Below are 284975 nucleotides of genomic sequence, written 5' to 3'. Positions count from 1 at the left end.
TTATTCTACTTATCTACTGATGGTAGTGATGCCTGTCTCCTTGTTTTGTTTTGTTGTCTGTCTCCCACTTCTGGACTGTGAGCCTGTTGTTGGGTAGGGATGGTCTCTCTATCTGTTGCCAAATTGTACTTTCTGAGCATTTAGTACAGCGATCTGCACACAGTAAGCGCTCAATAAATACTATTGAATGAATCGAAGTGCTTGGTAGGATACGGGTCAATAGAATTGATAGATATGATCCCTTCCCTCAACCAGTCAATCAATCAGAGGTATTTATTGAGCGCTTATTGTGAACGGAGCACAGTATTAAGTGCTTGGGAGAGTATAATATAACATATTCCCTGCCCACAAGGAGCTTGCAGTCTACTGTGCCCAAAACATTGTAATAAGTACTTGGTGGAGTCAGTCAATCATATTTACTGAGCGCTCAATTACTGTGTGCCGAGCACTGTACTAAAAAGCATTTGGAAGAATACAGTATAGCCATAAAAAGACATTCCCAGCCCACAACATGTTTAAAGTCCAGAGCACAATACAATACAGTCCAGAACACAGGCAGAGCACCTACAGTCTGGTAATCCCAGATTTCCCAAGAAGGAAGAGAATGCGCCCCAGTGACCCGAGAGCAGTAAGAGGGTTTCCAAGTCCATGCCGATTTTGTTTTTCTCTGGACGTTAGATTCTGGCCGGTGCGATCGGATGCCTCGGTTCTCCTACACCCAGAAATTATTGAACCGTAAAATGAGTTTGCCTCAAAAATGTTATACAAGAGATTATTGAGCTGTTAAAATGAGGTCATTCTGGTGCCGACCGGATTCCACAGACACGGCTGCTTTGTGGAATGGGTTTCTCGGTCTCGCCGCATAGATTCCTGCAATCCTGCACACGGAGGCAACCCCCCCAGAGAAAGCCAGGGGAAAGACGTGAAGGAAGACACAACCGAGAGGATGGGTTTGAGATAGGCAGTGCACCCGAGAGGAAAGAGCTCGGGGTCGGGAGCCAGGAGACCTGGGTTCTAGTCCCGGTTCTGCCCCGTGGCCAGCTTGTCGGACCTTGGGCCGGTTTCCTACAAAACCAAGGTTCAGGTCTCCTTTCCTGCTCTTCCCACCTTCGAGACATAGCTTGGGGTGGTGAAGTCTTCCCCCGACCCACCAAGTCTCTCAGCCTCCAGTCTCCAGGGCTTCCTCTGCTCCAGGACCCTAATGTGCTCAGCACAGAGTAAGCGCTCAATAAATACGGTTGAAAGAATGAATGAATATTAGCAACACAATGGACAGAATTTCCTCCACCTGCCGCGCCACTATCAGCAGAAAACCACAGGAAATGGAGGGAGGTGATTCCAGCGCTAAGACAAGAGTCAGAATCATAAAAATAATAATAATGGTGATGGTATTTGTTAAGCACTTACTATGTGCCACACCCTGTTCTAAGCGCTGAGATAGGTACAGTGTTATCAGATTGTCCCATATGGGGCTCACAGTTTTAATCCCCCATTTTACAGATGAGGTAACTAAGGCCCAGAGAAGTTAAGTGACTTGCCCAAGGTCACACAGCTGACAAGTGGCAGAGCCGGGATTAGAACTCATGACCTCTGACTCCCAAGCCCGCACCCTTTCCACTAGACCTCGCTCTTTCTCCCGTGATTTCCTCGCCAACTGTGCTTCACTTTCACCTTGACTTTTAGGTTGCCACATTCCTTTTTCTCACACGTGCATCTGTCATCTGGATATCCATCCGTCCGTCCATCCCTCCCTCCCCTGGCCGGAGGGCCAGGTCACCTGCTTCTGGTCACAGCAGGGACAGCGGACGAGGGATGCGTTACTCCCAGCCCGGCTGGGGGTTCCAGATTCAGCTCCTCCTCGAAGTTGCAATCTCCATGTGGACAAGGCAACAAGTCTGCCAACTCCACTGCATTATACCTTCCCAAGCGCTTAGTCCACTGCTCTAAGTAATCGCAAAGGAGTCAGTCATACCTATTGAGCGCTGACCGTGTGCGGAGCAGTGTCCGGCACTTTGTACAGTGCCCAGCACTTAGTACAGTGCCCCAGTGCTTAGTACAGTGCCTGGCACATAGTAAGTGCTTAACAAACACCATAATTATTATTATTACCAAGTGCTTGGGAGACTACACTATAACAGACACATTCCCTGCCTTCAGTGCGCTTACATTCTAGAGGGAGCTTATAGGCTAAATATCATTGATCGATTGCAGCCTCCTACCAGAGTGAGAGGAAGTGGCTAGGCCGCCTCAGAGCGCACACAAGGGTCGGGCGCTGGGTTCTGCATAGTCCTGGGTCCAGGAGACCCCACGCCGAGAGGAGGAACGCCCCGGAAACCGGAGCCCGGAGAGAGTCTCCGGCTGGTCATCCCAGGGCAGAGGACAGTGGGGCATCACTCACCGGGAAGTCAACGGCCATGATTCGGTCGATGGAGAGGCCCGGTCCTGGCTCCCCTGGCCGGGAGGGAGACCCACGCTAACAATAACTATCTAGAGCCCGGAAAATGAGAAGGACCCTCAGAGCACAGGAAGGAGAAGCTTCAATTTCTGAGGGCTCATTTTGTCCTGTGCTGGGGGAAGGGAGCCACGCTCTATGACAGATAATGAGATCGGGAAAGTCTGGGACCAGAAAAGATGGGGGACAGTAATAATAATGATGATGATGGTATTTCTTAAACACTTATTAGCACTGGGGGAGAGATGCAAGGTGATCAGGGTGTCCCACGTGGGACTCACTGGCATAATCTCCATTTTACAAAATGAGTTAACAGAGGCCCAGAGGAGTTAAGTGACTTGCCCAGGGTCCCACAACAGGCAAGTGGCGGAGCAGAGAATAGAACTCATGATTCTCCGTCTACCAGACCTTTGCACTATCCACTATGCCAGCTGCTTCTTCCAGGCCTGATACAAGACATGTCATGGGAATACAGCCATGGGCTTCGGCGGGCATCTGCAGAACACGTAGCGAGAGGCTGAGTCTTTGCCTCCTCCCCCAGGGAGCGGGCACCTGTGAGCCAGGCTTCTGCTCTGGTGAACGCACCCATCCCCACCCTCCAGGCTGAAGACCCCATCCCTAATGAGAGCTCACCTCCTCCGAGAGGTCTTCCCAGACTGAGCTTCCCCTTTTCCCTCTGCTCCCTCTCTGCTCCCCCTCCGCCCTCTGCTCCTCCCCCTTTCCCCCTTCACCTCCCCTCAGCTAAGCCCCCTTTCCCTCTGCTCCTCCCCCTCTCCCTTCCCCTCCCCTCAGCACTGTGCTCATTTGTATATATTTTTATTACCCTATTTATTTTATTAATGAGGTGTCCATCCCCTTGATTCTATTTATCGTGACTCTGTTGTCTTGTTTTCGTCCGTCCGTCTCCCCCGATTAGACCGTGAGCCCGTCACTGGGCAGGGATAGTCTCTATCTGCTGCCGAATTGTCCATTCCAAGCGCTTAGTACAGTGCTCTGCACGTAGTAAGCGCTCAATAAGTACTATTGAATGAATGAATGAATCCACGACGGACGCCACCTGGAAATTTGAGCCGAGAAGCCGGGTACAGCCCTCACCTCTTGACGGTTTCTCGTGGACACCCTGGAGATGACGGTGGAGAAGGGGGAATCTCCCACCAAGAACGAGGGGCCGGTCACAGACATTGTGGGCTGGAGATCCCAGGCGGAGGAGCTGGCTCGTGCCGGAGGCTGGCACCGTGTCTTTCACGCTCTCTCGCTGTGTTCCCGTTGGAGCCAGGAGAGGAATGAGAGAGCAGGAGGGCTGGGATGCCATCTGGACGACCCACGGATGACCAAAAGACCCAGAAAATGGTGCCCGTGCCGGGCCTTCACTCGGTGAGTCTGCAGGTGTCTACCTACCTGCTTACTTCCACGTGGTCAGCATCCAACCTCTCCCAGAAGTTGGACAAACGTTCGCCCTGTTTTTCCTGGCAAATCCTCAAACTCACCTTCACAGCAAACAGAAACTCCTCACCCCTGGCTTTAAAGCCCTCCTACCTCACCTCGCCACTCTCCTACTCCGACCCAACCCGCACACTTGGCTCCTCCAATGCCCCCCTACTCACTGTACCTCGATCTCATCTATCGCCACCGACCCCTTGCCCCCTTCCCTACTCTGGCCTGGATTGTCCCCCCTCCTCAAATCCAACAGACGATTTCTCTCCCCTCCTTCAAAGCCTTATTGAAGGCACATCTCCTCTTAGAGGCCTTCCCTGACTAAGCCCTCCTTTCCACCTCTCCCACTCCCTTCTGCGTCACGCCGACTCGCTCCTTTTATTCATCCCCTCAGCCAGCCCTATAGCACTTGTATCTGTAATCGACTTGTTTCTATTAATGTCGGTCTCCCGCTCTAGACCGTAAGGTCCTTGTGAGCGGGGGACGTGTCTGTTTATCGTTCTGTTGTACTCTCCCAAGCATTTAGTACAGTGCCGTGCGCGCAGTAAGCACTCGCTAATTACCATCGAAAGAATGAATGAAAGGGTTGAAGGGAGGAGGAGTAGAAGAGAAGGGGGGCTGAATGAAAGGGTTGAAGGGAGGAGGAGTAGAAGAGAAGGGGGGCTCAGTCTGGGAAGGCATCCTGGAGGAGGTGAGCTTTCAAGAGGCCTTTGAAGGGGAGAAGTGAGCTAGTTTGGCGGATGTGAGGAGGGAGGGCGTTCCAGGCCGGAGGGAGGACGTGGGCCGGGGGTCGACGGCGGGACGGGCGAGATGGAGGCGGATTGAGGAGGTGAGCGGCAGAGGAGCGGAGCGTGCGGGCCGGGCTGGAGAAGGAGGGAAGGGAGGTGAGGTAGGAGTTCCCAAGTGAACTCCAGATGCCTTGTCTTCCTGCGGCCGTTTGGGCGGCCGTCCCTGCTGCCACCGGCCAGGCGATTCCCAGACTCCCAGTTCCAGGCCTAGTGTCCCCTGGTCCCTCAGGGTGGCCTTATGCTGGCACCTGCTGGCCAGGTGGGCCTAGGAAACCTGCGGCCTGGTCCTCCCGGCCGGCCAGAGGGGGACGTCTGGGGGACTCCGGACCCCTGACCCCGTCCTGCCCCAGGAAGCTCCCTGCAGCCCCCCTCACTCCCACCCCTGCCGTCCAAACTGGCCGAAACTCCCAGTCTTTCACTTTTGCCCTTTGAGCACTAGAGAAGCAGCCAAGTAATGTAATGGCTAGAGCCCGGGCCTGGGAATCGGAGGACTTGGGTTCTAATCCTGACTCCCTCACTCGTCTACTGTGGGACCTTGGACAATTCACTTAAGCTTCCTGTGCCTCGATGTCCTCATTTGTAAAATGGGGATTAATAATAATAATAATGTTGGTATTTGTTAAGCGCTTACTATGTGCCGAGCACCGTTCTAAGCGCTGGGGTAGACATAGGGGAATCGGGTCGTCCCACGTGGGGCTCACAGTCTTCATCCCCATTTTACAGATGAGGGAACTGAGGCACGGAGAAGTGAAGTGACTCGCCCACGGTCACACAGCCGACAAGTGGCAGAGCTGGGATTCGAACTCATGAGCCCTGACTCCAAAGCCCGTGCTCTTTCCACTGAGCCACGCTGCTTCTCCAATACCTGCTTTCCCACTTTCCTAGACTGTGAGCCCCATGTGGGATGGGGGACTGTGTCTTTTTTGGTTTTTTAAAATGGTATTTGTTAAGAGCTTACTATTTGCGAGACACTACTAAATGCTGGGGTAGATGCAAGCTAATTAGCACAGTGCCTGTCCCCCACGGGGCTCACGACTTAATCCCCATTTTACAGATGAGATAACTGAGGTACAGAGAATTGAACTGAGTTGATCAAGGACACACAGCGGACAAGTGTTGGAGCCGAGATTGGAATCCAGGTCCTTTGGACTCCCGGGCCTGTGCTCTATCCACTAGGTAATAGGAAACAGCGTGGCTCGGTGGAAAGAGCGCGGGCTTGGGAGACAGAGGTCGTGGGTTCGGACCCCGGCTCTGACACCTGTCACCTGTGTGACTGTGGGCAAGTCGCTTCATTTCTCTGTGCCTCGGTTCCCTCATCTGTAAAATGGGGATGAAGACTGTGAGCCTCACGTGGGACGACCTGATTACCCTGTATCTACCCCAGCGCTTAGAACGGTGCTCTGCACATAGTAAGCGCTTAACAAATACCAACGTTAATAAATACCACGATTGTTATTATTATTATTATTAATAGCAATAACACTCAAAGAATTCACACACCCTAAACCCCCAGAGACAGTTCCCCACCATTTTCAGTTCTTGCACACATACTGGTGGTGTTTGGCTAGAAACCGATTTTGAAAAAATCATAAGCGAGTCAAGAACTCATGTGTAAAGAATTTGACGTGCAAATAATTCTCCTCTCAAAAATCAGAATTCGCCAATACTTACTGGTGCTGTTTCGAGTCAAAGGAAAATATCTGTTTGCCCAGTCGACGAATCAATCACTGCTTTTCTCTCAAGCCCCTACTGCAGTCTAGACACAGGCTCCCTACCAACACAGAATTTACAATTTAATTGCGACCAAGACAGAAATGATTTGCGAAAAGTGAAAGCAGAAGAAAAAAACATGAATAGAACAGTATAACTAGGTCAGGGCGAAACAGCTGAATAAGTAATTGAGTGTATGAGTAAAGAAACATTCAAATTAAAATGCCCATATAAACATAAGTGTCGAAGATTGGAATAGAGTATATTCGTGCCCTTTCATCTCTGACAGGCTGCCACTCTCCCCACCTTCAAGTAATAATAACTGCGGTATCTGTTAAATGCTTACTATGTGGCCAACACTGTACTAAGCGATGGGACAGATACGAGATAACAAGGTCCCACTTGGGGCTCGCAGTCTAAGTAGGAGGGAGACCAGGTATCGAATGCCCATCTTGCAGATGAGGGAACCGAGGCACAGAGAAGGTAAGCGACGGGCCCAAGCTCACATTGCAGGTTTGTGATGAAGGGGGATTAGAACCCAGGACCTCTGCCTCTCAGGCCCGTGCTCTTTCCACTAGGTTACGCTGCTTCTCCAACCAAGCCGGTGCTCCAACCAATTTGTCTTCTTTGACTCCCACCCCACCTTCTTAGCCCAACCTCTACATTCCTAGAAATAATAGTGTAAATTTCTTGAGGACAGCAATCATGTCTGCCAACTCTACTGGATTGTGCTCTCCCTAGGCCTTAGTACAGTGCTCTGAGGGCCAGGAACCATTCCCACCTGTGGATTCTTTTCCAGCTCTTTATACAGTGTTCTGCACATAGTAAGTGCTCAATAAGTACCATTGATTGATTGATAGTAGTAATAATAATAATCATGGTATTTGTGAAGTGCTTATTATGTGCCAGGCACTGTATTAAGTGCTGGGTGGATACAGACTAATCAGGAGTACATTTGGAAGGCGCTTACCGTGTGCAGAGCGCTGTACTGAGCATTGGGAAGAAATAAACAGGTGGGAATTAGACACTGCTCCTGACCTTCGAGGGTTCACGATCTTGAAAATGAACAGAGGGGAGAGCAAACTGATGAGAGACACCTAAACCCACCTTCTCACCAGGCCTCGTTTCAACTCTACCAGTTTTATGTAGTGCAAAAGTACATCTCATCCCTGTTGCTAGGCACTATTTACTATTTACCCCTCCACAGTCTTATCAATAGTTCTTCCTCCTGCTCCCTCCATAAATAAATCCGGGCCTTTCTGCCTCTCTGGTGAGATGGTAAGGTCCTTGCCGGTGTTTTCTACCTCCTGTTGTACTCTCCCGAGTACCTAATGCACTGCTTATGGTGCTGTCCTGCGGAACACACAGTAGACTCTCAGTAAATCTCATGGTTTCGTTGGTTAACTGTCGCTGATTTTTGTTCTGTTCTGTTTTTATAGTATTAAAAATAGGCGCTCAGTAAATCCCATGGTTTGGTTAGTTAATTGTTGGGTTTTTTGTTCTGTTTTGTTTTCATGGCAATAAGAATAGACACTCAGTAAATCCCACGATTTGGTTGGTTAATTGTTGTTGGTTTTTTGTTCTATTTTGTTTCTATGGTATTAAGAACTTACCGTGTATCAGGCACTGTTCTAAGCGCCGGGATAGTTGCCAGATAATCGGGTAGGGCACAGTCCCTGTCCCACATGGGGTTCACAGTCTAAGTAGAAGGGAGAGCAAATATTGAATCCCTATGTTGCAGATCGATTCGACTGTGAGCCAGTCACTGGGCAGGGATTGTCTCTATCTGTGGCCGGATTTTACATTCCAAGCACTTAGTACAGTGCTCCGCACCTAGTAAGCGCTCAATAAATACTGTTGATTGAGTGAATGAGGGAACCGAGGCCCAGAGAAGTTAAGTGACTTGCCCAAGGTCACACAGCAGGCAAGGGGCAGAGCTGGGATTAGAACCCAGGTCAATCAGTCAGTAAATCAAGCAGTTGTGTTTAATGAGTGATTACTGTGTGCAGAGCTTTGTATGCAGAGCGCTTGGATCCCTAGCCACAGTGAGGTTCTCCGACTCCCGGGCCCGTGTTCTTTCCATTAGGCCACGCCACTTCTGGCTACGGACAAAACGGAACTGTTTGGAACGGGAGAAAAACTGCCAACTCACTAACCCAGCTGGAGCCCAGATCTTAAACAATAGAATTCAATCAATCAATCGTATTTAGTGAGCGCTTACTGTGTGCAAAGAGTTGTACTAAGTCAGCACACGGTAAGAGCTGTGTGTGCAGAGCTCAGTAGACAGAGAATGGGTCCTTAGTGGGTAGGAAATGTGTCGGTTATATAGTCGTATTGTACTCTCCCAAGTGCTTAGTACAGTGCTCTGCACACAGTAAGTGCTCTATCCGTGTGATTGACTGACTGAGCACTTGGGAGAGTCTAATATAACAACAGAACAGAGTCGGTAGATACCTCCCTTCTCACCTCGCTACTCTCCTACTCCAACCCAGCCCGCACATTTCGTTCTTCTAGTGCTAACCTGCTCACTCTTACCTCCATCTCGTCTATCTCGCCACCGACCCCTTGTCCCACATCCTGCCTCTGGCCTGGAACGCCCTCCCTCTTCGTAGCACGCAGATAATTGTTCTCCACCACTTCAAAAATAATAATAATGGTATTCGTTAAGTGCTTACTATGTGCCAAGCACCGTTCTAAGCCCTTAAAAGCCTGACTGAAAGCACATCTTCTCCAAAAAGCCTTCCCTGACTAAGCCCTCCACTCCGCTTCTCCCACTCCCTTCTGCGCCGCTCTTACTTGCTCCTTCGTTCATCCTCCCTCCCATCCCCACAGCACCTATGGATATATCTGTATGTATCTGGAATTTACGTATTAACTTATTTATTTGTATTAATGTCTGTCTCCCCCTCTAGGCTGTGAGCTCGTTGTGGGCAGGAATATGTCTGTTTCTTCTTGTATTGTACTCTCCCAAGAGCTTAGTACAGAGCTTTGCACACAGTAAGTGCTCAATAAATATGATTGGATGAATGAATGATTGAATGAATGAATGAACGATTGAAGCAGCATGGTGCAGTGGCTAGAACCCCGGCCTGGGAGTCAGAAGGTCACGGGTTCTAATCCCGGCTCCGCCACTTGTCTATTGTGTGGCCTTGGGCAAGTCTCTTCTCTTAGCGCTTAGAACGGTGCTTGGCGCATAGTAAGCGCTTAACGAGTACCATCATTAGAAGCAGCGTGGCTCAGTGGAAAGAGCCCAGGATTGGGAGTCAGAGGTCTTGGGTTCGAACCCCGGCTCTGCCCCTTGTCAGCTGTGTGACTGTGGGCAAGTCATTTCACTTCTCTGGGCCTCAGTGACCACATCTGTAAAATGGGGATTAACTGTGAGCCTCACATGGGACGACCTGATGACCCTGTATCTACCCCAGCGCTTAGAACAGTGCTCTGCACATAGTAAGCGCTTAACAAATACCATCATCATTATTATTATTATTATTCTCTGCCCCTCGGTGATCTGTAAAAGGGGCATTAAGACTATGAGCTCCATGTAGGGACTGTGTCCAACCCGATTTCCTTTTATCCATCCCAGCGCTTAGTACAGTTGCTGGCACATAGTATGCCCTTAACAAACACCCTTATAATAATAATAATAATAATAGTAATAATAATAATGACAATTATTATTATGAAGAATCATGTCTGGAAGCATTTCTGCAGATTAGCAGCAGAGGGCGCTGTTTTCTCACTTTCCAAACAGCTTTTTCGGGTCCGCAAACGTTGACAGTGGAAGACTGCGAATTAATATTAATAATAATAATAATTATGGTATTTGTTAAGCGCTTACTATGTGCCGAGCACTGTTCTAAGCGCTGGGGTAGATACAGGGTAATCAGATTGTCCCACGTGGGGCTCACAGTTTTTAACCCCCATTTTTACAGATGAGGTAACTGAGGCCCAGAGAAGTGACTTGCCAAAGGTCACACAGCAGACAAGTGGCGGGGAGCCGGGATTAGAACCCACGACCTCTGACTCCCAAGCCAGGGCTCTTTCCACTAAGCCACGCTGTGTAAACGCTTTATTATATGTTTAGCAAGTTAGTCAAAAGTATTTATTGAGTGCTTGCTGTGTGCAGAGCACTGAACGAAGCACTTGGGAGAGTACAATATAACACTATAATAGCTGTGGTATTTGTTGTGATATTTGTTAAGCACTTACTATCTGCCGGGCACTGTAATAATAATAATGATGATGGTATTTGTTAGGCGCTTACTATGTGCCATGTACTGTTCTAAGCGCTGGAGTAGATACAAGGTAATCAGGTTGTCCCATTTGGGGCTCACAGTCTTCATCCCCCTTTTACAGATAGGTAACTGAGGCACAGAGAAGTTAAGTGATTTGCCCAAGGTTACAGAGGAGACAAGTGGCAGAGCCCGGATTAGAACCCACGATCTCTGACTCCCAAGCTCATTTTCTTTCCACTCAAGCCACTCTGCTTTCCCTGTACTAAGCGCTGGGCTGGATATCTGCAAATTGGGTTGGACAAAGTTCCTGTCCCACATGGGGCTCACAGTCTTCATCCCCAATATGCAGATGAGGTGACTGAGGCCCAGAGAAGTCAAGTGACTTGCCCGAGGCCGCAAGACAAAGTGGTGGGGCTAGGATTAGAACCCATGACCTTCTGACTCACAGGTCCGGGCTCTATCCACTATACCATGATGCTTCCCTATATAACATACACATTCCCTGCCCACGACGAGCTTGTACTGTCCTAAACTCTGGGGTAGAGCTAAGAAAATCAGGTCTCACATGGGGCTGACAGTCTAATAATAATGTTGGTATTTGTTAAGTGCTTACTATGTGCAGAGCACTGTTCTAAGCGCTGGGATAGACACAGGGGAATCAGGTTGTCCCACGTGGGGCTCACAGTCTTACTCCCCATTTTACAGATGAGGGAACTGAGGCCCAGAGAAGTGAAGTGACTCGCCCACAGTCACACAGCTGACAAGTGGCGGAGCTGCGATTCAAACTCATGACCTCTGACTCCAAAGCCCATGCTCTTTCCACTGAGCCACGCTGCTTCTCTGTTCTCTAAGTAGGAGGGAGAACAGGTATTGCATCCCCATTTTTCAGATGAAGGGACTGAGGCACAGAGAAGTTAAGCGCCCAAGGTACATGGCAGAGCCTGGAAGTGGGATGAGGAGAAGTGTGGAGCAGGCTAGGGGAAGATCTGGGACTAGAATCTAGGTCAATCAATCAGTTAATCAAGCAATTGTATTTAATGATTTAAGGTCACCTGGTGTAGCCTTGGAAACGCCTCTTGGGTATCTTTTTCCAGCTTGCTGTTTTATCTCTCACCTTTTTGCTCTAGACTAGTCTGTTATATTGTTGAATTGTACTCTCCCATTCATTCATTCATTCATTCATTCGTATTTATTGAGAGCTTACTATGTGCAGAGCACTGTACTAAGCACTTGGAATGGACAAATCGGTAACAGATAGAGACGGTCCCTGCCCTCTGACGGGCGCACGGTCTAATCGGGGGAGACGGACAGACAAGAAAAATGGCAATAAATAGAATCGAGGGGAAGAACATCTCATTAAAACAATAGCAAATAAATAGAATCAGGGTGATGTGCATCTCATTAACAAAATAAATATGGTAATGAAGATATATACAGTTGAGCGAACGGCTTCGTACAGTGCCCTGCACAGAGTAAGCACTCGACAAAGACGACTGACGGATTGATTTATAGCTCGACCTCTCTGAACGCAATCACGCTAACCCTCCAACTCCCTGCTGCCTTATCTCCGTATGTTTCTCACGCCTCTCGGACTCAGGACGCCGGGTTCTAGCTCCGGTTCTGCTAAGGGCCTAGAGGGCAAAGCCTACGGGGCGCTGGAAATCTGGGATGCCTGGGTTCTAGTTCCTCTTCTGTTATGGGCCCACAGGGCACAGCCTGCCTGGCAATGGAAATTAGGGATCCTGGGTTCAAGTCCTGGTTCTGCTGGGGGTCCAGTCGACTGAACCCAGCTCTGGGAATCGGGACACCTAGGTTCTAGGCCTGGTTCTGCCTGGGGTGGGGAAAGACCGCGCCTGTCCTCGGCCGTATCCCGTCCCCCTGCCCTTCTCCGTGCCGGTTACCCTCCTTGCTCTGGCAGGGAGATTGTATTCTCCCAAGTGCTTAGTGCAGTGCTCTGCGCAGAGTAAGCTCTCAGTAAGTACCACTGACTGACTGGCTGAAGACCATAGGCAAGGATGAGAACATTATGCGTTCGAGTCACTAACTGTATCACCGTCTCCTCCGTGCGGGACCCCGTCCTGAAGTTCCGGACCCTCAGTCCACCCGTCGTTACCAAAGGAAGAGTCCGGCGTGATAATAATAATGGTGGTACTTGTTAAACACTTACTATGTGCCAAACCCCATTCTAAGCACCGAGGTAGATACAAGTTGATCCGGTTGGACGCAGTCCCCATCCCACGCGGGGCTCACAGTCTTAACCCCCATTTCACAGATGAGGGAACTGAAGCACGGAGAAGTTAAGTGACTCAGGGTCGCACAGCAGGCACGTGACGGAGCCGGGATTAGAACCTAGGTCTTTCTTACTTCCAGACCCGTGCTCTATCCACTAAGCCAAACTGCTTCTCCGGTGAAGCTATAACACTGCTATAATAGTCCCTAAACTGTGTCCATTGCTCACTGAATGGCTCACTGATGCTCACACACGGTGACCACATTGGTCCCGGGGGAAAAGAGGGCTCGAGTGTCCACTAAACAGCTGCCCGGAAGAGGGGTGTTGAGCCACGGCCGGCAGCCTTTCCTGGGCCCGGCCCCGTTCCCAGCTCCGAGCTTGGAGCAAAAGAGGAGTCGGGACTGAAGTCCCTGCGGGAAGATCTGACGTGACCTCGTCCCCTACATCACAGGGAAAGGCTCTCCGAGGTGCCAAGTCAGAGAAGCCGCGTGGCTCAGTGGAAAGAGCCCGGGCTTGGGAGTCAGAGGTCACGGGTTCTAAATCCCGGCTCCGCCGCTTGTCAGCTGTGTGACTTTGGGCAAGTCACTTAATTTCTCTGGGCCTCGGTTACCTCATCTGTCGAATGGGGAAGACTGTGAGCCCCACGTGGGACAACCTGATCACCTTGTATCCCCCCCCCAGCGATTAAAAGAGTGCCATGCACCTAGTAAGCGCTTAACAAATACCAACATAATGATAAGTCTATGAGCTGACCCTCCTTGAGTTGCCGGGCTTATGAATGGTCAAGCTCAGAAGGTGGTGGAGAAACCAGAAGCCCCTGAAGTGGTGGGCAGAGGAGCCATGGACCCGACCTTCAATTCTTCAGGGGGAGACAGTGATAGAGAGAAAAATGGAGGATACTCAGGTAGGCCCAAACCAAAACCAAACTATTGTTAACATAAATATTATTATCATCATTCTCATTGTCATGATTTTTATTGGTATGGTATAAAATGTTATTTCGGTGGCAGAGCATTAAACTGATCGGATCAGACACGGACCCCGTTCCACACGGGGTTCTCAGTCTAAGAGAGAGGGAGAACAAAAATCTTATCCCCATTTTACCGATGAGGAAACTGAGCCACAGAGAAGTTATGCGACTTGCCAGAGGTCACCCGGCAGGTCGGGGCAGGGCTGGGATTATTCATCCCTTCGATCATATCTATTGAGCGCTTACCGTGTGCAGAGCACTGTACTGAACACTTGGGAAAGTACAATACGACAATGAATGAACACGTTCCCCGCCCACAGTGAGCTTACAGTCCAGTCTCCCGACTTCCAGTCCTGTGCTAATAATAGTAATAATAATAATGGTATTTGATAAGTGCTTACTATGTACCAAGCACTGTTCTAAGCGCTGGGGGAGATACAAGGTAATCAAGTTGTCCTGTGTGGGGCTCGGAGTTGTAGTCCCCATTTCACAGATGAGGTAACTGAGGTGCAGAGAACTAAAGTGACTTTGCCCAAAGTCACACAGCTGACAAGAGGCGGAGTCAGGATTAGAACTCACGATCTCTCACTCCCAAGCCCATGCTCTTCTCACTAGGCGGCCCTACCTCCCCAGAACCACTCAGATGACTGTGGGTCACTTCTCTAGTCCCTGGTTGGAGGGCACTCGCTCACTCCATCAATCGACTGGTGGGACTGATTGAGCACTTACTTTATGCAGAACACTGGACTAAACGCTTCAGGGAGTTTGTAGAGGTTATTTCTTCCCGGAAGGAGCTGACAGTCTTGCAGGGGAGACAGACTGTAAGAGAAATTATGGGTAAGAGAAACAAGAGAGAATGAAGAAAGGCTAAGTCCACGGCCATCCGGTGTATCCCCGAGTGTTTAGGTGACAGGGAAATACTGTCCTTCAGGGGTTAGGTCGCACAGTGTCGGAGGGCAGGGAGCCAAGGTGGGCGGAAAGTCTCGGTCTGAGCAGGCCCGTGATGGCAGAAGCGAGGCTGGGATCGGGCAGTGAGTCTCCGGGGCCTTCCCGTGGGTGGAGCGAGGCGGCCGGCCGGCAGCCGTCTCCCGCTCCCGGGCCTCCCACTCCCGCCGCTGGATTCCGGCCAGGCCCAGCCTGCCGCCAGCGAGCTTCTCGCCGCACCCGGGAGCCTGTTTCCTCGTTTCGGGAGGCAACGCCATCCCTGAGCCAGGCCACTACTGGGTCGGCCCCGCTGCCCGGGCGGCCCAGCCTCTCACAGGGACGCTCCGATGGGCAACATCCTTTTTTAAATTTTTTTATGGTATTTTGGAGGCGCTTGCTAGGTGCCAGGCACTGTTCTAAGCACTGGGGTAGATACAAGATAATCCAGACGGATACAGTCCCCGTCCCAGATGGGGCTACCAGTCTAAGTAGGAGAATCCCCATTTTACAGTTGAGGGAAGTGAGACAAGTCAATCCGATTGGACACAATCCCTGTCCCACATCCGTTTGATCGTATTTATTGAACTCTTACCGTGTCCCTATTTTACAGATGAGTTAAAAGAGGCATAGAGAAACGAAGTAACTTGCCCAAGGTCCCACAGCAGACAAGTGGCAGAGATGGAATTAGAACCAGGGTCCCCCTGACTCCCGGCCCGTTTTTTATCCGTTAGGTCATGCCGCATCTCTGACAACCTGACATCCGGCAACCCTGACTTTCCCTCAGTGACCCAGCAAGGACCACCCCACACCCTAAATCCCTCTCTCCATCTCTGGCTCTCCCCCAGGAACCCAGCCTGGACTATCCAACACTCCTGACATTCCCCTCCCCATCCCTGATTCTTCTCCCATTGCGCCAACGCAGAACATCTAACACTCCCGACTCTTTCCCTTCTCCATCCCCGGCTCTCCCCCCCGTGACCCAGCATGGACCATCCCACACCCCTGGCTCTCCCTTCCAATCAATCATGATAAACCTCACCTCCATAAATCTATCCAAATGCTTCCTAAGTCACTCAACAAATAGTATACATTGAGCGCTTACTCTGTGCAGAGCACTGTACAAGGTGCTTGGGAGAGCGCAGTAGAAATAGTAGACATGATCCTTGCCTTCAAGAAACTGACTGTCTAGCGGTGGAGATAGATACTAAATTAGCGAGAGAGAAAAGAGCACAAAAGGGTGCCTGTGTAAGGTACGGAAGCGAATATGTACGCAGGGAGGACAGGAGGCGGTGGAAGTTGGGACGATATGAGCAGCGGAGACTGCGAATGAATCCGGGAAGACTTCCCGGAAGAGAGAGGGAGAGAGCTGCGGCGGGAGTGAAGGGAGATGGACAGGAGAGCCGGGCTGGACCCTCTCGTCTGAACGTCCTACCCCGCTCGGCCCCTGTCCTGGGAGAGCTCCCAGGTTCGTCCGGCACTCGGGTCGCCTAAGATCGGAGCGGGCCGACCCTGTGGGCGTGGGACGGTGAGGAGGAATTGGGGTGAGGGGAGCAGGAAAATGGAGCATTTCCCGGTGACCCCGTCATCTGGGACTCGCTCCTGGATACAGGGCCCTGCCCCTTCAGTGGCTGGCGCGGGCCGGAGGGAGTCCGGGCCGGGGAGATAAGACGGGTGACCGGGCCCGGGAAGGGTTGGACCTATAACCTGGGCCCAGGTGCTATCTCCCAATCCAGGGTGGCCTCCGGGCCCCGTGAGATCGCTTTCCCGGCAGCTGTGCATCCTGGAATTGAAGCTCCAGGTTTATCTCCCCTCATCTCAACCCGGAGCAGGGGCCCGGGGCAGTGGTCACCCTGTCTCTGAACCCCCCGATTCTCCCAACAGGGACTTAGAGCCAAGCGGCAGCTCAGCCCCAGGGCCATGATAATGATAATAATCATTCACTCATTCAATCATATTTATTGAGCGCTTACTGTAATAATAATAATGATGTTGGTATTTGTTAAGCGCTTACTATGTGCAAAGCACTGTTCTAAGCGCTGGGGTAGACTCAGGGTAATCAGGTTGTCCCACGTGAGGCTCACAGTTAATCCCCATTTTACAGATGAGGGAACTGAGGCCCAGAGAAGTTAAGTGACTTGCCCACAGTCACACAGCTGACAAGTGGCAGAGTCAGGATTCGAACCCATGACCTCTGACTCCCATGCCCTGGCTCTTTCCACTGAGCCACGCTGCTTCTCTACCCTGTACTAAGTGCTTGGGAAGTACAATTCCATAATAATAATAATAACTGTGGTATTGGTTAAGAGCTTACTATGTGTCAGGCACTGTTCTAAGCTCTGAGGTAGATACTAGATAATAGAGTTGGACACAGTCCCTGTCCCACAGAGAACTCACAGTCTTAAACCCCATTTTACAGATGAGGGAACGGAGGCAGAGAGTAGTGAAGTGACTCGCCCAAGATCACACAGCCGACAAGTGGAAGGGGAAGCGAATGGCTTAGAGGATAGAGCACGGGCTTGGGAGTCAGAGGTCATGGGTTCTAATCCCGACTCCGGCACTTGTCTGTTGTGTGACTTGGGCCAAGTCACTTAACTTCTCTGTGCCTCATGTACCTCATCTGTGAAATGGAGATTAAGACTGTGAGTGCCACAAACCTGATCATCTTCTATCTACCCTGATGTCAAGACCAGTGCTTGGCACTTAGTAAGCACTTAACAAATACCATCATCATCATCATTATTATTATTATTGTGTGGTGGACCAGAATTAGAACCCAGGCCCTTCTGACTCCGAGGCCCATGCTCTATCCACTAGGCCGTGCTGCTTTTCCCCTGACTAACCAGGGGACCTGGTCGATGAGAACCTCAGCTGCGGGCTCAAGTGGGTTGTAGGGGAACCCCGTCCCCTCCTCGGGATCCCCAGCTCCCCTCTGAGCCCCAGGACCCTCCCCAGCAGGGACCAAGGAGGGAAGGGTGGAGCCTGGAGGATGTTGCCAGGAAGGACCTCTTCCCACTGGGAAACTGGCCCGCTTTAGACACTTTGGCCTTTCCACTTCCCTTTGGCCTCCCTCGCACCCTCTCCCCCCCCGAAAAATAATAATAATGTTGGTATTTGTTAAGCGCTTACTATGTGTCAAGCACCGTTCTAAGCGCTGGGGTAGATACAGGGTAATCAGGTTGCCCCACGTGAGGCTCACAGTCTTAATCCCCATTTTGCCGATGAGGTCACTGAGGCACCGACAAGTTAAGTGCCTTGCCCAAAGTCGCACAGCTGACAAGTGGCGGAGCCGGGATTAGAACCCATGACCTCTGACTCCTAAGCCCGTGCTCTTTCCACTGAACCACGCTGCTTCTCGTCCTCAGGGCCGGTAGAGTCGCTTCCTGAGAGAGGAAGCTGAGGGAATCCAGCCGTCCCGGTGGGATGAAGAATTCCGTGGGCTTTCTCAAATCACCCCCACCAATCAACCAGCTTAGAGGAGTTCATCTCCAGTGGTTCCCCTCTTCTCCCGCCCCGTGGAAGGTGAAAGCGAGATCTCGGCTATGGACTGAGTGGTTCTCTGTCTCAAGATACAGAATTTAAGGAGGAATGGAGACTGTAGACTCAAGACAGTAAGCTCGTTGTGGGTGGGGAATGTGTCTGTTGACTGCTGTAGTGCCCTCTCCCAACCGCTTAGTTCAATGCTTTGCACACAGTAAGCGCTCAATAAATACGATCGAATGAATTGGAAAAAATGGCAACAGAAGAGGCTGCAGGGGATCACCCACCCGGAGTCTCTGCCGTGGTAGTCCTCTATTGGGACCATGGGCCACCACCTGCCCCTGGCCAGGGCTGGGCCGGAGGGCTAGCGAGGCCCTGAGTCCCTGCTGCCCTGATAATAATAATGTTGGTATTTGTTAAGCGCTTACTATGTGCAGAGCACTGTTCTAAGCTCTGGGGTAGACACAGGGTAATCAGGTTGTCCCACGTGAGGCTCACAGTCTTAATCTCCATTTTCCAGATGAGGTCACTGAGGCCCAGAGAAGTGAAGTGACTTGCCCACCGTCACACAGCTGACAAGTGGCAGAGCGGGGATTCAAACCCATGACCTCTGATTCCCAAGCCGGGCCTCTTTCCACTGAGCCACGCTGATCCCAGCGTGCTCAGGTGAAGCCGGGGAGGATGACTCCAGCCTTTCAGCTCCTTATGGGCGGGGGAACTGTGTCTGCTAATTCTGTTCTATGGTGCTCTCCCAAGCGCTTAGTACAGTATTCTGCAAATCGATCGATTGATTGATGAGGGCTCCCTCAGCTGGTGCCAATTCTATGGGAACCACCTGATCGTTTTTGCCCTCTAAGTGCCTGGCTCAAAAGCCGCTCCGAGCTCAGAGGAAGGGCCTGCTGGAAAAGCCCTGGAACAGATGAGTCCTCGGTGTCTCAGGATTGCTTTACGCAGGTAATAATACTATAATAATGTTGATATTTGTTAAGCGCTTACTATGTGCAGAGCACTGTTCTAAGCGCTGGGGTAGATACAGGGTAATCAGGTCGTCCCACGTGAAGATCACAGTTAATCCCCATTTGACAGATGAGGTAACTGAGGCACAGAGAAGTTAAGTGACTTGCCCACAGTCACACAGCTGACAAGGGGCACAGCTGGGATTTGATTACTACTACTAATAATGGTAATAATGGCATTTAGCAAACACTTACGGGGTGCCAAGCACTGTGATAAGCCCTGGAGTGGAAAGAGCATCATCAGATCGGATCCAGTCCCCAATCTAGATGGGGCTCTCAGCCTATTAGAGGTAGGGAGGGCAGGGATCTTATCCCCATTTTACAGATGAGGAAATGGAGATCCAGAGAGATTAAGTGGCTTGCTCCAGGTCACACAGCAGGCCAGGGGCAGAGCCGGGGTTGAACCCAGGTCTCCTGACTCCCGGCCCCGACTCTCTGCCCACCAGACCACACGGCTTCTCCCAGTGTTTGACTCTTCCGCATGGAGGGAGGCTGGGCGGATCTCCGGCCCCAGAGGGAGGGTGGACAGGAGCAGGGAGGCCGAGATGAAGCCTGCAGAACATACATCAGCCCGGCAAACCTCCCCGACCGGTTTCAGGAGGTTTCGGCCGGGGTGGGGCCGGCCGGGACAGGCAGGTGCTGCCCTTGTTCCCGATGATTATTTATTTTTTATTGGGCTGGGCAGTATCTCCCGGCTCTTTACAGCCCCACGGAGTCAGCGCCTGCCCAAGGGAGCCGGGCTGGTCAGAGCTCCCTCTTGCACCCCGAGCAGCGGAGAAGTGCCTCGGGCCCGGAAGCCGGGGGGAAGGCCGGTCTCCAGGAAGCCAGGGCAAGGGGGGAAAGCCATGCTCACCCAGTCGGGACGCCCGAGTTCCAGCCCCAGCTCGGTCACCGGTCTCCAGGTGTCCTGGGGCAACTCACTTGCGGCTTAGTGGATAGAGCACGGGCTTGGTCATCACAGGGACCCAGATTCTCTTAGCAGCATGGCTTAGTAGCAAGAGCGCGGGCTAGGCAGACAGAGGACGTGGGTTCTAATCCCAGGTCTGCCACTTGTCTGTTGTGTGACCTTGGCCGAGCCACCTCACTTCTCTGGGCCTCAGTCGCCTCATTTGTAAAACGGGGATTAAAAAATGTGAGCCCCACGTGGGACGACCTGATTACCTTGTATCTACCTCAGTGCTTAAAAAAAGGACATGGCACATAGGAAGCACTTAACAAATACCATCATTATTACTCTTATTATAATTAGTAAAACAGGGATCAGATCCCCACCCCCTCTCTCCTTTAGACTGTGGAACAGGGCCCGGCTTCAAGCTGATCGTTCGGTCTCTTCCCCAGCAGGCAGCACACAGTAAGCCCTTACTGAAGGCCGTAATCACCATGAATTCATCGGGTGCTTTTCTATATCTTATCTCATTTTGTCCTCACAACTTCACAGTGCGGTAGGGAGAGACAGGTATCATTATCCCATTGCACAAGTGAGGAAACTGAGGTCCTGAGAGACGAAATGACCTTGCTTACTGAAATGACACGGCAGACCAGGGGCAGGGCTGGGATGAGAACCCAGGTCTCCCGATTCCCAGCCTTGTGCTCTTCACACTAGTAGGTCACTTTGGAGTTAAAAACACATCTTTCTGGCCCGGTGCCTGGGGAAGAGTAAGCACTTAACCGGTTCCATCCATCATTCCTATTCCGATTCTAAAGTGTTGGTAAATCAAAAAATAGGGGTAATTGTAATCAGATAAGAAGATTGACTTTTCCTTCACCATTTTAAGACCGCTAATTAATCCCAACAAGAGCAGTGCAGATCATACCAGTAATCCTATTTTAAAGGTCTGTTCCTTTAAAATGGTCCTTATGCTCCTATAGCTCGTGATGAATTGCCGGTGATGTATAAATCAGGATGGCTGACTCTGTGCCATTGGTGGAGAGAGCTCATATGTTACCCCGGGCCTTTGATTTATCTAACAGAGCCTTCTTGTGCTCTGATTTAGCGTTGAGCCACCTGTCTTCGAGGGAGCCAAAAGCTACAGGGAAAATTCTGGAGTGTGCTTGTCTTCCCCAGATTAGAAAATGTGGTTGAGAGTGACTCTTTATTTCTCTTTCTGTCTGTCTCTTTCTCCCCCTCTTCCTTTCCCTATCCTCCCTCTCTCTCCCTAGTGATTTTTCTGGAGAAATCCCCTCCAGAGCTCGTGTTGCAAGGATATCTCCAAGAGTCTTCCTGAAAGGGAAGGAACGATATTTGAGAACCATATTGGTCCCCAGAACCTTCCTCTTTCTTTGTCACAGAGGCTGTGCTCTTTTCAGGCAGGGAACACGACTCTCTGCTCTGGTTATTCTTGCCCAAGCACTCAGAAAAGTGCACTACACAAATCAGAGCTCAATAAATGTGTACTAGAACCTCCATCCCGGAGAGTATTTGACCGTAGTTCTCCCTTGGGGCCTAGTGGGACCAACGGGGGATTTCACTGACTTCTCCTCCCCAAATGGAGCCGTGTCAAATCCACGCCGCTGACATTGGCATTAGAGAAGCAGCGTGGCCTAGTGGATAGAGCTCGGGCCTGGAAGTCAGAAGGATCTGGGTGCTAATCCCTGCTCCGCCACGCGTCTGCTGTGTAATCTTGGGTGAGTCACTTCACTTCTCTGTGCCTCAGTTACCTCATCTGCAAAATGGAGATTAAGATTGTGAGCCCCGTGTGGGACAGGTACTGTGTCCAACCCGATCTGCTTGAATCCGCCCCAGCGGTTAGAACAGTGCTTGGCACCGTAGTAAGCGCTCAACAAGTACCATTATCATTATTATTATTGGCTCATCACCACTTCCTGCCACCTTGCAACGCCTCGGTGAGTCCGTCGGGGCCGAGGGAAGACGTCCCCAGCGACCTCCCGGCTCCACCCCGTTGGGTGAGTCGAGAAGGAGCTCCGTCGATTGGTTCCGGGATGGGATTTTCCCCCGGCGACGCCCCACCTCTGTCATTAATTACTCCCCGCCGGGGTGCCGTCCCCAGGTGACGAAACGCCACTCGCCGAAATCCGTGCCGAGCTGGGGCGGCGGTGGCCTCGCCGACCCGGCTTCTAAGTCACCATCGAGTCACGGCTTCGGGGGCCCGAGGTTCGGAGGATCCCTCTTCCCTGATAAAGGAAGGGGGAAATGCAGTGGGAGTATAAAGATGCATCGAATGCACACTGTGTGCACTGGTCAGTGTGCAGAACGGCAGAGGGGGAGTATACACGTAGTGCCCTGCCCTCACCGAGCTTTCAATCGAATGGGGTGGATCACTGGTCGGTGAGAAGTTGTATGGTGCAGTGGATAGAGCATAGGCCTAAAGTCAGAAGGCCATGGGTTCTAATCCCTGCTCCGCCGGCTGTCTGCTTTGTGACCTTGGCCAAGTCACTTCTCTGGGCCTCCGTTACCTCATCTGTAAAATGGGGATTGAGACTATGAGAGCCCTTTGTGGGACAGGGACCGTGTTCAACCCCGTTTGCTTGTATCCACCCCAGTGCTCGGTACAGTGCCTGGCACAGAGTCAGCTCTTAACAAATACCATCATTATTATTATTTTTCTTAATGGTTGTTTGGCCGTAAACTCCCTCTAGACTATAAACTCATTGTGAGTGGGGAATGTGTCCGTTCTATTGCTCCATTGTACTCTCCCAAGTGCTTAGTACAGTGCTCTCTCACAGTAAGCGCTCAATAAATGCCACGGATTGATTGATGGCAGCGGGCCAGGCGCGTCTGTCCTCAGCAACCGAGGGCTAGTTTTCATCTAGAGTGCATTATTCGAGCACAGAGAACAGTGCCCGGCGCCTAGAACGGTGCCTGACACATAGTAAGCGCTTAACAAATACCATCATTATCATTATTATCACTGCATGAGGCTTTATTTTCACTAGCCTTTGAAACACTTCTTCTGGATTTGGGTCGGGGAGAGTTCCGTAAGAGTAGACGACGGAACCCCGGCCCCCGGGGACCTCCCAGTTGGGTTGAGAGCTTCAGGGAGAGGAGCATTTAGCCCATCTAAGCCCTGACCCAGGGCTCAGCGCAGGGGCAGACCACCCGGGGACTCATCGGGAGGCCCAGGTTTGGGGTGACCGGCCCCTCTGTCCCCTGGGCTCAGGACGGAAGTGATGAGCCCCCCCGCCACCCCGAAGAAGCTGTAGCATGGATGGCCTAGTGGGACGCAGCATGGCCTAGTGGATAGAGCACAGGCCTGGGAGTCGGAAGGACTGAGTTCTAATCCTGCCCCGCCACTCGCCGCTTGTCAGTTGTGTGACTTCGGGCAAGTCACTTAACTTCTCTGAACCTCAGGTCCCTCATCTGTAAAATGGGGATTAAGATGGTGAGCCCCATGTGGGACAACCTGATCACCTTGTACCCGCCCCAGCACTTAGAATAGTGCTTGATACATAGAAAGCACTTAACAAATACTATTATTATTATTATTTTTATTGGCTAAATGGAAAGAGCATAGGCTCAGGAATCAAAGGATGTGGGTTCTAATCACTTGTCTGCTCTGTGACCTTGGGCCGGCCACTTCACTTCTCTGGGCCTCAGTTACCTCATCCTTAAAATGGGGATTAAGACCGTGAGCCCCACGTGGGACAACCTGATTACCTTGTGTCTACCCCAGCATTCAGAACAGTCCTTGGTGCATAGTAAATGCTGAAAAAAAATACCATTATCATTATTATTATTATCCATGCTGTTGCAGGGGTCTGGTCTTGACCAGCAGAGATACCCTGTCCCCAGAGCTTGAGGCTCCTCAGCCCGGTGCAAAAGCAACCAGAAGCTGCCTCGTCTCCACCTGAGGCGGGGTCCAGGAGAATGAACGAATGAATGAACAATAGAATTTGAGTGCTTACTATGTGCCGGGCACTGTACTAAGCGACAGGGTGGATACAAGCAAATCCGGTTGGACACATTCTTCATGCCCTTTTTCAGATGAGGTGACTGAGGCACAGAGAAGTGAAGTGGCCAGCCCAAGGCCACACAGCGGACAAGTGGCGGAGGCGCAATTAGAACCCATGACTTTCTGACTTCCAGAGCCCTGCTCTATCCACTATGCCATGCTGAAGCTGGGCAGAGGCCGGGAGAAGGAGCTCGGGCTGCTGAGGGGGCCGTGCTCCGACAAGATTGGACCAAGGGATGCCCCGGGCGGTGGGGCCGGGTGGGTTCAGTGAGCTGGGGAACTGGACGCAGACCAGGGGAGCAGCGTGGCTCAGTGGAAAGAGCACGGGCTTGGGAGTCAGAGGTCATGGGTTCGAATGCCGGCTCGGCCACTTGGCAGCTGCGTGACTGTGGGCAAGTCACTTCACTTCTCTGGGCCTCGGTCACCTCATCTGTAAAATGGGGATTAAGACTGTGAGCCCCACGTGGGACAACCTGATTCCCCGGTGTCTACCCCAGCGCTCAGAACGGTGCTCGGCACACAGGAGGCGCTTAACAAATACCAACATTATCATTATTATTATTACCACAAACAGGGGCTTGATTCATGTTAATGTCTGTCCCCCCACCTAGACTCTAAGCTTCTTATGGACCAGGGGCGTGTTTGTTAATTCTTTTGTTCCGTACCCTCCCAAGCTCTCTGTACAGTGCTCTGCACACGGTGAGTGCTCAATAAATATCTCGACTGGTTGATAAAAGGCGGCAGATGGACCGGACGGCCGTGGCCCGAGCGGGCACCAGGGCAGGGAGTCCTGACTTGGGCTCTGCGGGAAGGGCAGAGAGAAGATGCAGGCCCTGCCCTCCAGAGCCTGCCAGTCTGACGGAGGAGATGAGGCAGGTTGGGACACCTCCCCTTCCCCACCAACAAAGCAGAACGACAGAAGCGAAACGCCTCCTCAAGGCCAACACCACGCTCCGTCTTTCTTGGAAGCCCACTCCCACAGCAGGTTCGGCCCGTTCCCGGAGCTTCCGGCCCACGGGGTGGAGCCTCCTAAGGCAAAGCTCCCGGGAATCGCCGGGAAGGGCGGGCCAGCCGTTCCGATGCTCCGTCTGGACAAACAGACTTATGGGCAACTCTCCGGACACCCTCTGGATAGCCCGACCCTAGTCGCCCCGAACTCTGGCCGGAAAGGAGCCTGGAGTCTCTCATTTAGGGAGGCCGAACTTGAGAACCAAAAACACAGCTTTTTGGTTGTTGCTGTTGTTGATGATGGTATTTGTTAAGCGCTTACTGTGTGCCGGGACTGTCCTAAGTGCTGTGGTAGACGCGAGTCGATCGCACTGGACACGGTCCAGGTCCTACGTGGGGGGCACAGTCTTAATCTCCATTTTACAGATGAGGTGATTGAGGCGCAGAGAAGTGAAGCGTCTTGCCCGAGGGCACAGGCGGACAAGTGCTGGGGCAGCATTAGAACCCAGGTCCTCCTGACTCCTAAGCCCGGGCTCTAACCACTAGATCACCCTGCTTCTCCTGGTTGGAACAGGTTAAATTTAGGGACAGCCTATGGGAGGACCTTCCCCATGGGGAGATTTCTCTCTGTAGACGCAAATGTGACCGAAGAGACTGATGATAATAGTAATAATTGTGATATTTGTTAAGCACTTACTCTGTGCGAGACACTGTACTAAGAGATGGGGTGAATACATGGAAGTCGGTTTGGACACGGTTTCCGTCCCGCATGGGGCTCACCGTCGTTATCCCCATTTTACAGATGAGGAAACGGAGGCACGGAGAAGTTAAGTGACTTGCCCTAGGTCACATAGCAGACAGGCGGTAGAGCCGCGATTAGAACCCACGACCTCTGATTCCTAGGCCTGTGCTCTATCCACTGGGCCATGCCCTTTCTCTATGGGTGACCAGCAGTCACTCCTGGGTCACGGGCCCGGCTCCGCTGTTCTGTGGCAATTTGAAGCGGCGTGGCTCGGTGGAGAGAGACCGGGCTTGGGAGTCGGAGGTCGTGGGTTCGAATCCCGGCTCTGCCACGTGTCAGCTGTGTGACCTTGGGAAAGTCACTTAACTCCTCTGTGCCTCAGTTCCCTCATCTGTAAAATGGGGATTAACTGTGAGCCTCATGTGGGACAACCCGATTACCCTGCATCTACCCCAGTGCTTAGAACAGCGTTCTGCACGTGGTAAGCGATTAACAAATACCAACATTATTATCATTATTATGAGATGGGTCATCAGACACACTGCTAAATATTGAGAACAATGCCTCTCTCTGTCTCTTTGTTTTATTTTCATTTTCTCCTGCGTACTTACCATCTGGTCTTCAACTGATGAAACAGATCGTCCCCAGAACAGTAGAAAATAGAACGTACAAATAGCAGAGGGATTTCCTGCAAGAAGCAGAGAAGCAGCATGGCCCAGTGGATGGACCAAAGACCTGGGAATCAGAGAGACCTGAGTTCTAATTCCGTCTCCACCAAGTGTCTGCCTTGTGACCTCAGGCAAGTCACTTCACTTCTCTGCGCCTCAGTTATCTCATCTGGAAAATGGGGTTTAAGACTGTAAGCCCCGTGTGGAACATGAACTGTGTCCAATTTGATTAGTTTATCTCTACCCCAGCGCTTAGTACAGTAGCTGGCACATAATAAGTGCACAACAAATACTTTGAGAGAGAGAGACGGAGGGAGAGAGTTACCCTGCTTCCCCAGGTGTAAAAGAGAAAACAGAATTTTCCCAGAATATTCCGACAACCTGAAAATTCCTTGAGAGGAGGGACCACATCTATTCATTCTGTCCTACTCTCCCAAGTGCTTGGAACAGTGCTCTGCACAGTATATGTCTTCAGTAATACTACTGATTGACATGAATATTGAAACATTTTCCAAGAATGATTCTTTATCCCAGTTTGAGCTATCCCTGTTTATTCCTTCGAAGATGGTTTGGGTCATTCTTGTGACTACGCCTTGATCAAACCCCCACAGACAGAGACTTGAAGAATTTTTTTTACTGGCATTTGTTAGGCATTTACTATGTGCCAGGCACCGTACCTAAGTGCTGGGGCAGATACAAGATTGGACACAGTCCATGTCCCGCATGGGGCTCTCAGTTTTAATTCCCATTTTACTGGTGACGTAACCGAGGCCCAGAGATGTGATGTGACTTGCCCGGAGTCACACAGGAGTCAAGTGGCGGAGCCGGGATTAGAAACTAGGTCCTTCTTGCTCCCAGGCTCGGACTCTATCCGCCAGACCGTCCTGCTTTCTAATGATTCTTTATTTCCTTTCTCCTCTAGACTGTAAACTTGTTGGGGGCAAGGAATACGTCTGTTATATTGATATGTCGTCCTCTCCCAAGTGCTTAGTATAGAGCCCCTACACACAGTAAGTGCTCAATAACAATAATTATAATGGTATTTACTAAGTGCTCACTCTCTGCCAGGCACTGTGCTAAGCACCCGGGGGCAAATTGGGTTGAAATCAGTCCCTGCCTCGTGTGGGGCTCACAGTCTCAATCCCCATTTCCCAGATGAGATAACTGAGGCCCAGGGAAGTGAAGTCATTTGCCCAAGGTCACACAGCAGACAAGCGGCGGAGCCGAGATTAGAAGCCATGACCTTCTGACTCATTCGATAGTATTTATGGAGCGCTTACTATGTGCAGAGCACTGCACTAAGCGCTTGGAATGAACAAGTCGGCAACAGATAGAGACGGTCCCTGCCGTTTGACGGGCTTACGGTCTAATCGACTCCCAGGCCCGGGCTCCATCCATTCTATCCACTATGTCATGATGCTCAATAAATACGAATGATTCATCAGACCTTCCCGGTAAAGCCCCCTGATGAGGTGGGATCCAGCTTTCCTGTGTGAAATACAGAAATGCCATTTTTCTGTCAAAATCGGTTCTAAAGGAAGAGATATAGTACATTGGGAAGCCCTGTAATGAAGAACCGTTTAGAAGATGTCACCATAGAAGAAGCCGCTCTGCTTTAGATCAGTTATAGAGCTGAGTGAATGCAGTTCCGACTCATAACTGTTGGTTTGAAATAGAGAGAAAATTTTCCCCCAGCTCAGAGCGGCTTAATGGAAAGAGCACAGGTTTGGGAGTCAGAGGTCATGGGTTCTAATCCCCGCTCTGCCAGTTATCAGCTGTGTGACTTTGGCCACGTCGCTTAAGTTCTCCGTGCCTCAGTTACCTCATCTGTCAAATGGGGATTACGTCTGTGAGCCCCACGTGATAGAAACTGATTACCTTGTATCTACAGTGCTTGGATCTTGTGCTTGTACAGTATCTACAGAACAGTGTTTGGCACAGAGTAAGCGCTTAACAAATACCATTATTATTATTATCATTATTACTATGGAAACTCAGGCTAATCTGCTCTGCCCACTAAAGTGACTGTCCATCGTTTTTAACTGTAAAGCTCCATTGTTTCTAACTCTAGACGGTAAGCTCGCTGTGGGCAGGGAATATGTCTGTTTATTGTTACAGTGTACCCTCCCAAGCACTTAGTACATTACCCTGCACACAGTAAGTGCTCAATAAATATGATAGCCTGACTGAGTTCACCCCCTTCTCAACGGCATCGTCCAAAAAGTGTCCAAGGACCTAGGGAAAGGGACTGAGGGAGTATTATGGTGCAGCCTTCCCCATCCCACCGAAACCTCCTTAAGGCTGCTCAATAAATCCCTCTTCTGAACCGAGTAGTAGACTGTCAGCTCACTGTGAACGGGGAACGTGTCTACCAAGACCGCTATATTGCACTCTCCCAAGCGCTTAGTACGGAACTCTGCGCCAGGTAAGTGCTCGATAAATATGACGGATGGATTGATGGTTTGCCGTATGACACCCGACGGACCCTTCGTGGCCTGGAAGAGCTACTGCTCCTCCCAGAGTACTAATTTGCTCTGGAGTGGAGGGCTTGGGGTAAGGGGGGAGAAGAGGAAGAATGGTATTTATTGAGAGCCTCCTGAATGCGACACACCGGGCTAAACACTTGGGAGAACACCGTAGAAAGAAAACACCCGTCTCCTGCCCTCAAGGAGCTTACAACCGAAGAGCCGTCATCACCCAGAAACTCAGAGGAAATAGACTGCTCTCCTACAATAATGAGGGGATTTGGGGAGGTCCCCATAGTCGCCAAAACCTTTCCGGAGCCATTGTCCTGGGAGCGGTAATTAGTGACAGGGCACATTAGTGGTTAGATTAGCTCACCTTGTGAGCACTGACTACCACTCAGAAAGGCAACCAGTCATAATTAATTAATGCATTTATTGTGCTATTTATGAGGAGCTTAGTCACAGAAGATGGGGAGGAAAAACCGGCAGGCTCAGGCAGGAGATTTGAACGTGCTGGGTGATGGAGAGCGAAGAGTCATGGGTGAGACGGAGCATGGCTAGAGGATAGAGCAGGGGCCTGGGAGTCAGAAGGTCATGGGTTCTAATCCCGGCTCTGCCACTTGTCTGCTGTGTGAGCTGAGCCTCAGATGTCCTTTCTCGTGGACACTGCCGAGACACAAATGTCCTTCACACTCATCTGTCACTGACGGTGAAATCGATCGGTTGTATTTAGTGAGTGCTCACTGTGTGCAGAGCATTGTAATGAGCACTTGGGAGAGCACAGTAGAGTTGAGATACGATTCCTGCACTCAAAGAGCTTACAGTCCATTGAGAGCTGGAGAGAGCAAAATGCAGCTAGTGTGGCTTGGGGGTCAGAGGTCATGGGTTCTAATCCCGACTCTGCCAGTTATCAGCTGTGTGACTTAGGGCAGGTCACTTAACTTCTCTGCTCCTCGGTTCCCTCATCTGTAAAATGGGGATTGTGACTATGAGCCCCACGTGGGACAACCTGATTACCTTGTATCTACCCCAGCGCTTAGAACAGTGCTCGGCACATAGTAAGCGCCTAACAAATACAACTGTCATCATCACCGTCGTTATTGTCATTATGAGATATGAACCCTGCCCTCAAGCAGCTTACAGTCCACTGACTGTGCAGAGCACTGTCCTGAGCACTGGGGAGAGCACAGTAGAGCAAGTAGAAACGACCCCTGCAATGGAGGAGATGATCTGGAAGCTTGGAGTTTGTGGCGGACTTCCCTCCACCGAGGGAGGTGCTGGAGGTCCACCACTAACATGGTCTGCTGGCTCTGTTGGTCACCCTGCTGGATGTGACACGAGGATCGCTTTCTCGCTGTCCGGGAGAGAACCGGCGAGTGACCCACTGTCCCTCCCGGAGAGGGAACCCTGGGCTGGCCCGGCCGTGGTGGAAATGGTTGGGCTGCAGTGGGGCTAGCAAGGGTGGAATTATTTGCATCCTGATGCCCTTGGGAAAGGGTTGACGTTCCCAACTACCTGCCTTGGATGGAAGTGAAGAGAGCCGTCAATCCCTTGGTAGCCAAATTCCCATCTATTTTTTTTTAATAGTATTTGTTAAGTGCTTACTCTGTGCCAGGCGCTGGACTAAACGCTGGGGTAAATAGAAGCTACTCAGGTTGAACACCGTCCACGTCCCACATGGGGCTCACGGTCTCAATCCCCACTTTATAGATGAGGTGACTGAAGCACGGAGAAGCTAAGTGACTGGCCCAAGGTCACACAGCAGACAGGTGGCGGGGCCGGGATTAGAACCCAGGTCCTCCCGACTCCCAGGCTCGTGCCGTATCCACCAGGCCGTGTCGTAGCAGTCGTACTTGCAGTATTTTTTTATCCCCATCGGATGCAACGGACTCTATTTACTGCTTGGGAAGAACTAAATGGAGAAGTGACCCCTGTCCACAAGGAGTTGAAGCTTTAACAGTGGAGACAGTCATAAAAATATCACCATAGAGTAATCCAAATAAGTAATCGAATGCACAGTGTATATTCAGAAGTGCTGAGGACGGGGATGAATATATTCACCCATACTAGAGAAGGCCGATGGCTTTGTCCCGCTTGAGGTGCTGGGAACTAGTCAGAGAAGGTAGAGGAGGAGGAAGAAGGAGGCTTTCTAGAGGACTTGAAATGTGGGGAAGCTGAGAGGGGCGGGGATTGGGCCCGATCAAATTATCTTTACCTAACCCAGAGCTTAGCATGGGGTTTGGCACAAGGTAAGGGCTTATTCAGCCCCATCGTTATTCCCGGTGGAAACAGAGAACAGGAGGGAGGGAGGGGTGGACGCGGGACAGGAGAAGGCGGCCAAGGACCGGCCCACGTGGTAGAACCAGTTTTCAAACCCAGCCGGAAAACAGATTGAATCATCAAAGCTGAATGGCGGCGGAGCATGGAGGGGCCGAGGGGAGGGAGAAAGGCCTTGTTGTGTGGAGAGGGATTAGCTAGGCCCATTTCACGGACGAATGAAACGCCAGGAAGGACTTTCCGGCAGGCAGCGGCAGGGTGGGGGAAGGAAGAGGCACGAAGGTGGCCAACCAGCCTCGAAACCATCCATCATCCGGGCAGCGGGGAGTGTCCGTGCCCCTCGCCCCAGGCCGGTGCCTCCTTCAGCTGCCCCGAGGCAGAGGGATGGACCAGGTGGACTCTGGAGGTCCTTCAGGGCCCGGGGAATCTGGGTGTGGCAGGCTGGCTGGCTGGCTGTTTCCGGGCCAGGGACGAAGACTGGACATCACAGCACACACGCGCACGTAACATCCTCGCACGAAGACAAACACGTACATGCTTCTACACACACTGGAACATAGTCACAGACGTGACCACTCACAGACACACAATCGCACACACAAGTATGTATAATCACACGGAAGCATGCACACTCACAAAAGCGTACATACAAACACAGGTACACAGACACAAATAGACACTCTCACTTTTTTTATGGCTTTCGTTAAACGCTCACTACGTGCCAGGCACTGTTACAAGCACTGGGGTCATTCATTTGCTGTCGAATCATTTCCGATTCATAGCGGCTCCCTGGACCCACTTTCTCCAGAACGTCCAACGTTCGCCTCGTTCTGATATGCGTAGCCAATGAGTTTTCTCGTTGAAAATACGGAAATGGTTCACCATTTCGCAAGCCCTGAAGTAGATGCAAGATGATCGGGTTGGACCCAGTTCCTATCCTACCTGAGGCTCATGATCTTAATCCCCTTTTAACAGATGAGGTAACTGAGGCCCAGAGAAGTGAAGTGACTTGCCCGAGGTCACACAGCAGGCAAGTGATAGAACCAGGATTAGAACCCAGGTCCTTCTGATTCCCAGACCTGTGCTCTATCCGCTTCTCACTTCCCATCATAGTCACTCACACCCAAGCACCCAGTTGCTCAGTGGCACTGACCTGTCAGATATTTCAGAAAGCACATAGGACAGTGAGTGTCCAAGGTAATCTGGGAAAACTTCCTGGCGAAGGCTTCGAGACCCTCTCTGAGGAGGGAGGGGGAAAAAGGTATGGCAGGCAGAGGCTGGAAAAGGAGGAGAGCAGCAGCCATTGATCTGGGCCTTGGGCTTGGAGCAATCAATGAATCGGTCATATTTATTGAGCCCTTATTGTGTGCAGAGCACTGTACTAAGCGCTTGGGAGAGTACAAGGATCTTACAGTCTAGAGCGGGAGACAGACGTAAATATAAACAAATACGGTACGGATGCCTACCTAAGTGCTATGGGGTTAAAGGAAGGGTGAATAAAGGGAAGAGATCCAAGCACAAGGCTGATGCAGAAGGGTGCGGGAGAAGAGGAAACGAGGGGAGCAGAGAGGAGAGAAGGAGCAAGGGATCCAGAAGTTGGCAGGTCGTCGTTCTTGCCATTCTCGCCCCAGGTGGGCCAGGGGCGGCAGTTTAATGAGGACCAGATTCTTCCCTGGGTTTCGTGACACCATCGCACTCTGAGGTGATGAAAGCAATGAACACCCACATCGCCGTGATTGCCCCACGCCTCGGAGGCCCCGGATTCGTGGGATTCCGAAAGCTCTCGCCACCGAGAGTCACGGCCTCAGACACGCCTTCGATGGGACTCCGGGGGCCAAGAGACCGGAGTGTGGCCCTGGCCGGCTGGGCCTGGGGTTCTGGCGTTTATTGAGTCCTCTTTCTGTGCCAAGTGGCACCGAGGTAGAGACGGGATCAGCGGATAAGCCACAGCCCCGGTACGGCCCGGGTACCAACCTTTGAGCGTGAGGGGACACGGGAAGAGGGCAGAGACTTCAGTGGGAAGGACAGACTTTGCCGCTTCGGGCACCGGTCTCAGAGCGGTGGCGAGACGGTCTGCCACGGGCACGGTGGCGGTTCCTCCACACAAGCCAAGTTCTTCTCTAGCACGAGGTTACCGTTGTCACGAAACCGCACGCTGGGGCGTCCCCCGGGGTCTGGCATCGTGGCGTGTGCCCGGTTGTCCCCTCCGCCCCCACAACATTCCTCAAACAAGGAGGGCTCATGCCGACCGAGTGCGCCCAGACCCCAACCCAGAGGTAGTGAGGCAGAGTGAGCCAGTGGTAGTGAGGAAGAGAGGCAGCATGGCCTAGTGGCAAGAGCACGGGCTTGGGAGTCAGAGGACGTGGTTTCTAATCCCGGCTCCACCGCTTTGCTGCTTTGAGACCTTGGAAAAATCACTTTATTTCTCTGGGCCTCAGTTACCTCATTTGTAAAATGGGGTTTAAGACTCCGAGCCCCATGTGGGACAATCTGATTACCTTGTATCTATCCCAGCGCTTAGAACGGTGCTTGGATTATAGTAAGTATTTAACAAGTACCATAATGATTATCATTATTATTATTACTATTATTATTATTAGGGAAGCAGCGTGGCTCAGTGGAAAGAGCCCGGGCTTGGGAGTCGGAGGTCATGGGTTTGAATCCCAGCTCTGCCACTTGTCAGTGGTGTGACTGTGGGCGAGTCACTTCACTTCTCTGGGCCTCAGTGACCTCATCTGTAAAATGGGCATTAAGACTGTGAGCCTCCCGTGGGGCAACCTGATTACCCTGTATCTACCCCAGCGCTTAGAACAGTGCTTGCACATAGTAAGCGCTTAACAAATACCAACATTATTATTATTATTACTATTAGTGCCCCAACTCTGAAGTCCGTGACAGGACAGGTACAGGTAGATTCAGCCACACGGAACCTCCCAAGGCCAGAATGCTGCACTCGTGTCGAGAGTCACACAAGTTTCAGAGAATGAGTGGGTTTTTTTTAAACGGTATTTGTGTAGCACTTATTATGTGCTAGGCACTGTACTGAGCACCGGAGTAGGTACAGGCTGATCTGGTGGGACATAGTCCATGGGCCACATGGGGCTCACCGTCTTAATCCCCATTTTACAGTTGAGGGAACTGAGGTACAGAGAAGTTAAATGACCTGCCCAAGGTGACGAAGCAAGCCCGGGACGCAGCCGTGATTAGAACCCAGGTCCTCTGACTCCTAGGCCCGTGCTCTTTCCACTAAGCCACACTTCTCTCAATTCATTTGCTTTTCCTTCTCCCGCCAGTTTTTTTGTTTTCAGCCATGACACCGGATCATTCATTCATTCAGTTGTATTTACTGAGCACTTACTGTGTGCAGAGCACTGTACTAAGTACAATTCAGCAACAAATAGAGACAATCCCTGCCCACAAGGGGCTCACAGTCTAGACGACGGGGTCACGGTCTAGATAATGCCCCGATCGACCGACCCGTTACCTGACTGACAGATTGACCGACCGACCGCCGAAGTGACTGACAGGTGAACTGCCTGACCGACAGATCAATTGACGGATTCCTGCTTTACCTGACATCATCATCATCGCCGTCTAAATATCTGCCCCTCGATTGCCCTCCCCCAGAGCCTCTTCATTTCAGAAACTCTATCGGAAAATTGATCTCAATGAGAAGGAAAGGAGCTGAACATAAAGCAGAGCCTTAATGGGTAAATTGTTCACCGAGTGGAGAAAGTACTGGGAGATCTAGGGCTTCTTTACTTCTGTTGTTCCTGTTATGCCGCTAATAATGCAAATAGAGTCATAAAATGCTGCAGTAGCCCTAGTAAAAATGTCACGTTATAAATCACTGTGCAAATATTTTGTTTTGTTTTTCATGGCTTAAGCTCCACTTGGAGGCAAAGCCGAACTGTCCATTCCAAGCGCTTAGTACAGTGCTCTGCACATAGTAAGCGCTCAATAAATACTATTGAATGAATGAATGAAAAGTCTACTATTTAAGCACTTGATTTTTCACATATTCATCTTTCTGGTTTCTCTTTCCTGAAGCAGGATGGCATAGTGGATAGAGCCTGGGCTTGGAGTCAGAAGGTCATGGGTTCTAATCCCAGCTCTGCCACTTGTCTGTTGTGTGACCTCGGGTAAATCACTTCACTTCTCTGGGCCTCAGTTACCGCATCTGTAAAATGGGGATTAAACCTATGAGCCCCAGGTGGGACAACCTGATTACTCTGTATCTACCCCAGCACTTAGAACAGTGTTTAGCACATAGTAAGCGCTTAACAAATACCATAGCATTATCATTATTGTTATTCTCTGAGCCTCAGTTGCCTCATCTGTAAATTGGGGATTGAGACTGAGAGCCCCACATAGGACAGGGACTGTGTCCAACTCGATTTGCTTGTATGCACCCCAGGGCTTAGTACAGTGCCTGGCACATACTAAATGCTTAACAAAAATACCATCGGTAAGAAAAAATGTGATTTACATTAAGCCCTTACTGTGCGCCAAGCACTGGGCTAAAGGCTGAGGTAGCTAAAAGACAATCAGTCAGTCAGTCAAACGTACCTATCGAGCGCTTACCGTGTGCAGAGCGTTGTGCTAAGCAGTTGGGAGAGTACAATATAACAATTAATAGACACATTCCCTGCCCTCAACAAACTTAGAGTCTAGAGGATGAGCTTACAGATTGGATATAGTCCCTGTCCCACACGGGGTTCACAATTTAAGGAAAGGGGAGAAGGGATATTTATTCCCCATTTTACAGAGGAGGAAACTGAAGTAACAGAGACGTTAAATTACCCTCCCAAGGTCAAACAGCAGACCAGTGGCAGAACTGGGATTAGAACCCAAGTCTCCTGGCTCTTGCTGTTGCTCTTTCCATTAGGACTTCTTGCTTCCCACACGACTCCTATCTGCAATTATTTCACTGTCTGTCTCCATTACATTCTGAGCTTCTGAGGTCACGGATTCCATCTTCTAGCTTTATTGTTCTCTCCCAGGTGCTTAGTACTGAGCTCTTTGTATGGTAGACACTCGGATAGAGCCTGGGCCTAGGAGTCAGAAGGTCATGCGTTCTAATCCCAGCTCTGCCACTTGTCTATTTTGTGGCCTTGGGCAAGTCACTTCACTTCTCTGTGCCTTAGTTATCTCGTCTGTGAAATGGGGATTAAGACTGTGAGCCCCATGGAGGACGGGTACTGTGTCCAACCCGATTTGCTTGTATCCATCCCAGCACTTAGTACAGTGCCTGGCACGTATTAAGTGCTTAACAAACACCATAATTACTATTATTATTATTTTTAGTGGGATTGATCCATTGATTGGTTGTTCCCCGATAACCACGTCCAAAGGTTTTGTATCGGAAGTAGGATTCAGAAAGTAGGATCCTGGGTCAGAGTAGATGAATGGGACTGCAATCACATAGTCCACTAGCCACATAGTCCACTAGCTCCTACAGAGATAGCCAGAGAATGGGGCTGGTAGCCCAGCGGCAGTGCTTGCCTGTAAATGAGGGGCACAGAGGGAAATAATAATAATGATAATGGCATTTATTAAGTGCTTACTATGTGCAAAGCACTGTTCTAAGCGCTGGGGGGGATACAAGGTGATCAGGTGGTCCCATGTGGGGCTCATCCCCATTTTACAGATGAGGTAACTGAGGCCCAGAGGAGTTGAGTGACTTGCCCAAGGTCACACAGCTGACAAGTGGCGGAGCCGGGATTAGAACTCATGACCTCTGACTCCCAAGCCCCTGCTCTTTTCCACTGAGCCACGCTGCTTCTCAAGGCACGGGTGCTCTGCTCCCTGCCCCAGGCCCTGCCGAGAAGAGCTCATCGTGACTCTAAACCTTAAACTCGTAGCAGGCAGGAAACTCGTCAGCCAACTCTGTTGTACTGTGCTCTCTGAACGTTTAGTACAGTGCTCTCAATAAATACCATCGAAGACGACTCTGTCCCATCCCGACCCGGCAGTAAGAAACCACATCCGAGGCAAACACCGGAAATCTATCCTCCAGTTCCTGCGGTTCGCTCTCCTCGACTCCACTCTTTGATAGTAAGTTCACTGAGGCCAGGGAAAGGGTGTCTTGCCACTCTTTGGCAACAAGGTCCTCGAGGGGAGGGAACACGTTTCTTCCTTCTGCAGGAAGCTTCCTCACGCTGAGACAGTGCTCTATGTTTGGGGGCTGCTCGGGAAATTTCAAAGATTGATGGATTCTAAGTGTAGAGCAGGGAAGACGGGCTCACTCTGTGGAATACCTGAGTAATCAATCAATCCTTGGTGTTTATTCATTCGTTCAATAGTATTTATGGAGCCCTTACTGTGTGCAGAGCACTGTAGTAAGTGCTTGGGAAGTACAATTCAGCAACGAATAGAGACAATCCCCGCCCACAACGGGCTCACGGTGTACAAGGGGGAGACAGACATCAAAACAAGTAAAAGGCATCGGTAGCATCGTTATAAATAAATAGAATTGTAGATATATACACATCATTAATACAAATAGAGTTATAATTCTAAATACGTACATATATACACACATGCTGTGGGGCGGGGAGGGGGGTAGAGGAAAGGGAGCGGGCCGGGACAATGGGAGGGGAGGAGGAGTAGAAAAGGGGAGCTTAGTCTGGGCCAAGATCCCGGGTACCTCCCAGCCCGAGAAGTTTTGAGGGGGTGTGTTGGAAGGAGAAGGGGGTGTGTGCTTCTTGGTGGTTGCTTTGGTCCTTCCCCAGTTCCCTGGGATGGGTAGGGGATGGGAAAGTCAGTTCCGCCTGGAAATTGCAGCCGGAGCTGGCCTCGCCTGTCTCCCCGGGACCAGAAAAAAAACTGTAGGCGCCTCTCCCAGCCTCATCCCAGGAACAAAAGGCCGCCCGAAAGAATCTGGTTTTGTGGCTTTGTGTCGTAGACTCACCCAAGGGTTTAGGCTCCGGGAGGGAGGAAGGGGGAAAGGAGGCTAGCTTAGAGATGTCAACTTCAGCTGGCTGGCAAGGGTGGGGAGAGAACTAAACACCTTCCCCTCCACCTTCCTCTCTGCAATGGCTAAGAAAATCGATGGAGCCCCCGGTCAGGCATGACCGCTTAGCCTCTGACGGAGACTCAGGGCCCAGGAATCCACACACGGGAGTTGATTCTAGTGCCAGGGATTCACGCGGCCCACTCACCCTTTCTCATCCCGCCCCGTCCCATTTGTACCGAGGCCCGGGGCGCAGTGAGCAGGCGGGTGGGGGGCGGGATGGCTCATTGCAATGTGCATGCGTGGTTTTCACAATAATAGCAATAATCATTATTATAATTATTGTATTTCTTAAGCGCTTACTGCGCACCAAGCACTGTTCTAAGCACTGGGGTAGATACAGGTTAATCGGGTTGAACACGGTCCCTGTCCCACATGGGACACACCCTCTTAATCCCCATTTTACAGATGAGGGAACTGAAGCCCAGAGAAGTGAAGATCAAACAGCAGACGTGGTGGAGACAGAATTAGAACCCAGGTCTTTCTGACTCCCAGGTCCGTGCTCTACCCACTAAGCCAGGCTGCTTCTCCGTTTTACCCATTCATTCAATCGTATTTACTGAGCGCTTACTGCGTGCAGAGCACTGCATTAAGCGCTCGGAAAGTACAGTTCAGCGACAAATAGAGACAATCCCAGCCCACAACGCGTTCACAGTCTAGAAGAGGGGGAGACAGACATAAAAACAAGTAAACAGGCATCAGTAGCATCAATATAAACAAATAGAATTATAGATAGATACGAATCATGAAGAAAATAAATAGAATAATAATGTTAGCCAGCCCCTGGGAATGGAACCCAGATGTCCCTATTCCCAGAGCCAGGTGATCTCCCCTGGACCAGCCGCTGGGTTGAACCGTGCAGTAATGTCTTCATTCCTGGGAGACCAACTTGAGGACTGAGAGAATTGTAGGGGGAGATCTAGAGGACATAATACGGGACGGAGCACCTAGTACCGTGCCTTGTACTCAGTAAGCGCTCCATAAATACCAGTGACATAGGGCAGGAGATTTCACAGCCTTTCTGCCTTGGAAAATGAATGCAGACAGAATCATCAAAATAATCCATCAGTAGAGTTTATCGAGTGCCATCGGAGTGTAGAACACTGTCCTAAGCGTTTGGCTGAGTTGAGAGGAAGCGGCATAGAGCGGACGCTCTGCACACAGTAAGTGCTCAATAAATACGACTGAATGAATGACATATGCGTTCCCTGCCCTCTAGACTGCAAGCTCCTTGCAAGAAGGAATATGTTTACTGACATTATTTTGTCTCTCCCAAGCTCTTAGTACAGTGCTCTGCATCTGATAAGCACCTAACGAAGAGTAAGTGCTCAGTAAATACCACTGCTCGATTGCCCTTGAGGCATTATCTAAAGATGGCAGATAATAATAATGTTGGTATTTGTTAAGCGCTTACTATGTGCAGAGCACTGTTAGCAGGATAATCAGGTTGTTCCACGTGAGGCTCACAGTCTTCATCCCCATTTTACAGATGAGGAAACTGAGGTACAGAGAAGTTAAGTGACTTGCCCACAGTCACACAGATGTCAAGTGGCGGCACTGGGATTCGAACCCATGACCTCTGACTCCCAACCCCGTGCTCTTTCCACTGAGCCACACTGCTTCTCTTGGGGCTCACTAGTGAGGCGAGGTGTCCCAGTGGAAAGGGTGCGAGGCTGGGAGTCAGGAGATCGGGATCCGAGTCCCATTTCTCCACTGGCCCGCGGCGTGACTTTGGGGAACTTTAACCTCTCTAGGCCTCAGTTTCCTCATCGGTAAAATGGGGATAAGATTCCTGTTCTCCCCCTTCCTTAGGCTATGACCCATATGGGACAGAGACTGTGTCCGATCTGATTATCTTGTGCCTACAAGGCACGGAGTGAGCACTTGATTAATATCTAATCATCACTGGAGAGTTCCCAAAATGATTTTTTAAAAATTAGGGGGCAGGGACTTTCTCTGGGCACTTCGCTAAGGTGTGGAGTCTTCGAGGAAGGAACAGCACTCTGTGCAACAGGATGCAGCACCTCTCCCTTCCAGGTGCACTGCCCGGCCCCCACCCAGGTCGGGAAAGATCCAGGGAGGAGCTGAGCCTCATCAGCCTCCTTTGTGATCTCCCAACCTCCCTGCTTCAGTCTGTACTTCACTCTGCTGCCCGGATCATCTTTCTACCGAACCGCTCTGGCCACGTCACCCCCCTCCTCAAAAACCTCCGGTGGTTGCCTATCAACCTTCGCAGGAAGCAAAAACTCCTCCCTCTTGGCTTCAAAGCCGTCTCCATCCCCTTGCCCCCTCCCACCTCACCTCCCTTCTCTCCTTCTCCAGCCCAGCCCGCACATTCCGCTCCTCTGGTGCAGCTAAACTCCTCACTGGGCCTCATTCCCGCCTGTCCCGCCGTCGACCCCTGGTCCACATCCTACCTCTGTCCCGGAACGCCCTCCCTCCTCACCTCCGCCAAACTAGCTCTCTTCCCCTCTTCCAAGCCCTCCAGAGACCTCACCTCCTCCAGGAGGCCTTCCCACACTGAGCCCCCCTTTTCCTCTGCTCCTCCTCCCCTCCCCATCGCCCCGACTCCTTCCCTCTGCTCTATCCCCTTCTCCACCCCACAGCACTTGTGTATGCTTGTACGTATTTATTATTCTTTTTATTTTATTAATGACGTCTATATATCTATAATTCTATTTATCTCCTCGGATGCTATTGATGCCTGTCTATTTGTTCTTTTTTGTTGCCTATCTCCCCCTTCTAGACTGTGAGCCCGTCACTGGGCAGGGACTGTCTCTATCTGTTCCCGAATTGAACTTTCCAAGCGCTTAGTCCAGTGCTCTGCACAAAGTAAGCACTCAATAAGTACTATTGAATAAATGAATCAGCAACCGCATCCCTCCCTCTAGACTGTAAGCCCCTTGCGAGCAGAGAATGTCATTGGTTATTGTTGTGTTGTACTTTCCCAAGCACTTAGTACAGTACTCTGCACACAGTAAGCGCTCAATAAATACGACTGAATTGAAGGAACGAATGAAAGGAAGCTTTTTGGGCAGGGAGTTCTGCTCTGTGGAGCTGCCTACATTCGAAGGAGCAGATGATTATTTCAATCCCGCTCACGTGGAGTTGAATCCCTCACGCTCCTGACCCTGAGGGAAAAGTTTTCCGTTTGTTCCACCGGATTCTGGGTAAACGCTCCCCACGACTGGCCCTTTTTCCCCTTCGGGGATCACGTCAGAGAAGGGTACAAGACCCTAGATCCGGCTCTCCCCATTCCTTTCAGCTTCCTGGGAACTGTTATCCCCTCCCCCCCCCCCCCCAAACAAACAACACACTTCTACTGTAATAATAATAATGATAACTGTAATTGTGGTATTCATTAAGCACTTACTATGTGCCGGGCACTGTACCAAGCGCTGGGATGGAGACGAGCGAAGCGGGTGGGACACGGTCCCTGTTTATTCAGTCATTCATTCATTCGATCGCATTTACTGAGCGCTTACTATGTGCAGAGAGCTGTACTAAGTCCTTGGGAGAGTACATTATAACAATAAGCAGTCACATTTCCTGCCCCCAGTGAGTTTACAGTCTAGAGGAGGAGACAGACTTTAATATAAATACATAAATGACAGATATGTCCTTAAGTGCCGTGGGGCTGGGAAGGAGGGAATGAGTCCCGCACAGGGCTCACGGTCTCAATCCCCATTTTACAGATGAGGGAACTGAGGCCCAGAGGAGTGAAGCGACTTGCCCAAGGTCACACAGCGGACAAGTGGCGAAGCCGGAATTTGGAGCCGGAATTAGAACTTACGAGCTTCCGACCCCCGGGCCCATGCTCTATCTCGGGAGCAGCGTGGCTCGGTGGAAAGAGCCTGGGCTTCGGAGTCAGGGGTCACGGGTTCGACTCCCAGCTCTGCCACTTGTCCGCTGTGTGACTGTGGGCGAGTCACTTCACTTCTCTGGGCCTCAGTTACCTCATCTGTAAAATGGGGATTAACTGTGAGCCTCCCGTGGGACAACCTGATGACCCTGTATCTCCCCCAGCGCTTAGAACGGTGCTCTGCACATAGTAAGCGCTTAACAAATGCCAATATTATTATCCTCTACACCATACTGTTTCTCTAACTGTGGGGACTGTGTCCATTTCAATGATCTTGCATCTGCTCTAGCACTTAGCGATACCACTTAACTTCTGTGTGGAGACCCGGTACTCTTTATTTTAATACCTGTTCCCCCTATTTTTTTTGTTAATGGTATTTGTTTAACCCCAACTATGTGCCAGATAGTATATATTATGTGCTGGGGTAGACAGAAGCTATTCAAGTTGGACACAATCCGTGTCCCACGTGGGGATCGGTCAGACACACATTAGCAACAAGGTCTCAGATAGAGGCAGACAGCCATCATACGCGCCCTCAGGTACCCACACCAATATAAGCCTACTCCTAGAGGTACCCGTACACATGCACACACGCACACAGCCGCAGATACACACATAGACCCACAAAGAACCATACGCACCCACATGTCCACTCCGGTTTGCATTCTCACAGACACACACACACACAGACACACACACGCAAGACCACAGACACCCACTTAGATCCACACAGACACACACAGCCGCAAACACAAACAGGGGCCTGCTCATAGACACACAATAACACACTCATAGACACACAATAACATACACAACCACAGGGGCGCACATAGACCCACAGAGACTAACACACACACACAGTCATACACGCCCTTTTCCCACACCAGTGTATATCATAGACATGCACTAACATGCACAACCAATCCAGTGCTTAGCACAGCATAGTAAGTGCTTAATAAATACCATTACTATGATAGACCCACAGAGACACACACACACATGCACAGAGTCAGACACACACGTGTGCCCACACGGATATACAGAGCAAGAGCCTGGGAGTCGGAAGGTGGTGGGTTCCGATCCCTGCTCCGCCACCTATCTGCTGCGTGACCTTGGGCAAGTCGCTTCACTTCTCTGGGCCTCCGTTTCCTCATCTGTAAAATGGAGATCGAGACCGTTAGGCCCACATGGGACAGGGACCTGCCCAATCTGATTTGCTTGTATAATGCTACTAATAATGGTGGTATTTGTTAAGCGCTTACTATGTGCAAAGCGCTGTCCTAAGCGCTGGGGGGGATACAAGGTCATCAGGGTGTCCCATGTGGAGCTCAGAGTCTTCATCCCCTTTTTACAGATGAGGTAACTGAGGCCCAGAGAAGTGAAGTGACTTGCCCAAAGTCACACAGCTGACAAGTGGCAGAGCGGGGATTAGAAACCCTGACCTCTGACTCCCAAGCCCGTGCTCTTTCCACCGAGCCACGCTGCCTCCCTGGGTAATGGTATTTGTTAAGCGTTTACTATGTGCCAAGCACTGTTCTAAGCGCTGGGGTAGATCAAGGTAATCAGGTGGTCCCACTTGGGGCTCAGAGTCTTCATCCCCATTTTGCAGATGAGGTCACGGAGGCTCAAAGAAGTGAAGTGACTTGCTCAAAGTCACACAGCTGACAAGTGGCAGAGCGGGGATTAGAAACCATGACCTCTGACTCCCAAGCCATGATCTTTCATTAAGCCATGCTGCTTCTCCATCCCAGCGCTTAGTACAGTGCCTGGCCCAATACCACAGTTAGTACGTACACCGACTCCCGGCCGGGCAGTGACCCATAAAGCCACAAATGGACACTCCCAGAGCCTCAGAGAGAGGGGCCTAGCCACAAGCAAGGCTGCCAGGTGGGTACGCGCCCATGACTACCTCCCCTCTCCTCCCTCCTCCTCCTCCTCACTGGCTCCCCGCCCAGGCCTGTCGCTCTGTGCCAAGGGAAGTGTTCCCGACGCCAGCCCGGGCGCAGGTGGCCGGGGCCTCCGGGCCCGCCCCGGAAGATGGCCCTCCCCCAGGTCCTCCCCAGGGGGGTGGCCGACACCCAGGGCAGGGCCTCTTTCAGTCGCTCCTCATCTGCCTTGGGATCCTTCCCCCCCTCGCCTCCAGACCAGGCCCGCCTCAGCTCGGGCAACTGCCTACCGGCCGCCTCCCGCCACCCTCTGCCACCCCGGGGTCTCCGGCTGCCCCCTCACGGCCCCGTCCCGAGCTCGCCGGGGCCGAGATGATGACCTCCAGCTACTGGAGTGAGACCGGCGGCTGCGGGAACCAGCAGCACCTGCCTCAGTGCCAGCCGCCGCAATGCCAGCTGTTGCAGTGCCAGCCCGCTCCCCCGCCCCACGTCCACCGCCAGCAGCAGTGCCAGGCCCAGGCGGGGGAGAAGAACGTGGTCTACGAGAGGGTGCGGACCTACAGCGGCCCCGCCAACAAGGTGGCCCAGGCCCTGGACCCTCTGGGCTCCCCCCGGGACACGCTGTCTCCCCTGCACACCGCCTCCTCCCTGCAAAACCTCGTGTGGACCGGCGACCACCCGCAGGTACCGCTGCCCACTCCGCCCTTCCTCCCTCTCCCTTCCCCTCGGCCCCTCATCCAATTCCCCCTTTCTCCTTCTCCTCCTTCCCTCTCTCTTCCACTCTGTCCCTCGTCCCGTTCCCCCTTCCTCCTCCTCCCTCCCTTTCCTTTTCCCTCTGTCCCTCAACCCATTCCCCTTTCCTCCTTCTCCTCCCAGCCTCTCTTTCCCCACACGGCTCCCTCTCTCCTCTAGCCCTCCATATCCTCCCTCCCCCTTTCTCTCCCTTTTCCCGCCCCTCTTCCCTCTCGCTTCTCCCCTCTCTCCTCCTCTCTCTCCCTTCTCCCCTCTCTTTTTCCCTCCCTTCTCCCTTCCCGCCCTTCCCCTTTCCCTCCTCCTCAAGCTTCCTCTTCTGCAGTTGGCTGCTTTCCATGGGGCAGGCTTAAGAGGGCGATTGTTCCCCCCATCCCACTCTATATGCAATTCCCCCTCTCCCCATCTCTTCCTGGGGCCTGGCATGGTGGGCACGACCCTGATGTCTCATCCAGTTAGATGACGGCAAGCTCCCATCCTCTAGTTTCCTCTAGTTTCTTAAGCCGGGGGGAGCGGTCCACTTCTGTAAAGAAACAAACGATCCCCATTTGCTCTTATGCGCTCGGAAGGAGGCAGGGAGACCTGTGGCCGGGACCCGTACAGGCCACTGTGACCCGATACCAGGATCGGCATGGCCGCTGGGCCCGCGGTCGAGCTGCGGGATGACCGTCAGGCCCCGGGGGAGAGTTGCTGTGGAGACGCACCGCCCGACGGGAAGGACCGATGAGCCCTGGGCCTGAGACTTTAGGGCAGAGACCCCGTGTGGAAGAGTTGATTCTAGTAACAGTGGCTTGTATGGCATCGCTCTCACTGTCTCGTTCTCACCCGCCCTGTCCCCGTCGGGACTCGGTCGGCGACGCGTGAGGAGGCTGGCGAGGCAGGGCACACTGCCAAGTGTATGCAGGTGGTGGCTGAAGTGGCTGATAAACAGGGTGTTTGTTAAATGCCCGTCATCAGTCAATCGGTGGTATTTATCCATTCATTCGATCGTATTTATTGAGCGCTTACTGGGTGCAGAACACTGTATTAAGTGCTTGGGAAAGCACAGTACAACGATAAACAGTGACGATCCCTGCCCGCAGTGAGCTTACAGTCTAGAGCGGGGGAGACAGACATCAGTACAAATAAATAAAATTACAGATATGTACATAAGTGCTGTGGGGCTGGGAGGGGGGAAGAACAAAGGGAGCAAAGCAGGGTGATACAGAAGGGAGTGGAAGATGAGGAAAAGGGGGGCACTTACCGTGTGCAGAGCACTGTGTTTGAGAGAGCATAATGCAGTAGAGATGGTAGATACATTCCCTGCCCACAAGGAGCTCAAACACTGTATTAAGCCCTGGGATAGGTAGGAAATAATCAAGTCAGATACAGTCCCCGTCCCACGGTAGGAGAGAAAACAGGCATTTTATTCCCATTTTACAGAAGAGGAAACGGAGGCACAAAGCAGTTGGGTGACTACACTCGTTCCCCTGGGCTACGGTGCTGGGATGGGACAGCAGCCCGGCACCTATCCCGTGCCGCGGAGCTTCGATCCGGCGGACGGTGGCTTCGGGAGTCGAAGCGATCTTTTCCGCCCGGCGATTTTTGAGGATTCCTACGGGGCCGGTCCACCTGGCGGGACACCCTGGGTGAACCATTTTTTGGTCAGATGTCTGGCCCCTCCAATCATCCCTTCTCTAGACCAGAAACTCGTTATGGGCAGGGAACACACCCGCTGCCTCTGTCGTATCATATTCTCCCATGCGGTTAGCACAGTGCCCTGCACGTAGTGAGCACTCAACAAATACCACTGATTGACTGATTGATAGATTGGCCCAGCCCCAGATGGCAGATCTGGGACTGTGTCTAACCTAATTAACTCGTACCTACCCTAGTGCTTAGGACAGTGTTTGACACATAGTAAGCGTTTGTGTCAAATACCTTATAGAAAGAAAAAAAAAAGCCAGGTCTCATGATTTCCAGAGCGGCGGCCCCGCCCCTCGATCAACAGCGAGGCTGGCACTCATCGGGTACTGTGCCTTAGAAGCAGTGTGGCTCAGTGGAAAGAGCCCGGGCTTGGGAGTCAGAGATCATGGATTCGAATCCCGGCTCTGCCACTCGTCAGCTGGGTGACTGTGGGCAAGTCACTTCACTTCTCTGGGCCTCAGTTACCTCATCTGTAAAAAATGGGGATTAAGACTGTGAGTCTCCCGTGGGACAACCCGATTACCCTGTATCTGCCCCAGCGCTTAGAACGGTGCTCTGCACATAGTAAGCGCTTAACAAATATCAACATTATTATTTACTGGAGGCAACGGGACAGGGAGTGCTGTTGAAACCCGCACAAGCAGCGGAAGAACTGAATGGGAGACGATATTTCTGGGGTGATGCGAACTCTCCTCGAAAAAGACTTTTTCAATAGCTTGATCCAGCCCAGACGGGGCCGATGGATCGGGGAAGGGTCGCGACACGAGTTAAAACTACCCCGGGCTCCTCCTCGCTGCACGGAGCTCAGGGAGGGTCGGTGTCGGTGAGGGAGGAGGTGTCGAACGAGTGAGCGTGTGGGCCTGAGGAAGGAAAGGACTCAGCCGTGGGTTCGGGGATGAGATCCAATCAGAACGCCTTCTGAATGAAGTGAGTTTTGCAAATGAATCGTAGTCCCTTCCGACCCTGCGATAGATGATCCGTAGGTGTCCAAATCTAGGACTCCGCTGCTCTCGGGGTCCGGCCAAGCAGAGAGAGGCTAGAGCTCGGAATCCATATGCTATTAATTATTTAGCGCTTGTCTCCCCCACTAGACTTTAAGGCAGGGAGCGTGTCTACAGATTCGATTGAATCCTTCCAAGCGCTCAGTACGGCACTCCGCACACATAGCGCTCGGTAAACGCTATTGATTGATGAGTATCAAGATAGGGAATTCATCGTCCCCGTCCTGTTCTTGGGCCCTTTTCAGCTTTTCTTGAAGCCTCTTTCTCAGTGAATTCTATTCGTCATCATCTTACCCACCCATGTTGTCTACTGTGTGCAGGGCACGGGACAGAGGAACAGCGTGGCCTAGTGAAAAGAGCCCGGGCCTGGGAGTCAGAGGACCTGGCTCTAGTCTCGGCTCTGCCGACTGCTTGCCGCGTGATCTCGGACAAGTCGTTTAACTTCTCTGCGCCTCAGTTTCCTCAACTGCAAAATTGGGATAAAATACCCGTTCTCCCTCCTACTTAGACTCTGAACCCCAAGTGGGACAGGGACCGTGTCCCAACTGGATTAACTTGTATATATAACGCTCGACACATAGTAAGCGCTTACAGATGCCATTATCATCCTCATTATTATTGTCATTATTATTATAATTATTACGAGGGGTTTGGGAGAGGACAATAGCGTTCTAAGACACGGTCCCTGCCCTCGAGGCTCTGACAGCGTGGCGTCAACAGCCTGTTGAGCGTGAACCTCGTTCTGGATTAGCTGGGAAGAATTTCGATGAGTACACTGCATTCTGGGCTTGGAGATCCCCCTCTTGGATCCGCCCACCCTGTAAACAACAGCCTGACTGACTCTAAACCTGAGGAAACACCCACATGACCTGGAAACACAAATCCAAACCGTCTCTTCGGCACCATGGAACTCCTCTAGGGGATGGGATGTCCCCTGAGGGAAATAATTAGAGAAGCAGGGTGGCTCAGTGGAAAGCGCCCGGGTTTGGGAGTCAGAAGACATGGGTTCTAATCCCGCTCCGCCACTTGTCAGCCGTGTGACTTTGGGCAAGTCACTAAACTTCTCTGTGCCTCAGTTACCTCATCTGTAAAATAGGGATCGAGACAGCGAGCCCCACGTGGGACAACCTGATTACCTTGTATCTACCCCAGCGCTTAGAACAGTGTTTGGCGTATAGTGAGCGCTTAACATATACCATTATTATTATTATTATAATTCATCAATCAGGCAATCAGTGATCGGTGATGAGAAGCAGCGTGGCTCAGTGGAAAGAGCACGGGCTTTGGAGTCAGAGGTCATGGGTTCGAATCCCGGCTCCGCCACTTGTCAGCCTGTGTGACTGTGGGCAAGTCACTTCACTTCTCTGGGCCTCAGTTAACTCATCTGTAAAATGGGGATGAAGACTGTGAGCCCCACGTGGGACAACCTGATTCTTTTGTGTCTACCCCAGCGCTTAGAACAGTGCTCTGCACATAGTAAGCGCTTAACAAATACCAACATCATCATTTTTTTTTGATATGGTATTTGTAAAGTGTTTAATATGTGCCAGGCACTGTACTAAGTGCTGGGGTAGATACAAGCTAATCGGGTTGAACACAGTCCCTGTCCCTCATGGCGCTCACTTTTTTAATCCCCATTTTACAGATGAGGTAACTCAAGCAAAGAGGAAGTGAAATGACTTGCCCAAGGTCACACAGCTGGCAAGTGGCGGACCCGGGATTATTCATTCATCCATTCAATCGTATTCAATTGTAGAGCTCTGCACTAAGCACTTGGGAGAGTACGGTGTAACAATAATAATAATAATGTCGGTATTTGTTAAGCTCTTACTATGTGCAGAGCACTCTTCTAAGCGCAGGGGTAGATACAGGGTAATCGGTAACAGTCAACAGACGCGTTCCCTGCCCACAGTGACCTTACAGTCTAGAGCAGAAAACAGACAGTGTAAATAAATAAATTACAGATGTCTAAATAAAGTACGGATATTAGAACCCTGGTCTAGCTGAGTCCCGGGACCACGCTCTATCCACTAGGCCACGCTGCTTCTCGTTTATTGGATATTATATTGGTATTTATTGAGCATTTACAGTGTGCAGAACCCTGGACTATGCGCTCGGGGGAGTATAGCACAATGGAGCTAGTAGATACCATCCTTACCCTCAGAGGAGCTTATTATCTAGCCGGAGAGACAGACATTAAAATAAACTCAGATAGGGGAAGCAGCAGAGATTAAGGAAAGGGCGGAGAGTTCCATAAGGGAAGGGGTGGGGCCCTTGGGCAATAGGGAAGTACGGAAGGGGCAGGAGCTGGAGAAGAAGGGTGTGGGAGAGGAGAGATGAAAGAGGGAAGGTCTCCCGGAAGAGATAAGATTTCAGCAAGGACTAGAAGAAGAGGAGAGCAACATGGCCTAGTGAAAAAAGCCCGGGCCTGGGAGTCAGAGGATATCAGTTCTAATCCCACCCTACCTCTTGTCTGCTGGTTGACCTTGGGCAAGTCAGGTCATTTCTCCGGGCCTCAGTTGCCTCATTTGCAAAATGAGGATTCAATACCCGTTCTCCTCCTACTTAGACTGTGAGTCCCATACGGGACCCGATGATCTTGTCTCTATCCCGGAACTTAGTGCAGTGCTTGACACATAGTAAGCGCTTAACAAATACCATTATCGTTACTATTATCATTAGGCCGTAAGCCCGTCACTGGGCAGGGATTGTCTCCCTCTGTTGCCGAATTGTACGTTCCCAGCGCTTGGTACAGTGTTCTGCACATAGTAAGCGCTCAACAAATACTACTGAATGAATGAATCTGCCGGAAGCAGTTACTGAACAATCCCTAAATAGCCCGGGTCATCCTGGGACGAAACTGCCCCGACAAATTCCCTCGGGCTTCCCTGGGACCCGTCAAAATTCCCTAATCGTCTCCAGAAAACACTGGAATCTCCAACTGATTCACATCTTTCTTGGAAAGACAGAGCCGTTCGAGTGCCTTATAGATGAGAGTGAGGGCTTTCTGTTAGATGCGGAGGTGGACGGGCCGCTACCGGGGGTTCCTGAGGAGTGGGGAGATGCGGACTGAGCGGTTTTTCAGAAAAATGATCCAGGCAGCGGAGCGAAGTATGAAGTGGAAGGGAGCGGACAGGAGACAGGAAGGTCAACAAGGAGTCCGATGCAATAACCGAGACGGGATAAGTGCCTGATTGACGCGGTAGCGGTTTGGACGGAGAGGGGAGGGAGGATTTTAGGGAGGTCGCGAAGGTAGAAATGGAAAGATTTGGTGACAGTGAACATGTGGGTTGAATGAGAGAGGAGTCGAGGATAATGCCTATCTTAATAATAATGTTGGTATTTGTTAAGCGCTTACTATGTGCCGAGCACCGTTCTAAGCGCTGGGGTAGACACAGGGGAATCAGGTTGTCCCACGTGGGGCTCACAGTCTTCATCCCCATTTTACAGATGAGGGAACTGAGGCACAGAGAAGTTAAGTGACTTGCCCACAGTCACACAGCTGACAAGTGGCAGAACCGGGATTAGAACCCACGACCTCTGACTCCCAAGCCCGGGCTCTTTCCACTGAGCCACGCTGTATCTTCCCGTTTCCCCTCTCTGTAATTTCTTTTAATGTCTGCCTCCCCCTGTAAACTGTAGGCTCCTCTTGGGTAGGAATCGTAGCTATCAACTCAACTGTATTGTAGTCTCCCAAGCGCTTAGACAAGTGCTCTGCACACAGTAAGCGCTGAAGAAATGCCGCTGACTGATGGATGGATCGATGGATATAGATCTCGGGGAGGAATCCCCACCAAGGAAATCAAGTTCAACTTTATAATGAGGTCAGAAGGGAGACACAGTCCCCATTCTCCAAAGGGCGGTGTTTTTACGGGTAATGAAGCTAATCGAGGATAATTACAATACGAGACTAGCAGGGTGCTCGTTTCCCAAGAATAATTATGGCATTTAGTAAGGGCTGACTATGTGCTAAGCGCACACTGGATGGTGTGCAAAGGGCGGATTGAAGACGGACCCACCTGTGTTGCATAAGCAGACGGAGAGGCCAAACACACGAACTAGAAATAATGACTCTTCCCCTAGGAATGTTACAAAGGCGGATCCCTTTCATCTTGCTCATCCTTATAAAAATACTTTCTTTTCTTTGGGGTTCTGAGGAAAATCTGCTTATAAAAGGCAGAGGAAGGGAAGGGAACCTGGGTTTTAAGAGCAGGAAGTGTGGTCGATGTAATTAAGGCTGTGAACGTGCCTAAACGGTTTTATGATTTTTTTTTTTAATCCTCTTTCAGTCTCCTGGGGATGTTTTGGCCAGTGAGGCCGCTTTGTGCCGACTTCTGATTTACAGCTGAGGACCTGAGTTCCAGTCCTGGCTCAGCCACTTCCCAGCTGGGTGACCTTGAGCAAATCATTTCACTTTTCTGGGCCTCCGTTCCCTCCTCTCTGAAAGGGGGATTCGATAGCCGTACTCCCTCCCGCCTAGGCTGCAAGCCCCTTGTGGGAGAGGGACTGGGAATGAGATGATTTTATCTTGCATCCTCTAAACTAAGCTCACAGTGGGCAGGGAATGTGTTTGTTTATTGCTGTATTGTCCTCTCCCAAGCACTTAGTACAGTGCTCTGCACCCAGTAAGTGCTCGACAGATACGATTGAATGAATGAATATTTCCCCCAGTGCTTAGTACAGTGTTTGACTCACAATAATCGCTTGACAAATACAATAGTATTACTATTAGCTAAGTGAGCAGGAGTTTCCTTTTTTTATTCTTTGGTACTTGTTGAAAGCTTACTAAGTGCAAAGCAATGATCTAAGCATTGAGACAGATAGAGGATGATCAGGTCAGACCCACAGTCCCCGTCCCACGTGGGGTCCCTTTAGATTGGGGCGCCCTGTGGACGGGCTTGGCGGGGAGAAGAGTAGGGGGCAGGTGGCAGTCAGGCTCCGAGAGGAAAAGGGGGCCGAGGCCTAGGGTCCGTCCAGAGGAGGAGCGAGGGAAGAAGAAGATGAAGACCCATTAATTAGGCCACGAGGTTGGAAATGGGATTCCCCCCAAAATATAATTATGATATTTGTTAAGCGCTTGCCATGTGCCCAGCGCTGTTCTAAGCGCTGGGGTAGATACAAGGTAATCAGGTTGTCCCACGTGGGGCTCACGGTCTCAACCCCATTTTACAGATGAGGTAACTGAGGCACAGAGAACTTAAGTGACTTGCCCAAGATCACACAAGTGACAAGTGACAGAGACGGGAGTAGAACCCACAACCTCTGGCTCCCAAGCCTGTGCTCTTGCCACTAGGCCGAAGAGGGTCAGGGCAGGAAAATCTTGGGGTTCACTGTTGTAGAGACTTTTACGCACGGGTTGCCAACCCCCTCTGAGGGTCTGCCTGCTCGCCACAATTTCCAGCTGTAGAGATGGCATGGACTTCCCATTTATGAAAGTGTTAACCACATTATCACCGCTGTTCTCATCGCCATTGCCTGGCACATAGTGAGCACTTCACAAATACCATTATTATTATCATTACCATTATTATTAGGCGCCCAGAGGGTGAGCTAACAGGGGCCGGGCTTCCAGAGCAGAAGCAGCTGCCATTCTGACACTGAGACTTGGGTGCCGTCACGAGGTACTTTTATTGGACGACATTAACTGCTTACTATGTGCTGAGCACTGTGATGCACAGTCTCTGCTCCACCCCTGGTTCACGGTCTAGGAGGGAAGGAGAGCCGGGATACAACATCCCCCTTTTACAGAAGAGGAAACTGAGGCCCAGAGAGAAGAAGTGACTCTCCCAAGGCATCCTGTCTTGCTGAGTTGCCTGGAAGTTTTGCCTTTATCTTTCTTGAGGGATGTTCGGAATATGATGAACTTCAGAGAAGATTTTGACAATGAACAGCATCAAATGCTGTGAAAATTTCCCAAAAGGAGAGGGCAGGAGGGGGATTGGGGGCCATTATTTTCTTCAGGGGGTGCCTAGCTTGGGTCACGTCAATGTCGCCCCAGGTGACAAACAGAAAAACTTTAGGACTGCCCCAGCTGGGATTTTCAAAGGCTTTAGGAGTTTGGGTTCCCGCCATTTGTTTTGACTCAATCCTCCAGTTCCCAGTGAGTCAGCTGGGAAAGATAGGATTTCCCCTCCAGTCTTTATAGGGAGTAACCGTAGAACCAGTTTCCCTGCTGTTTGATCCTTTGTTCCTGGACAATGAATGGGAGTGTGTATTGAGTGCCCTCAGGTCCACTGAGGCAGGGCACTGTACTGAGGGCTCGGTGGCTTTCTGAGCTGGTCCCAGGTGTCCCAGGCCACGAGCGTGGGCTTGGGAGTCAGAGGTCATGAGTTCGAATCCCTGCTCGGCCACTTGCCAGCTGACTGTGGGCAAGTCACTTCACTTCTCTGTGCCTCAGTTCCCTCATCTGTAAAATGGGGATTAAGACTGTGAGCCTCACGTGGGACAACCTCATTACCCTGTATCTACCCCAGCGCCTAGAACAGTGCTCTGCACACAGTAAGCGCTTAACCAATACCAACTTTATTATCCCTCCAATCCATCAGTCTTCTTGGGGACACCCAGCACGCAGAAGCACTGTGGCCTAGGGGAACGAGCCCGGGCCCGGGAGTCAGAAGGACTTGGGTTCTAATCCCGGCTCCACTACAAATCTGCTGCGTGACCTTGGGGAATTCACTCAACTTTTCTGGGCCTACGTTAACTCATCTGTAAAATGGGGGTTAAAACTGTGAGCCCCATATGGGACGTGGACTGAGTCCAACCTGACTAGCTTGTATCCACCCCAAAACTTAGTACAATGCCTGGCACACAGTGAGTGCTTTACAAATACCATAAACAAACAAACAACAAACAAGAAGATCCTCACACAGGACTCTCCCCTCTCTATCTCTTCTCTCTTTCTATGTCTGAATGAAGGAATGAATGAGTGTCTCTTCTGTGTCTCTCCCCATTTCACTATCTCTGAGTCACACTATTTCTTTCTCCTCTTTTACTCTCTCTCTCCTCTCACCTCACTATTGCTGGCTGCTCTCTGTCTTGTTTCTTTCTGTCTGTATCACGCTTCGCTATCTTCTCTCTTGATCTCACTCCTTTCTATCCCTCTACCTCTCTCTACTCTATCTCTCTCTCTCTCCTCCTCTGTCTCTCTTCCCACCGCTTTCACGGCAGCCGCTCGCTTCCATTTTGAAATTAGAAATCCCCCTAAGTGGGGGTGTTGGCCCAGGCACAGTGGAGAGATCATCTATAATTTATATCCCCTCAGCGCTGTATCCACTGGAGAATTCAGAGCAGCAAGGCAGATCAGGCCGGATGCTTCGGACTGTGCCGCCCAGCGAGAGGCCTCGCTACACGAGTCCCCTGTGCCAATGCTCACAGACCGGGCAACATAGCACTGCAGGGCCTGATGACCCAGTGAAGGCATCATGGCACAGCTTAGTGGATCGAGCACGGTCATGGGTTCTAATCCTGGCTGTGCCACTTGTCTGCTGTGTGATTTTGGGCAAGTCGCTTCACTTCTCGGGGCCTCAGTTCCCTCATCTATAAAACTGGGATTGAAGCTGTGAGCCTTATGTGGGACAGGAACTGTGTCCATCCCCATTTGCTTGTATTCATTCATTCAATAGTATTTATTGAGCGCTTACTATGTGCAGAGCACTATCCACTCCAGCGCTTAGTACAGTATCTGGCACATAGTAAGTACTTAACAAATACTACTGTCTTTTCCCCCCATTTCCCTCTACTCCTCCCCCTCTCCCTTCCCCTCCCCTCAGCACTGTACTCGTCTGCTCAACTGTATATATTTTCATTACCCTATTTATTTTGTTAATGAAATGTGCATCGCCTCGATTCTATTTAGTTGCCATCGTTTTTATGAGATGTTCTTCCCCTCGACTCTATTTATCGCCATCGTTCTCGTCTGCCCGTCTCCCCCGATCAGACCGTGAGCCCGTCAAACGACAGGGACTGTCTCTATCTGTTGCCGACTCGTTCATTCCCAGCGCTTAGTACAGTGCTCTGCACCTAGTAAGTGCTCAATAAATATTATTGAATGAATGAATTAATACTATAATTATTATTCTCTATGCCCCAAATTACCTGATCTGTAAAATGGGGATTGAGACTGTGAGCCCCACATCGGACAGAGACTGTGTTCAACACGATTTGCCAGTAGCCACCCCAGCGCTTAGTATAGTGCCAGGCACATAGTAAGCGTTTAACAAATACCAGGGTTATTAGTATTATTAGGGCCTCCCCAGGGTCCTGCCTCTCCCTGGGCCGTCTTCCCGGTGGCTTGGTATTCTGGGGTGGATACGGCCTGGGCCCGGAGCCTTGGTCGTATAATCAGACCACTCCTGTCCAAAAGGCCAGCCCAGATCTCCGCAGCATCTAAACGCTAATGTACTAAATGCTGGGTAGATAAAAGATAATCCGGTTGGACACAAGCCCTGTTCCACATGGGACTCACAATCCAAATCAGTGGGACGACAGGTGTTTAATCCCCATTTTTATAGGTGAGGGAACTGAGGAACAGAGAATTTAAATGATTTGCCCAAGGTCACACAAAGCAGGCTAGCGGAGATACTGGGATTGGAACCCAGGTCCTCTGACTCCCGCACCAGGGCCCTTTCTACGAGGCCACGACGCTTCCCCAGGTAACAGAAGAATTTACCACCAGCTATGACATGTCATCAATTTAGAACCACCGTCTTTTCTGCTAGATTAAGATCAGGCAGGTCTGTGTCTTACGTGTTCCGTATTCTCCAAGCACAGACAGAACTCTGTGCACAATAGGCTCTCAGTAAAGCATTCTCCCCTCAGGAGGGTCTCAGCACAGTGCTCTGTGCAATGCTCTGTCCACAGAAGGCACCCAGTACGGCACTCTGCCCACGGTGCTCAGCACAGTGTTCTTACGAGATCTGAGCTCCGGATACACGAGGAAGTTTCCGGTGCCAGCTAAGGCTCGATCAGAGCGGCTCCTGTACTTTCTCCCACTGATGCCTCTGGCGAAGGAGAATCCCCTGGGTCTTGGCAACTCAACAGACAGAGAACTGGATCCTTCCCCAGCCTGTGAGAGAGCCAGGTCGACCCCACCCAGCGCTGTAGCCGGTCGCCCTCCTGCCCGGGCTCGCCCAAGGTAACACAGTCAGTTCATAGGATTTATAGGGTACTTACTGTGTTGCAGAGCACTGTACTGAGCACGTGGGAGAGTACAGTAGAACAGTAAACAGACACATTCCCTGCCCTCATTGAGTTTACGTCTAGAAGGGGAGGCAGACACCAATAGAAATAAATAAATGACAGATCTGGACATGAGTGCCGTGGGCTGGGAAGAGAGGATGGATAAAGGGAGCGAGTCAAGGCGACGCGGAAGGGGTTGGAAGAAGAGGAAAAGAGGGCTTAGTCAGGGAAGGCCTCTTGGAAGAGATGTGCCTTCAAAAAGGCTTTTAAAGAGGGGAGAGTAATTGTCTGCCGGATTTGAGGAGGGAGGGTTCCGGGCCAGAGGCAGGACGTGGGCGAGAGGTAGGCGGCGAGATAGACGAGATCGAAGTACAGCGAGCAGGTTAGCATTAAAGGAACGAAGTGTGCAGATTCGGTTTTAGTAGGAGAGTAGCGAGGTGAGATAGGAGGGGGCGAGGTGACCGACTGCTTCGAAGCCAATGTTGAGGAGTTTCTGTTTGAATCCGAGCTGGATGGACAACCACGGGAGGTTCTTGAGGAGAGGGGAGACGTGGAGGTGCCAGGGTGGCCAAAGACACGACCCCGCCGCCCCAGGAGGGTCTCAGGTAGGAGGCGGTCAAGCGGGGCAAGGGGGACGGGGGACCGGCTAGAGCCGTCAGCATGGTCCTCTGAGGGCCGGATGTGGCTTACTGCAAGTTAGCCAGCGACGGGATTGATTCGGTGCTCACGTCGTCCCGGCACCCGGGCGGATTCGAGAGAATTATTCTATTATATCGTTATATTGTACTCTCCCCAGCCCATAGTACAGTGCTCTGAACACAGTAAGCACTCAATAAATACGATTGAATGAATCAGTGCATAATCAGCTCGGACATGGCCCCTTTCCCACTCAGAGTAATAATACTAATAAGGATGGCATTTGTTAAGTGATGACTGTGTGTCAGTCACTCTGCTAAGCACTGGGTTAGATACGAGCACATCTAACACAGTCCCCGTCCCATGTGGGGCTCACGCTCTCAATTCCCATTTTCCAGATGAGGGAACTGAGGCCCAGAGAAGTGAAGTGACTTGCCCACGGTTACACAGCGGGCAAGTGGAGAAGCCGAGATCAGTGCCCATGACCTTCTGACTCCCAGGCCCGTGCTCTTGTCACTATGCAGATAATGTACTTGTTAAAAGCTTTCCTTGTGCCAAGCGCTGTATTAAGCGCTAGGGTAGATACAGTATAAGCAGGTAGAATGGAGTCCCTGTCCCACAGGGGGCTCAGAGTAGAAGAAGGAGGGAGAACAGGTCTTGAATCCCTGTTTTACCAACGAGGAGACTGTAAACAATCTATAATAATAATAATGTTGGTATCTGTTAAGCGCTTACTATGTGCCGAGCACTGTTCTAAGCGCTGGAGGAGATACAGGGTAATCAGATCGTCCCACGTGAGGCTCACAGTTAATCTCCATTTTACAGATGAGGAAACTGAGGCACAGAGAAGTGAAGTGACTCGCCCACAGTCACACAGCTGACAAGTGGCAGAGCCGGGAGTCGAACGCATGACCTCTGACTCTGAAGCCCAGGCTCTTTTCCACCGAGCCACGCTGCTTCCCAATCTATCTTCTTAAGCCTGTTGAACGGAGAAGGAAATGGAGGCCCAGAGAAGTTAAATGACTCGCCCAAAGTAACCCGGTGGGTCAGAGAGCAGAGCTGATGTTAGGGACTGTTTTGCCGACTCCCGGCCCTGGGGCTCTGTCCACTGGACCACCCTGCCTCTCTAAAGACGCGGGATGAAAGCAGGAGGAGCCGGCAGGATGCGGGATGGAGCGCGATCCCTCAGAGCGAACAGCCCACCTATCCCCGCCCCGCAGGCGGGCAGGCGGCCGGCAGAAAGGCAGGTGGGCCGGAGGGCAGGCAGTGGGCGCACAGCAGGCGGTCAGGCAGGCAGCAGACAGCCAGGAAGATAGGTGGACGGGCATGTACAAAGTCCTAATATCTTTATTTCTATTAATGTCTGTATCCCCCTCTAAGCTGTGAGCTCCTTCCGGGCAGGGAATGTGTCCACCCGCAGCGTACTCGCCCAAGTGCTTAGTACAGTGTTCTGCGCACGGTAAGTGCTCGATAAATATCATCGATCGACTGATATCTGGAATTCATTCCTATTAAGGTCCGTCTCCCCCTCTAGACCACAAACTCCTGTGGGCAGGGAACGTGTCTACCAACTCTGTTATACTGTACTCTCCGGAGCACTTAGCGGAGTGCTCTGCACGGACTAAGCTCTCAATAGAGTGACTGAATGATTGAGCTCATCTTCCGCCTCTATTTCCGGGGACCAGTGCTGGGGCTGCCTATTCCTCAGGGCAGGTCTGGGGAAGGACGGAGATCTGTAGCCATCGATCCGTCATTGCTATTTAATGAGTGTTTACTGCCTGCAGAGCCCTGTACTAAGCGCTTGGGAGTGGGCACTAGAGTAGACCTGATCCCCGCCGTTGACAGGCTTACAGTCTAGTGGGGGGAAACAGACTGGAAATTACAGATAGACATGATCGACAGAGTGTATAAGACATGTATCTATGCGCTGTGGGGAGGGGAGGGGGAAATCGGGAGAGATGCTGATGTGGCAGAGGGGATATCGATCCATCGATCATATTTATTGAGCACTTACTGTGCACAGAGCACTGAGCAGTTGGGGGAGTACAATATAACAACAAAAGGGAGTTGGTAGAGAAGCAGCGTGGCTCAGTGGAAAGAGCCCGGGCTTTGGAGTCAGAGGTCATGAGTTCGAATCCCAGCTCCGCCACTTGTCAGCTGTGTGACTGTGGGCGAGTCACTTCACTTCTCTGGGCCTCAGTTCCCTCATCTGTAAAATGGGGAGTAAGACTGTGAACCCCACGTGGGACGACCCGATTCCCCTATGTCTACCCCAGCGCTTAGAACAGTGCTCTGCACATAGTAAGTGCTTAACAAATACCAACATCATTATTATTATTATTATCGGTAAACATGTTCCCTGCCCATAACGAGCTTACAGTCTAGAAGGGGAGACAGATGTTAATAGAAATAAATAAAGGATGGGAGAAGCAACGGGGCTCAGTGGAAAGAGCCCGGGCTCGGGAGACAGAGGTCATGGGTTCGAATCCCGGCTCTGCCACTCGTCAGCTGCGTGACCGTGGGCAAGTCACTTCACTTCTCTGGGCCTCAGTTCCCTCATCTGTAAAATGAGGACTAACTGTGAGCCTCATGTGGGACAACCTGATGACCCTGTATCTACCCCAGCGCTTAGAACAGTGCTCGGCACGTAGTAAGCGCTTGACAAATACCAACGTTATTATTATTATTATGTACTCGAGTGCTGTGGGGCTAAGGGAGGGGTGAATAAAGGGAGCAAGTCAAGTGCAAGGGTGATGCAGAAGAGAGTGGGGGAAGAGGAAATGAGGATAGAAGGTGGGAAGGAAGAGCGTTTCATAAATCTAGAATTCTATTTATTTATAATGATGCTACCGATGCCTGTTTCCTTTTTTTGCTGTCTGTCTCCCCCCTTCTAGACTGTGAGCCCGTCGTGGGCGGGGATCATCTCTATTTGTTGCTGAATTGTACTTCCCAAGCCCTAAGTATAATGTTCGGCACACTGTCACCGCTCAATAAATACGATTGAATGAACGAATCGGGGAAGGCCACTTGGAGGAGATGGGCTAGCAGATGAGTTTCAGAGGATGCCACGCTACCCGGTCATCACCCGGTCAGCCCCCGCTGCTCGAGTCCCGGCCCGGGAGAGCTCGGAGCCGCGGGCCGCGCTGGCCGGGTGTTTCCTGATTGTTCGGTTTGTTTCTGCCACTCGCAGCTGGGCGCAGAGCTCCCTGTGTCAGACGGTCAGATAGGCAAGGGTTCATTTGGGGAGCGTCATGCAGGAAACGGGACTGAGTATAACCCGATTACCTTATATCTACCGAAGAGCTCGGTACAGGGCCCGGCACAACGGAAGTGCTTATCAGGTATCATTAAAAAATAAAAATTGGGGACTGTAATGCAGAATGCAGCACTAAGCTTTCGATTGATACTCTCTGTGGAGACACGATCCCCGCCCTCGAAGGGTCCATGTCCCATAGGGCCCGTCCCCGACCTTGGGCCCGGGCCTCAGGGTGAGGCGGGGGCGGGAGTCCCCCCGAACGCCCAGGGAAGGGCGGCTCCTCTTCCGCCCGAGGTCACCCGGGGCCTCGGGCCGGGTTCGGCTCCGGCCGAGGAGGCGGTGGCTTCGGCCTGGCGGCCCCACCCGGACCCAAGACCCGGCCACGCGGCGGGCACGGCGCCAGCCGCCCGGGGCCGCCGGGGCAGGGCCAGGCTCGATGGAGCCAGTAGGGGACCCGCCGAGGCTGTGCCAGCGCCAGCGGCGGAGCCGGGGAAGAGCGTCCTCACTCCTCAGAGCCGGGGCCACCGGCCGGCCCGGGCAGGAGGGAGGCGGGAGGCCGTCTCATCTCTCACCTCCCGCTAGGCCCCAAGCTCCTCATGGGTAGGCAGCACGAGAAGCAGCAGGGTGTTGTGGCTACAGCAAGGGCCCGGGAGTCAGAAGGTCATGGGTTCTAATACTGGCTCCGCCACTTGTCTGCTGTGTGACCTTGGGCAAGCCACTTTACTCCTCTGGGCCTCCGTTATCTCATCTATAAAATGGGGATTGAGACTGTGAGTCCCAAGTGGGACAGGGACCGTGTCCAACCCGATTTGCTTCTATCTACCGCAGGGCTTAGTACAGTGCCTGGCACACAGTAAATGCTTAACAAATATCATTATTATTATTATTGTTATTATTATTAGGCACTGTGTCTCTGGCTTCTGGTGTACCTTCTCAGGCCTCCTGAATAATACCTCCCCCTGTAAGCACCCATTTTAGTGTTCTACATATAACAAGCAATCACTTCACTTGTACTAGAAGCAGCGTGGCTCAGTGGAAAGAGCCCGGGCTTTGGAGTCAGAGTTCATGGGTTCGAATCCCGGCTCGGCCACTTGTCAGCTGTGTGACTGTGGGCAGGTCACTTAACTTCTCGGTGCCTCAGTTGCCTCATCTGTAAAATGGGGATTAAGACTGTGAGCCCCACGTGGGACAACCTGATTCCCCTGTGTCTACCCCAGCGCTTAGAACAGTGCTCGGCACATAGTAAATGCTTAACAAATACCAACATTATTATTATAGAGAGAAACAGCGTGGCTCAGTGGAAAGAGCCCGGGCTTTGGAGTCAGAGGTCATGAGTTCAAATCCCGGCTCTGCCACTTGCCAGCTGTGTGACTGTGGGGGAGTCGCTTCACTTCTCTGTGCCTCAGTTACCTCATCTGTAAAATGGGGATTAAGACTGTGAGCCCCACATGGGACAACCTGATTCCCCTGTGTCTACCCCAGCGCTTAGAACAGTGCTCTGCACATAGTAAGCGCTTAACAAATACCATCATTATTATTACTTCAGCGCTCTACCCACAGTAGACAGCTTCTACAGAGCTCTGCACACAGTAAGTACTCAGTACAATGCTCTGTCCACAGAATAATAATAATAATAATATTAATACTAATGGTGGTATCGGTTAAGCGCTTACAACGTACCAAGCGCTGTTCTAGCGCCGGGGGAGATACAAAATAATCAGGTCGTCCCACACGGGGCTCACAGTCTCAATCCCCATTTTACAGATGAGTTACTGAAGCAGAGAGAAATTAAATGACTTCCCCAAGGTCACACGGCAAACAAGTGATAGAACCGGGATTAGAAGACACCCAGTACAGTCCTCTGCACACAATAAGTGCCCAGTACAGTGCTCTTCCCACAGAAGACACCAAGTACGGTTCTCTGCACCTCATAGGCGCTCATTAGAGTGCTCTGGGCATAGTAGACTTCCAGGACAGTATATGTGGGTGGGGAATGTGCCTGTTTATTGTTATATTGCTCTGTCTCAAGTGCTTATTACAGTGCTCTGCAAACAGTAAGAGCTCAATAAATATGATTGAATGAATGAACGAATTTGGGGTGAAAGATGACAGTCATGATGGCATCATTGATCCATCCGCGTCCTAACCCATTCATGCCATTCGAATCGCTGGTTACAATGAGATTTTTCCCATTGCACGGGATTCTACAAGAAAAGACCCCCCCGTATTCTAGGAAAATTCCCCACATACATTCAAGGCAGCTGTGGAGTCTAGTGGAAAGCGCACGGGCCTGGCAGGACTTGTCTCTTCCTCCTCTCTCGCCCCGCTCCAGTCTATTCTTCACTCGGCCGCCCGGCTCATCTTCCCGCAGAAACACTCTGGGCAGGTCACTCCTCTTCTTAAACACCTCCAGTGGTTGCCTATCCACCTCCGCTCCAAACAAAAACTCCTCACTCTAGGCTTCGAGGCTCTACGTCACCTCGCCCCTTCCTACCTCTCCTCCCTTCTCTCTTTCCACCGCCCGCCCCGCACGCTCCGCTCCTCTGCCGCCCACCTCCTCACCGCCCTCGATCTCGCCTATCCCACCGTCGACCCCTGGGCCACATCCTCCCATGTCCCGGAACGCCCTCCCTCCTCACCTCCGACAATCTGATTCTCTTCCCCTCTTCAAATCCCTACTTAAAGCTCACCTCCTCCGAGAGTCCTTCCCAGACTGAGCTCCCCCCTTTTTCCCTCTGCTCCCTCTACCCTCCTCCTTCACCTCTCCACAGCTAAACCCTCTTCTCCCCCCTTTCCCTCTGCTCCTCCCTCTCTCCCGTCCCACCCCCTCGGCACCGTACTCGTCCGCTCGACTGTCTATATCTTCATCACCCTATTCATTTTGTTTAATGAGATGTACATCTCCCTGATTCTATTTATTTGCCATTGTTTTTATGAGACGTTCTTCCCCTCGACTCTATTTATCGCCATCGTTCTCGTCCGCCCGTCTCCCCCGATCAGACCGTAAGCCCGTCAAAGGGCAGGGACTGTCTCTACCTGTTGCCGATCTGTCCATTCCAAGCGCTTAGTACAGTGCTCTGCACATAGTAAGCACTCAATAAATACTATTGAATGAAAGGAGGGTTCTAATCCCGTCTCCACCACGTGCCTTCTGTGTGACATTGAGGAAGTCACTTCACTTCTCTGGACCAACTGAAAAACGCAGATTGGACACCCGTTCTCTCCTCCAACTAAGATTGTGTGCCACATGTGGGACGGGACCTCTGTCCCACCGGATCGTAGCGCATCTATCCCAGCATTTAGCACGGCGCTCGCCTCTTGGTGAGCGCTTCATGAACGCCACCATCATTATAGCATCCTGGTGTTGTAAGTGATTCCCTTCCACGGCAGCTGAGCCCGTGGCCAGAGTTAATGGGCAAGTCTCCTCCGAGGGAGCTCCCAGCTGCTTTCCAGCAACAGTCGTTGACGTGATTTTCTCTCTCCGTCTCCCACAGGAAGTACAGTCTCCAACGATGAAAGTAGCTACCTGCACCCCAGCCACTCTTCACATAACGCACAACACTGAGCAGGTAAGAGAAGCTCTGACCCGTCTTCTCCGCTCTCCTGGGCCACCTTGGCCAAAGGGAGAACAAAAGTCTCTCCGTTCCCAGGTGGGTTTTTGCTAAGCCACAGTACCTTTCCAGAAGCCTCCCCGCTAGTCTGGAGAGAGCCCGGGTCTGATTTCACCCTCTTGCCTCTCCCCCAGTGTTTGGAACATAGTAAGTGCAGAAACAAGTGTCACCAAAATTATTATCATTATTATTGCAGTTTTCAGAATCATTTGAGCTCTTAAAGAGTTCTAAAGGAGTATCGGTAGAGAAGCAGCGTGCTTAGTGGAAAGAGCACGGGCTTGGAAGTCAGAGGTCGTGGGTTCTAATTCCGGCTCCACCACTCGTCATCGGTGTGATTTGGGGCAAGTCACTTCACTTCTCTGTGCCTCAGTCACCTTATCTGGAAACTGGGGATTAAAGACTGGGAGCCCCACCTGGGTCAACCTGATAACCTTGAATCTACCCCAGCGCTTAGAACACTGCTTGGCACGTAGTAAGGGCCTAACAAATATTATTATTATTAGCCAATTATTATTGGCCTAGTGGATAGAGCCCGGGCCTGGGAGTCAGAAGGACCTGGGTTCTAATCCCAGCTCTGCCATTTGTCTGCTGTGCGATTTGGGCCGAGTCACTTCATTTCTCTGGGCCTCAGTTCCCTCATTTGTAAAATGGAGATTAAGACTGGGAGCCCTATGTGGGACGGGGACTCTGTCCAACCTGATTAGCTTGCATCGACCCCAGCTCTTAGAACAGTGCCTAGGAACATAGTAAGTGCTTAACAAATATCATTATTATTATTACTGTTGTTATCACTATTAGCTGTGTGACTGTGGGCAAGTCACTTCACTTCTCTGTGCCTCAGTTACCTCATCTGAAAATGGGAATTCAGACTGTGAGCCTCACGTGGGACAACCTGATTACCCTGTATCTATCCCAGCGCTTAGAACAGTGCTCTGCACATAGCAAGCGCTTAACAAATACCAACATCATTATTATGGTAATATCACCTGACCCATTTACGACCGGGCCGGCCCAGGACCTTTCTGGGCTGTCGCTCGTGGGCTGGTGCTAATTTGCAAGGCTACCGAAAGGTCTGGTTGCAGCGGAATAGCTGAAGCTCCTGGTGACAGGTAATGGATTCCAAGTGCTTGTCGCATGCTCGGGAAGCCCTGTTCCCGTCCCCAGAAAGCCTTGTTTGGGGAGGTCTTGGGGGGTGAGGGAGGGTGGGCTACGGAGAGCAGCCGGAGACCTGGTGGGCTTGTGGGTTGAATTTGGTGGTTGGAGCCCGGCGGGGAGGGGTTTGGCCACTGTCACGACAGGGAAGGCAGAACCGCATCAATCCGAACCAGCCGAGGACACTAAGTTCAGAGTCCAACGAGTCCGGCAGGGGGAGGGCCACGGGGACTCCCAGACTTTTACGACGCCTGGAAGCCGGGAGCGAGACCCCGGACGGTGGCAGAGCCACGGCGGGCAGCCGAGCACACCCGGTGACCCCCCCAGAAGCCCTTTTTTTATGGTATTTGCTAAGCGCTTACTACGCGCCTGGCACTGCATTAAGCACTGGGGTAGAGGCGAGATAATCAGGTTGTACACAGTCCCTGCCCCACGAGTTTTATATATATATACGTATAATACACTTTATGGTGTTTGTAAAGTCCTGTGTGGCAGACACTGTATTAAGCACTAGGGTAGATACAGTTATCAGGCTGGCCACAGTCCTTGTCCCGCAGGCTTAATCCCCGTTTTACAGATGAGGTACCTGAGGCCCAGAGACTTGACCAAGGTCACAGAGTAGACAAGTGGCAGAGGCGGGATTGGAACCCAGACCCTTCGGACTCCCAGGCCCGTGCTCAAGCCACTAGGCCACGCTGCTTCTTTCGACTACCCTCTGCCTCCCTCCATTCTTCCATCCCTCCCGCCCCGCACGTCTGTGTCTCTCGCTCTCCCAGGACCGTTCAGGCCTGTGAGGGAGGGAAGGCCCGCGGTCATGGGGCCGTAGGGGCGGCCTGGGTGGGACACTCCCTTCACAGGCTGTCAGGCCGTGCCATGCGCTATGCCAAGCACTGTGCTAGATACAGTGGCGTAGTGGCTAGAGCACGGGCCTGGGAGTCAGAAGGTCGTGGGTTCTAATCCCAGCTCCGCCACTTGTCTGCTATATCACCTTGGGCAAGTGACTTCGCTTTTCTGGGCCTCAGTTACACCATCTGTAAAATGGGGATCAAGACACATGGGGCATGTGGGTCAGGGACTACGTCCAAACTAATTTGCTTGTATCCACCTCAACACTTAGTTATTTATTCATGTACATTATTCATTCAGTTATATTTATTGAGTGCTTGCTGTGTGCAGAGTACTGTACTAAGCGCTTGGAAGGTACAATTCAGCAGCAAAGAGAGACAATCCCCGCCCACATGTCTGTCTCCCCCTCTAGACTTGTTGTGGGCAGAGAATGTGTCTGTCTGTTGTTGTACTGTACTCTCCCAGGTGCTTAGTACTGTGCTCTGCACACAGTAAGCGCTCAATAAATAAGATTGAATGAATGAAATGAACGCAGAACACGTTTAACAAATACCACAATTATTCAAGAAAGTAAGGTTGGACCAGGCGAGACCAGGCCTCTCCAAAGCCCCCTTCCAAGGCCCCGCTCCCCCAAGGCCTTCATACCCTGAGTAGCGCAACCACCCGTGAGCCTCGGTTTCCCTCGCTCCGCAGGAGCTCCACTCCCCCTCGGTGAGAGTGACCAGCTACCCCCAGACCACCATCAGGAGATACGTCGTGCAGAACCCGGACCAGGTGAGACGGGCTCGGCCGGTGGGCGAGTGGGTGGGCCGGAGAAGCAGCACGGGACTGGGAGGCAGGTGGTCATGGGTTCTAATCCCAGCTTATCTGCGGTGTGACCTCGGACAAGTCACTTCACTTCTCTGGGCCTCAGTTACCTCATCTGAGAAATGAAGATTGAGACAGTGAGGCCCTTGTGGGACAGGGACTGTGTCTAACCCAATTTCCTTGCATCCGCCTCAGTTCTTAGTACGGTGCCCGGCTCACAGTAAGTGCTTAGCAGATACCACGGTTATTATTTTATTATCGCTTTTCTGAGCCCCAGTTTCTCCATCCATAAAATGGGAGAGTACTGTCTGTCTCTTCTGCTCCGAGGAGATGTGGCAAAATGAGGTAACTGCTGTGAGAGGGTGGTGGGGAATACACCATGGATCAGGAGTGCTTATTGAGCTCGCCGTACTCACTGTGCCTCTGCCTCGCCACTGACCCCTGGCCCATTTCCGCCCCCTGGCCTGGAACTCCCTCCTCCTCCAGACGGGAAGCGGCATAGTCTAGTGGTTAGAGCCCGGGCCTGGGAGTTAGAAGCTCCTGGGTTTTAATCCCAGCTCTGGAACTTGTCTGCTGTGTGACCTTGGGACTGGGAGCCCGTTTCTAGACTGGGAGCCTGCTGTGGGCAGGGATTGTCTCTATTTGTTGCTGAATTGTACTTTCCAAGTGCTTAGTACAGCGCTCTGCACACAGTAAGCGTTCTGTAAATACGACTGAATGAATGAATGAACTTCTCTGGGCCTCGGCCGCCTCATCTGGAAAATGGGGATTAAGACTGTGGGACATGGACTGTATTTGATTAGTTTTATCTACCCCAGCACTTAATGCAGTGTCTGGCACTAGTAGCAGCGTGGCTCAGTGGAAAGAGCACGGGCTTTGGAGTCAGGGCTCATGAGTTCGAATCCCAGCTCTGCCACTTGTCGTCTGTGTGACTGTGGGCGAGTCACTTAACTTCTCTGGGCCTCAGTTCCCTCATCTGTAAAATGGGGATTAAGACGGTGAGCCCCACGTGGGACAACCCGATTCCCCTATGTCTACCCCAGCGCTTAGAACAGTGCTCGGCACATAGTAAGCGCTTAACAAATACCAACATTATTATTATTACTAGTAAGCACTTAGCAAATGCCATAAATATATGTATATATATATGTAAAAAAGACCACCAGTCTCCCCACCTTCAAAACCTCATTTAGATCACATCTCCAAGAGGCCTTCCCAGTTTGTCCTCTTTTCCATTACCCCCTCTCTCTTCTGCATAACCTATCCACTTAGATCTGTACTGTCAGGCAATTGATATTCACTCCACCTTCAGCCCCATAGCACCTTCGTAGCTGCCCATAATTTACTGACTTCATTATCTGTCTCCCCCTCTAGCCTGATCGACTGAGCACTCACTGTGTGCAGAGCACTGGTCTAAGCACGCGTGAGAGCAGGATAGGGTTGTAAGACACAATCCCTGCCCACAAGAAGCTGACAGCCTGGCCTAGTGGATAGAATATGGGCCTGGGAGTCAGAAGGTCATGGGTTCTAATGTCAGTGCAGCCACCTGTCCGTTGTGTGAACTTGAGCAAATCACTTCACTTCTCTGGGCCTCAGTTCCCTCACTGATAAAATGGGGATTAATACTGTGAACCCTATGTGGGGCAGGGACTGGGTCCAACCCCATTATCTTGTATCTACCCCAGCACTTAGAACAGGGCTTGGCACAAAGAAAGCACTTAACAAATAACATCATTATTATTATTATTACAGTCTAGTGGGGGAAACAGACAATAAAATAGTACAGGTCGGGGAGTCAGCGGAGCATAGGAATTTCTTCGTAAGTGCTGTGGGGTTGGGGGGGAGGAAACAAAGTGCCTAGGGGGTACGGACTCCCAAGTACCCCCAGAAGGACGCAGAAGAAGATGCGGGAAGATCGCATGTTATTCACGGAATGCTTCCTGGAGGAGATGTGATTTTTAGGAGGGCTCTGAAGATGAGAACGGCGGTCTGTCACATATGAAGAGGGAAGGAGTCCTCGGAGGGACAGAGGGCACGAGTGAAGGGATGACGGGAGAGAGGAGATTAAACCACAGCGACACATAAAACGCTAAATACAGTCAACTGACAGTAAGGAGGGCTGCGTTCAATGCAGTGTGGCTAGTGAGTGCTCAAAAATGCCACTAGTCCTGCTGGTTAGTGATCATCATCATCAATCAATGGTATTTATTGAGGGCTTACTAAGAATAATTATAATCACGGTATTTAAGTGCTTACTATATGCCAGGCATGGTTCTAAGGGCTGGGAAGATACAGGCAAATCAGGTTGAACACAGTCCCTGTCCCACATAGGGCTCACGGTCTTAATCCCCATTTTACAGATGAGGTAACTGAGGCCCAGAGAAGTGAAGTGACTTGCCCAAGATCACACAGCAGACAAGTGGCAGAATCAGAATTAGAACCCAGGTCCTTCCGACTCCTAGGCCCATGTTCTTTCCACTAGTCCACGGTGCTTATCTGCTGCTTCCTGTGTGCGAAGCACAGCACTAAGCACTTGGGTATAGACAGACCGGGTATTTAAGTGCAAAGTGCTTGGATCTAGGATAATCAGATTAAACACACTCCCTGTGCCCCATGGAGCTCACAATCTCAATCCCCATTTTACAGATGAGGAAACTGAGACCCAGTGAAAACTTGCCCAAGGTCACACAGCAGACAAGTGGCAGAGCCAGGATTAGAACCTATGGCCTTCTGACCCCCCCCAGATCCACGCCCAATCCACTACACCATGTTGCTTAGGCCCCGCCGCCTCCCTAATTTAGGGCAGGAATCCTTGGACGTGGGCAGGGCCGATTCTCTAGTTCTCAACGGACACGATGACTCGGAGCCCCCTCGTCCTGGACGCGGGTCCAGTCCCCTGGGGGAGTCCCCTGCCTTCCACGGCAGCCATCCACCGGGTGACCTTCCGGACGGGGTTTCCCCGGTTCTGGTCTCCCCAGTTCCCAGCGCCAGCAACTGTTGGTGGACTCTGAGGCGGGGAAAGGAAGGCGCAGGTATTCCAGGCCTGGTCTTCACTCTCCTTCCCACCCCGTCTCTTCCAATCCCACCCCGGAAGTCCGCAGAATCCGGAAGCCTCACGGGTCTCTCGACCAGACCCCCGCCTTTATGGCACTATGGCATAGTGGAGAGAGCACGGGCCCGGGAGTCAGAACGTCATGGGTTCTAATCCCGGCTCCGCCACCTGTCTGCTGTGTGACCTTGGACAAGGTTTTTTACTTCTCTGGGCCTCAGTTACCTCATCTGTAAAATGGGGACGTGAGCCCCACTTGGGGACAGGGACTGGGTTTAACCCGATTTGCCTGTATCTACCCCAGCGCTAGAGCAAGCTCTTAACAGATACCACAATTATTATTATTATTGTTATTACTGTTATGGCACGACCGACCGATTGACTGTCCCCCTGACAGCCAACTCCATGGCAACTTTGGTGCCTTTGACTGGGGACCAAGCTTGGAAAGCCCAAAGTTGGCTGAGTTTTCTTCAATCTGAACTATCATCGACTGCCCGCTGTGTACGGAGCACAGGGCTGGCCTTTTCCAAGGAGCAGCGTGGCCTAGTGGAAAGAGCATGGGCCTGAGAGTCAGAGGACCTAATTTCTAAACCCGGCTCCGCCACGTGCCTGCCCTGCGACCTTGGCCAGGTCACCCAGCTTCTCCGAACCTCAGTTGCCTCATCCGTAAAATTGGGATTTAATACCCGTTCTCTTTCATACTTGGATTGTGAGCCCTGGGCGGAACCGGGGACCGTGTCGGACCTGATTATCTTGTATCTCCTCCAGTGCTCGGAACAGGGTTTGACATGGACAAGGCGCTTAACGAATACCACGATTATTATTATTATCATTATTACTGTGGGTGGAGCACTGTGAACATTCCCGGTCTTCCCGAAGTGGGCAGGAAGCGAGGCCAAACCCTCAGTTCCCACATCAGCCCTTTGGAACACAAACACACACCTCAGTGTTGAATGCGGTTTCTCTCTCCATTGTCGGCCGCTCCGCCAGTGAAAGGAAGGATTCTTCTCAGGGGTTCATTTCCCAGCTTTTACTGCCCTAATCACTGAGGCGCTAATGATAGCTCCTTTAATTTACAGGGCTCCTTCTGGGCCAGACCACTTTCACATCAAGCCAGGCAATTGTGCTCCCAACGCCCCTAAGGGTAGGGTGAGGCCGGGCTCATTATCTCCATTTTACAGACAGGGAAATCGAGGCCCAGGGAAGGTAGTCGGTCGTTTGCCAAAGGTCAGGTGACCAGGATCGGGGCCAGAATGGGGCTGCTTCCCCTAGTCTCTGGGAGCCGGGATCCCCATCCTCCTTTTACTTATTCAATCGCATTCACTGAGCCCTTATTGGGTGCAGAGCACTGTATTAAGCGCTGGGGAGAGTACAATATAACAATAAATAGACCGGTTCCCTGCCCACACCGAGCTTACAGTCTAGAGGGGGAGACGTACCCCACAAGGCGGCCCCCAGAGTCCCCTTCTCGGGGAACAGCGGGGTCCGAAAATCTCCCAACCCCCACTCTTTGGGGAAGGGGGATGATCTCGGCTGTGGAATCGTACACACGATCCCTCCGGCTGACTCCGAGGAGCGGCCTGGAACGTGCAGTCCGTTTCCTCCGAGCACAATTCTCTTACAACCCAGCCTGTCCACTTCACTCCTCCAATGCCAACCTTCTCACTGTGCTTTCCCCTCGTTTATCAACCCCGGCCCACGTCCTGCCTCTGGCCTGGAACGCCCTCCCTCCCTCCTATCCGACAGACAATTACTCTCCCCGACTTCAAAGTCTTATTGAGGGCGCACTTCCTCCTAAAGGCCTTCCCTCACTTTTCTCTTCTCTCACTCACTTCTGCGTCTCCCTGCCTTGCTCCCTTTGTTCTTCCCCCCTCCCAGCACCACAACACTTACGTATAGATTTTTAACTTATTTATTTGTATTGATGTCTGTCGTCCCCCCCCCCCCCCCCGCCCGCTTCTAGACTCTAAGCTCACTGTGGGCAAGTAATGGGTCTGTTTATTGTTGTTCTCTTTCAAGCACTCAGTAAAGTGTTCTGCACACCGTAAGTGCTCGATAAATACGATTGAATGAATGAAAGGGGAGGTCCTATTGGCCGTGGGGTTAACCCCCAACTATGGCCCCGGGAGTTGGAGTTGAGAAATCTGGCGGGGAGGGGGGGCGTAGGGGGGTGTCCTTATTTTTGAGCCGTCACCCACTTTCACCCCTATTGGTCTTTGATTCGTGGCCTTCCTTCTATCTCTGTTGTTCGGTGCTCTGCACACAATAGGCACCCAGTACAGTACGCTGCATGCAGTAGGCACCCAGTACAGCACTCTGCCCGCAGCACATGTCCAGTGCAGTGCCTCCATTCACAGGGGCACCTAGTATAGCATTCAGCAGACAAAAGCACTCTGTCAAGTAGTCTGTCCAGAGCAAGTGCTCAATACAGTGCTCTACTCACCAAAGACATCCGGTGCAGTCCCCTACCTACAGTTCACATTCAATACATACTTTTAGCTTGGTCCATTAAAAATGCAAGTTTCCCTTTTTTTAATATATGTGGTATTTGTTAAGCGTTTACTAGGTGGCAAACACTGTTCTAAGCGCCGGAGCCAGGTATAAGTGAATTAGATGGGTCACGGTCCCTGTCCCACGAAGCGCTCACAGTCTAACTAGGAGGGAGAATAGGGATTGAATCTCCATTTTACAGTTGAGGAAACTGAGAAACTAGGAGGGAGAACAGGGATTGAATCTCCATTTTACAAGTGAGGAAACGGAGAAACAGAGAAGTTGAGCCTCTTGTCCAAAGGTCACACAGCAAGCGATTGGCTGAGGCAGGATTAGAACCCAGGTCCTCTGACTCCCAACCCCGTGCTCTTTCCGGTAACACCGCTTCTGTTTCTCTTCCTTTCTTCATTTGCTGCTGCTCTTCCCACCTCCCTGGTCCCCTCTGTTTCCTCCTGTTTTCACACCTGGACCATCTACTCGCTCGTCCCCCTCCCGAGAAGCACCGGCGGGACCCCCCGGCTGCGTCCGCGGAGCCGGCCCGAGCCCGCGGCCAACCCGCTCGGCCTTCTGGGCCGCCACCGGGACCCGGGTCGGCTCCGCCCTGGCTTTCTGAAGCCAGCAATTAAATTCATTAAATTAATCTGCGGTGGAGAAAAAACACCTGTTGGTTCAGAGGGCGGGTCCCCCTCCGGTTTCCCAGGTCAGGGAGAAAGCCCAAACCGGGAGCGTGTCCTTGGCGTGGGCGACCCGAGGCTTTGGCTCACATCCGGTGGTCTCGGCCGCAGTGGTTCCCCCTCCCGTCACGGCCAAACTTGGGGCACCCAGTGATTCGGGCGTGATATAATAATAATGTTGGTATTCGTTAAGCGCTTACTATGTACAGAGCACTGTTCTAAGCGCTGGGGTAGATACAGGGCAGGCAGGTTGTCCCACGTGAGGCTCGCAGTTAATCCCCATTTTACAGATGAGGACTGAGGCCCAGAGAAGTGAAGTGACTTGCCCACAGTCACACAGCTGACAAGTGGCAGATCTGGGATTCGAACCCATGACCTCTGACTCCCAAGCCCGGGCTCTTTCCACTGAGCCACGCTGCTTGTTAAGCGCTTACTATGTGCCCAGCACTGTCCTAAGATTGGCAAGTCACTTCCCTTCTCTGGGCCGCAGTTCCTCCGGTAAATTGGGGATGAAGACTGTGAGCCCCATGTGGGACGTGGATCGGGTCCAACCTGATTGGCTTGTATCTATATCAGCGCTTAGTACAGTGCCTGGCACATAGTAAGCGCTTAACAAATATCTCAATTATTAGTCGGGGGAGACGAGCGGGATAATTCCAGGTGAGGGGAGCGGGAGGAAAACCACACTTCAGCTACGGAGTGGAAAGCGTATGCCAGGATGAAATGTTAGGAAGCCTTGAGGGGCTTACAGTCAACTAGATCATGGGTTCGAATCCCGGCTCTGCCACTCGTCAGCTGTGTGACTGTGGGCAAGGCACTTCACTTCTCTGTGCCTCATTTACCTCATCTGTAAAATGGGGATTAACTGCGAGCCTCACGTGGGACAACCTGCCTGCCCTGTATCTACCCCAGCGCTTAGAACAGTGCTCTGCACACAGTAAGTGCTTAAATACCAACATCATTATTATTATTATCAACAGCAATCAACAATCCAGAGAAGCAGTGTGGCTTAGTGGAAAGAACATGGGCTTGGGAGTCAGAGGTCACAGATTCTAATCCCGGCTCTGCCACTTGTCTACTGTGTGACCTTGGGCAAGCCGCTTAACTCTGGGCCTCAGGTACCTCATCTGTAAAATGGGGATTAAGACTGTGAGCCCCACGTGGGACAACCCGATTACCTTGTATCCTCCCCGGCGCTTAGAACAGTGCTCGGCACATAGTAAGTGCTTAACAGATACCGCTATTATTATTTACTAGCCAGCCCCTCGGCGCTGAACTTTGGCCGAAGTTACGCTCACTGCTGGGAAGCCCCCCCCCGGCTCTGACCCCAACCTTTGCTGTCTCTGCAGGACGTGTTCCTCAGAGGGGCCAATTTCATCCCCGGAAACAATGTCATCTACGAAAAGACCATCAGGAAAGTCGAGAAGCTGAATCCTGAGGTGAGTCACCGCAGTGACGAGGGAGTCATCCTGGGGGACGACTGTGGGGAAATGACTGTGGGGAAACAGAAACACCCCCCAGCCTGGCAGCCCATTCCCTACTTGACCGATGGGGCGACAAGACGGAAAATGCCCAGCCTGCAGCTCCCGAACCAAGCAGTTATTAGTATTTATTGAGCGCTTACTATATACCCAGCACCAAGGGAAGCACTTGTGGAGAGTTGACTAGGGTGAGTAGAAAGGAGCCCACTTGGGACCACCTGATTACCTCGTCTCTACCCCAGCGCCTAGAACGGCGCTTGGCACATAGTAAACGCCGAACAAATACCATTATTTGGTGGCTTAGTGGAAAGAGCCCGGGCTTGGGAGTTAGAGGTCGTGGGTTCCAATTTGAGTCCGCCACTCGTCTGCTGTGTGACCTGGGGCAAGTCAGTTCACTTCTCTGGACCTCAGTTCCTCATCTGTAAAAATGGGGATTAAATGATGTGAGCCCCACGTGGGACAATCTGATTACCCCGTATCTACCCCAGGGCTCAGCACATAGTTAAGTGCTTAACAAATACCATTATTATTATTATTATTAATATTAAAGGATCCTTTTATCTTAAGGAGCTTACAGTGCAGAGCACTGGACTGAGGGCTTGGGAGAAGAGCACCATAATAGTCATATTTGTCAAGTGCTTATTCTGTGCACTGTACTAAGCGCTGGGATAGATACAAGACAATCATGTCCAACACAGCCCCTGTCCCTTCATGGGGCTCACAATCCAGGCGGGGACATAGAACAGGTTTTGAATCCCCATTTTACAGATGAAGAAACGGAGGTCCGGAGAAGTGAAGTGACCCGCCCAAGGTTACGCGGCAAGCAAATGCTGGAACGGGGATTAGAACCCAACTCCCCTGCCTCCCAGGCCCGGGCTCTTACCATTAAGTCACACTGCTTCTCAAGCTCCCGGTAGACACGATCCCCGTCTTTGGGGCCTGATGGTCATTCATTCATTCAGTGGTATTTATTGAGCACTCACTTGTTCCGAACACTGTACTAAGAGCTCAGGAGAGCACAGTATAACAATAAACAGATCCATTCCCTGCCCACAAGGAGCTTACAGTCGAGCTGGGGAGAGCTGGGCATCCAATTTTGTTCCAGGTCCCTGACTCGGCCGAGATCGGCGGTGTCTCTTAGCACTGAGCGGGCTCTGAGGTGGAGAGATCAGTCGGGAATGGATGCCATCCGGGCATTCAGACCCTCCCAGCCCCACAGCACTTATGTCCATATCTGTCATTTTATTTATTTGCATTGATGTCTGTCTCCTCCTCTCTAATAGTAATAATGATGACATTTGTTAAGCGCTTACTATGTGCAAAGCGTTGTTCTAAGCGCTGGGGCAATCACGGATTTCGTCCCCTTTTTACAGATGAGGGAACTGAGAACCAGAAAAGTCAAGTGACTTGCCCAAAGTCACACAGCCGACAAGTGGCAGAAATGGAATTAGAACCCACGGCCCCTGACTCTCAAGCCCAGGCTCTTTCCACTAAGCCCCGCTGCTTAGATTATAAACTCGTTGTGGGCAGGGAAGGTCACTGTTTTTTGTACCAGTACTTTCCCAAGCGCTTGGTACGGTGCTCAGCACACAGTAAGAGCTCGATAAATACGACTGAATGAATGAATTCAGCGAGGCGCTGGGAGAGGAGGTCTCCGACCACAGGGTCCGGCAGAAGGCAGGCCCGGGTTTGGGAGGCCGTGAGAAGCCCTCCCCGGCCCACCCGATGCTCGGTTCCTTTTTGCTGTGAAAACGCTGGGTCGGGGTTGTGTGAGAACAGCGAGGACACCCGGGACTCGACGGGGCTCCTCCTCGTTGGCGTCGCCCGCCGGGTGCCTCCCTGGCTCGTTACCCAAAGGCGCCCGGGGGCCAGTGTCCACCCGGCCACGGCTCCTCCTCGGGAGGCCCCGGCCGTGGCCCCGGCGGAGCCGCCGGGCCCGCTCCGGGCAGCCGGCTCCGCGGCAACCACGGGCCTCGGTTTCCCCGTGTCGGAGGACGCCTCGCCGGGGGAGCCTCTGCCCCGCGTGGGAGCCGAGGGCCCGCCGGGGGCGGGGAGACCTGGCCAGGGCCAGCCGAGACCAGTTTGGTGCGGCCCCTCCCTGTCAGAGGCAGGCCCGGCCGCCCGGAGAAACGTGCCCGTAATCAGATGGGCCGAGTCCCGGCAGGCCCGGGGCCCCGGGGGCGAGGCCGGGACCGGTAAAGGAATTTGGCCGAGCAGGAGGGAGGCGCAGAGAGGGGTTTGCGGTGGCCGGGCGGGGGGATCCCGGTTGGAGGGAGAGGCCCTCGAGCGGCTGCCTGGGCCGCGTGTCCGCTGGGCCCCAGGCCGTTACACGGCCGAAGGACGGGCCCCGGGAGGTTTGCCCGGCCCCAAGAAACCCCGAGAACTCCCGGGCCTGGGACGACCTGGGACCTGCCGCCTGGGAGAGAGAGGGGCCCAAGAGGCCCCGGGATTCGGGACCCCGGCAGGGCGAGAAGCCCGAGTGGAAGAACCCGTCAGGCGGCCGAGCTGGAAGGAGGGTGGGCCTAGCGGAGAGAGCTGGGGCCTGGCAGCCAGAAGGACCTGGGTTCTAATCCCGGCTCCGCCACCCGTCTGCGGTGTGGCCTTGGGCAAGTCGCTTCGCCTCCCCGAGCCTCGGCGCCCTCATCTGTAAAGTGGGGATTAAGACCGTGAGCCCCGTGTGAGCCGCGGATGGTGTCTGACCCGATTGACTTGAATCTTGTATCTGCCCCAGGGCTTAGTAGAGTGCCCCGTGGAGGGTAAAAAACAAAACACAAAAGAAATCAGAGTCTCGGGGCCCTCTCTCTGCTTCGCTATTCGTTAAATGGAATAACTGCGGTATTTATTCCACACCTACTTAACCGTGCCAAGCCCCGGGAGAGATTCCCGGTAATCCGGTCAGGCACGGTTCCGATCCCACAGATCTTTGGGAGGAGACCGCCTTTATGTGGAGGGAGCAAACGGGGCCGCCCATCACTACATTTTAGGAGGGGGTTCCACAGGAACATTTTAAGGTAACATTCTGTAACCTGACTGCTAAGCCTGCGGTCCAAGGTCATCCAACAGCCAAGGTTAAAGGAGAGATGTCTTAGGAGACACTCTGTGATTCAAACTACATTCATTGAATTGCATTTCTTGACACCTACCAGGGCCGGAGTGCTGTATTGAATACCTGGTGTTTGCAGAGTCCTGAACTGGGTGTCTGTTGACCGCGGAGCGGGCAGGGAACGTATCTGTTTATTGTTGTTTTGTCCTCTCCCAGGCGCTTAGTACGGTGCTCTGCACAAAGAAAGCGCTCTATAGACACGATCGACTGACCGACTGAATGTTAGGGAGAGTGCAACAGGATCCCTGGCCCGGAGGAATAGTAATAATGATGATGATATCGTAATCGCATTTATTGAGCTCTAAGGTGGGCAAAGCACTGTGCTAAACGCTTGGGAGAACACAAAATAACAACAGTCCGGCCCACAACGAGCTCATAATCTAAAGGGGGAGGCAGACACTAATATAAACAAATATATATACATATATAAATTAAAGATATATGCATATGTCCTGTGTGGACATAAAAATAATAATAATGGTCTTATCAATCAATGGTATTTACTGAGTGCTTATTGTGTGCCGAGCACTGTATTAAGAGCTTGGGAGAGTACAATATAACAATAAATAGAAACATTCCTTGCCCACAATGAGCTTACAGTCTATTGCCAAGTGCTGAACTAAATCCTAGGGGTTAGCCCCGACAAGAAGTCAGGTGGGACACAGTCCCCTACCCCCGAAGGGCTCACAATCTAAGGAGAAAGGAGAACAGGACTTTAGAGGCCATGTTACAGATGAAGAAACTGAGGCACAGACAAGTTGAGTGACTTGGCTGAAGTCAGGCAGCAGACGAGTGGTGGAGCTGGGATTAGAATCCTCTGATTCCCAGGCCAGGGCTCTTTCCCCCGGGCCTTACTTCTTCTCGAGATTCCAGGCAGTCAGTCAGTGACATTTACCGAGTGTTTACGACGTGCGGAGCGTGATGCTCGGTGATTGTTCATTCATGCAATAGTATTTATTGAGCGCTTACTATGTGCAGAGCACCGTACTAAGCGCTTGGAATGAACGAGTCGGCAACAGATAGAGACGGTCCCTGCCGTGTGCCGGGCTCACGGTCTAATCGGGGGAGACGGGCGGACGAGAACGATGGCGATGAATAGAGTCGAGGGGAAGGACGTCTCGTAAAAACGATGGCGACTAAATAGAATCGAGGCGATGTACATTTCATTAACAAAATAAAATGGGAGAGGACAGTAAAACAATAAAAGCAGGCGGGCAGACAGACACACACCGCACGCATCTGGAGGGGGAGCAGGAGGCCCTGGTCCCGGACGGGCAGGCTGCCCAGCCCGGGGGAATGCCTGAAGCTTCTGGGGTTGGGCAGGACAGTACTCTCCCAAGCGCTTAGTACAGCGCTCCGCGCACAGGAAGCACCGGATAAATACAGTTGATTGGGCAGGGGTCGGGAGGACGGGCCGCGGCCCCGTGGGCGTCCAGAGTCAAGGGTCCCGGGGAGGGGGCGAAGCCTAGCGGCCGCCGGCCTCGGCCACTAACGGGCCTCGGGGGTAGGAATGCTACCCCAAGCTGCAGTGCCAGCGCCAGGTGGTCCAGCAGTGCGTCCAGGCTCAGCACGGCGGCCAGCACGGTCAAGTCCTCGCCGGAAGCGGCTCGGCCTCCGGACACGCCGGGACGGACCCGTGGAGCGGCGGCCGCCTCGGCCAGACCCACCTGCAGGTGAGACACGACGCTTCCCCTCACCCCCCGCCGCCGTCGCCGCCCCCGGCCCCAATTTCGGGCCCTAAAGGCCCACAGTCTCACACGGGGTAAAGGGGAGAACTCTCAGAGAAGAGGCATAGCCTAGCGGCAAGAGCACGGACCTGGGAGTCGGAGGTGGCGGGTTCCGATCCCGGCTCCGCCGCTTGTCTGCTGTGTGACCTCGGTCAAGTGGCTTCGCTTCTCTGTGCCTCAGTTACTCATCTGTGAAATGGGGATTGAGACTGCGAGCCCCACGTGGGACAACCTGATAACCTTGAATCTCCCCCGGCGCTTAGAACGATGCTTGGCACAGTAAGTGCCTAACAGATACCATTATCATTATTATTATTATTATTACTGTTATTAATGAGAAGCAGCATGGCTCAGTGGAAAGAGCCCGGGCTTGGGAGTCAGAGGTCGTGAGTTCGAATCCCAGCTCTGCCACTTGTCAGCTGGGTGACTGTGGGTTAGTCACTTAACTTCTCTGTGCCTCAGTTACCTCATCTGTCAAATGGGGATTAACTGTGAGCCTCACATGGGACAACCTGATTACCCCGTATCTACCCCAGCGCTTAGAACAGTGCTCTGCACATAGTAAGCGCTTAACAAATGCCAACATTAACTCACCCTCACACTGGGGCTGGGTTGAGAGGGGCCATTCACCCTCACATCGATCAGAGCAGGGGATGTAAAGGACACGGCAAGTTACCTCATCATTCATCTCCCTTCTGTCCAGAATGTGGGAGAATTAGTGCCGGAGGGTTGATTTTTTTGTTTTTCGCATTCGGTGATTTCTGTGAACAGACTCTGTCCAGCCCTCACATACGTAATGCCCCATGAGGTAGCTGGCACCCAGCGCTTACCGCTGCAACTGAGGTAAGCGTTAACGATAAAGCTAGTATTTATTTAGCGCTCGCTATGTTCCGAGCACTGTGGTAAGCACCGGGGGCAGATACGGGATAATCAGATCAGATCCAGTCCCTGTTCCACCCGGGGCTCAGGGTCTAAGAGGGAGGGGGGGAGGAAACTGAGGCCCATAGAGGCTCAGAGACTCGCCCAGGGTCACAAAGCAGGCCGAGAATCACGCTGGAACTCGAACCTGGGGGTACCGGCTCCCACGGGACCCCCAGGATCCCTGTGCCAGCTGGTCGATAGCCGAGGCCGAGCACGGGAAGTCGTCCGGGATGGACAGAGGCGAGGTGGCCGTAGGGCGAGTTTGGGCCTTGACTTTTCCCCGTCCCTCCTCACCTCGCTACTCTCCTTCTACAACCCGGCCCTCACACTTTGCTCCTCTACCAACCTTGTCACTGTACCTTGAACTCGGCTATCTCGCCGCCGAATAACGTCCCGCCCGCATCCTGCCCCTGGTCTGGAAGACGCTCCCTCCTCGTATCCCAGAGGCAATTACTTTTCCCGTCCTTCAAAGCCTTCTTGAAGGCCCATCTCCTCCAAGAGACCTGCCCTGTTCAAGTCCTCCTTTCCGCTTCTCCCCCTCCTTTCTGCATCACCCTGACTCGCTCCCTTTATCCATCCCCATTCCCAGCCCCAAAGCCCTTACCTTCAAATCTGTCATTTAATTCTACTAATGTCTGTCTCCCGTTCTAGACTGTAAGCTCATTGCGGACGGGAAATCTGTCTGTTTATTGTTCTCTTGTACCCTCCCAAGCGCTTACTGCTAAAGTAAGCGCTGAAGAAATACGATCGACTGACCGAACGAAGCAGAGCCGGAACCGGCGGTCTGGATGCCCCCGCCGGGTTTCCTACTGCCCCGGCCGGGCCTCTGTCACCAGGGCAAGCGAGGTCCGGCTGGATCCCGACCGGGGTTGGCCTCCTCTGACCATCCCGGTCTCCTGTTCGCCCGCCCTCCCGCCCGGGGGCAGGGAGAAAGCAGGAGCAGAACCGGATCATCCGGAGAAAAGAAGTGTTAGATCAGCAAGGGCGGTGGCAAAACGCTTCCTGTTCTCCACCTTCCACGCCCCTGCCGGGTCCGGCTGGCCCCTAGCCACCCTGACCTGCCCCCGAAGCCCCGTGTGCGCCCTCGCTGCCCTCCCTGCCTCCCCAGTGGTCTGACTCCCTGCTCCGCGCCGGGGTCGGGGGGAACGGAGGGTCCCCGGCTCCATGCGAAGTGAGAAGCACGGCCGCCTAAACACCGAGGCCTTCACTCTCTCCCTAGACCTGTTCCAATTCATTCATTCAATAGTATTTATTGAGCGCTTGCTATGTGCAGAGCACTGTACTAAGCGCTTGGAATGGACAAATCGGTAACAGATAGAGACGGTCCCTGCCCTTTGACGGGCTCACGGTCTGATCGGGGGAGACGGACGGACAATAACAGGACAACGTAATCACGATAAATAGAATCAAGGGAATGTTCACCTCATTAACGAAATAAATAGGGTAATAAATATCCTGCCCTTTGTTTTTAATCATCAGTTATGGGATTTAAGGGTTTACCGTGTGCCAACACACTGCACTGGGGTAGATGCAAGCTAATCAGACTGGACACTTGTCTGTCCGTCTCCCCCGATCAGACCGTAAACCCGTCAAAGGGCAGGGACTGTCTGTATCTGCTACCGATCTGTCCATTCCAAGTGCTCAGTACAGTGCTCTGCACATAGTAAGCGCTCAATAAATACTATTGAATGAATGAATGAATGACACGGTCCACGTCCCAGATGGGGCTCACCGTCTTAATCCCCATTTTTCAGATGAGGAAACCGAGGCCCGGAGAAGTGGAGTGACCTGCCCAAATTCCCACAACAGACAAGTGGCGGAGACAGGATTAGAACCCAGGTCCTTCTGACTCCCGGCCCCGGGGTCTATCTACTAGGCCGCGATGCGTCTCATGCCCCCTTCTCTGAGTTGTCTCTGCCGGGGGTGAAAGGCGAGGCCAAAGGCTGGAGGAGCACCCCCGTGGGACGGGGACTGTATCCAACCCAGTCGGCTTGAAGAGTCAGAGGTCGTGAGTTTGAATCCCGGCTCTGCCAGTTGTCGGCAGTGTGACTTTGGGCAAGTCTCTTCACTTCTCTGGGCCTCAGTTACCTCATCTGTAAAACGGGGATTAAGACGGTGAGCCCCGCGTGGGACAACCTGATGATCCTGTATCTCCCCCAGCGCTTAGAACGGCGCTCTGCACATATTAAGCGCTTAACAAATACCATCATCATCCTTATTCCAGCGCTTCGTATAGTGCCTGGCACATAGTGAATGCTTAACAGATACCATTATTATTATTATTATTATTATTTGCTTGGGGCTTCCAGAGGAACGATGACGGTGCAAGCCTCCCACCCAGGTCACCAGGGTCAGAGCTTTCGAGTCAATCCATCAATCGATTGAGCGCTTACTGTGTGCAGAGCACTGTGCTACGTACTTGGGAGAGTACAATAGAACGGAGTCGATAGACCCGTTCCCCGCTCACAACGAGTGCCCTGAAAAAGGAAGCCCCGGGTCAGGTCGCGGACGCGGAGCGGGGGTTCGGGCCAGGACCGTCCGGCCTCCCCCCTGACGGGGTCCCGTCCCCTCTCCCAGAGTACCAGCTTGCAGGAAATCGACAGCGGCCCCGAGAAGCTGGACCCCAAGTATTTCGGGGAGCTGCTCGCCGAGTTGAGCCGCAAAAACACCGACCTGTACCGCTGCCTGCTGCAACACGTGCAGAAAATCGGAGGAAGGTAGGATCCCCGCGGGCCGGCCCGACGCCCTGCGCTCTTACTGACGGGGGTGAGGGTGGGGGTGCGAGTGGGGCTCCGCACCTCTGCTCCTCCCAACACTGCCAAGAGGGAGGAGGAGGTGGGGATTAGCATGCGTTTCATCCCCTTGATTCTGTTAGAGAAGCAGCGTGGCTCAGTAGAAAGTGCACAGGCTTGGGAGTCACGGGTCACGGGTTCGAATCCCGGCCCGGCCACCTGTCAGCTGACTGTGGGCAAGTCACTTCGCTTCTCTGGGCCTCAGTTACCTCATCTGTAAAATGGGGATTAAGACGGTGAGCCCCACGTGGGACAACCCGATTGCCCTGTATCTACCCCAGCGCTTAGAACAGTGCTCTGCACATAGTAAGCGCTTAACGAGTACCAACATTAATTATTTATTACTATCGTTCTTGTCTGTCCGTCCTCCCCGATTAGACCGCAAGCCCGTCAAAGGGCAGGGACTGGCTCTATCTGTTACCGATCTGTACATTCCAAGCGCTTAGTACAGTGCTCTGCACGTAGTAAGCGCTCAATAAATACTATTGAATGAATGAACGCATTTTACGGAGGGAGATGGGACCCAGAGAGGTTCGGTGACTCGCCTACGGTCCCGCAGCAGGATGGTGGCAGAGTCGTTCATTCGGTCATCCTTTCATTCTCATCCCGGCTCCGCCACCGATCGGCTGTGTGACTTCGAGCAAGTCACTTGACTTCTCTGTGCCTCAGTTACCTCATCTGTAAAATGGGGATTGAGACTGAAAGTCTCACGCGGGGCAACCCGACCGCCTTGTATCTACGCCAGCGCTCAGAACGGTGCTCGGCACATCGCGCTCAACGGGGTCATATTTATCGAGTGCCTACTGTGTGCAGAGCACTGTACGGGGTGCTTGGGAGAGTACTGTATAACAGTAAGTAGATACAGTCCCTGCCCGCAACAAGCTTCTGGTCTAGAGGGGGGAGAAAGAGATTGGTTAAATGACAGAGAAGGACAAACATGGTCTGGGGCTGAGAAGAGGGGGGAGTACATAGGGAGCAAGTCAGGGTGACGCAGAAGGGAGTGGAAGAAAAGGAAAAGAGGACTTAATCAGGGAAGGCCTCTTGGAGGAGATGGGCCTTCAAGCCAGAAGCCGGCTCCCCTGAATCCGTGGACCCTACCACCTCCCTCGCCTGGCATCTGCCAGGTGCCCGGCGGCATGGGGCGGGGGGCGGACTGCCCCGCTGGCCACCCATCCATCTGCCCCTCCCGCGGGGCAAAGCCCTCAGAGATCCCCGGCGGCCGCCCAGGCCCGCTCCTGGCAGCGCTTGTCCGCCCTTGCCACGGAAGCTCCCGTTGGCCCTGAGTCCGCCCAAAAGGTATAGGAGCACGGGAGCAGATTCCAAGCGCTTAGTACAGTGCTCTGCACAGAGTAAGCGCTCAATAAATACTGTTGAATGAATGAATTATAAGATCCTGCAGGGCAGAGATTGGGTCTAAATGCTATCGCTAGTGTAGTCTCCCAAGCAGTTCAGTGCTCCGCACGCGCAGTGTGCCCGGCAGAGTCCTCTGCGTGCACTAGATGGCCGGTACAGCGCTTAGAACGGTGCTTGGCACATAGTAAGGGCTTAACAAATACCAACATTATTATTATTACAGTGCTCTGCACATAGTTGATATTCATTACACACCTGGTAATCAGCGGAGTGGTTTGCGCACCCCGTAGACGCCTGGTACAAAATGTATTTTTGAAAAGAGCAGAGCAACACCAGGTGAGAGTGGGTGTGAAGCTCCTCGTTCATCCAGGGCCCTGCCGGGACGGGAAGGAGGGGCCGGCTGGGGGGCTTGGACTTCCAGCCTGGGACAGGAGGCTCCGGGTGGCACAGACGGGTAGATCTCGGTGGGAATTCCTGTCAGGCAAAAGCTCTGCCTTTGAATTTCCCAGGAGGCAGAAACAGCTCAATCAATCAAGGGCTTCTTGCATGACGAGCACTATACTGTGCACTTGGGAAAATACAATAGAGCCGGTAGGGACAAGTTCACGGTCTACAGGGAGAGACGGAGATTAAAATGGGTTAGGATTAGGGGAAACGGTAGAAGACAAGGCCGCGTACATCAACTCTGTGGGGCTGGGGTGAGCATCCGAGTCCCTAGGAGCAGCACGGCCTAGTGGATGGAGCACAAGCCCGGAAGTCAGGACATGGGTTCTAATCCCAGCTCCACCGCTTGTCTGCTGGGTGACCTTGGGCAAGCCTCAGTTCCCTCATCTGGAAATTGTTACACAGTACTCTCGAAAGCGCCTGAGACCGTGAGCCTCATGTGGGACGGGGTCTGTGTCCCCGTATCCACCCCGGCGCTCAGAAAGGTGCCTGGCACATAGTAAGCGCTTCACGAACACCATGATAATTATTGTAAAGGGGCACACAGCCAATGCAGAGGAGAGGGACAAAGGGGGCTTAGTCAGGGAAGGCCTCCTGGAGGAGATGGGATTTGCCGGTGGGGACAGCGGGGAACCTTTGGATATGACGGAGAAGGGAGCTCCAGGTCTGAGGAAGGATAATTATAATAATGTTGGTATTTGTTAAGCGCTTACTATGTGCCGAGCACCGTTCTAAGCGCTGGGGTAGACACAGGGGAATCGGGTTGTCCCACGTGGGGCTCACAGTCTTAATCCCCATTTTCCAGAGGAGGGAACTGAGGCCCAGAGAAGTGAAGTGACTTGCCCACGGTCACACAGCTGCCAAGTGGCCGAGCCGGGATTCGAACCCATGACCTCTGACTCCAAAGCCCGTGCTCTTTCCACTGAGGTTGGTGAGATAGATGAGATTGTGGTACACGGTAAATTGGTATTACAGGAGCAGTGTGTGCGGACTCGGTGGCAGGTCAGCGAGGCGAGGGAGGAGGAGAGAGCTGATCGAGCGTCTCATAAAAGAAAGAACTTCTATTTGGCCTCATCTGGGAGCTGGCGTGGCGGGTGGGTGTGGCATTATGGCAAGGGGCCTGGCTTTCCTCTAATCCCTGTAGTTCTGCCAAGCCGGCCGGGCCTCTCGGGGAGGAGCCCTGTGGAGCTACAGCGGGCACTGGGCTTCGGGGGCGGGACCCGGGAGGGGCTCGACATTCGTGCTATCGTCTGGCGGTGCCTTGTCCATCCTCCCGCTCCCCGCTGCCGGAAACCGCCGACAGCTGCCTCTCATCCATTAAATCAATCGATCGATTGTATTTACTGACCACTCGCTGGGTGCGGAGCGCTGGACTGAGCGACTGGGAGAGTGCAGTATGGGTCGGTAGACGCGTTCCCTGCCCGTTAAAAGGGTGTTAACCTTCTGTTGCATTCCCCCAATGCTTAGTGCGGTGCCCTAAGCACCGTGAGTGCTCAGGAATGACAGCGGCATTCATTGGGCGCTCACCCTGTGTCAAGCACCGTCCTAAGCGCTGGGGGTAGATACAGGTCACAGTCAGAATCTCCAGCTGGCTGACTCATTGACTACTCTCCAGAGATGGAGCGAGGAACCTTTTCTAACGTTGCCCCTTCGGTTCATTTTTCAGAAAGCAGGACTTCGGCTCGGAGGTAAGGGCCCTCAGAGTGACCGGGAAGTTGAGAACGGGCGGTGGGTGGGAGCCGGGGGGGGGATTTTGTGCCTCGAGACCCCTAGCTGGGTAAGGCGGGGGGGTGTTTCTCGGGCAAGTCTGTCCATCGGGCCCATCTTCAACTGAGTAGGAGAGGGAGGAGGGAAACTTCCCCGGGCCGAGCCATCCGCCGGTCCACCCCCGACGCCCTGCGGCTCGCTCGGGACCCTGGCGCCTAGCGGGGCGAACCCGCCGTTCGGTCCTCACCCGCTGCCCGAGGACCAGCCGGGGGTTGAGGGCCTGGACAGCTGCCTCTCTTCTCTCTCCACAGACGGAGGACGTCGAGTCGCTGATCCCCAAAGGACTCTCCGAGTTCACCAAGCAGCAACTCCGCTATATCCTGCAGGTAGGAGAAGCGGGGGTACTCCGAGGGGGGGTGTCTAATTCCCTTCAGGGGGGAGCCCGGCCCAGTGGGCTACTACTCGACCTCGGCAGTAGGGAGACCCGGGTAGGCAAAGACTGTGGCTTAGTGGAACGCTCACAGGCCCGGGAGTCTCAGCTCTGCCGCTTCCCTGCTTTGTGACCTTAGCAAGTCATTTAACTTTTCTGTGACTCGGTTTCCTCACCTGCAGAATGGGAATACAATACCCGTTCTCTCTCCTACTTAAACTGTGAGCCCCATGTGTGACTTAATTATATCGTATCTCCCTAGTACTTAGTACATGGCTTGGCACATACCAAGTGCTTAACAAATTATCATTACCACCGACACCAGCTCCTCGACGTGGACAAATCCTTTGCCTTCTCTGGACGTGTTGAGGGTAAGAGCCCTAGGCTCCTTCAATCAGTTAATCAATTTTTTGCATGTTTACTGTGTGCAAAACACTGTATCAAGTGCTTGGGAGAATACAGTATGACAGCATTGGTAAACACGGTCTCTTCCCACCGCAACGTCACAGGGTACTAAGGACTTTCGGAGGAGCACTGGTGTTGGTATAAAAAAAAAAAAAAAAAGCAGCGTAGCCTAGTGGATAGAGTCCGGGCCTGGGCGTCAGAAGGTCCCGGCTTCGAATCTCCGCTCTGCCCCTGGCCTGCTGTGGAATCTTGGGTGGGTCACTTTACTTCTCTGTGCCTCGGTTGCCTCATCTATAAAATGGGGATTCATTCACTCGATCGTTATCTATTGAGCGCTTACTGTGTGCAAAGTGCATGGAAGAATTCAATATAACAACATACACATTCCCTGCCCACAGTGAGCTTACAGTCTACAGGGGGAGACATTAATATAAATAAATTATACAGATTAAGTCTGTGAGCCCTAAGTGGGACAGGGACTGTGTCAAACCCGATTAACTTGTAGCTCCCCCAGTACTTAGTACATCGCCCGGCCCATAGTGAGTACTGAAATGCCATAAAATAGGGATAATAATAATGATATTTGTTAAGTGCTTACTACGTGCCAAGCACTGTTCTAAGTGCTGGGGTAGATACAAGGTAATCAGGTTGTTCCACGTGGGGCTCACAGTCTTAATCCCCATTTTACAGAGGAGGGAACCGAGGCCCAGAGAAGTCAGATGACTTGCCCAAGGTCACACAGCAGACAAGTGGCAGAGTCGGGATAAGAACCCACCACTTCTGACGCCGAAGCCCGGGCTCTTTCCACTGAGCCACACTGCTTCTCTGGATAATCAGCCGACCCATTGCCTTGCCCCTCGAGGGACTCAGTTGAAAGGGCAGGAAGAGCAGGTATTACTCCCATCGCAGGGATGAGGAAACTGAAGCCCAGAGAGGTTGAGTGGCTTGCCCGAGATTTCCCAGCAGGCCAGGGGCAGGGTGGGGACAAGGTTCGGGGGGGCCCTAGCAACTGGACTCACGCTCTTTCCACTAGGCCACACTGCCCAATCCCCATCTCCTTAGCCAGCGGGAGAGGAGGAGGGCAGTCGGCTCTTGTCCCCTAAGAGGGGCTATGCGCTGCAGGGAAGGAGGGCCTTGGAGCAGGCGGTGGCGTTCCCGATGCCCTTTCCCCGGGCAGACCGTCCCAGGTGGCCACACCCCTCGGTCACCGGCCCCACGGAGAGCTATCCCCCAAATCTCCCCGGAGCCCCTAGGGCACGCTATTCCTCGGCGGCACCCGGAGCTTGGCTGGCACCGGCCTCGGGGGGCTCTGGGGTGGGAGCCACGGGCGGCGAGCCTCACCCTCCCCTGCCCTTCGGCCTCCAGATGATAGGGACGTCGGAGAAGTCCCACCGGCTGGTCCTGTCCACCTTCAGCAGCCTGCGGGAGGAGCTGGGCCACCTGCAGCACGACCTCACGGTAAGAGGGACCCTTTCTCTCCCTCGCTCCTTCCCTTTCCAAGGGCAGAGTGGGCCGCCCAGGGCCCGGAAGAGGGGGGTCGGGCGGGACGGCCGTTGCCCCTTGCCACGCCCGGCCCCCCTCAAGGTTTAGCCAACGTCTTCACACCCTGCTGTCATCCTTGCTGAAGAGCGTGCCTGACTCACCAAAAAGGGAAATTTTCCCCTTGGGTGAACCCCGTGGAAGCTCCCGCCTCGGAGGGATTAACCTCTCTCCGTTGGGTCTCACCGTTGCCGTGAGACCCGAGCCGGAACGGGGGGCTCGCCCATGCCGGAGGGAGGCTGCTTGCCAACACCTTTGGCCCTCGGCCCTTCGGAAACCAGGCAAGCGTTAGGATGAGTGAGACTTCTGCGGCACTTTCTATATGCGTGGAGTCAGCGCTTCCTAAACCCTCTCGCTGCCATGGGAATGTGTTTATTGTTACATTGTACCACCCCAAGCGCTTAGTACAGTGCTCTGCACACGGTGAGCGCTCAATAAAAACCGATGGACGGAATACACTTAAATATTACTAGCACCAAGCACTAGGCGAGGCGCTGGGGGAAATCGGCGAAGCAGCACTCTGATGAAGTCATTTTAGATTGCCCCTAGAAACCATCACGAAAATCACTCCGGGGGAATTTCTGCCAAATGTAATTTGCCGTAATTTAACCCATCGGAATGCTTTTAATCCACGAGATGCAGAACACCCACTGGGAGCAGATCACCGTACCGTGCTGGGAAGAGGGCCTGGAAGAAAGGGACACAATCTCTGCTCTCATAAAGAGGTTTATAATCTAACGGGAATTTACGATCTAATCTCTCCCCCACCGCCGAGGTCTCTCTTCCCGGTTATTCATTCATTCATTCATTCAATAGTATTTATTGAGCGCTTACTATGTGCATAGCACTGTACCGAGAGCTTGGAATGTACAATTGGGCAACATCTTTATGATTCCGTTGCTTTCCCTCCAGTCCAGCCAGCCCCGAGCCTTTAAAGATGGGTGCCGTCCCTCTATTCCTGGGGACGATCGAGGCCGGGGGACGAAGCCTTGATTCCCGAGGCTGCCGCTGCTGACGTCCCCGAGTTTCGGACTGCCTCGAGTCCTAACGACGCCTTTCTTCTCCAGGCCCTGGAAAACGACAAGATCACCCTGGAGAAAAGCCTGGCTTTCAAAGACACACAGATAAAGGAGTATGAGGCGCTCCTGGCGTCGGTGAGAGCCAACAACCGCCAGCAGCAGGTGAGCGCGGGGAGCTCCCACGCACGGGGTCCCGGGATGACCCCCTGGGCCAGTGACCCGAGGCAGTCGGGTTCCTTCCCCACAAATTTGGACCTGTCCTAGTACGAAGAGGTCGCTCAGGGAAATAATAATGATAATTACGGTATTTTTTAAGCACTTACTATGTGTCAAGCACTGTTCTAACCGCAGGGGTAGTTACAAGATAATCGGGTTGGACACGATCCCTCTCCCTCATAGGGCTCACAGTCTTAATCCCCATTTTACAGATGAGGGAACTGAGGCACAGGGAAGTGAAGTGACTTGCCCAAATTTCAAAGCAGATAAATAGCAGAACTGGGATTAGAAGCCAAACTGCTTCTCACACCACCTGAGGAGGAGATTGGCTCAGTGGCTAGAGCCCAGGACCTGGGAGTCAAAGGACCTGGGGTCTAATTCTGGCTCCGCCACTTGTCTGCCGTGTGACCATGGGAAAGTCACTTCACTTTTCTGTGCCTCAGTTCCCCCAGCTGTAAAATAATAATGTCGGTATTTGTTACGCGCTTACTATGTGCAGAGCACTGTTCTAAGCACTGGGGGGAGATACAGGGTAATCAGGTCGTCCCACGTGAGGCTCACAGTTAATCCTCATTTTACAGATGAGGTCACTGAGGCACAGAGAAGTTAAGTGACTCGCCCACCGTCACACAGCTGACAAGTGGCAGAGCCGGGAGTCGAACTCATGACCTCTGACTCCGAAGCCCAGGCTCTTTCCACTGAGCCATGATTAAGACTGTGAACCCCTGTGGGACAAGGACCGTGTCCAACCTGACTAGCTGGTATCGACCCCAGCGCTTTGGAGTCAGAGGTCATGAGTTCAAATCCCGGCTCTGCCACTTGTCAGCTGTGTGACTTTGGGCAAGTCACTTAACTTCTCTGTGCCTCAGTTACCTCATCTGTAAAATGGGGATTAAGACTGTGAGCCCCACGTGGGACAACCCGATTCCCTTGTGTCTACCCCAGCGCTTAGAACAGTGCTCTGCACATAGTAAGCGCTTAACAAATACCAACATTATTATATAGCGAGCACTTAACAAATATCGTTAAAGGAAAAAAAGAAGAGAACGTTCAGGGGTGAGGAACAAGGTGGCCTGACCAGAGTTCTAACAGAAGTAGGGTGACAGTGAAAAATGAACCAAATCACAACCCAGCACTTACAGTGCCTGGCACATAGTAAGTGCTTAACAGGTACCACAATTCTTATCGTTGTTATTAATTCTGTGAAGGAAATAGTGCCATTGCTCATCAACAAAACAAACCAAAACCCCCCAAAATCCACAGTGCTGTCTGCCAAAGGAAATAGTGGTATTAATCAATAGAAAAAAGGAAAAAAACCCAACAAATTTCAGTTGTGTCCCAATGCACTGACCTAGTGGGTTTTATGGAAATCTGCGGGGTCCCCAAGCCGAAAGCCCGGTCTTAGCCTCCACCGGAAAGATAGTAAGCCGTGCCTCTGGGGCCTCAGCTTCAGCCTCGGGGGGCAGGCGAGGCCGGGGTCAGCGGGAACCCGATCGGGAAAACCGGGAACTGAGCGGGAGAAGAAGGGAAGCGCAGGGCATGGATAATCCTCGCCCAGGATTACCTGCTCGGCTGGGAGGAAGCACTTAACCCGGGTTTTCAGTAGGTAGACCGGCCCTGGAAAGGTTGAGGCAAGATATTTGGAAAATACTAATGATAATGTTGGTATTCGTTAAGCGCTTACTATGTGCAAAGCACTGTTTTAAGCACTGGGGGGATACAAGGTTGTCCCTCATGGGGCTCACAGTCTTCATCCCCATTTTACAGATGAGGTCACTGAGGCCCAGAGAAGTGAAGTGGCTTGCCCAAAGTCACACAGCTGACAAGTGGCGAAACCGGAATTAGAACCCATGACCTCTGACTCCCAAGCCCGGGCTCTTTCCACTGAGCCACGCTGCTTCTCTAAACCGGTTCGGGAAAGATAGATGGATGTTCTGGGCTGAGAGGGGAGGGTGGGGGAAGGGGGTAAGTTCCTTTGGTTCCAACACAACCGCCTGGGCCGGGAAAGCCCCAGAGAAGCTCCGGGCTGGGAGCTCCCCCTCTAGAATGTAAGTTCAATGTGGGCAGGGAATATGTGTGCACACTGTTCATTCAATCGTATTTATCAAGGGCTTACTGCGTGCAAAGCACTGTATTAAGCACTCGGGAGAAGACGATCCAACAAGAAACAATTCCCCGCCCACCATGTACTTACAGCCTAGAGGGCGGAGAACGTGTTCACCGACTTTTGTTAAATTGTACTCTCCCAAACCCTTAGTACGGGGCCTCCGCACACAATGAGTACCACCGATCGACTGACAGACCCGTCTGTTCGTTTGTCCGTTCTTCCAGCAAGGACTCCAAGATTCCAACGCAAAATGCCGCGAGCTGGAGGAAACCATCCTCTCCCTCCGGCACAGCCAGTCGGACGCGGAGTATCGCCTGAAGGAACTGGAGTACGGCAAACGGAACCTGGAGCAAGAGAACAAGAACCTCAGAATTCAGGTGACTCTCTGGGGGGGGGGGGGGGGGGGCCTCACGGCCCCGGCGGAAACGGTAGCGGCCGCAGCCCCAAGCCTGGCCGGGGAGACGATCTGAGATCCACCGTTCTATCGTCCAGGCGCACGACCGATAGGGTCGGCTTTGAGACGGGGCTCGTGGCCGTCTCGGACGCAGATATTTCCGGCCGCTGTCGTTCTCCCGCACCTCACCGGCCAAAGGGAAGGAATCGTTCCAAGTGCTCTCCGCTTTCGCTGGGGTTTGCTCCCTTTGGCTTTGTGTACTTGTTTTACATCTTCTCGACACTTCCCTCTTTTCCGATAACCCGACTTCGATCTCGACTTTCTCTTTTCCACCCCGACTCAACACTGACGGGTGTGTCTGTTGAACCCAGCCGGCCCGTGGGTCTCCGTTTCCCCTCCCTGTTCCCGGCCCCGGGCATCCTACGTCTCACCCCTAGGAGCCCGGGGTTCAGAAACCGTTTTCTCTCTGGCGCGCAGGTTGCGGACACTTGCACGGGCCCGATGCTCCAGGCCAAAATCGATGAGATCTCCAGCCACTACATGGAGATGGTCAAGAACCTGAGGATGGAGAAGGACCGGGAGATCTGCAAGCTGAGGGTCTGTTGGCTCGTCCCGGGGTCCCTGTGGGGTTGGATGGGGGCGTTTCCGCATCAAGGATCCCTTCCCTGCCCCCCAAAACACGTACACACACACTCGCTCCCTCTGAGTGCTCCTCCCGGCATCTGTTTCCACACAGAACTCGTCCCCTGAACTGGGGGACGGTCCGGGGCCAGAATGGTACCATTTATTCGGCGCTTACCGTGCGATAAGTGCTGAGGTAGATGCACGGCGAACGGGTCGTACGCATCCTCTCTGGACCTCGGTCTCCTCCTCCGTAAAACGGGGAGAACAGCGGGGCCTAGAGGAGACAGCAAGGGCCCGGGAGTCACGACTTGGGTTCTAATCCCGGCTCTGTCGTGCTTGCTTTGAGACCTCGGGGAGAGTCATTTTTAAGTTCTCTGTGACTCAGTCTCTTCAACTGTAAAACGGGGATACCTGTTCCCCGTCCCCTTCGACCGTGAGCCCTGCGCGGAACGGGGACCGTGTTCAACCTAAATTACCTTGTAGCAACCACAGCACTTACAACAGCGTTCGACACATAGTAAGCGCTTAACGAATACCATTTAAAGCGTTCTGTCCACTGGGCCGCGCTGCTTTCCGACGCAAGCCTCGTTTCCTGGGGTTACCATCACAGCCCTCTGCGGGACAGAAAACCCTCCCCCTTCGCTTAGATGCCAGGGACCTTGGTTGGTTAAGACACAAACTGCGCTAAGGGGTTCAATTCAGCGGGTGAGTTCAATGACCTTAATGTTGGTACTTGTTTGTTAAGCGCTTACTATGTGCAGAGCGCCGTTCTAAGCGCTGGGGTAGATACAGGGTCATCAGGTCGTCCCACGTGAGGCTCACAGTCTTCATCCCCATTTTTACAGATGAGGGAACTGAGGCACAGAGAAGTGAAGTGACTTGTCCACAGTCACACAGCTGACACGTGACAGAGCCGGGATTCAAACCCATGACCTGTGACCCCCAAGCCCGGGCTCTTTCCACTGAGCTTGGTTCTTGTGAAAGGAGAACCCAGCACTTAATTCAAAGCCAAGTGGAAAGATGGCAAGATGGAGATCTGGCTTCTAATCACATGCCTGCTTGCAGCGTGGCCCAGTGGACGGAGCAGAGGCCTGGGAGTCAGAAGGACCTGGGTTCCGATCCCAGCTCTGCTCCGTGTCTCTTTAACCCCGGGCCTCAGTTCCCTCATCTGTAAAGTGGGGATTAAGAGGGTGAGCCCCATGTGGGCCAGGGACTGTGTCCAACCAGATTAACTTGTATCTACCCCAGCACTTAGAACATTGCTTGGCACATAATAACCACTGACCAAGTACCATCACCATAATTATTATTATTATACTAGCTCTGCCTTGTTCGCTTCGCTTCTGACCCAAGTCACGCGGGCAAGAACCACTCACGAAACCCCCGCCCAGAATGAAGAGCGGCAGGAGAGATCTCGGTGGGAGGACGGGGACACTCGGTTGGAGCGGCGTGCCGCTAAGACTGCAGATTCCACGTCCGTCCTTCTCTTTCCCCAGACCCAGATCAACCAGTTCCAGAAGGACGTCTCCCGGAGAGAAGGGAGCTGCAGCGACTTCCAGATCAAGCTTCACGAGCTGACGAGCATGCTGGAGGAGAAGAACGCTGTCATCAAACGGCAGATGGAGGTGAGAGGTCCGGCCGGAGGGGTCAGCGGCGAATCTCGCCCCTTCCCGGATCGAGTCGGGTGGGACTCGCCACTGGAAACAGCCCGCGGCGGGGAGGCGGCGGTTGTTCCATCTCGCTTGCCCCACGAGGGCCGCCAGGTAGACCGGGCGCTGGGCCCGATTCAGAATTTTGAAGCTCTTTCCTCAGAAAATCTTGGCCAGTTGGGGGGAACGGGGAAGATGGGGGGGGTGGCCCGCAGCTGGACACCATTTCACTGGGCCACCAGCCGGGGGGCACCAAGTGGAATAAAGGAAGCTTTGGAAATTCCAAGACCGGGAAGGGCTGTGGGGAGTAAGGGAGACGTGAGAGCTGGAAAGCGAAGGGCTCAAAAGTCTCGTCGGGTGCCGACAGGCGAGTTCCCCCTCCGGGGTCTGTAGCCGTGGCACATCTAGACCGTTCTCCCCCTCTAGACAGCTCGCTGTGGGCAGGGGATGGGTCTGCTTACTGTTATACTGTACTCTCCCAAGAGCTTAGTACAATTAGCGATCTGCACGCATTAAGTGCTCGATATTCATGAATAACCGGGGGAATAGTTTTTCGGTCCCGGGCACGGAAACCCAAGCCAGCTCAGCTTCTCCATTAACGTGCGGCTCTTTGAGGGCCAGGAACATGCGTTCTGCTTCTGGTGTATTCTCCCGCGTGCTTGGTACCGGGCTCTCTCCGCTCCATAAATGCCCACCGATGGGTTGCCTAGCTCCCCACCTTCCCCTCCGATTTCTCCATGAATCCAAGGGCTCGAGAAGCCCCTCCAAGTCACGGTAGCCTGTGAAACAGGGCAAAGATCACTCTTCACCACCCTCCCCAGGTGTCTCCGCTCCAGACTCTGACCGACTTCCTTTCCTAACCTTTCTCCAGGAACTCTCCAGGCTGAGGCAAGAGATTTCGTCGTCCTCCTCCTCCCACCAACAGTCCCTGGGATGCTCAAAGAAAACCTTCACCACCACCAGGAAGTAATGTTTTCATCATTACGTTTATTATTTCTGTTTGGGGAGGGGGGGAGCTGGATGCAAAGAGGGGATGCCGTATGAAATATTTCCAGATACCTGGGATGGATGAAAACTCTGGGGTTCAGAAATGTATTCCATAGACTGAGAAGCAGCACGGTCCCGTGGACAGATTCACAGACGTGGACCTGGGTTCTAATCCCAGCTCTGCCCCTTGTCCGTTGTGTGACCCCGGGCAAGTCACTTCACTTCTCTGGCCCTCAGTTACCTCATCTGTAAAATAAGGATAAGACTCGTGAGCCCCGGACTGTGTCCAACCTATTACCTGTATCCACCCCAGCGCTTAGTACACTGAATGGCACATAGAAAGTGCTTAATGAAGACCATGAAGAAAAAAAAATGAGAAAAATGGCTAGGGTGCATTCTGAGGAGAAATTCCTGGTGGGCGGGCAGAGAATGGGTCGGTTTTTGTTCTTCCCAAGCATTTTGAAGGGGGCCGTCGCCTCGGGGGCTCAAGAAATGCTCTTACTGCTCCTTCTACTTTTCTAAGTCCCACATTACTCCAATTCGCTCTGGAAATACAGTCCTTCTATATATATATATATATATATATATATATATATATATTTTTACAGACGCACTGGTCTGCAACCTGCCACATGTCAACAAGGGCATGTGAGAAAACGAAGCATGTTTGTTTGCAGTCCCATAATTCCTCCCCAGAAAACACAATGTAACTGGTACACAGGCCAGAGCTCCAGGTCTCTTTTTTTCTGTCCCCAGTCGACAGCTGTCGGCAAGAAACATTCCATTCCGGCTACTTTAAGTCTAGGCTTTGTATGAGGGTGGGCAGGAGGGAGGAGGCTCTGGTCCGCTCTAATCAATCAATCAATCGTACTTATTGAGTGCTCACTGGGTGCAGAGCACTGTACTAAGTGCTTGAGAGAGTAGTACAATAGAAGAGAGTTGGTAGACACGTTCCCTGCCCGCCACGAGATTCCAGCCTAGAGGGGGAAGACAGATATTAATATTAATAAATAAATGATGGCTATGCACGTAAAGTACTGTGGGGTTGAGGGAGGAGTGAATAAAGGGAGCGGATCCAAGTGCCGAGCTGGAGTAGTCATGGTATTTACTGAGCACCAACTGGGTGCGACACACTGTACTACGCGCTTGGGAGAGAAGCAACCAAGGAAGTGACACATTCCCTTTCCACGCGGATCCTTACACTCTTAGCGGGACAGACAGGCACCTCTCTGAAATCTGGGATGGTCTCCAAGTGATTAAAATGCCCTTTTTTCCTGGTTTTGTTCAGGTATAGAACCCAGTACCCTATCCTGGGTCTCCTGTACGATGATTACGAATACATCCCGCCAGGCAAGGACAGAGAGACCATCGTCATCGAAAACACGGAGGATAAGTGGATCTGCGTAAGTACCCGGGGACCCCCTCCCATCAAACCACTCTGCCCCAGCCAGAGGCAGGCGGGGAAAACTCAGCGTGGGCACAGGAAATATTCACTCCGCTGCCGTCCCGCCCCCCCCCCCCGACAGGCCGACCTTACTTGTTGGCCGGAAAATCATTACAGTGGTTTTGTGGCTGGTTTTCTCTGATCCTGAGGTCGGTCAGATCGGCGATGACCCAAACCGGTACAGCCTCCGTCGCTAGATCGGCTCCTCGCAGGCAGGTAGCGGGTGTACTAAGTCCGGAGGACTCTCCCGAGGGCTGAGTACGGTGCTCTGCGCAGGGTCAAGTAGGACCGATCGACTTGACCACCACGGTTCTCCTTCGGCGGAAGACGAGCGAAGCCAAAGCAAGCTTCTAATGCCAGTTCCGCCGCCTGTCTGCTGCGTAGCCTTGGGCAAGTCACTTCGCTTCTCTGGGCCTCAGTCACCCCATCTGTGGCAGGGGGATTAAGACTGTGAGCCCCGCATGGGACACGGACCGTGTCCGACCTGATTAGCTGGCATCCGCCCCAGCGCTCAGTACAGCGCCCGAAGCATAGTAGATGCTGAACGGATACCCTTAAAAAAGAAAAAAGGTCCAGAAAACAATGAGACCCCGAGGTTCTCCACGGGTCCGTGGATCCAGAGAAGCGTTCAAACGCGGTGAGCTCTGTCACGTTCCTCAAAGCCTCCCCCTGCTTGTCTCTAACAGCCGTGAAGACCCCACTGCCCAGAGAAGTTCCCGTCCAAACAACTGCACCGTCCGTTTGCCTCTTCCCGTTTCCCCATCAGCTAAATCTTCCGGCCGATTCCACGTCGGCACCCTCTCGCCGGCGGCTTCTCCGGCCATCTTTCCGGCTTCCTCCGTGAGCAGGGCAGGTCGGCGGCGGTCCAGGAAGCTTCCGGAAATCGGGACGGCTGGGGCCGCCGATTCCTTCACGGGGTTTCCTGGGCGGCGGGGACTCTGGCCCTTTTAAGGACTCCTGCACCCATTCTAATCACCGTTTCTTTAGACCGCTTGGGACAGGGGAAGCCTTCGGCGGAAAGAGGAAAAAAAGAAACCAATTTATGTAGGTTTCTTCCCCACGCATCAAGCCTTGGGATGGAAGGAAGGGATGATGTATCACCTACTCACGTGTTTAATCACGCTTCTGCTTGGGCTTAGCGGGCAATGGTGGACTGTGTTATTTAGCAGACAAATAGGATAGTGGGTTTAACGTCTCATAAAGGAACCTTGTAAAAATAAATACGCTGAATATTAGGCTGGGGAAAGCTGGCCCCGACCGTAAACTGCAGTGGTTTCTGGTGACAGACTGTAGCAAGTGCTTCCCCCTGGTACTCCCCACACTACGTAACAGGATGATGCCCCCTTCGAGGGGAGGAAAAACAAAACCTCCAATCGATTCAAAAACTGTTAATATAGTCCACGCTCCTTACACGGGTGTTTTTGGATCGAGCGCTGTGACGGGAAGTGGAAAACGTTCTTCCCACGCAGCACGGGCGAACCAGAATCCATTTCTCTTAACGCAACTCTCTTCAGGCTTCCCCCACTGCAGGAGAACAGACTGCACGGGAAGAGGTCTATTTCTGACTCTCTACCAAGCATCTGGGGAAGAACATCTTGAATCCATTTAACAGACTCAAAAGTATTCACCTTTAAAGTGCAAGCTCTGAACTCAGCTCAAATCCGAACTAAGCTGAGTCCAGAGTTGCCCTCTCCTGCTGGAAGCTGGAAGGGAATTCATCTTTCGTTCTTTACGCTGAAACCGTCCAGTGTCCGAGGAGAGCGGCCCTTCCTTTCTGTCAAAATGGGCTTCTGATTAGAACGAGTGGCAGATTCGCATCGCTCTAAATCAGAATGTTAAGCCGAACATTCCCCAAGGGCCGTGACCGCTCCGTGGAAAAAGAGCTCTTACGGGGGAAACGGAAGCAATGTGCCTCAGTTTTAGAACGGAGTCGCGGCTTTCCACTCTGACCAGATTCTCCCAGGCCCGTAGAACGGTGTCCCGTAAATGCCGATGACTGATTTCCACAGAGAATCCCAAATCAGTCCCGTAAAACTTATTCAAACCCATCTGTTGCCCAACTTGAGTGCTGACAGAAATGAAGGGGGTGGAAAATGCTCGTCCCCACAACCTTGAAAGGGTCGGGTGAAATCAGAGTCTCCATCGCACACACTGGCCCGCTTGGCTAACGAACGCCCATCTGGGGCTGACTCTTGCCCCTTTCCAAAACTAAGATAGTCCACGGCAGCTGGATGCCTTTTCCTTTCTTCCACACTCCTTCTTGTCTAAGGGGATGTTTCTCACGTTCCCCACAGACTGGATGGGGGAAATCGTACGCTGAAGCAAGCCCTCTAATTTATTTGTTGGAAGACGATATCTTTTTTTTAAGTGCCAGGGGGAAGTAATGTACCGATTTGAGAATTCCACAATAAAACTATCTTTAAGCAGTGTACGCGTGGTCTTTGGCAGGGGTGCGGGGGTGGCGATGCAGAGTCACTCAGCGATCCCACGCGGAACTGATTGCCACGAGAAAGTAAATATCGTCACACCTGAGGAATGGCTAGGTCTCACTAATCTTCCAACCCCCAAGGTTGGCCTTTTCTTAAGGAGAACACTAGCACTGGCTAAGAGTTAAGCCTAACGATCATAATAATAAAACAACAACAGTTTTTCTTCCCTGCCTTGGAACATCCCTCTTGTGCCCCTGTCCCCGCACCCCTCACAACTTCTGTATTTTTAGGCACTTCTGTTCTGTGCTGAACTTCAGTGGTATTTATCGTGCGCTTCCTGTGTGCAGAGCACTGTACTAAGCGCTTAGGAGAATCCAACCGAACAATAAACAGGCACGTTTCCCCGCCCACAGATGCGGCCTAGCGGGAATAACTCGATCCTGGGCTCCGGGGAGCCAGGTTCTTGTCCCGATTCCACCACTAACCTGTTGCGTGACCCAGGAAGACACTTCACCCTCTCCGTACCTCAGCTCCCACACCCGTTAAATGAGGATAAAAGACCCGGTCTCTCTCCCTCGGGCTCCGAGCCCCGTCGGGGAGGGGACTGCGCCCGTTCCGATTATCCCGTACTCATCCAGGGTGCTCAGCTCAACGCTTAATACCATCATCATTCTTTAAAGCATCATAAGTCAAAAACGTAATCTCTGGGGAAGACGGGTAAGCAAAGACTAAACCGCATCCAGGAACGGGTTACATACGTCGTCACGCACGCTGACGCGGGTCGAGGCTGTGCGAACCAGGCCGCGAGGAGCGGGGCCCTCCTGGGCCAGCCTCTGACGGGAATGGCGAGCGCGGAGGTGGCCGCCGCGGGTACGCGGAGCGAGGGCGCTTCGAGACGAACCTGGAGGACGGAAAGGACGGGACGTTTGAGGGGATCGACGGAACTCTCGAGCGAGGTGAAGACGGCACCCCCGTCTCCAAAGCGGGCCAACCCGGTGGCTGGGGAGCGAGGCTGCAAGCGACGGCGCCGGACGACCCGGAAGCTATTTTCCGTACCCACTTAGTTCACGAGGAGCTGGGCTGGGGGTGAGCTGGCGGCTAACCTCCCTCCCTCTCCCCACCGCTGGAGCGAATCCCCGCGGGAAAGGATCCCGTTGGCAGGCGCCTGGGGCTCCTCCTCCTCCGATCTGAATGCGCTCGTGAGGTAGGGAGGGGAAGGAAGGAGGCTCCAGCCTCCCCTCTTCTTTACTTAGCCCCGTGCTTACTTGATTAACGGAGTTTGGAGGTGCGGGGGGAGGGGACTCCCCGAGGCCGGTGGGCTTGGGCCGGGTCCCGACCAAAGGGGACATCGACGGGTGCGAGCTGGGGTCCGGCGGTGGTGCCTTGGGGCGTCACGCCCACTGAGGGCGGCCAGGGCCTTCCGCCGACCCGCCACGAGCCTCCGGGGTGGGTTCGGCCGGGGGGCGGGAAGGGCCGCGCCTCCGAGGATCACAGGAGCCGCCCGGGGGAGACTGACCTGCCGCCGCTCAGCCCGCGTGTAGGGTACGATCGCCTCGAGCCGTCCGGAGGGGCCGGTTCCCGAAGGGCGCCCGGGGAGACCGCCGGCACCTCGGCCGAACTGGGAGAACGCCAACCGAGTCGGAGCAACTCCTGAAACCAACTAGACGTTTTAAAGAGCTGCTGAAAACAGGCGAAGTAACACAAGCACGCTTGGGAGAAGACATCGGAACCACAGATCTAAGTGACGGGGTTCAAGTTGTTTTTTCCGCTACCGATGTTTGGAAACCGCGGACCCAGGCGACTAAACAGAATTAGGATTTCCAACATGTTGAAGTGGCGGGGGAAGGGCCGGCATTTTGTTTGAGGGCCGCAAAATCTAATTACTACCACAGTCCCGTAAATGGTTATTCTCCGGAGTCTGGATGAGAGTTGGTAAGGAGGGGCTGACCGGGTCCTCCGGAACACGCGTTTTCGACCCGCGCCTGGCCTGAGCCGCGGCCGCTGTGACCGCCCGCGCGCACCTAGCTAGACCGCGACGCAGGGTCGGAGGCGGAAGCGCGCGCGCGCGTGTGACAGGGCGGGCGCCGACTCCCGAGTCTTCCTCAGCGGCGGGGGTCGCCGGGGCCAGAGCCCCGCGACCCGGGAGAACGACCAATTACTCGCTCTGAAGAATACTTCCAGTTGAAACAGTGCCCAGCACACGGTAAGCGCTTAACAGATACTATAATTACCATTATTATTACTCCAGTCGAACGTCGGGGTTTCCGTTTTCGGACCAGAAGCCCCGCCCGGGAACCGAGAACATCCGACCCATTTCCGAGCGGCCGCCTCAGAAGTCCCGGTTCGCGCGCCGTCCCCCTCCCCGGCCCCCGCCCCCCGCCGCGATTCTCTTCAGGGAAACCGCCCGGGACCGCGGCCCCGCCGGAGTCCGCTTCGAGGGAAAGACCCCACCGGGCGTTGGAGTGCAAGAGACGCTTTTTATTGTATGCTCATTACGATGAGTGACACGTTTCGAAATGACGACCCCCCACGGAACAGTGACAATCTCAATTTTACAGCGTGTACATCGTTTACAGCCACGTAACACACAAGTCGCTTTTCCTAAGAGATCTCCCAAGTTGGACGTTCTGAAGTTTGGAAACGGAAAAGAGTTTTCTTCTCGAGGAACTGATTCTCACCTGGTGCGGAAAACCAAAAGACGAACGGTATCGGAAACACAAAGCCACCAGAGAGCTTGAGGGGAGGCTACGTTTCTGCTTGGTGTCTTTACCGCGGGAACAGCTGGGTGCAGACGTGAAGCAACTCAAAAGAGAAGAGTGGGGAAAAAAGGACACGTCGGACGCATCACGTTGATGGACGGGGTGTTTTTTTGTTTTTTGCTTTTTTTTTTTTTTTCCATTAAATAGCCCTAGACCAGCTGGTTATACTAAGCGCCGTCGGGACTCTGGCAGCATGCTAACACAAAGCACCGGGGGAAAGGGATGCCTATTTCCAATGTATACACTGTAAACTGAAGACCCGGCTCGGAGCTGCGCGGGCGGCACGCCGTTCGGGGTTCAATACGGCAGACACACACTGCCTTGGACCCCGAGGCTCACACGTCTGGGGTTACGGTAGAGACGGGAGGGGCCGTTTTGCGCCGCTGAGGAAAATGGCGGCGGGGGCTGGGGGCTGCCGGGGGAGGGGAGGGGCTGGGTCCGACGCCCCGCTGGGCCGCTAACCATCGTCACGCCGTAACTTAAGAAAACTACTGTGTCCTTTTCGTCTTTTTGCTCTCAGAGAAGATCTCGAAGTAGAAAAGACAGAGCTGACTCGCAGCACCATTTGTACCGAATGCGGTTTTCTTCAAATAAAAACAAACCAAAAACAAACGAACAAAAAAACCCCAACAAAAACGACGACAAAATCCACAACCCAAGGAAGACCGGTCACGTTCGATAAGACCCCAAAGTACTTTCGTCACATGTGCCATAAATGAACAATATCCAAGTGTAACATCGGTCCCAAGGGGGAATACACACGTACGCGCGCACGCACACTCTCTCTCTCTCTCTCTCACACACACCGACACACGCACAGACACAGATCACCCTAGCACGGGGACATCACCTCCGACCTCGCAACGTGACGTTCCACGTTTGACATTCTATCCTGAATTAAAATGGGTTAGCAGCTCTGAAACTCAGCTCGAAAAAGGATCGACGGAACCTAAAAAAGTTTCCCCGTGAAACGTTTTGCGAAAACGGGCAGACGCTTCAAACCGTTGATCGTTCCCGGAGTTGGCTGCCCAGGCACGACGGAAGAGCCCCGCGACCAGGTGAGGGACGACCAGCTGACCCCGGGGGCGCCCCCCCCCCCCCCGACCTCCCGCCTCCCCGCCCGCCCCCCCGCCCCCGTCACTCGCCCCGGTCCCTAGAATTGCATAAAAAAAGTAACCCTCGGCCGTCCCCCTTCCCCGTCCCCCGCCGGCGGGCGAGACGCTCTCCGGCGGACGTCCGGCTGCCCGTCCCCCGCCGGCCGGGAGGCGGGACCCCTCTCCCGCCCCCGGGGTTCGGAAGCAGCCGTCCCGGGGCCCTGAGATCCGCCCCCGCCCGCCGGGCCCGGCCGATCCCCAGAAGCCCGGAGATCCGGAGACGGCACGAGTCGGGAGCGGCCGTCGGGCCCCGAACGCGGGGGAGCCGCGGTCCGCGAGCTGTGCCTCTCCCCGAGGGGCCCGCCCCCTCCTCACGCGACGGCCTCCCTGTGGTGCCTCATTATGTGCTGGTTCTTCTCCGACGGGCGGCGGAATCCCTTTCTGCAGTACTCGCAGCGGTGAGGGTAGTCTTTGGTGTGTATGGAGATGACGTGGCGCTTGAAGCCGGAGGCGTCCGCGGTGCTGTAGTCACAGTACTGGCACTGGTACACCTTCCGCCCGCCGTGGGTCTTCATGTGCTTCTTCAGCTCCGGCGGCTGGCGGAAGCCCCGCTTGCAGCGTCTGCACTTGAAGGGCAGGTCCTTGGTGTGGACGGACAGGATGTGGCCGCTGAGGAGGAAGGGGTCGGACGTCTTCAGGTCGCAGTGGCGACACCGGTGGACCCTCTTGCCCTCGTGGCTCTCGCTGTGCTTCTTGAGCTCCGAGGGCCGGTGGAAGCCCTTGTCGCACGTGTCGCACTTGTGCGGGTAGTCCTTGGTGTGCACCGAGATGACGTGCCGCTTCAGGTCGCTCGAGTTGGTGCTCTTGTGGTCGCAGTGCGGGCAGCGGTGGGCCCTGGGGCCCCGGAAGAGCTCCGCGGGCCGCCGGGGCTCCGGCTCGGGGCCGGACGCCCGCGGGCGGGGCTGGCGCTCCGAGGCCGGGGCGGCGCCGTGCCTGCCCTTGATGTGCGTCTTCAGGTTGGACCGGTCGGCGCAGCGGAAGAGGCAGTGCGGGCAGGGGTAGGGCTTCTCGCCCGTGTGGGTGCGCGAGTGCTTCTTCAGCTCCGACGGGTGGCGGAAGCCCTTGCCGCACTCCGCGCAGACGTGGGGGAAGTTCTTGCCGTGGACGGCCAGCAGGTGCCGGTTCAGCAGGCCCTGCTCGGCCGTCTCGTACTCGCAGTACCTGCACCGGTGCGGCCGGGCCTCCTTGTCCCGCAGGATCAGCTTGTTGGAGCTCAGGGGGCTGGCCTCCCGGTAGCGCCGCGCGTACTCCGACAGCTCCGGCGACCTGTCCGCCTTGCTCGTCAGCCGGTGGCCCTCCAGGTGGTTGTGGAAGCTCACCTTCTTGTTGGTGGTGAAGTCGCAGTCCGTGCACCGGTACTTCTTCTTCATCAGGTGGTCCGGGTGGTTCTTCATGTGCCTCTTCAGGAACCCCCGCGACTTGAACTTCTTCCCGCAGATGTGGCACGGGTACACCGTCAGGGGCTGCCCGTCGGGCCCGATGATCACGGCTGGTTTCGGAGACACAAAACACAGAGGCCCGGAGGAGGGGGGTCACGACGCGCGGGGCCCCCACGGGCGGGGCGGAGGCCCCGCCCGGGATCGCACGGACTCCGGGGGCACCCGCCACCCGGCCGGGCGCGGGGAGGCCCGGAGACCCGGTCGCCGCCCGGGCGCTTCCGCCCGCCTCGGGACCCCGCCCCCCTCCCGGGACGGCCGGGCGCCCCCGTGCGGCCGGGCGCGATTCCACGGAGAAGATCGGTCACGCACTCGAAAGAAAGCGACTGCCGAAATCAGACACAAATGGGCACGTTGGTAGTATGACCAGACTCCATAAACTCGGTCTCTCGTTCGGTCCCAGGAAGGTATCGTCGTCTCGCGTCAGATACCAACTTCGTAACGCGAAGGGTTTTTACCTGTTTGCCACTGCCTCGCTTCTCCCCTTCTCCTCTTCTTGGCTTTTTGTTTAAGAGCTCTATTCGCGTTAATGCTATCACAAATTTGAAGGTACTGCGTTGCCGTACCATTTTTGTTTTCTAATCTTGTGTCCAAATTATTTCCTGAAAAAATTGAGACACCATTAAACTACATATAGTGAATTTCCTCTCTTTTTTTTTTTTTTCCTTTTTCTCTTCTTTTTCTCTTCCCCTCGTTTTGGCTAGATGTATTCCTGGAGATGGCATAGCACCAAGTTGCCCTTTTGAAAACTTCCACAAAATGAGGACATTCAAACAGACACACACCCGCACCCAAGCACGTGTAACATACTCTACCTGCTTCTAATGAATACGACCGATCCCTTCCCCGGGACGGACACGAGCTACCCCTACCTACGTCTAACGGGCGTCGCGGGTCTCCGCCGAAACTGAGAACGAAGGGAGGCCCGGCCCTGTCTCCCGGGGAGAAGCGCGACCGTCTAACCGGCTTCCCCGGAGGACGCCGGGTCTCGGGAAAACAAATAGAGTCCGAGGGGAAGGCGCCATCCGGACCCGACGGCGCAGACAACTGAAAACGAGCGACTGCGGTCCCAACCGAGGCCGGCGGCGGAGGCGGGGATGACCGGGTCCGCCCGGTCTCCTCATCTGAGCTCCCTTTCCGGGGACGATCGGACCCGCTGCCCACCCCGTGACGCCGCCATCTTTTACTTCCCTCCAAACTTGTACCAAGTCCAACGGAGCTAAGGACAAATTCGTCTCGCCCTTTCAAAAAAACCCAGGGCAGCCCCGTCCCCGAGGAGCGAAGAGGAGGAACGAGTCCAACGGTGCGAGGGAGGAAGCCCCCCCCACGCCCGGGGAGCGGTGGCTTCCTGCCACCGCTGACGGCGGCGGACGCCCACGCTTCTCCGGGCTTCCGACTCACCGGGGCGCGGGAGCGGGCGTGTTTTCGAGCACCTTTCTAAGCTCTGGACCGGGCTTTGCCTCGCTACGGATGCCACGAACAAGTAATGCCCTCACCTGATGCTTGACATTCTTCGTATCTTCTGGGAAGTCTTCTTTCATCTCCTAAAAAAAGGAGACTTGATTCACAAACGGCAAGGCCGCCGGACCACGCCGAGGGCGGGTCCATCGACCCTCCCCACTGAGGAGTCTGGACTCCGCCCCCAGCCTGGATTTCAAGCGTTCGTTCGCCGCCTCCGTTTCCAGGACCGAATCTCACCCAACGGAAGATGAGGCTCTTCTCATCGTTCCTTAAAGCTGACACCCGGAATGATTCCCCAGAGTTAGGGTGCCCAGCCCCGAGAGACCCAAGACCCAGGTCCCAGTCCCCGGGGACGAGAAAAATCAGAACTCTAAAGAGACGGACCTCCCGACGCCGACGAAACCTAGGGGCCGGGCACTTCGGCCTAACCTCACCTAAAGCCTCCCAGCAGGAAGCCACCGTCAGCCGGCGGGGCTGGGGACTCGGCCTCTCTCGCTCCTTAAAGGCGAGCCTGCCGCCTAGATCTGAAGGTGGGGGGAAAGGCCGGCAGGGCGCTCAACAGGTTAGGGAGAGTCCTCGAACGGACCCCGCGCCCACTCCCGCTCTCACCCTCACCTACATTTTCCAAGCAACCGTCCTACAAAGATGAAAAACGACTGAAAGGGAGAGAAAATGGACCAACAGCTCTGATTTTCCCCAAGAGTATAATCCTGTCATTGTTAGAGCTGGTAAAAAGAGAGCGAGAGAGAGACACTGAAAGAGAGACTGAAAGAGAGACACAGAGAGAGACTGAGACGCCTTCCCTTTCCCGATCCGCCAGTGGGTTCCCCCAGAATCCTCCACTAAGGAAAAGTCACCCACGCGAAAAGAGGCGGGCTTCTTCCGACACCACGACATGTCGGATTCAACCAAGCTCGTGTTGCCCGAAAACGTTTCCCAGTTTCCCAAGAGCGCTCTAGCCAAAGCCCGTGGTGAAAACACGCGTTGCGGCAGAACGGGGTGGGGTAGCATTATCCATCGATGGGAAAAGGAAGTTTCCCCTTGGAAGAGAACTGCTGTCCTAGAAGACAGGATCCCGTTCGCATCCGTACGTAACCGCCCTCCGAATTCAAGGGGGGTCAGCCCTCCTCCTGAAATGGCCAGGGGTCATCGGAATCCCCCCCACGCAGGGTCCCGCCAGAACGCCTGGGGTTGTTCCGCGTTTCGGCTGGAAACCGGAGGCAGGGCCGGGGCACCTTCTTCTGACTCCCCTGGCCGGTCTTGGACACGGCGTGATGAGGTGGTCCCACAATTGAGTACCGCAACCTGCATCGCAGGGTGGGCCGAACGGACGACACGTGGAACGGGTGGATGGGTAACCGGAAACTAACGTAGGGTGGGATAGAAAACCACGTCCCGCTTGAAGGTCCCAAGCATTAGGCAGGCACGCGGTTTGACCACCACGCTGAACAGGGCTACTCCGTGTTCCAAGTGAAAAAGGAGGGGAAACTTTAAAGAATCACCCACTGCACGACCCAGGACATCGAGCTGGGCCGTGGGAAAAAAACAACCCATCTCCCACAGCGGCCAAAGCAATACAGAAGACGGGCTTCCAACCGGCGGGCGACGCCCTCGCCGAGGCGACCCCCGGCCCCACCCTCGGACGGCCCCGGATAGCCGAGGCCCGCGACCGGCGGATGACCCGGAGGGGCGCCGGCCGGCCCGGCCGTGCCCGCTCCACGTACGTCTTCCGTAAGCGTCCTACCGTACGCCGCGGCCCAGGCGACGGGGACAAACGTTTTATTCACGCCAGCGTCTTCGAGTTGGGCGTCGGGGAGGGAAGGGGCTTCCTCTTCGCCGACAATGACTTCCATGTAAACTTCGTCGGCTATTTCCGCGCAACCTGGATTGGGGAAACATCTGTTTTAAAAAGCTTACTGAAGAGCAGAGGATCGAAAGAGCACAGATTTTTATAGGACGACGTGAAGCGTCCATCTCTTTGCGCGCTTTAAAAATCCTCCCCGCGGACGCGGAGTGGACATTTCTGACCGATGGCTCGCCGGCAAGATCTTAGGGCCCGAGGAGCGGCGGGAGGCCTGGGGAAGAGGAACTGGCAACGGGGGAAGGGGGCAGCGTTCCCGGCTCCTCGAGGGCCGGTCCCTGTGTCCGCCTCCCGCCCACTGTGACTCTCCCTCCTTCCCCTCCTCTGCCCCCTGGACATTTCCCCGAGTCTCCCTTTCTCATTTACTTCTCGGATTTCCTCGGACCCACGCGCTGCCCCCAGAGCTTCACTGATTTTTAAGGGGCCTCGTCCTGCGCATAAGCCACCGTCGGTTTCAGCTCCACACTTCTGGAAGCCGACTTTTTCCCAAGCCGCTGGCAAAATTACACCAAAGGAGTGAACAAATGGACTCTGACTCTTGGCTCTCCTCTCGGGTCCGGCCCGATGCCAATGGGGGCGGGGGGGAGGACAGACACCCTCCACCACACGGAAGCCTCAGCTTGACACTTCTTTGGGGGGCGGGGGGCAGCTTCTGCAACCTCTCAGAATGTACCGGCAGCCCCTGATAATTTTGCGGCGCTAACTTTTGTAAACTTTGATTCTTACTGATATCTTCATCTTCCTGAGAGGTGTCTTTCACGGCCATGTAAACCATCTTCTCTCGCTGCACTCGGCCCACGCCTCCCTGTTCGATCACCCCGGCTACAGAGTGTCCGTTGTGGAAGTCGCTCTCCGTGACGATCTCTGTGCCACCTCGGAGAGAGACGGAGATTAATATCCAAAGGAGGGGCGGCTCACCGCACAGCGATCACGTGATTTCTTTCGGAAGTAAGACGGACACCATGAAGCCCCCCGGCCCGTGACCGCCTCATCCCCTTCTCCACAGGGACACGTCATCGGATCAGCTGTAAATGCCCGCGGGCTCTGAAAGTTGTACCCTGTCCCCACCGACTGACCCCACCCGCAAAAAAAACCTACCCCATTCACCTGATGCCTGACAAACTTGGTCGGAAATTAAAAGGGGGACCTGGGCCCAAGCCCAACTGTTAATATTTTGCAGCTCAACAGGATTCATTCAATCGTATTTATTGAGCGTGTACTGTGTGCGGAGCACTGTACTAAGCGCTTGGCATTGTACTAAGCGCTTGATGAATTCCCGCCCATTTCACCCACCTCAAAGGCGTCCCTGAGCTAGACTGCCTGCTTCCAATTAGCCCAGTGCAAAACCCCACCGGGATTCTGGCTATCAAGGGACCGGCGACCGCAGTTTCACCATTTTTTTTAAACCCCTAAGACCCATTCCATTCAATCGTATTTCAAAGGGCAGGGAAAGCTCAGGGCTTGTACCTATTTCCACATCATCTTCCGCTTCAGCTTTAAATATATACACTTTAATTACTTCCGAACCAAAACCGTCTTCTTTAGACACGTCGTCGGGTGACACTTCAGTGCTGATTTTTAATGGTGTGCTTCCAATATGGTCTAGTTTCTCCCCAACGTCATCCACTGCGAAAATAAAAAAGGAACTGGCGTGAGTTCAAGGAGCCCAGCTGAATACTACTGGGCTCATTAGGGCAGAATTAGAATTGGAAAAAAAAAATGAGCTTCTCATCTAAGGGTTTCGGTTTCTGCATGATACGTCCGGTTACCGCAGAGTTATTCTAAAAACAGGCTAGAAGGCAGGCGTCACCTTGACCTTTCATTCACTGCAGGATTTTACGTAAAATGTCACCACTCGAAATGAAAAAAGTTGACTATTTACATACTATCCGCCTAAGAGGACTCCAAAAGCTAGAAAATAGAGGCATACTTGTTTGTGTGAAATAGCTGAGGCATTTAAAGGCAGAGATCTTTGGGATTTCAAAATTGTGATATTCAAGTCAAATTAGAGTCACCGTCAAACTCAGCAAAATACAGATCTAAATGCCTGATTTACACTCTTACACTGTGTCAAAGTAACATACTTAATAATGCATTCCTGATTTCTACAGAATAAAGTGAGAGAGTCCACACTGTCATGAGCGACAATACCAGAAATGTACTACTCATGTAGGTTCGGGAGGTTTCGTCTGGTTATCGCACTACAGCGACATCATTTGGATGCACTGCATCCGAGAGGGCCGCAGGAATCTGAAAACCCAATTTTATGACAAATCTTTGACTGCAAAGAGTGATAGGTTCAGCTGAAAGAGAAGAAATGCTGGTTAGGTGCATGCAGTGAGAGAGACGCGGAGAGAGAGTGTGTGTGTGTGTCTGTAAGAGATTTAGCAGCTGTGCTCTGGTGGAGGACCACATTCTGAGAATGCAAAGTCACAAAATCTATAACATGAAATATCAAGATATCTAGCTGCTGTTGGAAATTTTTCAAACCTAAAAAACAGAATTTGGGCGGGGGGGGGGGGGGGGGGGGGGAAGGTGTGCAATTTGCCCATATTTTGAAAGGCCTGGGAGCTCTGAGCTAGGGGGCAGGTCACTTGGAAGGGTGAAAAGCCCTAAATGCGTTCTACATCGTGGTGAGTCTTTACCCCCGTGGCCTTCTGAATTTTCACACCCTTCAAAACACGGAAGAGTCCAAATCGAGATATGTTTAACACACACGCTCCTACACCTACACCCACACACCCTCGTACCGGAATAAAATTTCCTGGGTTGGGGAGGAAGGGGGATGACAAAACAGCCGGTCACTGTATAAATATTTTGGCAGATTATCTACTCTGGGTGCCATCTGATGACACCTGCTATGCTGCGGTTTTTTGGGGGTGCCACTGATGAAATGTGAAACTCAGAAGCCCTTGAACATGTCAGAACAATGCTGCAACCACTGAAAACAGAACTAAATGCATATAAAGCAGCGAAGCACTTATAATTAAAATCATGAGATTAATGAAAACCACTGCAAACTGAAAACTTTGGAAATATGGAGGGAGAGAGGAAAAACAAAACTACGAGAGGCTAAATATTACTTCAGCACACTTAAAACCATATGGTACCTTTTGTTTTTTGGGTTTTGTTTTTTTTTTTTTAAAAAAAAGAGTAGATCTTCCCTGCTGTAGAGGCTTTAAATATAACTGCTGAGGTGAGGGGGAAAAAAAAAAAAAGATTTGCCAGAGTTTTAAATGGAAAAGGCGATGGGGAGGGAGAGTGGGAGTGGACTATGGGAAATCGGCAGTTAAGGGGAGACCCTAGCTTTCGAAGCTCTCGACCTCCTCCCACTTGAAAATTCTGAGAATGGCTGGATGGTCAATCGGTCGATTCAGAGGGAGCTCCCTGGATCAGACCGTATGAATACACGATCAATCGCGGTGAGATCAATCTTCAAATTCCTCATCATATCCAGAACTCCGGCAAGGGCCGGGGAAGAGACCTGGGGCAGTCTACCAAGAAAACCCTGAGGAGTGGAGTGGAAAACCAGGCCCATTACACCAAAAGGTTTTCCAAACCCCAAAGCGTAGAACATAAAACATCAAGAATTCTAAAAGGGTAATAATTACAAAATCATAAATGCCAACAATGCAAATATGCACTAAACACGTTTGATGCAAAAAGTAATCTTGAGCGGCCTCACTCCCGATAATTCACATTTGATCTCTTCCGGCACAGCCGCAGACAGGTGTTCTCGGTTTAGCTTCCGCTAACACCGGCGAGAGAACGTCCCTTAGCGAAACGCAGAGTTATCGAGAGCCTCGGGGCCACGATATTGATCGAGCGACTACTTATTGAGACGTTTCTTCTGTAACGAGAGATCCCACACCCCCAAAATTGGAATTCCGGCATCTCCCAAAGATTGAACATTAATGAGGCGTCTCTGGAACCTTAGAACTGTTCCCGCTCAAGACAAGTTTGAAAGATGGAGCCTGTGGAATCAACATAGCCAATCGATTCTTTTTTGGCCCGGCCCCAAAGAGGGGTTTTAAAAAAAAAAAAAATTTAAAAGTCGGGCGAGGCAGAAACGGTAGGGGAGAACTGCGTGAACTCTGAAGGTCTTTCTGAGTGCTCGCCAACGAGGGGTGCCCTTGGCCGGACACATTTCCGGCTTGGTATTTTATGAAAGAGGAACCCATCTCGGAATATGCCCATTCGCCACAGGGTCGGCACTAATGACGACCGCACCGCCCGAGCGGGCAAGGAAGGGTCTCGGGCCCGGTCCCTCTGAGACCCAAGGCCGCCCCTCCCACCCTCCACGATCTGTTTCTCAGACCTCTGAAGACCAAAACGGACATGAAGCCAGCTGGAAAGTAAGCAGAGGGGGAAGGGGAGGACGGGGGCGGGGGTGTGGGGAAAGGGACGGAGAGGGGGCCGGGGAGGGGAAGGCGAATCGAGCGAGCCTGCTTCGGACACGGGTCCTGAATGTCCCCAAACAACCCGGGGCGACACTCAGAACTTACCACACGGAAAACTTACCTCTTTTGCTTGTTGTGAGGTGCGCAATGTCCAGACCCACTGCGGAGGGCTGTTTCCCAACCTAATGTGATACCCCAGCCTCAATTCTGGTGGTGACCGCCTCATACCCACCACAGAACTCTACTGGACAGTCAAACAACATATAGGAGTAAGGTAAGGCCCGGGCTACGGTATTGCAGAGTTTTCTAAAGTTCAATATTCTTTTATATCCCAGTGGGTATAATATAAGAATATTTAAAAACAACAAACTTTAGCAAAATGTGCAATAGTCTATTCTTGCAAAAGGTGGGGGGGTAGGGGGTTTACCTTACCCCTAATGAGGCCAGCTCCAGTGCAGTCCCATGGTGGGGGTGAGGTCACCAGCACAGTGCATACTGGGGTGCCACATGGATCGGGAGCTGGCAATTTGCAATGGATCTGGACATCACAGTCCTGAAAAACAAACAAAAAAGGTATATTTAAAGTTACAGGTGTGTCAACTCTGGGCTCCTTCACCCCGGACGTTAGCCCGGGCAGACCGCCTGGGCCGCTAACTTTGGGGCGAGGCTTGGGGCTTCCCTGCCAGCAGGTGCCCGGGGGCCGGGGGGGAGAGGGGACGGCGACGGGGCCCGGGGGAGCCGGCTACCGAGGCCCCGACGACCCGGGCGAGGTGCTCACGACCAACCGGCAGCCCGTCACGACCGTCACCCACGTGAAAACCGGGCGTCGTCGTTTCCGCCTCGTGCCGTTTCGAGGCGTTGCCGTGGACCCACCCCGGATGGAAAGGCTCGGGGAAATACCACCTCTCGCTCCCTGGGCGACGGTTTGGAAACCTCGCGGGTAAACCAACGAAAATCAACCTAACCCCCTCAAAAACAGGAGCAAAAACCTAGAGTCCAGCCATCACTTCCTAGTTTCCCGCTTACGACTCGCTTTGAAATCGAGGCCCGAAACCCACATAAACGAGACCAGATACCCTCTCCGATCTGTTTTCCTTCCCACGAGGTGATCCGCGACACTTCTCTCTCAGAAGTCGGAAGTGAAATCTGACCGGCCGCGTCGGCTAAGGAAATTCAAGCACAGGCGCAGAGGGGCCACGTCTACCCTCAGATCCCGCCTCACCCAATACCTTGTCCCAACCGTACAGCGTGCCAATCAAATGGGAAACATTTGGCGTGCTTGATATCTTCAAGACAATCGAAACCTGAAGATGATAGGATGGAGGGGAGGAAAAAAATAAAGCCCTCTACAGATTCAGAGTTCTCATACTAGGTTAGCCCTCTTTCAAAGACGAGGAAACCGCGGTGCGCGGCTCGGGCGAGCCCACGAGAACCGCATCGCAGCTCCGGGCCACCAAGGCCCTGCTGGACTCAAATCCACAGCTTTGGGAGCTATCGCTGTTATGCACGTCATCAACGGGTGACATTAGGGTCCCACTGGGAGTTCATTCTTGTCACCCTGAGAACACCAGATACGAAGCAGCACGCCCCCGAAAGAACTGATCAAAACGACGAGTTTAAGCAGAGCGATCTGCCCCCTCGTCCCCCTTAAAAGAATCCTTACCAACAGGGGTGAAAGGTTTTTTTTAGCCCCAGAGGTTTCCGTTCTGAGTGGGGTGGTGATTCTGGTTTGACCGGGGGCCGGGTGCTAGCGTGAGATGCACTCAGAGGTCTCAAATGACAATTATAACTGTGGAATCGGCTAAGCGCTTACTATGTGCCAGGTACTGTTCTAGGTCCTGGGGTAGGTACAAGCGCCTCAAGTTGGACACAGTCCCTGTCCCACAGAGGGCTCACGGTCTTAATCCCCATTTTACAGATGAGGGAACTGAGGCCCACGGAAGTTAAGAAGTGACTTGCCCAAGGTCACCCAGCAGACAAGTGGCGGGGTGAGGATTAAAACCCCGGTCTTTCTGACCCCCGGGCCCTTGCTCCATCCGCTAGGCCACACTGCTTCTGGTGAGCGATCTGAGAAAAGCCAGCGCAAACCGGACTGCGTTCTATCTCAGCGGGAGTGGGTTCCCAAGCGCTTCGTACAGTGCTCTGCACACTCCGACTCTTCAACGAGGAGCACTGATTGATGGATTATTGCCCTAGCAGAGGCTAAAAGCCTCTGGGGAAGCAGCGTGGCGCAGTGGAAAGAGCACGGGCTTTGGAGTCAGGGCTCATGAGTTCGAATCCCAGCTCTGCCACTTGTCAGCCGTGTGACTGTGGGCGAGTCACTTCACTTCTCTGGGCCTCAGTTCCCTCATCTGTAAAATGGGGATTAAGACTGTGAGCCCCACGTGGGACAACCTTATTCCCCTGTGTTTACCCCAGCGCTTAGAACAGTGCTCTGCACATAGTAAGCGCTTAACAAATACCAACATTATTAAAAGCAGGATCCGAGGGCCGGCCCAGCAAGCCGGGGAAACGTTCGGAGACCCAGGTCTTCAAATGTCTCTTCCATTTAGGTCCCTCTCACGAGACCCACCTTTCCACCGCCCTTCTACCGAGCTCCTGGTTCGGAGCCTGGCACTCGGGGGTCGAGGGGGAAGGTGGCCGGGGAGGGCTCCGTCCTCGCTCTACCCCAAGGCGGCATTCACTGGACTGTGAGCTCCTTGTGGGCGGAGAACGTCTCTATCGACTCAGTTGTACGTACTCTATCCCGCGATGGGATCAAGGGGAGGTAGCGGAGCGCAAACCCCGGGTGACGGACCAAGAGGAGGGTGAGAGTCGAGACCCCAAGGCGTCCTCCCCAACTGCCCGCGGCAAAAAGGGGGCAAGAAAGGCCGAGACACCACTCCGGCCGTCTCCGCAGCCCGTGGACGAGGCTTTCCTGGCGGGGCCGGGCAGACGACCGGGCTCATGAGTCAGGGCTCATGAGTTCGAATCCCTGCTCGGCCACATGTCAGCTGTGTGACTTTGGGCAAGTCACTTAACTTCTCGGTGCCTCAGTGACCTCATCTGTCAAATGGGGATGAAGACTGTGAGCCCCACGTGGGACGACCTGATTCCCCTGTGTCTACCCCAGCGCTTAGAACGGTGCTCGGCACATAGTAAGCGCTTAACAAATACCAACGCTATTATTAATCATCCCCATTTTACAGGTGAGGCAGTTGAGGCACAGAGAAGTCAAATGACTTGCCCAAGGCCACATAGCAGACAAGTGGCAGAGCCGGGATTAGAACCCAGGACCTTCTGACTTCCATGCCCGTGCCGCTTCCCCACTGACACTTGACACTGTCTATTCCGGCTGTTGCCAGAGGACTGCACTGCTCTGCAGACATTACTCTGTCGCTTAATTCTTGGCCAGATTTCTTTTAGTGTCCCCCCCTCCTTAACTCTCCCCCCAAATATGCATAACGAAAGCCCTTCCCGTTTGAACTCTCTGATATTATTTAAGGGAAGGTGAGCGAATTATGCTATTAGGGAAATATTAGCACAATTTCAGAAGCTCCAGCAACATTTCTGAAAAGCATTTTCTCGCTCTGTCACAAAGAGGAAATGTCTTGAGGAGGTACAATTTTTGTATTGTGTGTTTATGCGTTTGGAATCAAAGTCTAATATAACCTTCTTAAGACCCTAGAGCTCGTTTCGATGGACTGCTCAAATTATAAATGTTTAATTTGCGGCTTGTCTAGTCGCAGTACTTGGAGATCGAAGCTGAAAAAGGAAATGGTTGGAAAAAAGAAATCCGATCCGTTACCTACCCGAGAAACGGGAAGCATTTCCACTTTAGAGGGTGGTCTCCCTCTGAAAAACTTGTAAAAATAAGCAGAACTTCACATTCCCTTTCAAAAAGAAAAAAAACCCTCCCCTGAAAAGTCCTGAAAGCTTAGATATAATTCTGAATCTATGGATCACGCCATCCTACTTCCTAGTTTCACTGGAGTTTTTAAAGCGCTGGAGTAGATACGAGTTAATCGGATCGGACACGGTCCTCGTCCCACTTGTGGCTCACGATCTAAGTAGGAGGGAGAATAGGTATTGAACTCCATTTTACAGTCGAGGAAACTGAGGCCCAAAGAAGTGCCTTTTATTTTCCTCTAAATGGTATTTGTTAAAGTGCTTACTTTGTGCCAGGCGCTGTACTAAACGTTGAGGTAAATACGAGATCCCAGTCCATGTTTCACGTGGGGTTCGCTGTCTGGATCCCCATTTTACAGATAACTGGAGTACAGAGAAGTGAAGTGACTTACCCCAGGTCACACAGCAGACAAGTAGAGGGGCCAGAATTAGAACCCAGGTCCTCTGACTCCCAGGCCCGTGCTCTATCCACTAGGCTACGCTGCTTCTTCTCAAATTTGTAATGGTGTAGTAGATAGAGCACAGACCTGGGAGCCAGAAGGTCATGGTTCTAATCCCAGCTCTGCCACTTTCACTCATTCATTCATTCAATCGTATTTATTGAGAGCTTACTATGTGCAGAGCACTGTGCTAAGCGCTTTGAACGTACAATTCGGCAACAGAGAGAGACAATCCTTGCCCAATAACAGGCTCACAGTCTAATCGGGGGAGACGAACAGCAAAACAAAACAAGCAGTCTGGCGAAAATATCATCAAGATAAATAGAATCATAGATATGTACACATCATTAACAAAATAAATAGAGTAATAAATAATACATACAAATAGGCACAAATGCTGTGGGGAGGGGAAGGGGGAAGAGCAGAGGGAGGGAGGAGGGGGAATGGATGGGGGGAGGAGCAGAGGGAAAGGGAGGGCTCATTGTGGGAAGGCCTCCTGGAAGAGGTGAGCTCTCAGTAGGGCTTGGAAGAGGGGAAGAGAGTTAGTTTGGCGGACGTGAGGAGGGAGGGGAGTCCAGGACAGCGGGAGGACGTGGGCCGGGGTGGACGGCGGGATGGGCGAGAACGGGGGACAGGCGAGAAAGGGGGACGGCGAGGAGGTGGGCGGCGGAGGAGCGGAGCGTACGGGGTGGGCGGTAGAAGGAGAGAAGGGAGGTGAGGTAGGAGGGGGCAAGGGGATGGAGACGGCTTTGAAGCCAAGAGTGGGGAGTTTCTGTTTCATGCGAAGCCACCTGTCTGCTGTGTGACCTTGGGCAAGTCACTTCACTTCTCTGGCCCTCAGTTACCTCATCTATAAAACGGGGATCGAGACGGTGAGCCCCACATGAGACGAGGGACTGTAGCCAACCCGATTTGCTTGTATCCACCTAAGCGCTTAGTACGGTGCCTGGCACATAGTAAGAGTTTAACGAAAGCCGCTATTATTGGTATTATTAATAAAATGCAAATCCAGGCAGCTCAAAGCAGCAGCAACCATTGACCATTCTTTCTCTTGTCCCTTCAATGCCGTCGTGGAAGGCAAAGGCGAAATTTTAGTGGCCGCAAGTCTCTCGGCTGAAGAGAGAGAGCGGGAACTCTCTATAAAGCCGCGAAGACCTTCGGCTTCGACTCCTCCGACACCTCACGGGAATCTTGGCGGCCACTCCCTCCCAGGGAACCAGAGAAAACCTAGGCATTCCCTTCCTCGTTGACCCGTGAGGAGGGTTCATCGATGGTTTCGGGGGAGGAAGAATGCTTCCTAATGTGCTCGGGGAAACAGGAGAGCCTTCTTTCCCACCCACACGGGCAGCCACGTACACACCACGCGCAGACGGATGCTAAACTGCATCATCGACTGGAAGCCAGGGAAAACAGCAGGTGGAGGGCATATGCCGCCAAAGGGCGGTACCTCCTGAATTAAAAAGGAAAGAGAGTCTGCGGATCTAAGGATAAGAAAAATCTTACCCAAGTCTAGCTGGGAAATAAACCGCTGCCTTTCCCCACGTCATAAAGACTGCTTTTCCAAAAAGAAAAAAAAATCTGTTTTTATGAGCTAATTGCCCGGACGAAACGCCCAGACTCACAGGTTCTTTTGTTCCCTAAATTACTAGTAATTAGGGAAAAAAACCTCCCGATTGAAAGCTGTAGGGAAGATGGAGGGGGAGGAGAGATAGAGGGAAATAGCTGAAATGGAACCGCTGTGCTGGCTGTGTCTCCCACCCCAAAAAAATCGACGACGCGGGTCCAGCACGCGCCCTGGCAGACGAATCGGTTTCCCGAGGCGCTCCTCCCTCCCGGAATATTCCGCGACGCACCCCGGCTCTCCAGAGCCTCCCGGGCCCGACCCCACGGTCCACTTACGGGATATCATCACGTAGTCTTCCGACGCGCTCTTCCCGTCGTCGTCGTCGTCGTCTTCGGTCTTTATAGTCACCGTGGGGCCGGGGCCGCCGGCCGCTTGGATGACGGCGTCCGTCTCCGAGTGCGTCACGAGAACCTCCTCGGAGACGATCGTGGGAGACTCCACCCCGGAGAGGGAATCCTGCACCACGTGTTCCAAGTGTCCGTCGGGCCCCGTGACGAGGTCGGCCACGAACACCCGGTCGGCGACCCCGACCGCCTCCGCCATCCGATCCGGAGTCAGGACGTGGTCGCCGGCGTCGAGGGCTTCTTCGATGGCCACGTCGGCCTCGAGGACGGACTCGGGCACGATCACCCCTTCCGTGACGACGTCCGTCTCCGTGATGATGTCGGGGCCCTGGACGACGCCGGCGGCCAGGCCGGGGTCCAGCGCGATCCCGTCGTCCGTGACCACGTCGGACACCAGCACCGCTTCGGGAACGGACACGACTATGTGGTCTCCGTCGATGTGAGCGGTCCCGGCCATGCCAGCCACTGGCGAGAGATTTTGAAAAAGGCATTACTGAGAGAACCGCCGGGCCCTCCGCTTCACGCGTGCTTCAGAGAAGATGGGCGACGGGAAAACGTTTTAAAAACGACCCGTATGAGCCAAGGGGGCCGGCGATTTCCAACAGTGACGTTCCTTTCTAAACGACCGGCACGCCACTAAGCACTCTGTAATAGAAGCAGCGTGGCTCAGTGGAAAGAGCACGGGCTTAGGAGTCTGAGGTCATGGGTTCTAATCCCGGCTCTGCCGCTTGTCAGCTGTGTGACTTTGGGCAAGTCACTTAACTTCTCTGTGCCTAAGTTCCCGCATCTGTAAAATGGGGATTAACTGTGAGCCTCACGTGGGACAACCTGATTACCCTGTATCTACCCCAGCGCTTAGAACAGTGCTCGGCACATAGTAAGCGCTTAACAAATACCAACATTATTATTATTATCAACCTTAGTGCTTAGAACAGTGCTCAGCACATAGTAAGTACTTAACAAATACCAATATAATTATTATTATCATTAATATTTTAGTTACGCGGGGCCAGGCCAACGCATCTATTTCTAGGTCGGCGTCTGTGTGCCATCCCTTTAAAGAATGAAATGCGCTTTCTCCGGGGGCAGGGTGGAAGACGTGAGAAGGGACGAACCGGCACAGTCGCCTCTAATAAGTGGAGAGGAAAGGGCCCGGCAATTAGCCAGCACGAGCACGTTCCCCTCACCGCTCTCCTCGCCCCCCACCCCACAGGACTCTGGGCGTGTGCGGGGTCGGGACGGTGCCAGCTGAGTAGCCCAAATCAAATACTTCTTTCACACCGTCAGTCACGCTGCTGCCAGGAGAGCCCGCGGGGGCGGACATCTCTCAAGGGACGGAGAAGGGCGATCCACACCGGGCCGCATCCCCGGTGGCGGTGACGAATCGCGGCCGCGGGATGCGAAGCCGAGGGAGCGGGCGCTGGGAGCCGCCAAACCAGCCGGCTCGATTGCACTGGGCACCCGAAAAGGGGCAGGATGGTCCCGCTGTCCTGCCCACAGGTCCACCGGGCTTACGGGCAGGACTTCACCCCACCAGGGTGCCACCGGCTTTGTGGCAGACAGCTTAGCGACGGGCATTTGAAAAGGGGCGCTGGCATACGGGCTACTCGAGGGGAGAGGTGAGGAAGGCAACCCTTGAACTCACCGACCCTCCGGGCTGGCACCGGTTTGGTTTCTAGACGTGCAGACCGAGCAGGGCGACGCTTGAGAAGCAGCAGGGCCTAGTGGAAAGAGCCCGGGCCTGCGAGTCAGAGGACCTGGGTTCTAATCCCGCCTCTGACACTTGTCTGCCGTGAGACTTTAGGCAAGCCACTTTCCTTCTCCGGGCCTCAGTTAACTCATCTGCAAAATGGGGATTCAGACTGGGAACCCCATCTGGGACGTGGACTGTGTTCAACCTCATTAGCTTGCATTGACCTCAGTGCTTAGCACAGTCCCTAGTACATAGTGAGCACTTTAATAAATACCTTTATTATTATTATTATTATTATTATTAATAATAACAGCTGGGGGGGAGGTCCACTTGATTTATAGCTATCATCCCTGGGGCTTGAGCTCCCCCGGCCCAGGCTAGCAGCCCGCCTCTCACTCCCATCACACCCAACGCCAGAGCCCAGAACAGAGTACAGGGTGCCTTTCGTACTGGGGATTTCCGTCCAGCCAGGCTCTCGGGCAAAAGTCACTGACAGTTCAGCCAGTGGGGGAGGAACTACTGCGGGGACAAGCCTGCGTTCTGGAACCACGGGGAGGACAGTTTACACAGCCAACAGGAAAATTAATTTTCAAACCTCCCCCCAGGTCCGCGGCTGGTCCTTTGTATTCCAAGGGGACGCCTCCCAAAGGAAACATTCCCGCTACGCCCCGTCATTAAAAAACCTCAAAAGAAACCCCAAACTATCTCCCCCTGATCTAGAAAACCTGATGCAGCATTCACAGTGCCAGATAATTTGTAAAAGTTGTGAGGCAGGTGACAGTCCCCAGCCAAGAACTAGACGAGAGCCTTCGCTACGTCTCACTGGTCCAGTTTCTATGACCTCCGGATTGTTCCTGCCCCCAGAGGGGGTTTGTTTTTTTTCCACGACAGGCACACCTTTAGACACGAAAAGCTGCAAGCCCCCAGACTGTCAGAGGGCTGAAGATTATTAGGGCCCGTCACAGGAGCGCTAGAGTTCCGCATTATACCATGCCCCGTGCTCAGAAGACACACAAAAGTGCCATCTGCTGATCAGCCGTGCAACAGCTTCTAGAGGGAAAACTAAGAGAGGAAATTGGAGAGAACCAAATTATTCTTTGGGAACGTTTAAAGGATCTGAACGGTGTCTTGGGACATAAAAACCAGCACACCGCACTTATCTGTAAAGGAGGAGAAAAAGTGCAATCAGAGAAACGAGAGGTGTTCTCAGGAGACACGGACGATCAGATCTGGGGAAATCTGTGAAGGGGCGGTCTCGTAAATGCTCCGATTTTTCTGTCCACGCTCAACACCGTCTCGTTGTAAACGCGAAGTGCTCCCGCGCTGCTTATGGCGGTCTTCCACTGGAGCAGCCCGTATTCCCGTTTTGGCCTAGCACACGCATACGAACGCATACGCATACACACAACAAACTCTCTCTCTTTCCCTTTCTGTCTCTCTCCCCTCAACTGCTACCTCCACTGTAACTGGCAAGTCAGCTGAATATTCCCTCTCCCGTTTCTTTTCCCACCATTACGATTCAGTTCCTGGCAATCCATGATGTGGCAACGCAATAGCTACTCCGAACATTACAAGTGAACCGGAAAAAAAAAAAGGACCATTTAATAATAATAATAATAATGTTGGTATTTGTTAAGTGCTTACTATGTGCCGAGCACTGTTCTAAGCGCTGGGGTGGACACAGGGGAATCAGGTCGTCCCACGTGGGGCGCACAGTCTTCATCCCCATTTTACAGAGGAGGGAACTGAGGCACAGAGAAGTTAAGTGACTTGCCCACAGCCACACAGCTGACAAGTGGCAGAGCCGGGATTCAAACCCATGATCTCTGACTCCAAAGCCCGTGCTCTTTCCACTGAGCCACGCTGCTTCTCTAAGTTCTCTGCATTTCTGAGTCATAAGCTCCAAAACCCCAGAGTAATAGTCTGGGCATAGACTGTAAGCCCGTCAGTGGGCAGGGACTGTCTCTATCTGTTGCTGATTTGTACATTCCAAGCGCTTAGTACAGTGCTCTGCACATAGTAAGCGCTCAATAAATACTATTGAATGAATATTGAATGAATGATTTAATAATGTTGGTATCTGTTAAGCGCTTAGCACTGTTCTAAGCGCTGGGGGGATACAAGGTGATCAGCTCGTCCCACGTGGGGCTCAGAGCTTTAATCCCCATTTTACAGATGAGGTAACTGAGGCACAGAGAAGTTAAGCGACTTAGTACCTCTTGTACTCTAAACTGCTCCTCAATCAATCGGTGGTGTTTACTGAATGCTTATGTGCAGAACATTGTATTAAGTGCTTGGGAGAGTAATAATAATAATAACATTATTTGTTAAGCGCTTACTATGTGGGGTAGATACAGGGTCATCAGGTTGTCCCACTTGAGGGTCACAGTCTTCATCCCCATTTTCCAGATGAGGTAACTGAGGCACCGAGAAGTGCAGCTGACAAGTGGCAGAGCCAGGATTAGAACCCATGAGCTCCGAGTCCTAAGCCCGTGCTCCTTCCACTGAACCACGCTGCTTCTCTTCCATCCTACCACAGGATTGGCAGACCCGTTCCCTGCCCCTACCGAGTTCAGGGTCTAGTCCTCTGGCCACGATGCCCTATCCCTCAGGTCGAAACGACTGCCCTTGTCTGAATTCACTGCTTCCGCCGCCCACTCCCTCCTCCCTTGTTCTCAGACGGCGACCCCCTAAGGGCCAAGAGCCGGATCTAATTTTCACCTGTTTAGTTTTTTCTCAGAGCTCTGCACAGGGTAAGCACTTAATACTATTATTAGGGCTACTCTAGGCTTCGAGACTCTCCATCCCCTTGCCCCCTCCTACCTCTCCTCCCTTCTCTCTTTCCACCGCCCACCCCGCACGCTCCGCTCCTCCGCCGCCCACCTCCTCGCCGTCCCCCGGTCTCGCCTATCCGGCTGTCGACCCCTGGCCCGCGTCCTCCCGCGGTCCCGGAACGCCCTCCCTCCTCACCTCCGCCAAACTCTTTCTCTCCCCTCTTCAAAACCCTACTTAGAGCTCACCTCCTCCAAGAGGCCTTCCCAGACCGAGCTCCCCTTCTCCCTCTACTCCTACCGCCCTCCCTTCACCTCTCCGCAGCTAAACCCTCTTCTCCCCCGATCTCCCTCTGCTCCTCCCCCTCTCCCTTCCCCTCCCCTCGGCACCGTACTCGTCCGCTCGACTGTATATATTTTCATCACCCTATTTATTTTGTTAATGAAATGTCCATCGCCTCGATTCTATTTAGTTGCCATCGTTTTAATGAGATGTTCATCCCCTCGATTCTATTTATCGCTATCGTCCTCGTCTGTCCGTCTCCCCCGATTAGACCGTGAGCCCGTCAGAGGGCAGGGACTGTCTCTACCTGTCGCCGATTTGTCCATTCCAAGCGCTTAGTACAGTGCTCTGCACATAGTAAGTGCTCAATAAATACTATTGAATGAATGAATGAATGAATACTTCCTAAAAATCACTACTCAGCAGGGAGAGAGTCAGGACAAAGCCTCGTCTGGAGGGTGACAGTCTGCACGCTATCCCTCGAGCGTGCACACAGACGCACACGCATGCATATATTCTCTCTCTCTCTCTCTGCCACTCTCAGGTCTCTGCTCCGGATCCCGAAGCTCATCCCGGCCTCCCCGTGGCAACGATTCCTGCAGGCTACCTGCAGGGAACGACCCACCCGGGACGGGTCGCGGGATTCCGGGTCGAGTGACAGGCAGCCCCGCATCGGGAAGGAGGAAGCCGGGTTGCTGGGCATCCTTCCTCGCCACAAACCTTCTCTGCTGGGCGGCTGCTCTCTCGACAGATTTTTCAGAGGCGTCCTTGAAACATCATTGCAACACCTGGAAGTTCGCTGCTTGGATTTTCCACACGTTTTGCGTTTTCCCTCGGGGCGTCCGCTAGAACCCCTAGCTTGCCGATCAACGGGCAGGTTATGCTCTCTCCGGTTTGACCAGCAGTCTTATGATAATACTAATGATGATGATGATGGTATTTGTTAAGCGCTTCCTATGTGCAAATCACCGTTCTAAGCGCTGGGGGGGATTCAAGGTGATCAGATTGTCCCACTTGGGGCTCAAAGTCTTCACCCCCATTTTACAGATGAGATAACTGAGGCCCAGAGAAGTGAAGTGACTTGCCCAAAATCACACAGCTGACAAGGGGCAGAGCCGGGATTCGAACCCATGACCTCTGACTCCCAAGATCGGGCTCTTTCCGCTGAGCCACGCTGTCATCCACCAAACCAAGGAACTCGGAATGAACGAAAAGACGGCAGCCCCTCGCTGGCAGGGACTGTCATGCCTATAACTCTGTTGGGCCGTCCTTTCCCGAGTGCTCGGTGCACACAGTAAACTCGCTGTACTCACGGAACACGCCTACCTTCTCTATTGTATTACACTCTCCAAGCGGTTAGTACAGTGCTCTGCACAAAGTAAGCACTCAGTACTACCGCCGGCCCTCTGCGTCACCCTGATCTGCTCCCTTTATTCACCCTCTCCCTCGGTCCCATAGCACGTCAGAGAAGCAGCGTGGCTCAGTGGAAAGAGCCCGGGCTTGGGAGTCGGAGGTCATGGGTTCGAATCCCGGCTCTGCCGCTTGTCAGCTGTGTGACTGTGGCCGAGTCACTTCACTTCTCTGGGCCTCAGTTACCTCATCTGGAAAATGGGGACTAACTGTGAGCCTCACGTGGGACAACCTGATGACCCTGTATCTACCCCAGCGCTTAGAACAGTGCTCTGCACATAGTAAGCCTTAACAAATACCAACATCATTATTATTATTCTGTACCTATCGGTATTTTATTTATTTTAATGTCTGTCTCCCTCTCTAGACTGTTAGCTCGCTGTGGGCAGGGAATGTGTCTGTTCTGTGGTTAAACTGTACTCTCCCAAGCGCTCAGTGCAGTTCTCTGCACATAGTAAGCGCTCAATAAATACGACTGACTGCCTGACTGAAAAAGGAAACTGGAGGACTAGCAGTAGTAAGGGCATTTACTGAGTGCCCACAGGATGCCAAGTACCAAACTAATTGACGGGAAGCACAAAACCAAACCGTGTTTTTTTGTCTTGACCCCTCTGCTCCTTGGCTGAATCTCTGCAAATACATGATCCCGCGGAAGAAAAAAAAAGCCCCAGAAAACATCACCCATTTGATTAGCTTTAACCGAGTTTAAAAATGAAAATCTTTTTTTTTTTTTTACCAAAATCCTGCATGATCATAGTATGGGGCATTTTGGACGCTTGCATCTGCAATCCAAGACTTCCACCACCTGGGTCCATACTCAGCACAGCTCAGTCATGAAGAGCTGAAAAGACAGAGAAAAGATTTTGTTAGTATTGAAGATCAATTTAGGTCAGCTGCCCAAAGGCACAAAATGCAATTGGCCCTGGAAGGGAAATCTCAGAACCAAAGCTGGGGCGGGGGAAACGGACGCTTGGTCCCGGAGGGCTACAACCAGCTGAAATGAACTTTTATCCTAAAGGGGCATCCTCCTCTCAGAGGGAACCCCCCTCTCAAGGTGCCCCCTCGACTAAGAGGTCACCAGAAAGGGGGTTCTCTGGAAGAGAGAAGCAGCTCAGCCCAGTGGAGAGGGCCTGGGCGTTAGGAGGACCTGGGTTCTAATCCCGGCTCCGCCACTCGTCTGCTGTGTGACCTCGGGCAAAGTCACTTCCACTTCCCTGGACCTCAGTTACCTCATCTGTAAAATGGAGACTTGGACTGTGAGCCCCACGTGGGACAACCTGATTACCTTTATCTACCCCAGTGCTTAGAACAGTGCCTGACACATAGAGAGAAGCAGCGTGGCTTAGTGCAAATAGCCCGGGCTTGGGAGTCAGAGTTCATGGGTTCGAATCTTGGCTCTGCCGCCTGTCAGTTGTGTGACTGTGGGCAAGTCACTTCACTTCTCTGTGCTTCATTCAGTTCCCTCATCTGTCAAATGGGGATCAACTGTGAGTCTCGCGTGGGACAACCTGATTACCCTGTATCTACCCCAGCGCTTAGAACAGTGCTCTGCACATAGTAAGCGCTTAAACCCAACATTATTATTATTATTAGTGCAAAGAGCCCGGGCTTGGGAGTCAGAGGATGTGGGTTCTAATCCCGGCTCCGCCCTCTGTCTGCTACGTGACCTTGGGCAAACCACTAACTTCTCTGTGCCCCGGTTACCTCATTTGAAAAATGGGGATTAAGACAGTGAACTCCACGTGGGACAACCTGATTACCTTGTATCTTCCCCAGAACTTAGAACAGTGCTTGGCACATAGTAAGCGTATAATAGCACAATTATTATTATTCTTTATTGCCAAATACCATTGAAAAAAGCCAGTACATTGAGTAGTGCTGCTACAGGGCAGTAGGAAGGAGAAAGAAGCTCTGATATTTTTAGCCAGTTGGCTGGGGACTCCCGTGCCGATAGGGTGGGAGAGAAAGAGAAGTACTTAGTAGAGTGCCTGGCACATGGTAGGTGCTTAACAAATACCAGAATTTTTATTATTACATAAAGAAACAGGGAGAGGGAGAGGGAAAGAGAGGTTTAGAGAGCCTTTTTCTTTTCTCTCTGCTCAGTCTCCCTTCCTTCCTTGGAGACCAGCACCCATCCCAAGCCACTTCCATGCTCTCCTTCCCCCTTGAATCCCTCCAAGACCCCCATCCCACCCCGCAACCCCCAAATCAGGACGGGTCTCACTCCTTCTCCTCGTCCTGCTGCTGCTGGCCCCAAAGGAGCCGGGAACCTTGTCCTTCAGCCCCGCCTGGAGTTTCCCCGGCCTTGGCCGTCAGCCTCCCGGACAGACTCAAACGTTCGACTCGCTGGGCTGGGCGAGCCGCGCACGCCGCTATACACTTGGAAGTGGCCCAGAATTTTTAGAAGCGGTAAATGACTAAATAACATGATCTGTAAAAATGAAGGTTATCCTCTCCATCTGACCAGATGGAAATTAAATCATAGAAAAGGCCTACACACCACTTTCTCCCTGCTACGGGTTAGTGGATGGGCTTTCACGGGGACAGGGACGGGGTGGGGGGGGGGATGGAAGGAGAAAGGGAGATCGAGAAACCCTGACGGCATGACGGCCAGAGACACGACTCCCTAACAGCCCCAACCTATTTCTGCTAACGACGACAATACCAATTGTGCTTTTTTCTTTGCGCCAAACACTGTATTAAGCAACGGTGTAGACGCTGTGCAACCACACCAGGCACAATCCCTGACCCATGTGGGGCTCACGGCTGGAAAGAGCAGGGGCCTGGGAGTCAGAGGACTTGGGTTCTAATCCTAGGTCTGCCGCTTGCCTGCTGTGTGACCTTGGGCAAGTCACAACCTCCCTGGGCCTCAGTTTCCTCATCTGTAAAATGGGGATTCAATACCTGTTCTCCCTTCCTCTTCAACTATGAGTCCCCTGTGGGGCAGGGATTGGTGCCTGGCCTAATTATCTTCTAACTACCCCAGTGCTTGGCACATAGTAAACACTTAAATAACACAATGATGATGATAGTCAGTGGTATTTCTGGAGCGCTTAGGGGTGAGGAGCACCGTATAAGCATTTGGGAGAGTACAATACAACAACAGACTCATTCCCTGGCCACAACAATCTTGCAGTCTAGAGGGGGAAACAGATATTAATATAAATACTGTACTAAGAAGCTGGGAGAGCACAATACAGCCAAGCTGGTAAACACTGTCCCTGCCTATAAAAAGATTACAGTCTAGAGGTTGTTTTTTATTATTATTTATCATCATTACACAGCAGACAAGTGACAGAGCACAGCAGACTGGAACACAAGCCCCCTGATTCCCAATTCTGTGCTCTTTCCACTGGGTGCATGACTCCCTCCTAAAGCCTCTCCCCACCTCCCTTTTTATTGATATTTGTTGAGAACTTCCTACGTGCCGGACACTGTACTAAGCACTAAGTTAGATACGAACTAATCAGGTTGGACCCAGACCACATCCCACATGGGGCTCACAGTCTTACCCCCCATTCTACAGGCGAGGTAACCGAGGCACGGAGAAGTGACCGGCCCAAGGTCACTCGGCGGACCCGTGGCGAAGCCAGGATGAGAACCCGGGTCCCCTGACTCCCAGACCCGGGCTCTCTCTGCCCTTCCTTCTGCTCCGGACTTCAGGCCCCTGAGCGATCCAATCCCCAGCGCTGCCAATGGACGTTTCCCGAGACACCCTCCTCGTTGACACGTTTGCCACAGGGAGGCTGCTTCTCCTGATAAAAAGCTCTCCGGAAAGGTGATTTCGATCTCACTGATGGATACCGGAGCGGTGCGGAGGTCAAACTCTCATTTGTGCAAAGGCTCTAGGAGGATTTTTCGTTCAACCCTACGGTTTTTTTTTGATTTCACTCCTAATGAAGGGAAAGATGAGTAAAATACAGAAGAGAACATGCCAGTAAACTAAATTTGTGGGAGTTTAACAGCAAAACCCAGAGATGTAACACTGAGCTCATTACGGGCAGGGAACGGGTCCGCTAACTGTTGTATTATACTCGCCCGAGGGCTTAGTACAGTGGTCTGCACACAGTAAGTGCTCAATAAATCAGATTGAGTGATTCCTATTTGTAAAGGCTTGTAAAGTGTCTTGTCCCTCCAGCTAGAGATTGTGTCTATTAACTGCATTGTATTTTCCCAAGTGCTTAGTACAGAGCTTTGCACACAGAAACCACTCAGATGTTCCATCTAGCTTTAACAGCTAAAATTAAAAGCCCAATTTACAACCGCCGAAAGCCTCTGCGGCCAATTCACTGCGAGGAGGGACTCATTTGGACAGGGACACTCATCTGAAGTTTCAGTCTCGAATGAAGGAAAGCTAGGCCAGAAATACAGTAATAGAAAAGGGGTGTGGGGCAGGAAAACTAATGGCCGTTATTGAGCATCTGGGTGCAACGCGCTCCGCCGTGCTAGACCCCTGGGGAGTACGACAGAAACCCCCAACCACCAGGAGCTAACATTCTAACAGAAAAGGGAATTAAAATAGATCTGAAAATACTAATATGTTTTAATACCCCACCTACCTGCAACTCTCACAGATAAAGAAGAGAAGCAGCGTGAGCCCGTCACTGGACTGGGACTGTCTCTATCTGTTGCCGAATTGTACACTCCAAACGCTTAGTACAGTGCCCTGCACATAGTAAGCGCTCAATAAACACTACTGAATGAATGGAAAGAGGCCGGGCTTGGGAGTCAGAGGTCATGGGTCCTAATCCCGGGTCGGCCGCTTGCCAGCTGTGTGACTTTGGGCACTTCTCTGGGCCTCAGTTACCTCTTCTGTAAAAATGGGGATTAAAAACTGGGAGCCCCGCGAGACAACCTGATCACCGTGTATTCCCCCCAGTGCTTAGAACAGTGCTTTGCAAAATACCACCAATATTTGACCAATACCACCATTATTATTCTTATTATTATCAAATACTGAATCGGAAAGGAAGAATTGGAAAAGAAAGGCCCTCAAAGAACAATGCTGCTCAAAATAAAAACCATGGAAAATGTTTTTTCCCCATCTCTGCCCCTCTTTTTTTCTCTCTCATATATATATACACACATGAGATTATATATATATAATCTCCCCAGGAGTCCACTTGGTTTTCTACTGACCTGACTTCAATCTAGCTCACACACAGTCCAAGCAAGCTCCCAGACGGGACCCCCGCCCCCGCCCAGAGTGACCAGGGATCGGCAGCTGTTGCAGCAGCAGACCCAATTTGGGGTGGAGGAGGGAGGAGGGTGTCGTGCCCCGATTTAAAGCATTAACTCCTTTTTTTTTTTGGTAGTATTTCTTTGAGCCTGGGGTTGTACTAAGCACTGGGGTAGAAACGAGTTAATCAGGTTTGGACCCCATCCCTGTCCCACACTGGGGCTCACCGTCTTAATCCCATTTGACAGACGAGGACACTGAGGCCGAGGAGTGCCGTGACGTGCCCAACATCACCCGGCAGACCCGGGTCCTTCCGACTCCAGGGCCGAGCTCTTTCCACTAGGCCGTGCCGCTTCGCACCCCAACGTCCTACGGCCCACTCTGGGCGGCAGAGTCAGGTGGCGAACCCTCGGCCACCCGGATCCGCTTCCCGATTCTACAGATACCTGGGCCAGCGGTCGGGGAACACGCGACCGACATCGCGCTCCGAGCTACACTGATCGTCGAGCCTTCTCTACCCCGAGCAGACCTGACACCTACATTCCCAGCGCTTAGTCCAGTGCTCTGCACATAGTAAGCGCTCAATAAATACTATTGAATGAATGTATAATGACAGACAATGAGACTTCCTCCTTGCCAAACCTAATGAACGCTCTCCTAACCTTCCTGGACAGCAGACCAGTTGCTCCTTTCTTCCTGAAATGCTATCAGGCTTGCTTCTGATGACATTCTGCTCTTAATTCTTTAAGGGAAACGGTCACGTACTAGGTGCCAAGCACCGTGCTAAGGGCTGGCAGTAGACACAGGTTCATCGGACGGGACCCAGGTCTGACTCGATTAGAATCCTCTAGACCGTAAGCCTGTTGTGGGCCGGGAATGTGTCTGCTTACTGTTGTATCGTACTCCCCCACGCGCTTAGTACAGTGCTCGTACCCAGTACGTGCTCAATAAGTACGAGTGAATGAATGAATCTAAGGTCCCGTCCCATGCACTCAAGAGGGAGGGATTCTAGTCCCATTTTACAGAGGAAGAAACGGAGGCAAAGAGAGATTGAATGAAGTATTCATTCAGTTGTATTTCATTCAATCCTATCTATTGAGCGCTTACTCTGGGCAGAGCACTGTCCTAAGTGCTCTTGGGTATATGTGCCCAAGGACATATAGCCATCCAGTAATAATGTGATAATGTTGGTATTTGTTAAGCGCTTACTGTGTGCCGAGCACTGTCCTAAGCGCTGGAGTAGCATAATTGGAACCAGAACCCAGGCTCCTTAACTCCCAGCCCTGTGCTCTTTCCCCTATTAATAATCATTATGGCATTTGTTAAGCACTTAGTATGTGCAGAGCACTGTTCTAAGCGCTGGAGTAGATACAGGATAATCAGATTGTCCCACGTGGGGCTCACATTTTTTAATCCCCATTTTTGAAGATGAGGTAGCTGAGACACAGAGAAGTAAATTGACCTGCCCAAGGTCACACAGCAGACAGGTGGCGGAGCCGTTACCAGAACCCACGACCCCTGACTCCCGAGTCCCGGCTCCTTCCACTGAGCCACGCTGCTTCTCTAGATTGTGCTCCCTGCACCCGAGCGCTCAGACCCCCAAAGATTGTAAAGCGGGCAGGGAGCGTGGATACCAACTCTTGCTTATATCGTGCTGGCCCCAAGCGCGTAGTACAGTGCTCTGTCCACAGTAAGCACTCAGTAGATACCCCGAACGGATGAGCGGAGGGATGCTGTCCTCTCCCTCCTCCGGCCGTTCCTTCTCGGTCTCATTTGCCGGCTCCTGTCCTCTCCCTGCCCTCAGCCCCTCACCGTGAGGGGTCCCCCCGAGGCTCTGTACTAGACCCCTTTGGCCCTCCACGCTCTCCCTGAGGGAGCTCACCCACCCCCGTGGCTTCGGCGAGCCCCGGCCACTCACCTCCTCTGCAATCGCGCCTCTCCTCTAGCCTGCCGGGCACGGCCGCACAGACGTCTCCGGGACCCCGGGCACCTCCGGCTCAATGTCTGGGGAAGCGGCATGGCCTGGGAGTCGGAAGGTCACGGGTTCTAATCCCGGCTCCGCCACCTGCCTGCCGGGTGGCCTTGGGCAAGCCGCTTCTCTTCTCTGGGCCTCAGGGACCTCACCTGCAAAACGGGGATCCAGACGGTCAGCCCTGGGCGGGACAGGGGCTGCGTCCAACCCGACTGGCTCGTCTCCACCCCGGGGCTCGGTACAGTGCCCGGCACGTAGTAAGCGCTTAACCATGGATTCTAATCCCGGCTTCGCCGCTTGTCTGCTGTGTGGCCTTGGGCAAGTCACTTCACTTCTCTGTGCCTCAGTTCCCTCACCTGTAAAATGGGGATTAAAACTGTGAGCCCCACGTGGGACAACCTGATCACCTTGAATCCCTCAGCGCTTAGAACAGTGCTTTGCACATAGTAAGCGCTTAACAAATACCACCATTTATTTTAACTTCTCTGTGCCTCAGTTCCCTCACCTGTAAAATGGGGATTAAAACTGTGAGCCCCACGTGGGACAACCTGATCACCTTGAATCCCCCAGCGCTTAGAACAGTGCTTTGCACATAGCAAGCGCTTAACAAATACCACCATTTATTTTAACTTCTCTGGGTCTCAGTTCCCTCACCTGTAAAATGGGGATTAAGGCTGTGAGCCCCAGGTGGGGCAGGAACTGTGTCCAACCCAAATAGCCTGTATCTACCCCGGCACTTAGAGCAGTGCCTGGCACATAGTAAGCACTTAACAAATACCATTATTATTAATGACCAATTCCACATGACTATTATCTCCAAAACCGAGGGATAGAATAGGGGAGAACGTATGGAATATGGGAAAAAACTGAATTAACTTGCACTCCCAAATCATCACCTTGGCCTCACTTTCCCATCACAGTGGACAGCGCTACCAACCTTCCCGTCTCTGAAGCTCACAACCGTGGCCTCACCCTGAGATCCGCCCTCTCTTTCGACCCGTTGCTAACGCCTGCCCATTCCTCCTCCTGGCTGGTCCAGGCCTGACCACTCACCGCCCTCACGATCTTCCATCTCTCCTTATTCCAGTCTGCGATTTCACCCTGCCGCCCAGATCGTTTGACTAAAACACCGTTCGCCACAAGTCTCCCCACTTCTCAAATGCCTCCGACGGTCACCCGCTCCTCTCCGCATCAAGAGGAAAACTCCTAATCGGTGACTTTAAGAAACTGCATCAGCTCTTACCTTCTCATTTACGCTTCCCCTCTCAAGCCCGTCAGACCACAGCTCTCCCTAGTTTCCAAGCTCTGTGGAATTCCACCTCCTCTCGGAGGCCTTCCCCGATTAAATCTCCGTCTTCTTAATTATCACCACTTATGCGCACCCAGTCGACTGAAGCGCTTCTGAACACTGACACGTTTAACCACTTACTCAACCACGTATCGATTTTTCCCTTCTCTTCAGCTCTTCGGCACTTCATTCTGTGTCTGTCTTGGCCACTGGACTGTAAGCTTCTGAGGGCAAGGATTGCTTTCTAACTTATCATACTCCCCCAAACATCTGGCACAGTGCTCTGCCCAAAGTAAGTGCTCAATAACACCATTCGACGCCTGATTACTCTAAGAAGGGCTGACCCTCCCAGTCAAATCTTGGGGGGGGGGGGGGCGGTCAGATCAACTCCAGAATCTAGATCTCCGTGCCTCAGTTTCCTCATCTGTAAAATGGGGATTCAATGCCTGCCCTTCCTTCCACTTGATTTGTGAGCCCAATGCCTGGGGCGACCTGATTATCTTGTATAATATATAATAATTATCTGCTAAGTTCTTACTCTGTGCTAGGCACCATACTAAGCTATAGACACAATACTCGGCGCTTGATATCTCGCTTGGTACCTAAAGTAAGCCCTCAAATATTATTATTATAGTAATGAATCATTGGTATTTATTGAGCACTGACTGAGTGCCGAATAAGTACTAAGCGCTTGGGAGACTACAATACAGCAGAGCTGGCGGACACGTTCCCTGCCCACGACTAGCTTCCAACCTGGAGGGTTTATCAACTGCAGGTACTGTGACATACGGGACGGCACTGACTTCCTGGGACCCCTGAGGATTAACACGCCCGCCCGGCTGTTCACCTCACGATACCGTCTTCTCTGTCAACGCACAGATCTGAGAAACCTAAGGATCACCGCCTACCGTACGAATGGCAGATCCTCCACCGTTGAGCTCGGCAATTGGTTTACGGCTTCTTCTACCACAGTTCCCAAATTTTTCATATACGTCACAAACGGGGCTCAATAAGTTGGCCCATCTAACAAACACCTTGTTCTCTTAGGCCACTTTTTGGCTTAACCGTTGGTTTGATTTTGCGGTACCTTCCCTGCCTCCTATTCCCGTTGACTAATTACAGGGGTTCCCCGCTCATCGACTTCGATCGTCCCCTCTTCCCGAGTAGAAAGTTCCCGGTTGAGAGCAGCCCCAGAGCCCACGGATAGACTCCAGAGTTCAGACGGAGGAAGAGCGACTCATTAATAACGCAGGAAACCGATCCTCATTGCCAACGGCCTCTCAGTTATGCTCATCAAATTGGGTTATGAAATGCAAGTTCGAAGCTGCCGTTGCAGAGCTCGGTGAAGCATCGCGTTTAATTTTGGGACGTTTTTTTCCAGACGGCATCGGTCGCCCCTCCGACTCAGGGAGGGGCGGCAAGAGACTTGCTAGGCCGTCATTCTGCCTCTGGCCTGGAACGTCCCCCCTTTCACGGCCGATAGATGATCAAGCCCATCTCCTCCCAGGGGCCTTTCCCGGACTAGGCCCTCCTCTCCTCTTCCCCCACTCCTTTCTCCACCGCCCTGATTTGCTCCTTTTAGTCATCCTCTCTCCCAGCCCCACGGCACTCACGCACATTTGATTCTTGATTCTATTTATCTATTGCCATTGTTCTTGTCTGCCCGTCTCCCCCGATTAGACTGTAAGCCCGTCAAAGGGCAGGGACTGTCTCTATCTGTTACCGATTTGTGCATTCCAAGCACTTAGTACAGTGCTCTGCACATAGTAAGCGCTCACTAAAAACTATTGAATGAATGAATGTACATATGCAATCATTTCCATTAACGTCTGTCGCCCCCCCCTAAACTGTAAGCTCCTTGTGGGCAGGGAACCTCTCTACCAACTAGTATACTGTATTCACCCTAGCGCTTAGTACAGTGCTATGCACACAGCAAACGCTCAATACAATCGATTTATTACGGCCCGGCATTAGTCATATATACATATATATAGTATGTTGTAAACAGCTCCCTCCTACTCGACCTTTTCCTCAGCTCCCTCTCCCCTCCGCATCGCCCCGACTCGCCCCCTTTGCTCTATCCTTCTCTCCCTGCCCCACACCCTGGTGTATATACGTACAGATCTATAATTCTATTTATATTGATGCCTATTTACTCGTTTTGATGTTCGTCTCTCCCACCGTCTAGACTCCGAGCCCGGTGTGGGCAGGGATTGTCTCTCTTTATTGCTGAACTGTACTTTCCAAGTGCTTAGGACAGTGCTCTGCACACAGTAAGTGCTCAATAAATATGCCTGAATGAATAAATGAATGAATGAATGAATGAATGAATGAATGAATGAATGATCTCCCTGATTTCGTACTACAGCCCAGCCTTGCTACTTCGGTCCTCTACCTTTCATTCATTCATTCGATAGTATTTACTGAGCACTTACTATGTGCAGAGCACTGTACTAAGCACTTGGAAGGTACAATTTGGCAACAGATAGAGACCATCCCTGCCCAGTGACGGACTCGCAGTCCGAACGGGGGAGACAGACGGCAGAGCAAAACAGAACAAAACCCAACCCACTCAACTGTTAGGTGACCTGGGGCATCTCGCCCCCCCGGCTCCCCACCCACGTCCTGCTTCTGGTCTGGAACGCCCTCCCTCTTCACATCCCACAGACAATAACTCTCCCCCTCCTTCAAAAGCGCATCTCCTCCAAGAGGCCTTCCCCAATTAAGGCCTTATTTCCTCTCCTCCCACTCCCTTCTGCGTCGCCCTTGCACACCTTTATTCATCCCACGCTCAGCCCCACAACGCCATGTCCACAATCGTGATTTTTTTATACTGTCTCCCCCTCTAAACCTCAAGTTCACGGGGAAGGGGGGTCTATCAATTCTGTTACATTCATTCCTCCAAGTGTTTAGTACAGTGCTGTGCACCCAGGAAGCACTCAATAAGAGAGTCGGAAGGACTCTCATCCTGGTCCTGCCTCCTGTCTGCCGTGTGGCCTTGGGGAAGTCACTCAACTCCCCTCCGCCTCAGCTTCCTCATCTGTAAAAGGGGGATTAAGAGTGTGAGCTCCATGTGGGACATGGACTGTGTCCAACCCCATTTGTCTGTATCCACCCCAGAGCTTAGTACAGTGCCGGGCACATAGTAAGCTCTTAACAAATACCAATGATAAAAAAAAAAAAAAGATGGGTCGATCGACCGAATCTTCCTGTGGCGTAAGCGCCTCCTGACCTGGCTTTCTAACCTGTGAAACCTTCCCAGATTTGCTGTTCTTTCTGTTACGACTCCCAGGTAAATGAATCGGTAGCAAAACACCTGTCAGCAGAGGCTCTCCTTTGGTGACTTCATCTGGATGTAATTAACGCCTTCCTACACCCGTAAAAGCCAGTTCAATTTCTCAAAAATCTAAACCACTTTCTGTTTTATGGATATAACATAATCAGCCTGATCATTGAAAAAAAAAATTTGCTTTTTTTTCCCCCCTCCTTGAACTACAGACTGCATGTTTCACGTGTTGAAAAGAAGCTGTCCACAGGTTATTTCTTTGGGACGCTTTTGTCCGTCATTTGAGCGGGCCAAAGAGCACAGAAATCCACAGTGAAATTGCCGGGAGGAGCGATTCTGAAGAACAGTCAGGATGCGGATGTCTTTGATGGAACCCCTTGAAATTTTTAAGAAGGCTCCAAATCGGACGACCGAACAAATCCTCAAATCTTCATTCCACTGAAAAGAAACTCAAGAGAAATTCGCCACAGGAACGTCTCTAGCTACGCCAACGCACGTGACTGGGCTCCAAACCCAAACCCATAACGGTAAAGCCAGACTCTTCGAGGCTCTTTCCCAATTGATTTCATTTAATAGAGGAAAGCGATCCAAGGGCGAAGCTCCCGGCCGGGATAAATCGACGTCGAGAGGGGCGTTAGCCGAGCCCTGCAAAAATAGCGGGACGGGGGTCCGTCAGGTGCAACGGATGACGGCCGGGACGGTCCGTCTTTAAGAATCATCGCATCGGGCGTTATCGAGCGCTTACTATGGGCACAGCGCTGTCCTAAGCGCTTGGGAGAGGGCAGTACAACAGCATTGCCAGACACGTTCCCTACCTACAGTTTGGCTACCAACCCACTGAGGCAGGGCACGCGCCCGTCAACCCTATTACGCTGTCCTCTCCCGAGCGTCCAGTACAGTACGTGCTCCATAAATGCCTTTCCTTGACCGTTGGGACGGAACGAGGGGTGGGCGACCGACTCCGGGGGCCACAACTCGTCGTGTCCACCCTCCCCGTGATCCCGTCCTCTCTGGGGCGCTTAGCCCAGTGCTCTCTGCACGGGAAGCGCTCAGTAAATACTATTTCTGGGTTGGGGCTGCAGGCCCAGTGAAGGAGGGGAAGGGTGGGGGGGACAAGTGGTGGTAGGGGAAAGGGGAAGGGGCTGGGGGAAAGGCAGGCGGTTTGGGGTTTGTGGGGGTTTGCGGAGGCAGGAGACGAAGGAGGCCCCAGCGGGAGGCAGCGAGGCACGGAGGCAGGGAAACAGGGAAGAAGGGAGAGAGAGGGAGAGAGAAGGAGGGAGGGAGGGAGGGAAGGAGGAATGGGGGGAGGAAAGAAAGGTAGGATGCAGGGAAGGTGAGGAGGTGGGTGGGAGGGAGGGATGGAGGGAAGGATGGAGGAATGGAGGGAAGGAGGAAAGAAAGGAGGGATGCAGGGAGGGAGGGAAGGTGGGATGGAGAGAGAGAAGAAAGGAGGGGAGGGAGGGATGGAGGAATGGAGGGAGGGAGGGAGCAAAGAAAGGATGGAGGAATGGAGCGAGGGGAGGTGGGATGGAGAGAGGGAAGAAAGGAGGGGAAGGAGGGATGGAGGGAAGGTGGGAAGTAGGGGAGGAAGGGAAAGAAGGATGGAGGTAAGGGAGGATGGAGGGGAGGTGGGATGGAGGGATGGTGGGCTGGAGAGAAAGGAGGGATGGAGGGATGGAGGAGGGAAGGAGGAAAGGTGGGATGCAGGGAGGGAGAGGAGGTGGGATGGATGGGAAAGAAAGGAGGGGAGGAGAGGAGGGATGGAGGGATGGATGGATGGATGGATGGATGGATGGATGGATGGATGGAAGGTGCGATGGATGGAAGGTGCGATGGATGGAAGGTGCGATGGATGGAAGGTGCGATGGATGGAAGGAGGGAAGGAAGGAGGGAAGGAAGGAGGGAAGGAAGGAGGAGAGGAAGGGAAGGAAGGATGGAGGGAAGGTGGGATGGAGGGAAGGTGGGATGGAGGAATGGAGGGAGGGAAGGCGGAAAGGTGGGATGCAGGGAGGGAGGGGAGGTGGGATGGAGAGAAGGAAGAAAGGGGGGATGGAGGAATGGAGGGAGGAATGGATGGAAGGAGGGATGGAAGGGAAGGAGGGATGGAGGGGAAGGTGGGATGGAGGGAAGGAGGGATGGAGGGGAAGGAGGGATGGAGGGGAAGGAGGGATGGAGGGGAAGGAGGGATGGAGGAATGGAGGGAGGGAAGATGGAAAGGTGGGATGCAGGGAGGGAGGGGAGGAGGGATGGAGAGAGGGAAGAAAGGGGGGATGGAGGAATGGAGGGAAAGTGGGATGGAGGGATGGAAGGGAAGAGGGATGGGGGGAAGGTGCGACGAACGAAAGAAAGGATGGAGGAGAAGGTGGGAAGGCGAGGAGGCCGCCGTGGGGCCCGGCGGTGGAGGAGGGAGGGAGGGAAGGAGGGAGGGAAGGAGGGAGGGAGGGGCGGGCGATGGCGGGTGGCACGTGCTCCTTTGTTTACCGCCTCACACCGAGAACCCGCCATGGCCGCCCCTCCCCGCCTCCCTCCCCGCCTCCGCCCCGCCGGGGGCTGCACCGGAAGCGGCGGCCGGGCGCGTGGGCGCGGCGGGGACACCCACCGCCGGGCCCGGGACGGAGGAGCCCGGGAGGCGCCGAGGAAGGACCGGCTCCGCCGGCGCCGCCATCTTGTTTCTCCTCAGCCGGCGCCGCCCCCCCCCCCCGCCGCCGCCGCCGCCGCCGCCGCCGCCGCCGCCGCCGCGGGGACCCCCACCGCCCCGTCCTTCCCTCCCTCCCTCCCTCCCTCGTCCTCCCGGCCCCGTTACCTGCCGCCCGCGGCCGCCGTCCATCCTTCCGTCCATCCATCCGTCCGTCCGTCCGCCCGCCCGGCGGGGGGAAGGAGGAGGCCGCCGAGGCCGGGGGGGCGGGGGGGGGAGGGAGCGGCCGGGGCGCGTGCGCGGCTGGGGGGGGCGCGCGCGCGGGACCCCCGAGGCCCGGCATTGGGGCTCCCCGCGGCCAATCACGGCCCGCGCCGGCCGCGCGCGCCGGCCCCCGTGACGTCACCCCCCGCCGCAGAAGCGCGCGCGAGCGCGAGGCGCCGCGGAAAAAAAAAAAAACCCCGCTGCCGCGCATGCGCGCCGCCCCGGCCTTGCGGCCTGGAGGGATTCCCCCCCCCATGAGAGATTTTTTTTTTTTTTCCCCCGTGTCCTCCCCAGAGCTCATTCATTCATTCCTCCATTCATTCATTCAGCCCCATTTATTGAGCACCTGCTAAGGGCAAAGCACTGGGCTAAGCGCCAGCCCCCTCTGGACTGGGGGTGGGCAGGGAATTCATTCGTTCGGGCCTATTGACTGAGCGCTTACTCGGTGCAGAGCACTGGACTAAGCGCTTAGAATGTACAATGGGGCAACAGAGAGACACCATCCCTGCCCAAGGAGGGGCTCACGGTCCAAAGGGGGGAGACAGACGGCAGAGCAGAACAGAACAAAGCAAAAACAAGACCACGTCCTCAAGATTAATAGCATCAAAAAGAGATGCACCTCATGAGCAAAATAAATAGGGTCATGAATAATATAGACAAATGAGCACAGTGCTGAGAGGAAGGGGGAACAGAGGGAATGTGTCTCAGGCTATAATTCATTCATTCAATAGTATTTATTGAGCGCTTACTATGTGCAGAGCTCTGTACTAAGCGCTTGGAATGAACAAGTCGGCAACAGATAGAGACGGTCCCTGCCGTTTGACGGGCTTACGGTCTAATCGGGGGAGACGGACAGTTGGGCCCACCGGTAGAATGGAATACTACCCCATTTCCATTCTCGGTCTCCTTCGCGGCCTCCTCCTCCCCCTCCCATTCCCTAACTGTAGGGGTTCCTCCAGAGTCACTTCTTGGTCCCCTTCTGTTCCCCATCTCTACTCCCTTGGTGAACTCATTCGCTCCCACGGCTTCGACTATCACCTCTGCGCGGATGATACCCAAATCCCCATCTCCTCCCCTGTTCTCTCTCCCTCCCTCCAGGCTCACATCTCCTCCTGCCTTCGGGACGTCTCCACCTGGAGGTCTTCACACCACCTAAAACTCAACATGTCCAAGACTTGGCTCCTTATCTTCCCTCCCAAACCCTGTCCTCTCCCTGAATTTCCCGTCACTGTGGACGCCACCATCATCCTTCCCGTCTCACAAGCCCGCAATCTCGGTGTCATCCTCGGACTCCGCTCTCTCATTCGCCCCGCATAGCCAATCCATCACCAAAACCTGCCGGTCTCACCTTCGCAACGTCGCCAAGATCCGTCCTTTCCTCTCCATCCAAACCGCTACCATGTTAGTACAGTCACTCATCCTCTCCCGACTGGATGACTCCATCAGTATCCTTTCTGACCTCCCAAACTCCTGTCTCTCCCCACTTGGGTCTATACTTCATTCTGCTGCCTGGATTATCTTTCTACAGAAATGCTCTGCGCATGTCACTCCCTTCCTCAGAAACCTCCGGTGGTTGCCTATCAACCTTCACATGAAGCAAAAACTCCTCACTCTTGGCTTCAAAGCTGTCCATCCCCAAGCCCCCTCCTACCTCACCTCCCTTCTCTCCTTCTCCAGTCCAGCCCGCACACTCCGCTCCTCTACCGCTAACCCATTTCACTGTGCCTTATTCTCGCCCGTCCCGCCGTCGACCCTTGGCCCACGTCCCACCTCTGGCCTGGAACGCCCTCCCTCCTCACATCTGCCAAACAATCACACTTCCCCCCTTCAAAGCCCTACCGAAGGCACACCTCCTCCAGGAGGCCTTCCCAGACTAAGCCCCTCTTTTTCCTCTGCTCCCCCTCCCCATCACCCCGACTCGCTCCCTTTGCTCTATCCCACCCACAGCACTTGTGTATATATGTACATATTTATCATTCTATTTATTTTCATTAATGATGTGTATATTGCTATCATTCTGTTTATTTATATTGACGCTATTGATGCCTTTTTACTTGTTTTGATGTCTGTCTTCCCCCTTCTAGACTGTGAGTCCGTTGTGGGCAGGGTTGTCTCTATCTATTGCTGAATCGTACTTTCCAAGCTCTTAGTACAATTCTCTGCACACAGTAAGCGCTCAATAAATGCAATTGAGTGAATGAATGAATGAATGAAACCATGGTGTAATTATTATGGTAAAACCGGACTTTACTTCTCACTGGAGAAAGGGGAATTCTTTTTTACAATACTAGTATACCTTCAGGGTGAATTCTACAACATCTAGAACAAAGACACACCCGTACATTTCTTAGAAAAAAAAAGTAGTGCTCTGTAGTAGAAATGTAACAATCCAGGCTAAAAGTAATAATAATAATGTTGGCATTTGTTAAGTGCTTACTACGTGCAGAGCACTGTTCTAAGCACTGGTCACGCAGCTGACAAGTGGCAGATCTGGGATCCGAACCCACGACCTCTGTCTCCCAAGCCCGTGCTCTTTCCACTGAGCCACGCTGCTTCTTTGTGTACTCAAGTACTCAAGTGATTACCTAAAAGACAGGAAAGATGAGCTCCACATCCAACTAAGGCCAGAAAGCTGAGTGTAAGAACATATACCTATTCATTCATCCCTTCAGTCACACTGATTGAGCGTGACTGAATCACCTCATCTGTAAAATGAGGATTCAGACTGTGAGCCCCACGTAGGACAAACTGATGACCTTGTATCCACCCCAGCGCTTGGCATATAGTAAACTTTTAACAAGTACCATCATTATTATAAGCCAAAGAGAATAAAAATATTGCCTTGAATTTGAATGCTCTCTCATTTTCTCCTCAAAATATCCCTCAGTGGTGGGGAGAGGTAAGAATCAAGAACCTTATTTTATAGATGAAAAAACTGAAGCCCAGAGAAGTTAAGTGACTAGTTAAGGGTCATGTGTTGAACAAGTGGCCGAGACGGAACTGGAACCCAGATCTCCCTTAAAAAAAATTATTGGTATTTGTTAAGCACTTACTATATGCCAGACACTCTACTAAGCGCTGGGGTCGATATAAGCTAATTAGGTTGAACACAGTTCATGTCCCACGTGGGGTTTACAGTCTTATTCTCCATTTTACAGATAAGGTAATTGGGACACAGAGAAGCGAAGTGATTTACCCAAGGTCACAAGTGGCGAAGCCGGAATTAGAACCCAGGTCCTCTGACTCCCAGGCCCATGCTCTTTTCATGAGGCCAGACAGGATCATAAACTAGCCCTGGTAGTTTTGGTGTTTCTTCTTCCAAAACCAACCCATTGATTTCACAAAATCACTGGATGAAGATAATTCCTATAACCATTATATCCCTTTAGAAATTTAGACAATACTAGATAAAGCAGGTACTTCAGGCAAGCATTTTATTAATGACACAGGAAATGCAAAATTGTTTTTCTTCACTAATGATGAGGGTTCACTGTTCTCTACGTGGCGAGGAGTGTGTTGGCACACTGCGTAGGTTAATTCATTTTAAAGAATTCAGCATTAAGCAAATAAAGTGGTTCGTCCTCAGTTTTGCTTTTCTCAGCTCCCAATTTTCCCAGTAAATTAAATTACTGGGAAAATTAAAAGTAATTTACTGAGTAAATTAAAAGCAACCCAACATTCCTCGGGGAAGGCTGTGAGCCCATGGTTGGGCAGGGATTGTCTCTGTTGCTGAATTGTACTTTCCAACCGCTTAGTTCAGTGCTCTGCCCACAGTAAGTGCTCAATAAATACAATAGAATGAATGAATAAAGAAGAAATAAGGAAACATTCCAGAGCAGAGATGATTTGCATTCCTTCCCGTCTCCCTCATTTGATTTTAAGTTTCATGAGGGCAGGGATCATATCTACTAATTCTATTGTATTGTAATTCTATTGTTCTCAAGGGCTTATTAAGGTGCCCGGAAGGTGCTCAATAAATACTATTGACTGATTGATAATAGTATTGATAATAGTATCAATCGACTGAGTGCGGGAGGAAGCAGAGTATGGAAATCGGAAATCCATTTAGCTCTTGACAAAGTTGCACGAGGATTTGCACGAGGTGACCGAAGGTCAGAGGAAGCGTCTACTGGAAGTGTCTTGAGCATCTGTCATTAAAGGGAAGCAAAGAGGTTCCGAAAAGGAAGCCGCCACCCTTCCCATTTGAAAATGAGGCTCAATTATCCGATTGGCAGCAGGGCTATGGCAAAAGGTCTGCCCGATTCCTCGAGGGTGGATGAAACGACCTTCAAGGTGGTTTTCAGAGCCAGCGGAGTTTTATTCGTCGCTGAAATGGAGTATGTAAATCTCACCAAACCCTCAATCAAGTCTTTTTTGGCCGAAGGGGTGAGGATTCATTTTCAAACACCCTCCTCGCTGTTTGCAGGCAGCTTTCTAATAGAGTGGTACCATCTGAGCCCGGCTGATCCTAAATGGTTGTTCTGGCTTTGCTGATGGATAGGCCATGGGGTGCCTCTCTCCTTGAAGGTAGTCTGGTTTAGGAACTCCAGGGGATCCAAAACCCTCGAAGAAAATGGAAATATAAAGCGTTAGTAGGATTCATTCAGTAGAACGTTTGCTCACATTCAGTAGGTTCAATGTGTTGGGTTAGGCTGACTCTTGAGCTCTCTGGTTTTAAAGATGAATGAAGTGGGAGCGATTTTCTTTCGGCAACTGTTTTTATTCATTCATTCATCCTACCGTATTTATTGAGTGCTTACGCTATGCAAAGCACTGTACTAAGCGCTTGGGAGAGTACGATATAACAATAAGCGGACACATTCCCTGCCCAAACGACTTTATAGTCTACAGCCTACAGTTTTATGCACCCATTTATCCCCATTTGTGCCCCATTTACATATTCATTCATTCATTCAATAGTATTTATTGAGCGCTTGCTATGTGCAGAGCACTGTACTAAGCGCTTGGAATGAACAAGTGGGCAACAGATAGAGACGGTCCCTGCCGTTCGACGGGCTTACGGTCTAATCGGGGGAGACGGACGGACGAGAACGATGGCGATGAATAGAGTCGAGGGGAAGAACATCTCGTAAAAACAATGGCAACTAAATAGAATCGAGGCGATGGACAATTCATTAACAAAATAAATAGGGTAACGGAAATATATACAGTCGAGCGGACGAGTACAGTGCTGTGGGGATGGGAAGGGAGAGGGGGAAGAGCAGAGGGAAAGGGGGAAAAGAGGGTTTAGCTGCGGAGAGGTAAAGGGGGGGGTGGCAGAGGGAGTAGAGGGAGTAGTGGGAGAAGAGGAGCTCAGTCTGGGAAGGCCACATATATAATAAGAATACTCATGATGATGGTATTTAAGTGCTTACTATGTGCTAAGCACTGTTTTAAGTGCTGGGGTAGATAGAAGGCTATCAGGTTGTCCCACGTGGGGCTCACAGTCTTAATCCCCATTTTACAGATGAGGTGACTGAGGTAACTGAGACCTCATTTACCTCATCTGGAAAAAGGGGATTAAAACTGTGAGCCCCACGTGGGACAACCTGATTCCCCTGTGTCTACCCCAGCGCTTAGAACAGTGCTCTGTTCTAAGAAGCAGCGTGGCTCAGTGGAAAGAGCGGGGGCTTGGGAGTCAGAGGTCATGGGTTCGAATCCCAGCTCTGCCACTTGCTAGCTGTGTGACTTTGGGCAAGTCACTTAACTTCTCTGTGCCTCAGTTACCTCATCTGTAAAATGGGGATTAACTGTGAGCCCCATGTGGGACAATCTGATCACTCTGTATCGCCCCAGCGCTTAGAACAGTGCTTTGCACACAGTAAGCGCTTAACAAATACCACCATTATTGCTCTGCACATAGTAAGCGCTTAACAAATACCAACATTATTGTTATTATTTGCCCAAAGTCACACAACTGGACAAGTGGCGGAGCCGGGATTAGAACCATGACTTCAGACTCCCAAGCCCATGCTCTTTCCGCTAAGCCATGCTGCGTCTCATAATTAATAATTATGGTATTTGTTAAGTGCTTAATAGGTGCCAGGCACTGAACTAAGCGCTGGGGTGGATGCAAGCAAATCGGGTTGGATACGGTGCCTGTCCCGCACAGGGCTCACGGTCCCCATTTTACAGATGAGGTAACTGAGGCACGGAGAAGTGAAGTGGCTTGCCTAAGGTCACACAGCAGACAAGTAGAGGTGCTGGGATTAGAACCCATGACCTTCTGACTCCCGGGCCCGGGCTCTATCCTGTTTTACTAACTTGTCTGTGTTGGTAGGTCACTCTCCGCTGTTAGAGTGTAAGCTCCTTGTGAACAGGAAACGTGCGACTTCTTCGCTCCATTTCCCAAGCACTTAGTGTTTATCGATCTTAGTACAGTGCACTGCACCCATTCGGAGCTCAATAAATACCATGACTATTACCACAATTACGGATTATCTCAAAGGAATAAGCGTATTGTAGCAGCGTGGCCTAGTGAGACAGTGTGGTCTAGTGGATGGAGCACGGCCTGGGAGTCAGAGGACCTGGGTTCTAAACCCGGTTCCGCCACTAATGTGCTGTGTGACGTTGGGCAACTCATATCACTTCCTCTGTGCCCCAGTTACCGCCTCTATAAGATGGGGATCAAGACTGTGGGCCCCACGTGGGACACGGACGGTGTCCCAGCTGATAAACTTGTGTCTACCCCAGCGTTCAGTACAGTACCTGGCTCATAGGTAAGCACTTAACAAATGCAAATATAACAAATAAAAATATTCTGTCAGCTTCACACACTTGCGAGGCAGTGAAAGAATCAGGGAATGGTCTTCCGACCACGTGGGCCTGCGTGTTGTGGCATCGGAAAGAATGGCCGGGGGCACGTGTCACGCGTCGGACGCAGGGTGTATGATAAAGACAGGGAGCCCGGTGTGGGACAGGGACTGCGTCCAACCCCATTACATCGCATCTAACCCAGTGCTTAGAACAGTGCCCGGCACACAGTTAGCGCTTAACAAATACCACAGTTATGATTATGCTGCCATGTGAGTTTTCCTCAACAAGGACTCAGCTTCCACGTTCTAGGGGGACGGGGTGTGCTGGGAACTTTTAAACAGATTTACACTTCCTGCCAATCCAAAAGGTATGAAGCAAGGTCCAAATATTTAAAGGAGGCTTTTGAACCAATAAAACCTGAAGTTCTTTTTCTGATATCGTGGAAATAAAGTCCAGACTTTTGTGTAGTAATGCCAGTGTGCCTACCTGTCGTCCAAATTAAACATTTGCCTGGAAAAATGTGTCTGCATGTGTGTGTGTGTGTTTTCGCAACACCTCTTTTATTTCATAATTATAAAATTACGATTTCAGTTACAGCCTAAGGAACTGCTATTGCAAGAGCACCATTCGTATATTCAGCTGACATTATTTGCAGCACACAAATCACTGCCTGCTCACTCGTTTTGGTTATGTTTGATGGTTTTTGGTTTTTTCTGTGTTGAATCTAAACTCTGTCGCCATTGAAATGAAATGGCTTTGGTCCATTGTAAATCTCGTGCATAGATGAACGTATCTCTCCTCAAAGAAAACCATGGGCTGTATGGATGTCCCAGTTAAAAACTGGATGGAGAATGTACCATCATTCTGGTCTAAAGTTTGAGATTTCGTTTCCCTTCTCTACTGTCCCTTTTAAAAAAAAAAGCACAAACAAAAAACCCCACAGTACTGCTATTTATTTAATGTCTGTATTTATTAATTAATCAGATTTACAAGACAGACATATAATCCGCACTGGTTTTTCACAGTACAATATTTTGAAAATTGGCATTGGGTTTAAAAAAAAAGTGAATTCTGCAAAGTGCAAAAAACTGTCACAGACATCCTGCATTCCAACTTGCTGGCCGATTTTTGTGCTAAAAACAGTGATCAGTTCTTGGCACTGACTCCAAGAGAACAGTTCCACTGGCCAGCTGTGATGGCATCTATCGAGATTTCAACAGCGACTACGTAAATCCACGTGCAGTGGCTAAAAATAGTACTAGTACTACTAGTAGTAAAATATTTATTGAGTAGCCACATGCAATGCACCATCCTAAGTGCTCAGAAAGAACCAAACAAGTGACAAAATCCCTGCCCACAAAAGAGTTTATGAACAAGGGAGATAATTCAATCGGTCACCAAAACCTGCCGCTCTCACCTTCACAACATCGCCAAGATCTGCCCTTTCTTCTCCATCCAAACCGTTACCACGTTAGTACGGTCACTCATCCTTTCCCGACTGAATGGCTGCATCGGCCTCCTTCCTGATCTCCCAACCTCCTGTCCCTCCCCACTTCAGTCAATACTTCACTCTGCCGCCCGGATTATCCTTCTACAGAAATGCTCTGGGCACGTCACCCCCTTCCTCAAAAACCTCCGGTGGTTGCCTATCTACCTTTGCATGAAGCAAAAACTCCTCACTCTTGGCTTCAAAGCTGTCCATCCCCCTGCCCCCTCCTACCTCACCTCCCTTCTCTCCTTCTCCATTCCAGCCTGCACACTCTGCTCCTCTGGTGCCGCTCACCTCCTCACTGGACCTCGTTCTCGCCTGTCCCCCCGTCGGCCCCTGGCCCACGTCCTACCTCTGGCCTGGAACGCCCTCCCTTCTTACATCCTCCAAACTACACACTTTCCCCTTTCAAAGCCCTCCTGAAAGCTCACCTCCTCCAGGAGGCCTTCCCAGACTGAGCCCCCCTTTTTGTCTGCTCCTCCTTCCCTCCCCATCGCCCCGACTCCCTCCCACTGCTCTACCCCCCTCCCCACCCCAAAGCATTTGTGTATATATGTACATATGTATTATTCTATTTATTGTATTAATGATGTGTATATATCTATAATTCTATTTATATTGATGCTATTGATGCCTGTCTACTTGCTTTGTTTTGTTGTCTGTCTCGCCCCTTCTTGACTGTGAACCTGTTGTTGGGTAGGGATTGTCTCTATTTGTTGCTGAATTGTATTTTCCAAGCACTTAGTACAGTGCTCTGCACACTGTAAGCGCTCAATAAATATGATTGAATGAATGAATGAATCATAATGATGGTATTTATTAAGAGCTTTCTATGTGCCAAGCTCTGTTCTGAGCGATGAGCCCAGTTCTAAGCTCTGGGCATGAACATAATTCAGGAATAGAGTACTCAAAATAAATGATTGAAAGTGCAATGGAATAGACAATATACAGCAGCACTGAGGATAGGAATAAAGATCAATTAATCGTATTTATTGAGCTCTGACTGTGTAGTATAATATAACAGAGCTCAATCAACCAAATTTATTGAGCACTTGCTATGTGCAGAGCATTGTACTGAGCTCTTGGGGGAGTACAGTATAACACGCTCTCTGCCCACAAAAAGCTTACAGACATTGATATTAATAAAATGTGGATATATATATATATATATATATATATATAAGCACTGTGAGACTGAGGGTGGGAGGAAAGGGAGTAAATCCGAGGGTGACCCAGAAGTGAGTGGGAGACGAAGAAATGAGGTCTTAGGAAAGGCCTCTTAGAGGAGACGTGCCGTATGGCCAACGGCTAATGGCCAGTGGCCTGCCGTATGACCTTGAACAACTCATTTAACCTCTCTGGGCCTCAGGTTCCTCATCTGTAAAATGGGAATAAGATCCTTCCTCGCCCACCTAGCCTGTGAGTCATGTAGGGGACTAGGACTGGGTCTGAACTGATTATCCCTCTAGACTGTAAGCTCGTCGTGGTCAGGGAATGTGTCTGTTTATTGTTATACTGTACTCTCCCAAGCATTTAGTAGAATGCTCTGCACATACTAAGCACTCAGACAGATATGCACATAATTGCTGTGGGGCTGAGGGAGGGTGAATAAAAGGTGTAAACCAATTGCAAGGGTGATGCAGAAGGAAATGGGAAAAAGGGAAATGAGGGGTTAGTCAGGGAAGGCTCAGAATTCTTTGAGAACTTGGGGCCCTGCTCCTCAGAAACGTAAGCTTTCCGAGGATGCTCTGCTTGCATTTTCATTGGTGGCAATGTCAACCTACTCCACTGAGAAACACGCTTGGAAGGGGAGACTTTTGGGGTTTTTTTTAAGGAGACTAAAATGATGGCATTTGTTAAACGCTTACTACGTGCCAGGCAGTGTATTAAGTGCTGGGGGTAGATACAAGCAAATCGGGTCGAACCCAATCCCTGTCCCATATGGGGCTCACAGTCCGGCTCACAGTCTCAATCCCCATTCTACAGATGAGGTAACTGAGACCCAGAGAAGTGAAGTGACTTGCCCAAGGTCACGTAGCAGACAAGTGGTGGAGCCAGGACCTTCTGACTCCCAGGCCCGTGCTGTATCCACTACGCCATGTTGCTTCTCTTGGTCCCATTTACCCTGGATCACCAATATTGTCAAGTATCGATTCTCAAGAAACCTCAACAAGGCGAGAATTAAGACGTGGGGTACTTACAACCTGAGGCTGCTGTTGCCGGGGAGGACCTGCGTTCCTGGCCAGATAGTCCACCTGGGGCCTACCCGGTGGCCGAGAGTCGTACTGACCGTAAGATGGAGAGGGATAAGAGATCTCTTCCGTGGCCCCTCGTGTCATGAAACTGTATTAGAGATGAAGAGGAGAAAAAAATGGAGAAAATGACTGGCAAATGCCTCTCAATCCATCAGTCAATCCACAGTATCGACTGAGCACCGATGGTGCACAGAGCACTGTATTAAGCACTTGGGTGAATATAACAAACGCTAAAGATCTGTTGAGTGTTTGGCAGATTCCATTTAATAAGGGCAACAGACCAAATGATTTACAAGTAATGGGAACAGAATGAAGAACCAGGGTCAACGGGTAACAGCAAGAGCGTGGAAAAATTAAAATAAATGAGGATCTATACGTAGATCACTACACATCATCAATACGTCATAGATCGATATTAAGGACATGGTGAAACTAGTCCTCAGAGTTGCAGCCTGGCTTGAGAATTGAGTCAGTTACTGAGGAAAAGACCAGAGTGGTGCACTGTGTTCGAAAATGGAGCGGTTCTCTGCCAACAAACTCTTCGTCAGGAATGAGAGACGTGGAGGGAACTGTCATCGCTGTGAGGAACTTTCCCACATCGACCACTTCAGCCCTGATCTCCCTCCTTCTCTGCAGCCTCACATTTCCTCCTGCCCTCAGGACATCTCTCCGTGGATGTCTTGCCAACACCTCAAACTAAACATGTCCATAGCAGAACTTTTTGTCTTCCTGCACAAACCCTGTCCGCCCCATGACTTTTCCATCACTGTAGACATCACCAACATCCTCCCTGTCTCACAAGCCCATATCCTTGGCATTATGCTGGACCCATCTCTCTCGTTCAATCTACATATTTGTTCTGTCACTAAATCCTATCTATTCAATCTTCACAAAATCCTTAAAATTGGCCCTTTCCTCTCCATCATAAACTCTGATGAGCCAAGCACTTATGTTCTCCCCCCTTGTTTACTGAATCAGCCTCCTTGCTGACTTCCCTTCCACGTGCCTCACCCTACTCCAATCCATACTTCACTCTGCTACCTGGATCATTTTTCTAAAAAAACCCATTCAATCCATGTTTCCCCCCTCCTCAAGAACCTCCAGTGGTTGCCAATCTAGTTCCGCATCAAACAGAAACTCCTTATCACTGCCTTTAAAGCCCCCAGTGGGCTCACCCTCTCCTATCTTACAATCTAACTTAATAAATACCATAATTATTATTATTATTGTTATCTTGCTACAACCCAGGACGGTCACTTTGCCCTTGCAATGCTGTACTTCGATCTTGCCTATCTTGCCACCGATCCCTTACCCACATCTTGCCTTTGGCCTGGAAATCCCTCCCTCTTTATATCAGACAAACCACCACCTTCAAAGCCTTATTAAAATCACATCTCCTCCAAGAGGCCTTCCCCAACTAAGCCTTCATCTCCCTACTCCCTCTCTCTCCCTTCTGCATTGCATATACACATGTGAAGCGGCATGGTTTAGTGGGAAGGGCCCGGGCTTGGGAGTCCGAGGTCATGGGTTCTAATCCAGGGTCCGCCACTTATCCGCTGCGTGATTTTGGGCAAGTCACTTAACTTCTCTGTGCCTCACTTATCTCACCTGCAAAGTGGGGATTAAGACTGTGAGCCCTACATGGGATAACCTGATTATCTTGTATCTACCCCAGCACTTAGAACAGTGCTTGGCACATAGTAAGCGCTTAACAAATACCATCATTATTATAATCATTATAAGCACTTGTGTTCGTACCCTTTTTTCACCCTACCCTCTACTCTACAGCACTTAGTACATATCTTTAATTTATTTTAACGTCTGTCTCCCCCTCTTGACTGAAAGCTCCTTGTGGACGGGGAACATGTCTACCATCTCCGTTGTATTGGACTCTCCCAAGTGCTTAGTAGTGCCCTCTGTATACAGTCAGAGCTCAATAAATTCGATTGATTGATTGAAGAAAGAGAAAATAGTGTCAAGTTTGGGAAACACTAATCATGGCAAGGGAAAGCTTATTGGTGTGCACATTATGAGATTCTTCCCTTGTTAGAGATGGTGTGAAAACTCTCCCTCTTCAATCAATCAGTTGTATTTATTGAGCACTTACTGTGTTCAGACCCCTGCAGACAGTGCTTGAAAAATACAATACAGCAATAAAAAGAGACAATCCCTGCCCACTATGGGCTCATGGTCTAGAATTAAAATTAAAATTTTAGTCTTAAAATTCCTGCACAGTCTCAGTACTCAGAGATGCCTCTCTGCAGATGATTCCCAAATCTACCTCTCCCGCCCTATCTTTCTTCTTCTTTGCAGTCTCATATTTCCTCCCGCCTTCAGGACATTGTTACCTGGAAGAGCTGAGAGCTGTTTGTCTTTATTCAGTGAACAATCACACTTGGCACTTACCATGCTCAGAGTACCGTACTAAGTTCTTGGGAGAGTGCAATATGACAGATTGATACACTTGAGCCTGGAAGTCAGAAGGACCTGCGTTCTAATCCCGGCTCCATCGCATATCTGCTTTGTGACCTTGGGAAGTCCCTTAACTTTTCTGTGACTAGGTTACCTCATCTGTAAAATGGGGATTCAGGCTGTGAGCCCTTTGTGGGACCGGGACTCTGTCCAACCTGATTACCTTAAATCTACCCCAGCACTTAGTTCAGTGCCTGGAACATAGTAAATATATTTTTTTTTAAAAAAAAAAAATCAAAGGTAAGTTCTCTGTCCACAAGTGTGCCCCTTATTCTTCTTTATGCTACTTAGCCAATCTGAAAGCCAGTCTGTCTTACCCATGCTGTAGCTGCAACCCATCAACCGGTTTTAGCCAGAGACTAAATCCAAGCCATTCAATTCCCTTGTGACTCCCCGATCCCCACCCTCTCTCACCTCATAAAAAAAAAAATCCAAACTGATCTGCCTCGATGTTCTCAACCTTTCAGATTTTCAAAATGATGATTTACCTGAAAGATCGTGTGGGGAACTGTGATTGAGTTGGTCCCGAGGCCTTGGCATGTGCCATCTGTAAAGACTGGTGAAGAAGAGCAGAGTTAGAATCTGTCATAAGGAGTGAGATTTATCTAACAAAGAAAACTGTCCCTAGATCTCTACCAGCCTAGCCCAGAAAAGTGCGGGAGATAGAGATGAGGTGAGCACCTCTTTCCGTGATAAGATTGCGGTTTGTGGAAAAAATAAATGTCACTACTTTCAAAATGGTGACTTTAAACCCGATCAGTGGTTGACCTGCCTCCCCCATCAGATTGAGAGAAGGCGTCAGCATGGCTTAGTGGAAAGAACATGGGCTTGGGAGCCCCACGTGGGACCACCTGCTTACCTTGTATCTACCCCAGCACTTAGAACAGTGCTTGGCACATAGTGAGCGCATAGTGAGATTTCTCCAGGCCCTGTATCCAGGATGTGAGCTCCTTGTTAGACTGTGAGCTCCTTGTGGGCAGGGATAGGTCTCATTGTTGTTATATTGTACTCTCCTGAGCGCTTAGTACAGTGATTGGCACACAGTAAGTGCTCAATAAATACAATTGAATGAATGAATGAATGTGGGTCTTCAATACTGTCTGTCTCCACACCAGACTGTCAGCTCCTTGAGGATAGGACCTGTGTCTCTTAGTTTTATTGGGATGACGATGATGATGATGGTATTTGCTAAGCGCTTACTATGTGCCAAGCACTGTTCTTAAGTGCTAGGGTAGATACTAGGTAATCAGATTGTCCCACGTGGGGCTCACAATCTTAATCCCCAATTTACAGATGATGTAACTGAGGTACAGAAAAGTTAAGTGACTTGCCCAAAGTCACACAGCTGACAAGTGGGGCAGCGGGATTAGAAGCCACGGCCTCTGACTCCCAAGTCCGTGCTCTTTCCACTAAGCCTTCCCAAGGGCTTGGTGGGCTTGGTACAATGTCCTGCACACAGAAGGCAATCCCATCTGATTGATTTGTATCTATCCCAGAGCTTAGAACAGTGCTTGACAATCAATCAATCATATTTATTGAGCATTACTTTGGGCATAGCACTGTACTAAGCACATGGGAGAGTTCAATGTAACAGAGTTGGTAGACACATTCCCTGCCCATAATGAGCTTACAATGTAGAGCCGGGAGACAGACATTAGTAGAATAGAATGAATATTATTATTATTGATATAAAGTGCTTAACAAATGCCACAGAAGAAAAGAAGGCACTCAATAAAAATAAACACAATGGATCCAATGAACTTTCAGCTCCTGGAAGGCTGCATCAATCTCCTCACAGATCTCACTGCCTTCAGTCTCTGGGGATACAGAGCATGTGCCTCGAGCTACCAAGTCTTCCAATGCACGTGCTTGCGACTTTTACCCAGACGTTTTAACGATGCTGAAACAGTTCTGACTTCCATGGGAGCAGGCAGTGTGTGCCCTCTGGCACCTCAGAACACGACCACCCCAAACCTAGATCCATCTACCCTGACTCCCCACTTTTCAGGCAGATGGAGCCTTTAAGGTTCTCTGGAGAATGCATAGTCAGCATTCTCCCTGAGGGAGGGATTCCAGCCCAACTGATCTTTTACACTCAATCCTTTTCCCCTTAACTTTCCCCCAGTTTGATGAATTTAGCAGATAACCCGTTTTACGTGACTGAATTTTTTTTATGAGGCTGATCCGCCGGGTCCTGGTCTCCCCATTAGGGACTGCCCTCAATGTCTCTGGGAGTAAAAACGGCTTATGAGAATTCATGGTGAGCCCTGGAGCATGCCCATAAGCTGATGGTTTGGGTTTTTTTCACCAGAATTGATGAAGAAAAAATTCAGGAGCTGAGAGGAAAGTGCAGAAAGCTCTGAGGTGAGAGAGATTATCCAAGTTAGATGAAATTCAACTAAGGAAAAACTGGGTCAGAAGGGGAAGAGAACTGGAATTCTCTCAACTTCTGCTAATTAGGGGACCACTTCTGCACCTTGACTTAGGATACCCCTAGCCTCCCTAAAACCACCACCCTGAAAGCACATTCCACTGCAAATACTAATAATCATAATAATGGTATTTGTTAGGTGCCTCTCTGTGCCTCAGTTACTTCACCCCTAAAATGGGGATTAAGAGGGTGAGCTCCAGGTGGCAGAGGGACTGTAACCAACCTCACTAACTTGAATTCACCCCAGCACTTAGAACAGTGCTTGGCACATAGTAAGCACCTAACAAATACCAAAGTCGCACAGCTGACAAGTGGTAGAACTGGGATGAGAACCCAAGACCTCCAACTCCCAAGTCCATGCTCTTTCCACTAAGCCGCACTAATGAACATTACATAGATAGTTAATTGGACATAAGCAATGTTTATCAACCTGTGACCAGAAATGAACTATGCCACATTGATAATGTGCAAATCAAGTGATAATAGCAACAAAAATAATGATAATTACGACATCTTTTCTTGTCTATTGCTGTCAAGTCATCTCTGACCCATAGCGATGCCATGGACGCATCTCTCCCAGAGCTCCCCACCTCCGTCCGCAATCGTTCTGGTAATGGATCTATAGAGTTTTCTTGGTAAAAATACGGAATGGTTTACCATCGCCTCCTTTCGCGGAATAAACTCAAGTCTCCACCCTCGACTCTCTCCCATGCTGCTGCTGCCCAGCACAGGTGAGGTTTGACAAGTAGCAGATTGCCTTCCACTGGCTAGCCACTGCCCAAGCTAGGAATGGAATGGGTAGGCCTCTGCTTGACACTCCCTCCTCTGGTAACTCCCCAGAGAGGGGAATTACAGCATCTATAAAGTATCAAAGTTGATGTTGGCTGCATAATAACTCTGATGGTATTTATTAAGATCTTACTCTGTGCCTTATTCTTAGATTGCGAGATCTTTGAGTCTTTAGGACCAGGTCAAATTAACATTCCTGTCCTTTCTGAGCATTTACTAGCGTGGCTTGCACACAGTGCTTAATAAACACTACTATTACTATTTCCACTTTAATTAATGGTTTCCTGATTGATTTTTCTTTAACTCAGGTCACAACCCCACCCTTATTATCATAAGGCGATAGCGCTTGGTACAGTTCATTGTACCCAGTGGATGCTCAATCAAGGCTGCTACTAATTACTCATACTTCTGATTGCCTCTTGTACCTGCAACCTTTGGATAAACCTTGGACATATCAATTTACACTCCGTACTATTTGAATACTTCCTCCTATTTGTAAACTACTTGATGTCTATTTCCCAAGTTAGATCATAAACTCTCTGTGGACCGGAAATGCCCTGCCTACAAGAGGTTCTTGAAAATTCTTGACTGATTCAAAATGATTATCTTAAAAGCCAATTCTACTTAAAAGAATATATATTTGACTTTTAAATTTTCTTAAAAAAAAAAAAAAGAAATCCCAAGGAAAACTCCCACAGTGACCAAACAGAAGTTTGATTTTAACATCAAAATCACAAATATGTCTGCCGGAGAAGCAGCGTGCCTAGCGGAAAGAGCTTGAGCCCGAGAGTCAGAGCTCCTGGGTTCTAATCCTGGCTCTACCACTTGTCTGCTCTGCGACCTGGGGTAAGTCACTTTACTTTTCTGGCCCTCAGTTCCCTCAGCTGCAAAATGGGGACTCAATACCTGTTCTCCCTTCTATTTAGACTGTGAGCCCCACGTCAAAACTGATTGTTTTGTGTTTATGCCAGGGTTTAATACAGCGCTTAGCACATAGTAGTCACATAAAAAACACCAAAATTATTTTGGGAATAGCCCTGTTAGCAAACGCTTTTAGGACCCAACACGTCGAGGTGACCCTTTTCTCCAACCTCAGTTATCTCATCTGTAAAATGGAGATTAAGACTATGAGTCCCACGTGGGGCATGGACTGTGTCCAACCTGATTAGCTTCTATCTACCCCCGTACTTAGTGCGGTGACTGGCACATAGTAAGCACTTAACAAAGGGCCTTGAAAAACAAAACAAAAAATGGCCCGAAAGAACTTGTTCCTGGTTCCCCTATGAGACCAGGGATATAAACTGCAGATCCTGGGCTTTTTAACTTTCAGAAAAGTCCCACCAAAATAGTATTTCAAACCAAGACGAAGGAGCCGAAATGATAAAAGTGTAGTCCTGCCATCTACTGCTGTACGATGGGCAGTGCACTTTCTCTTGCACAGACCTATAAAAGAGGATTTACTCTTTGTAAAATTGTGAAAAATGTGCCCAGCCAACAACTTTGGGGAGGAAATTATGACCATCGTTCCCTATTTTGTCAGAGAGGGGGTGAACTAAGAGCACAGGAGTCACCAAGGGGTATGGAGAAGAATGGTCCAGGATGGTCCTATATCCTTGGGGTCCCTCAAGACCCAATTCTGGACCCCCTTCTATTGTCCGCCTACACCCACTCCCTTGGAGAACTTGTTTGCTCTCACGGCTTCAACTATCACCTCTGTGTGGAAGAGTCCCAAATCTACGTCTCTAGCCCTAATCTCTATTCCTCTCTGCAGTCTCACATCTCCTCCTGGCCACATCCCGCCATCACCTTGAACTAATCAAGTCCAAAACAGAACTTCTCATCTTCCCACTCAAGCTCTGCTCTTCCCCAAACCTTCCCATCACTGTAGACATCACCACCATCCTCCTTACCCCAGAGATCCAGAATCTTGACACTATCCTCTACTCATCTCTTTCATTCAATCTGCATATTCAATCTGTCACTGAATCTTGTCAGTTCTACCTTCACACGGCTAGAATCCAACTCTCCCTCTCCATCCGAACCGCTACCGCTCTGATAGAAATACTTCTCCTATCTCTACTTAAAACTTTAAACTCCTATTAAAGTTTAAGTTTTAAGTCTCCTATCAGAGTTAAAATCAAACTTCTGTTTGGTCACTGTGGGAGCTTTCCTTGGGATTTCTTTTTTTTTTTCCCAAGAAAATTTAAAAGTCAAATGTATGTCCTTTTAAGTTCTCCTATTTCCTGCCTCTCCCCTGTCCAAGTCTCCTATCCTCAAAAACCTCCAGTGGTTGTCCATCTAGCTCCACATTCATTCGATCACATTTATTGAGCATTTACTGTGTGCAGAGCTCTGTTCTAAGCGCTAACAGAAACTCCTTACCACTGGCTTTAAGGCACTCAATCAGTTCTACCCTTCCTTTCTCACCTCGCTACTGTCCTACTGCAGCCCAACTCACTTATTTCACTCCTCTAATAATGGCAATAATAATAATAATCGTGGTATTTGTTACGCATTTACTGCATGCCAGGCAGTGTACTGAGTGCTGGGGTAGATCCTGTCACACATGAATCTGACAGTCTTAATTCCTGTTTTACAGATGAGGGAACTGAGGCACAGAGAAGTGAAGTGACTTCCCCAAGATCACACAGCAGACATATGACGGAGCCAGGTTTAGAACCCAGGTCCTTCTGACCCCCAGGCCTGGGCTTTATCCGCTATGCCATGCTGCTTCTCATACTAACCCACTCACTGTATACCTTGACCTCTTCTGTGTTGCTGCTGACTCCTTTCCCAGCTTCTCGCCCGGAACTTCCTCCCCCTTCATATTCCACAGACCATTTCCCCCTCTTTCAAAACCCTCCTAAAATGATATCTTGTCAAACAAGCCTCCTCTGATTGACCTCTCTTTTCCCCACCCCATTTGACCTCTCCTCTGTGTTGTCCAAGCCCACCCCAGCCCCCAGTCCCCGGTACTTATGTGCGGTACATATCCTTATACTCTGTCATTTCCCCTAGCTGTAGTTTATTTCAAAGCCTGTCATCCCCCTTTAGACTATACACACTCCTTGTGGGTAGGGAGTTGTCTACCAACTCTACTGTACTGTACTCTCCCAAGTGCTCCCTGGGCACCGAGCGCTGAACTAAGTGTTTGGGAGAGTACTATTCAGTAGAGTTGGTAGAGGCGACCCCTGCCCTCAAAAATCTTACAGTTTAATGCATTGTGGTTAACGCCTTGAATGTGTAAGACATTTATATTTCTCAGTCAATCTATCAGTGGTATTTACTGAGTGCTTACTATGTGCAGAGCACTGTTCTGAGTGCTCGGGAAAGTAGTGAGAAGAAGCAGCATGGCTTAGTGGAAAAAGCATGGGCTTGGGAGTCAGAGGACGTGGGTTCTAATCCCGGCTCCACCACTTGTCAGAAGTCACTTAGCTTCTCTGTGCCTCAGTTACCTCATCTGTAAAATGGGGATTAGAACTGTGAGCCCCATGGGGGACAGCCTGATGACCTTGTATCTACCCCAGTGTTTAGAACAGTGCTTGGCACATAGTAAGCACTTAACAAATACCATTATTATTATTATTTGTTATTACAATACAACCAAACTGTAGACATGGTCTCCAAAACACTTTCACATAAGTGATCTCACTTGATCTTCACAACAGCCTTGTGTAGGAGGGAGAGGCACATATCATGACCACCCCTTGACAGATGAGAAAACTGAGGTCTAGGGAAGTTGTGACTTGTTTGAAATTACCCCGGAGGCCAGGGACAGAGCTGAAACCACAACTCAGGTCTCCAGACTCCCAGATCTGGGCTCTCTCCACTAGCCCACACTGCCTCTCTCCCATCCCCCCTTTATTCATTAAACTCTGCTGCCTTGGCCTGTCACACCCATTTCAGCTCTCAGCTCCTGGCCACCCTCAGCAGTATGCAAAGTTGGTTAAGACTGGATGCTCCTGGCCTGGTGGAAAAAACTCTGAGTCTACAAGGAGGAGCAGCATGGCTCAGTGGAAAGAGCACGGGCTTTGGAGTCAGGGCTCATGAGTTTGAATCCCAGCTCTGCCACTTGTCGGCTGTGTGACTGTGGGCAAGTCACTTAACTTCTCTGTGCCTCAGTTACCTCATCTGTAAAATGGGGATTAAGACTGTGAGCCCCACGTGGGACAACCTGATTCCCCTATGTCTACCCCAGTGCTTAGAACAGTGCTCAGCACATAGTAAGCGCTTAACAAATACCAACATTATTATGTGCCAGTTTCAGCTCTGCCACTGGCCTGCTGTGTGACCTTGGGCAAGGCATTGCTCTCTCTGAGGCTTGTACTCCTTCTCTGTAAAAATATCTGATCTCCCCACTTCTTAGGTTGTAATCCTGTGTGGGTGTGGGCAGGAAACTTGGTTGTACTGCACTCTCCCAAGCGCTTGATACAGTGCTCTGAATGCAGTAAGCTCTCAGTAAATACCACCGATAAATCTACCCCACCATCTAACACAAGAGCCTATCTTGTGTCCAGCACAAATGAATTCATTCATTCATTCAATCATATTTATTGAGCACTTCCCGGGTGCAGAACACTGTACAATATAACAACAACAGACACTTTCCCGGCCCACAACGAACATAAAGTCTAGAGACCATTATGCTTAATTGGAGAATTAAAAGGATAGAGGACAGGAGGATTCCTAAATGTCCAACCACTTTAGGATGTAATGACTTACTCTTCCTCCACAGCTTTCTTTGTCCCCAATAATTTCCGCCATTTCTCCCAATGCTGAGCCATTTCCCATCTTGTACTGGGGCTGTGTGTGTGTGTGTTTGTGCGTGGTGTGATTGAACAGAACACTGTTTCTCTGGTCACTTCTGTAACTCGGGGAGGACATTCTGAATTCTAATCCAGCCCTCTAGTCTGCAAGGTCGTTGTGGGCAGGGAACGTGTCAGATTATTGTTCTATTGGAGTCTCCCAAATGCTTACAGTTTTTGCACACGGTAAATGCTCAATAAATACGATTGAATGAACTATGATTAAATGAACCCTCCGTGGTGCCGGGCACCCGATGATCTGAGCTGTGTCTGGCTCACCTGGGGCTCTCAGCGCTTACCTGGACCCGCTGATCAGAAAGGAAAGCTGCATTGTGCTGCTCCTGAGGATCTCCTCCTCTTTAAAAAAGGAAAATATGGAAACAGAATTTGAGTATTTGCTACTTTTCTATCTATTCTCTGCACTTATGGATTAGAAATGTGTTCATTTGCATATTCCATTCTTTATCCTACTTCTTCCTGATATACTTATATCAGGATAAGATATAGAGAAGCAGCGTGGCTCAGTGGAAATAGCACGGGCTTGGGAGTCAGAGGTCATGAGTTCGAATCCCGCCTCTACCACTTGTCAGCTGTGTGACTGTGGGCAAGTCACTTCACTTCTCTGTGCCTCAGTCACCTCATCTGTAAAATGGGGATTAACTGTGAGCCTCACGTGGGACAACCTGATTACCCTCTATCTACCTCAGCGCTTAGAACAGTGCTCTGCACATAGTAAGCGCTTAACAAATACCAACATTATTATTACTTGACCTATTTTCTGTTCTCCTGCTCATTCTATTTGTAAAGTTTTTGTCTTCTGAATCCCCTTCTGGATTGTGAGCTTCTTGCAGTCAGGGAATCTCCAAGGGAGGAGTTTAAGGGATGGAGATGGACTGTAAACTCATTGTGGGCTTACACTGTATTGTATTGTAATCTCCCAAGAGCTTAGTACAGTGCTCTGCACACATTAAGCGCTCTATTAATACGTTTGAATGAATGAAGATGGAAGGAATTGGTATTTAGGTATTCTCCAACCTTGAGGATTGGGTGAACAGGAAGACAACCAGCACACAGCTCCTCTAAATATCCCAGTTGTCCCTTGAAAAACAGTCCTGGATTGGGTTTACCGTCCTCAGCTAGGGCAATCCTCAGGGCCAATGATCTTTTTTCCAAAACCAGTTCCCCTAGCTGAAGGCCCAGGCTGGTCCCCACTAGAGATACAGGGGAGATGATTTGGGTCTAACCAGGAAACTGGTCCCCGGGAACTTCCAACATATCCATGGCCTAGTGGCAAGAGCCCGGGCTTGGGAATCAGAGGTTGTGTCTTGTCTGCTGTGTGATCTTGAGCAAGTCACTTAGCTTCTCTGTGCCTCATTTCCCTCATCTGTAAAATGGGGATTGAGACTATGAGCCCCATGTGGGACAGGGACTGATTATCTGATTGCATCTACCCCAGTGCTTAGAAAAGTGATTGGAAGTAAGCGCTTAACAAATACCATAATAATTATTATTATCCTTCTGTGGTCATCCAGGAAGGCCGACTCTCAGCCGGAGGCCCCACCCAGCCTGCTCAGGGATGATGAGGTGATACAAAGGAGGAAAAAATAGTTTCCCCTCCTCTAAACACCTCCAACCTCCTTCCCCTTGCCATCCAGCCGACCTGTTTTCCCAACCCCTGCCAAGGATGTAATCGGAGAGAGCTTACCCGCTTTGGCGGGACTTCTTATTTTTGCAGTAGTAGACCGTCTGCATGGTGACTGCCACGATCAAGGTGAGTGCCAGCCCGGGGAGGACAGCCACCAAAACCAGATCCAGCGTGTTCCAGGCCTGCTCACACTTGGTCCCCATGTACCAGTATTCTCCCCATTTACCTCTGGAGTTCTGGCACCTGAAAAGGCAGAGAAGGGAACCTCTAAGCCTCTTTGGCACTAGGGAAACTGCAAGGATGAGCCCAACCTCTTTCCTCTAAAACTTACGTCAATGTCAACACCACTGCCCAGTTTTCCTCATGTCCAGGCTTGGGCCCGCCCTGTCCTCCCTCTTCCTTTTTTTCATGGTATTTGTTAAGCGCTTACTACGTGCCAGGCATTGTTCTTAGCACTGGGGTAGATACAAGTTCATCAGGTTGGATACAGTCCATGTCCCACAAGGAGCTCACAGACTTAATCCCTGTTTTACAGATGAGGGACCTGAGGCCTAGTGAAGTGAAGTGATTTGCACAAGGTTATACAGTGGACAAGTGGCAGAGCTGGGATTAGAACCCAGGTCCTTCTGACTCCCAGGCCTATGCTCTACCCACTAGGTCACACTACTTCTCCCTGCTCCAACTCTCCTGGCTCCTGTCATCTTGGACCTTAAGGAACTAGAAGTAGGTTGTGGTTGGCACAGAACCCCCATCTCCTGTCTAGTTGCCATATTGGCCACGGAGTCGGGATAACAGTGCCCAGATTTTAGGCAGGTTTAGGGGCAAAGTCCTGGAATGACCCCACCAACTGGGCCCCTTTTGTAGCCCCCCCCCCACCTTATCTTTCCAAGATGGCCTCCGTGTCTGGAGATTTGAGGTGGTGGTTGGGGAGGTGCCTTCAGAACTCACACGGCTCAGTGGAAAGAGCCCAGGCTTGGGAGTCAGAGGTCATAGGTTCGAATCCCAGCTCTGCCACTTGTCAGCTGTGTGACTGTGGGCAAGCCATTTCACTTCTCTGTGCCTCAGTTCCCTCATCTATAAAATGGGGATTAACTCTGAGCCTCACGTGGGCCAACCTGATTCCCCTGTATCTACCCCAGCACTTAGAACAGTGCCCTGCACATAGTAAGCGCTTAACAAATACCAACATTATTATTATTATTAACTCACACGAAACTGGTGCTTCCTGCCCGTGGTCCCCTGGCTCCGTGAAGGAGTCAGTGGGACGAGGGGAAGCCACGGCTGTGGGAGTCAGAAGGACCTGGGTTCTAATCCCAGCTCTGCCACTTGTCTGCTGTGTGACCGTGTGGACGAGTCCCTTCACTTCTCTGGGCCTCAGTTTTTATCTTACGCTGTCGAGTTATCTCCGACCCATAGCGACTGCATGGATGCATCTATCTCAGAACCCCCCACCTCCATCTGCCATTGTTCTGGTAGTGGATCCATAGAGTTTTCTTGGTAAAAATATGGGATTGATTTATCATCGCTTCCTTCCCTGCAGTAGACTTGAGTCTCTGCCCTTGATCTCTCCCATGCCGCTGCTGCCCAGGACAGGGGAGTTTTGACTTGTAGCAGATGGCCTTCCCCTAGCTAGCCACTGCCCAAGCTAGGAATGGAAGGGGTAGGCCTCTGCTTGACTCTCCCTCACGCAGCCAAAACTGGTAAAGTACTGGAAACTCTCCAGGTGCCATCCTTTGGCGGGGGAAGGGGGGGGGTGGGGGTGGGGACTTCAGTTACCTCATCTGTAAAACGGGGATTTAGAGTGTGAGCCCCATGCGGGACAGGGAATGTGCCCAAACTGATTAGCTTGTATCTACCCTAGAGCTGAGAACAGTGCTTAGCACACAGTAAGCACTTAACAAGTACCATTATTATTATTATTATTATTACTCTTAATAAAAAAGCCTTGAAGACCACTACCATTTAGGCTTCTGAGGATGTACCCTTCCTTTCTTGTCCCATTACCCACTGGGAAAGGGAAATTGAACCTGTTTCTGCTGAGCAGAATGTTTCAGGGTTGGGCTGAGGTGACAATTAGGGCTGTGGGGCAGTTGGAGGGGCTGGTGGCGGTTGAGGGGGGGCTCCTGTACTCCCACTCCCTTCCGTGTTTCCCTTTCACTTGAATTTACCCCCTTTATTCACCCTTCCCCCAGCACTGGTGTACACAGTTAATACCATCATTACCATCATTAATAAATCATTAATGCCATCATTAATAAATCCCACTAATGGACTGATTGGGCAGTTGGAGTAGCTTGCGGCAGTTGGGGGTTTTGGAAGGCTGGGGAGCCATGGCGGTTGGTAGCTGAGCTGTACGTTATGTTGAGAGAAGATCTGTCGCCCCCCCCTCCCTGCGTCCCTCCTCTGCATCACCGCTCCCCTCTCCTCACGTCCGACCTCCCGCCTCATGCCATTTTCCTCCCAATCTCCCTCCCGCCGCCATCGATCACTTCATGGTATTTACTGACTGTTCCCAAGTCCAAGTCTCCATCTCTTCTTCCTCTCCTCCTCCTCTTCGCCCTCCTTTTTCCCCTCTTCCTCCCCCATCTCCCCATTCTCCTCAGCGACAAAACACCCTCACTGCAACTGCCCAACCTCTCCCCCTGCCATAGATATTTTCTATAGGCGGGGTAGTTACAAACAGCCCCTTTTCGAAAACTGGCTGTTAGCGCTTCTCGGACCCAGGTTGCTGCTGGTAAATCTTTAATTTCTGCCACTGGCCTTGCCTCAGGAAGTCACAGCCATTCCTCTTGTCTGCCTTCTGAGGACAAGGCATCTCATACACCGAGACGACTACCATCATTTATCCCCAACGGACGCATTTCAGTGAGTGGAAGTTGTTAGTAGCCACGTATCCCAGGAAGAGTACTTACACAGGACGCCGAAACACTTACTGGCAAAAAGGCTTTTGATCTACGCAGGCGCAAGTGATACTTTTGGGGCAGAAATTTGTGGTGTTCCCATTGCAGGGGTCAAGGTTATTCACGTTCGTGCAATTGGCTGAGAGAAAAACGTTTTAAGAGCATTAGCAATCCTCAACAACAGCATTTATTGAGCACCTATTGCGGGGAGAGAGTTGTACTAATGCAGTGTGGCTCAGTGGAAAGAGCCCAGGCTTGGGAGTCAGAGGTCATGGGTTCTAATCTCGGCTCCGCCGCTTGTCAGCTGTGTGACCTTGGGCAAGTCACTTAACTTCTCTGTGCCTCAGTTATGTCATCTGTAAATTGGGGATTAAGACTGTGAGCCCCACGTGGGACAACCTGATCACCTTCTATCACCCCTGTGCTTAGAACAGTGCTTTGCACATAGTAAGCGCTTAACAAATACCATCATTATTATTATTTCACAGAGGAAAAAGACACAGTCCCTACCCCAAGGAGCTTCCTTCAAGATGCCTCCTGCTGGAGTGAGATAACTACGGGCTACTTGTTTTGCTGCCAGCTGTCGATTATCTGCACTAATGGAGAAGAGGAATAGCACTGAAAATCCAAAATTGGAAGAGCGGCATAGACTTCAAAGGGGAGGAAGGGACCCGCTTGAGTCAGACAAGTAATTTGGTTCATTCATTCATTCAGTCATATTTATTACTGTGTGCACAGCACTGTACAAAGTGCTTGGGAGAGTACGATATAGTAATAAATGTCACCCACGTCCTACCTCTGGCCTGGAACACCCTCCCTCCTCAAATCTGCCAACAGTCACTTTTCCCCCCTTCAAAGCTCTACTGAAGGCTCACCTCCAAGAGGTCTTCCCAGACTAATCCCCCTCTTCCTCAGCTCCCCCTTCTTTCCGCGTCACCTCGACTCATTCCCCTCCCTCTTCCCGCTCTCTCCCCACCCAACAGCACTTATGTATATATGTGTACATATATATGTATAATTCTCTTTATTTATATTGATGCCTGCTTACTTCTTTTGATGTCTGTCTCCCCCACTCTAGACTGTATGTCCGTTGTGGACAGGGATTGTCTCTATTGCTGTATTGTATTTTTCCAGTGCTCTGCTCAGAGTAAGTGCTCAATAATGATTATTGTGACTGAATTATTATTATGATTGAATGAATGAATAAACAGACATATTCCCTGCCCACAGCGAGCTTGCAGCCTAGAGGCGGAGACTGACATTAATAGAGATAAATTACAGATTTGTACCTAAGTGTCGTGGGGCTGTGATGGGGGATGAATAAAGGGAGCAAGTCAGGGCCATCCTGAAGGGAGTGGGAGAAGAGGAAAGGAGGACTTAGTCAGGGAAGGCCTCTTGGAGGAGATGTGCCTTCAATAAGGCTTTGAAGTAGGGGAGAGTCATTGTAGGATTTGAGTTGGGAGGGCATTCCAGAGGCAGGACATGGCCTGGGGGTCAGTGGTGAGACAGGCAAGATCGAGGCACAGTGAGAAGGTTAGCACTAGAGGAGCAAAGTGTGCAGGCTGGGTTATAGAAGGAGAGAAGTGAGGTGAGGTAGGAGGAGCAGGAAAGGTGATGGACTGCTTTAAAGCCAATAGTGAGGAGTTTTTGTTTGATGCGGAAGTGGTCGGGCAACCACTATAGTTTTTTTGAGGAGTGGGGTGACATGTTCTGAACATTTTTGTAGAAACCTATCTAAGCAGCAGAGCGAAGTGTGGATTGGCTTGGGGAGAGATAGGAAGCTGGGAGGTCAGCAAGGAGGCTGATGCAGCAATCCAGGTGGCATAGGATGAATGATTGTATTAACACGGTAGCAGTTTGGATGGAGAGGAAGGGATGGATTTTAGCTACGTCATGAAGGTGGGACCAGTAGGATTTAGTGGATATCTGGGTTGAGTGAGAGAGAGGAGTCAAAGAGAACGCCAAGGTTATGGGCTTGTGAGAAAGGAAGGATGGTGGTGTTGTCTACAGTGATGGGAAAGTCAGGGGGAGGACAGGATTTGGAAGGGAAGATAAGGAGCTCTGTTGTGGACACTTTAGGTTTGAGGTGACGGGAGGACACCTCACCTTGCACTAGCAGAAGGGAGGAGCAGCACCGATAATCCACAATTGGAAGAGCGGCATGGTCTTGGAAGACGCAGAAGGGACCCTCTTGAGTCAAACAAGTGATTTGGTTCATTCATTCAATCAGTCATATTTATTGAATGCTTATTGTGTGCTGAGCACTGTACTAAGTGCTTGGAAGAGGACAATATAACAATAAACAGACACATTCCCCAAACCCAGAAAGTTTACAGTCCAGAGGGGGAGACAGACATTAATAGAAATAAATAAATTACAGACATGTACATAAGTGTTGTGGGGCTGAGGGGGGATGAATAAAGGGAGCAAGTCAGGGCGAACCGGAAGGGAGTGGGAGAAGAAGAAAGGAGGATTTAGTCAGGGAAAGCTTCTTGGAGGAGATGAGCCTTCAGTAAGGCTTTGAAGGGAGAGAGAGTAAATGTCTACTGGATTTGAGGAGCGAAGGTGTTCCAGGGCAGAGGCAGGACCAGGGTGAGGGGTCGGGGGCAAGATAGATGAGATTGAAGTACAGTGAGAAGGTTGGCATTAGAGGAGTGAAGGGTGTGAGCTGGATTGTAGTAGGAAAGTAGCAAGGCGAGGTAGGAGGGGCCAAGGTGATGAGTTTAGACTGTGAGCCGGTTATTGGGCAGAGATTGTCTCTGTTGCCGAATTGTACATTCCAAGTGCTTAGAATAGTGATCTGCACATAGTAAACGCTCAATAAATACTACTGAATGAATGAATGAGTACTTTAAAGCCCATGGCGACGGGTTTTTGTTTGATGTGGAGGTGGATGGGCAACCACCGGAGGTTCCCGAGGAGTGGGGAAACATGACCTGAACGTTATTCATGTAGAAAAATAATCTGGGCAGCAGAGTGAAGTATGGACTGGAGAGAGATGGGATGCTGGGAGGTCACAAAGGAGGCCTATACAGAAATCAAGGCAGGATAGGATAAGTGATTGGATTAATTTAGGCCAGGGTTGGGCTTGGAAACAATCCACTACTTACCTTTGGGGCAAGTTATTTACTTTACCTCAGTTACCTCATCTGTAACATGGAGATTAAGACTGTGAGCCCCATGTGGGACATGGACTGTGTCTAATCTGATTAGCTTGTATTGCATCATCAGACTGTAAACTCATTGTGAGCAAGGAATGTGTCTTATTATTATACTGTACTCTCCCGAGTACTTACTACAGTACGTAAGCGCTTACACAGTAAATGCCCAATAAATATGGTTGACTGACTATGCACTTAGATCTGTGACCTTTGAGCATTTGATATTTGCCCGAACCCCACACCACTTAGGTGCATATCTTTAAATTATATATGATAAATTATTTATATTACTGTATGTCTTTACCTCTAGGCTATAAGCTCGTTATGGGCAGGGAATGTGTCTGCTAATTCTGTTGTATTCTCCCAGATGATTAGAACAACGTTCTGCACATAATAAGCTCTCAATAAATACAATTGATTGATCTACCCCAGTGCTCAGTACAGCGCCTGGGACATGAGTGCTTAACAAATACCAATAAAAAAAGTCAGAGGGGAGGCAAGCCACAGATTCATGAGCGCTTTTAAAAATAAAAATCCAACGTGGATAATCAGCCAGTTCAAAAACCACCCCCGTGGACCTGAGCTGATGATCCTAAAGAATTCTAAAAAAGCACAGATGTAAATCAAAATCACACAGTGGCAATTCTTGAGGAGGGTCTTGTCTCCTCATTCCAAGAAAGGCAAGTTCTTTCCTCTCCATCCTGGGAGATCAGGAAGACTTCACAGCGGACCAAAGAATGTCAGCAGGAAACTCCAAATGAGGCACCACCTGTTTTTTATTGCCCCTGTGTCAGGCTGTTCCACTTGCTGACTCAGTCTTGTCCCATGGAAGGGACAGATAATTTCCCTCGAGCACCCTGACCGCATGCGGAACCCAGCGCACCGTATCGGCGCTACAAGAAAACAGAATCAAAACAAGGGAAAGAAAAGGACGAGAAGAAGAACACAGCAAGATGGGGATGGCCTCAATCAATCAACCAATCAGTGGTATTTTCTGAGTGCTTACTATGTGCAGAGCACTATACTAAGCGCTTGGGAGAGTATAGTCCAACAGAATTAGCGGACACAGTCAATGCCCATAGCGAGTATACTGGTGGACAAACTAACAGGCACATCTAAACCGGGTACTGTTTTGGCAATGGCTTGCTGAGTCTCCTGTAGAAGTCTTACATCCTAATTTCTTTTCTTGTGACTCCCTTCTTAAGAACCCAAACTGCATAATTTCTCAGGCCCTGCGCAACCCTGCTCAGAACAAACGTGCAACTTCTCAACCGGTTTGCTTTCGTTGTCCCTCTTGATTGGACCCCACACCTGAAACTATTTTTCTAGGCGCAATTAAACCTAGAAAAATATAGAGATAAAGTACCATCCGACCCACAAAGCCAACAGAACCATAGTAAAACTTGAGATTAGTTCGGGACAATTTGAGAACTAGCCACACACAGCAATCGCGGCACCCAGGACACAGCACAGTGGTCAAGATGACCCCTTTGAGAGTAACAAATCTCATTTAACTCCTTCCCCCTTTTCTTTCTGCCACCCCCACCCATCATATTGAAAAGCCCAGGGAATCTATCATTAATAACATCATATTAATGCCCGTGGTACCAGGACTGCAGACCTTAGGGAAACTGTGTGGCCTAGTGGAAAGAGCACAGGCAAGGGAAGCAGAAGACCTGGATTCTAATCCCGGCTCCCGGCTGGGTGACCTCGGGCAACTCTTTTAACTTCTCTTGACCTCAGTTCTCTCATCTGCAAAATGGGGATTCAGTACCCATTCTCATTCTCCCTCCTACTTAGGCCCTGAGCCCCAGGTGGGACCTGATTATCTCTTATTTACCCCAGCTCTTATTACAGTGCTTGGCACATAATAAGCAACTAACAATTACCACAGTTTAACTGCACAGATCTGGTTACTTTCCAAACATTCCATCTTGATCTTCACTCCTTCTAAAATAACATCACGCAAACTCATCCTTCCTCTGGTCCCTGGTAGTCTGGAGGGTCGGGGAGGGTCTTACGTTGTGAATCTGCCAACTCCAGACTGCAGAAAAGCCACAGGACTAGAGGGAAGAGTATCTTGAAATCATTCATCGTGAGGGTACTCCCGGCAGAAACCACTGTGCATCTCCCAAGACTGGCCAGCAGTGGAAAGAATTGTCACCTGGTGATTTTGCCTTTATAGTTGATCAAAGAGCATGGATTTTGAACTTATTTTATAGTGTTGTCTGGAGAAAATTACTAATTAACCTGTCAGGAGCAGGTTCCTGCTATCTTGGGTTCCAGAATAGGACGAACATTTTGTGAAAATGTTTCCCCTAAAGCAGGGTGGTCTAGCGAAAAGAGCTCAGGCCTGGGAGTTAGAGGACCTTAACTCCCTTGTAACCTTGGGCAAGCCACTTAACTGCCTTGTAAACTTGGGTAAACCACTTCACTTCTCTGGGCCTCAGTTACCTCATCTATGAGTCCCATGTGGGACAGGGACTGTGTCCAACCCACTTGGCTTGTATCCACCCAGTGCCTGGCAAATAGTAAGCACTTAATAAATCCACTTAAGTTCACTGTGCCTCCATTCCTTCATCTGTGGAAGGGGGATGAAATACCAACTCCCTCCTACTAAAGACTGTGAGCCTAATGTGGGACCTGATCATCTTGTATCTACCCCAGCGCTTTGTACCATGCTTTACACGTAGTAAGCGCTTAACAAATACCACAATTATTATTAAAGCCGCATCCCAATTCATCTGTTCATCTTTGTTCTAGTATGTGAACCGCAATGTGTTTCTATAGAGGAAATTCTTGTGGGATGCTCCCAAACCAGGCATGGGGGGCACCTATTCCCAGTTTTGTTCTGGTGTCTACTTTTGGGTGAGCAAAGCAGTAAGGGCTTTGATTCTTACCTCCCTCTTCATCTGGGGGTGACTCACTTCTTGAAGCTCATTATGGGCAGGGAACATGTCTACCAACCCTGTAATATTATTATACTGTTCTCTTCCAAGTGCTTAGTACAGTGCTGTGCACACAGTAAGTGCTCAATAAATATGATTGATTGACAGATATTGTTAAATTATCCTCTCACTTTTCTTACCTTCTCTTTCCCTCCTTTTCCCTCCTTCTCCCCTCCCTCATTCTCTTCTCCCCCTTTCTCTTCCCCTCCTCTTCTTATGATTAATTCCTCCCCCTCCTCCTCCTCTTCCTCTTCCTCCTTTTCCTTCTCTTCCTTCTCCTCCTCTTACTTCTCCTACTTACCCTTTTCCTCCTCCTCCCCCTCCTTTTCAATCAATCGATCGATCCAATGAATCAATAGTATTTACTGAGCAATTACTGCGTGCAGAGCACTGTACTCAGCACTTGGGAGAGTACAATATAATGGAGTCTGCAGACACCATCCCTCCCCAGAGGAGCTTACAGACTAGTAGGGGAGGTAGGCGATAAAATAAATTACAGATAAGGGAAATGGCAAAGTATAAGGATAATTTACAAAAGTGTTGCAGGGCCGAGGGTGGGGTGACTATCAAGTGCTTAAGGGACATTGATCCAAGAGCAAACATGATGCAGAGGGGAGAGCAAACGGGTGGGGAAATGAGCACTTAATTAGGAAAGGCCTCTCGGAGGTGATGTCATTTCAGGAAGGCTCTGAAAGCAGGGAGAGCGGTTGTCTGCCATATATAAGAATAATAATAATTGTGATATTTGTTAAGTGCTATGTGCCAAGCACCTTTCTAAACACTGGGGTAGATATCAGATCATCAGGTGGGACACAGTCCCTGTCCCACACGGAGCACACAGTCTTCATCCCCGTTTTATAGATGAACTGAGGCACAGAGAAGTGAAGTGACTTGCCCTAAGTCACACAGCAGACACGTGATGGAGTCGAATTAGAACTCACATCCTCTGACTTCCAGGCCCGTGGTCTTTCCGGAAGGCCAAGGTGGCTCTAGCTAAGGGAGAGGGAGTTCTAGGCCAGAGAGAGGACACGGGCAAGGGGTCGGCAGTGAGATAGACGAGATGGAGGTCCAGTGAGAAGGTTACCACTGTCCTCATCTCCCCTTGCTCTGCTTTTTCTTCTCCTTCCTCTCCCCATCGTCCTCACCACTACATCACAGGAAGTAGAGCCTGGTGGAAAAAGCGAGGCTGTGGGAGTCACAAGCCTTAGGTGCCCATCCCGGCCCTGCCCCTGGTCTGCTGTGAGACCTAATGCCCCCAGGGGGGGTCTCTGTTTCCTCCCCTATAAAGTTTTTACAAAAGAATGGTAAAAACAGGCAACCTCCAGGATGTATTGTTAATTCATTTCTCTCCCTCGGTTGTTCTGGAAGCTGCCTCCGGAAGCGGAGGAGGATGAGTTACTGGCGGACAAGCTTGGCCCCTCCCCCTGGAGAAGGTCACTGTCTGCTCTGAGAAGGAAGGCAGACAACAAGGATCTAGCCTCACAAATCTGGACGGTTGCAGGATCCAGCACCCTAAGGGAAAGGTAAGGAGGATGCTGGGCCGTGGCGGGGGGAAGCTGAGGTTTGCCTGGGATAGCTGAACGGTAAATAACCGTTAAACCAATGTTGAGACTGGTTTGTTAGGTCTATATCCCATTTTGCTTCTAGATAATAATAATAAAAATAATAACTGTGGTATTTGTTAAGAACTTACTACTCGCCAGGAACTGTCCTAAGCGCTGGTGTGGCTAAGAGCAAATTAGGTTGGGCACAGTACCTGTCCCATGTGGGGTTCACAGTCTCAATCCCTATTTTACAGATGAAGTAACTGAGGCCCAGAGAAGTAACTTACACAAGGTCACACAGCGGGCAAGTGGAGGAACCAGGATTAGAACCCATGACCTCCTGACTCCTGACGGCCCTGGCTCTATTCACTACACCATCCAGATCTTAATCTCCCAATGAAATTGGGAGCCCCATAAAGAGGGCAGACTCTAAGGGCGTCAGTTTAGTGAACAGGTCTTCTTGCTTTTGATGTCCTCTGTTGCCTAAGTGAAAAAATGGACTTTGGACTTTAATTCTGCAACCATTATAATGACTGATCAGAGCGCTATGCGCTAAAGGAACATATAAAGCCCGAGAGGTCAAAGGGCAGTCATTTCATTTTTCCAGTATCTTGTCGTTGTCAGTTGTGTATTTATGTTTGTGCTTGGCTCTCACGGAATGTATACAGGATGAACACATTAAATTGTAGGTTCCTTGAGGGCAGGGACCTTATCTTCTATTTTAATTTGAATTCTCCCAAGCGTTCAGTCCAGTGGTCTATGCATAGGAGGCATCCAGTCCAGTGCTCTGAAGCTGGGGGAGCAGAGAGGACAGGGGAGTGAATCGAGCAGGGGGAGAGTCAGTCAGTCAATCATATTTATTGAGCGCTTACTGTGTGCAGAGCACTGTACTAAGCACTTGGGAGAGTACACCCCGTCCTCTGCTCCTCCCCCTTCCCCCTTCCCTTCCCCTCAGCACTGTGCTCATTTGTATATATTATTTATTACCCTATATATTTTGTTAATAAGGTGTACCTCCCCTTGATTCTATTTATCATGATGTTGTCTTGTTTTTGTTTTGTTCTGCTTTGCTCTGCTGTCTGTCTCCCCCGATTAGACTGTGAGCCTGTCACTAGGCTGGGATCGTCTCTATCTGTTGCCAAATTGTACATTCCAAGCACCTAGTACAGTGGTCTGCACCTAGTATGCACTCAATAAATACTATTGAATGAATGAATGAATACCAAAATAAACAGACATGTTCCCTACCCACCATGAGCTTACAGTCTAGAGGGAGAGCCTGGAGTCGGGAGCGGATCACACAATGTATAACTATTTTGCTTAGAAGACTTTTGAGAAGCAGCATGGCCTAGTGGATAGAGAGCTTGAGTTCTAATCTCAGTTCTGTCACATGTCTGCTGTGGGACCTTGGGCAAGTCATTTTACTTCTCTGGGCCTCAGTTCCCTCATCTGTAAAATGGGGATTGAGACTGTGAGCCCTATGTTGGATAGGGACTATGTAACTTGTATCTATCTTAATAATTAGTAGAGTGCCAGGCACATAGTAAATGCTGAAGAAATACCACAAAAAGGCAAGCTCTTAACAGGACACGTAGGACAGCATTGATATTTACTGAGTGCCTAATGAATGCAATATACTATATGATAGATGCCAAAACAGATTCCCTACCCACAAGGAGCTTACAATCTAATTACTAATAGGATAGGAAAAGAGTAGAACAACAATGCCAACATAAAATAATCAGTAGAAAATTGAACATACATTTGAAAATACACCAACATATATTAGAGATATAGTAATAATAATAATTGTGATATTTGTTAAGCACTTACTATGCATACTCCCTACCCACTAGGCCACGCTCCTTCTCAGTTCTGATTCCTGGATGACCTCAGGAATGCCCCTCTCTTTTCTGAATTATGCATTTTCCCCCCATTAAGTCATAAATGGAGCAACCAAAGATATTTCTGAATCACGGCGAGAGGGCGGGAGAGGAGAGGGAGGATCACTGCAGGTTGGTTGTTGCTAAGTTTTTTCCATCCCTGAGTTTCAAAGTTTGATTAAGATTGCTGTGCTCTTCCCAGGGTTTACAAACTCTGTGCACTCACCTTTTCCGTGGTTGCCCATTTGATTCCAGACACCTGCTCATTTGCTGCTAGTTTCCCCAGCAGTCCTGGATTCCTAATCTTTGCGACTCAGGCCCTGAAAGCAATCCATAAACTGATCGATGCTATTTACTGAGGGCTTACTGTGCGCAATGTGCTGTACTAAGCACTTGGGAAAGGAAAATAATAATAATAATGTTGGTATTTGTTAAGCGCTTACTATGTGCCAAACACCATTCTAAGCGCTGGGGTAGATACAAAGTAATCAGGTTGTCCCACGAGGGGCTCACAGTCTTCATCCCCATTTTACAGATGAGGTAACTGAGGCACAGAGAAATTAAATGACTTGCCCAAGGTCACATAGCTGACAAGTGGAAGAGCCGGGAATTCGTTCAGTAGTATTTATTGAGCACTTACTATGGGCAGAGCACTGTACTAAGCACTTGGAATGTACAATTCGGCAATAGATAGAGACAGTCCCTGCCCAATGATGGGCTCACAGTCTAAATGGGGGAGACAGACAGCAAAGCAAAACAGAACAAAACATAAACAAGACAACATCATCAAAATAACTAGAATCAAGGAGATATACACCTCATTAACAAAATAAATAGGGTAATAAATAACCTATACAAATAAGCACAGTGCTGAGGGGAGGGGAAAGGGGAAGAGCAGAGGGTGGGAGGGAGGGAAGAGGGGAGGAGGAGCAGAGGGAAAGGTGGGAATGTGGGAAGGTCTCCTGGAGGAGGTGAGCTCTCAGTAGGGCTTTGAAAAGGAGAAGAGAGTTATTTTGGCGGAGGTGAGGAGGGAGGGCGTTCTGGGACAGCAGTAGGACGTGGGCCAGGGGGTGACGGCGGGATAGGCGCAAACGGGGGATGGTGAGGAGGTGAGTGGCACAGGAGCAGAGTGTATGGGGTGGGCAGTAGAAAGAGAGAAAGGAGTTGAGTTCTGAAGCCAACAGTGAGGAGTTTTTGAGTCGTGCAAAGGTTGATAGGCAACCACTGGAGGTTTTTGAGGAGGGGAGTGACATGCCCAGAGCGTTTCTGTAGGAAGATGGTCTAGGCATCAGAATGAAGAATAGACGGGAGTGGGGAGAGACTGGAGAAGGGAGATCCAAGAGGAGGCTGACACAATAATTCAGCCGGGATATTATGAGAGCTTGTACCAGTACGATAGCCGTTTGGATGGAGAGGAAAGGGAGGTTCTTGGTGATATTGTGCAGGTGAGACCGGCAGGTGTTGGTGAGGGTTTGGATGTGTGGGGTGAATGAGACAGCTGAGTCAAGGGTGACTCCAAGGTTGCAGGCCTGTGAGACGGGAATGATGGTCACGCCCTCCACAGTGACGGGGAAGTCAGGGAGAGGACAGGGTTTGGGAGGGAAGATAAGGAGCTCAGTTTTAGACATGTTGAGTTTTAGGTGGCGGGCAGACATCCAGGTGGAGATATCCTGGAGGCAGGAGGAGATACGAGCCTGGAGGGAGGGGGAGAGAACCAGGAAGATGTAGATTTCAGTGTCATCGGCCTAGAGATGATAATTGAAGCCTTGGGAGCGAATGAGTTCACCAAGGGAGCGAGTATAGATGGAGAACAGAAGAGGGCCAAGAACTCATGACCTCTGACTCCCAAACCTGTGCTCTTTCCCCTAAGCCAAGCGGCTACCCCGGCATGTACAGTATTTGTTAAGCACTTACTATGTGCCAACCACTGTTCTAAGCGCTGGGGTAGGTACAAGGTAATCAGGTTGTCCCACCTGGAGCTCACAGTCTTAATCCCCATTTTACAAATGCAGTAACTTGGACACAGAGAAGTTAAGACAAGTGCCTTGGGTCACAGAGCAGACAAGTGGCGGAGCTGGAATTAGAACCCACATCCAATACAACACAACAGAGCTGGTAGACGTGATCCCCGCCCACAAGGAATTTTTAATGGACGGTGGGACACAGACAATAAAATAAATGAAAGTTCACCCTGCCCTTCTCTCCTCCTCACTCACCCAACCCACTCAACTCACACGCTACCTCAACCTAGCTGGTCCAGCCCTGGCAGTGACTCAGCCTCAGCTACCTGGATGGGGAACTATGCCCGGTCGGCTGTCCACCCGGGTCCACCCTGCTGCCAGCAGACCTAATAATAATAATAATAACTGTGGTATTTGTTAAGCACTTACTATGTGCCAGGCACTGTACTAAACGCTAGGATAGATACAAGCAAATCAGGTGGAACACAGTCCCCATCCCCCATGGGGCTCACAGTGTCAATCCCTATTTTCCAGAGGAGGGAACTGAGGCTCAGAGAAGAGAGGCGGCTTGCCCATGGTCACGCAACAGGCTAGTGGCAGAGGTGGGATTAGAATTCATGATCTTGGGACTCCTGAGACCATGCTCTATCCACTACACCATGCTTCTTCCCACTGGGTGGTCTGGTCCTCCTCTTCCTCCTTCTCCTTGTCCCCCCCCCCTCCTCCTCCTCTTCCTCCTCCTGCCCATGGCCTCAGCAGATCAAGATTATCAGAAGAGTCCATCAGCTGTAAGCATTCTTGAGCTCAAGTACACACGCAACGCAAGCTCTCTGTCCTCAGGGTTCCAGTGAGGTGTCCACCAGGGAGGAGATTGTATCTGGACTCCCAGGTGAGTTGTCAGTTGTGTGACTTTGGGCAAGCCACTTCACTTCTCTGGGCCTCAGTGACCTCATCTGTAAAATGGGGATGAAGACTTCGAGCCCCACGTGGGACAAACTGATTACCTAGTATCTACTCCAACTCTTAGAACAGTGCTTGACACATAGTAAGCACTTAACAAATACCATCATCATTATTATTATTATTATTATCCAGTCTTTGCCTGATTCCCGGATCGGGTCTCGAGGGGGTGTTTCCCTCCCCTGGCGCGGAGATGAACCGCTCGGGGACTAGATGGTGCCCAAGGCGCTGGAAGGAGGGGAGGGGAAACTGGGAAAACTAGAGCCACTGTGAATGGGGCTTCCGGGCTGTGTAGAGAAAGCCATCCTGAGACCATGAGTGATCTGTAAATGGCTGCTCTTTAAATCTGCTTCTCTGACTGGTAATAATAATGATTATAATCATGGTATTTGTTAAATGCTATCTGTATATCTGATTGGTAATAATAATAATACCAATTACTGTTATTATTGTTATATTAGTGGTATTCATTAAGTGCTTACTATCTTCCTATCTGATAGGTAATAACAACTGTGGTGTTTGTTAGTCATTTAATCAATCAATGGTATTTACTAAGTGATTACTAAGTGCCAGGCTTCAGACTAAGGGCTGGAGCAGATACAAGATCATCAGGTCCCACATGGGGCTCGCAGACCAAGTAGGAGGGAGAACAGGGATTGAATCTCCATTTTGCAGATGAGGAAACTGAAGCCCAGAGGCATTCAGTGACTTGTCCAAGGCCACACAGCAGGTACCTTGGTCTCACAGGCCCATAACTTTGGCATTATACTTGACTCATCTCTTTCATTCAACCCAAATATTCAGTCTATCACTAAATCCTGTTAATCAAAGCTCTTAATAATAATAATAATAATAATAATAATCGTGGCATTTGTTAAGTGCTTACCATGTGCCAGGCAGTGTACTAAGGGTTGGGGTAGATACGAGCAAATCAGGTTGGACACAGTCCCTGTCCCCCGTGAACCTCACTCAATCCTCACTTTACAGATGAGGGAACTGAGGCACAGAGAAGTGAAGTGACTTGCACGAGGTCACACAGCAGACACGTGGTGAAGCCAGGATTAGAACCCACGACCTTCTAACTCCTAGGCCCCTGCTCTTTCCATTCACTGGGCTGCTTCTGACAAGCACTTATCCTATCCTACTGTATCAGCCTCCTTGCTGACCTCCCTGCCTCCTGCCTCTCCCCTCTCCAATCCATTCTTCGCTCTGCTACCAGGATCATTTTTCTACTAAAACATTCAGCCCTTGTTTTCCCACTCTTCAAGGACCTCCAGGGGTTGCCCATCCACCTCCGCTTCATAGAGAAACTCCTCACCATTGGCTTTAAAGCAATCACCTTACGCCCTCCTACCTCACCTCAGTACTCTCCTTGTACAACCCAGCCCTCACACTTCACACCTCTAATGCCACTACTCACTGTACCTCGGTCTCATCTATCTCACTGCCGACCTCTGGCCCAAGTCCCACCTCTGGCCCGGAACGCCCTCCCTCTTCATATTCAACAGACAATGACTCTTCCCACCTTCAGAACCTTATTGAAGGCCCATCTCCTCCAAGACGCCTTCCCTGACTAAGCCCTCCTTTCTTTTCCCACTCCCTCCTCCAGCCTCACGCCACTTATGTACATATCCATAATTTATTTCTATTAATATCTCTCTTCCCCTCTAGACTGTAAGTTTATTGTGGGCAGGATATGTGTCTGTTAATTGCTGTATTGTGCTCTCACGATACGCGCTCAATAAATACGATTGATTGATTTATTGGACCGTCCTGCCTCACGAGCGGAAGGCACCGGCTATTTCTCCCACCACTAGCATGTTCATTCATTCAGTTGTATTTGTTGAGCGCTTAAAGCGTGCAAAGCACTGTACATGTGGAGGAGGATTAGGAAAAGCAGGAGGAGGGTGCGGATGAGGAGGATGTGGATGAGGAGGAGGATCCCAGAGCTTCCCTGGCCCTCTCCTTCCCCTAAACTCTGCCCCTTCCCTCAGGCCTCGCCCCAGTTGCTGCTCCAGGGAAGCCCATGGAGGGAGAAGAGGATTCCTCGCCCACACCCTGCCTCTGGTCTGAAATGCCCTCCCTCCTCATATCAGACAGATAATTGGTCTCCCCCACCTCAAAACCTTATTGAAGACACAACTCCTCCAGGAAGCCTTCCCTGACTGAACCCTCCTCTCCTTTTCTCTCATTCCCTTCCGCGCCGCTCTTACTTGCTCCTTCATTCATCCTCCCTCCCATCCCTACAGAACATATGTACATATCTGTAATATATATTTTTATTTATTCATTAGATCATATTTATTGAGTGCTTACTGTGGCTCAGTGGAAAAGACCCTGGGCTTCGGAGTCAGTGGTCATGAGTTTGACGCCCGGCTCTGCCACTTGTCAGCTGTGTGACTGTGGGCGAGTCACTTAACTTCTCTGTGCCTCAGTTCCCTCAACTGTAAAATGGGGATTAACTGTGAGCCTCCCGTGGGACAACCTGATTACCCTGTATCTTCCTGAGCGCTTAGAACAGTGCTCTGCACATAGTAAGCACTTAACAAATACCAACATTATTACTGCGCTATTTACCTTTTTTATTTATTTATATTAATGTCTGCCTCCCCCTCTAGTCTGTGAACTCACTGTGGGCAGGAATGTGTCTGTTGTGAATGTGTCTGTCAGTTGTTAGATTGTCCTCTCCCAAGCGCTTAGTACTATGCTTTGCACGCAGTAAGTGCTCAATAAATACGATTGAATGAATGAAGGAGGAAGAGGAGACCACGCTCGAGCCCCACCTCTTTCCTCAGGCCTCGCATCAGCTGCTTCTCCAGGGGTGCACATGAAGGAGGAGGTGACCCGAGAGCACCTCCAGGCCCTGCCCACTCCCCTAGACCTTGCCTCTTTCCCTAGATGCCACCCTGCCCCTTCTCCTAGGCCCCACTCCTTCCCTCACCTGGCTCTAGGCTTCTGGTCTCCCCGGCCTGGCCATTGTGACAACCCCCTGGACTGGTCTCCGGGCCATTGTGACACCCCCTCTGGACCCCACGAGGGAGGCCTCGAGCCAGCCGTCCACCTCCCCGGCTTTCCGAAAACCCCACCTCCCGGACATCGGGGCAGGGATGGACAACAGGGGGAAAAATGAAGGCGGGTCCAGCAACCACCCCAGCCACTTCCCCAAAAGGACCTCCCAGTTCAACAAGCAGGGGTCCTCCTGTGCCCCGCCGGGAGCCAGCAGGTATCGCGTGCGCTCTGCCACACCCCAGGATTGCCCCATCCTCCTCCGCCTTATTAAAGTAAGGACCCCAGACCCGGCCAGGCTGCCAAGGGCCCATCGGGGAAACCGAGGCCCCGGTGTGGGAGGGTGGCCGTGGGGCCCGGTCATTCTAGTACCTGCAGACCCCGGGGAGGAAGGGGATAGGGCCCAGGGAGGTAGGAGGAATACTCAGCTCTTAGTACGGTGCTCTGCACATTGTAAACGCTCAATAAATACCATGGATTGAGAGGGTAGGAGAGACACCCCGACTATGGTTTTCCAGAGACCTGCCCTGGGTTGGTGGGAGATTTGAGTTGTAGATGTGAAATCCGGGTCTGAGGCCTCATTCGTGACCTATCCTTGACTTGTCTCATCACCAGGAACATCATTCCACCATTCATTCATTCATTCATTCATTCATTCATTCATTCATTCATATTTATTGTGCACTTACTGTGTGCAGAACAGTGTACTCTCCCAAGTGCTTAGTACAAAGGGACACAATCCCTGCGCACAGTGAGCTTACAGTCTAGAGGGGAGACAGACATGAATATCAATAAATAAATTAGAGATACATACCATCTTGCCCGACTCTCCGTTTTCCACAAGATCCCAAGCGATGCAGTGCTGCTCAGTGCTGGGACACCAGGGAAGTGCGATTTGTGCTTTTCTGAAGAAAGGTACTCTCAAAGGGAGAACAAATTACACATATTGAGCTGCAATTCAGAGTTATTTGCCTAGGTGGGCCCCACTGAAGAGGAAATCCATAAGAATTAAGACGTGGCCATATAAAATGCCCCGTTTTTCCAAGTTTGGTAAGGCGTTAGTCGCTCCGCCCCGGCCAACAATGTTTTTCCCACCTCAGAAGTCAGAAAGGCCACCCCTTCGATCCCACAGCTCCCACCCCCTAACAGTGGAGGTCCCTCAAGGCTCAGTTCTGGATCCTCTTCTCTTTTCCATCTACACCCACTCCCTTGGAGAACTCATTCCCTCCATGGCTTCTACTACCCCCTCTATCCAGATGGTTCTCAAATCTCCATCTCTCATCTCTCTCCTTCTCTGCAGATTCACATTTCTTTCTGCCTTCAGGATACCTTTACTTGAATGTCCTGCCAACACCTCAAACTTACTATGTCCAAAACAGATCTCCTCATCTTCTCACCCAAACCCTGTCCTCCCCTTGATTTCCCCATCTGTCTAGACAGCGCCAACATGCTCCGTGTCTCACATGCCCTTAACCCTGGCATTATCCTCTTCCCATCTTCCCCATTCAACCCACAAATTCAATGTCACCATATACAATCTGGCAGTTCTACTCCACCCTTTCCTCTCAAACCAAACTGCCACTATACTGATCCTCTCCTGCCGTGACTACTGCCTCAGCCTTCCCGCTGACCTCTCTGCCTCCTGCTTCTCCCCACTCCAATCCATACCTCGCTTTGCTTCCCAGATCATTTTTCTACAAAACTGTTCTGTTCACATTTCGCCTCTCCTCAACAACCTCCGGCGGTTGCCCCATCCACAGCTACATCAATCAGAAACTCCTTCCCAACAGCTTTAAAGCACTCCATCACCTTGCCCCCTCCTATCTTACCTGTCTGATTTCCTACTACAACCCAGCATGTTCACTTTCCTCCTCTAATGCCAACCAATTCACTCACTGTACCTTGATGGTATTGAGGGTATTTTAAAATGCTTTTTGTTAAGCGCTTACTATGTGCCAGACACTTTAATAATTGCTGGTGTAGCTACAAGCTAGTCAGGTTGGACACAGACCATGTCCCACATAGGGTTCACAGTCTTAATCCCCATTTTATAGATGAGGTAACTGAGGCCCAGATAAGTGAAGTGACTTGTCTAAGGTCACACAACAGAAAAATGGCAGATCTGGGATTGGAACCCAGGTCCTTCTGACTCCTCGGCCCATGATCTGTCGACTAGACAATGCTATTTCTTGATCTTATCTATCTCATTTGTCTTGCCCGCCGACTGCTCGTCCACAGCCTGCCTCTGGCCTGGACTCCCCCTTCATAACCGATAGACCACCACTATCTCACCTTCTAAGCCTTATTCATCCATTCAATCGTATTTATTGAGAGCTTACTATGTGTAGAGTACTGTAGTAAGTGCTTGGAATGTAGAAAAGTTAGAGACAATCCCTGCCCAATAACGGGCTCACAGTCTAAATGGGGGCGACAGACAGCAAAGCAAAACAGAACAAAACAAAACAAGTAATCTGGCGTAGATATCATGAAGATAATAATAATAATAACATTGTTGGCATTTGTTAAGCACTTACTATGTGCAGAGCACTGTTCTAAGCGCTGGGGTAGATACAGGGTAATCAGGTTGTCCCATGTGAGGCTCACAGTTAATACCCATTTTACAGATGAGGTAACTGAGGCACAGAGAAGTTAAGTGACTTGCCCACAGTCACACAGCTGACAAGTGGCAGAGATGGGATTCGAACCCATGACCTCTGATTCCCAAGCCCGGGCTCTTTCCTCTAAGCCACGCTGCTTCTCTAGATAGAATCATAGATATATACACATCATTAACAAAATAGATTAATAAATAATATATACAAATATGCACAGTGCTGTGGGGAGGAGAAGGGGGAAGAGCAGAGGGCGGGAGAAGGGGGAATGGAGAGCCTTTTTAAAATCACACCTCCTCCAAGAGGCCTTCTCCTACTAAGCTGTCAGTTCTCCTACTCCCTCTCTCTTCCGCATCCAACCTTGTGCTTGAATTTGTACCGTTTATTCATCCCACCGTCAGCTCCACAGCATTTATGTACATGCACCATTTATTTTAGCATCTGTCTCCTCTAGACTGTAAGCTCCTTGTGGACAGAAAATATGTCTACCAATTCTGTTGTACTCCCTCGTACAGTGCTCTGCACTTGATAAATATATTTGACTGGCCAATTTCCACAGCATTTTCCTCTGAGGTAAAACTAATAGCTTAGAAGGTTGTCTGTGGTATCACGATAAGAGCCTAGTACAGTGAATTTAAAGTAGTTCTGTCACATGGTGCTCAGTTTTCAGAAACAGCCAGACGTAAGGAGACTATCAACTGGTAGGACCCGGCCACTGATGGGGAAGATTTCTGACTGAGGAAATAATATACGTTGGGTTTTCCGCAAGGTGGACGGTCTCAGCGGGTCTCTGGGAAAAGTAACCGGCTACTGTGGGAGCGAAGACCTCAGTGGTCACTGAGCTGGTTCCCCTGGCAACTGCCTACTGGAGTATGGCACTTGGGCCCGGTTTCATTCGCCACGCTGTGGTCATTGCCCTTAAATGGCTTTCGTATGTAATTCTTGAAAGGATTTTGCAACGCGCTAAACCCTTCCCTCCCCCTGCCCTTTCTCCCTGTCTGTGTGGAGTCCAGGCCCACCCGACACGTTGGGAGACTGTCCCGCCGTACTCTTGAGACTTCTTAATGGTTGACACAACTGAATGGCTTTTCTAAACTGACAGGAAGTCGCTGCTCTTGAAGAAAGGCCACATCCAGTCAGGTTAACGGAGAAAGGTAAGATTTGGGAATAAATCTTGGGATCTAAGAAAAGGACAACTAGGAAATAAAAACGATTTTCATGTTAAAATCATGCTGATTGTCAAATCCCTACTGAATAATTTTTAGTTCTGATATATCCAATTTTGTGACCAGTAACCATCTTCCTCCTTGCCCCGTCTTTCTTCCACTTGTTTCTGCCTTCCTGCTTTCCTTCAAGGGAGGTTGGGGGGGGCATCTAAAAGTCATCCCTGCTATCTCGGCCGCATACTACAGCATAGTTCTTGGATTTTTATTTTAACTCTGGAGAAAACACCATCAAATATACCTTGGCTTAAGCATTTCCCTTCCCCTTCTTTTGAAGGATTTCTACACACCTGATAGAGTGATTGGAGCCCATTTCAATTTAGTATTAGATAAGGACAGATGCATTAAAGCACAGATATTGGCAGATGACCATGCCTTTTTACTCAATACACAAAGCCTATTTGCTCAATACAGTATGAAAGATAGCACTCTGACAATGAAATACTCTATTCTTATATATCGTCCCATCCTGCCTCCAGAATCTGACCCCAAATCTTTATCAGTTTGATCATGTAAGTGTTGATCTTGGTGGGAGGTGAGGGATGTTAGCTGTCTAATATTTCAGACTACATTGCTGAGGGCAGTTTTGCCAGTCTTCCAAATGTTTTGAGTCTCTCGTGAATTGCATTCATTCCCCAGTTTGGGATTGTTTGATCTGTTCCCTGAATCTCCTTAAAAAGGATAGTAAAAATAACTATGATAATAATGATAACGATAGTGATGTCGATGATAAGAGCCACACCTTGAATTTGTAGGGCATTTTTAATTTTCCAAAGAGTTTTTGTATGAATGATTTCATTTTATCTTCACTACAGCTCAGAGAGGTTTGGAGGCGGGCATTACCCTCATTTTACAGATGAGGAAACTGAGGCCCCGGAAAATGACTTGATTAGGGAAGCAGTGTGGTCTAATAGAAACGGCAGGCTTGAGAGTCAAAGACCTGTGTTCCAGTCCCGCCTATCCTACGTACCTGCTGTGTGACCTCAGGGAAGTCACTTGATTTCTCTGCGCCGTCACTTCACTTCTCTGTGTCACAGTTACCTCATCTGTAGAATGGGGTTAAACACTGTGAACCCTATGTGTGTCCAACCTGATTACCTTGTATCCAGCACTCAATAAAGGGTCTGGCACCTACTAAGCACTTAACCCATATCATAATTATTATGCAAAATAGATGCAAAATGGGGATTCAATACCTGTTCTCCTTCCTACTTAGTCTGCGAGCCCCATGTGGGACCTGATGATCTTGTAATCTCCCTCAATGCTTAGTACAGTGCTTGACACATAATAAGTGCTTTACAATCTCCATAGTTATTCATTTTAATTTTTATTTAGGCACTGCCACTGGCAGAGCTAGGATTAGAATCCGGGCTCCTTTTTTTAATGGTATCTGTGAAGCATTTACTATACGCCAGGCACTGGGGTAGATGAGAGAGAGACAGGTTGGACACAGTCCATGTCCCATAATGGGCCTCACAGTCTTAATCCCCATTCTACAAATGAGGTAACAGAGAGTGAAGTGACTTGCCCAAGATCACAGAGCGGACAAGCCGTGGAGCCAGAATTAGAACCCAGGTCCTTCTGACTCCCTGGCCCATGCGCTATCCACTAGACCGCTCCGCCCCTCTTGTAGTCCTCAGCTTGTGCTCCCACTGGGGAGGTGTGAGGGGAGCAGCCCAAGAAACAGTCCCGTCAGCCTTACTGCTCCCACCTGAGAAAAGCTCCTTGAAGGGTAAATCCTCCTCTGGCAGTGGTGATAAATCCTCCTCTGGCAGTGGTGATCCTGGATTGACCTTTCGTGACCGTGGATTGACCTTTCAGATCTGGTGGACGACGGCTTCGGACCTCAGCCACTCTTTCACTGCCTGCTGGCAGAGGTGCCCGCAGAGGGTCCCGCCTCAGGTAGGGCCTGATCTTTCTGAACCTGGTGGGGGTCTTTCTCCCTGCTGTCTTCCCCGGGGGCTGGCTTTGGCGGCATCCAACCTCGTGCGCTGGCCGGCCCGCAGAGACCGACTCCGGGCTGGCATTCTGGCAGACGGTTGGCCAGAGCGGTGAACGCTCCCGGCGGGAAGGGCAGGGGCTGGGGGTCAGCCTCAGCCTGGGCATCTGGCCCGATAGGCCGCCGGTGGCGGGCGAGCAGTCTCCACGGGATTGCCAGAGTCGGCAAAACCCGGTGCCCAGGCCCATCCAGGAGGATTCCAGCCGTGGAGGTCCCTGCCGGGAGTCCCGGGGAAGGGGGCGGCCGACAAGACTAATTGGGGGCAGAGAATGAATCTGTTTATTGTCATTTTGTACTCTCCCATACGCTCAGTAGAGTGCTCTGCACAGAGGAAGCACTCAGTAAATTTTGTTAATGAAAGTACAACAAAAACAAAAGTATAAAACAAAAAACAACAACAAAAGTATTTTGTTAATGAAATGTACATCGCCTCGATTCTATTTAGTTGCCATTGCTTTTACGAGATGTTCCTCCCCTTGACTCTATTTATTGCCATTGTTCTTGTCTGTCTCCCCCGATTAGACCGTAAGCCCATCAAACGGCAGGGACTGTCTCTATCTGTTGATGACTTGTTCATTCCAAGCGCTTAGTAGAGTGCTCTGCACATAGTAAGCGCTCAATAAATACTATTGAATGAATGAATAAATACAGCTGAACGAACAAATGAACGAACAAAGGCCCGAGTAATAATAATGTTGGTATTTGTTAAGCGCTTACTATGTGCAGAGCACTGTTCTAAGCGCTGGGGGAGATACAGGGTAATCAGGTTGTCCCACGGGAGGCTCACAGTTAATCCCCATTTTACAGATGAGGGAACTGAGGCACAGAGAAGTTAAGTGACTCGCCCACAGTCACACAGCTGACAAGTGGCAGAGCCGGGAGTCTAACCCATGACCTCTGACTCCGAAGCCCAGGCGGGCTGGAGAGACCCCGAATTGGGTCCGTCTGACCTGCCAACCCCTGGGAGCACCCTGCCCCACCAAGGCCGCAGGACAGAGCCTAGGGGAGGGCTTTCCGCTCGCCTCCCGAGTGGCCCTCTGGGAGGGACTTGGTTGAGGGGGTCCCTCGGCTCGGGCCGATCGACCCCAACTCGAACCCCAGGGTCCGGCCGGCTCCGACAGCGGGCCGAGCCACCGCGGGGGCCGGGCCGAGTCCCCAGGCCGGCGGGGATCTCGCTCTGGGAACCTCACGGGAGGCCTCGTGTCCATCCACAGGCTTCCTGGGGGTCGGCTTCGCCATGTACTACTTCACGTACGACCCCTGGATCGGCAGGGTGATCTTCCTGGAGGATTTTTACGTGGTGAAAAGTTACCGAGGTAAACAGGGAGCAGCCCCGGCGAGGGTCGTGAAAGAGACTGGGGTGGGATTTGGGGCACGGCTTCGGGAGACTGGGGAGCGGGCCGGGGGTGTGCAGGGATGAGAAGGTTGCATTTCTCCCTCCCGCAGGTCGAGTCTTGCTCCCATTGTCCTCTCCCAAGTGCTCGGTATAGTGCTTCGCGCAGACTTTCAGTCCATATCACTGATAGAGTCACACGACTGTCAGTCAATCAAAGGAACGTTTAATGCGTGCAGAGCACTCAACTAAGCACTTGGAAGAGTACAATGCAATGGAATAGACATGTTCCCTGGCATCGAGCTTACTGTCTAGAGGGGGAGGCAGGCATTAAATTAAATTCGACATAGGAACAAATCAACCAAACTACTTACTGGAATCCTAAAAGCCACATTATTAGTCTTTCTAACATCTGTTTAGTGACCTAGTGAAAAGAGCATAGGCTTAGGGGAGTCAGGGGACTGGGTTTCTAATCTGGTTCTGCCACTTAATAATAATAATAATAATAATAGTATTCGTTAAGCATTCACTATGTGCCAAGAACTGTTCTCAGAGCTGGGGTAGATACAGGATAATCAGGTTGTCCCACATGAGGCTCACAGCCCCAATCCCTATTTTATAGATGAGGTAACTGAGGCAGAGAGAAATAAAGTGACTTGTCCAAGGTCACACAGCAGTCAAGTCGTGGCTTAGTGGCAAGAGCCCGGGCTTGGGAGTCAGGGGTCATGGGTTCTAATCCTGCCTCCGCCACTCCGTCAGCTGTATGACTTTGGGCAAGTCACTTAACTTCTCTGTGCCTCAGTTCCCTCATCTGTAAAATGGGGATTAAGTCTGTGAGCCTCACTTGGGACAACCTGATTACTTTGTATCTCCCCCAACGTTTAGAACAGTGCTTGGCACATAATAAGCGCTTAACAAATACCAACATTATTATTATTATTAAGTGGTGGAGGCAGGAGTAGAACCCATGACCTCCGACTCCCAAGCCCGTGCTCTTTCCACTATGCCACTTGCCTGCTGTGTGACCTTGGCCGAGTCATTTAACTTCTTTGTGCCTTAGTTTTCTCATTTGTAAAATGGACACTAAATACCTATATTCTCTCCCCCATAGGGTCTGAGCCCCATGGGAGACAGGGACTGGGCCCAGCCTGATTATCTTGTATCTACCTTAGGGCTTAATACGGTGCTTGGCTCATGGTAAGGGCTTAACTCATAACATTATGATGATGATGAGGAGGATGAGGACGAGGACAAGGAGGAGGACAGTCCTCAAAAGTGCAGCTCTTCTAGGGAGACAGACACCTGCTCCATCACCACGTCCCCAAGCACGGGATGAGATGTCAGGTCTAATCCTGCTGTGGCAGGTCAGTCAGTCAATCGTATTTATTGAGTGCTTATTGTGTGCAGAGCACCGAACTAAGCGCTTGGGAGAGTACAATAGAATGATATAACAGACACAATCCCTGTCCACAATGAGCTCACAGTCAGGGGGCAGTTGGGAAGAGGAAAGCTGCCCTCTCCTGCCCCCCAGGAGTTCTCAGTGGCCCAGGCGCATCCAAGGTGAGCAGGGACTTCACCTGTGACCTCTGCCCGACTGTTGGCTTTTACCCCCCGAAGGGGTTGATCTCTCGGGGGCCAGAAGAAATGGTGTCAAAATCACCGAAGTCCACCAGGACCAGAAGGAACTTTGGGTGTTTAGCTTCTGCTGGGCGCTTCCAGAAACTATGCTCATGGTGGGCACTCAGAAAATATCCCCAGTGGATCGGTGGGCTGGCAGGAGGGACTGGCGAAGCCCGAGAAGCGTAGGGGCTTCCTGGGTCGGGGTGGGTTAAGGTGAGCTGGGGGCACAATGCTCCATCCCTCCCTCCAACTTGCACAGGCTGTTTCCTAATTGCTGCTGCTGACATCCCAGTTTGGCTCTGAGAAATTGGGGGTGAATGCCTAAAGAATCCTCCCCCATCCCCACATTTCATTTCTAAAATGTAATTAGGTTTTAAGAACCTTTTCCAAAGAGACCCCAATGTAATAATAATGTTGGTATTTGTTAAGCGCTTACTATGTGCAGAGCACTGTTCTAAGCGCTGGGGTAGATACAGGGTCATCAGGTTGTCCCACGTGAGGCTCACAATCTTAATCCTCTTTTTACAGATGAGGTAACTGAGGCACAGAGGAGTTACGTGACTTGCCCACAGTCACACAGCTGACAAGTGGCAGAGCTGGGAATCGAACCCATGACCTCTGACTCCCAAGCCCGGGCTCTTTCCACTGAGCCACAAGCACTAAGTCAATCCTTAGTCCTTGTACGAATCCATCCAGATTCTGCCAGATTTCTAAGAGTCCCTTGTGTGTGATAAACTGTCCACCTCTCCCCAGGGGTCAAAGAGATCTTTCCTTGAAGGGGGAGACTCCGCAGAGGGAGGGAAGAACCCCGGGACCTCGCTGAGGACGTTTCCCCACGGCCCGGCGGGACCCCAGAGATGGTGGGGGATACTCGCCTCCGCTTGCCGTTTCGGTCGTTCACTAACTCCTGCCCTGTTGTGTTTCCAAAAGGTTTGGGCATTGGGCAGGAGCTTCTGAAGAAGCTAAGTCAGGTAGGTAGCCACAAGATCCCAGTAAAATGTGCCGATTCCTCTTCGGGCGTCTATGAGGTCGGGGCCGGACACCCCTTACCCGACGTTGAGCTGCCTCAAAGCTGAGGATGGGCCTAGGGTCCCGGATTGGCTGCACCTCGCTTCCTATTCATTCATTCAATAGTATTTATTGAGCGCTTACTATGTGCAGAGCACTGTACTGAGCGCTTGGAATGGACAAATCGGCAACAGATAGAGACAGTCCCTGCCCTTTGACGGGCTTACGGTCTAATCGGGGGAGACGGGCAGACAAGAACAATGGCGATAAATAGAGTCAAGGGGAAGAACATCTCATTAAAACAATGGCAAATAAATAGAATCAGGGTGATGCACCTCTCATTAAACAAAAGAAGGAGTTCTATGCACTTGGATCTGTGCTAGTGGGGGTGGGCTCGGATGCAAGGTTTCCGCTGGCGGCCACGATCCTCCAGGGTAACTCCTCTGTGAGCTCACTGGGAGCAGGGTATCTATTTGTTGCTGTATTGTACTCTCCCAAAACACTTAGTACGGTGCCTTGTGCACGGTAAGGGCTCAATAAATACGATTGAATGAATGAAGGAATGCCCTGCGGGGGGTTTGACAAGGCAGCCTGGGCACCAGGCCTTAGTCGGGACCAGGCCCCGCTCGAGGGGTGGTTGCCCGTCTTTGGGGTTTCTCGCTACTTCCGGTGCCGTGTCCGGTCCCTGCTCTGACACAAGGGGTGGGCAGGTGGGGACCCGCGGCCTGGGCGCCCCGGGCTCCGCCTGAGGCTCTCCTCCCGCCCCCGGCTCCCGGGCCCTCCTCTTCCAACAGGTGGCAACCTCCTTCCACTGTGCCTGCATGCAGTTTCTCGTCAACGTGAGGAACCAGAAGTCAGTGGACTACTATGTCAACTGTGGGGGTTTCGACCTGTCCTCGGATGCCGGCTGGCACCTGTTCCGACTGGCCAAAGACGATCTGTCCAACCTCGCGATCAAAGAAAGCAAGAAGTTCCCAGAGAGCTGTCCCAAGGATCTGGGCCAAGGGCAAGTCTAGACCTGAGACCTCCCCTCCAGGTGGGAGGGCGGGCCGTCAGATCTCCACGAGTCCCACGGGCCACTGCCCGTGGGTTGCCGTTGAATCGCTGGCCGTTCATTTGGAAGCCGGGCGTGCAACAAGGTTTTTCACCGGGCTGTCGCTCGTCCGAGCAGCCCCGGAGCCGGACCTGGGGTCGTTGCTGTTTGTGACCCTAAGAGATGGGGTCAAGGTGGCCGGGGAGGGGGGCGTTCTTTCCACATCGCCTTCGGGATAACGGTCTACCGGGGAATCCGTAGCTGCCACGAGGCGCTAGTGGTAGGTACGTTCCGGAGAGTCCCCGGGCTGAGACGAGTCGTGTCGACCTGCTTCCCACGGTGAACAAAGGGGTGGGTGGAGGAGGTCTGGGGGGGCAGTGGAGAGACACGGAAAACGATTAATACTTCTCAGGAGGGGCTGGTAGGCTTCCGCTCCTCCATTTTGTTCCCAGCGATCAGAATCCCCCACCTCGTGGCAGTTCATTGGCACTGTACAGGGAACAGATCTGCTACGGCTCGAAGGTCACCGTTTTGGAGAAGCACCAGAACGGTGCTTGGCACATAGTAAGCGCTTAACAAATGCCATCATCATCAACCAGTAAGAGCTTAACGAATACCACAACTATTACCATTACCGTGATTATTAGTTCAGCCCTTACAATCGGCTCCCTCTACACCCAGTTATTAATTTTTATGATATTTATTATGGAATTTGTTAAGGGCTTACTCTGGGTCAAAAACCATTCCGAGCACTGGGGCGAATACAAGTTAATCAGGTTGGACACAGTTCCCGTCCCACTTGCGGCTCACAGTCTAAGCGGGGGGAGAATGGGGATCGAATCCCCATTTCACAGTTGAGGGAACTGAGGCACAGAGAAGTGAAGTGACTTGGCCACGGTCATCGGCAGAAATGGGATTAGAATCAAGGTCCTCTGTCACCGGGGCCCAGGATCTTTCCACTAGGCCGGGCCGCTTCCCGGTTCTGTTAAAACGCAGGGGTTGCGAATCCAACTGCACACTCACCAGCACAACCCGTCTTGTGGCGGGTTCAGGGCCGTGTAATGCACTACCTTCCCCTCTCCTTCTGTTGCTTTCTCCTCAGAGCGGGTTACAGACACAGGGCCCAACCAGCGCCACTGAACCAAGCCCAGCTCGAGGCCACGAGAGGCCCTTGCCCAGGGGGTTGGGGGAGTAGGGGCGGCCCCACGGCCAAACCAGCTTAGGGTGCTGCTTCCAAGGATCTGTCCAAGGAAGCCTTCCACAGGGATCCGGAGCTGTCACCCAGAGGCTGGGGAGGGCAGGGGGGTTGTGGAGGGCCATGGTTGAAGTGGACGGGGCTGGAGTCCCTTCCAGAGGCAGCTGGTTAAGTGGAATGGAAGTAATGCTATCTGTTCGGTGTTCGTGGCTGGCTCCGGGATAGTCTGATCGGAAACAGTCCCCCACCAGCCACGGGGCTTGAGGTCTAGGAGGTGGGAGTATACAGGGAGGGAAGTTTAGGACTACAATGAGTTGGAGTGGGTAGTTTCGTCAAGCACCACCATCGGGAGGCTCGTTTTCTTAGGCGACGAAGGAGTGCCTACCTGGAAAGGTTAGGATGGGTGAGGAGACCCTAGAGAGTCAGGAGTAGGTTCTTCCTCCTCCTTCTTCCCCGGGGCCTGAGTGGGCTCCTGCCTCCCCCTCATCCAGAGGGACGTGGGGTGTCCTGAGCGAGTGGGGTCTGTTTAGGAGGAAGGTCCATAATCCGCTTGTATGTGGTTCTGGTTTGCCAGGCGCGTGCAGCGTGACAACGATCGGGGCCAGAACCTGTTGGGGAGTCTTGGGGGGTGCGGCCGATCCCGTGTGGTGGAAGTGCCAAACCCCGGTCCCCGGCAAAGGGTCCTCTCCAAATTCTGGCCGAAGCAAAGCTGGAGTCAGCTGGGCCAGGAGCAGGGCGGGTGTGTTCTGTCCCATTGTGGTCCGTTCACTCACCGAGCGCCTGCAGCTGTGTGCAGAACATGGTCCCAGCCCCCTGGGGGAGGGCAAAACTCAAACACTCAGAACCCTACCCTCAAGGAGCCTGGCCTAGGGGTGACGACGGACTCGGAAAAACAATTGCAAGTGGTGGGAGAATAGAGCTTGGGGCAGGTACCTAAATGGAAGCGGGCTGCACCTCCCCGGGAAAGGATCCTGTGGGTGGGGGCCTGGGGCTCGTCCTCCTCCTCTAACCCAAGTATGCCTGTGATGTGGGGACAGGCCAGAAAGAAAGGAGGCTGGGGGCCCAAGGGCTCCTGAGAGGGGAGAAGCCCCTGGCTTCCCCATAGGCACCAATAACCCTTCTCCCACCTCCCTTTTTCTCCGCTTGCTTCAGTTCAGAGGCAGGGGCACGCGGGGGCTGGGGCCGAATCAGAGGGGACGTGGGTGGGAGCGTTCTGGGGACCTCTGACGGAGGCCCAGGCCCTCCGCTGACCCGTGCGGAGCTTCTGGGGTGGGTTCAGCCAGGTGGTGGAAGGGGCCACACCTCTGAGGACCATGGGAGCTGTGCAAGGGAGACTGACCTGCTGCTCCTCAGGCTGCATTCTTCGGGAACGCCTCCCGGTGTGACCGCCTAGGAATCCCCGTGCCCCTCTTTGGAGAATGTGCTAAAATGAGGTTGGGGGCAAAGTGGGGCGGGGCAGTGGGCAGCCATCACTTTTCACCTGCCTGAGTCGATGCCGCAGGAATCAGGGACGGCACCAAGGACTCTAGCGCTTCCTCCGTCTCCCCTGCACCATGGGGCAGATGCTTTTAGCCAAGGCCCCAGCCGTTGGGACCCTCCCCCCTTGCGGGGGGTAGCTCCTCTGATGTGGGAAGCCGTCGCTAAGCACTTTGAGAGGGGAGGACGAGGTGTGGGTCCGACTGGTCAGATGTTTTGGGAACCTGGAGGGCCTGAGGCCCAGCCACGGATACCCAGATATCGAGGCCCGGAAGATGGGCGCCAGTGGCCAAATCAAGGTACCTTGGAGGGGGAGGGGGAGATAATGGCATGGTCAGACCGTCCTCTTCTGGCACGTAGGGACCACCTCCTGTTCTTGGCCTGGCCCTCCCTCCCAGCCTCCCCCCAGCTAGGGAATCTTGATCCCCTGTGACCCGTGGCAAATAAGATCTGAATATCAACAAGAGGCTGTATGTTAATGCCAGATTGCACCACATGCCCAGAAAAAAACCCTTTTATTTTCCCCTTGTTCCAAATGAGGGAAAGCAAGAGAATGCAACAGCTGCCCCAAAATATGGCTGTGAAAACTTCTGCCTGCGGCCGAAACCCACGTCGAACCTCACTGGACTCCCGATTCTTCCCTCTACAACGCTAGCCCCCCCAGACCACAGGGAAACAAAATGAAACCATTTATCCGCCTTGGGCGGTGTCCTATTGCTCAGTCACACTGACCCAAACCTGGGGCCCTGCTGGTTGGGCACCTGGTGACTTTTCAGGTTTGTAGTTCCCTGCACAGTTGTCGGTCAATTTCCCTGCTGCTAAGAAAGGCACTTGGGTGGCCAGGCAGGCTGGCATTGCTGAAGGCTTCTTACATTGTTAGGGTTTAAAAGGAGAGATGGATGCCCTGGCTAAGACTTCCTACTAATTGCTCTGAGGGCTGTGCCCATTTTGAAGATAATTACCACAGCTTTTCTTCGTAACGTCGAAACATCCAACTCAATTCTAGCTCTGCCTGAACGTCCAAGGGGCAAGGCAGGGCCGTGGTGGGTCAGAGAACCGTCGACCGACTGAGCGGTCGGGTCTTCCCAGAGGCCTCTTCCCCCCGGGGCGGAAGAAACCCCGTAGGCAAGGATGTCGGTAAGACGGGTACCCGTCAGCCGCATCGGAGGTATCTATTTGATGCTCAATGGGGCGGGGGACGAGGAGGGAGGAAGTGCGGGAGCGGCTGAGCGCTGAAGACAGACCCGTTCCCCGGGGTTGAGGCCAAAGGAGATGGAGCGTTCCATCAGGAATGCCACCCTGGTTGGAGGAGATGCCTCTAGCTGCAGTGGGTCGCATAGGCCCACCTATGCCCTCTGGTCCCTGCCTGTCGTGAAACGAGCGAGGAGACGGGCGGAGGTCCAGCATACAGCCAAGGGCGGCGGATTTCCGCGGCCGGGCCCCACGGCCTGCTGAAGGGTACCCTGCCTATGGCGACTGGCCGGCTGTGGTGCCTATCTGGTCGGCGGTATGCCTCAGGTGGCCCTTGGGTCAGACCAGGGCCCCCTCACTGGCCCTGCCCCAGCAGAACTCCCCCTCCCCAGTCTCCTGGCTCCCAGCCTGGTGCTTTCTTCCCCCAGCCTCGCATTAACAGATGACCTGAGCCCAGGCTCACAGCTACCCAGTGAACCGAGCCACCAGCTGGCAGCACTTACTGGATTTTTTTTCTCAGTGATTTCACCAGGGGTCTTGTTGGGTTGAAAAGGGGGATAAGCAGCACTGAGGGAGCTTATCTGGTCTTAGTTCATCTGATTCCAGCAGCCCCCGCTCTGGGGGAAGCATGCTGAAATCCAACTTGAGCCAACTTTGGGGTGAACTGCTGTAAAGAGGTCATTTATCAGCCCTCCCAACCCAAGGTGGAGGGGGGAAGGGGAAGGCGCGGAGGGGCGGGGGGACCAGGAGCCCAGGGAGGGATAGAAGGTTGGCCGGAGGGGTTGGCACACCCTTAACTCCTTCTTGCTGGCCATTTTAAGTGACCGCAGTAAGTGGCAGCAGCAGCAGGGCCCTGACGGACATCTCTTGGTCGTGACCCGACATTTCATAAGGCTCTTATCCATGTCACCCAGCACTGGGACGACAGGCCAAAGTAGGAAACGGTTAAGTGTGAAGACTTGAGAAAAGACCCCGTCTTTTTACAGTCGGCCGCTGTCTTTTCCAATGTGTCTTCCCGCCCGCCCTTCAGCTTCTCGTGCTGTACATGTCCCGGTCTTCGGGGTTGGCTTGGCCGTGGTCCAGGAGCTCGGGGTTGGCCTTAAGTAGGAATCCCACCCCTGCTGAGAGAGAATGAACAAAAGCACCGTCAGCTGGCGTCCGATGTCGCGAGGAGAACTAACGGGGCATGCGGTGGGATGGGCAAAATGGCATCCGAAACCAGATGCCGGGTGGGGTAGGGACACAGAAGGTCCAGAGGGAAATCAGGATGGGGCGGGGTGGGGCCGACACCCGGGAGGCAGAGAGGTGGTTTTGGAGTTCCGCCACTTATCAGCTGTGTGACTTTGGGCAAGTCACTTAACTTCTCTGTGCCTCAGTAGCCTTAACTGTATAATGGGGATTGAGACAGAGAGCTCCACGTGGGACAACCTGATTACCTTGTACCTCCCTCAGTGCTTACAACAGTGCTTGGCACACAGTAAGCACTTAACAAATACCATCATTATTATTATTATTAGAGTAAGCTCCCCCCTACCTGGGCTGGGCTGGGATCGGGCCTGCGTTTCGGCGCTGGATTTGGGCCCTCTGGTGGCTGCGGGAATTGAGTCCCTGAGCAGGACCTGAGGCGGTGGAGGCGGCGTCTCCGCAGCTTCTCGGGATCCGGCGTGGGCCGCGACCTGGAGCAGAAGGGCAGCTTGCCTGGTTGGACACGTGAAACCGCAGCCCCACCCCTTAACCCAGGGAGTCTGCGGCGGGGACAGACGGGGTGAGGTTTGCCCGTGGCGACACCCCCATCCCGACGCCTACCTGGGTCGAGTCCCGAGCGCCGCTTCCCGCCCACGCCGATCCCACCGCTTCACCCACGCGCTGGCCTGCAGCATACGCCTTTTTCCCGGCCACCTGCTCCCAACGAGAACACGGATAGAAACAAGCATGACGGGCCCTGGGTCACCTATAAACAGGGGGATGGTGTGGGGCCCGGGGGGCTGAATCAGCCCCTCGAAGAGACACAAAGAAGTGAGGCCAGCGGGAAGCCGGGGAAAGACCAGTCGCTGAGTGGGCTAAGCTGATCACTGTCCCCTCCCCGCCCCACCCCGGAGAGCCGTGGGTCAGAGCCGAGGCCGAGTCCTGTCCCGACCTCTCATGGGGGTAGGGAGCGAACGCTTTTGTCCGACTGGGAGGCCCTTGAGGGCAGGAACCGTCTACATCCGCTACTGCACCGTTGAGTGCATTTCCTTTGAAAAATTAAAGCGTAAGGGCCATTCCAAATATCGTTATTTAGCCGAGTGATCCAAAAAGCACAGTCACGAAAGAAACCCAGCTCAGAAGTCTTTCAAGAAATGGTGCTTGTTGCCTGCCCCCCGGCTAACAAAGAGGAGGAGCGCCCTTCCCTTCCCCCGCAACCTCCTGCGCTCCCCCAGGCCAGCTACGGGGCAGTGACCGGTGCGGACGCTGACCCAGGCGGGCTCCTCTTACCTTGGCGACGATGACCGCCTGAGCCGGGTAGCAGACGGACGCTCCCGCCGCAGCGAGTCCCAACGGGTAGGCGATCTTCTTCCAGCGCGAGCCTGCCCGCCCCAACCAAACGTCTCACCCGGGGCCGGTGCGCCAGCCTGCCCGCGCCCTTTGGGCGGGCCCAGGGCACAGAGGGAGACCCACCGAGGCGGAATGAAACTGCCGAGCTTGGGACCAAATCTTTCCCCTCCATCTCCTTTCCTCTTCTCCCTGACTTGCTCCTTTATCCCCCCTCCCAGCCCCACAGCACTTCTGTACATGTCTGTAATTTATTTATTTATAACTAATGTCTGCCTCCCCTTCTAGACTGTAAGCTCATTGTGGACAGGGATGTCTGTCTATTGTTATATTGTCCTCTCCCAAGCATTTAGTACAGCACCCTGCACACAGTGAGCGCTTAATAAATATGACTGAATGAACATGATAGGACCGAGCGAGGGTGGAGTGTCTTCCAATCTAACTCGGTCCTGTTCACAAACTCACACCTGAGCTAGCCAAGTTTCTTCTGGTGCTCTGAACAAATAAACCCTGCCTCGCTTCCACCGTTCTGTGAAAAGTCATTTTACAAAGATGAAGAGTTGGAGGCTCCCCCTGCCCTCCCTGCTGTGAGGGAGAAGAAGGGGCCCGGAGCCCCCCGCCCGCCTCACCTCTCCTTGCTGAGGCCAAGCCCGCCAGGCCCGAAGCGGCGATCACACCGGCTCTGGGAAGGAAGTCTTGGGGTGGGTTCTTCAGATAGACATAGGTATCTGGAGGGACGAGGAGGAGGAGAAGGAGAAAAGGAACAAGGAATTACGGGATTTTCCCCACTCGGATCAGGCGCAAGCTGGCCCGGGGTGGCTCTGGGCCACAGCTGGCCGGCGGCGGGAGGGAAAGGGAGCTACAATGGGCGATGGGCCAAGTGAAAAACCAAATGGCAGCGATCTTGGTTCAGAAGGTGGCTGGTCGATATGGTCGGTGTCACATTCAACACATCCGTCCGGCGCTTACTACGGTGGTCTGCACAATAAATACCACCGATTGAACGATAGGCTGACTGATCCTTTCCTGTCTGGAAACCAGAGTGAGGGCTCCTACCGCCTCTGCTTTTCTCCAAACTCACTTTGTGCTGCCCTTCCCAAGTCCAGCCTCCCAAGGCTACCTTCATCCCCAGAGAGGGCGCAAACGGCCACGTCCACCCCTGACCGTTTGGGTGAGGGACCGAGAAGGCCGACACGTCACCCAGCCTCCTGACGACACGTGCACACAGACTGTACGAATACGGGTTGTATTTAAAAACTTATTTTGTGCAGAGCACTTTACTGAGCACTGGGGTACGTACATGATTAGGAGGTCAGAATAGAAATGTGTGTTCATGCCTGTGCGTGAGCACACACACATATCACAGATGTGCTCACGGAGTTGCGTAGACTCACGACATGCGTAGACTTGTGCTGTTCACTTGCCTGTGCTCCTTTAAAGCCGTTTGTTGCTCACCCCTGCCCCAGAGCACTTATGTCCACTTATCCATTACCATTTCCCCCATCTGTAATGGACTGTAATGTCTGTGTCCCTCTGTAGACTTGTGGGCGGGGATGGTGCCTACCTACTCTGTTATCTTGTACTCTCCCAACTGCTTAGTCCAGTGTTCTCCAAATTGTAGGCACTCAATACGTCCTATTGACTGACTGTGATTTCCCATCTCAGCAGCTCCCTCTCCTCCAAATGGGAGGCAGGGTGGCCTAGTGGAAAGGGGTGTGAGAGTTGGAGTCAAGAAGCCTGGCTCCGGTTTTCCAGACTACAGTGAGGGTAAGAAACCTCTTTCCCTCAAAGACTATATAGCCCATGTGGGACAGGGAATGTGTCTGCTCTGTTATCCTGGCGCGATCCCAAAGCTTAGCACATGGTAAATGCCAGATAAAACCTGCCAATCTGAGGACCACTTGCCCTGGGACCCAGAAGGGCAGAGGGGAGAATGGCACCTTTCCCTTTGCCAGGCTTGATTGGGGTTGCCCACACCATGTCCTCCCGGCCCCGCCCGTACATCATACAGTTGGACTTCCCGAGACAGCATCTGAGCGGGGAATACAAGCCGCCCGCTCACCTACCTTTCCCAAGCCGCACAGTGCCCACTATCCCCGTCTTCACAAAGATGTACACGCCCTGCACAAACAACCAGAGAGAACCAGTTGATATTAATAATTATATTTAAGCACTTACTATGTACCAGGCACTGTACTAAGCACTGGGGTGGATACAAGCAAAGCGGGTTGGATACAGTCCCTGTCCCACGTGGGGCTCGGAGTCTCAATCCCCATTTTACAGATGAGGTAACCGGTAGAGTGAAGTGACATGCCCGGGGTCACACAGCCGGCAGGAGGAAGAGCTGGGGTTAGAACCCATGACCTTCTGACTCTCAGGCCCATGCTCTATCCACTGAGCCACGCTGCTTCTCAAAGCCTTACAACCATAGCGAATGCGGGCAGCTTCGGCCCAAACACAAGGTGGTAAAACAGAAAAAAAGCCACGTGACTTCACGGCCGTTTGGTGAAGAGGTGGTTTTTGAAAAATGGGGGCTGCGTTAAAAAAGGGTGCTGAGGACGTTGTCTTATTTGTAGGGATTAGTCACCTGGTCGAGCTGTGGTGCATGTGGACAAGCTCTTAGGAACCTGGGAATTAAATAAATGTATAAAACAGCACAGACGGGTTGTCGGTAAGCGAGTTTTCTTTAAGACTTCGGTCTGCATAATCTCCTTAGGAATCCCTGACCCCTTCAAGGAGCCTCTGGCTACGTTGGTGGGGGCTTTGGTGTTGTCCCTCTAGACTTTGAGCCCGCCGTGGGCAGGGACTGTCACTGTTCCTTGTTGTATTGTTCCCAAGCGCTTAGTACAATGCTCTGCACACAGTAAGTGTCCAATAAATACGATTAAATGAATGAATGAATTTTCCCACCCTCTTCACCAGAAGGGGTCACTGGAGCCCAAGCTCTGAATGAGCGGGAAACTGGGTTTCTAAAGGGGTCACAAAAGCACCATTTTTTTGTGCCCACTGATCAAGGGGTTGGGGGCACAGCAGACCTCCGTCAACAAAGCGGTTGACCCCGGTTGAGCTTTTCCCTGCTGACTGCGAGCAGGGGTTAGTGTGGCCAGTAGCTCAGCTGGATGGCTACCACTCAGGGCCGGGGATTTCCAGCGAGTGCCTGGCGGCGGTCCGGCGGTCGGGCCGGAAAACCGGAGATGAGGTGAGCGGGGCCCATAGGGCCGTCCCGCCGGAGGCTCGAGTCGGCCTCGGCTGAAGGAGGCATCGCCCCACGTCCGGGTACGGCCTCATATCTGACTGGGGCACAGATCCCCCACCCCGAGCCAGTTGGGAATACCCGCTTCATAGTGAGGAAGAAGGATCTGGGACTTTTGGAAAACACAATCGTCCCTTCCAGTACCGATCTGGCGACTCCAAAGAGCCAGTCAAGTGACCAGACCATTGGGGAACTGCTGGGAATTCTGGGCAAACCCCACCCTTGGGCCGGAAAACCTCCGCCGGAGGGAGTGTCCGAACTGACCCGAATCCCCGGAAGAGCGTTTGGACCCAAGAAGAGGCCGCCTGACCTGGCACCAGCTGACGTAGCGTCCCACGGTGGTTCGGACCGAGGCGATGGCCATCTGTAAGCGTCCGGGCTGCTCTTCGATGTACCGGGAGCCGAGGGGCGGCGCGCTGTAAATGGGGAGCTGCGGGCCGAAAGAAACGCATTGGGGGTGGGGGCGTGGGGCGGGCCGGATTGACCCGCCGGGCTCTGGGGGCCGGGCGACCTGCAGCGTGACTTAAAGGCGGGCAGGTGGACGGACCCCCAGGACCCGCCGCTCCCGCTTTGTTCTACAGCCCCCAGAGGGATCCAACCTGATGCTTGGGATGGATTTCTCCCCAGTGTTTTTCTGCCACGTGTGTGGCGGCCCCAAGGGATCGGGGGATGGGGAGAATAACAATAATAATAATTAATAATTATGGTCCTTGTTAAGCGCTTACAGTATGGCGAGCACTGTTCTAGGCACTGGTGTAGATACAAGTTAGTCAGCAGGTTGGAAACAGTTCCTGTTCCCCATAGGGCTCCCCATTTCACAGATGAAGGAACTGAGGCCCAGAGAAGTGAAGTGACTGGTCCAGGATCTCGCCCAGCAGAGATGGGGCGGAGCTGGGATTAGAACCAGAACAGAGACCTTCTGTCTCCCCGCCCCGTGCTCTATCCACTAGGTCACACTTGCTTCTCCCCGTGTATCGGCAGAGGGTGGTCCGAGGGCACGGCTCACCTGGCTTGGCTTCAGCAGCTGTCTCCGGGGTCCTCCGTCTGAGATAGAGGCGGCCGCCAGGCCCATCGCGGGGACAGCCGGTGGCCTCCCCACCTGGGAAGGACAGAGCGGAGATGGGGTGAAGGGGAGGAATCCGCCCCAGGCCTTTGATAATAATGTTGGTATTTGTGAAGCGCTTACTATGTGCAGAGCGCCGTTCTAAGCGCTGGGGGGGATACAGGGTAATCAGGTTGTCCTACGTGAGGCTCACAGTCTTCATCCCCATTTGACAGATGAGGGAACTGAGGCACAGAGAAGTGAAGTGACTTGCCCATAGTCACACAGCTGACAAGAGGCAGAGCCGGGATTGGAACCCATGACCTCTGACTCCAAAGCCCGTGCTCTTTCCACATGTGCAGAGCACTGGACTGAGCGCTTGGGAGAGTACAATCCAACCCAGTTTGTAGAATCCCCGCCCACAAGGAGTTTAGAATGAGGAAGAGTAGAGAGATACTAAAATATATTACACACAGGGGAAGTGTCAGAGTATAGAGATACGTCGTAAGTGCTGAGGGTGGGGTGACTATCAAATAATTAAGGGGTAAGGGTCCAAACAGTATGACCTCATGGGTAGAGCACCGGCCTGGGAGTCAGAAGGACCTGGCTTTTGATCTCGGCTCTGCTGAATGAACTTGGGCAAGTCACTCCACTTCTCTGTGCCTCAGTTACCTCACCTGTAAAATGGGGATTAACGCTGTGAGGCCCGTGTTGAGACCTGGACTGTGTCTGACCCGATTAGTCTCTATCCACCCCAGCCCTCGGTACAGTGCCTGGCACATAGTAAGCGCTTAACAAATACCATAAAAAAAGGGAAGGCGAATAGGGGAAATGAGGGCTTGGGCAGGGAAGGCCCCTTGGAGGAGGGGTGATTTGGGGAGGGCTTTAAAGGTGGGAAGAGTGAGCGTACGTTAGATATTCATTCATTCATTCAATAGTATTTACTGAGCGCTTACTATGTGCAGAGCACTGTACTAAGCGCTTGGAATGGACAAATCGGCAACAGATAGACAGTCCCTGCCCTTTGACAGGCTTACGGTCTAATCTGTGAGAAGCAGCGTGGCTCAATGGAAAGAGCCCGGGCTTGGGAGTCAGAGGCCTTGGGTTCTAATCCCGGCTCCGCCGCTTGTCAGCTGTGTGACCTTGGGCAAGTCACTTCACGTCTCCGTGCCTCAGTGACCTCAGCTGGAAAATGGGGATGAAGACCGTGAGCCCCACGTGGGACAACCTGATTACGGTGTATCCACCCCAGCGCTTGGAGTGCTTGACACCTAGTGAGCGCTTAACAAATACCAACATTATTATTATAGGAAGGGGGAGGGCGTTCCGGGCCAGAGGCAGGACGTGGGCGAGGGGTTGGCGGCCAGAGAGACGAGATGGAGGCACAGTGACTGGGTTGGCTTTAGAGGAGCTATGTGGGGGAGCTGTGATGGGGAAGCGGCACGGCACGGCACGGCACAGAGGCCGGGCCTGGGAGTCAGAAGGTCATGGGTTCTAATCCCTGCTCTGCCCCTCGTCTGCTGTGACCCCGGGCAAGAAACTTCACTTCCAAGTGCCTCAGTGACCTCATCTATTCCACACACAAAAAGCGCTCGTCAAATACGATTGACTGATTCTCAGGGGTTCATTCAGTCAATCATATTCATTCATTCAATCGCATCTGTTGAGTACCTACTGTGTGCAGAGCACTGTACTAAACGCTTGGAAAGTACAATTCGGCAACAAATAGAGACAATCCCTCCTCAACAATGTACTTGAGAAACAGCGTGGCTCACTGGAAAGAGCCCGGGCTTGGGAGCCAGAGGTCATAGGTTCTAATCCCAACTCCGCCACTTGTCAGCTGTGTGACTGGGCAAGTCACTTAACCTCTCTGTGCCTCACTTACCTCTTCTGTAAAATGGGGATGGAGACTGTGAGCCTCATGTGGGACAACCTGATTAACCTGTATTCCTCCCAGTGTTTAGAATAGTGCTTGGCACATAGTAAGTGTTTAACAAATGCCATTATTACTACTTGTTAAGCACTTACTATGCGCCAGGCACCGGACTAAGCGCTGGGATGGTCGCAAGCAAATCGGGTTGGACCCAGTCCCTGTCCCACATGAGGCTCGTGGTCTCAATCCTCATTTTACAGAGGGGAAAACCGAGGCCTAGAGAAGTGCCTTGCCCAAGGATGAAGACTGGGAGCCCCACGTGGGACAACCTGATGGCCTTGTATCAACCCCGGCGCTTAGAACAGCGCTTGGCACAGAGTAAGCGCTTCACAAATGTCATTATTATTTAGTACTATGAAGGCCGGGCTCTTGCCACTAGGCCAGGCTGCTTCTGTCGACTCTGGCCTGCTGCTTGTCGCGTCCCCGTCCCCAGCGGTGGGCACGGTGTCCCGCCCGCAGGAAGGGCTCAATGGAAACGACTGGTGGGTTGTCGGGGCGGGGGGGTGGGGAGGTGGGGAGGAAGGGATCGATGGGCGGGGGGGGGGAGGCCCCGGGGGACCGCTGCCCTCTGCCCCCTGCCCTTTGCCATCTGTCCCCTGCCCTCTGCCCCCGTCCTCTGTCCCCTGCCCTCTGCCTCCTGTGCCCCTGCCCTCTGGCCCCGTCCTCTGTCCCTTGGCCTCTGCCTCCTGTGCCCCTGCCCTCTGTCCCTTGCCCCCGTCCCCTGCCCTCTGGTCCCTGCCTCCTGGCTTCTGCCCCTTGCACCCTGCCTTCTGCCCCCTGCACTCTGTTCCCAGTCCTCTGTCCCTTGCCCCCTGGCCTCTGCCTCCTACCCCCTGTCCCTTGCCCCCTGCCCCTTGCCCTCTACCTCCTGCCCCCGTCCCTTGCCCTCTACCCCCTGTCCCTTGCCCTCTACCCCCTGTCCCTTGCCTCCTGTCCCCTGCCCTCTACCCCCCGTTCCCGTGCCCTGTCCGGGCCCCGCAGCGGCGACGACGGCCCCAGGACCGGATGGGACCGGACCGACGGGGACCGCACGGAGAGGACCGGCCATGGAGGGAAGGAAAGGGAGGAAAGGGAGGAAAAGGAGGAAAGGGAGGAAGGGGTGCAAACGAGCAAGCAGGCCGCCCCTGACCTGATGTCCCGTCTCTGCCTCCATATCTTAGGCCCCGCCTTAGGCCGCGCTGCCCCCCCCCCGACACTGCGCATGCGCCACACCCCGCCTGCTGACGTCACAGGACCGGCCCCTTCCTCACGTTGCCATTTGTTGCTATTTGTTAAGCGCTTCCTAGGTGCCGAGCACTGTTCTGAGCGCCCGGGGAGAAGCCGGCTCCTCGGGTGGTCCCCCCGTGAGGCTCCCCGTCTCCATCCCCATTTGACAGACGAGGTAATAGTGATGTTTATTATGTAATAGAGAAGCAGCGTGGCTCAGTGGCAAGAGCCCGGGCTTGGGAGTCAGAGGTCATGGGTTCGAATCCCGCCTGGGCCACTTGTCAGCTGGGTTGACTGTGGGCCAGTCACTTCACTGGGCCTCAGTGCCCTCATCTGCAAATGGGGATGAAGACTGTGAGCCCCACGTGGGACAACCTGATTCCCCTGTGTCTACCCCAGCGCTCAGAACAGTGCTCTGCACATAGTAAGCGCTTAACAAATACCAACATTATTATTAACAGACATAGTCCCTGCCCTTTGACGGGATTAGCACCCAGGTCCTCTGGCTCCCAGGCCCATGCTCTTTCCACTAGGCCCCACTGCTTCCCAGACTGTGAGCAGGCACGATCCCTCCCTGAAAGATCTCGCAATCTAGTGGGGGAGGCCAACTCTAAGATAACATTACATCCCGATGCAGCTTGCTGCTCACGCTACCGCCGGCTCAGTGCTCTGCCCCCAGAAATTGCCCCAGTCAGCGTTCTGCACACGGTGACAGGCCGGTGCCCTGCATACCAGTGAGAATCCAAAAATGCATTCATCCCTTTCCCCCACCCGCAGCACATATCTGTAATTTATATTAATGCCCGTCTCCACTTCGAGAGTGTAAGATTATCGTCGGCAGTGAAGGTGCCTGTTATATTGTACTCTCCCAAGCACTTAATCCAGTGCTCTACACACAGTAAGTGCTCGTTAAATATGATTGACTGTCATCGATGATAAGATGTACTAAAGATTCTTTAAAAGTTGAGAGAAAACTGTGTTTTGGAAGACAAAAATCCCCCAGAATCATCAGTCCCATTTACCATGCCACATTCAATTGCTTGTTGGCATTGAATCCTCCACCCAGGGACCAGAAGGTCTGCGGCCTGTCACGAGTCCTGTCGCTCCAGGGCCTGCTGAGCCTCCGGCCCGAGATCCGAAACCAACAGGTTTCTTCCCCGGGACAGTCAATCTAGGCTGTAAATTGGTTGGGGGCAAGGGACGTGTCTACCAACTCTGTTGTATTGTGCTTTCCCAAATGCTCTGCACACAGTAAGTACTCAATATATTTCATTGATCGGATTTCCTCCCGAGTTCTACCTGGAACAAATCTGAGTGCAGCTTTTCAAATGAGTTGTGAGGGGAGACAGACCCTGGTCCCCGCAGACTGGGAGTGGAGGTCTCCTGGACTGTCTGACCGTGAGCTCCCGCCTATTTCATCCCTACCCTGATGGGGTTGGGGAATTTCACCCTCGGGGCCAAGAAGGCCCCAAGTGGGTCCCTAGCCCGGCAGCTCTCTGAAGCCCCTGTCCCCTACCGGTCCTCAACTCCTCCCAAATCCCCTCCTCCCCGCTGCCTTATCTGCCCATGCCTTTGCAGCTCTCAAAATTCAAGTGCTTAGTACAGTGCTCTGCACAGAGTAAGCGCTCAATAAATACTATTGAATGATTAAAAAGTTGGGATATGTGCACACGTGTGTGTGTCTGGTGGGGGACAGATGAAGAGCTCTCCAGTCAGGAATCATCATCAGTGGTATTGAGTGCTTCTGGTGTGCAGAACACTGCTAGAGAAGCAGGGTGGCTCAGTGGAAAGATCACGGGCTTTAGGAGTCAGAAGTCATGGGTTCTAATCCCTGCTCCGCCACCTGTCAGCTGTGTGACTTTGGGCAAGTCACTTAACTTCTCGGTGCCTCAGTTTCCACATCTGTAAAATGGGGATTAAGACTGTGAGCCTCATGTGGGACAACCTGATTATCCTGTGTCTACCCCGGCGCTTAGAATGTTGCTCGGCGCATAATAAGCACTTAGCAAATACCAACATTATTATTATTATGGTTATTATTACTAATGTTTGGGAGAGTCCAGTGTAACAGACTCGTAGAAACATGCCCTGCCTACAAGGAGTTTAATGAGATACCAGTCGGATGATGTGAAGATCCCACTCCCAATTGTGTATGTGTATTTAGGTATCTATTTACCTACAGAGAGAGAGAGAGTGTGTGTTGTCCTTCCTATTGGAGGTAGGGTCCGGAAACAAGTCACAGGAGAAGCATATGGTTTCAGTGCAGAGAATTCAGTTTATTGAAGTCCAAATTTACAACTGAAGTTGGCAACTCTTCCCAAAACAAAAGCTACTTTTGAATTGAGGAAGAACCGGTATTCTTCCAAGAATGTACAGCTTACATCTCTTAAATAAGTTAATAATATCTTTGAAAAAAGAGCAATATGTTCCTTTTTTTAATGTTGCAGTGCAACTTACAACTTACACGTCTGTGCAGTGTACCAGAGGTATATGCCCAGTGAGCAACACACAGTGAAGTTTCCCATTCATAAATTCTCATTGTTGACGGACAAAAAGGTAACAGTTTAATCCATGATAGAAAACAATGCAGCCAGTTATTGTAAGTTATCCAGAACTCCTCTGAAGGGAAAACCAAAGGAAGAGTACCGGATATTCACAGCCTATATAAACTAGTGGACCAACTCCCATTGTGGTAGAACTAGAAAACGTGAAACATCTTGGGGAGACCGGAGAAGCTCTCTATTTTCGCGGGGTTGAAACTCCCTTCTACCTAGCCTAGACCGGTGGTGTTTCGGTCTCCCGTCTGCCACACCGCCGGGTTGAAGAATTTGGTTTTCGTTCAGATGCCGAACGACATCTCGATTGGAGGGGACGTCCCACCTCGAGACCCAAGTGGGAGGGGGAGTTCTGGGGGAACGTCCGCCGGCCCCGGGTGGGAGAGGCAGGTCTCCAGGCTCCCCGCTTGCGGCCCCCTCACGGGATCGGCCTTCTTCTGGCCGATCGCGCTCCCGGCTGCCGTCCCTAACCCGGGAAGACGGCCGCTCGGACTTTTCCGAATCTTTACCACGACCTTTTCTTCCCTCAAAAACAAACGCGTATTCCCGGTTGAAAGTTCGGCTGCTCAAACTTTTCAGAATCTTTACCACGACCCATTTTTCCCCTCAAGAACAACCACGTATTCCCGGTCGAGAGTTCGGCCGCTCGACGGAACTCGACGAGATCGGAATTCTGCTTCTGACCTACGGAGTGACCTCCGGACGCAGTTGCCACGAGTCACGGAGACTCCCCGATTTTCATTCAAGGCGCGGTCTCTGGATCGATAAGATATTTTTCGGGTGGAGAACAGTCCTAGTGAAAGTTTGGTTTAGCACTTTCTATTGCTACAGAAAGAGGAATTATGTCCATATTTACAAAAGAAAGATCCCGGAGATCCCATCCCGCCTCGCCCCCAGCCCTCTGTGCCGGAGGTCTTAAGTCAGCGGGGAGTCGGAAATACACTTGGTGAGCGGAGAAAGAGAGGATGGATCGATGGACCCCCAAGGAGACACCCTCTAGTGCTTTGGCATCTCCACCCCTGAAGATACAAAAATGCGCTACAGCCAGTTTTTATGCAGCTAGAGTGCAGAAGCCTCAGCACGGGCATGTCAGACATTTTCACACGTCAAAATAAGGCCCTCACTTCCTACTGAATGAACTAGGCCCGAGCCCTGACTGGCCTGGGACTTAGAGATGATAATGAGAAGAGTCTCTTTCTGGCACGGTCTCAGTGGAAATGAACTGTCCGAGGTTTCTTAAGGCCTAGCGCGCTTTCTGATTTTCCCCGCTTTTTCGCTAGCTTTAGGAAAACCAATGGAAAACCTTCAGTTTCCTGGAAGAACAGAGGGCCGAAATCCGTCCCGAAGGTCAGCTGGGCTCAGCACGACCACGGAGCTCCTAAGTCCCCGGGGGTGGGGGACGGGATGTAAAGAAATGGAAAATGAAGATAGGTTTGTGTCCGTCACTAGTGAGGGAAGGGAGGGGGGCGTCGGGGGGACGTGTCCGGTACTCAACTGTCCGGACTGGGGAAACTTGTCGGCTGAGGTGACTGGGGCTTCCCCAGATCGGTAGCCAGCTTTTCCCAGCCTGCTGCCCCTGAGGTGGAGCGGACAGCCTGTGGAGCACCTCTCCCCATCACTCCCGCCCTCCTGGGATGTCCATTGAAATCCCACACAGCACACCCGGGCCGGTGCCTGTGACCACAGGGGCAGCAGGGGTGGGGAGGATGGGGGGTGGGGGGCTGGCGATTGCCTCTTTCCAGGGTCTGACCCTGCTGTCGTCGGGTGAAAAGGCCATAAAACACCCAAGAAGAGAGTGACTTCCCATTCATTTGAAAGGCTTAATGAGAAAACAGAAAGCTTTTCCCAATTAGGCAGTTCTTCCAGTGAATGCTACCCGCTGGGGGACCAGGGGCTGGGGTCTCTGACCCTGCTGTGCTAAACATTCCCCTTAGCGTGTGGTTAACATGCTCACCCCCCCACCTGTTAGTTTGCCTCCACCCTCCCCCATCAGTGGAAAACCAGACCAACGAGAGACCCTCTCTGGACCTTGTGCCACTTGTGAGTTGAGTCATTCTGATGCCACCCTGAAGTTATCTGGGACCTTCATTTTTCCCCCAGATGCCCTGACATCAAGTAGTTCAATTTGTCCTCACAGCAATCCCTGTGAGGCTGGGGGCGTAGGGGAAGAGGTGGGTATTGACAGCCCCATTTTACAGATGAGGAAACGGAGGCCCAGAGAGGTCAAATGCTTTGCCTGAAGTCGCTCACCAGGCCAGTGGCAGGGCCGGGAGGGAAGAACTGGGATCTCCTGCCTCCCTTGTCTTTGTTCTTTCCCCCTGACTTGGTTCAGAGTCTTCCCCACCTCAGCGGCTGTTTCCAGCGATCTGGACAATGATGACATTTTCTTTTGGGTTGTCCTACTGGGTCGGTCTACTGTTCAGACTCTCTGGCTCGACCGGAAGCTCCTGGAGGGGAGGCACTGTGTGGTCTTCTCACTTGACTGGGCTCTCTCAAGCACTCGAGACAGTAGCCGATCCCACGGCTGGATTAGTTCTTCGCTCCATGCCCCCTCTCGCTTCCTCTCTAGACTGTAAGCTCGTTGTGTTCAGGGAACACGACTACCAACTCTGTTGTACTGGACTCTCCTCGGTACAGTGCTCTGCACGCAGTGAGCGCTCAATAAATACCATTGATTGATCAGCATCAGCCGATGGGAATTGCCTTAGAGGATGGGTGATCACTGTCTTCAAGACGAGAGTTTAATAGGACGCCACTGGCCCGCCGCGCACCACCGATTAAGGCCTCGTGAGAAGTCACGGTCAAAATCCGATGATGTCTGAGCCCGCAGAGGGTGAAAATTGTGCTCCATTCCGATCCTAGGTTCCTCACTGACATTCGGAAAAGCTACTGGTTTAGTAGAAGGTGACCTCTCCCTCTGAGAAATCAGGGATGCGGTCCTGGGGTGGGACTACTGCTGGATTTAGTCACTTGGAGAAGTGAATTGCAATCGGGACTTCTCCCGCTGGCATTTGAGGGAAATTTAAGGGGTTGCCTGACTGGTGACTCAAAGACTTCAGCAAAGATCAAGAGCAAATTCTTTTCTCAAGTGGAGCTTTCTGATCTTCCTAATGGGGGGAGCTCCAGGGGCTGCTTCTGGGGTCCACTAAAGCCTGAGATCATTATATATATGTATATATGTATACATATATTCATACACGCGCACACCCACACACACGCAAACAACCCCCCTCCCCCCCACACACATAAAATTTAAATCTGGGGCCAAATTCAGACTGTGTGTGTGATATACATACATGTGTACCACTGAGAATACAAAAGCACTGCACATTCTGCAATTTGTTCATCCCGTAACACTCCATACACACGGTCACAGTACAGTCAGACTGCAGTTTGCCCATCATCCACGGTTACTTGTTTCAGAAAGTCATTTTCATCCTGAAACCCTTGGGGGGTCCCTGGCTTTAAAAAAATAGCAAAATGTACCGACGGACAGGCGGGTGGATGCCTCTAAAATAATAATAAGAAGAAGAATCATGGTATTTAAGTGCTTACTGTGTGCCAGGCACCGTCCTAAGCGATGGGGTGGACACAAGCAAATCGGGTTGGACACAATCCCTGTCCCATGTCGGGCTCACAGTCTTAATCCCCATTTTACAGATGAGGGATCTGAGGTACAGAGAAGTGAAGTGACTTGCCCAAGGTCACACAGCAGACCAGTGGTGGAGCTGGGATTGGAACCCATGAGCTTCTGACTCCCAGGCCCGTGCTCTAGCCACTAGTGCTGCTTCTCTATACCGTACCGTCGCTTCCCAGATTTGCTAGGAACAGACATTAGAAGAGGAAGGATTCTCTCCTCTTGGTCCTCGTTATTCAGCGGCAAATTAACCAAAACGTTCACATAGTAAATATATTCAGGTTCGTGATTTGCCTGCCTGATTGCCCGGGAACCTCAGCTTCGATCTGAGTGAAGTTGGTGGCGAGGAGTAGCCTCTCTGTGATAGCAGTACGTGCCCCCTTCCCACCTGCCCTCCGCTGGCCAGAATGACCGGGATGATGGGACGATGACGGATTGACGATGACCGCGGAGCGACTGCCTCTAGGTCGCTGGATGCCCAGAACCCCTTGTGGGAGGGGAGAGTAGCGTCTCTCCCCAGATAATATCATTCTCGTGGAGAACTATATCCGAGGCGGTGATGCCGACTGGGGCGAGAGAGAGAGAAATGGACCGCTGAGACAGCTGCTTGTTTCACGGTGCGCGTGGAAGGGCAGGGAGAGGAGGAGCCATGGGACGCGGGCGTCACTGGGCTAGGGTGGCAAGTACTTCTCCTCACGGGCCTCGCGCCGCCCCGGCCCCTCCGGTGACCTGTTTCGAGGGCCCGCCCTCTCCGGAGCCCTCGCTCCCGTGGCGGGGACCCAGAGGGGTCGGGGGAAGTGGCATGACCCTCCTCTTCGGGTCCAGTGGGCTGGGGGTCTGCACCTCAAGGACCCCTAAATGCCCACCTCGGGTCAGAGGAGGGACCCGAGGGGTGGGGAGGGGCTGCCTTCACAGTGGCTCTGGATTTTGTCGGTGGCCTGAAGAAGGGCCCCACCTTCCTCGGCGGCAGTCCCAGCCCAGTTCTCCTGGGCCGCTCTCCTGGGAACGCCTTGGGAACATCCCGGGAACATCCCGGGAATGTCTCTTGAAGGCGAGGGGGCTCTCGTTCTGGGAGGTGGGTGGCACTTTTCCAGCAAAGAGTGGGTGGCGGAGGGGAGAGGGGGTAGCACCTGCTCACGACTGCCAATCCCGACCCAGACGGCCTGTCGGCTCGGGGTCGCCGGATGGCACCGGTAAGGGCATCGGGGGGAAAGGGAGGAGAGCGGGGGAGGTTCGGGGCTGCCCCTGAGGGCTGGGGAATTGCAAAGCTATAGGTGTCGGGGGTGAGGGGGGACGATGCCGCCGTTTCCTCCCCCACCTCCCTCCCCTTTGCCCCATGCCCCCTCCCTTGCCACCATCCCAACTCTGTCCCCACGTCCTGGGCCCAGGTTGAGTTGGGGGAGAGAATGGAGAGATTCTCCCCTCGCCCCCTCCCCTTCTTTCCCAGGAGCCTGCTGGGTACCCGGGGCCTGAGGCCTGGCCTGCTGCCCCACCGCAAAAGTCACCCACCTCAGTAAGGCACACTACACGGGCAGCTCTGACCCTGACCACCGGCTGCTCAGCTCCTCGGAGCGGCGCAGGGCCGGAGAGCCACGTGACCCCAGGACAGGGGCCCGTGGGCTTCTGGGGAGAAGACGCCAGTGGTCGCACGGGCGGGATGGGGACGGTCGGCCCGTAGGCCTCCCCTCCCCAACCCTCCTCCCCACCCGCCACGGGCCTTTGTTCTAGGTAGGGAAGAAGGTGTATTTTTCATCCATCTGGGGGCCTTTCCACCATCGCCGAGGGGGAGAGAGAAAAATACCTCAGAGGTCTCCCGCTTCCTCCCTAGGCTGTCTTCAGGCCGAGCCGGACGCGCTTTGGAGGGACAGAGTGGCAGGAGAGAACTCCTGGGGGAACGGCCCCGGCTCCTCAGGTGATGCTTCAGACAGCAGGCCGCGACGCCATGCGGCTCCCCTCTCGTCCTCGTCCCCCCGGGTCCGGCTCCTCGAACGTCTGTGGCGTGGGGCCTGGCGGGCCCCGGAGCGGCGGGCCCCAACGAGGCCGGGTCAGACGTGCGTCTCAATGAACGAGTGTGTGTGAGTCAGCGTCGGCGGGGGTGGAGGGGAGGACGGCCGCTCCGAGGGCCCCTCGGCGGGAGCCGGGCCGGCGTTGAACTCACAGAGGTCCAGGAAGAACTCATAGTTCTTGAGCTTCCACTCTTTGAACTTCTTGGCCGTCAGGGTGGAGTCCTCCAGGAGGTGGTTGATGACGGTCAGGTCCCCTTCTTTTGCCTGTCAGGGGACCAAGGAGACCCGCCTTCTTTCAAGACTGGGGAATCCTAACCCCACGACCCACCCTGTCGGGTTCGGTGCTGTAGCAGCCCCGGGTTCAAGGGCCGGCTCTAGCCCTAATCTGCTGCGTGACCTGCAACGGTTCGCCGGACTTCTCTGGGCCTCAGTTTCCCCCTCTGAATGCTGGGGAAAAGATCCCAGCTCTGCCTCCCGTTCGGATTGTGAATCCCAGGTGGAGCAAGGATTGGGTCTCATCTGTATATCCTCTGCTGCCTCCATTCCAAGGCTGGGCACAGAGTAAGTCCTTCTTAAACCTCTTCATCGATTAATTCTTTTTTAATTTTTGTGGCATATTTTAAGCATTTACTATGTGCCAGGCACCCTGCTAAGCACCGGGGTATTTAGAAGCTAATCAAGTTGGATGGGGCCTGAGCTCTTACATCCTTCCTTCCCTACGAGAAGCAGTGTGGCTTAGTAGAAAGAGCCTGGGCTTGGGAGTCAGGGCGTGAGTTCTAATCCCGGCTCCGCCACTTGTCTGCTGTGTGACCTTGGGCTAGTCACCTAACTTTTCTGTGCCTCAGTTACCTCATCTGCAAAAATGGGGATTAAAAAATGTGAACCCCATGTGGATCAATCTGATTATCCTGTATCTCCCCCAGTGCTTAGAACAGGGCTCTGCACATAGTAAGCGCTTAACAAATAGCATAATTATTATTATTATTACACAGGCCAAGTCCCACATGGGGCTCACAGTCTTCATTCCCATTTTACAGGTGAGGTTCCCGAGGCACAGAGAAGTGAAGTGACCTACCCAAGGTCACCCAGCAGACAAGTGGTGGAGCCGGGATTAGAACCCAGGCCCTCTGTCCACTCGACAGTGCTACTTGTCTTGGGACTCTAGAGGGGCAGGACTGTGAGCCCCATATGAAACAGGGACAGGGACTGTGTCAGACCTGTTGATCTTGGATCTACCCCAGCGCTTAGTACAGTGCTTGTCACAAAGTAAATGCCAAACAAAGACAACTATTATTATTATTACTGCACTTAGGGGAGTTCTCCCAGTCGGCAGCAGGCTAAGTAGAAAAGACTGCAATTGTCACTGTGGACAGGGAATGTGTCTGTTACGTTATTTTTTTTTTAAAAACGGCCTTTGGTAAGCGCTTACTATGTGTCAGTAACTATTCTAAATGCTGGAGTGGATACAAGCAAATTGGTTGGGCACAGTCCCTGTCCCACTGGGGCTCACAGCCTCAATTCTCCTTTTACAGATGAGGTAACTGAGGTCTAGAGAAGTAAAGTGACTTGCTCAAGGTCACACAACAGACAAATGGTGGAGCTGGGATTAGCATTCAGGTCCTTCTGAATCCCAGGCCCGGGCTCTGTCCACTTGGTCAAACTTTTGGATTCTCCCAAGTGCTTAGTGCAGTGTTCTGCACGCAGTAAGCGTTCAATAAATACGACTGACTGAATGAGGGGCAAACCTGACACGGATTGGCTCGTTGGCTCATGGACCCAAGACTGATGTGGCCACTTGCCCCGGTCAGCCGTCCAACAGCGGGTCCGGTTCCCGTGGCGGCTGGCCCTCGGCCGCCGGCCGCCCCCCACCGTGGGAGCCTGGTCTGGGGTCCCAGGCCTGTGGGGGAGCCGCCACCCCGGGCCGGCTTACCTTCAGCGTGCTCTTGAGCATGCGGATGCGGTGCAGCTTCTCATTGACGACCGGGTCGTTGCACCTCTTGACGAAGGAGCTGCGGAACTCCTGCCTGGTGGAGGGCCGCTGCTCGCCGAAGGCCGACACGCTGGCCTGCTCCAAGGACTGGTACAGCTCCCTCAGCCCGTCGGGGCTGCTCTCCCGGCTCTCCTGGGACGGCGCTGGAACACAGGCTGACGCTCAGCTCGCCCCCCCCGCCGGCCCGCGCCCTGAGAACTCAGGGACCCAGGCCAACACAGAGCCGCTGTCCACTCCCACGGGGCCTGACCGACAGCTCTCTGCCTGGAACTCCTCTAGTTCCTTGATCTTGTCTATCTCACCACTGACCCCTCTCCCACATCCTCCCTCTGGCCTGAAACTTCCTCCCTCCTCATATCCGACCGAAATTTTCTCTCCCCCACCTTCTGTTTTCTCTCAAAATCTTTTCAAATTTTCTCTCCCCCACCTTCAGGCTTATTGAAGGCACGTCTCCAAGAGGCCTTCTCTGTTTAGTCTCTCCTTTCCTCTTCTCCCACTCCCATCTGTGTCACCCTGACTTGCTCCCTTTATTCATCCCCCCTCCTGGCCTCACAGCACTTACATCCATATCTCTAATTTTATCTATATTCGTGTCTGTCTCCCCCTCTAGACCATAAGCTCGTGGTGGGCAGGGAGTGTGTCTGTTGAACCGTTATTCTGTACTCTCCCGAGGACTTAGTACAATGCTCTGCCCACAGTAAGTGCTCAGTGAATACAGTGGACTGACCGACTGCTTTGCCCACAGTGGGAGCTCAGTAAATTCTTGTGAATGAGGCTGGGAGAACTAAGCAAGGCCCGCTCACTACCCCTTGGGCAGATGAACGGACGACCAAGGGTAGTCTATCGTCCATCTCCGCTGTACGTACAGAACGTTGTGGTCCAGAGAAGCGATGGGGTCTGCCTGAAAGAGGGGCAGCGCATCTCTCTCCCCTGTCAACCCCCTACAAGTGCCTTGGTAACGCCGTCTTGGGGTCCCGTCATGCTTTCAGAGAAAAATCCTCTCTGACTGCAAGCTCGTTTTGGGGAGGGAATGTCTGCTAATTCTGTTGTACTCTCCCAAGTGCTTAGTACAGTGTTCTGCACACCCCTAGAACACCCCTCTAGTATGCAACCCCCTGATAAAGCACTCAATCACCTGGCTACCTCCTATCCTTCCTTGCTGCTCTCCTTCTACAACCCAGACCGTGTACTTAGCTCCTCTAATGCCAATCTAATTACTGTACCTAGAACTTGTCTATCTCGCCACTGACCTCTCATCCGCTTCTCGCATCTGGCTTGGAACGCCCTCCCTCTTCATATCTGACTGACTATCACCCTCCCCACCTTCAAAGCCTTTTGGAGTACAGTGCTAAGCGCTTAGTACAGTGCTCTGCACACAGTAAATGCTCAATAAATATGATTGAGTGAATGAATGAAGGCACATCTCCTCCAAGAGGCCTTCCCTGACTAAGCCCTCATTTCATCTCCTCCCATTCCCTTCTGCGTCAGCCTTCACTAGGATTTGCTCCCTCATCCCTCAGCCCCACAGCACTTATGTCCTTATCCATCTAGAATGGAAGTTCATTATGGCCAGGGAGAGTATCTGCTAATTCTATTGTCTTGTAGAACGCTCTGCATGAAGTAAGCACTCAATAAATATCATTGATTGATTGACTGATTAATATAAATGTCTGTCTCTCCCTCTAGACTCTAAACTCATAGTGGGCAGGGAATGTCTCTACCAGTTCTTTTCTACCGTACTCCCCCAAGCACTTAATACAGTGATCTGAACTCAGTCAGTGCTCAATAAATAGGATTGATGGATTGATTGAACTGGAATCCCTTGTCCCTGTCCCTGTCTCCTGGGGGACTAGCCATCTAAAATCCAAAAAGGGGGAAAAGGGACTGGCAACGATGATGATATTTGTTAAGCGCTTACTATGTGCCAAGCACTGTCCTAACACTGGGGTAGATACAAGGTACCAGGTTGTCCCACCTGGGGCTCACAATCTTAATCCCCATTTTAACAGATGAGGTAACTGAAGCATAGAGTCGTTAAGCGACTTGCCCAAGGTCACACACACAGCTGATGAACGGCAGAGCCGGGATTAGAACCCACGACTTCTGACTCCCACGCCCGGGCTCTTTCCACTAAGCCTCGCTACTTCTCCAACAGATCCTTATGGGCAACAGACTCAGAAGGGCTGGTAGCCTTCCTCTGCCCTGATAGGGAGCAACGTAGCTTGCGGGTGGCAGTGGGAGCCCAGGTCCTCACGGGCTGTCAGCGCCCCTCTCCACCCGGTGTTCCCGGTGCCGCCCACCCAGCGTTCCCCATCACGGGCCTTCCGCTCCCTGTAGCGGCCGGCACGTGCCTCGGCGCCAGGACCCCCTCTCACCTTCCGGACCGCAGCCGTCCGTCTCCAGGAGGGGTGACCGGTCGGTCGGCCGTGGGGAGACTGGCCCCCGGCCCTGGCCCGCCACGTCTCGGTTCCGCGGGAGGCTCTGGCTGCGTGGCTTCTGGGCCCGGGCCTGGTCGCAGCCGGATCCACGCTGGCCCCCGAGCAGCGGGAAGGGCCCGTCCCGCTCGCGGGCGGGCTGCCTCTGGATGGGCAGCGTGGCCTGCCGCCGCTGGTCCGGGGAGCCTCCGCCTGCCTCGGCGGGCACCGTCTGCAGGAAGTGCAGGCCGGTGCTGGTCAGGGGAGTCTCGATGAGGTCCTGCCATGAGCGCCTCTCCCGGCAGGACGGGCGGGCCTCCTCGGCAGACCTCTGGCTGTAGGCCGACTCGCTGGAGAAATGCCGTCTGGGCCCGGACTCGGGGAAGGGTGCGGAGGAGGAAGTCACCTAGGAGGGAACAGAGGGCGGCCACTGAGTTCCGGGCCGAGGGAGCACCCACGGGCCTCTCCGCCATCTGGACGGAGCTACGAGCGACGGCGTCGATAAAAGCCGGTATGGAGAGCCGCCGCCACCTCATCTCTTTCCCGTGTCATCCGTTCCCCCTCCCCACGCCGATCCCGGCTGCCTCCTGTGCCCCAGGTGCGCCCTGAGACCTACAGGACGAGGAAGACACCTGTCCCCGCCCGCCGCCACCCCTGAGGAAACTGACACTGATTTTTCTCTCCCTTCCAGGGTCAGATCGCTCTAGCCAAAACGAGCAGGAAAAACGCACGGAAAAAGCAGTTGGGGACCACGGGCCACCCCCTGAACCAAAAACACCAAGCGATTCTGCTCAGCTACTGGGTCACTGGAATCAAAAACAAACCAACGGAGAGAGGCCAAAAAGAAAAGTGGAAAAAAAAAACCAAAAACAAAACCAAAAAAAAAGAAAAACCAAAAAAACCTCAAAAGCAAAAACAAACCAGAAAGGGAGGGGCTTAACCTGTGTCCCAGTTGATAGAACAACATCACATGGGTGAGAACCAGTCTGAACTTCACCCATGTGATGCTGTTTGGCCTCTGTCATTCTGGCTTTGGTTCGGGTTGGGTCAGGGTCATGTCAATCCCGCTGGAGAAAAATCTGAAAGAAAAATAGAGAACAGGCCTAGCTGCGCTGAGAAAGAGAGATTAAGCAACAGCACTGTACCCGGTCTCTTACCACCGGCCCTAAATCCTGAACGCTGTGCCCTTTGCTCAAAAAAGAAAGAAAACAATAAAAAAGAAAGGAAAAAAAAAGGAAGAAATGCAGTGGGAACAGAAGAAAACTCTCCCCCAAGGAGATCGGTGCAGAGACTGCCGGGGAAGCTACGATTCCGAACTGCGTCACTGGCTGGGATGGTTCTCGGCGGGAGAGTTTAGCGCACAGTAGCAGCGTAGCCTAGTGGATAGAGCACCATCCTGGGAATCGGAAGGACCCGGGTTCTAATCCCGGCTCCGCCACTGGTCTGCTGGGTGACTTCTGTGCCGCAGTTACCTCATCCGTAAAATGGGGATTAAGAATGGGAGCTCCATGTGGGACATTGATTGGGTCCATCCTGATTAGCTTATATCCACCTCAGCACTTAGTAGAGTGTCAGACACAGAGTAAGCGCTTAGCAAATACCATTAAAAAAAGTGTGCAAAAAATTCTATTGTTTGACTGATGGACTTAGAACTCTTGGGCCTGTCTGGGGTCAGGTCTGCCTGGGACCAGGCCTGGGTCACACGACACTGTTCCCACAACGTAAAACCCGGCCAGAAAGCAGCACGAGGCAGAACAGCTTTCTTCGGGGCTGGCACTGAGTTTCTCCACAGCCGGGCTGTGCACTAGTTTGGCGGGTGAGTCTTCCTCTTGAAGGCACACCTCTTCTGAGAGGCCTTCCCTGACTAAACCTCTTATCCTTCTCCTCAACTTCCATCTCTGTCACCCTAACTTGCTCCCTTTATTCAGCCCCCCTCCCAGCCCCACGGCACTTTTGTACTGTAATTTATTTCTTTCTATTAATGTCTGTTTCCCCCTCAAGACTGTCAGCTCACTGTGGGCAGAAAATGTATCTGTTAAACTATTATATATGAGAGAAGCACCGTGGCCTAGTACATGGAGCCTGGGAGTCAGAAGGTTCTGGGTTCTCATCCCGGCTCCGCCACTTGGCCGCTGTGTGACTATGGGCAAGTCACTTCACTTCTCTGTTTCTCGGTTACCTCATCTGTAAAATGGGGATCAAGACTGTGATCCCCATGTGGGACAGGGACTGTGTCCAACTTGGTTTGCTTGTATCCGTCCCAGCGCTTAGTAGAGTGCCTTGCACATCGTAAGCACTTAGATACCATTATTATTATTATCGTACGCTCCCAAGCACTTAGTACACTGCTTTGCACACCCTCGGTGAATACGACTGACTGACGGCCTCTCCCTCAGGCCACCCGCCGGAAATGGCGGCCCCTCGCCTGGTGAGGAAATGTCTCGAGTCCCTCCTCGTCAGGCCACACAAACACATCCTGGGCCTCGGCTGGGGGTGGGGTGATGGTGGCGGGGGGTTGTACTCACGGAGGGGATCTGGTGGTTAGCACCGCCCTGGGCGGGGGGCCCCTCGTGCTTCAGGGTCAACGAGCCGTCCATGTCGTCCTGATCACTTTCGCTCCAGTAATCTGCTGAGAGAGGACCCAGTTCTGGGGTGAGGCGTCTCTCCTCAAGGCGGGCGTCCTGGGGGGAGTCAAGGGTTGCCACTTCTGGGAAGGGGAATGCTGGGTTGCTGGGGACCCCGGGCTCCGGGGCGGGAGGGAGGGGGGGCTCTCTCTCTCTCTAGCCTTCCGGGCCCAAGATGATTGAGGCCAGCTCAGCCCTGGCCCACCCTGGGCCTCCAGGCCCAAGTGCTCTCTCTCCCGGATCCCCGGAGAGAATCAGCGTGGCTTAGTGGAAAGAGCATGGGCTTGGGAGACAGATGACACGGGTTCTAATTCTGGCTCTGCCACTTGTCTGTTTTGTGGCCCTGGGCAGCTCGCTTAACTTCTCTGTGCCTCATTTACCTCCTCTGTAAAATGGGGATTAAAACAGTGAGCCCCACGTGGGACAGCCTGATTACCTTGTTTCTACCCCAATGCTTAGAACAGTGCTCGGCACATAGTAAGCGCTTAACAAATGCCATTATTTTTATTATTATCATTATAAGCTCTGCTCTCTACCTTCATCAGGCCGGACATCCTTGTCTTCGGGGGTGTAGCCGATGGCCGCCAGCCCCAGGCGGTTCATCCACCTGGAAACACGAGAAGAGGAAGAAAGGGACGACACTCAGTCCGCTGCGAGGCCCGGGACAGGAGGAGCTAAGCACAAGCGCTTAGCACAGTGGTCTGCACCCAGGAGGCGCCCGATATACACCGCCGGATGACCGACTGACACGGAGGGAAGAGTCCCCCCATAAGAGGCTCAGGCCCTTCTCGGGGTAGGCGTGGAACCACGGTACCAGGGTGGCAGGTGGAAAAAAATCTCAAAACGGCAGCGAGGTCACCCAGTCTCCGAGATGAAAGCTATCGGAGTTCGTGATTTGACACCGATAGAAGTTGCATAAACACCTTCTCCCTTTGAGATCAAAGGAAGCTGGCATCTAACACATCTTCAATCCCCATATGGGGCTTCAGGCCACAGACGTGGGGCGAGGACGACGAACAGTTCGGCTTCTGAGCTCAGAAAGGGGCTCCTCCGGTTGAAAGGCCCAGCCTCCGCTCCCTTAGAAAACACCAGCCGGGATAGCTGTAATTTGGCTCCGGCAGCACCGGGAGAACGGAAACTATTTCGGCGCCTTGTTGACTCCAATACTCAATGGCTGACTCGCAGAAATGAACATTTGTCCTCTCTGCCGCATCTCTGCTGATTAGGGGAAAGCGGGACGGATGGTGCCTGGGGTAGGGGAGCATTGGCCTTGAATCAGCTCTCTTGTTCCGCTTTCGAAAACACCCGGAAACGAACAAGAGAAGCTGATTTGGGGCAGGGTCCCCCCCCTCCCCCCCCCGCTTCCACCGCTCAGCTCTAATCCACTTCATTAGAATGTAGAAAAGGGAAATACGGAGAGAGATGAGAGCGAAAACAAGGAGCGAAAGAAGAAACGCCGGAATGACAGAAATGTCACAGAATACTTATTTCCACTTGCTTGGTCGCCCTGCATGCATTCTTCCTTTCCCTGTCACGTGCCTGACATCAGGAGCACGGTGACATCACGGGGACACTTAGAGCATGCACTGCCCAGGGAATCAGTGGAAAAGGAACTTCTTGTACCAAGGCCCAAGTTAACTATCCAGTAGAGACCTGGATGCTACCAGACCGCTCAAGCCACAAATGCAAGCAAACAACATATTTCCTTGCCCAGGAGGAGCTTCTGCTCTAATGAGGAACGTGCATGGTAAATGCTACTAATATCTTGAATATCTCGTCCCACCCCTCCCCCGGATTCAGGGGGAGAAGCAGCATCTTTGAGTGGGAATGGCACAGGCCGGGAAGTCGAAGGACTTCTAATCCCGGCTTTGCCATTAAGAATAATAATAATAATAATAATAATAATAATGGCATTTGTTAAGCACTTACCATATGCCAAGCACAGTTCTAAGCACTGGGGTAGATACAAGAAAATCAGGTTGTCCCATGTGGGGCTCACAGTCTTACTCCCCCTTCTACAGATGAGGTAATTGAGGCACAGAGAAGTGAAGTGACTTGCCCAAGGTCACACAGCTGATAAAACACGGAGCCGGGATTAGAACCCACGACCTCTGACTCCCAAGCCCATGCTCTTTACACTGAGCCACGCTGCTTATATCAATCGTATCTACAGAGCACTTACTGTGTACAAAGCACCATACTAAGCACCACTTGCCTGCTGGGTGACCTCAGGCATGTCACTTAACTGCTCTGGGCTTCGGTTTCCTCATCTGCAAAATGTGGATTAAATACCTGTTCTCCTCCCTCCTACTTAGAATGTGAACTCCCGTGTGGGCCAGGGACCGAATCCGAACTGATGATCTTTTATCTACCCCAGTGCTCAGCACATATGAACTCAGTACCTCAGTTATTACTGGGTTCATATTTTATACAGCCTTTGAGTTGTTGACAGGCTAAAGAGTTGTATTTGAAAAGTTTCATTTGAAAAGTTGAGTGCTCAGATGGGGTTAATCATTTCTTCTCAGTGTGCTATTACCCAGAAAGTCAAGGCCAGAAAACCAGGGCCCCAGGCCACACACCCTTCAATCAATCAATCAATCAATGGTATCTGCTGACTGCTTATTAGGGGCAGAGCACTGTTCTAAGTGCTTGGGAGAGTAGAGTACAACCGAATTAGCAGACACATTTCCTGCCCATAACGAGTTTGCAGTCTAGAGGGGAAGACAGTCACGAAAATCAAAGCCCCTCTCCTCACGGCAACTGCTGGAGTGACATCTGTTGCCAATCGACCCGTCCCACAGTATTGCCCAAGAAACTCCAATCTTCAAGAACCTCCAGCGGTTGCCCATCCACCTCCGCTTCAAAGAAAAACTCCTCACTGTCGGCTTTAAAGCATCAATCAGCTAGCCCTCTCCTACCTCGCTTCACTGCCTTCCTTCTACAACCCAGCCCACACACTTCGCTCCTCTAATACCGATCTTCTCACTGTATCTTGCCGCCGACACCTTGCTCACGTCCCGCTTCTGGCCTGAAATACCCTCCCTCTTCATATCCGACAGGCCATCACTCTCCGCACTTTCAAAGCCTTATTCAAAGTTCATCTCTTCCAAGAGGCCTTCCCCTTCTTCCTCTTCTCCCATTCCCTGCCCTTGCTCTTGGATTTGCTCCCTTTATTCACCTCTCCCACAGCCCACAGCACTTAAGTCCACATCCATATTTTATTGATTGATTAGATTAATGTCCGTCTCCCGCTCTAGACCCTAGGCTCATTTTGGGCAGGCATCGTGTTTACCAACCCTTAGACTGTATTCTCCCAAGTGCTTAGTACTGTGCTCTGCACCCATTAAGCCCTCAATAAACAGGATCGAATGAATGAATGAAATGAACGCTCTGCACACAGTAAAGGCTCAATAAATATGACTGACTGATAAATGCCGAGCACTGGGCACCCTGGACGTGACTGACTGATAAATGCCGAGCACTGGGCACCCTGGACCGGGCAACTGGGACAGTGCAATAGTATCAGTAGACACAGTTCCTGCCCTGAAGGAGTTTACAATCTAGGAAGGCCCCTCCTCATTCATAGCAAACGTGGGCAATCAACAGTACCTCCAGAGTAGGAAGGGCCGGGCTGGTTCCAGACTGACCGTTATATTATAACTGCCTTATATTGTTACCTTGTGCTCTCCCAGGTGCTTAGTATGGTGCTCTGCACACGGTAAGTGATCAATAAATACTACTGATTATTGACTGGTGACTCTTGGGCCACGCAAGGCTCCCTCCCCTCTCCAACTCAGCGGCATCAGGTGGTGCCAGTCCCCACAGCCTAGATGAACCCGCCATATTCCTTTTTAATTACCAGAGAGAACACGGTGCTGCCTACATCTACTTCCCACAGCTGTCACGGTCTCACAAAGGACCTTTTTTTTTTTTGAAGCTACACAGTGCATCCAAGTTTATACTGCTTACAATCGATTAATTCCACACGGGTGGTTTGAAGACAACTCCATAAATCTCCCCAGTCCTGCACCTTCTGCCTGTTTCCCGAGCCCAATGCTCAACAGAGAGAACAAAGAGAAACATCAGGTCGTGCCCGGATGCTCAGCTCTGGAGGAGGGACGTCAACATCTGCCCACCAGAAGAGGCCGGGAGCAATAATTTAAGATGGAATCACACAGCTTGACGGTAAACTCCCACTCGATTGTAAGTTTCTTGAGGGCAGGGATTCATTCAATCATTCAGTCGTATTTATTGAGCGCTTACTGTGTGCAGAGGACTGTACTAAATTCTTGGGAGAGTACAATACAACAATAAACAGATATATTCCCTGCCCACAAGGGGCTTATAGTCTAGTCGGGGGGAGGCAGACATTGATACAAATAAATAAATGACAGATGTGTACATAAGTGCTGTGGGGCTGGGATGGGGGAAGAATCAAGGGAGCAAGTCAGGGCGACACAGAAGGGAGTGGGAGAAGAGGAAAGACGGGGCTTAGTCCGGGAAGGCTTCTTGGAGATGTGACTTCAATATATCTTGGAAGAGGGGGAAAGTGTCAGTCGGTTTTTAAGAGGGATGGTGTTACAGACCAGAGACAGGATGTGGGCTAGGGGTCGGTGGCCAGATAGGTGAGATCGAGGCACAGCGAGAAGATCAGTATTAGAGGAGCAAAGTATACAGACTGGGTTGTAGAAGGAGAATAGTAAGGTGAGGTAGGAGGGGGCAAGGTGGTGGAGTGATTTAAAGCCAATAGTGAGGAGTTTATGTTTGATGTGGAAGTGGATGGGCAATCGCTGGAGTTTTCTGTGGCGTGGGGTGACATGTCCTGAACATATCTGTAGAAAAATGATCTGAACAGCAGAGTGAAAAATGGATTGGAGTAGGAAGAGAAAGGAGACTGGGAGGTTATGTCTTCCACGTCCTCTGGGCTCTCCCAAGTGCTCAGTACTGCGCTCTGCACCCCGCAGGCACTAAATAAATGTTATTGACTGATTGAGAGTCTCCCTCACTCCCTGACCTCAACCCCAAACTTACTTAGGGGGCTGGATGGCTACCTCTAGAATCCTCCTTTCTAGCACCGAATAAAACAAAAACAAGGGAAAATGTCTGTCTCCCCTTCCAGACTAGAAACTCCTTGTGGACAGGGAACGTCTTCCAACTGTATTGCATTGGGTGCTTAGTATAGTACTCTGCAAACAGTAAGTGCTCAATAAATACTCCGGATTGATAGGTTCCACCAGGCAGGGAGAAAAGGAATGAAGGAGGCTATTTGACGGGGAAGCCCCCATGACCTCCTCTGCCATCCGAACCCCTGGCAGTTTAAAGTGACTCAATCAGTGGTTTTTACTGAGCATTTACAGTGGGAGGATCATTGTACAAGGGCTTGGGAGAGCACAGTACAACTGAGCAGGTAGACACAAGCCCTGCCCTCAGGAAATCTGACTCCCTTTTGTTGGACAGAGCAGAAGAGTCATGTCGGGAGCCAGAGACAAAGAGGTAAAACTGAAAATAGTCCCGGGGTCTATGGACATCTAACACGGCAGCACAACCCAGACCTTCTTTTCTGGGTGTTTGGTGTGGCTAGGTTTGGGCCCTGTGATCTGCTTTGACTTTTCCAGGCACACACAAACACTCAGAACTCAACTTCACCATCCGTGTCACTTCTCCGAAGAGAAAGGATGACTGCATATCTAACTTCCTGTGTGATCCTGATGTTTCTGCTTTTCTGAGACTTTCACTTGACTGCTCTTTACAGATAATGTAGGCACAGCACCACTATCATTACACGGGCAGTGAGTGAGGCCTAGTGGAGAAGCACCGTGACCTAGTGGAGAGAGCCCGGCCCTGGGAGTCAGGAGGACCTGGGTTCTAATGTCGGCTCCGTCGCTTGTCTGCTGTGTGATCTTGGTCAAGTCGCTTCACTTCTCTGGGCCTCGGTTACTGCATCTGTGAAATCGGGATGAAAACTGATCCCTGTGTGGGGCAGGGACCGTGTTCAACGTGAGCCTGGATGGAGCGCTCCTAGGAAAAACACATTTCCACTGTGGAGAAACTGGTAAAAACCACAGGTCCTCTAATTCAGGGGAGGAGTGCCAATCTGGACCAAAACACTGTACTAAGCGCTAGGGTAGATACAAGACGGTCAGGATAGATGCCGTCTCTGTCCCATACAGGGCTCACAGTCTTCATCCCCATCTTACAGATGAGGTAACTGAGGCCCAGAGAAGTGAAGTGACTTGTCCAAGGTCACCCATCAGACAAGTGGTAGAGTCAGCATTAGAATACTTCTGACTTCCAGGCCCGCGCTCTATTTACTAGGCCAGGCTGCTTCTCTGGCTTTTCAGGCAGGCACCAGTGAATAAACAAATCCCTGCTAATGAGCTCAGAGCAGCAGATTTTTTTCCTCCCTTGTCTACCACTGGGGCTGCCTCTTGATAAGCAAAATCCCTCTGGGGAGAGGGGTGTGAATCTCGGTTTTGTTTGGAATCTCTGCCAATGGAATGCTACTCCTCTCAGCCCTTGCCAGGTCTACTTAATGATAATGATAATAATAATAATGATAATGGTGGTATTTGTTAAGCACTTACTATGTGCAAGCACTGTGCTAAGCGTTGGGGTAGATGCGATGCCATCCGGTCGGACACAGTCCCTGTCCCACTTGGAGGCTCACAGTCTAAGGGTGGAGGGAAAAACAGGTATTTCATTCCCATTTTACAGATGAGGAAACCGAAGCTCAGAGAAGTCAAGTGGCTTGCCCGAGGTCACACGGCAGGCAAGTGGCAGAAGCGGGATCTGAACCTGGGTCCTCTGACTCTCAGGCCTGGGCTCTAGCCACCGGAACATGCCCCTTCTTGACTTTGATTTGCCAGCCGAGTGACAGTAGTTGAACCAGCCAGGTCCATTTACTCTCTCCTGGTGCGGGCGTCTTGATGATAATAATAATAATACCATTGTTATGATTAATGGTATTTGGTTAGCGCATACTGTGTGTCAAGCACCGTTCTAAGTCCTGGGATAGAGAAAAGCCAATCAGGTTGAACCCAGTCCCTGTGCCTGTTGCCTGACCACTTGTTTGGTTTTATTGTCTGTCTCCCCCGTTTAGACCGCGAGCCCGTTGTTGGGCAGGGATTGTCTCTAACTGTAGCTGAATTGTCCATGCCAAGCACTTAGTACAGTGCTCTGCACATAGTAAGCGCTCAGTGAATGCAATTGAATGAATGAATGACTGTCCCACGTGGGGCTCGCAGTCTTAATCCCCACAGAGACACAAAGAAGTGAAGTGACAAGCTGGGATTAGAACCCAGGTCCTCTGACTTTCAGGCTCATGCTCATTCCACTAGGCCATGCTATTTCTCATGCTTATTTCAGTGGTAGATGGGAAAGTGGGGGGAGAAAAGAAATCAGAATCATAGCCATGTCCCCTCCATGCTGAGTTGGACTTTCTAGTGCTCACTTCCTAGAACTTCCTTCCCCAAAGACTCTGCTGAAATCCCTTTTATTGGAGTGCTCAATCGCCAGCCTAATGCTCACCCTGCTTCTGTAGGATGTCTGTGGGACGAGGGAGGAGAACCTTTCCCCTCCTTCCTGCTTTGGGAAGGGGGCCACGTGTCTGAGTCCTGGCTGCTTTTAATTTAATCAGCCAATCTTATTTGTTGAGCACTTACTGTGTGCAGAGCACTGTACTAAGCACTTGGAAGAGTAGACTATAACCCTATAACAGCCACACTCCCTTTCCACAACAAGTTTACAATCTAGAGGGGGATTGAGAACAGTAGCAACCAGCCACTTTTCCCTCTGACTGGAATGAACTGGGAGGTTCTGGGAGAATCCTGGGTCTCATAACCTAGCCTTCCTTCTCCACGGAAAACGGTCGGGATGAACATGGAGGGCTGTCAGGGACCAGCTGGCAAAGCTTCCTGGGGACCCGCGTGGGTCCCAAAGGCAGAAACTTCTATCTACTGGATGTGATGCATTGGGAAGTGGGTGTGAGTCACCGGTATCTCATCGACATTCGACCCACGAGTGGCTGAGGAGTTTGTTCTTTTATTTCATTAGCAGTTTGTGTCTCAGAACACAAATGCTGGCGGGAAGCTCTGACCGGACGATGGGGCAATCAGTCAGTCAATTTACTGAGCACTTATTGTGTGCAGAGCAGTGTACTAAGTGCTTGGGAGAGTGTGATATAAAAATGTAACGGTCACATTCCCCGCCGACAAAAAGCTTACAGCCCAGAGGGGGTCGGCATTAGTCTTGAGGAGCCACGTCGGCCTGAGACAAGCAAGACAGGGGGGACGATTCACCAGCTGAAGGGCATCTGGGAGGGTGTGGGCATGTGAGTGTGTGAAGATGCATGTCGGTGTTTGCATGCGTAGGTTCATGTGTGTTAGAGTGTGTCGGGGAGGGTGCCAGGGAGCCACATCAGCTCAGACAAGCCCACCGTGTTCTGCGGAGCGTTCGGTGGCCAGCCGAGTCAGTCAGTCAGTCGTATTCATTGAGACCTTACTGAGTGAAAAGCTCTATACTAAGTGCTTGGGGAGCGTACACTATAATAATATCACAGACATATTCCCTGCCCACAACGAGCTTATGGTGGTAGAGGGGAGACAGACAATAATATAAATTATGGATATAGACGTAAGTGCTGCTGGGAGGGGGGGATGAAAATAGGGAGCAAGTTAGCGCGATGCAAAAGGGAGTAGAAGAGAAGGAAAAAGAGGGTTTAATCAGGGAAGGCCTCTTGGAGGAGATGTGGAGGCAGATGGAGTTTTGTGAGCCTCGTTTTCACCCCAACCATTGGCCACTGGTTGTTTGGGCCCCATTTCCCAGGTGGGCTGAAAACCAAAGGGCAGGGATTCCTGCTCATGGGACTGGGGACTCAGGCAAGCCTCCTGATTAGTTTGAGGGTCTGCGGGATTGACGGCTGACTGGGTGGGCTGGGCGGGGAAGGAGCCAAGTGTAGCTTATCAGCCCGGCCCATGCCACTGGCAGGTGTCTGAGGGTCTCTAGGATGATGGTGGGGTGGGCAACGATGGAAAGCGGGGCAGAAAAACACCAAGGGCTGCCAATCGGGCCAGCAGGGTGCTGGGCTCCTCCCACTTCCCCCATTTCCTGGCTGACCAGGCACAGTAGAGCATGGGCTTTGGACTCAGGGCTCATGAGTTCGAATCCCAGCTCTGCCACTTGTCGGCTGTGTGACTGTGGGCAAGTCACTTAACTTCTCTGTGCCTCAGTTCCCTCATCTGTAAAATGGGGATTAAGACTGTGAGCCCCACGTGGGACAACCTGATTCCCCTATGTCTACCCCAGCGCTTAGAACAGTGCTCGGCACATAGTAAGCGCTTAACAAATACCAACATTATTATAATGGAAGCTCCCTGTGGGCAGGAAGGCATCTTGGACTTCAACTGTATTTTCCCAAGGGCCGAACCCTAGCCAGAATGTCATCGGAGCCCATCTGCCTGCCCTCCCATTCCCGACTGCTCCCTCCAACTCCTTCCCACCCGGAGCCTGGCATCCATCCCACCCCCACACATCAATCACCGTGACTACGGCCTCCCCCACAACCTGCCCCCGGCTTTGGCCCCAGGAGTCGGGGGCCGTGGATTCTCCCCTCTGAAGTCCAGCAGGGATAAGACCCTCCCAGCCATAGCACCACCTGGCCAGGTCTCTCAACCCCCAGATGTGGATACCCACAGACAGACCGGGTCACCGTGGCTGAGGTCCAGAGGGTATCACCCAGGGGCACATTCCACCCGTGCCACCCTGTCCTCTTCTGAATGTCCTTTCCCTGGAGGCAGACCCCACTGGGGGACCCTCTGCATGCTTGGCTGTAGTGAGAGCGTGGGGGTCCGGGCTCTGCGGAGAAGACCCCAGTCTCCCCAGCTCCACTCAGCCCCATCCAACGTGACAGCATCACTTCCCTTCGACACCGTCAACATTGGCCCCTACCCTGCTGCTCCTTGCTGGCCTCGGCCCGAATCTGGGCTGGGAGACCTGCGGGAGCCCGGAGAATCTGAGGGCCCAGATGTCCAGAGGCTGGACTTCAAGAAGGACCACCAAGGGCTTCTTCTTTAGGGGGGCGGCCCCGCCACAGACCTACACATCGCCCCTGCAGGACGGACAGAGGGACGGACGGACGGATCGCGTGCGACGGATCCACCGACCGATCGGAGCTTACCGGTTCATCTCCTCCAGGCAGTCCGTGGCAAAGTAGAAGCTCTTAATTTTGGGGTGACACGCTTTGAAGGCACTGCAAAGGAGGGAGAGAGCAGAATGATCAGGTTTCCTGCCTCCAAACGTTTTCTGCTCATGAGGGGAATTCTGAGCTTCCAAGGAGTGAGAGATTTCAGCCGGGGGAAGTGCTGCCCTCCACGGCGATGGAACTGAATCACTTTCCCGCTACCGATAGCTCCTCTCCAAGGACACGGAGCAGAGACGAGATGTCATCTCTTTCTTGCTACAGTGCCATCTGGAACTCTCACACCCCAACTAAATGCTCAGTAAAAACCATGGATTGAGAAGCCGTGTGGCCTAGTGGAAAGAGCATGGGCCTGGGAGTCAGAAGGCATGAGTTCTAATGCGGCTCTGCTGCGTGTCTGCTGTGTGACCTTGGGCACTTCACTCCACTGTGTCTCAGTTACCTCATCTGTAAAGTGGGGATTAAATCCTATTCCCTCTTACTTAGACTCTGAGCTCCATGTGGGAGAGGGACGATGTCCAACCTGATTAGCTTGTATCTACCCCAGACCGTAATAATAATGATGGTATTTGTTAAGTGCTTACTATGCGCCCGGCACTGTACTAAGTGCTAGAATAATGATGGTGATTGTTAAGCGCTTACTATGTGCCAAGCACTCTTCTAAGCACTGGGGAGATACAAGGTAATCAGGTTGTCCCATGTGGGGCTCACAGTTTTAATCCCCATTTTACAGATGAGGTAACTGAGGCACAGAGGAGTAAGTGACTTGCCCAAAGTCACACAGATGACAAATGGCAGATCCAGGTGTAGAACCCACGACCTCTAATTCCCAAGCCTGTGCTCTTTCCACTAAGCCACACTGCTTCTCCAGACCACAGAACAATGCTTGGCACATAGTTAAGCACTTAAAAAGTACTATTATTACTATTACTAATGAGCTCCTGCTCCACACAATGGGGAAGTTCTTTGTGTTTCTATAGAGGTCCATGAGGGATGCTTTATGTAGCATCCAGGGATGTCGGCGATGGTGGTGGGATTCTCCCTACCAGAGCCAGCACCCAGCCAGAGCTCCATAAATACTCTTGATTGACTGAGGAAGCAGCGTGGGCTAGTGGAAAGAACACGGGCCTAGGAGTCAGAGGATCTGGGTTCTAGTCCTGGCTCTGCCAAATGCTTCCTGTGTGACTGTGGGCAAGTCATTTCTCTATGCCTCAGTTTCCTCAACTATAAAACGGGGATTCAATACCCATTCTCTCTCCTACTTAGGTTATGAGCACCATGTGGGACGGGGACTGTGTCCAATTTGATTAACGTGAATCTACCCCAGGGCTTAGAACAGTGTTTGACACATAGTAAATGCCTCAGAAAAACATTTTAAAAAATGGAGAACATTGTATGAGTCTTGCTCCTGAATCTTTAGGCCGGAGGCCCTGTGCGGAGGAGCTGATTCTAGGGCCGGTAGTTGGCACGTCGCTGTTTGCGTTCTTGGGTCCTCGCCCGTCGTGTTTGGGGCACCGAGTGCAATGAGTGAATGGGCAGTCAGGGGCGCAACCCACGGCCACCTGAAGGTGAGGAGTTTTTGATATGCTGACCCAGTGGCCACAATTTGGTGTTGATGCCGTGCGGTAGCCTGAGACCCAGCAGATGGTGGGCTCTGGCAGTAGCCACGGTGGTCTCTGCTGCCCAGTTGCCAACTATGCTTCCAGATTCCTGGTGGGCCGGTCCACTTTGAGAGACTGGCCCTAGACATTTTCCCCATCTGTAAAATGGGGATAGGATTCCTTAATAATAATAATATTGGCATTTGTTAAGCATTTACTATGTGCAAAGCACTGTTCTAAGCACTGGAGCACTTTTCTAAGCAATGAACCACTATTCTAAGCTCTTCTTTTCTCTCCTCCTTAAACTGGGAGCCCCGGGTGGGACAGGGACTTTTTTTATGGCATTTGTTAAGTGCTTACTATGTGCCAGATGTTATTTTAAGCACTGTAGACTTCATTAGAAACCAAATGGGTGGATACCTTATTGAAGATAAACAGAAGCCCCAGAATGCACTAATTCCAATTGAGAATGTTACAGCACCCTTCCAATTTGCTGGAGCAGTCAGAGGATCCACGGGGCATTGCCATTTTGATAATCAGCAAATTCGATCTAGCCACAGACAAAAACTGGGGCTGTAATAAGCATTAATATTGGATTCATAGAATAGCAAATTTGAGGGGCATATTTTCCAGTAAATGGTTCTATTCTTATTGGTTCTCTGCTTGTTCAAAAGCCTTCTAAAATCTCACATACTCCAAAGAGCTTTCCCCAATTCATCTCCAACATTCTAAATGATATCATCTGACCACCCACCTCTAATACTTATTCCTATGCTCCGCACTTGCATATGTTTATTCAACTGTACATACAATTGCTTATTCTAATTATTGTATTTGTAAATATTTTGGGGTCGGTTTCCCTGGGAGAATATACGCTCCTTAAAGACAGGGAATTTGTCTCTTCTGTCGTACTTTCCCAAAGCCTTAGTGAATATTATCGATTGAATCAGTGCAGTGTACGGACGCACAAAATACAGTTATTACTGTTCTACTACTGGTTACATAGCTTGCTTATCACAACAGACCTGAAGAATCTCTTCAACCCTAGTCCCCAAATAGGATTGGGTCTGTCCCAATTCATCTTCTTTCTACGCTGGGGCTAAGCCCACTGCTTGACCCAAGGACTAAGTCAGTTTCATAACACAACAGCAGTGATAATAATGAATAATAATGGAAATCGTTTTTATTATTATCGGGGATACCCCATGGCCTAAGGTACAGAGCTCGGGCTTGGGAGTCAGAAGGACCTGGGTTCATTCATTCACGCATGCATTCATTGTATTTATTGAGCGCTTACTGTGTGCAGAGCACTGTCTTAAGCGCTTGGTTCTACGCCCGGCTCCTCTACTTCTCTGCTGTGTGACCTGAGGTAAGTCACTTCATTTCTGTTCCTCAGTTAGCTCATCTGTAATAATAGTAATAATAATAATGATTCTGGTATCTGTCAAGTGTTTACTATGTGCCAAAATAATAACGCTGGGGATGGAATCAATACATCAACCAATCAAGCAATGAGAAGCGGCGGGGCCTGGTGGATAGAGCAAGGGCCCTGGAGTCAGGAGGACCTGGGTTCTAATCCCTGCTTCTCCACTTGTCTCCTGTGTGACCTTGAGCCAGTGACTTCACTTCCCTGTGCCTCAACGACTTCATCTGTAAAATGGGGATTAAGGCCGTGAGCCCCATGTGGGACAGAGACCGTGTCCAACCTGATTAGCTTCTATCTAGCTCAGCGCTTAGTGCAGTGCCTGGCATGAGCCCGTTGTTGGGCAGGGATTGTCTCTCTCTGTTGCCGAATTGTAAATTTCATTAGTACAGTGCTCTGCACACAGTAAGAGCTCAATAAATACGATTGAATGAATGAATAAGTACTGCTGTGTGACTGTGGGCAAGTCACTTCACTTCTCTGTGCCTCAGTTCCCTCATCTTTAAAATGGGAATGAAGACTGTGAGCCTCACGTGGGACAACCTCATTCCCCTGTATCTCCCCCAGCGCTTAGAACAGTGCTCTGCACGTAGTAAGCGCTTAACAAATACCAACATTATTATTATTATTATTAACAAATACCCCTAAGAAGCCCCCCCATCCCCCTAAATCCATTGGAAGACAACAGCAATCCCGTAATGGCCACTAGGTGGCAGGGCTCAGCTTGGGTTTGCGGCGCTGGTCTCCCCCTCAAGTCTAGATTTAATAATGATAATAATAATAATAACGATAATAATTTGGTATTTGTTAAGTGCCTACTATGTGGCAAGCACTGTTCTAAGCGCTTGGTAGATACAAGGTAATCAAGTTGTCCCATGTGGGGCTCACAGTTTGAATCCCCATTTTCCTGATGAGGAAACTGAAGCACAGAGAATAATAATAATGTTGGCATTTGTTAAGCGCTTACTATGTGTCGAGCACTGTTCTAAGCGCTGGGGTAGACACAGGGGAATCAGGTTGTCCCACGTGGGGCTCACAGTCTTAATCCCCATTTTACAGATGAGGTCACTGAGGCACCGAGAAGTTCAGTAACTTGCCCAAAGTCACACAGCTGACAAGTGGCCGAGTCGGGATTCGAACCCATGACCTCTGACTCCAAAGCTGATAAGTGACGGAGTCGGGATTAGAACCCACGATCTCTGACTCCCTAGCCCGTGCTCTTGCCACTGAGCCACGGTGGTCGGACAGTCAGTAGTACTTATTGAATGCTTATTGTGTGCAGAGCTCTGTACTAAGCACTTGGGAGACCACAGTATAACAATAAACAGACACATTCCATGCTCACAGTGAAGCCCTCGGAGGCCCCAAGCCACTTTCTTTCCGGCTTGACTGTGTGAGCCAAGTGAGCACAGCCAGATTCTCCCTCCCAAGAACTGTCATATACGGTCACTCCCTTTCTGCCCGTCCCTCCTCTGGAGAAGCAGGGTGGCTTAGTGGATAAAGCACGGGCCTGAGAGTCAGAAGGATCGGGGTTCTAATTCTAACTCGGCCACTTTCATTCATTTATTCAGTGGTATTTATTGAGCGCTTACTGTGTGCAGAGCACTGTACTAAGTGCTTGGAAAGTACAATTCGGCAACAGATAGAGACAATCCCTACCCAACTACGGGCTCACTGTCTAGAAGGGGGAGACAGACGACAAAACAAAACAAGTAGGGAGGCATCACTACCATCAAAATAGATAAACAGAACTAGAGATATATGCACATCATTAATAAAAATAGAACAATAGATATGTATAAATATAGACGCCTGCGGTGTGACCTCGGGCAAGTCACTTCACTTCTCTGGACTCAGTTCCCTCATCTGTAAAATGGGGATTAAGACTGCGAGCCCCATGAGGGACAGGGACTGTGTTCAACCCCAACACTTAGAACAGTGTCTGGAACATAGCAAGCTCTCAACAATTAACAATAATAATAAAAAAGCATCCAAGCTAGGCTTTGGCTAATAATAATAATTTTGGTATTTGTTAAGTGCTGACTATGTGCCAATCACTGTTCTAAGTGCTGAGGTAAATACAAGGTAATCAGGTTGTCCCACATGGGGCTCACGGTCTCAATCCCTATTTTACAGATGAGGTAACTGAGGCACAGAAAAGTTAAGTGACTTGCCCAAAATCACACAGCAGACAAGCGGCGGAACAGGGATTAGAACCTACGACCTCTGACTCCCAGGCCCATGCTTTTTCCACTAAGCCATGCTGATTCCCTGCCCCGTGGTCTATCAATCAATCCATCAATCCATCATTAGTATTTCTTAGGCATCTACTGTGTGCAGGGCATTGCTCTGGGAGTTTGGGAGAGCCGCGATCCGCTCAGGATCCACGTCTGTTCCCAGGTCTTGGCAGCGGCCTTCAATTTCCCGCAGGGCTGCTTATACCAGGGCACCCCGTGGGGTTTCAGTGGAGACTAAGCTCACTGTGGGTAGGAAACGTGTCCACCAACTTAGTTGTACTGGACTCTCCCCAGAGCTTAGTACAGTGCTCGGCACGCAGTAAGCGCTCAGTAAGTATCTATCAATCTTATTACGCTCTTGGGGGTAGTACAATATAACAGACAAATTCCCTTCCCACAATGACTTTACAGTCTAAAGGGGAAGAAAGACATGAATATAAATTAATAAATGATGGATATGGACATAAGTGCTGTGGGACTGAGGGGTGGGGTTGAATGAAGGGAGCAAGTCAGAGTGACAGAGAAGGGAGTGGGAGAAAAGGAAATGAGGGCTTAATCAGGGAAGACCTCTCGGAGGAGATGTGCCTTCAAGAAGGCTTTGAAGGTGGGGGAGAATAACTGTCTGTTAAATATGAAGAGGGAGGGCGTTCCAGGCCAGAAGCGGGGACTCATGTTGTCTTCCTCCTTCTATCTGACTCAGATGCTGCTACTGCTGGAGTGGTGAAGAGGAGTGTGGGCTTTAGGGCGGATTCAGGGATGGATTCGGAGTAGGGCCGGCCTGGGGGCCAACACTTTTCCTGGCAATTGGGGTGTGAGTGACTGGAGAAGGGGTCAGTAGGAGCGGGGAGTAGCTGGGAAGGGGCCACCAGGATGGACACGGTCCACACGGTCTCTGGTCCCAGTGATCGCAGGGCCCAGGGCTGGAGACAGAAAGAGCCAGCTGGGCTTCCTCCATGGCAACCCCAGTGAGCCAACCCCGGCTCTCATCGGCTGATTCCATCAATCAGAGTGGAGATAGGGCAGACGAGACTCTCCCGTGGCCACTTCATTCTCCCCATTCTCCATAGCCTCCTCCCCTCCCATGCAGGATAGTTCATCCCGGAGGCGGGAGCTACTCACTGTTTCCTCCTGCACTCCACCGCTCGGTCGATCCTGAATTCGGGCAGGCTGATGAACCCTTCTGCTTTTTCATCCTGCAGAGAGGGAGGAAGGCAGAGCTGTGTCAACAAGGAAATGGAACCAGCTCCGACCAGAAGCCTGAACTCTGTGCCTAGCATGCCCGCTGTGCCCGAGGGCATCTGAGATGTTTTGCAGAGGATAGGTTCCCCTGCCCACACCCTGTGGGGTTTCAGTGGAGAATGTAAGCTCCCGTGGGCAGGGAACGTGTCCACCAACTCTGTTGTACTGGACTCTCCCAAGAACTTAGTACAGTGTTCGCCACACAGTAAGCGCTCAGTAAACAACAATCAACCAATCATTCTAAGCCTTTGGAAGTACAATATAACAGACACCTTCCTTTCCCACAATGAGTTTACAGTCTAGAGGGGAAGACAGACATTAATATAAATAAATGATGGATATGGACATAAGTGCCGTAGGGCTGAGTGGTTGGGGTGAATAAAGGGAGCAGGTCAGGGTGACAGAGAAGGCAGTGGGAGAAAAGGAAATGAGGGCTTAGTCAGGAAAGACCTCTTGGAGGAGATGTGCCTTCAATAAGGTTTTGAAGGTAGGGGAGAGTAATAATCTGTCGAATATGAAGAGGGAGGGCGTTCCAGGCTAGAGGCAGGATGTGGGAGAGAGGTCAGCAGCGAGATAGATGAGATTGAGGTACAATGAGTAGGTTGGTGTTAGAGGAACAAAGTGTGAGGGCTGGGTTGTAGTAGGAGAGTAGCGAGGTGAGGTAGGAGAGGGCAAGGTGATTGAGGGCCTTAAAGCTGATGGTGAGGAATTTGTTTGATGCCGAGATGCATGGGAAGCCAGTGGAGGTTCTTGAGGAGTGGGAAGACACGGACCGAAACCGACGATGATGATGAGAGAAGGCGGCGGCGGCCCGAAAGCCAACCCCGACCCCACCAAACACCCAGGGGAGAGCACGGGGGTGCTGGAGGAATGGGAGGGCTTGGGCCCGGCCTCACCGGGGAGACACTGGATGGGCGCACCCAGACGGGCGAGGGGGGGAGGGCCCTCAGCCCAGCCCGGCCCAGACCGGCCCGGCCCACTCACGTTCTGGTTCGTGTACCAGTACAGGGACAGGTCCTTCAGGATGAACCAGTACTTCTTCCACTTCTGGGTGAAGTAGCCCTTGGCATCTTTCTTCTTCCACAGCCAGCCCTCGCAGTCGCCGTGGCCCAGGTCCTTGCAGGAAATCCGCCTCCGGCTGCCGCTGGTCAATGAGCCCCCTGCGAGGGACACGGCCGGGGAGCCGACCTCAGCCAGGGACCACCCCCACCCCCACCCCTCTGACCTCTGCGGCCTGACCGAGGGGTTGGGAAGCCGGCCCTCCAAACGTGGTCACTCGCCCTCCCGGCCCAGAAGGCGTCTACGCAGTGACCTTCCTCCCAAGCCAACGGGTCTGCCTATATCTCATACCTATTGTGTGTGGAGCTCGGCTAGGTGCCTGTACTGGATGCTCATTCTTCGTCGAGCACCATGCTGGGAACCTACTATGGGCAGAACACTGGGTTGGGCACCTACTGTGAGCGGAGCCCTGTTTTGTGTATCTACTAATAATTCATAATAATAATTATGGTACTCGTTAAGTAATAATAATGTTCGTATTTGTTAAGCGCTTACTATGTGTAGAGCACTGTTCTAAGCGCTGGGGTAGATACAGGGTAATCAGGTCGTCCCACGTGAGGCTCACAGTTAATCCCCATTTTACAGATGAGGGAACTGAGGCACAGAGAAGTTAAGTGACTTGCCCACAGTCACCCAGCTGACAAGTGGCAGAGCCGGGAGTCGAACTCATGACCTCTGACTCCGAAGCCCAGGCTCTTTCCACTGAGCCACGCTGCTTCCCCATAGTTAAGTGCTTACTATGTGCCAAACACTGTTCTAAGCGCTGGGATAGATACAAGTTAATCAGGTTGGACACAGTCCCTGTCCCACATGGGACTCACACTCTTTTCCCCGTTTTTCAGATGAAGTAATTGAGGCACAGAGAAATTAAATGACTTGCCCAAGGTTACACAGCAGATTTGGCAGGCATGGGATTAGAATTCAGATCCTTCTGACTTTCAGGCCCGCGTTCTGTCCATTAGGTCACGCTGCTTCTCTGAGTTCCTAGTGTGTACAGAGCGCCGTACTAGGGGCTTACTTTGTGTGGGGCACTATGCCAGGGGCTACCTTGTGTAGAGCACTGTGCTGGGCACCTACCGTGTGTGGAGAACCATACTGGGTGTCTACTCTATATGGAGAACCGTGCCAGGAGCATACTATGTGAGAAGCACGGTGCAGGGCACCAAACGAACAGTCAAGCGAAGTATGTCCTAGAGAAGCAGCATGGCCTAATGGTTAGGGCATGGGACTGGGAATCAGAAGGATCTGGATTCTAATCCCAGATCCACCACTTGCTTACTGTGGGATCTTAGGTAAGTCACTTCACTTTTCTGGGCCTCAGTTCCCTCATCTGGAAGATGGGGATTAAGACTGTAAACCCCAAATGGGACAGGGACCGAGTCCAACACGATTTTCTAGTACCCACTCCAGTGTTTACTACAGTGCCTAGCACATAGTAAGTGCCTAACCAATACCATAATTATTATTATCATTGCAATTATTATGTCCCAGGGTAAATCTTCCTGACTTCTGAACACCAGCAGGTCATTCTTTAGTCTTACCTTTGGACCATTTTTTGGTTTTCACTCTCAAGGAAGCGTAGTGAAAAGACTAAAAAAGGAAATGGAAGATAGGTGTTAATAATATCCTGCTTAGTACAGTGCAAGCAAAATTTAATGGCATCCCCTAGATCTGCCATTCCAGGCCATAGGAAACCTGGAATTTTCCATCAGGGCAGAATGTGAAATCCCACCCCAGCCTGGTCTCTCACTTCTTGCCCAGTGGTCTGGACCATCTCCACACAGGAGGGTCCTGGAGATGTGGTGGCTGCATTTGCCAGAGTAAATTGGGGTGGGAGATGAGCAGGGATGGAAATGGGGGCAGGTGGGGCGAAGGGGGCGGCGATGCCACATGTCTTCAGTAACCAAATCGTTAGATCAATCCATCGATGGTATTGACCGAGTGCTTACTTTTTTATGTTATTTGTTAAGTGCTTACTATGTGCCAGGCACTGTACTAAGCACTGGGATAGATCCTGGAGTCGCATCATGGCACAGCGGATAGAGCACAGACCTGGGAGTCCAAAGGTCGTGGGTTCTAATCCCAGCTCCGCTACTGGTCTGCTGTGTGACCTTGGGCAAGTCACTTTATTTCTCTGGGCCTCAGTTACCTCGTCTATATAATGGGGATCGAAACTGTGAGCCCCATGTGGAACAGGGACTGCGTCCAACCCAATTTTCTTGTATCCACTCCAGCACTTAGTACAGTGCCTGGCTCCTAGTGCTTAACAAATACCATAGTCGTTATTATTATTATTATTATTATACAAGATAATCAGGCTCAGGCTGGACACAGTCCATGTCCCACATGGGGCACATAGCTTTAATCCTCATTTTACAGATGCGGTAACTGAGGTCCAGAGAAGTGAAGTGACTTGCCCAGGGTCACACAGCAGACAAGTTGGAGAGCTGGGATTAGAACCCAGGTCATCTGACTCCCAGGCCCCTGCTCTATCCACTAGACCACACTTCTCACTCTGCTCAGTCCTGGCTAAAGTACAACCATACTTAGAAAAGCAAACAGTCAGTTGATGAATCAACCAACCAATATTTCCTGAGTACCTACTGTGTGCATAGCACTGTGCTAATCAACCAATCAATCGTATTTATTGAGTTCTTACTGTGTGCAGAGTACTGTTTTAAGTGCTTGGGCCAGTACTATAGAACACCATAACGGACACATTTCCTGCCCACAATGAGCTTAGAGACCAGAGAGGGAGACAGACTTTATTATAAATAACTAAATGACAGATATGGACATAAGTGCTGTAGGACTGAGGGATTGGGAATAAAGGGAGCAAATCAGGGCGAGTCAGAAGAGAGTGGGGGAAAAGGAAATGAGGGCTTAGACAGGAAAGGCCTCTTGGAGGAGATGCGCCTTCGGTAAGACTTTGAAGGCGCAGGAAGTGATTATCTGCCAGATATGAAGTGGGAGGGCATTCCAGGCCAGAGGCAGGATGTGGGCAAGAGGTCGGCGGCGAGATAGACGAGATGGAGGGACAGCGAGAAGGTTGGCATTAGAGGTGTGAAGTGTGTGGGCTGGTTGTAGTAGGAGAGCAGCGAGGCAAGGTGGGAGGGGGCTAGCTAACTGAGAGCTTTAAAGCCTATGGTGAGGAATTTCTGTTCGGAAGATAGGTAGACTTGGAATGGAAGCCAAAAGCTAAGCTTCCCCGCTGGCCCAATCTGGGCCATATCCCCCACAACCCCCACCACCAGCTGAGGTTGAGGGCTCGGTTTGTCAGGTCCGGGGGGAGACGATTCACAGAAGCTGCAGGCGAGTGGCGGGTGGCCATGGAAACAGCTGAGGAAACAGTTCCTCTGAGGGGAAGCCCCCGGCTGCCCCGGAGCTTCTCATGGACTTTCCATGACTGCAGAAAGACCAACCTGGTTGTAAGGGGAAGACTGGCAGCCCAGGCACTGAAAGGACGCTCGAGGGATAGAGCTCGGGGCCTGGGAGTCAGGAGGACCCGGGTTCTAATCACCACTTTCCTTGGGACCTCGGGCAAGTCCCTTCACTTCTCTCGGAATCCGCATCTGCAAAATGGGGATTAAGGTGATGGGATAAGGACTGTGTCCAACCCGATTATCTTGTATCTACCTCAGCACTTATTACAGTGCCTGGTACATAGTAACTGCTTAACAAATACGATTTTATTTTTAAAAAAGGGTGCCCTCGAGGGAGTTTTTCTGTCCCCCTCAAGCCTACTTTATCTCCCTGGGTAGAGATGGGCCATAGGAGATCCTGCTGGTTCACTGGAAAACCACGAATGACCTTTTCTTTTTTAATGGTATTTTTAGGCAGTGTACTAAGCACTGAGGTAGAAACAAGCTAATCAGGTTGGACATAATCAATCAACCAAGTGATGGTATTTATTAAGCACTTACAGAGTGCAGAGCACTGTACTAAACGCTTGAGAGAGTACAATGTAACTGAGTTAATGATGATGGTATTGATGCCTGTCTACTTGTTTTGTTTTGTTTTGTTGTCTGACTCCCCCTTCTTAGACTGTGAGCCCGTTGTTGGGTAGGGATTGTCTCAGTGTTTGGAAAGTACAATTCGGCAACAAAGTACAGTGCTGTGCTCACAGTAAGTGCTCAATAAGTACGATTGAATGAATGGATAAATGGAAGTTAAGAGACACATTCCCTGCCCACCATGAGCTCACCATTCCCCACATGGGGCTCACCGTCTCATTCCCCATTTTATAGATGAGGAAATTGAGACACAGAGAAATGAAGTGACTGGCCCGAGGTCCCAGAGAAGACAATTGGTGGGGCCAGGATTAGAACCTAGGTCCTCTAACTCCCAGACCCATGCTGTTTCTTCTAGGCCACGCTGCTTCTCAAGTCCAAACCAGATTAGCTTGAAGCCTGTTGGCCCTGTTGGCCGGGCCATTCCTGGGTTGGCTCCAAGATCCATCCAGCACAGGACTCTGTCTTTGACCAAGACCCTTGGAGAAACTCTGTGCTGGTTCCCCTCTGGGACACTCAACCGCCTGGCTAGGGATGAATCACCCAAAACCCTTGACTCTCCCCACTGTGACCCATCATGGATCATCCCACAACCCCCTCCCCTCACCTACCCATAAACCGTCCGCTGGCCCTCTTTGATTCTCCCTCTAGTGACCAAGCAGAGCCATCCAACATTGTCAACTCTCCCCTCTCCCTTCCTGACTAATAATAATAATGATAATAATAATAATAGTGGTATGTGCTAAGCACATTCTATGTGCCAGGCACTGTACTAAACCCCAAGGTGAATGCAAGCAGATCAGCCTGGACATAGTCCCTGTCCCACCTGGGGCTCACCATCTCAATCCCCATTTTACAGATGAGGTAACTGAGGCACAGAGACGTGAAATGACTTGCCCTAGATCACACAGCAGACAAGTGGAGGAGCCGGGATTAGAACCTCCAGTGACCAGCACTGACCGCAAGTCAGTGGATCTAGCTAAACCCCTCTGGAACCTGATGATATTTTGGGGTTTCCTAAAGACGTTGAGCACCGTCACTTTGGGGTCCAACTTCTATGTCACTGCCACCATGAATCTTGATCGATAGAGAAATGGTATTTATTGAGTACTTCCTGTACAAAGTGCTTGGCAGTATAATACAATAGGGTCGGTAGACACGTTCCCTGACTGTAAGAACCTTACAGACTAGACAGGAAGGCAGGACTTAAATTAAAAACAGACATGTATATTTTTGCTGTTGGGGTGGGGCGGAAATCAAAGTAAAATGTAAAATGGGGATTGAGACTGTGAGCCTCACATGGGACAGGGACTGTGCCCAACCTGATTTGCTTGTTTCCAACCCAGCATTTGGTACAGTGTCTGGAACATAGTGAGTGCTAAACAAATACCACGATTATTATTCTTTATTATTATCAAAGCACATATATATCTATGATTCTATTTATCTATTTTGATGGTTTAATGCCTGTCTACTTCTTTTGTTTTGCTCCTTTTAGACTGTGAGCTCGTTGTTGGCGGGGATTGTCTCTATCTGTTGCCTAATTGTACATTCCAAGAGCTCAGTACAGTGCTCTGCACACAGTAAGTGCTCAATAAATACGATCGAAGGAATGAATGAATGAATAAGGGGTATGCAGTCAAGGGCAGAGGTGACACAGAAACTCCTCCACTTCCTTGATCCAGCTGTGCCAGCTGCCCACAGATATGTCCCTCCCGCAGCTATCCTGGGTGGCACCTCTGCCCTCACCTCTCTCTCCAGCCACAGCAAAGGAGCAACCCACACTGGTCCAAGGTCAGGGGAGCCCGGACGGTGCCAGCCACTGCCCAGGGCCGGAGTGCCAGGCGGGCGCCTGCCCACATCCCACACCACATTCTGGCCAACTCCGACCAATCTACTCCCAGGCCCGGGCATCTTCCTTCCCTACCCAATGCCCTTGGCTCTGGAGAACCACCCTTCCCTTTCCATCCAAATTTCTACCACATTAATCTAATCACTTATCCTCTCCCACCTTCATTACTGCATCGGTCTCCTTGCTGACCTCTCAGCCTCCTGTGTCTCCCCTCTCCAGTCCAGTTTCACTCTGCTGCCCTATCGTTTTTCGACAGAAATGTTCAGGACATGTTTCCCTCCTCCTCAAAAACTCCTGTGGTTGCCCACCCACCTCTGCAACAAATAAAAAGTTCTCACCATCGTCTTTAAAGCGCTCAATCATCTTCCCCCTCTTAACTCCCCTTGCTAGTCCCCTCCTACAACCCAGCCAGCACACTTCACTTCTCTAATGTTAACCTTCTCATTTTACCTCAATCTCATCTGTCTCACCGCCGATCTCTCGCTCACATCCTGCCTCTGGCCTGGAACACCCACCCTCCTCATATCTGACAGACAGTGACTCTCCCCGCTTTCCAAGCTTTATCGAAGGCACATCTCCTCCAAGAGGTCTTCCCTGACTAAACCCTCCTTTCTTCTTCTTTCTTTACCTTCTGCATCGCCCTGACTTGCTCCCTTCATTCATCCTCCATTCCCAGCCCCACAGCACTTATGTACATATCTGCAATTTGTTTATTGATGCTATTGTCTGTCTCCTCCTCTAGACTGTAAGCTCACTATAGGTAGCAAATGTGTCTGTTATTGTTATATCGTACTGTCCCAAGCATTTGGTACAGTGTTGTGCACACGGTAAGCTCGCAATAGATACCACTGAATGAATGAATGAAGAAACAGAAAAGAGGTCCCTTGGCGGGAGCAGAAGTAGCAAAGGTAGCCCAGGATCAGACAAGCAGCTGTTCCCAACCTTCTCCTGGTTCAGTCAACCCTCCCCGGACAAGGGTGGGACTTGCTCTCATCACTCAAACCACACAGGGAATGGCGAAGAGATCCACTTGGCCTCACCGGAAAACCGTGGAAGACAGACGGTTGGTCGGATGGATGGATGGGCCATTTCCAGAGTGTATTCCCAAAGGGGGACAGAACAGGACGGTGAGAACCCCTGGGTCCCTAAGGGAGAAGGTCTAGGGCTTAACCCAGTACAGCGCTCGCTCAGCACACACCATTGCTCCTGCTACTGACGGGCCCCGGGAAACTCCCCAGAAACCCCCCAGTCCAAAACAGAAGTCCTCCTCTGCCGTCCCAAACCCTGTCCTCCCCCTCCTCCTCTTTTAAATGTTCCCGTCACTGTTGACAACACCACCAAGCTTGATAACGCCTCCATCCTCCCCGTCTCTCAAGCCCGCGGGCTTGGCATTATCCTGGATTCCTCTCTCTCTTTCAACTCCCACATTCAGTCAGTCACCAATTCTTGGCACTTCTTCCTCCATGACATCTCCAAAATCTGCCCTTCCTAAATCTGCGTGGCTTAGTGGAAAGAGCACGGGCTTGGGAGTCAGAGGTCGTGGGTTCTAATCCTGACTCCCCCCACTTGCAGCTGGGTGACTTTGGGCAAATCACTTAACTTCTCTGAGCCTCAGTTACCTCATCTGTAAAAAGGGATTAAGACTGAACCCCATGTGGAACAACCTGATAACCTCGTATCCACTCCAGCGCTTAGAACAGTGCTTGGCACATAGTAAGCACTTAACAAATACCATCGTCATCATTATTATTATCATTATTATTATTCCTTTCCAAACTGCTTCCATGCAGTTTAGAAGACTTGTCATGGTGCATTCCGACTACTCTATTGGCCTCCTTGCAGCCTCCCTGCCTTCAGTCTCTCTCTTCTCCAGTCCCCACTTAACTCTGCTGCCTGAATCGTTATCTAAAACATCACTCTGCACTCCTCACATCTGCCCTCTGCTCAAAATCGCCCACTCCTCTCCTTATCAAGCAGAAACTCTTGCCCACCCACTTTGAGGTATCAGTAATTTCTTTCTTTCTTTATATTAATGCCTGTCTCCCCGTCTAGACTGTAAAGTCATTGTGAGCAGGGAATGCGTCTGTTTACTGTTCTACTGTCAACTCCCAAGTGCTCTGCACACAGTAAGTGCTCAATAAGTACGACTGACTGACTTAAAGCTATTCAATTAAGGCTCTTTCCCCTTCCACCTCTATCCTAGCTCCTCTCCCACAGTAACCCAGACCACACACTTCATTCCTCTACCACCAACTTACTCGTTGGGCCTCGTTCTCATCTCTGTCACCTCTGACCGCTTGCTCACGCCCTCCTTCCCACCTGGGACTCCCACCCCCTTCACATCTGTCATATCTGCCATCTGCTCATCCCATCTTCAAAGCCCTCTTGAAATCCCATCCCATCCCAGAGCTTCCTCCGATTCATTTTTCTTCTCCCAATCAATCGATCGATTAATCAGTGGTGGATACTGGGTACCTACTAGGTGCAGAGCACTGTGCTAAGTGCCGAGGAGAGTACAGTACAGCAGAGTTGGTGGGCACGCTTCCGAACCCGAGAAGCTGACAATCTAGGGGAGTTTAGGCACGTCCTTCCTGCTATCACCTCTTGTGCTCTCATAACCTCTCGTAGTACTTCTGCTTTTCATTTTGTTGTTGTTATTATTATTAGTATAATTATATTTGTTAAGTGACTTCTATGTGTGAAGCGGTCTGCAAAATGCGGATTCAATATCTGTTCTCCCTCCTCCTTAGACCGCAAACCCCGTGTGAGACCCTGTTATCTTGTACCTACCCAGGGCTCAGGAGAGTGTGTGGCATAAAGTGCTTAACAGAATACCACAGTAGTTTCTTATTTATCTAGAAGGCAGTGAGCACACCCACCTCGCAAGAAGACGGGGAAGAGGAGAGGCCCGTGGGTGTGAGATTCGAGGCAAAGCCCATCTGTTCTGCGATGTGTGGGTGTGAGCTCGGGGAAGAGGGGGCCGGTTGAGGGAGCGGTGATGAAGAGGAAGAGGGCAGGGATGTGTCTGCAATGGTGGTCAAGTGGCGGGAGACCTTGCGGGCGGAAGCCTTGCAGGTGTGGACAGAAAGAACCCTACTGGCTTGCGCAGGTCAAATAAGCACCACATGATGTTGGTGGAGAGGGAGGGGGAAGGGGTGCCGGAAGCTGAGATAGAGCTGCTCAGGGGAAGGAGGCCCGCCCTCTCTGTTTTTTGGGGTTTTTTTCTTTGATTATATCTGCTAAGCATTTACTATGTGCCAGGCACTGTTTAAAGCACTGGGGTAGATTCAAGGTAATCAGGTTGGACGCAGTCCATGTCCCTCATGGGGCTCACAGTCTTGGGAAAGTCACTTCACTTCTCTGGGCCTCAGTTCCCTCATCTGTCAAATGGGGATTAAGCCTGTGAACCCCATGTGAGACAGGGACTGGGTCCTACCTGATTAATTCGTATCTATCCCAGCATGTAGAACGGCGCTTGACACATAGTAAGCACTTAACAAATACCATTATTATTATTAATCCTCATTTTACAGATGAGGTAACTGAGGCACAGAGAAATGAAGTGACTCGTCCAAGGTCACACAGCAGACAAGTAACAGAGCCAGAATTAGAAAGCACGTCCTTCTGACTCCCAGGTCCATAGCCACTAGGCCACGCTGCTTTGATCACCTCCCTCTGTCTCAACTCTACCTGGCCCCCGGCTGCATTACCCTGGCTAGTCCTCGAGCCACCCCCACCCCTGGAGTAATCTGGGGTGGGGAGATTGAGGTGGGTGAGAGGGAGGAATCAGAGCACACTCTGCCTGTCATGTTTATGTTCTATGCCAACTATGTTATAGTGTACTCTCTCAAACGCTTAGTACAGTGCCCTGTACACAGTAAGTGCTCAATAAATACTATTGATTGACTGACTGATATGCATGCCAGCACCTCTTTTCTCCACTAAGGCAATGTCACTGGGACAGTGTCCAAGTCCACACCACGGGAATAGTATGGGATTCAGCTGGCCTCTGCCCTGTGAGTAGGGTGGCCAGATGTCCACTTCTGTCCCATGGGGACAGTCCAATGTCCAACCAGTCGGACCTTTGTCCAAATGATGGCCATCCATCTGGTTTTCCAGTGTGGGGATGGTCCAGTGTCTGACCGGTCTGTTCCTGAAGATAAGGTGACCAGGTTATGCCTGGTTCTATACTGTGGGGACAATCCAGAGTCCAGCTGGTCTTCACACTTCCTTGCCGGCAAAGCAGTGTCCGGTATCCAGGAAGGCCACCAGTGGTCACCCGACTCGGAGACGCGGAGAGAAGCCAATCATATGACGACTTTGTATAGACAAGTGAATCGGCCTGTCACAATGTCCCTTCAAAAAGACAGGTTCCTGTGGTGGTGCAGTGAAAGGCAAATCCTCCAAGAACAGCTACCCCAAAATGCTTGCCAGTTCAGGTGAGAGAGGACAGGTGTCTCTTCCCTATTTGCCAGATGAGCAAACTGAGGCCCAGAGACAATATGAGTTGCCCAAGGTATTGTAGCAGGTCTGTGGTGGTCAGAGCTGAGGCTAAAATCCAGGTCTCCCGACTCCCAGCTCCACTCTCCTTCTGCTTGTTCTCACTGCCTTAATAGGACGAATAGTTGGGCTTCAGGCTAGAGAGAACTGCTGGAGCTTGTCTGGGGTCTCCCAAATCCCCTCGTGTGAGGCCGAGGGCCCGATCCCTTCTGACAGTCTGCCAAAGGGACCATTAGAAAATGTCAGCAAGGTCCAGGGCCCAGCCACCCAACTGGACTCGCAGAAAAACCCACTGAAGTCTTCTCTTGCTCTTTTTCCTCTGCTGCCTCCTCAACCTCTTTTGAAGAACGCACTCCTCGCAGGGTTCCCGGTGCCAGGCCCGGCTCCTGTCGAGGCCAGTCCTGCACGAGGGATGTTGGTCTGTCAGGCCAGGGGAGGGACAGTTTCAGGGTATCTGCTTCTTCACCTTGCTGGGTTCCTGGAGGCAACGGGTGCCCCGAGGAGACTTAGCTGGAATCAGCAGTCGCTGGTGCTGATTCATTTCCCTCTCTCCACGACCACATCCTCCCAGCTGCCCCGGCAACACCACCCCAGAGCCATTCCCCACAGACTTCCCCTCGGCCGTCATTTCGTCCCTCGCTCTTCCATCTATCTTCCTATTCTTATGTTGAAACCAGGGGCATTGGTCTCGTTCCTCCTAACTGTGAATATTGATCGTTTTGGGACCGGCTGTCTTGCCCATAAGATGGCCCCGCTTGAGGGCAGGGACTTCTTCTTTTACCTCTGCCAACTACTTAGCAAAGCGCTTGGCATACATTAGGTGCCCGTTACAGTACGTAGCACATGGTAGGTGCTCAGCGCAGAGCTCTGCACCCAGTAGGAGCTCAGTTCAGAGTCCGGTACATAGTAGACCACCAGTATAGTTCTCTGCCCAGGACAGTGGGCACTCAGGACAGGACTGTGCACACAGAAAGTTCTCAGTCAGTTCCTGGGAAAGGTCTGAGGCTGGGACTCCATTTTGTTCGGCCAAGCTGCCATTAGCTGGAACCGGGTGCGGCACACACCCCAACAGTCTTCCCCAAGGCCGGCAGAGATGGTTGGGTGGTCTCCGGCCACAGCTGCTGACCTTGGTGGTCAGATAAGAGAGTGGCAGTCTCCCACACTCCTGAAAATTACTGGGTTCGGCCTGATGTCCCTATATAAATGGGCACTGAGCGTGACAAGACTCCGATAGCTAGTCTAGCACTCTCCTTTACCCAGAGTGTGGGATGCCCACCCTGAATTAGCACCGCTAAGAAGATGGGGACCCGGTCCGTTGTCATCTTGTAAGTAAAGACCCTATCTTTTAGCTAAAAGTATGCGAGGGGAATTCATGCTACCACTGCGTAAGAGGAATTCATTGGCATACTTTTGACTCTACCTTCAAAGTATTATTAAGGTCATATCTCCTCCAAGAAGCCTTTCCCGATTAAGGCCTCTTTTCCCCGGCTCGAGGGGAAGCATTCATCCATTCATTCAATCGTATTTATTGAGTGCTTACTGTGTGCAGAGCACTGTACTAAGCCCTTGGGAGAGTACAATATAACAATCAACAGATACATTCCCTGCCCACAACGAAGTTGCAGAGCCTAATAGACCCCAGGTCACGGAGTCAGAAGGACCTGGATTTTAATCCCAGCTCTGCCACTTTTCTGCTATATGACCTTGGGCAAGTCACTTTGCTTTTCTGTGCCTCAGTTACCTCATCTGCCAAATGAGGATTAAGATTGAGCCCCAGGTGGGACAAGGACTGTGTCCAACCTGATGACCTTGTATCTACCCCAGCACTTAAAACAGTGCTTTGCAGATAGTAAGGCTTTACAAATGCCATAATTATTATTAATGACACTGATGACCAACAGGGAGCCTGACCAACGGTGGCCGAGGACCACCAGCGTGAGCCGGACATGGCCATTTTCGTTAGAGAACCGCTGGTTCACTAGAGTTCCTTGGGGAGCGTCGAGCCCATAGCAGGGAGCACAGGCAATGCACAGACCGCTCTACTGAAATCCACCTCTGGTTGGCCTCTGCCTCAGCCTCCACTCTGACCCCCAACCTCAGCCTCCGCAACTGGCAGTGGCACGATCCCGGCCCTCCCTCCAGTATCCCCCACTGCCCACCTGAAAGGAGAAACTCATCCCACCCAATCCGGCACGCTGCCCACTGGGATCACCCGGCCCGAGCCCGAGTCTTGAAAACTCCCAGAAGAAATCGTGGGGAGGGAGGGGCAGGTAGGTAGAAAGAGGAATTCAGAAGGAGATTCCGTTTCTCATTTGGCTGGGTGGTGACCTTTGTCTGGTCTCCCCGCCCCTAGGGCCCACCTACACTGTCCCTGCTTGTGAACCCCGGCAGCGGGGAGGAAGTGGGGGGTCTGTCGGCTCAGGGGATGAGGCCAAAGGTTGCAATTTGCTCTGGAACCCCCTTTTCCTCTCACCATCTCACACTCACCCTGGACCTTGGCCTAGGCCTCTTAGCTGATCTGCAGTGACTAATCCCTCCCCCGAAACCCCCGTCCTCTGACCCAACTCTTGAGGCAAGCTAAACTCCCAGGCCTGGAAAGGGGAAGTGGGCAGAATAAGGAGTTTCGTGTCTGGCTGCACCGGGTCCAGGGCGGATGGGGGAAGTCGAGGTTTTCCTATCTAGTGGAACCCTCGGGCCCCCAGAGACAGCAAACAACAAGGTCCCTAAACCCCTGTCCCCTTTCCCCTAGGAATGAAGGTTGCCTTCCTCCACTTCACAGTGAAAATTAGGAAAATCCATCTATCTCTAGACCTCTCCCCCATCCTCCCTGACCCTCTCTCCCTTTCTCTCCACATATACCCGGCAGTCCCTGCACCTAGCGGATGGGACCAGGTTAGAGTGATCGTTGAAGACCTTTTGGGATGGCTTTTGACACAAGGCTGAGAGGTTGGTTCTTTTCCAAAATGAACCAGGACATGAGCACCATCAACGAGCCTGCCGTTATACCACGTAATGGAGAGCAGGAGTACTGGAGGGGAAATGAGTGCTGATGTGGTGGGTGCCACTGGTTGGGGGTGGACATGGGGGAACAGGGCTGGGGGATGAGGAACTCTAATGAGGAACTCTGTCCTCGAGGAACACAAGGCAGTTTAGGATGTCAGATGAGGCTGGCAACTCCAAGTATGCTGTTCAGGCCCTGGGGGAGATGTACCCCACTGAAACCACAATGGTGGGGAACAAGACTAGGGGGAGGAAGCAGAGGTGGAGGAGGAGGACAAAGAGCAGAAGCAGAAAAAGGACAATAAGGAGAACCAAATTGCCCAGAATTCACAGGGACCGTGTCCAACCCAATTTGGTTATACCCACCCCTTTGCCTAGTACCGTGCCTGACACGTAGTCAGTGCTTAACAAAGACCATAATTATTATTATTTGAGACGGGGCGCACGGGCTGCTGGTTTATGAAGTGGACATCCAGAAGTAAGGTGAAAGCTGAGGTGGTAATGGTTATCATCGCTCATATCATCCACATCAACTGGGCAGATTGAATGCCCACCCTGCACAGCACACGGTCCCGGTCGCCTACAATTCCCCGTAGAAGCCACGGCAGAAGTAGAAGAAGAAGAGACGTGGCCTCGAGTACCGAGGGGAGGCATCCTGAGCCCTCAGCCACATGGATGCCATCACTTCCCCAAACGCGCCGGTGGCCCCAGGGGCAGAGATTTACCTTCCTCATGGATGAGCTTCCGGGGCGGTCACTGGCCGAACTAGCATACCTAAGGGAGAGACAGAAACACAGAGGTGGGCTTAGGCATCGGGGAAACCTGGACAGATGGACTGATACAAAAACACATACACACACATACACAAGCTGAGTGGTCTCGGGGTTCAGCCCCACAGCTGCTAGTATAAGCTTGTTGTGAGTAGAGAATGTGTTTGTTTATTGTTGTTCTATACTCTCCCCAGCGTTTATTACAGTGCTCAACACACAGTAAGTGCTCAGTTAGTATGAGTGACTGATTGACTGAGGCCACGGTCCCTGAGCAGCAAGCAGATGGTTGGCCAGATTAAAGCAGGAGTTTTAGGGCCTAAAACCAGGGGACTCAGGCTACACGGTCCCTGAACCCCCCTCACTTACCCAGCCCCATCACCTAAAAAATATATCTGTTATTATAAGCTCCAGGAGAGTCAAGTTGGCCCTGGACAGAAATCATGGGATTTCTCTGAATTCCAAATCCCACCCCTTCCAGCAGACCTGCAGGCCACTCTAAGAAACAGACACTGCTCAGGGCCTGGTTAAACCTGCAGCATTCAAGCCTTCTGACTGCTCAAGTTCTGAAAGGAAAAGTCTCGCAATCTGGATTCCCAGTCCCCAGGCATTAAGCCTAGAGAACCATTCCCCAGATCTAGACTGTAAACTTATTAAGGAAAGGGAACGTTTCTGCTAATTCTGTTGCAGTGTACTCTCCGATATGCTCAATAAATACCACTGAGGTAACACTGACTGATTTATTCCCAGACAACTACATGCTCCCTGTTGCCTTATTGCCTTTATTATCCGTCAGCATAAAAATGGTTCATTCTTAGGAGGCGTAATGCTATCTATTGAGTTCCCACTGGGTGCACTGGACTGTACTGAGTGTTTTATAGAAATGGAAGAAGTCCCTGGCCTTCTTGCTCTCTGCAATAAGCCTGTGCTTGGAGAGGTCATGTTATCTGGTCCAGAAACGCCATAGACCAGAACCACATTCCAGCAGGAGTCTCAATCTGCTCTGGACTATGGCAGGACCCCTAAATTTCTTCAAGAGGGAATCTAGGGCAGGATTTGCCTTGTTCCTGGTACATCCATTCTTCCTCAGGGTTTGGGGCCCAAGAAGCAGGGAGACATCTGAAAGAAGTTCAGGCCAACAATGACAGCAGATTCCCTTTGCCTTTCTCGGACCCAAACCATCGAACAGATGCTCTAAAGGAACATCCCCAAACAGGCCACATCATGCATCCAACAGGCGGATGTGTCTCGGAGCCTCCATCTTGGGGCGAACTGTAGGAGTAGAAGAGGGTGAGCCCGCTAGAATGGAAGCTCCTTGGGGGCAGGGAATGTGTCCGGTGTTTCCACCATATTTCTCTGAGAGCAGGGCGCTGTGCCCATTGAGAGTTCAGTAAACACTGGGGCTACCAGTGCTCAGAAGACCAGGAGTAGACGATCAAGAGTCAAAGATCTCCCTGTGACTGAAACCAAACCCAGGGAATGTGCTCTCCCAGTGATGGAAGGCTGCTAAGTTCTCCTGGCCCTCATGGGGAGTGGTGATGGATGATCCTCGATCCAGGCATGAAGACTTTGGGGCCAAGAACCCATCTGGAGACACTAACCATAGTGTCAGGGATTTGAACAGGATCAGGTTCTCTGACTCTAGCCAGTCACATTTTCACTGGGCCACAGAGAGCAGTAGGAAAATAGGAAAGCAGAGTGGTTTTTTTTAAATGGTACTTGTAAAGTGCTAACTATTTTCCAGACACTGTACTAAGCCCTAGGGTAGATACAAGCTAATTGGGTTGGACACAGTCCATGTTCCACATGGGGCTCACAGTCTTAATCCCCATTTGGCAGATGAGGGAACTGAGGCACTGAGAAGTGAAGTGAAATGCCCAAGGTCACACAGCAGACGAGTGGTAAAGCTGGGATCAGAACCCAGGTCTTTCTGACTCCCAGGCCCGTGATCTAACTACTAGGTCATGCTGCTTCTCATGGGTGCAGCACATTGCAATGTGCCTGCAAAAATTTTACACAAAAACCCAGATCAGCAGGAGGTAGGAGCAATGTGGTCTAGTGGAAAGAGCATGGGCCTAGCGGGGGTCACCATCAGTGGGAGGGAGTCAGCACTGTAAACTTCTCCTCAGAGCTGTCCTAAAGCCACGGAAAAGGAGACACGGCATGGCCTCGGGGATAGACCACAGGCCTGGGAGTCAGAAAAACCTGGGTTCTGCTCCCTGCACCACCACTTGTCTGCTGTGTGGAATTGGGTAAGTCACTTAACTTCACTGGGCCTCATCTGGAGAAGGGGATTAAGACTGAGAGCCCCATGTGGGACAGGGACAGTGTCCAACCTGATTAGTTTGTATCTACCCCAGCACCTAGAGCAGTGCCCGGCACACAGTAAGTGCACAACAAATACCATTATTATTATCATTATTGTTAAAATGAGTGAGGAGGGGTGAAAGGAGGAAGGGAGAGGGGACAAGGGGAGCATAGTTTAAGTTCAAATTCTGTGAAATCTGAAAGCAAAACCCACCCTGAACACCAGAATTTCATGTCCTGAGGTCCCTTGAGTGATTTTTTTCCCTGATTTTTTCATTTCCCTGGCTCCTGGCAACTCCCAGAGATGTTTTCAAACACTTCACATGAGCTGAAGGAATGCCCGTGAGAGACGACAGCAGCCAGACCGTTTCCCCTCCCTCAAGGAGCTGGATGACAGTCTCCCATCAGGAATGACAGAAGCGTCTCAGTCTTGAGGCTTCAGGATGGAGATCCAGCAAAGAGGAGTTGATTCCAGAGTTGGTGGCCCTGCCCATCGTGGCCCCACTCCGGGCCTGCAGTGCAACGACTGCAAATTGCAGACGAGACTGTGGAAGCGGTATGGTCTAGTGAATAGAGCACGGGCTTGGGAGTCAGAAGATCATAGTTTCTAATCCCGACTCTGCCACTCGTCTGCTGCGTGACCTTGGGCAAGTCACTTCACTTCTCTGTGCTTCAGTTACCTCAACTGCAAAATGGATATTGAGACTGTGAGCCCCATATGGGACAGGGACTGTGTCCAATCTGATTACCTTGTATCCACCCCAGCGCTCAGTACAGTGCCTGGCACATAGTAAGTGCTTAACGAATATCACAGTTATTATTTAATGAGCGAGGAGACGGGCAGGGGAGCCGCCCATGGTGAAATGTCCATGCGGCCTTCAGCCATGACAGCCAGCCACGGGGGAACCAGACTCTGCGTCCTGAGCTCAGAGCAGATCCGGGTCTAGAACCCAGGCCCTCAGCAGGGCCTAAGTTACTCCTTGAAGGTCTTGGACACCATTTCTGCCCTCCTCTGGGGCGTGTGCTGAATCTGCAATTCTGAAATTGTGGCTGCTGCCCCCTTTCTTGCCGCCGTGGAGAGAGGGAAGTCCCCTTTGGGCGACCGAAGAACCCAGGCCTTCCCCACAGAAGGTATAACTCTTGCCACCATAAGTGCCTGAGGGATGTGGCCATTTCGGCTGCGGGAAGGAGAGCTGCCTCCCTCCCCGCAATTAGCTCATCCCTCTACTCCCCGCATCCCCCACCCCCGAGGCCCGATGTGAACAAGCCCGGAGTCCAAGACAGCTACACAAACTGAAAGTGATTCATTTCCTGCGCAGGGCATCGAGCCAAAAACCCTCAACAGTCAGCCTCAAAGCTCCAAATCACCCTTCGAAACCACGGAACGCCTCTTCTTCCTTCCCAAACCCTGTCCCACTCCTAATGTTCCCGTCACTGTTGACAACGCCGCCATCCTCCCTGCCTCTCGAGCCCACAACCATGGCATTATCCTTGACTCCTAGCTCTCTTTCATTCTCCTGTATTCAGCCAGTCCCCAAATCCTGCTGGTTCTTTCTTCAAAGCATCTCCAGAATCCACCCCTTTCTCTCCAACCAAACTGCCTGCTGGCACGAGTACTTGTCACATGAGCATTGGCCTCCTCGATGACCTCCGTGCCTTCGGCCTCTCCCTTTTACTGCACCGGCCTCTCTGCTGACCTCCCTGCCTCCGGTCTCCCCCCTCTCCAGTCCACACTGCAGTCGGCTGTCGGGAGCATTCTTCCGAGACATTTTGCACAAATCTCCTCACGCCTCCAAAACCTCCAATGGTTGCCCAGCCATCTCCACCTGAAGCAGGAACTCCTGACCACTGGCTTAAGGGCCTCAATCAGCTCTCTCTCCACTACCTGTCCTTGCTCTTCTCCCGCTACACCTCAGCTTGCATGTTTTGCTCCTCTCACACCAGCCTACTCAATGGGCCTCATTCTCATATCTCTCACCACTGACCTCTTGCTCACGCCCTCCCTCCTGCCTGAAATTCACTCTCCTTAAACAGCTGACAGGCCACATTTCTCCGTTTTCTGAAATCAATCCCTTCCAGGAGACCTTCCCTGATCAACCTCTCAACTTCCTACCTTATTCCCCCCTTCCCTGCCTCTGTTTTTCTTTATGGTATTTGTTAAGTGCTTACTATATGCCAGGCACTGTATGAAGTGCTGAGATAGATTCAAGCTAATCAATGTAGAGAAGCAGCCTGGCTTAGCGGAAAGAACACGGGCTTGGGAATCAGAGGTCATGGTTTCTATTCTGCTTCTGCCATTTGTCTGCCGTGTGACCTTGGGCAAGTTAAGTGACTTCACTTAACTTCTCTGTGCCTCAGTTACCTCATCCGTAACATGGGGATTAAAAGAGTGAGCCCCATGTGGGACAACCAGATTACCCTCTATCTACCCTAGCGCTTAGAACAGTACTTGGCACATAGTAAGCACTTAACAAATACCACAGTTTTTTAATTATTATAACTATTATTATTATTGTCAGGTTGGACCCAGTCCCTGTCCCACACTGGGCTCACAGTCTAAATTCCCATTTTACAAATGCGGTAACTGAGGCACAGAGAAGTTAACTGACTTGCCCAAGGTCACACAGCAGACAAGTGGCAGAGCCAAATTAGGACCTAGGTCCTTCTGACTCCCAGTCCCGTGGTCTATCCACTAGACCATGTCACTTCTCCTTTCGGAGAAGCAGCGTGGCTCAGTGGAAAGAGCATGGGCTTTGGAGTCAGGGCTCACGAGTTCGAATCCCAGCTCTGCCACTTGTCGGCTGTGTGACTGTGGGCGAGTCACTTAACTTCTCTGGGCCTCAGTTCCCTCATCTGTAAAATGGGGATCAAGACTGTGAGCCCCACGTGGGACAACCTGATTCCCCTATGTCTACCCCAGCGCTTAGAACAGTGCTCGGCACATAGTAAGCGCTTAACAAATACCAACATTATTATTATTATTATTATTTTCCTCCTCCTCCTCCTCTTTCCCTCCCCCTCCTCCCCCTCCTCCCCCTCCTCCTTCTCCTCCTTCTCCCAGCCCTCAAGGAACTTACTTTCTCTGTGTCCAGACTGAATATCCATCCAGAATCAGAGTAGGAATCGTTTCATCCTTCCCACCAGCCGCCCAATCAGCAGAGTGGAAAGCCTTACTCCCACCCCTGAGGAGAGGGCCGAGGGGTGAGTGGCTTTAAGACAGCTCCTTGGGGGGACGGGGGAGGGTGGAGTCTACTGTGTAGACTCCCTCCCACTGATGGTGACCTCCCCCGAGGCCCGTGGTCTTTCCACTAGGCTACACCGCTCCTACCCCCTGCTGGTTTATGATGCTTCCACACAAGCAAATGGGGTTTTCATGTAAAAGTTTTGCGGCACGTTGCAATATTTTGCACCATGAAAGCTAGCATGGCCTAGTGGAGAGCACAGGTCTGGGAGTCAGGAGGACCTGGGTTCTAATCCCAGATCTGCCACTTGTCTGCAGTGGGACCTTGGGCAAGTCACTTCACTTCTCTGTCCCCTAGTTCCTTCATCTGCAAAATGGGTATTAAGACTGTGGGATATGGACTGTGTCCAACTTGATTAGCTTGTATCTACCCCAGCGCTTAGTACAGAGCTTGACACATAGTAAGAGCTTAACAAATACCATAAAAATCAATCAATGGTATTTTACTGAGCACTTACTGAGTGCCAGGAGCCAGACTAAGATCTTGGGAGGGTCTAATACAACAGAGTTGGTAGACACATTCCCTGTCCACCACAAGCTTATAGTCTAGAGGGAGAAACTAAAGTAAATTAAAGGTAGAAGGAAGAAGGGAAATGAATTCATGCTTAAATCATAGGGTACAGACTCTTCCTCTCTCTCTCTTTGTCTCTTTCACTCTTGCTCATGCTCACTGGGAAGAAAAGAACAGCCTATTCGCACTAAGCGGGGCTAAGGCTAAGTCAGAAAAATTCAGGTAACTGAAAAAAAAAGAAGTGGGCTCAGCTACCTTGGACAGGAGCTGATCTAAAATAATTGGCTTCTCCAAACCCTTCGCTTACTCAAACTAGCTTTGGTTTGGCTGTCCGCCCCAGCCCCGTGTCCCCCTGGGACTCTCACTAGGCCTCGCTCCAGCTCAGGCAGAGCTCAGGATAATAATATGTTGGTATTTGTTAAGCGCTTACTATGTGCAGAGCACTGTTCTAAGCGCTGGGGGAGATACAGGGTAATCAGGTTGTCCCACGTGAGGCTCACAGTCTTAATCCCCATTTTACAGACGAGGGAACTGAGGTACAGAGAAGTTAAGTGACTTGCCCAAGGTCACAAAGCTGACAAGTGGCAGAGCCAGGATTCGAACCCATGACCTCTGACTCCCAAACCCGGGCTCTTTCCACTGAGCCACACTGCTTCCCTGGATGAGGATGAGGTCTTCCCAACCTCGAGATGGTGGAGGAGTGGACTACTGTGGCCACAGAGGAGACTTTTGGGATTTCTAGGACTGCCGGGCTGAGCTGAAAGGAGTCCCAAATCCTGCCGCTCCTGTCGTTCTTCCCATTATCCTTCTCCTTTACATTTTTATTTCTCACCTTAGGTGTCTCTCACCAGCCCCCTCCCCACGCTCTATTCCTAGATTTCTGAGTCCCTTGGGGACCATGGATTCTGCTGTCTATAGCTCAACTAAATGCTTCTTTCCCAGCATTTAGCAGACTGCTATGTATATATTGAGCACTTAATATCTCTCTATTATTACTTTTTATAGAGAAGCAGCACGGCTTAGTGGCAAGAGCACAGGCTTGGGAGTCACAGGACATGAGTTCTAATCCTGGCTCTGCCATTTGTCTGCTGTGTGACCTGGGGCAAGTCACTTCACTTCTCTTTGCCTCAGTTACCTCTCTGTAAAATGGAGAATAAGACTGTGAGCCCCACATGGCACAACCTGATTACCTTGTATCTACCCTAGTGCTTAGAGCAGAGCTGGGCAGATAGTAAGTGCTTCAATGATAATAATAATAATAATAATGATAATTATCGTTTTTGTTAAGCACTTACTAAGTGCTTAACAAATACGATAATTATCATTATTATTAAATAAATGGTGGTATTTGTTAAGCGTTTTCTATGTGCTAAACACTGTTCTAAGCGCTGGGGGATACAAGGTGATCAGGTTGTCCCATGTGGGGCTCCCAGTTTTAATCCCCATTTTACAGATGAGGTAACTGAGGCATAGAGAAGTGAAGTGACTTGCCCAAAGTCACACAGCTGGCAAGTGGCGGAGCCAGAATCATGACCCTATTTATTTTGTTAATGAAATGTACATCGCCTTGATTCTATTTAGTTGCCATTGTTTTACGAGATGTTCTTCCCCTTGACTCTATTTATTGCCATCATTCTTGTCTGTCCGTCTCCCCCGATTAGACCGTAAGCCCGTCAAACGGCAGGGACTGTCTCTATCTGTTGCCGACTTGTTCATTCCAAGCGCTTAGTACAGTGCTCTGCACATAGTAAGCGCTCAATAAATATTATTCAATGAATGAATGAATGAACCCGTGACCTCTGACTCTCAAGCCTGGGCTCTTTCCACTGAGCCACACTGCTTCTCTATTACATAGTAAGTGCTTAACAAATATGATAATTATCATTACTATTATTATTTTTGAAGCAATTACCATATGATTGGCACTGCACTAGTTAGATACCACTTAATCAGGTTGGACATAGTCCCTGTCCCACATAGGGCTCCAAGTTTTCATCCCCATTTTACTATTGAGGTAAATGAGACCCAGAAAAGTGAAGTGACTAGCCCACAGTCACGCAGCAGACAAATGGCAGAGTTGGGATTAGCACCCAGATCCTTCTGACTCTTACACTGGGCCTCTAACCGCTAGAACATGCTGCCTCTCTGTTAAACACTTACTATGTGTCAAACACTGTTCTAAGTGCAGGGGTAGATACAAGTTTATCAAATTGGACACAGCCCCATCTCAGTTGGGAGTTCAAAGTCTAAGTAGGAGGGAGTAGATTTGAATCCCCATTTTACAGCTGAGGAAACTGAGGCCCAGAGAAGGCAAGCGACTTGCCCAAGGTCACACAGCAAGCACTTAGAAGAGCCGGGATTAGTTCTCTGACTCCCAGGTCTGTGCTCTTTCCAATAGGCCATGCTGCTTCTCTAGACTGTAAGCTCGATAGGAGCTTGAATCACATATGAGCATTCCAAGTCTCCAGACCCCAGAAGATCCCTCCCAACTGAGTCACATATGTGCACGCCTGTCCTCCAGAACCCAAGAAAATCCTGCAGAATGGGTCATTCGTGAGTCCCCACTGGGCTGTGGCCCAGCTGGCCTGAGCTGGGCTCTCAGGACCAAGCACGAAGTCACGGGCCAGCCCCTGCCCAGTCTGTCAATCCAGTGCTGGGTCACTGCTGCAGAGGGGAAGGAAAAGGAAGGGTACCGGCCCAAGAAGATGATGACGATGATGAGGATTCAGACAGTTTCACAGGTAACTGGGGGAGTTGCGGAGGGTCCGGCCCTGAGAGCAGCACAGCGCCCACCAGCCTGGAGACAGGGGGCTGGAACCGATGACCTCTGGAGGGCTGATTCCTTTCTTCTTTCCACGACCTTGGCAGCACTGCTGCAGAACGAGGACTTGTGCAGGGCAACCCGCATCCAGGCCCCCAGTCAGTCGGCGTCTGGAGCCGAGATTGGCAGTGCCACTCAGCCCGGAGAGCATTTACTCCACCCCGGCCTGACTCCACGCAGCTTCCTCTCTTGGGTTTGAACTGATGCCACCTCTCACGAGCCATTTCCCAACTGTCAGGGTGGGTTGTGGGGCTGCTTAAGTGGTCTGGTTTAAATTAGTCCTCTCAAGCCACCATCCTTGATGATTCAACAAGGAACTGGAAGGGGAAATTAGCAAGTGCTTCCAAACCTCGCAGCTCCCAACCCCGCAGCACTTATGCCCGTATCTGTAAATGTATTTATTCATATTAATGTCTGTCTCCCCCTCTAGATTGTAAATTCGTTGTGGGCAGGCAATGTGCCTACCAGGGCATAGCTGTTAGAGCACAGACCTGGGAGTCAAGGCCATGGGTTCTAATCCCGACTCTGCCACTTGTCTGAGGTGTGATCTTGGGCAAGTCACTTCACTTATCTGGGCCTCAGTTACCTCTTCTGTAAAATGGGGATTGAGACTGTAAGCCCCACGTGGGACAGAGACTGTCCAACTCGATTTGCTTGTATCCACCTCATGCTTAGTATAGTGCCTGGCACACAGTTAGCACTTAACAAATACCACAATTATTATTATTATTACTCTCCTAAGAGCTTAGTACAATGCACTGCACACAGTAAGGGTTCAATAAATACGACTGAATGAAAGAACAAAGATGCTTCTAGAGATGGTGAGGGGTCACCTAGGGCTGGGGTGAGGGGGAGGTCGGTCAGTCCGCCGAGAAATGCTACAGCGATGGCCCCACAAGAGCCCTGGGTGGGGGCAACCAAGCCCTGTGCGCTGATCTCCAGCCTCAGTGTGGTCGGGGCCACAGACTGGCCTATGTCAGAGCAATCCCCATGCCCACAACCCATGCCAAAAGAACATTCATTCATTCAATAGTATTTATTGAGCGCTTACTATGTGCAGAGCACTGTACTAAGCGCATGGAATGTACAAATCGGCAGCAGATAGAGACGGTCCCTGCCCTTTGACGGGCTTACAGTCTAGTCGGGGGAGACGGACACACAAGAACAATAGCAATAAATAGAATCGAGGGGATGAACATCTCATTAAAACAACAGCAAATAAATAGAATTAAGGCGATGTACATTTCATTAACAAAATAAATAGGGTAATGAAAATATATACAGTTGAGAAGACGAGTACAGTGCTGAGGGGAGGGGAAGGGAGAGGGGGAGGAGCAGAGGGAAATGGGGGGAAAAGAGGGTTTAGCTGCGGAGAGGTGAAGGGGGGGTAGAGGGAGCAGAGGGAAAAAGGAGGGAGCTCAGTCTGGGAAGGCCTCTTGGAGGAGGTGAGCTCTAAGTAGGGTTTTGAAGAGGGGAAGAGAATGAGTTTGGCGGAGGTGAGGAGGGAGGGCGTTCCAGGACCGTGGGAGGACGTGGCCCAGGGGTCGACGGCAGGATGGGCGAGAACGGGGACGGTGAGGAGGTGGGCGGCAGAGGAGCGGAGCGTGCGGGGTGGGCGGTGGAAAGAGAGAAGGGAGGAGGGGTAGGAGGGGGCAAGGGGATGGAGAGTGACATGGAACCCTCCATGAGGGGCAGTGTGAGCCAAGAAGCAAATCTGAAGAGATGTATCCTGATAAAGGATTTTCCCATCACAAACAATCAGATGTATTTAATGAGGTCCTATTTTGTGCGGAGCATTCTATTAAAGCGCTTGGGAGAGTACAATAAAACTTCTAACAAACTCTGCCTGCATTCCAAATTGTTTACAGCAGATCCAGGGTGGATGATTTCTGGAATTAGGGTAAACCCGGTAGCTGGTTAGAGGAAGGTGGCAACGGAAGAGAATTGTCTTTAAGGCTTTCATGTGGAAGGGAAGCAGCATGGTGTAGTGGAAAGAGTTCAGGCCTGGGAGTCAGAGGACCTGGGTTCTAATCCTGACTCCACCACTCTGTTGTGTGGGACCTTAGGCAAGTCACTTCACTTCACTGTGCCTCTGTTACCTCAACTGTACAATGGGTAGATTAAATCCTACTCCCTCCTTCTTAGACAGTAAGCCAGTCAATCATATATATTAAGTGCTTACTGTGTGCGGAGCACTGTACTAAGTCCTTGGGAGAGCACAATATAACAAACACATTCCCTGCCCACAGTGAGCTTATAGTCTAGAGGGGGAGACAGACATTAATAGAAATAAATTACAGATATGTAAATGAGTGCTGTGGGGCTGGGAGGGAATTGAATTAAAGAAGCAAGACAGAAGGGAGTGAGAGAAGAGGAAAGAAGGGCTTGCTTAGTCAGGGAAGGTCTTTTGGAGGAGATGTGCCTTCAACAAGGCTCCGAAGAGGGGGAGTGTCATCGTCTGTCAGATATGAGGAGGGAGGGCGTTGCAGGCCAGAGGCAGGATGTGGGTTAGTGGTCATCAGCAAGACATGGACTGTGGGACATGAGGGATAAGGACTGTGTCCAGCCTCATTATCTTGTAATTACCCTCGTGCTTAGTATAGTGCCTGGCACATAGAAAGTGCTTAACAAGTGCCATTTAAATAAAAATGAAAAAGAGACAGGCCCTCTGGAGAAGCAGTTGAAATCCCAGCTCTAATGTGTGATCTTGAGATCCATCCAAACTGTTACTTTGCAGGTCCAAGCGTTTGTCACATCCCGACACAACTCAGCTTCCTCAGTGACCCGCCTCCTGTCTCTTTTCCTTCCAGACCACACTTCACTCTGCTGCCTGGAGTGATTTTCTCAAAAGTCATTCTGCGCACATCTCCCCGCTCCACTTAAACCTCCAGTGATTTCCAAACTCATCACCATCAGTTTCAAGGCCCTCAATCAACACACTTATCCTTGCTTTACTCTCACTACAACCTGGCTTGAGAGGAGTTGAAAGTGAAAGCTCACTGTGCCTCCCTCTCATCTTTCCCACCACTGACCTCTTGCTCACAGCCTGTGTCCTGTCTGGAACCCCCTCCCCCTTCACAGCCGGCAGATCACTGCTCTCCCCACCTTCAAGACCCTTTGGAAATCTCATTTCCAGGTCTCCCTTCCCTTATTAACCTCTCATCTCCCCATCTATTGACCACTTCACTGCTACTTCAGCGCTTTGCTGTCACCAAAGCATTTGGGGCTCTGAGCAGCTGTGTGGAGGGGATGGGTCTCCGAACAGCTCTGTGAAGGGGATGGGTCTCTGAGCAGCTGTGTGATGGGGGTGAGGGGACAGCTGTTCTTTCAAACCTTCTTCCCTTTGCCACTCTTCCCCCTAGCCTAAAGATGAGTCCTCCCTGCCACTACCCACACAGACAGTTCCCACCAACTGTTTTTTCCCCATCCCAAGAAGGTGCAGACCCCCACCCACCTGACACCCCAACTGTTCAGATCCCCACAACACCACAGGGCAGGCCTCAGCTGCTCTGGACTGCACTTCAGAGAATTCACTTCCCAGATGGCCCAGATCTCACTCCACCCCACACCACAGCCCCACTCACGCTTTTCTTCTCTCCCTCCCCAACTCCCTCCTGAGGGCACATCAAGGTGAGGGGAGAGCTTGGAACTATTGCAAATGTTGGGTCCGGGCAGTATGATGGACATCTAGCTGGTCTCACACTTCTAAGGAGATGGAAACACTCTCACCACCATCAATCAGTCAATCATTGGTATTTATTGAGTGCTTACTTTGTACAGAGCACTGGACTAAGCACTTGGGAGAGTATAATATAGCAGAGCTGGTAGACACGTTCCCCTTTTCTATCCCACCCCAAGGAAACAAAGTAGTCCAAGGAGCCTGTCAGATCCCTGGAGAGATCTTCAGGAGAAAAGTCAGTCAGAGATGGGGTCAAGGAGAAGGGCAAGGGGCTATTTTGAGGAACGGTCACGGGAAGGGTGTGTTTGTGTGGTGGCGGGGGGTAGGGAGGGAGGGCAAGAAAAATCCAGTTACCTTTCTGAATCTCCGCCGCCAGGGTCTCCTGCTCGCTGTAGGGAAGGAAGGAGATGAAACTGTGAACATCTGGGTCACAAACAGAAGATAGTAGCCCGAATCCTGACAGTGTGAGCATCTGGGCCACAAACAGGAGAAGACATAGCACAAACCTTGACAACTGTGAGCATCTGGGCAGCAAACAGAAGACACAGCACGAACCTCAACAACTGTGAGGATCTGGGCCACAGACAGGAGAAAACAACAGCACAGACCCTGACGACTTTGAGCACCTGGGCCGCAAACAGGAGAAGACATGGCACAGACCCCAAAAACCGTGAGCGTCTGAGTCACAAACAGGAGAAGACATGGCACGAACCCCCACAGCTGTGAGCATCTGGGCGACAAACAGGAGAAGATACAGCTCCAACTCCACCGACAACCGTGAGCATCTGGGCTCCAAACTGGAGAGGACAACAGCACAAAACCCGACTTCCTGAGCCGCTAGCGTCCTACCACCAGCCACTTGACAGGAAAGTGAGGTCAGAGGCAGAAGCCGTGAGCCTCGTGACCTGAGCGGGCTGTCAGGAACACGTTCCACCAGCCCCTGCTCCCAAAGTGTTCTGGGTCTGGGCAGCAATGGCTCTGCCAGGCAGGGAGCCAAAAGTTACCCACTTGGGGAGGCTCTGGGAGACAGCAGACACTCTAAGGCCACAGAGGTTTCCATCAACCAATTAATCGATCATGTTTATTGAGCACTTACTGTGAGCAGAGCAGAGCACTCAGCGCTTGGGAGAATACAATATAGCAATATAAAATAGTTGGTAAGTCACATTCCTTGCCCACCATGAGCTTACAGTCTAAAGGAGGAGACAGGAGTTAATATAAATGATTAAATGAATAAATTACATTTCAGTGCTGTGGGGCTGAGGGAGGGGTGAATAAAGGCAGCAAATCAGACTCACATGGAAGGGAGAGGGAGAAGAGGAAATGAAGCCTTAGTCAGGGAAGCCCTCTTGGAAGAGATGTGCCTTCAATAAGGCTTTAAAGAAGAGAGTAATTGTCTGTCGGATATGAAGTGGGAGGGCGTTCCAGGACAGAGGCAGGATGTGGACTAGAGGTCGGTGGTGAAATAGACGAGATTGAGGCACAGTGAGTTGGTTGGCATCAGAGGCATGAAGTGTGCAGGCAGGGCTGTAGTAGGAGAGTAGCGAGGTGAGGTAGGAGGGGGCAAGCTGATTGACTGCTTTAAAGTCAGTGGTGAGGAGTTTCTGTCTGATGTGGAGGTAGATGGGCAACTACTGGAGGTTCTTGAGGAGTGGGGAAACATGGCCTGAACGTTTTAATGGAAAAATGATCCAGGCAGCAGGGTGAAGTATAGACTGGAGTGAGGAGAGACAGGAGGCAGGGAGGTTAGCGAGGAGGCTGATGCAGTAATCAAAGCAGAATAGGGTAAATGCTTAGATTATCATGGTTTTACCTTTCCTTGTCTGAAATTTCTCCCTGTAAAACAGAGGCTGTGTGGCCTAGCAGCTGGGAGGCAGGAGACCCGGGTTCTAGTCTTGACCTGCTGTGTGACCTTGGGCAAGTCACTTAGCCTCTTTGGGCCTCAGTGTCTTCATCTGGAAAACTGAACAACTCAATCTTCCCTCCTCAAACCTCTTTTCCATACAATAATAATGAGAATAGTGGTATTTTCTAAGTATTTACTATGTGCCAAGCTCTGGGGTAAACACAAGATAATCAGTTTGTTCCCTGTCCCACAGGGGGTTCACAGTCTAAGGAGGAGGAAGAACAGGTATTTTAACCTCATTTCACAGTAGAGGAAACTGAAGCTCAGAGAAATTAAGTAACTTGCCCAAGGTTGCACCGCCGGGAAGTGGTGGAGCCAAGATTATCACGGGTCTCTCCATTTTCAAAGCCCTTCTGAAATCACGACTCCTCTTGGAGGTCTTTCCTGATTGATAATGATAATAATAACTGCAGTGTTTGTTAAGTCCTTACTAAGTGACAGGCGCTGTTCTAAACTCTAGGGTAGATACAAGCTAATCAAGTTGGACATAGTCCCTATCACTCAAAGGGCTCAGTCTTAATTCCCATTTTCCACATGAGATAAATGAGGCCCAGAGAAATAAAGTGGCTTGCCCAAGGTCACACAGCCGACTAGTGGCGGAGCCAGGATGAGAACCCAGAGCTTCCACCCAGGCCCGTGTGCTCTCCGCTAGACCACACCGCTTCTCTGGACTGTGCCCAATCTGATTAGTTTGTGTCTACCCCAGCACTTAGTACACTGCCTGGCATATAGTAAGTGCCTAACAAATACCATAAAACAAACAAACAAAAATGTCTCGCACCCCAGCTGCTGGCCCCATCCTGGAACCATGCGATTGACCTCTATTTTAAGGTTTAGGGAAGCAAAATCTCTACAGTCGCAGGGCGAGGATTTCGGAGCCAACATGCTCCTGAGTGTTCAGAAGCAAAGACTGGACTACTCTTTGCTCTCTGTCCTCCTCTCCTGGGCCCGGCAGGCCTAGTGGAACAGGCTGGAAATGGGCAGGAAAGGTTTGCCCAGGATTATGGTAATTCCCGGCTGCTCCTGACACCACACAATTCATCGCTGTCTTCCGGTCAAGGTGTGAGTGACTGACACCTTACGTAATCCACACTGACAGCCTGCCGTACATTTTACACATCAAGTCCCCTGTTATGGTCAGGGTGATCCCTGCTCCCATTACGATCCGCAGACTGGCACTGGGAGCTTCTCTGCATTGCTGGGGACCCCTCAAAACTGAGCAGGGCACAGGGTGTCTCAGTGAGCAGGGGACACCCACGGGATGGCACAGGCACGGTGGGATTTGGGGTTTGGGTTTGGAAGGTACAATTTATTAGAGGATTAGAGACAAACAAAGCCTTCATTCCCTCCTCATTCATTCAGTAGTATTTATCGAGTGCTTACTATATGCAGAGCACTATACTAAGCGCATGGAATAGACAATTCGGCAAGAGAAAGAGGCAATCCCTGCCCAATAAGGGGCTCCACTTGCTCATTCATCCAGCTACATGCCATGACCTCAAGGCTCACTTTGATCCAGCTTTCTTGGGTGGGGTGTGTCAATCAGTCAGTCAATCATATTTATTAAGCGCTTACTGCTTGCAAAGCACTCGCGACCTAGTGGATAGAGCACAGGCCTGAGAGTCAGAGGAACTTGGGTTCTAACCCCGGTTCTGCCACTTGTAAATTAATAAATAATTATCATGGTATTTGTTAAGCACCTACTATATGCCAAGCACTGTTCTAAGCACTGGGGTAGATACAAGGTAATCAGGTTGTTCCACATGGGGCTCAATGTCTTAATCTCCATTTTACAGACGAGGTAACTGAGGCTCAGAGAAGCAAAGTGACTTACCCAAGGTCACACAGCGGACAAGTGGCGGAGCCGGGATTAGAACTCAAGTCCTCTGATTCCCAACCCCTTGCTGTTGCCACTAGCCACGCAGCTTCTCAACACTTGTCTGCTGAGACAAGTGCCTGGTACTTAGTAAGGACTTAACAAATACCATAAAAACAAATACCATAAAAAAGGAGGAGGGGGAGAAGAGAAGGAGGAGAAGGAGGAGAAGGAGGAGAAAGAGGAGGAAGAAAAAGAGGAGGAGGAAAAAGAGGAGGAGAAGGAGAAATAAACATGATAAAAATAATAGGAATAATAATTTTGGCAATTGTTAAGCACTTACTACATGCCAACCGCTGTACGAAGCGCTGAGCTAGTTATAGGATAAGCAGGTCCCACTTGAAGCTCACAGAGTAAGAAGGAGAATGACTTATTGAATCCCCATTTTGCCAATGAGGGAAATAAGGCACAGAGAAGTTCGGTGACTGCCCAGAGGTCCCAGAACCCAGGTCATTAGGTCACACTGCTTCCTCCCAGGAGGAGGAAGAGGAAGAGGAGGTGGAACGGTCCCCTTGTTTTGCTTCCCAGAAGCGCTAGCCTCTCAGGGTACAGTGGCTAAGAATCGAAACTAAATCTCCATTCCCAGAATCTTTCCCACAGTATGCTGAAATGGTGATTTCAAAAGCAGATAAAATTCTCCAGACACATCCTCCCCCAGGGCAAGAAGGTTTTTCCAATCACTGTTAATTTCACCGTACAATTGTCCAGTCCCCACGATGATGTAAATCCTGTGCAGAAAATAATCTGTCAACCAAAACATATTTCACTCAAATTCTGCATGATCCTTTCCTAATTACATTAAAAATTAAGGGCAAACAAAAAAGGGATTGCTTATAAAAGGATTGTAGTATCACAGCGTTTCCGTGCCAGCAGACACCCTATCAGTCAAGTGCACAGCGCAATTATAAATAAAATACAGTGTGTGCTGAAAGTGAGTCAATTTTATTCCTTACATTTAAATGCTCTTGAATACGGAGTGAATTAAGCAAATGTTTAATAAACCATACCATTTCTCTGGCAACAAAAAATCAATCCAAGAATCATGTGTCATATTTAGAGGAGTCATGGCATGGGCGATAAGTGAATTGTGAATATAATGGTCACGTGCTGTAAGCCTCTTTAGAAACCAAAGTCTAGATGATGACCGTGGTGGTGCTGAGTCAGCATTTACAATGTGTTGAGCGCTGCGCTGAACCTGGGGCAGATAGAACAACATCCGATCAGATACCCCATCCTAAACAGAGTGGCTTAGGGGGGAGAGCACGGACTTGGAAGTCAGAGGTCATGGGTTCTAATCCCAGCTCCGCTATTTATCTGCTATGTGACCTTGGGCAAGACACTTCACTTCTCTGTGCCTCAGTTCCCTCGTCTGTAAAATGGGGATTAATAATATTAATGTTGGTATTTGTTAAGTGCTTACTATGTGTAGAGCACTGTTCTAGGCCCTGGGATATATACAGGGTAATCAGGTTGTCCCATGGGAGGCTCACAGTTTTAATCGCCATTTTACAGATGAGGTAACTGAGGCACGGAGAAATTAAGTGACTTGCCCACAGTCACGCAGCTGACAAGTGGTGGAGCTGGGATTCAAACCCAATGACCTCTGACTCCCAAGCCCGGGCTCTTTCCACTGAGCCACGCTGCTTCCCAAGGAACGCACCCACTGTGGGGCGCATTAAGACTGGGATTAAGATTAAGACTGGGAGTCCCACGAGGGACAACCTGATTGCCTTGTATCTACCCCAGCGCTTAGAACAGTGCTTGGTAGATAGTAAGTGCTTAACAAATACCATTATCATTATTATTATTATTAATCGTAATGGGGTTCCCAATCACAGAGGGAGGAGAAGTAGGTTTTTTGCCCCCATTTTACAGATGGGGAAACAGAGGTCCCATCAGAGGGCAAGCTCCTTGTGGGCTGGGAACATGTCACTTCTTAACTCTGTGCTTCCCTAAACTGCCACTACTACTGAGAGGTGAAACGACTTGCCCCAAGTCATTCAGAACTTTTTACAGAAATCCACAGAACCTAGTGTGTGGCCCCAGAGGGCTCCTAATAATAATAATAATAATTGTGGTATTTGTTAAGTGCTTAGGCCTTCTCAGACTAAACTCCACTTTTCCTCATCTCCCACTCCCTTCTTTGTCACCCTAACTTGCTCCCTTTACTCTCACACACACCCCCAGCCCCACAACGCATATGTATATCTGTATTTTTTATTTATTTGTATCGATGTCCATCTCCCCTTCTCTAGACTGTGAGCTCGTTGCAGGCAGGGATTGTCGCTGTTGTATTGTTCTTTCCCAGCACACATTTTACAATCCCCAATTTACAGATGAGTTAAATGAGGTGCAGATGACTATCAACCACCGAAGGAAACAAGGCTTCAAGGCTCTCCATCCCCTGGCCCCCTCCTACCTCACCTCCCTCTCTCTTTCTACTGCCCACCCTGCACGTTCCGCTCCTCTGCCGCTCACCTCCTCACCATCCCCCCTTCACACCCATCCCGCCGTTGACCTCTGGCCCACGTCCTACCACTGTCCTGGAATGCCCTCCTTCCTCATCTCCGCCAAACTGTCTTCCCCTCTTCAATGCCCTACTGAGAGCTCACCTCCTCCAAGAGGCCTTCCCACACTGAGCTTCCCCTTTTCCCTCTGCTCCCTCTCTGCTCCCCCTCCGCCCTCTGCTCCCTCCCCCTTCCCCCCTACGCCTCCCCTCAGCTAAGCCCCCTTTCCCTCTGCTCTGCCTCCTTTTCCTCTCCCCTCAGCTCTGTGCTCATTTGTATATATTTTTATTACCCTATTTTTTTGTTAATGAGGTGTACATCCCCTTGATTCTATTTATCATGATTATCTTGTCTTGTTTTTGTCCATCTGTCTCCCCCAATTAGACAGTAAGTCCGTCATTGGGCAGGGATTGTCTGTATCTGCTGCCGAATTGTACATTCGAAGTGCTTAGTAGAGTGCTCTGCACATAGTAAGCGCTCAATAAATACTATTGAATGAATGAAGGCGACTGTGGCCCAGAGTAGTGAAGTGACTCACCCAAAGTCACACAGCAGACAAGTGGCAGAGCTCCTGGCTCCCACTCTAGGCTCAGGATGCCATCTTCGAGCCGTGGGACTTTGTGGCGGGCTCCGAGGGGGAGGGAGGCTGGGCGCTGATGTGAAAATTACTGGACAGACGGGGAGGTGCCCAGTGCCATTTTTCTGTTGGACAGGGGACAGACTGAGCTGGGCCTCAGGGGAACAACTGCACCCAGTAGCCCCAGGTTTCTTTGCAATAGTCCCCTCCCCTCCCCCTCAGTTGGATCCATGGGCCCCCAGGGCTGGAGGGAGTGTTCTGTGTGTGAATCGGTCTGGGGGAGACAGGAGTCAGGGCTCTGGGGGTGGGGAGGGGGCTCCGCAAGTGCTCGGCCACCCTTCAGTGGAGCCACTTACTTCCTGCTGAAGGAGCTTCAGGTTCTTTCCGCCTTTTCCTTGTTGGGCTCCACGAGAGCAGCGTGGGGCTCTAAGAAAAGACTCTTGGTGCTTTGAAACACATCACCCCTCGACCCTGAACATTTTCAGAATCAGTCTCCGGCCCAAGGGGCACAATTTTAATGCAAGAGGCTTGGCCCATCTCGTTAATTTCCTCAGCTAAAATTTAGCCCTCGGCCCGAGCTACAGCCCTGGCCCGATTTTCATGCCAAACTAAAAATAGAAGCTGCCTTGGAAAGCTTTCTTCATGGTGAGCATGTGTATAAGTGTGCAGGAGGTTTGTCAGTGTGTGCACACGTGGGCAAGGGCGTGTGTGTGCATGTATGGGTGCGGGGTGCGTACGAATGCTTGTGCTTGTGTACAGTGGGAGTGAAGGGCGTTTCTGTCAGCGGCCAACATGTCAGCCCTTTAAGACCGGGAGTTCCTATGTCCCCAAAACCTAGAGATGTGGCCCAAGGAAACAGGAAGAGAACAACACACAAAAAAAATTGCTGAAAGGTAAATCTCTCAGTGGTCAGATATGGCCATCGACTGAGAAATCAGGGAGCATCAGGGTGAGCCAAGCTTCCAGCGAACACTGGAATTTGGTTTTCACTAACTGATAGAAAACCATGGTGGGCACAGAATATGTATGACTTCTCGGTTGTGGTCAAGGGGCATGGGTGGTATTAGTCAGAAGTGCTCCCACCCTACACCCTGTCCCCACTCAACTACTTTCACAACAAAAGGACATCTTCTTGTAGTAATAAAAATAATAGTACCAGTAACATAAGAAGTCGCTTGGTCTAGTGGTAAAAGGAGGGGCCTGGGAGTTAGAAGGCCCCGGGTTCTAATCCCGACTCTGCCTCTTATCTGCTGTGAGATCTTGGGCAATATTACCTCTCCTCTCTGTGCCTCAGTTTCCCTTGGTAAAATAGGGATTAAAACTGTGACCCCCCCATGTGAGACAGGGACTGTGTCCAACCAGATTAGCTTGTTTCTAACCCGGCGCTTAGAACAGTGCCTGGAACATAGTAAGCGCTTAAGAAATACCACTATTATTATTATTATTATTATTTCTTAAGCTCTCTCTGTTGCCAAGTACAGTAGATACAAGATCATTCATTCAGCCACAGTCCCTGTCCCTGTCCCAGAGTAGGCTCACAGTTTAAATAGTCGGAAGAGCAGGTTTTGAATCTCTGTTTTGTAGATGAGGGAAGAGAGGATGAGAGGGAAGAGAGGATGAGACAAGTGAAAAGTAACATGGCTTAATGGGAAGAGCACGGGCCTGGGAGTCAGAAAGACCTGGGTTCTAATCCCCACTCTTCCACTTATTGGCTCTGTGACTTTGGGCAAATCACTTCACTTCTCTGTGCCTCAGTTACCTCATCTCTAAAATGGGGATTGAATCTATAAGCTCCATGTGGGACAAGGACCGTGTCCAGCTCAATTTGCTTATATCCGCCTCAGTGTTTAGTACAGTGACTGGCGCATAGTAAATGCTTAACAAATACCACAGTTATTATCATTATTATTATTATTAAGCAACTTGCCTAAGGTCACACCGCAAGCAGGTGGTAGGGCTAGGATAAGAACCTAGACTCTAAGACTCTCAGGCTTAGGCTCTTTCTGCTAGGCGATGTTGTTTTTGCAGATCACCATATTGAAAATGGTGGGGGGGGGGGGAAGAGGAAGAAAGGGGGAAAAGGAGGACAAGAAGGAGGGAAAGAGAGAGGGAGAAAGGAGGGAGAGAGTGGGCAGAGAGAGAACAGAGAGAAAAAGAGAGAGAGAGAGGCATGGGAACTCCCAGGACTGTGGGCAAGGACAGAGAGGATTTGCCAGATCTCGGGGAAGGAGCCTGGAGAGGTGACTTGGACTGAGAAGCTGAGGAGGCTGAAGGGCGCGGAAGAGACTAGTCGTTCCCTGATGTTAGAAGTAGAAGCCAGAGCTGTAACGAGCCACAGTGGGGTGGTGAAAGACCCGCCCTTTTGCCTGCCCCTGGTGAGAAATTTTTAATGGTGAGAAACTGGTAAAATCCCCGGCTCCTCTCATTCAGAATGAGAATGCCAATCTGGACACAAGCTTGTTTGTTTGGTTTTTTAAATGGTATTTGTTAAATGTTTACTATGTGCGAGGCACTGTACTAAGCATTGGGGTAGATACAAGATAATCAAGTTGGACACGGTCCATGGCCCACAGTCTTAATCCCCATTTTACTGAAGAGGTAACTGAGGCCCAGTGAAGAGATGAGACATGCCCAGAGTCTCCCAGCAGACAAGTGGCAGATTTGGAATTAGTCCTTCTGACTCCCAAGCCTGTGCTCTATCCACTAGGTCATGCTGCTTCCAGCTGCCTCCCCTGCCTGTTCCCTTTAATAATAACAATAATAATGTTACTATGTGTCAGACATTGTACTAAGTGCTGGGGTAGATACAAGCAAATCTGTTGGACACAGTCCCTGTCCCTTGTGAGGCTCATAATCTCAATTCCCATTTTCCAGTTGAGGTAACGAGGCCCTGAGAAGTGAAGTGACTTTTTCAAGGTCACACAACAGACAAGTGGTGGAGCAGGGATTAGAACTCATCACCTTCTGATTCCCAGGCCCGTTCTCTATCCACTACAACACAGTGCTTCTAGCTTTCCCTCTTCTTGGTGATGCACACTTCCCCTCTGTTGGTCCCCCCACCCATAGAGAACTCCCCACCACTCAGATTGCAGTCCCCATCCTTGCCTCCTCCTCCTCTTTTTTTCAAGGTACTTGTCAATCGCTTACTATGTGCTAGGTCCTGGACTGAGTTGGGTAGAAACAAGATAATCAGGTTGGACAGAGTCCCTGTCCCACATAGGGTTCACAGTCTATGTGTCACAGAGAAGGATTTAATCCCCATTTTACAGATAAGGGAACTGAGGCACGGAAAAATGAAGTGACTTGTCCAAGGTCTCAGAGCAGGCAAGTGGCAAAGTCAGGATTAGAACTCAGGGCCTCTGACTCCCAGGCCTGCAGTCTTCTACTGGGCCATGCTGCTTCTCCTCCTCATCTCTTAGTGCCTCCCCTTTTCTCCTGGCCCCGCCATTTACCTCTGCTTCAGTGGAAAATTCCAAAATCCTACACGTTTCCTTCACTGGGAGCCCCATGTGGGGCAGGGACTGTGTCTGAACTGACAAATTTGTATCTACCTCAGCGCTTAGAACAGTGCTTGACCCAGAGTAAGCACTTAACAAAGGTCAAAATTATTATTAATTATAATTTTTTTATATTAATGTCTGCCTCCCCCTCTAGGTTGTAAGCTCCTTGTGGGCAGGGAAAGTGCCTACCAAATCTACTATCAGTCAGTGGTATTTGTTGAGTGCTTACATGTGCAGAGCATTATACTTAGCGATTGGGAGAGTACTTATGGTTATATTGAACTCTCCCAAGTGTTTAGTACAGTGCTCAGCACACAATAAGTGCTCAATAAATATGACTGAGAGACGGATTGATCGATGGTTCATTCCTTCCCTGTGTTCCCTTGGCTTCTAATAACGATGGTATTTGTTAAGCGCTTACTATGTGCCAGACACTGTACTAAGCGCCACCCCCACCTTCCCCACGGCCTGCATTGTGGGCTGATGTGGCCGGAACGCAAGGGGCGTGGGCCTCTCATCTGCAGAAATGAGACCGGGTGCCTGAGACCCTGTCCCATCTGCTATAGAGTCTCACAGTCTGACTCAAACCCAGACAAGAAACGAAAGCAGCTCCCACCGCCCGGCCGACGGCAATTGACCACATTCCCAGGGTTTGCGTGGCTGCCGGTCTCCAGGGGGGAAACCTGAAGGTGGGGTTGGGTGGGGCGTCACAGCCAAGAGGCATAAACTCCCAGCGAGGACCGGGGCAAAACCCCAGCTGGAATCTAAACCAAGTCCTTCACACTGCTGTGGCCGGGCAGTTCGATCCCGGCCAAGTTCCCGACAGGACAGAGAGGGATTTGGGAAGGCCGTGGGCCGGGGTCATTCTCGGGAAGGGGACAACTGTAGGACCGCAGCAGGCCGCCGGGCCTGGGGTCTGATGTCCGCTCCTGTCAAGGGCGGCGGCGAGGCCAAAGCTTCTGGACGGGGACCCCGGGCAGAGCGGTTGATTCTGGTACCAGTGGCTGGCCCAGGACAGCATGGTATAATGGATAGAGCACAGGCCTGGAGACAGAAGGTCATGGGTTTCTAATAATAATAATAATAATAATGTTGGTATTTGTTCCCGGTGTTGCCACTTATCTGCTAAGTGACCTTGGGTAAGTCCCTTCACTTCTCTAGACCTCAGTTCCCTCATCCTTAAAATGGGGATTGAGACTCTGAGCCCCATATGGGTTCACACCAGATTTGTTCACACCAGACTGTGTTCACACGAGATTTGTTGTATCCACCCCAGCACTTAGTACAGTGCCTGGCATAGAGTAAGCGCTTAACAAATACCATTATTATTATTACTATTATCCCTGCCCATCGTCTTCCCGCCGGAGCCCAGGCGCAACAACTGAGGAGGTGGGCAGAGACGCCGAATGTGGCCTAGTGGACATGAAGGTGCATCTCATGAAAGCCCCGCTGACGTGGTATTTTCTAAGAACCCACTCTGTGTCGGGCTCTGTTCTAAGATCTGGGGTAGATACAGCCAAATCGGGTTGGATACAGTCCCTGACCCCCACAGGGCTCACACTCTTAATCCACATTTTACAGTTGAGGGAACTAAGGCACAGAGAAGTAAAGTGATTTGCCAAGGTCACCCAGCAGACATATGGTGGAGCCGGAATTAGAACCCAGGCCCTCTGACTCTCAAGCCCAGGCTCTATCCATTAGGTCACACTACTTCCCTTGGGATTTTCATTGTTGAATAATCACTTGGCTAATAGAACTGTCTCCCTGCCTCCATGACTGCCTGCCTGTCATTCACATCACAAATCAATCAATTGTATTTACTGAGGGTTTATTATGTGCCAAGCGCTGTACTAAGCAGTTGGGAGAGTCCACATACAACAGAATTAGCAGACATGTTCCCTGCCCATAACGAGCTTCCAGTCTAGAGGATTGAAGTCAGGGCCTGGGTAGCCCCAGAGTAGAAACATGCTGGAGCCAGTTTACGCTAGGGAAAATCCTGCTCTCCGTGGTTTTTGACCATTTCTCCTAGATCCCCTGATAGTTTGCTTCTGGTTGTCCAATCTATCAATCAATGAATCGTATTTATTGAGCACTAGCTGTGTGCTAAGCACTGTACTACTACTACTACTACTAATAATAATAATAATAACGATAATCTTGGTATTTGTTAAGCACTTACTATGTGCAGAGCACTGTTCGAAGCACTGGGGTAGATACAGGGTAATCAGGTTGTCCCACAAGAGGCTCACAGTCTTAATCCCCATTTTACAGATGAGGGAACTGAGGCACAGAGAAGTTAAGTGACTTGCCCACAGTCACACAGCTGACAAGTGGCAGAGCCGGGATTCGAACCCATGACCTCTGACTCTCATGCCCATGCTCTTTCCACTGAGCCACGCTGCTTCTCCAAAGCACTTGGGAGGGTACACTGTAACAGAGATAGAGCATGGGCCTGGGAGTCAGAAGGACCTGGGTTCTAAACTCAGTTCTCTTATCTGTCAAGTAAGAATTATTATTATTAATAATAATAATAATGGAATTTTTAAAGTACTTACTATGTGTCAGGCACTGTACTAAGCACTGGGGTGGTTACAAGCAAATTGGGTTGGACACAGTCCCTGTCCCAAGTGGGACTCAAAGTCTCAATCTCCATTTTACAGATGAGGTAACTGAATCACAGAGAAGTGAAGTGACTTGCCTCAGGTCACAAAGCAGAGAAGTGGCAGAGCCGGGATTAGAACCTATGATCTTGTGGCTCCCAGGCCCATCTTCTATCCACTAAGCCATGCCGCTTCTCCAATTAAGACTGTAGACACAGTCCCTGTGTCCAACCCACTTTGCTTGTATCTACTCCAGCCCTTAGTACAGTGCTGGGTACATGGTAAGTGCTTAATAAATACCACAGTTATTATTATTAATTCATTCAATCATATTTATTAAGCACTTACTGTGTGCAGAACACTGTACTAAGTCCTTGGGAAAGTACAAGGCAACAAAAAAGAGTGACAATCCTTGTCCACAATGAGCCCACAGTCCAGAGGGCCAAAGAACGCACTACCTGATTTTCTCCAGAAAGAGCATTCGCGGCACAGGTAGAAAATTGCTCCGCTCCTGTAGCCTGGCCAAAGCCGGACAAACCCTGTAAAGGGCAGAGATGGGCAGAGATCTTGTCCTTATCTCGGAACTTCGGATGCGGAAAGCTCTCAAACCGTTAGCAGTTTTGTGAGCATTATTATGCCTAAAAGCAAAATTAACTGTGGGCCACCTCATGGTCTAAGTAGAAGGAGTGAGGACTTGATCCCCATTTTAAAGAGGAGGAAATTGAGGAGCAGAGAGGGTCAGGGGCTGGCCTATGGTCACCCAGCAGGCCAGGGGCAGAGTCGAAAACGGGACCCAGATCTCCCGGCTCCCAGCCCCGTGTTCTTCCACTGGGGCCCCACCAGGCTCTGCTATTCCTCGACACACACACCGCCCCCCAAACCTCCTCCCTCCACGAAGCTCAAGTCAGGCCCCTAAACGGCACTCACCACAGAATCGGGTGGGCTGATCAACCGCAAGCAAATACATTTAATTAAGAAGCCATTAGTCAGGAAATTGTTTTGATTGCAGATTATCAGGAGGAAGTGGGTGCTATATTTAGCCGCCCCTAAGTTCAGCAGAACCAGAGCGCTGATTTCAGTGGAATCTGAAACAGTGGGGGAGAAGTGGGAGGGAGGCAGGGGGCATGGCGCAAACCCAGGAAGCGGGGCCTGGCTTCTCTTGGGGTGCCCCAGGCGCAAGAAAGGATGGGTTTGATTCTGCCCGACCCAGGAGCAGTGGAGGGGCACTGGGCACCAGCTGGCCTGACCAGCCTCCGATCGATTACCCACCCAAGTGGACGACTGAGTGGAATTTTTCAAGTTGTGTCATTCATGTGCCCAGACAATGTGTCGTTCAATTATATTTTTTTTTACGGTATTTGTTAAGCAACACCACGGACACATCTCTCCCGGAACCCTTTGGGTCGAAGACAACTCGACGGCATACGACAACAGCAATTTGTTAAGCACTTATTACATGCCAGGCACTGTACTAAACACTGGGGTAGATACAAGCTAATTGTAGTCATTCACTCAAACGCATTTATTGAGCACTTACTGTGTGCAAAGCACTGTACTAAGTGTTTAGCTCTGTACGAAGCGCTTAGCAGTGTGCTAATTGTATCTGTTCCAGGTATTGTTAAGTGCTTACTATGTGTACTGTAATAATAATAATGTTGGCATTTGTTAAGCACTTACTATGTGCAAAGCACTGTTCTAAGCACGGGGGGGGGGATACAAGGTGATCAGGTTGTCCCACGTGGGGCTCACAGTCTTCATCCCCATTTTACAGATGAGGGAACTGAGGCACAGAGAAGTCAAGTGACTTACCCAAAGTCACACAACAGACGGGTGGCGGAGCCGGAATTTGAACCCATGACCTCTGACTCCCCAGCCCATGCTCTTTCCAGTGAGCCACTAAAGCCAGTCAGATTGAACACAATCCTTGTCCCTCTCCCCTTAGGGGCTGGGATGGGAGAAGAGCAAAGAGAGCAAATCCCGGGGATGGAGAGGTAGGGACATTCCGAGGGATAGGGTCAAGTCAAGCCTCCTGTCTGTCCTGGCAAGGAAGGGGTCACTGGGCTCGCATGCCCCCCAGACTAGAAGCTGCTCGAGGGCAAGGATCACATGTATGAACTATCATCCTCTCCCAAGCACTCAGCATAGTGTCCGGCACCCAGTAAGCGCCCAGTCAATACCACAGACTGATTGATCGCTCGACCGCCCTTCTGGCCCAGCCCTTCTAGTTCCTGATAGCAGCAATGGGGTCCAGAAAGGAGGGGCCTCACCTTTCGGGGGTCGGGGGTGTGTGGGCTCTTCCTCCGTTCTGCGACTGGGAGGAAATGTCACCGGCTTCAAAGATGTCAGCATCGAGAGCTGCTCCCACCACAGAGGGAAGAGGGCTCCGTGTGAGGGGAAACCACCCGGGAATCTCCCGGCTTTTCACTGCCTGCCGGGACTGGGCCAGGCTCCTCCCAGATGGGCCTCGGGACAGTCAGCCAGTCAGCCAGTGAGTCAGTCGTATTTATTGAGTGCTTACTGTGTGCAGAACACTGTACTAAGCCCTTGGGAGAGTACAGTGTAACAATATAACAGACACATTCCCTGCCCACAGCAAGCTTACAGTCTAGAGGGACAACTCAGATCGATCCGGCCTGGCCTGCCTCCAGCCAGATAAGAGGAGGGCAGTGAGCAGATGCAGAAAGTGCAGAGAGTCATGCCAAAACCCCAAGCTGCCTGGGTTCTCTGACCTTGTGAAATCGTGTTTGGGGTTTTTTTTAATGGCATTTTTAAATCACTTATTATGTGCTGTGCACTGTACTAAGCGCTGGGGCAGGTACAGGATAATCGGGTCAGTTCATGTAATAATAGCAGCGTGGCTCAGTGGAAAGAGCACGGGCTTGGGAGTCAGAGGTCTTGAGTTCGAATCCAGGCTCTGCCACTTGTCAGCTGTGTGACTGTGGGCAAGTCACTTCACTTCTCTGTGCCTCAGTTAGCTCATCTGTAAAATGGGGATTAACTGTGAGCCTCACGTGGGACAACCTGATTACCCTGTACCTACCCCAGCGCTTAGAACAGTGCTCTGCACATAGTAAGCGCTTAACAAATACCAACATTATTATTATTATAATAATAAAAATAGCATTTGCTAAACACATACTGTGTTCCAGGCACTGTACTAAGCGCTGGGGTGGTTACAACAAATCGGGTTGGGCACAGTCCCTGTCCCACATGGGGGTTCACAGTCTTCATTACCATTTTACAGGGAAAGTAACTGGGGCCCAAAGAAATGAAGTGATTTGCCGAAGGTCAGACAGGAGACAAGTGGTGGAGCTGGGATTAGAACCCCGGTCCTTCTTACGCCCAGGTTCCAGGTTCTAGCCACTAGGCCATGCTAAGGCATTAGAGTTGACATGTATTAGATGCTCACTATATGTCAGGCACTTCATTAACTGCTGGGATGGATATAGGATAATCTGAGAAGATCCACAAGATTCATATTCTCTGAGGGAGAGAGAGCAAGGACCTTATTCCCATTTTACAGAGAGGAAACTGAGGCCCAGAGAGGAAAGAGACCCCTCCCATCTCCCCGGGCCAGCTCACCCTCCCACAGCTGGACAGTCAACCCCAGCCCCATGGCTCTCGATCGAGAGCTCCACACCCCTCGTCCAACCCCGCCACAGAAGAAATGCCAGGTCACCCGATTAAGCTATGACCTCTTTCAGGACAAAAGGTCGTCGATTCGGGAGGCTGTCCGGGTTGGGGGAGCGGTGGAGCGTGTTCAGAGCCGAAGGTGCCCTCACCCCCCCAAAACACCCCCCCAGCCAGCTGCGTCCTCCCGTCTTCAAGCTCTACCACAGTTTTCATATGACAAAGCCCGAACCCAGGCAAAACAACAATTGGCTTCCCCTCCGAGGTGGAGATGAGATGGGATTTAGCCTGGATCTTCTCGGTCCGTTGGAGGACCAAGTCTCCACCCATCTCCAGCCCCCCTTCATCTGCTTATTGTCTCTCTCCTCACCCACCGCTGGTTTTAAAAGCCACCTCAGTCTCACCTGTTGAGGGGAAAGGGTGTCAGGAGCATTGAGTAACATAGTACACCGTGACACAGTAAACTTGGGGTCTAATCTCGGCTCCAGAGCATGTCTGCTGGGAGACCTTGGGTAGGTAGCTTAACTTCTCTGGCCCTCAGTTTCCTCATCCGTAAAATGAGGATTCAATACCTGTTATCCTTCCCCTTTAGACCGTAAGCCACAAATGGAACAGGGACAATATATGCTGTTGTTTTTTATTCCTATGGTATTTGTTAAATGCTTACTATGTTCCAGGCACTGTACTAGGGGCTGGGGTACATACATTCATTCATCACCTGAGCGTCTGCCCGGGAGCCCACCTCAGCACTGCCCTGAGCGTGTGAGTCGGAGCGTGTGTCTGAGCCTCAATCTTATTTATTGAGCACTTAGCGTATGCGGAACACTTTACTAAGCACTTGTAAAGCACAGTTCAGCAACAAAGAGAGACAATCCCTGTCCACCAAGGGCTCACAGTCTAGAAGGGGGAGATAGACGTCAAAACAAGTAAACAGGCATTAATATGAATAAATAAAATTATAGAAATGTACCTATATGCACAAGTGCTGTGGGGTGGGGAGGGAGGGTAGAGAAGCAGCGTGGCTCAGTGGAAAGAGCATGGGCTTTGGAGTCAGGGCTCATGAGTTCGAATCCCAGCTCTGCCACTCGTCGGCTGTGTGACTGTGGGCAAGTCACTTAACTTCTCTGTGCCTCAGTTCCCTCATCTGTAAAATGGGGATTAAGACTGTGAGCCCCACGTGGGACAACCTGATTCCCCATGTCTACCCCAGTGCTTAGAACAGTGCTCTGCACATAGTAAGCGCTTAACAAATACCAACATTATTATTAGGGTAGAGCAAAGGGAGTGAGTCAGGGCGATGGGGAGGGGAGGGGGAGCTGAGGAAAGGGGGGGGGCTTAGTCTGGAAAGGCCTCCTGGAGGAGGGGAGCTTTCAGTAGCACTTTGACAGGGAGAAGCTAATCAGATTGGACACAGTCCATGTCCCACCATGAGAGGGTCACAGTCTTAGTCCCCATTTTCCAGATGAGGGAACTGAGGTTGAGAGAAGTGAAGTAACTTGCCCGAAGGCACACAGCTGGCAAGTGGCAAAGTCAGGATTAGAATCCATGATTGTACTGTATCTGTCCCCGTGCTTGGCAGAGAGTAAGGGCCTTGCAAATTCCACCGTTCCTTTATACATGATTACGAACTGGTCGGGCATGTATGTGCCCTGTGTTTCTTGGTGCCCAGAGGGATGGTCTGGTCTGTGGATTCAGAGGAGGTTCAATGTTCGTGTGGAAGCGAGGGGTTTCCGCCCGGCCCCACCACGGTCCTCTCCAGTCAGAGGGCATGCGGCACCTACATCATGCGACCAACAGACAAGGCATTCCTGGGCACCGGATAGCTGGTGTCCTGGGGCATGATGGTGCCATCTACCCAATGGTAACTGCCAGGCACCCAGGCCTCTCCCAGTAGTTCTGCCCATCAGGGTCCGAATCCCCCGGACCCTCCCCACCCTCACCCACCGAGCATGAGGGCCGAGCAGGAGGGACTTACGTGGTAGAGCGGCACGGTGTGGCTCTCAGCCGGGGCAAAGCCACCGCCGTCCTGCTGCCCCGGGTCCGTCCGGGCTGTCCCGCTGCTGGTCAGCAGGGTCGGGCTGAGGGGCCGGGGTGGGCTGGTGAGCCCCCTGCCCTTTTTCCTGGACCTCCGGCCTCCCACGTCTCTCTTGCCATCTTTCTGCATGGCGGCCTCCTCCTGGATCACCAAGATCTTGTCGTCGCTCAGGTAGTGCAGGAGCGCATTCTCGGAGTCAGTTGGTGGAGGAGGGAGGGGAGAGAGAAACGTGAAGAAGGCAGATACCCAGGCCCAAGGGGCCCACACGGCTCGGGCGCAGGCTCAGACACACGCTCCGACTCACACGCTCAGGGCAGTGCTGAGGTGGGCTCCCGGGCAGGCGCTCAGGCGAGCATGCACGTAGACAGACAAGCAGACAGACAGGCAGCCAGACGGCTTCGTGGGCAGAAGCGCAGGCGGGCCCCGGGAGCTGAGACGAGGCCCTGTTTCCTGCAAAGGCTCAGGCGGGAGGACTCTGCCGTCCGTCCCCCGCCCCGGAGACCACAAGCGCAGCGGCAGCAGCTCCGCAGAGTGTCATCCTCAGAACGTGCCGACCGAGAAGTGAAACTCAGACCCTATCTCTGGGTCGGCTGCTCTCTGGCCCCGAAGAGCTCCCCCCCCGTTGGACGCAACCAGAGCGGCCTGGTGGGAAGAGCCCAGGCCTGGCGGTCAGAGGACCTGGGCTCTCATCTTGCTTGCTGTGTGACCTTGGGCGAGTCACTTCGCTTCTCCGGGCCTCATTTCCCTTGACTGTAAAACGAAGATTCAATATCTGTTCTTCTCCTACTCAGATTGTGAGCCCCACGTAGTCCAAGGTCTGTATTTGGTCTGACTCACTTGTATCTCTCCCCAGAGCTTAGAACAGTGTTTGGCTTCAGCTACCACTTCTATGTACCCAAATCTACATCTTCAGCCCCGATCGCTCTCTCCCTCTCTGCAGTCTTGCATTTCC

At 51.5% G+C, this 284975-nt stretch overlaps 6 protein-coding genes, 1 long non-coding RNA gene and 1 other non-coding gene across 13 annotated transcripts; 3 read left to right on the top strand and 5 right to left on the bottom strand.

Annotated features, from left to right (window-relative positions):
* The first annotated feature begins 44229 nt into the window (after positions 1-44229).
* On the top strand, positions 44230-98458 carry POF1B (POF1B actin binding protein). Its single transcript, XM_029067958.2, has 16 exons — positions 44230-44693; positions 64010-64084; positions 66818-66898; positions 74494-74583; positions 79237-79401; positions 82954-83093; positions 86632-86653; positions 86984-87058; positions 88873-88965; positions 90114-90227; positions 92613-92765; positions 93260-93379; positions 94903-95031; positions 95927-96021; positions 97331-97445; positions 98173-98458. Exons 1-16 carry the CDS (start codon positions 44382-44384, stop codon positions 98176-98178), a joined length of 1785 nt encoding a protein of 594 aa, XP_028923791.1. The 5' UTR covers positions 44230-44381; the 3' UTR covers positions 98179-98458.
* Positions 98459-103817: 5359 nt separating this feature from the next.
* On the bottom strand, positions 103818-140022 carry ZNF711 (zinc finger protein 711). Of its 3 annotated transcripts, none has more exons than XM_029067822.2 (9): positions 139968-140022; positions 126176-126280; positions 119214-119747; positions 110054-110212; positions 109313-109459; positions 108470-108607; positions 106761-106808; positions 105723-105866; positions 103818-105317 (listed from the first exon to the last, which is right to left on the bottom strand). In XM_029067822.2, exons 2-9 carry the CDS (start codon positions 126252-126254, stop codon positions 104140-104142), a joined length of 2427 nt encoding a protein of 808 aa, XP_028923655.1. In that variant the 5' UTR covers positions 126255-126280; positions 139968-140022; the 3' UTR covers positions 103818-104139. The 3 variants fall into 3 exon arrangements, with proteins under 3 accessions (XP_028923655.1, XP_028923654.1, XP_028923656.1); XM_029067821.2 differs by lacking the exon at positions 139968-140022 and adding an exon at positions 132537-132685; XM_029067823.2 differs by lacking the exon at positions 139968-140022 and adding an exon at positions 132537-132685 and having other exon boundaries at positions 109313-109450.
* Positions 111974-112043, bottom strand: LOC114813075. The gene has a single exon (XR_003760687.1). It is a non-coding gene; the product is annotated as a small nucleolar RNA SNORD41 (small nucleolar RNA).
* Positions 140023-144360: 4338 nt separating the features above from the next.
* Positions 144361-181005, bottom strand: LOC107547279. 2 transcript variants are annotated; one of them, XM_029068114.2, is made up of 8 exons: positions 180846-181005; positions 175368-175461; positions 165639-165744; positions 162766-162948; positions 161360-161417; positions 153524-153591; positions 150510-150651; positions 144361-144626 (listed from the first exon to the last, which is right to left on the bottom strand). In XM_029068114.2, the coding sequence occupies exons 2-8, from the start codon at positions 175384-175386 to the stop codon at positions 144498-144500; spliced, it is 705 nt and encodes a 234-aa protein (XP_028923947.1). In that variant the 5' UTR covers positions 175387-175461; positions 180846-181005; the 3' UTR covers positions 144361-144497. The 2 variants fall into 2 exon arrangements, with proteins under 2 accessions (XP_028923947.1, XP_028923946.1); XM_029068113.2 differs by lacking the exon at positions 175368-175461.
* LOC120638463 lies at positions 165054-166364 on the top strand. Its single transcript, XR_005660134.1, has 3 exons — positions 165054-165200; positions 165476-165570; positions 166094-166364. It is a non-coding gene; the product is annotated as an uncharacterized LOC120638463 (long non-coding RNA).
* SATL1 (spermidine/spermine N1-acetyl transferase like 1) lies at positions 180890-192047 on the top strand. The gene is made up of 7 exons (XM_029067880.1): positions 180890-180901; positions 181014-181343; positions 184783-184834; positions 186725-186805; positions 188117-188218; positions 190786-190826; positions 191658-192047. The coding sequence occupies exons 1-7, from the start codon at positions 180890-180892 to the stop codon at positions 191877-191879; spliced, it is 840 nt and encodes a 279-aa protein (XP_028923713.1). The 3' UTR covers positions 191880-192047.
* A 2995-nt stretch (positions 192048-195042) lies between these two features.
* Positions 195043-205725, bottom strand: APOOL (apolipoprotein O like). 2 transcript variants are annotated; one of them, XM_029067811.2, is made up of 9 exons: positions 205648-205725; positions 202550-202642; positions 201854-201973; positions 200357-200411; positions 198920-199018; positions 198234-198325; positions 197565-197657; positions 197293-197434; positions 195043-196879 (listed from the first exon to the last, which is right to left on the bottom strand). In XM_029067811.2, the coding sequence occupies exons 1-9, from the start codon at positions 205669-205671 to the stop codon at positions 196785-196787; spliced, it is 813 nt and encodes a 270-aa protein (XP_028923644.1). In that variant the 5' UTR covers positions 205672-205725; the 3' UTR covers positions 195043-196784. The 2 variants fall into 2 exon arrangements, with proteins under 2 accessions (XP_028923644.1, XP_028923645.1); XM_029067812.2 differs by having other exon boundaries at positions 195043-196876.
* Positions 205726-212175: 6450 nt separating this feature from the next.
* Positions 212176-284698, bottom strand: LOC100681081 (connector enhancer of kinase suppressor of ras 2-like). Of its 2 annotated transcripts, none has more exons than XM_029067725.2 (12): positions 283964-284698; positions 265747-265781; positions 252792-252840; positions 240246-240294; positions 238630-238805; positions 237526-237599; positions 231125-231196; positions 221487-221557; positions 220852-220955; positions 218288-218732; positions 215853-216055; positions 212176-214186 (listed from the first exon to the last, which is right to left on the bottom strand). In XM_029067725.2, the coding sequence occupies exons 1-12, from the start codon at positions 284150-284152 to the stop codon at positions 213962-213964; spliced, it is 1692 nt and encodes a 563-aa protein (XP_028923558.2). In that variant the 5' UTR covers positions 284153-284698; the 3' UTR covers positions 212176-213961. The 2 variants fall into 2 exon arrangements, with proteins under 2 accessions (XP_028923558.2, XP_028923559.2); XM_029067726.2 differs by having other exon boundaries at positions 220852-220952.
* Positions 284699-284975: the final 277 nt, after the last annotated feature.

The sequence above is a fragment of the Ornithorhynchus anatinus genome, chromosome 6 (genome assembly GCF_004115215.2).
Source record: "Ornithorhynchus anatinus isolate Pmale09 chromosome 6, mOrnAna1.pri.v4, whole genome shotgun sequence".
NCBI classification, from domain to species: domain Eukaryota; kingdom Metazoa; phylum Chordata; class Mammalia; order Monotremata; family Ornithorhynchidae; genus Ornithorhynchus; species Ornithorhynchus anatinus.
The sequence above is the reverse complement of the archived record's forward strand: the minus strand, read 5'-3'. Positions and strand labels throughout refer to the sequence as shown.

Bases quoted from the DNA above. Each gene is read 5' to 3' on its own strand.
- LOC107547279 (XM_029068113.2), bottom strand. From the start codon at position 180,891: ATGTGCACCCCTGGAGAAGCAGCTGATGCGAGGCCTGAGGAAAGAG. The intron at 161,418-162,765 runs GTAAGCTCTCTC...CCTTTTTTAAAG, and splicing joins AAGAAGTCCCGCCAAAGCGG to AGGAGGAGATCCTCAGGAGC. The intron at 150,652-153,523 runs GTAAATCATCAT...TCTCTAATACAG, and splicing joins TTCCCCACACGATCTTTCAG to TTTCATGACACGAGGGGCCA.
- ZNF711 (XM_029067822.2), bottom strand. From the start codon at position 126,254: ATGGACCCAGGTGGTGGAAGTCTTGGATTGCAGATGCAAGCGTCCAAA. The intron at 119,748-126,175 runs GTAAAAAAAAAA...ATCTCTCGCCAG, and splicing joins TATGATCATGCAGGATTTTG to TGGCTGGCATGGCCGGGACC. The intron at 110,213-119,213 runs GTAAGTGGACCG...TTATTTTCGCAG, and splicing joins AGACTACGTGATGATATCCC to TGGATGACGTTGGGGAGAAA.
- LOC100681081 (XM_029067725.2), bottom strand. From the start codon at position 284,152: ATGCAGAAAGATGGCAAGAGAGACGTGGGAGGCCGGAGGTCCAGGAAA. The intron at 252,841-265,746 runs GTAACTGGATTT...TCTCTCCCTTAG, and splicing joins GGCGGCGGAGATTCAGAAAG to GTATGCTAGTTCGGCCAGTG. The intron at 214,187-215,852 runs GTAAGCCGGCCC...GTCCCCTGACAG, and splicing joins TGCTCAAGAGCACGCTGAAG to GCAAAAGAAGGGGACCTGAC.
- APOOL (XM_029067811.2), bottom strand. From the start codon at position 205,671: ATGGAGGCAGAGACGGGACATCAG. The intron at 198,326-198,919 runs GTGAGGCGGGCG...TGGGGCGGGCAG, and splicing joins CTTGGCCTCAGCAAGGAGAG to GCTCGCGCTGGAAGAAGATC. The intron at 197,658-198,233 runs GTAAGAGGAGCC...CGTTGGGAGCAG, and splicing joins AGGCGGTCATCGTCGCCAAG to GTGGCCGGGAAAAAGGCGTA.
- POF1B (XM_029067958.2), top strand. From the start codon at position 44,382: ATGATGACCTCCAGCTACTGGAGTGAGACCGGCGGCTGCGGGAACCAG. The intron at 83,094-86,631 runs GTAGGATCCCCG...TTCATTTTTCAG, and splicing joins GTGCAGAAAATCGGAGGAAG to AAAGCAGGACTTCGGCTCGG. The intron at 88,966-90,113 runs GTAAGAGGGACC...TTTCTTCTCCAG, and splicing joins ACCTGCAGCACGACCTCACG to GCCCTGGAAAACGACAAGAT.
- SATL1 (XM_029067880.1), top strand. The intron at 184,835-186,724 runs GTAAGATTTGGG...TTGACCTTTCAG, and splicing joins AGTCAGGTTAACGGAGAAAG to ATCTGGTGGACGACGGCTTC. The intron at 186,806-188,116 runs GTAGGGCCTGAT...GTCCATCCACAG, and splicing joins CGCAGAGGGTCCCGCCTCAG to GCTTCCTGGGGGTCGGCTTC.